At 35.7% G+C, this 225,000-nt stretch overlaps 5 protein-coding genes across 9 annotated transcripts; 3 read left to right on the top strand and 2 right to left on the bottom strand.

Annotated features, from left to right (window-relative positions):
- The first annotated feature begins 9,986 nt into the window (after positions 1-9,986).
- LOC106871729 (U6 snRNA-associated Sm-like protein LSm5) lies at positions 9,987-67,234 on the top strand. Its single transcript, XM_014918341.3, has 5 exons — positions 9,987-10,142; positions 46,621-46,716; positions 51,197-51,224; positions 65,223-65,295; positions 67,127-67,234. The coding sequence occupies exons 1-5, from the start codon at positions 10,100-10,102 to the stop codon at positions 67,157-67,159; spliced, it is 273 nt and encodes a 90-aa protein (XP_014773827.1). The 5' UTR covers positions 9,987-10,099; the 3' UTR covers positions 67,160-67,234.
- A 5,399-nt stretch (positions 67,235-72,633) lies between these two features.
- Positions 72,634-106,275, bottom strand: LOC106871725 (trafficking protein particle complex subunit 10). The gene is made up of 22 exons (XM_014918336.3): positions 106,100-106,275; positions 102,803-102,884; positions 102,222-102,354; positions 100,824-101,017; positions 99,142-99,337; positions 98,456-98,567; positions 97,706-97,953; positions 96,758-96,907; positions 94,799-94,916; positions 93,303-93,385; positions 91,448-91,539; positions 89,510-89,650; positions 88,028-88,131; positions 86,353-86,846; positions 85,483-85,630; positions 83,927-84,156; positions 82,702-82,802; positions 80,243-80,369; positions 79,150-79,317; positions 78,102-78,288; positions 75,644-75,766; positions 72,634-74,497 (listed from the first exon to the last, which is right to left on the bottom strand). The coding sequence occupies exons 1-22, from the start codon at positions 106,122-106,124 to the stop codon at positions 74,355-74,357; spliced, it is 3,399 nt and encodes a 1,132-aa protein (XP_014773822.1). The 5' UTR covers positions 106,125-106,275; the 3' UTR covers positions 72,634-74,354.
- On the top strand, positions 105,476-124,071 carry LOC106871726 (alpha-ketoglutarate-dependent dioxygenase alkB homolog 3). 3 transcript variants are annotated; one of them, XM_052965683.2, is made up of 8 exons: positions 105,476-105,609; positions 108,331-108,529; positions 109,487-109,521; positions 116,702-116,749; positions 117,337-117,532; positions 120,337-120,546; positions 121,509-121,607; positions 123,404-124,071. In XM_052965683.2, the coding sequence occupies exons 2-8, from the start codon at positions 108,344-108,346 to the stop codon at positions 123,476-123,478; spliced, it is 849 nt and encodes a 282-aa protein (XP_052821643.1). In that variant the 5' UTR covers positions 105,476-105,609; positions 108,331-108,343; the 3' UTR covers positions 123,479-124,071. The 3 variants fall into 3 exon arrangements, with proteins under 3 accessions (XP_052821643.1, XP_014773823.1, XP_014773824.1); XM_014918337.3 differs by lacking the exon at positions 105,476-105,609 and adding an exon at positions 106,415-106,531; XM_014918338.3 differs by lacking the exon at positions 105,476-105,609 and adding an exon at positions 106,446-106,531 and having other exon boundaries at positions 108,308-108,529.
- A 15,137-nt stretch (positions 124,072-139,208) lies between these two features.
- Positions 139,209-180,171, top strand: LOC106871723 (leucine-rich melanocyte differentiation-associated protein). Its single transcript, XM_089347994.1, has 7 exons — positions 139,209-139,638; positions 163,537-163,637; positions 164,587-164,713; positions 168,796-168,935; positions 173,329-173,455; positions 177,013-177,076; positions 179,154-180,171. Exons 1-7 carry the CDS (start codon positions 139,549-139,551, stop codon positions 179,231-179,233), a joined length of 729 nt encoding a protein of 242 aa, XP_089204120.1. The 5' UTR covers positions 139,209-139,548; the 3' UTR covers positions 179,234-180,171.
- Positions 180,172-193,435: 13,264 nt separating this feature from the next.
- On the bottom strand, positions 193,436-222,697 carry LOC106871728 (uncharacterized). 3 transcript variants are annotated; one of them, XM_014918340.3, is made up of 11 exons: positions 221,591-222,697; positions 209,149-209,494; positions 208,159-208,282; positions 206,671-206,838; positions 205,156-205,287; positions 201,098-201,244; positions 198,796-198,937; positions 197,513-197,669; positions 195,913-196,025; positions 194,697-194,874; positions 193,436-194,206 (listed from the first exon to the last, which is right to left on the bottom strand). In XM_014918340.3, the coding sequence occupies exons 2-11, from the start codon at positions 209,478-209,480 to the stop codon at positions 193,990-193,992; spliced, it is 1,710 nt and encodes a 569-aa protein (XP_014773826.1). In that variant the 5' UTR covers positions 209,481-209,494; positions 221,591-222,697; the 3' UTR covers positions 193,436-193,989. The 3 variants fall into 3 exon arrangements, with proteins under 3 accessions (XP_014773826.1, XP_014773825.1, XP_089204119.1); XM_014918339.3 differs by having other exon boundaries at positions 222,642-222,697; XM_089347993.1 differs by lacking the exon at positions 221,591-222,697 and adding an exon at positions 219,263-220,916.
- Between the last annotated feature and the right edge of the window lie 2,303 nt (positions 222,698-225,000).

The raw sequence follows: 225,000 nt of genomic DNA, 5'->3' as shown, positions 1-225,000 counted from the left end.
GAATGTAAGAATTTCATAGTTTACTACCTGTAGTTGGTCTTTATATGATTAAGATGTAAACGTTAAAGTAGTAACAGAAGTTATTGAGAAAAAGGGATAAAATTGAAAGATGATAAGATGGGTTGTGATAAGATGGGTTGTGACATATGAACTGAAGGTGAAAGGAAAAGGGGAGATGAAGGGAGCAATAGACTAGGATGACAGGTATGTTGATATTTTTTTTATTGTTCATTTAAAATCCAATTTTTCATGTTAACATGGGTTGACCAGTGGCTTATCTGAGGCAGCATTTGGAGATCAGATGTCCTTCCTGTCAGCAAACCTTATCTGTTTTTCAAATAAAAGATTTGTATTATTCCACTTGTCTTCAAAAGTGCAATATAGCCAGTCTCAATTTTAATAAGGAATGTAAGCATCTTATCCCTATCTGCTTAGATAGTGACAAGCAAAGTCATGGAATGTTAAAACACACACACACACACACACACATTCATGTGTGTGTGTGTGTGTGTGTGAGAGAGAGAGAGAGAGAGAGAGAGAGAGAGAGAGAGAGAGAGAGAGGTGAAAATAAGTTTTTAAACCATTAAAACCTCTTTCTTGAAAACATTTCTTCTTCAGTTGTTTCATACCTCTTTCAGTTGAGGGCAATGGTCCATACATCTTCTGACATATTTATCTCCTAGCTCTTTCCCTACCAATTGACCCAGAACGATCCATCATCACAGAAAACCGATACACCTGAGACTCCCCACTTTTACCTATTCATATTTAAATCAAAATACTGATGTAAATCTCATTACTGCATAAGTAATAACATTGAATTTAATTAGACTAAATGCTTGCTGTACACTATCCAACATTTCTGTGACATGAGTTTTGTGTTCTCTGAATTTTCTTGATATTTTACCAAATCTTTTTTTTTTTTTTAGCAGTACTATCATGTAGTACCATTAAACACAATAAAAACTATGTAGTACTACTGAATACTAATGCGTAGTATACTACTATAACACCATGTGGTACCACAGAACATTATTTAAAGAATGTTAAACAATGATGATATCTTTGTATTTTACTACATAATGTAGCATAAACCTTCAAGTATCAACACTTTCCACAGTAGAAGGAAGTTCAATGCCTTAGTGAAAGTTGTATTTTTTTACTTCTTTTACTTCTTCAGTCTATGTCAAAGAGATGTCACTTACAACATTTACATGACCTCTGGGATCAGGAAGTAATTATTCCTTGACATCTTGATTGACTGAACCTTGATTAAAGACATTTTAACAACTTAAGTGATGTGACATATAATTCCCATTGTGTTTGTTTAAAGGAATATTTCTGTTTGATCTTCAGGTGGTGGTTGTGGTGCTGGTGGTAGCTATAGTAGTAGTGGTGAAAACAGGTTATCTACTAGGCCAACTATATTCATTTAAACCTGTTAATAATACATATTCAAAAATAACAAATGGCAGAATCAAAATGTCTTGCTATTCTATTTAAGTTACAGACCTTTCTTTCCATTCTAAGTTCATATTCTTTGTGGATCAACTTTACCTTTCATCTTCCCAATCAAATTAAATCAAGTATCAATAAAGTACTGGTATTGATTGAAATAATTGTTCTCTATCCTCATGTTCCTTACATTTTGACCTCAAAATGTTTCCCAAGTTGAGTTGACAAGTTTTCTTCAATTCTTTCCATCCAGTTGAAGTTTTAAAAATTTTCCCCAGATTATTTTTTTAAAATGTTGTATATAATTTTGAGGTAAAATCTGATGGTGATTACAAAAATTGCATTCAGGAAGAAATTTAACAAAATCTGAGGCAATTTTGCTTTTCATATCCCAAGAACTAATAGAAATAAGTACCAATGAAGTTCTGTGGTAGATTTAATAGGTTGTGTCCCACTTGATAAAAAAACGAAATGTTTCTCAATGTACTTAAGATAAATATCAATATATTGATGTGAAAAAATGTAATGATAAATAAAAAAAAAAATCTAATTGTTGAGAAAATATGAAGAAGTCTGAAATTAATGTCTATGGAAATATAATCTTGAAACAGATATAATTTATGCCTATGTAAGGAAAATATCTCCAAACAGATATAATTTGTATTTATGGAAGAGAAATATTTACAAATAGATATCGTTCATGCCTATATTAGAAATATTTATGTTACACAGTGAATATCTTGCTACAAATATACTCTCATTGAACAGTGTTTTATTTTGTTACAACATACACTTGTGGGTAACAACTTTATTACACATTTGGGTTTCAGAGAAAAATAAAATCTACCAGTCAGTCATCCACTCCAGTAAGTAATAGCAGATGTTTATTTACATGAAAGCAAGAAGTTTTTATTCAGAAAGGAAATATGAAATTGTTTGGCTTTTAGACCATTCTCAAAAAACAGGTGAAGGATAATAAATTTTATTTCTCTTTCCAATTGTGCATCATCCTTATTATAACCATAATCTTTGTCGTCATCAATGTCATCATTGCTGTCACCAGTGTCATTGTCACTGTCATCATCATCATCATCATTATCATCACCGTTGTCATCATCATCATCATCATCATTTTCGTCTATTTTCCCATACTTGCCTAGATTGGTTGGCTCAATATAGCTCAAGTCAGTCCTTATTCTGAGTAACTGTCCTCCTTGATAGATCAGAGGGCCATATCTCACTCTAGGCATAGTCTCAACAGCTGGATGCCCTTCCTGTCACCATCCACTTTACAGAGTGTAGTGAATGAGCTTATTGTGGCATCACTATAAGTGATGTTGTCATGTTCTCTCAACTAGATATTGTTCCTATGCATCTGCCAGCCACTTTACAGTGTGTACTAGATGCCTTTTTATCAAGACACCACCAATGGAGTGGTTGTCATGTTTTTGACAAGACTAAGCAGTCCTCTTCACCCAATACTATCCTTGCTTCTTTGCCAACCTCTTTATAGAAGGTATTGGGTACATTTTATTGTAACACCAGCACCAGTGAGGTAGCTTTATATCTCAATATATCTTGTGAGATTATGGTATTGCACTTGGTAAGGTTTGGACATGTTTTTTTTTTATATGTGAGATGATTAGTTGCCTATTGAATTATGGTGAGAGTACATATTGGTATAGACTTGTCAGATCGTAAACAACAATGTCTTTCAAAAAGATTGTTTTGATGTGTATATATAATGGCCTAGTGGTAAGGGTGCTGCACTCACAATTAGTGGTACATTGTGTTCTGGAGCAAAACACTTTATTTTGCATTGCTCTGAGATCATATCGATATTTGATGTGAGGTATACTATGCATCTGTACAAGAAGCAAGCTAATGTATAGAAGAAACATTTCATCACTATAAACATATCATCTGTGCAAGATTTTCAGCAAGAAATTGCAGAATCTACATCTGTTGTTTATCACAGGAGAATCAATCACATCCTATTTTGCTACACAACCTACCATATTATTAACATGTAAGCTGAAAGAACATACAGTGTAATAATTATGTGAGGATAAATTGCACCACGTGAGGAATAATTTTGTTTCTTTTCACCATGGTTCAAGTATGCTAGCAATCCAGCCTGCTAACCACAGAGCTAGTAAATTCCTATGATATTATATTCAGATTTTATTTTTTTTATCATTTCCCAACTGTTCAAATCATTGGAAAAGTATTTAAAAAAGTAAGCCAAATAAAGGATAAACAGTTAATACTATCACAACAAAAATAAGCTTTTTATTTCTTGGGAGATTACACAGAAAGTGAAATAAATATTTAAAAAATTAAACATTACATGAATAAATTTGCTAATCTGAAATAAGAAATTAAGAGAAAAAAAACTTATGTCTGTGTGTCTGTGTATTTATTCTATAATTGCCTAGATAGAGATATTAAAAGAAAATAAAACCCAGAAAACGACAATTTTATAAGATTGTCTTGAAAGTTTATTTTACTTAGCCAGAAGCATTTCAAAACAAAAAGTATAAAACTATTATTGATTTCATGGGCATTACATCTCAAGAAAATCTTTTATTTCAATAACTTTACAATAAAACAACAACTTCTAGAACAAAACAACAGGTCTGTCATTCTATTATCCTTCTTTTCTGCTTTTTCTTTCTCACTAAGCTCTTTGCTGATGTCTGCTATTTTCCATCAATAGATGTCTTCTTTGTGAATTCATAAAATGGATGTTGTTGACTGGAGATTTGGTTCATGCTTAGCATTCAAAATCAACTCATGATTTTCAATATATGTAATAAGTTTGATAAATGTGTGTGTGTGTGTATGTGTGTGTGTGTGCATGCGTGAATGTGTGTGCACACACATGTGTAAGTGTCTGTGTTTTGAAAAACTATCACTGTAATTATTTTAATATAAGGGATGTAAAATGTCCTACGAACAAGGTAATTGACATTGCTACAGATCACTGCCAATGCTTCAGCTCATTCTTACATCATTTGTGGTCTTACCTACATGACAGCAAAAACATCACTCCAAAGATTAACTTTCCTTTTTCTAGCCTGAAAACACTTCATACGCAAACAACTGCTGATGCTCTACAAAGCTCAAGTAAGACCTACAGTGAAATAATGCTTCCACATTTGGAAATGGTCCTATTACTACTACACACAAAAAACATCCTCGACAGCATCTAAAAGAAATCCATTGGATCATTGGCAAGGATTCGCATATCAGTATTTGAGCCCACAAACACTCTACCTTCACAGTGTACTACATGCAACAGTGTCTGTCCCTTAAAAAAAATATATACTTACACTCAATACCTTGGTTATTCTCGTACATGTGGGGACCTGGTCTTCTACCCTTTGTACCTTGTGAAGCATTCCCTACATTTCATCCCCTCAGAGCCATTATTTCTCAATCTGTGGCATTACTCATCTGAAATCACTTAAGAGCAGAATTGGCACATACAAGGTGCATTAGGATCATCAGAAGACAATTAATGATACTTTGAAGTGTTTGAGGGAGGGCATTTGGTGAAAGTGATATGTGGAGCATGAAGAATTGGACTCTTCATGACAGCAAGACATATTGTCATCAAGCTCTCCTCAGTCTTAAGTTTCTTGCCAAAAACAACATGGTATCTCTTCCACCCCTGCACTGTTCACCAGATTTAGCACCTGTAAACTTCCATCTCTTCCTCAAGATGAAAATACAACTCAAAGGCCATCATTTTAACACCGTTGTCGAGATTCAGAGCAAATTACAGAAGGTCCATAACCAGCTTACAGAAAACAACTTCCAAGCTGGCTTCTAAAAGTGGCGGGAATTCTGGGACTGGTGTATTGTTGCACAAGGTGACTATTTTGAAGGAGATGATGTTAAAGCTTATGTAAATAAGTTATTTATCTTTTATTAGGCATAACTAGTTTGGGAGCTTTTGGATATCACCTCGTATTACTTAATTGCTTTCTTTGTGCTTTCCAGTTACCTTTCTCTTCCTCAGAAACCACTTCCTTCTCTCATTTGCATTATCATCCCTTCTCACAGAAATCCACCATTCACCTTCTTATACCTTCAGCCATCACACTTTCTCCAGCCATACTCTGTTCTAATACTTCTCACATCTGCTATCATTTTCAACACACTCTGCCACTATACCTTGCACATCAAATCCATACTTTCCTATCTTTTATCTTTTCTGAGCCATTTCTATCTCTCCCACTATACCCCCCTCTTCATACTGGTACATCCCATCAACTGCACTGCTACCCTCATTCATCACTCATTACATTCACCTCTACCCCTATCTTTAACCATCTGTTACTCTCCCCTCACATTCTTATGAAATTACCTCTCCCCTTTCCCAGGTCCACTGTATCTTCTCTTCTTGTACCTTGAGCTACCCTGGAATTTTGTCACCACAATCTCTACTCTCTTTCCACCTACTGCCATCATCTCATATAATGAGTGGTAACCATGTTTCTCCTCTGTAGCAAAACACCTGTGCCTGCCGCCTGATCATACTGTAGTCTCTCAACATCATTATCATTTAATGACTGTTTTTCATGCTGGCATGGGCTGGACGGTTTATAGGAGCTGCACGAGGTTCCAGATCTATTTTGGTTTGGTTTCTATAGCTGGATGCCCTTCCTAATGCCAACCACTTTACAGAATTTACCAAATGCTTTTTATGTGGCACCAGTATCAGTGCATTTTACATGGCACTAGCACCAATGTTTTTTATGTGGAACCAACACCAGTGTTTTTTATGTGGCACCAACACCAGTGCTTTTTACATGGTTTAGGAATTACATAATTCAAAACAGGTTTATTATTGCCTATTTTACATTGGCAAGTCATGGGAGTTATCCACAATGATCTCCCATGGCAAACATTCTAGAAGCTTCCAAGAAGTTGGACTCATGTCCCTTTTACTAATCCCAATGAGCCAGGGATTGTTCTAGAACGTAAGTTAGTTACCATGGAGCGTTAAGGTCTCAGGACTATATATTGAAGAGACGCAGATCCCTGCCCTCTCTCTCATTGATTGCCAGACTTCATGCTAGACACATCTCTGTGTTGAGAGCACATAAATTTTGCTACATGTGGCCCAAAGAATCAAATGCCTTAGAGGAGCAACCGGGTACCTCATAGTTATTAAGTTGCATAACATGTGCACGACTTGCTTTTGCACAAGAAGTAAACCTAAGTGGCATAAAAAATTCTCTCGTACATTTTAATTTATCTTCTACAGATGGAATGTGACAAGGCAAGATAATATGTACTCATTCTTCATTTAGGTACTGCTTCAACCAAAGCATCTTATTGGTGAATTCTTACCTAGTTCTGAATTGGCATTACATTACTTGTGAAGTTCAAGAATGGTTCTTTCATTTAATCCAATCAAGAATGCATTTTACCTTTCGTATCACGAGGATTTTTGCTTCTTAATTAACTTCTTGTTCCAGCAGTAACAAGGCCAAGTTGCAGTCTTAACTCTTATTACAATGGCCAACCTCATTGTTACAATGATACCAGCACCAGTACCCTTTCTAGTAAGCATTACTCCTCTATCTATGGCACTAATCTGCTGAAATCACTTGAGAGTAGAATTGACACATATTACTTACCCCCTTAGCCCCACTCCTGCTCTAAAGCTTCTCATCCCATTCATTTTCCCTTTTCTTGTTCTTTTCTTGTCTTGCAAGTTACCCGGAAACTTCACAACTTCACACAAAAAGGCACCAGTACACACTGTAAAGTGTGTATTGGTGGTAGGAAGGGCATCCAGCCATAGAAACCATGCCAGAGCTAACATTTGAGCTTGGTGCACTGCTGTCCAGTCCTTGCCAGTATGGGAAATGGACATTAAATGATGATGATGGTGATGACGACGAGGATATCAGATTTAGATGAGACTTAAAAGAAGTGAAACTGTGAGGTTTGTGCCTTTCTCATGGGCAATAATGATGTACAGGAAAGCTAAATGGATTCAAGCAGGGATTGAAACCCATGTTGTTGGCAATCCAATGAGGATTGTCAATTAAAATGGTTCTAGGTAATTGCTCAACTTACTCAGAATAACTTGCAAATCTCCATCAAATCACATTTGTGGCAGGCTGAAAGTTCTGACAGCCACACTTTCTTCATTCTCTTGAAGCATTCATTTCTTGTCATCTTGCTAATGGCACCATCAAACTTATTTTTATCTTATCTAACATACTTGTAGTTTTTGCTTGGCTGCATTAAGCCAATCGTGTTTAGTTCCATTGTTTTTTTATATAGCACTTGAGTTTATCTTATAACACCACTAAAAATGCAGATCTGAAAGCAAATTTCATTCTAATGTTTATAGAATATGCCACAATTTCTTTTTGATGCAACTAGTATTTGGCCTAAACAAAGAAAAAAAAAAGAAGTTTCCAATTCTGTAAATACTATGTTGTTGTGTACCCTCAAGTTAGTTTTGATCAAATAGCCCTATAACATAAAGATGGTCAGCTAAACATTGAGGTACTACCTAGTTATATCATATCTCCATTTAATTAATAACCAGTCTAAACATGTTATATTTTCTTCAATATCAGCCTATTTTTGTACACCTGAACATTTTGGTAAAGACTGCAAGAGAAGCAAACAAAATGGACTTGGTCAGAGTGTGGCAACTTCTATTTCTTTCCATTTATTGTGGGTGCTGTGCATCCTAATACAATGCTTAAGGTTGGTGATGTTGCAGTTATTTTTCGGAAGTGTTTCTTTACATTTGTCTGAGCTGAGTGAGAAAGATAGTGTTTTTAGGATAGTGTGATAGCAGTGACCTGGGATGTTGTTTGTGTGTTTTTCTATCAGATAGTAACAACAGTGTATGTGTGAGGGGAGGAGGTACTTGTAGCAATAAGCTGTACTCCTCACAAGTCCAGGTGGAATTTAATTTTTTGCATGTTTGTGTTTACGTGTGTTGATGATTTGTGGATGCAGTTAGTCTTTGTACAACCTCTTATAATGTGTAATGCCCTGTTTTGTGTACTTGGTAGTTATTGTGGTTTGCTATACAGAAATTGGTACCCAGGTAGGACTAGCAAAGTCCATAGTAGATGTAATGTATTGCTTGTACACCATTGTTGTCTCTTTCCAATAGCTAATTGTGGTACTTATCATTTATTTAACCCTTTTGTATTTAAACCGATCATATCCAACTCAAATAATCTACCTCTTTTATGTTCAAATCAGCCACATCTGGCCTCTCACACCTACACTACAATGACATTCTAAAACTAAACAATCATATCATCAAAATCTCAAAGATACAAGATATTACATGATTAATTCAAAATGGTGTGAATCAGTTTGCATTGTATCTGACAGAGTAATCTGACTGCCAAAGGGTTAAGTTTGTGAATCAGTTTGCATTGTTTACTATGTTACTGTGTATATTGTGAATGTTGTGAACTTGTATGTAACTGTTAGTATTTATGCCTTCTGTGTAAGTAGTTAGTTTGTGTTCACTGGTTCACCAGTAAAATAGAAGAGAGTATATTTCATGTTCTATGGTGTTGCTAGAAAGAAGGGACATAGTGTATTTCGTAGCTACCAAAGTTCATCCTATGTTGTTAAACCTCAAGTCAACCCTGATTGACTGGACCCATGGTCAAAGGCACTCCAGCTGTGATCATCTCATCTGTTTTGGGCATAATGTACTTTGACGACATTGTGCACTGTATCCTTCTTTTTTCTTGAAGATGGTAGAATGTAATTTGAGGGAGATGTGGTTGATGTTTATTTCTAACAGGCCAAGCAATCACACAGAGGTTCCTTTGATAGCTCAGTAGAGACTCCCTGGTTCTTCAAGCATGTGTGACAAGAGATTTCACAAAAGACTGAAGACAAGTACTGACAATCAACTGCTCTGCAGGATACCTTTTCTGACAATGTATGACGTCAGATTTAATTGTCTACTTTTCACAAATACAATAATGTTCCAAGTCTTCACTGTATAAACGTATTGAGTTCTCCAGTTTTAGAGGTAGTAGTAGTATGTAGTTTAACTTACTTCTATGTATAGTAGGTATTATAAATAGTGTGACATAACGAATTCTTTTTTTTGTTTTCAATATAAATTTTAAAAAAACATCTCTTTTCCCGCGTCCGTAAATTAATGAAGAATAAAAGAGCTAACAAAGAGAAGGAACTGTTTTTCTGGATTCCTCCAGTCAAAGAGTAATCTAGTGCAACTCATTAGAATCCTACAAGGAAGCCTCTATGTGGTCATATACGCGGGGCTAGAAATAGAAATTAAATTTATGCAAATTATACTCAACCAATTTTTAAAAATGGATATATTTAATCATATACCTCTATTTACATTATATCTGAAAGAAAAATAAGATGGTCATGGTTGGAATGCCTTTGATCATAGGTTTGCTTGATGAAAGCTGACTTGGGGTCCAAACTATATAGCTTGTTAATCATGCGGCATGTTTGAGCGCAATTTTCCTGTTTGTTACCATTTCGATCATCCGTAGTATTTGTGTGTGTAGCATTATTTCTCTCTCAAATGTATATATATTAGCATAACGAGTGGTGGCTGCTGTGTATAACAAAGGGACATTATAAGACGGTCATGGCGACTACTTTTACCAATCCTTCCCAGTTGTTACCGCTTGGTGCGTAATTTAATTACAACTTAACTCCTCATCGTCTGTATCTATCCATCAAGATTTCCTTTATACATATTCCATTTTGTTTCACTAATCCCATTTTAAAATACTGTTTCATTTACACCTTTACCTCTTCCTTTCTTAACGAAATCTCCAACCAAGATATTTTAAAAGCACGTGTTCTATGGAATTAGTGATTTACCTTTTATTTTCTAATTTATTTTGTTCCTGAATATTCTAACTTATAAACATTAGATTAGTTTCGAATTATACACTGTTGTTTCTCGGTTTCTTTTATTCAACTTTCATAGTTGTTTAGACTTCTTTTTTTTTTTTTTTCGAATTAAATGTTAACAGCTTTACTCGAGTGTTTATAATTTCAATGCAGTTGAGAAAGCCGAACTATATTGTTTTTAATCATTAAAAGAGGGCAAGCGAGCATGGTGCTGTATTTATAAACTCATTACAACATTATTTCAGTGCCAGTGAATAATCTATAACGCATAGTTATACGATTCTAATAACATAGTTTCATTTTAATAGCTTCAGTATCGTTGAATGCATTACAAATATTGAAGACCGGTCGGTATAAGAAGTATAAATTATGAATATTGATTTTTTTTTTCAATACTGACTTACGATATATATATATATATATAAATATATAAAGGCATTCTATATACGGTTTATATAATGGGAAAGAGCCTATGTATATTTTGCAGGTATCAGCTCTGCTTATTGTCCTGTTATAAAAAAAAATATATCCCACAAGATTCATTCCGGATTATATACCCAATTTTTATTTAAGATTTTAAATTGTATATTGATCTATATAAATTGTTTTTGTTGTTTAATTACATAATATTAGCTAAGTTCATGTATAGATAATTTGCAGTGCTTCTTCCTTTAGCCGTTGTATAACTTTCGGCTAGCGAAGGCAGATTCTTTTGCCGATTCACAGTTAAAAACTCCTTTCACTTTCACTGAAATACTTCCTGTTCATAGTTGAGGCATTGATGCAATTGATTCACATGAGTTTATACTTTGGGTTCGTTGCACAGAAACAAACAAACCTATCTAAAGTTATTGCTAACTCTATATAGGAAGTGTTCGGTGCTTGAAAATATCAAGTTTGCGTGGCGGTTTCAACTAGCTGCAACTGTCATTTATTTTGCTTCGCTAATGCCTTTCTTAGGGACATAAATGGCTCAGTATTTCATTTCCTCTATCCGTATATTTTGTGCGCTTGCATATATGTTCCTTTTCTTACATCTTTGTCCCTATACCATCACGCTTCGTATGTATGTATGTGTTTGTGTGTAATAATTTACGCAAAATTCGGAAGAACCGGTATAAAGTTTCAACTTATAAGAATTGTATATGTTTAGTGGTGACTAACATACTTAATATAGTGACCCTCCTCTAAAGAGATGTAGTAATCCAAATAAAAATTAACTTTAACAATTCTTGTCAAAAGAGGCAAGGATAACAACACTGAAATCCAAATCCATTGAAAATAAATGGATGTATTTAATGGAGGGGTGACTGAGCTTTGATAATTATGTGTGTGTGTGTGTATATATATATGATTGACCGTTGACTGAACACTATTCAATTTTTTTTCTCCGTGTTTTTCTCCTTGTCTCCGTATTCTTTCTGTTGAAGAGCGTAGCTCGAAACGTCAAAGACTTTCCGTATTCCCGAGCGTCATACTAATATATCCTTTTGTTATTTACACCACCTGTCCTCGTCTGTTGTTATTATTTGTATATTCTCGCATATATATATATAATATATATATATATATATATATATATATATATATATATATATATAGTGTGTGTGTGTGTGTATACACACGGAAACGTCCACTTTCCGTGCTGGCATGAGTTAAATGGTTTGACAGTATCTGGCGAGTTACTAAACTGAACTTCAGTATCAGCTTTGGCATGATTTCCATGGCTAGATGCCCCTCCCAAGGCCAACGATTTTATAGAGGTGTATTGGGTGTATTTTTCCATGCTACTGGCATTTGTGAGGTTGCTGTGTAACTTGCAAGACTGGAAAAAAACAGGTGTGGCGGAGTGTCAAGAATGGAGTAGAGAAGAAAAGTGAGCAGTGACTGAAGGCACAAAAGGGCGTGATTGGTTGATAGTGTGTGGTTAGGGATGCAGGATTGAGACGCTTACTTTCCAACCATATGGTTATAGGTTCACTCTCATTGGATGATACTTTGGACAAGTGTTTTCTGCCTTAAGCTAACCAAAACCTTGTAAGCAGATTTGGTTGACTGAAACTCAAAGAGGCCTCTATGTGTATATGTATGTGTATCTCCTTGTCTTGGCATCAAGTGATATTTGTAAAATAGTGTCAACTTGTGTGTGTGTTTGTGTGTAAACCTATTGCTTCTTTACTTCCTATCAGGTGTTTGGCAAGTTTATCTTCCTGCTTAAACTGTAGATATGTCTGTGTATATATTTTAGCACGTGTCATATTTGCTGTCTATCAACTATGTTACTTTTATCATCTACCACTGCAGGTCCGTTTCAGCATTCCTCTATTGACTTCAACTTTGTAGTTAACTCTTTCTGCATCTCTCTTTTATTCTCTCTCCTTCTCTCAACACAATATAAAGCAGGACTGGAGAAATCAACCAACATTTATATTACTTATTATTGTTTGTTTGTATGCTCTCTCTCATCATCGTCGTCGTTTAACGTCCGCTTTCCATGCTGTTAAAGGTTGGACAGTTTGACTGGGGACTGGTGAGCCAGAAGGCTGCACCAGGCTCCAATCTGATCTGGCAGAGTTTCTGCAGCTGGATGCCCTTCATAACGCCAACCACTCTGAGAGTGTAGTGTGTGCTTTTACTTGTCACCGACACTAGGTCCAGTTGGCCACGCTCAAAAGGTGTTTTTTATGTGCTACTTGCACGGGAGCCAGTCCAGCGGCACTGGCAACGACCATGCTCAAATTTGGTTTTCAAGTGTCACTGGCACATGTGCCAGTAAGGCGACGCTGGTAACGATCACCCTTGGATGTGCTGTTAACATTCCACTGGCACAAATGCCAATCAGGCGATACTGTCATTGGCCACGCCAGCAATTTTGATTTCACTTGCCACAATAGGTCTTTGCAAACAAAGTTTAATGTCCAATGAATGAGGGGTACTCATAAGTAGGCTGGTTACACCAACTGTCATAGACCATGGGTTATGGTCTCACTTGGCTTGTCGGGTCTTAAGCACAGCATATCTCCAAAGGTCTCGGCCACTAGTCATTGCCTCAGTAAGGCCCAATGGTCTTCTTAGGTCTACCTCTTCCACAGGTTCCCTCAACTGACACTTTTTCACACAGCTGTCCTCATTCATTCGCAGCACATGACCATATCAGTGCAATCGTCTCTCTTGCACACCACATCTGATGCTTCTTAAATCCAACTTTTCTCTCGGGGCGCTTACACTCTGTCGTGTATGCACACTGACATTACACATCCAGCAGAGCATACTGGTTTCATTCCTTGCAAGCTTACGCATGTCCTCAGCAGTCACGGCCCATGTAGCATGGCAGTTCCTACACATGCGTCATACAGTCTACCTTTTACTTTGAGCAAGAGGCCCTTTATCACCAGCAGAGGTAGGAGCTCTCTAAACTTTGCTCAGGCTATTCTTATTCTAGCAGCTATACTTTCAGAGCATCAACCCCAGCTACTGATTTGGTCCCCTAGGTAATGGAAACTATCAACTACTTATAGTTTTCCTCACTGGAATGTGACAGCTGTTCTCTACACATTTTCAGTGTTTATAGCACCTGAGCATTTGTCACATACAAAAACTATCTTCCCAGTTAGCCTTCCTTTGATATTGCTGCACCTCTTATGTGTCCATAGCTTACACCAGGTACATCTTGTGGAGTTTCTACCTATGCCTTTTCTACAGATCAAGCAGGGCCATCTACCTGAAGGGATTTGTAATTTGTCTGCCTTCCTACTTACTAAGACTTTGGTTTTAGCTAAGTTGACTCTAAGGCCCTTCGATTCTAATCCTTGCTTCCACACCTGAAACTTTTCCTCTAGTTCTGATAGTGACTCAGCAATTAGAGCAAGGTCATCAGCATAGAGGAGCTCCCAGAGGCATCCTGTCTTGAATTCCACTGTTATTGCCTGGAGGGCTATGATGAATAAGAGGGGGCTGGGGACTGATCCTTGGTGGACCCCTATCCCTACCTGGAATTCTTCACTGTACTCGTTGCCAACCCTCACCTTACTGACAGCATCCTTGTACATGGCTTGCACAGCTCTCACTAACCATTTATCTATCCCTAATTTCCTCATTGACCACTAGATAAAGAATCGGGGGACCCTGTCATGGGCTTTCTCCATGCCAACGAAAGCCAGGTACAGAGGCTTATCTTTGGCTAGGTATTTCTCCTGCAGCTGTGTATATACATACATATATATATATATATATATATATATATATATATATATATATATATATATATATATATATATATATATATATATATACGAACCTCTGTGTGTGTGTCTGTGTGTGTGTGTGTGTGTTTTGTAACAGGTATGGAAGGCCATTTCTCCAACTGGTGTCTTTCATTATCTCAGACTTCACATTAGTAAAGTCATACTTGGATTGTGATCTCCATATTTCTTGCTTGGGTTTTTAGCTACATAAAGTCAGTTCTGATTGCAAGATTTGTGATTAAAAGTGCTCCAATGATGACAAGCACGTCTTTTGGTCCATCTAGGATTATGTTGTCCAATGTTTTTTTCCTTTTTAAGATGGTAGCCCATGATTTGATGGTATTTGGCTGCTGTTTTCAGCAAATCAAGAAACCACATAGGTTTCCTCATTGGCTCATAAAATAAGTTGACTCTACTAGTGGCACTAGTTACCACTATAGATCAGTGTAGGTCAAGTTAATGTTATATTGACCTTAAATTAGGATGGACTATTCCGGAAGGAAAACCTCTTTAATTATGAATATCTTAAATGTGAATAACAGTTTATAACTGAAAGAATGACTACAAAGTCAATAGATGAGGTTCTATTAATGAAGGCAAACAACAATTGCAAACATTTTATTATTTGATGAAACAACTGAGATCAACTTGTGATGGAATTGGTATTTTAGGGTTTAAGCTGCACAAATATATTGTTTATGATCAATAAATAGTTGTCCAGTAGGAAAATGCTGAGTTCTTGTCAAACATTTATTGGAAGTGGCAGTTATTTCCAATGTGGCAAGGAATTTTGTCAGGTGTTCTATTGATTCAGTTTATACACTGCCTTTATAATAATAATTTCTAACTTAGGCACAAGGACATAAATTTTAGGTGAGGGTGTAGTCAATTAAAGTGATCCCTAGCACTTACCTAGTACTAATTCTATTAATCAGAAAAGGATGAATTGTGAAATTGAATTTACTAAGACTTGAACCTGAAATGTAAAAGTTGCTTAACTAAATTCTGTAAGTCATTTAGTCTACTAGTCTGTTGATTCTATCAGTACTCCATATTTAATAATAATAATAATAATAATAATAATAATTTCAAATTTTGGCACAAGGCCAGGAATTTTAGGGGAGGGACAAATTGATTATATGAACGCCAGTATCTAACTGATACTTTATTGACCTCAAAAGGATGAAAGGCAAAGTTGTTCTTGGCAGCTTTTGAATTCAAGAATGTAAAGAGTGCGAAGAAATGCTGCTACTGGTATTTTGTCTGAATATGATAATCATTTCTACTAAAGGCACAAGGCCTGAAATTTGTGGGGAGGGGACTAGTAGATTACATCGACCCCAGTACTCTACTGGTATTTATTTTATTGACCCTGAAAGGATGAAAGGCAAAGTCGATCTCAACAGAATTTGAACTCAGAACATAGAAACATGAAATTCTGAGAAGCATTTTGGCCAGTGTGCTAACAATTCTTCCAGCTCACTGCCTTCATATAATAATAATAATGTTTTCAATTGAAAGACAAGGTCAGCAATATGGAAGAAGGGCTTAGTCAATGCCATCAACTCTAGTACTTGATTGTTTCTTTATTTTATTGAGCTTGGAGTGATGAAAGATAAAGTTGAACTCAGAATGTAAAGAACCTAAATATATACACAAGGTATTCTGCACTAACAATTCTGCCAATCCACAGCCCTGATTGTTAAATTTTTTGTCTTACTTATACAGGTATGAACATTTGAGGAAGGAAGTGTGTGTAATGCAGATGTGAAGAGTTAAAAAGCATATGGGATATAGGTGTGAAGAGTATGCGAAACATGGGATATAGATATGAACAGTTTGGAAGTATATAGGATATAGATGTGGAGAGTGAAGAAGCATATGAGACAGATGTGGAGAGTGAAGAAGCATATGAGACAGATGTGGAGAGTGAGGAAGTATATGGGATACAGATGTAGAGAGTTAATGAGACATGTGGGATATAGATGGGAAAACTTGATGTAGATGTTGAATACAAGTTTGAAGAGTTAGGGAAGTGTTGGAATGCAGGTGTGAAGAAAAGTTGAGGAAGTGTACTTTGTATTGTGCTGTGAAGTGATGCTGATATTAAAAAAGGCTCTATAATAATCTGTGTATTAGAAATGAAGTGATATCTGATAATATGTTGTATAACAATATGTTGAGTGTTATGCCACAATAACTGGTGAAACATTCTTTGAAGAAATGTTGGCCCATAGTGTGCAGAAGAAACAGCTACATTGATAATGAACATTTAATGTTCAAATGTAATGTTTTGGGAAATTAGCTGGTGAAGAAATTAATCTAGAAAAAATTTTGATGAAGCTTGAAAATGTAGTGGTCAGGTTTCTTGAAGATTTGAAGAGACATTCAAGAAGCTTAGATATTTACTGTGTTACTAACCTATTCGGTGTATGCTAGTTTTTGATGATGATGAATTAACACTTTAGCACCAGTGTCAGTAATTGGGCAAACTTATATAAAATTCAGCCATTGTGACATTTACAAATCTCTGTGTATTGAAAAAGAAATTGAATCTCCAAACTTGAATTATGTACTGTAATATACCTTGCACTGTTAACTTCATATCCACCCTGATCCTAAGACCTTCATGTTATGACTATTTTCTTTTTTTCTCTTTTAGACGAGCATGGTTGTGTGTTTTAAGAAGTTCATTATGCAACAATGTTGGTTCAGGTTCAATCCCAGTGTGTGACACATTGGGCTCATTGAGTAAAGCTTTGTGAATGAAATGTCATTGATGGAAAGTGTGTGACATATCAGACAGCTCTCTGTCTGAGGATAATTTCTTATTGGTCTCAGAGACCTTGTAAAGGGTCTTGGCTGTTGCCCCTCTTCCTCCTCTAAGTGTTGAGACTTTAGAAAGGTTTGAGAGATTTTGTTGATATATTTCTAGTAGAGTAAATAACCACATAGATGCCCCTTTCTCTCAAATTACCTATGTTAATACATGTTGCAATGTTAATTCTGCAACAAGTATACTGAAATAGGCTTGGCATGTAGAGGGTGGTGTTAGATATTGTCAGTTCCATTAGAAGGAGAAGTGGTTATACATAATTTTGTAATGAGAGAGATAGCAGGAGGGAGTAATAATTGGAAATGGCAGACATAATTCAGTTGAATTCAACAGTCTTTCATCTGTGAATCCAATAAAATCAAAGATATTGTTTCTCCTCCCTTGACTCCTTTTGACCAGATAATACAGTAATACATAGTTTAGTATATTAACTACAATTACTGATCAAATCAACTAACTCTTTCTGAAGCTGTTCATTGGGAATATGTCAACACATAAAAAGTGCAGTCCTTCCCATCATGCTGAACACCAGTCTTTCTTTTCCTTCACATGCATCTCTCTCCCTCTCTCTCTCTCTCTCTCTCTCTCTCTCTCTCTCTCCCCCCTTCCTTGTCCCACTTCCCTTTCAAAACCACTGATTTGAAATAAATCTTCAACCACTGTCTTCCATGGATATTTCCCCAATTTCTTGCTTCTTTCTCCATCTCTTTGATGCCTAATCTTTGTAATACATCAGATCAGGTTAGGTCATCTTGTTAGCTTCATTAACCAAGTGATAATAGTCTGAATTAATTGGTGAAACTAATAATGATATCAGACTAATCATAATAAAATTCGGATCTTTTTTAAAACGGGGGCCACATTTTTCATTAACGAAACACTTTGAAACTTGGAACACTGGTAGAATGTGTCATATAAAACATCTTTTTCTCTTAGTCTTCTTTAAAAAAAAAGAAATCCATAAATTATTCCATGTTAAAGTTGTCGTATTTCTGTAATTTCAACCAATCACTGACGTCCATTCAGCCGATATACATTAAGTGCCGACTACATAGACAAACGATTCTGAAACAATTAACCCTAACCCTAACCGTAGGGTTAGGGTTAGGGTTAAAGCAAATTTAAAATGAAAAAAGCAAATAAAACGAAGGTATGGAGATTAAATACGCTTTACATCGCTTAATGAGCCAAAGGAGTAAATATAAACAACTGAATACTTGTCAGTGAATGGTTGAAATTATCGAAATAAGACAATTTTTTACATGAAATAAATTCGAATACAAAAGTATTTTTCTGTTCTATAACACAAAATAAATAAGTATACGAAGTTTGAAAGTCTTTCAGTACCAAAAACACTACGTAAAACATGAATGAAAAATGTGGCCCCCGTTTTAAAAAAGATCCTAAAATTCTGTTTCCTAACATCTCTGTCTGTCTATATCTGTATGTTTATTTATTTGTCTATTTTTATCAATCTATATCTCTGTTTATTTGTTAATCTGTCACTATATGCGACATTGACATCTATAAACATATCCTTTCAAGGTGGAGTGAGATGGGCTTTTTTAATATTATTTTCAATCTTATTAAAAAATTTTTTATATACTGGATGCGGTGAATATATTGTCGTCTAAATTATGCAAAAATAAAAATAACACTGACATCTCATTTTAACATATATTTACAAAAATTACATAAAAATATCTTGAAATACTAATGAGTAAATTTATTGAATAAAATCAGCATTGGCTTCAGCCACGACCTCCAGACGACTTTGGAATCTCCTGCAACTCTTTTGGACTGTCTCCTTGTTTAAGTTGGTGAATGCTGCCATAATCCTTGCTTTCCATTCATCTTTGGTGTTACAAAGAGTTTTGTTGGTCTCTCATTCAACTGCGGCCCCACACATAAGGGGTTTGAAGTCTGGGGAGTTAGGGGTGATGTGGTCGCAGAAATTGTCTGATAGCCATGACTGGGTTCTCCTGCTTGTGTGGCATGGTGCAGATTCCTGTTGGCAGACATAGGGTCTTCCAACAGCCACCCTCTTGACCCAGGGCAGCACTATCTCCTCCAGTCACTTGATGTAGGCCTCCATGTTGAGTCTGAGGCTGTGTGAGAAGATGAATGGAGGCATAATGTTGCCATAACTAGTGATCATTCCAAATACCATAATATTGACTGGATGTTTGATTTTTTTTTATCACTTTTGGTACATGTTTTATGGACACTGCAAGCCAACGGTTGTTCTGTGTATTCACTATTTGTTCATATTGGAGCTTCCGGCACAAATGCATGCCAAGCAGTACAGCATGTCATTTCTAAATTTCTGGCAAAGTGAATTGCATCATGGTGCTGTTTTTCTCACAGATGGTTCCCCACTGGTCTTACTATACTATGTAGTTGATAAAATCAAAGATAATGCACATGCATGAAATTGAACATTATAAAATGGCAACAATTTACTCCTTGCACCTTGTATATTGTCAAAGAATATTTGGGGGTTCACTTATTACATTTGTTTATCCCAAATCAGTCCTGATGTAGCAAACCTATGATCAGAAGCATTCCAGCTGTATTCATCTTGTCTTTAATCTTTGTAATCATGTAGTGTTCTGGGTTTGAATCCTATGCACAGTGCTTTATGCATGTATTGTCTACCATAGAAAATAGAGGCTTTATATCAAGTGGAGAAGAGGTAGCAATAAATGAAAAAAAAATATAAGATATAAATTTGATTTCTGGCATTTGCTTGAGGTCACATATAGTGGAGGTTTGTAGTCCATTGAAACCTCTTCAGTACACTTTTGGTACAATAGAGTCAATGAGAGAGCCTTTGCATTGTCAATCAACTTTATAAACAACAGAAGCATACACTCTGAACCAATGAGAGAACCTCTACACAGTCACCTACCTTACTAGAAATAACAATCAAATTTACCTCATCTTACACCCTACTATTTAAAAAAAAGGAAGGGCAGTGGACTAATCCGATAAACAGACAGGACGCTCAAAGTTATTTTATTTCTGTATTGGTAAACAGTATTGTTATTGGTTTCAGTTTTTGATTGAGCCAATCACTAGTCATTGCATATCTATAACTTGGTGCAGAATAGATGTCATAAAGGACTTGGTTTGAAGAGCACCAAGTTATCAGTTTTGTTGCCAGTATTTACATCCTTCACCAGTATATTTAGGTGAAGGATACAAGCACAAAAGTATGCACACATTATGTACTTCCATGCAGTTTCCATTTGTGAAGTTCCACTCAAAGGCTTTTGTTGACTTTTGGTAGTGATAAAAGACATTAGTTCAAGGTGTCATACAGGTGGATCAAATTTAAAATCACATGCTTGCACATCTTTGATTGTATATCAGTTTCATTACAGTTGACCTAAGATAAACAATAACAGTATAACAAGCTTAGCACTGAGGATTTTAGCTAAAATTAGTGTGCAATGTATTTATATCTGGACATAAAAATGTGTATTCATTAAAAAAATATATATATATATATACACACACACACATGCACTCACACATATGCAATCTATTCCAATTGAATTATATACACTTGATGATTGAAATTCTTATGCAATTAACTGAATTTTCCTAGTTGTCAATAAATTAACAAGATGTCAATATATCTTTTCAGCTGCAGTGAGAGTGTTGCTATGTTACGCACATTTATGGATTATATAATAAAACAAAAATAAATTCTAGTACACTTTGTGTGCACAATCTATTTATGCTTCACTCAGTTCAAATATATTGATGGGCATCAATATGACAATTGTTTATCCACTTTGAGGTTTTCCTCCAGTTGCTTTTGATGTTCTTCAATTACCCAAGCTTAGTCAGATTTATATGTCCTCTCAATGAATTTCACACACTTTGAATTAATCAATGATAACAACTAGAGCCATGCAAGTTAAGAAAACTTAAATTGGGTTAGTAACACGCTAATGTAGTCAATAATGAAAACAATAAAACTGTGTTCATTCACTGATTTATTCAAACTGTCTTTTTACAAATTCCTCTCTAAAAAAAGATTCGTTTATTGAAGATACGTATTATCCAATTAAAAATAAAACAAATATTTGATAGTCTTTAATTCTTTAAAACAGTAAGAATAATCTTAATACATTTGCTGTTATTATTGTTGGTTGTTTGTAAATATGAAGTACTGACTACTGTTAGTAGTCATTAAAACAGAAGTTTTCTGAATCACTTAATTCATATTGTATCAAATCAAATAAATGTTCTCAATTATGCTGCATTTCACCAATTTTTTTTTAGCTCAAAATCGAAAATTTCTTATGCAATTAGCCAGTCAACTTTACATAGATTTGATGATAAATGGTTTGGTGCTTTGAAATGTTATGCAATTAAGTGGAATTGACCATGCATGTTTTATCCATATTTTCTTTATGTTGTATATTTGAAGTTCACTCTTTCTATTCATTTCCTTCACATAAACATTGGCCATAAATAACCTTGGCTAACTTAATTAGTCATAGAGTACTCTCAGTGGATAAATACCTTATTTAGATGAATGAATATGTACTATGCATAGTCAGTGAGTGTCTATTTACCATGTGTGTGTGTCAGTCCTTCTAACTCTTGTCTTTTGCATAAAATGTATATGGTTTCATGATGATATGTATGTGTGTGGTTGTGGTTAAGATGCTTGCTTCACAACCACATGGTTTCAGGTCAAGTCTCAATGTGTGGCATGTTGGGCAAGAACATGTGTGTCTAGGTGAATGTTTATAATCTGTGATGTCTTCACTTGAAGTTGCTCAGGCAAAAGCAGTTGACAATTCCATGTCAACAAATTTCTTTGCAGCTCAATGCTTTCAAAGTTAAGTGGAATAAAAATTCTTGGCTTGAAAAATGAGTGTTCACAAGAAGAGTATCATCTAGATGTCAAACAATGCCTCAACTATATGCTATCATCCAACCTATGCTAGCATGGAAATCAGATGCTAAAAGAACAAATGAATCTCCTTCACAGGCAAAACTTTTCTTTTACATGTTTTAGTTGTGAGAAAAATATGAAAGTCTAAATAATGTAATATTACTTCATTTGAAAGAAAGAATTTATCTTAGTAATACTAGATGTTCTATTATAAACACATTAGTTGCAAATTATGTACTCCCCCCCCCCCCCCCCGCCACACATCATAGCTATGTGGTTAAGATGTTCAGTTCGCTACCATGTAATTCTGTGTATAGTCTCAGTGCTTGGCATCTTAGTACAGTCTTAGAACATTGGAACAGTTGAAGACTTGTGAATGAAATTTGTTTTATGGAAACTGTGTAGAAGCCTGTCAAACATGTGAGTGTATGTATCAGTGAAGAATTGTAGTATTGGTTGCATCAAGCAAAAACCCTTGTGATATTTGGTTATATCTCATTTACATTCTCTTATGGACAAACTGACATAGATTGCCATCCCTTACAAAAACTTGATAAAGGGATCATTATAGTCAATTCAATTGCTTGAAGGTGGCACTTCCAGCAAGGCTATAATCTAATGATTGGAACTAGTAAAATAAAGAATACTTTTAAACACACACACTAGTTGTGCATTCAATATTGACTTTATATGTATGTGTGGTATGTAACAGACTATAGATCGTATGAATTGTAGATAGTACTTCTATTTTGCACTAAAAAACTACACCACAACCAGATCATGTATTCTAAATATTGATTAATACATAAAGTCTAATACAGAACTTGTCTGTTTCTAATGACCTTGGAGCTGACAAGATCCAATTAGGTTAAAATTAGGATTCTTCAGTTAAATACGCAGTCCTTCCTTCTCCCCCCCCTCCTCTCTTTCTCTCTCATAACACCAAAATTGTTTTAGAGTCATTTGAACAGGTCTAACTACTTGTCATCATCCTGGTACTTAGAAAAAATAAAGGAGGAGTGGCTGTGTAGTAAGAAGTTTGCTTCCCAACCACACGGTTCTGGATTCAGTCCCACTGTGTTGCACCTTGGGCATGTGTCTTCTACTATAGCCTTAGGCCGACAAAAGCCTTGTGAGTGGATTTGATAGACGGAAACTGAAAGAAGCCTGTCGTGTGTGTGTGTGTGTGTGTTTGTCCCCCTACCATTGCTTGTTGGTGTGTTTACATTCCTGTAACTTGACAGGTCAGCAAAAGAGACTGATAGAATAAGTATTAGGCTTACAAAGAATAAGTTCAACTAAAGGCAGTGCTCCAGCATGGCTGCAGTTAAATGACTGAAACAAGTAAAAGAATAAAAGGAAGAACTGCCAATCTCTTGTGAGTGCCTCTTTTGTATGGATGGGGTGTTCTTCCTACCACCAACCACTTTGTGGTGTTGACTGGTTGCATTTTTTTCTTTTTGTGCAATAAGAGTTATCTGTAACGAGACTTCTCCATTTTTATCATGTAACAGTTCTTTTCTTTTATTTATGTTTCACTGTCTTCCATACATACAGGCCTATCCTTTGCAGGTACTAGTACTACATAAAATGCACCCAGTGCTGCAGTAATGCACTTTTGCCAGCAGCACATAAAATGCATCCAGCACACTGGGTGTGCTAGTTGAAGTGGTTGGTGTTAGGAAGGGCATCCAACCATAGAAACCATGCCACAACAGACAACTGGAGTCTGGACAGCTCCCCTGTCAAACCGTCCAACCCATGCCAGCATGGAAAACAGGCGTTAAACGGTGATGATGGTGACTTTTGCACACATTTATTTTCTCTACTCCTCTTTCAGAATATGTAAAGGATAATAAGCACAAGCATGGCTTTGTGGTAAGAAGCTTGCTTCTCAACCACATGGTTCCTGGTTCAGTCCCACTGTGAGACACCTTGGGCAAGTGTCTTCTATAGCCTAAGGCTAGCCTTGTGAGTGGATTTGATAGAGGTGTGTGTTTTTGTGTTTGTCTTCTACCACCACTTGACAACAAGTGTCAGTGTGTTTACATTCCCATAACTTCGCGGTTCCACAAGAGATTGATAAAGTACTAGGCTTTTAAAAAAAGATAAGTACTGGGGTTGATTCATTCCACTAAAAATTCTTAAGGCAGTGCCCCAGCATGACCACAGTCTAATGACTGAAACAAATAAAAGATAAAGGATTTATATAGATTACATAATTTTGGGCTTACATGGTTGAGTGGTTGAGCTCCTTTCAAGCATCTGGCTTCATGGAGGCAATAACCAAGACCTTTGGCATTATGTTGTGCTTGAGAAGAAGACCCATCAAGCTGTACAGATACTGATGTCACGCAAATGGCACCCATGCCAGTGGCACATAAAAGCACCCATTATACTCTTGGAATGGTTAGTGTTAGGAAGAGCATCCAGCTGCAGAAACCATGCCAAATCAGACTGGAGTCTGGTGCAACCTTTCAGCTTGCCAGCTCTGGTCAAACTATCCAACTCATGTCAGCATGGACAACAGACGTTAAATGATGATGATGATGATGATTTGAAAAGTTGTATCTGTTTCTAAATTAATTTTATTGCTAATAATTAGTACTGCTGCCTTTCACTGATAAAGCAGCTTCAACACTAAGGAATGATAAGCTGTAGTTTGGCAATATAATCTGGTGGAATATATCCCAATCCTCCTGAAAAGACTTTCCTTGGCTCTCCTTTGAATGTTGGCTTCTTTTCAACTTTTCTTTGGTTTAAGTCATTGCTTCTCATATGATCCCTGAAGGTCAAGATAAGATTTTGAGGAGGTTCAAGCAAGCAAAATAGTTAATTCGAGATCTACAGTTGTATTAGGGGTCCATGAAAAACTTTTGCTTTTGATGTATTTTTTGCAAGAAACAACTAGGTTTCTTTCTCTCATGTTCTACGTAGTTTAACATGTTTCCAGCTACTGAAATGGTCGTTCAGAGATTTCAGTTGCAAACCTACACAAGTGAATGGGTGAAAAACAAAATAGAATTTTATTAGAAGCATCTATGAAATTAGTTTTCCAACATTAATGGCAATGAAAGTCCAGCAGTGTAAAATGGTAATCAAAGGAGTCCATAGGCAAAAAGATGCTTGAAAACCCCTGGTCTAAGTAATCCTGCAAAGTTTCAGTAACATTCAGGTTAAGGCTTTGATGGAGCCCTATCAACAGTTGGACCTTTCCAGATTATTTCCTTACTTTTATAGAAATGTGTTAAGGGTCATTTTCATACTCTCAATGAGCTTCCATCTCCAAGATGGCTGTGTATGAGGGACTAGTATCTGGTGATATTTCTTAGCATTCATTATTCCATCAGTTTTTACCAAACCCAACTATTGGCTGACAAATAAATGTAGGCATTACTGGTGTATTATTTCGTTGTAGGTTTTAAACATATTTCAGCTCTTTCTCCCACTCTTTGTCTTACATATTGCCTTCTTTTTGAAAAGAAAAATCTCAAATTTAGAATACTCACTGTATGGCATATTTTTCTATTGATCAGTATCCTTTGTGTGTTGTGACATATGTAAGCCTTTTTACTTATTCTCTTTTCATGAGTTCTGTTTGTTTTTTAGCCATATGGCCTTTGAAGATCATTTTACTTTAGTGCTCTTTTAATGGTTGAAGGATGAACTTCTGGTTCACAGATTTTGGCTGTCACTGAGGACAGATGACTAGATTTGCTTCTATATGCCAGTAATGTATGCTTTAGATACTTAACATTTATTTTGAATAGTTTTGAGGATCTTCCATGTCTTGCCTTCAAATCTCCATGTTCCTCTTCTCATTTTGAATTCCATGATAGAACATCTTTAAATCCCAAATCCAGTTTTTGATATTTCAGATTGAGACATTCCTTGTTCTTGATAAAAGATACCTTAAGCTTGGTTTCAGTTGAACCTTAGACATCTTCACACTTTATCTGTGTATCTTGGTTTCACCAGTATAGGAAATGGGACACTGTTCAATTTGAACCTTGGACTTGTTTTATAGAATTACACCTCTACAGATGAGCTTCTTGGTCCTACAACCAGTAAGATTATATATATATATATATATATATATATATATATAACAACGATGTATTGTATTTTATATGAAGTCAGTACATTGTATGGTATTTATATTACAGTTCATGCTCAAAGTTGGTTAAAAATACCTAAATAACATCTGTCTAAGACTTTTACACAGTAGTATGTGTGTGTGTGTTGTTAGGCTCGCATTTCTGTTGAGTTATATAACCTCAAAATTGTTTTAGAGCGAGCTAGAAATATTTTCTTGTATTAGTGTCTGTGTGTACCTTTATGCGTATATATGCATGTATACACACATGTATGTGTATGTAACATGTGTATGTGTGTGTATATACATATATACTTGTACATTTTACTATAGCATTCTCTGTGTGCATGTATATATAATGCATATGTATATAATGTGTTACATAGTGTACCATATTAAATATGTGGATGTAGTATTGTGCATTATACAGGGAGTGTAATGTATCTGTATGTATACTGTTATGCATTATTCAGGAAATGTGTGTGTTGTAATTGTACAGTAATAACACTGTTGCTTACTGAACTTTGCTGGAAATAGTAACAAACTGTTTATTCCAAAAGCCATATATATATGTGTGTAATATATATATATAAGACATGTGGATGGGTGTCTTAGTAAATTCTATTGAACATTGTGTGTTTGTTCTTAGTACACTCTCATTTTCTCTTAGTATTAAAATACTTCTATCTCTTGAAGTGTGTCATCTGTTGGACATTTACCTTAGCTAGAAAACAGCATAAGTTAGTTTTTGTGAAATTGGACATGACATACAGTGTCACTATAGATTCATTTCTCTCCCTTTTTCTTGCTCTTTTTCTTTTTCTCTCTTCCTTCATCTTATATATTTTTGTTGTATTAGATTTGTTTTTTTTATATATAGCCATGGTTTGTTGGGCATTTGTTTATGTTGTTTTCAACAGTTGTATGGCTGCCATGAGCTTATTGCTAATTTCTACAGCCATTAAGTAGATATTACTGGTGATGTGTTGACTATGCTCTGCTAAGATACTCTAACAAAACTGCAACATGTCCTCAGTTGTCACTATACCACCAAAAATCAGACACATTCTTTCTCTCCTCCCTTTCACATATCTTTTAATTTTCAGTCAGCTGACATTTTATGAGTTCTCTCTCTTGTCCTTTTTCAGAGTAATTTTCATTAATGCTAATGACTTTTCATTCTAATTATAGTTTCACTTAAATATTATTTTCAGTTCCCCGTTTTAAATATAGTAGCCTACACTTAAATATATGTTCTTCATGCAGAAAGGTACCTTTGAGAAATTTTCTGGTAGCCTGCAGGTTAACTATCAAAACTTAGGCAAATGGAGTTACATCATTTACCCTGGGCTAGTAGTTGCAGTTGTTTGATATCCAACAGAATAGTAAAAATATTTTGTTTCCTTCCTCTACAAAGTAAAAGTATGCTCCAGACTAAGAGATATATGGGGACAGATTAGCTAATGTTTGCTTGCTGCTATACTACAGTCTCGACAACCCTGATGTGCTGTGTCCTCTTTCTTTCTCTCTCTCTTAAGTTACAGGGTGGATCTAGGACTAAACAAAAAGAACCCTTACCTGGTTGTAATTTTAATAAGAGTACATTGTGCCAAATAAATTTAGCATTACTCAATCTGACCTTTGTTTTTTGAGTCAGTGTACTATGTGATTTAAGTAAGATTTGTTGATATTTCTACCAGGTTAAGAAACCAGAGGCCATCTTGTTGAAGATAGTGTTTAATAAATGGTTCCTACATAAAAGAATGGTGGGATTTTTAACTATAGAAACCTTGTATTATCCATTTTGTAATGAAACAAGATTTCAGGCAGAATACAAACAACGTTATCAACCTATCTAGCCATAATCAAGCAGAGGCTTATGATCAAAAGCATTGTAGCTATGGCCATCCTGTCTTTATTCAGGCATAATGTATCTTGGATGAAATACACTTCCTTTTAGACAATAGATTATGATTTGAAGAAGACTCGATTGTTATTTCTAGTAGGTTTAGCTATTATACATAGGCTTTTGCATTGACTTGACATAACAATTAAGTGGTTTTTTGTAGGAATGGAATCTAGCTGTAAAAGAGCAATATGGAAGTATTAAAATGTCTCAGAGAAACAATGTCAACTGATTGACAAACATGGAATAAAAGTACACACCTGTGATAAATGGTATCATACTTGGAGTCAGTACTGGGGTAAAGTTCTCTCTCTCTCTCTCTCTCTCTCAACTATAATTCAGAGGCCCAGCCTTGTGTGAGTAATTTCACTTCAAACCATCAAAAGAGTCATTCAGTCTGCTAGCAGGCAATTATTGTTTAAATCATACCTTACAGTCCTAATAGAGGAATGGCAGGTTGGGTAAAATATTCTTAGATATGTAATGTCTAATAATAAAGCAGGATGGTCATAACAGGAATGCCTTTGATCTGGACTGATTTGGTACAAAACAATAACATAGCTTCAAACTGTCAAACAAGTGACAGTAAAGTTACTTAGTTTTTTTCTCCCTCTCTCTCTCTCTCTCTCTCTCTCTTTCTCTCTCTCTCTCTCATATTTTCAATGATATTCTATGAAGAGAACTGGTTAAAGTTAATATTGCTTCTAAATTTAGGCCAGTCTAATCAATAGGGATGAAAGGAAATCTATGCTGAATTGTTTCTATTATTCTCCTCATATAATTATTGATTTATTATATTAAAGACTGAGAAAATCAACTGTTTAGAACAAGGATTTCTTCTCATTCTATAGAAACAATAAATAAATAAATCAAAATAAAATTACAACATCCAAGACACTCATCCCACATTAAGTGAGAATGTGTGTGTTTGTATATAAATATATATATTTTAATTTAAAGAATTCTTGTTTTCTTTCTACACATAGACACAGGAAGCGCAGAGTAACAATAAAGTGAATCATTAGCTTTGTGTGAATAAACTTTGCTAGATATATTCCCCACTTCCATTTTTATATATCCAAATGTACTTGCACCCCCCCTCCCCCCCCCCACCACCACCACCGCACACACACACAAGCAGGAACCACAGAGAAACACTTCAAAATTTCAGATCTGTTGTCAGAAGCTGTTAATGTCAGATCATATATATATATATATATATATATATATATATATATATATGTATGTCAAAACAAAGGAAGAGCTATGTGACTAGAACTTGTGATATTGCAGGTTCTGATCTAATTACACCTGTCTTGTGAAATAATTATACCCAGCCAGTGCTGAGTCAATCAGTAGAAAATTGCTGTTGCAGATAATTTTCCTAATGATCCTGAGTTGATGGAAGGAGGAAAATACTGTAGTTGTTGGTTAACAGCTGCTGTTTGGTTTGTGTATTCGTTAGTATTAATTGTTAATTACACACATATTATACACATTGTTCATTAGGTTCTGTTGTAACTACACATGTCTGTATGTGCCTTGTTTCTCTTCCTCCATTTTCAGTCATTGACTAATGAAGTGTTGGCAATGAGGAAGAGCAGAAAGAAATAGTCATTAAGGCTCTTTCATTCTTCCTGGTACGACTTTCTAGTCTTTTGATTATATATCATATTCAGCTTTTTCGCCTCTAATGAAGATGTGGCTCTCTCGGTTGGATTGTTGCCTATACTTCAAATATTTTGGTCATGGTCTATGCAGATCACAACATTTTGTGTTTAAATCTACACCTTGAAAAATTTGATTTCCCAATAGGTTAGCTATGTATGTCAGAAACAACCCAACAGACTAGATTTTATCTATCAGAAATAACCCAATAGGAACAAGCATTAAATGAAGTTTCTAAGTTTTTCTGCTTGGTTATCAAGTCAGGTGTTTGATATATATATTTTTTCTGACACCTTATCTCATTAATTGATATCTTACACCTGATATATTTTCATATACCAGACATCTGTTTACTTTACAACTGGAACTAATTTGGTTACTTTTAGTATCTTATGTCTATTTCTTCCTGATAATATTGGTTTGGATGATATTTTACAGCACTGTCCAAACTATAAACTGATTGTGGTACTCTCAGAATTCTTCATTTAATGTCTATATGTTTTGACAAGAACGCAGTATTCATATTAGTACATGTTGTTATATATTCTAATGGTGTATTATTTTCAAAATGGAAAAGATAATTAGATTTGGGAAGAATTGTAAAGGCCAGACCCAAGAATATTTTGAAGTTTTAGAGTGAGAAACTGAAAAAAAGGTGCATTTCTGATCTATCTCATTAAAAGAAAAGAAAAGTTAGTGTTAAGATAGTAACAGTGATGATAAATTCCAGTTTCTACCCCCCTCTCTCTCTCTCTCTCTCTCTCTCTCTCTCTCTCTCTCTCTCTCTCTCTCTCTCTCTCTCTCTCTCTCTCTCTGGATTTACCAATAACTTTGTGATGTTCTGTTATTAATAACTTTTCCATAGTAAATGCTTGTCCCTGTTAATTTTTCAAATAAAAGTCTAATGCCAGGAGCATTAAAAATCTATTAAGTTTCATCATTCTTGATGATGTAGTCTTGTGAAAACCACTAAATAGGTGTATAATATTTTGTACATGAATAGGTTTGATAATTAGCATATTTTAGAGACTAAATTATTGCAGGAAATGACAACAATTCTCTTAATACAGTTTTATAAACTTGGCCATTCTGAGTGTCCAGTTTCACTAATGTATTCAAATAACATAGCAATGTGACTAAGAAATATGCTTTATGATTAAGACCAACTGTTTTGGGTTCAGTACTACTGTCGTACCTTGGATTAGTAGTGTCTTCCATTATAGTCGCAGATTGAATAATATCTTACGAATGAAATTTTGCAGATCCAAATTGTATAGAAGCTCACTCTGTGTGTGTGTGTGTGTGTGTGTGTGTACTTGTCTCTGCATGTCTTCACATGTTCACTATTTGAGAACAAATGGTGACCTTTGCATCTCTTGTAAATAATGTCCTGCAGCTTGGTAGTTTCAACATGGGAAGACCAGTAGAATAAAAAAACCTTATTTGAAAAATGAGTTGGTGACAGGAAATGAGTTGGTGCTGTCATCATCATTTAACATCCACTTTTGATGTTTGCGTGGGTCACTCATAATTTGTCAAGAGATTTTTCTACAGTCAGATGCCCTTCCTGTTACCTGCCATCACCTGTTTCCCCATGACTAGACATGTTTTTCACTAAAGATGGGAAACAATCGATCTCACTTGTATGACATTGATACTTGTGTTTACAACTATCATGTGATGTTAAGGTAAAAGTACATGTGCACATGCACACTCACATACACACACACATACACATACAAAAAGGCTCCTTCCTGTCTCCACCTACCAAATCCTCTCACAAGGCTTTGGTCAACCAAGGGCTAGAGCAAAAGATACTTGCTCAAGGTGCCATGCAGTGGGACTGAACTCAAGGCCATATGATTAGGAAACCTGTCTCAATGAATCTTGTTCAGTTCATATCATAGAAAAAGTGGATGTAAAATGATAACTCATCATTCAGTATTTGGTACTCCTTGCTTTATTCTGTCATTCACCCCAGTTAGTGTTCCTTGATACATATTGAATTACAATTTCTTTATTTTTTTCTTTACTTGCTGGGTCTGGAAGAAGAAACAGTGCCCATGGCCTTCATTACCCTCTTAAACCAGTGAGCGCGATGCAGTTAATGTTCCACTTCAACCTTTGTTGACATGAGCTGGGAGGAAGTTCCAAAAGGTTAGCATTCTGAGAAGAAAGAACTGGACATAGTGGTTAATGCAGTGCTTAGGAAGTTGGACACAACAAAGGTGATGAGGAGAACAAAGTTGGTCAGGAATGCTTGAGTGAGAGTGGCTTGAGCCTTGCTAATTCTAGGATCATTATATTATAAGTAGAAAAGACAAAAAGAGGAAACCGCATACTTGTGGGCCGGAATATATCTGTGAGTGATAATCTGTGTTAGCAAAAATTGTATTAGAATTAAAAATTATGGTATTAGATAAATTAGATACTAATGTTATGTATTTTCTAGATGCTGCTCTAAAGTCAGTCTCAGCTTCCTATCGAACCATAACTTACTTCCTTTGAGTCAATAAGGGGAGCCTTCATGTGAACTTTTAACTTGTTAGAAAATAGCATACAAATCTCTCTTAAATCTCACTGCTTTACAAAAGAATACTCATAGGGTAATGAAATCCTAGATAAATGGACATGACTTGAATTCCTATTATCGTAAATTTTTCTGTTGGGATTGACCTGCAGCCAAAAATCTACAAGTTAATGTAACTGTTGAATTTTTTCATCCCAATTTTTTTATAAAAGTTACTTGTCTTGTGGTTTATCTAGTTGTTATACTTTTTGCCTTTTAACCCTTTAGCATTTAAACCAGCCAAATCCGGCCCAAATATTCTACCTGTTTTATATTCAAACCAATCAGATCCAGCCTTTCACACTTACTCTATAATGTTATTCTAAAACAATCACATCATCGAAATCTTGAGCCTACAAGATAATGCATGATTAATTCAAAACAATTTGAATAAATATGAATTACATTTGATAAAATAATCCGAATGCTAAAGGGTTAAAGGCTTTTGCAAGAAAAAATTCTTAAAATTTGGTGAGACCAACATTATGAACCTGATCATTTGCCCTTTGAATGAGCTGCTGCTTGCCTTATTATGTAGTTAATGTTAGAGGTTGTTATTTAGTTCCAAGTTATCTCTCATGTAGTAGTCCTATGTTGAAAGCATTCCATTTTTATAGACAATGTTTCCATTTTTATAGACTACATTATCCAATGCTTCCTTCCTTTTTTTTAAGGTAGTAAGATGTTGTTTAAGGGAATTTAGCTGCCATATCTAAAAGGTTGATTCATCTAGTAGACTGTTGGCTCGTGATGTAAGAGGTTTTATTGCTCTCTGCTCTTGCTTCCACTTTTAGAATACAAACATATGTTACCCCAGATATAACACACTATGACACTGCTGTAGGTTATCATGGGTGGGGAGGTTGCACTGCAGGCAATCTCCTGCCGCCCTTCCCAGGTAGGCAGTAAGTGCAAGATTTTATTTGTGGAGATGGTAAATATCAATTGTGACATTCATACTTTTACTGGAAGTACCAGCCCAGCAATTGCTTCAACCAGAGACAGAGCCAACTTACTAGTTGCTTATCTTAGGTGAAATTACTCTGATACTCAAGCAAGTAAAGGAACCATTACATGGTTGCTTGACCTGCTAGAAAAAGCAGCCAAGTTTGCACCATAACATCTTAGAAAGAAAAGACATTGGGTAATGTAGATCTTGATATACAAAAAGCTGGATTGATCATGACTGGAACACCTTAGTTAGAGCTTATGTGAAGCTAAACAACAGAAACATTTCCATCCTCTTCTTCTAATTGTGTTCATTCTACCTCACTGTAGTAGTATGTGATAGGCTAATTACATCAGTAATACTCAACTGTTTTAAGCAAAGAAGGATACCCTGAATAATGTAATCTGAAAAAAGACAAGATTCTTATGGCTGGGATGCGTTTGGCCATAGGGCTGCTAGATCAGGTATGGAGTTAAATCTAAATGGCAGCTGATATCCCAGAATGTTAACCACTTTGGTACCACAACAAATCTCTGTTCTGACCAAGAATTGTATTAATTGCATGAATTTCCTGATTCTTCCTCCAATACATAATTCTATATTATCAGACTACATGATGACACCACATTAACATCATTCATTCGTTTGTTCCTCTACATAATGTTCTAGATAAATGTGATGTCAATATTGATTCCTTAAATTTCTCTCTCTCACTCTTCCTCATTTTTTTTCTCTAAGACTATATTGGCAGAGAAAGGACACGCCATGTCTTGGCCAATCAATTGGATATTGTTTTTGTATTTGTGTGTATGTGTGTAATAGCTTTACCATTTCAGATATGTGAGCAGTAGTCTGAGGGTCAGCAAATGATCAGGGATAAAATATTTTCTGGCCTTAAAAAGGAAATCTAGTCTTTATGTTGTGCATTCTGCAATGTTTTATATATGTGAGGTTGCTTTGAGAAATCATAAGATTGTGACTTTGAGTTGTATTAGTGGTGTGTCATTCATGTTAGCAAGGAATGTTATGGTGTTTTACTGAATTAGAGAGGGAGGAGGCAAAAGATTCTAACAACACATTGGCATGTCATGTATGATTTTGTGTGTGTGTGTGTGTGTGTGTCAAATGTTATTTAACCTCAAGCTGGTCCTGGCTAAGAAGACTTGTAATGAAAGACATTTTGGCTATGATCATCCTGTTTTACTCTCTGGCTTTGTATATCCAGAATTATCCACATTATTCAGTTTTCTTTTCAAAACTGTAGGTATAGGCAATGCATTGCTTTGTTGTAAAAAGCTTGCTTCCCAACCACATGGTTCCAAATTAAATCCCATTATGTGGCACATTGGGTAAGTGTCTTTCTACTATACTATTTGAGTGACCAAAGCCTTGTGAGTAGATTTGGTAGATAGAAACTGAAAGAAGCCCATTGTGTGTATGTTTGTGTATTACTGTCTCCTCACCTTAACATTATGAGATAATTGTAAGCAAGCATTCTTGTCGTGCAAGTGGTGACCTTTGTTTCCAATCTTTTTAAGATGTGTCTGGTTATGGAGAAGTATATTACCTTACTTGGAAACAAGTGAGGCTGGCAACTGGAAGGGCATCTGGCAGTAGAAAATCTGCCTCAGCAAATTTCATCCTACTGTTGTGAGCTTCACTTAAAACAATGATGATCATGTTGATGCTATATATATATATATATATATATATATATAGATATATACATACTTTATTTAAAAGCAGCAGAAATATAACAGAAGACTGTTACTCTGAGTAACGTGAAACTCAGAGTAACAGTCTTTTGTTATATTTCTGCTGCTTTTAAATAAAGCATATTACTCTACCTCTGGTATTTGAGTACTCTTTTTTCCACCTTGTTGCACATTTTATGTGCTTACTCCGGTATATATATATATATATATATATATATATATATATATATATATATATTACTGAAAATAAAGTGAATTTCAAACATGGGATAGCTGTGAAAACAGCTTAAAAAATTGTGCAAATATTCCCTAGAAGACAGAAAAAAGTTGCCAGTAGGTGGCTATGAAAAAGTGAACCTTGTACCCCTCAGATATATAAATATAATTTATCTATATTTTATTAACACTGCAAGTGCGTACGTTGTTAGTAAATAAACCTATTAAGCCGTACTACATTATACATTCGTATTCTTTGGAGTATTTACTCTTGACTGCTTTTGTTTATCCAAAACAATGCATTCTAGTATAATGATTACTGATTTAGGCACAAGGTCAGCAATTTTAAAGAGGGACATATATGTTGGAACCATTGACTTGACTGGTATATTTTGTTATTGATCTCAGAAGGATGAAAGGCAAAGGCAACCTTGGTGGGATTTGACCTCAAAAGCTAAAGGACCAGAAAAAACACTGCAAAGCATTTCTTCTGATGCTCTAACATCCTGCCAACTCACCACCTTGATAATAATAATAATAATAATTAGTTTAGATTTGTTAAAAGAATGAGAGCAACTTGTGTTGTAGGGAGAATTGCCAAGAATTTTTGTGCAAAGGATAATTAAAGCTGATAATTGATATTCCTGATAATTCCTAGGATATATACAGTGGAAGCGAAAAGTCTGTACCTTGTATGGTATAGTGTGGTGGACTACAGTGTAGAATACAGTGGTATAACCATGATGTAGTATTGGCTGTTTAGCCCCAGGTTTGTTCCGAACAGACCTATGACCAAAAACATTCTAACTGTGAACATCCTGTCTTTTTATGGCTATCTAGGACTGTATTATCTAATGAGTCCTTTCCTTATATAAGAGGGTAGTGTTTCAAGAGAGATTTAGCTGCTAGAGTTACAGTGTAGTAGACCATGGCATATATGATGCAGCATAGTGAAATATGATGGTGTAGTGTTTGTGGCTTAGCTCAACACTGATTATTGGAATCATTGGACCTTTGATCTAAAGTAGAGGTTCTCAACCAGGGTCCATATGACCCTTGGGGATCCACAGTATTTTAAGGGTCCGTAGAAAATTTTAGATGTATTTTTTACAAGAAACAGCTAAGTTTCTTTTTCTAACATTTTACATATGAGTTGTTCAACCCATACATGTTACTGTATGGAAAACAAAATAGGAATTTTGAAAGAAATATCTATAAACCAGTTTCTAAACATCAAATAGCTATGTGGATCCACCAGAATAGAATAGTAATCAAAGGGATCCATAGATCCCACTATGACCATCCTATCTCAGATTGAAAGGTAGACTGTATGGTGCATGAGTGCAAACAGCCATGCTACACGGCTGAAACATGGGCCATGACGGCTGAGGACATGCATAGGCTTGAAAGAAATGAAGCTAGTATGATCCACTGGATGTGTAATGTCAGTGTGCACACACGACAGAGTGTGAGCGCCCTGAGAGAAAAGTTGGATTTAAGAAGCATCGAATGTGGTGTGCAAGAGAGACAAGTGTGCTGGTATGGTCATGTGTTGCATATGGATGAGGACAACTGTGTGAAGAAGTGTCACACCCTAGCAGTGGGGAACCTGTGGAAGAGGAAGACCTGGGATGAGGTGGTGAAGCACAATCTTCGAACATTGGGCCTCACAGAGCCAATGGCAAGCAACCAAGAGCTTTGGAGATATGTTGTGCTTGAGAAGACCCAGCAAGCCAAGCGCGACTGTAGCCATGGCCCATGCCAGTGTCGCATAACCAGCCTGTTTAAAAGTACCCTTCAATCATCAGGCAATATGCTGTGCTTGAGAAGACTTGTTGCGTCAAGTGAAATTGTAGTCATGGCTAATACAGTGCCGTCTGACTGGCTCCCACGCCAGTGGCATGTAAAAAGTACCATTTGAGCATGGTCAATGTCAGTGCCACCTAACTGGCTCCTGTGCTGGTGGCACATAAAAAGCACCATTCAAGCGTGGTTGATGCCAGTGCCCCCTGACTGGCCCCGATGCTGGTGGCACGTAAAAACCACCCGCTACACTCTCGCAGTGGTTGATGTTAGGAATGGCATCCAGCTGTAGAAACCTTGCTAGATCAGTTTGGAGCCTGGTGCAGCCTCCTGGCTTGCCAGCCCTCAGTCAAACCATGCCAGCATGGAAAGCAGATACTAAATTATGATGATGATATACAACAGGTGGGCTTCTTTCAGTTTCTGTCTACCAAATCCTCTCACAAGACTTTGGTTTGTTCAGGGTTGTAATAGAAGACATTTGTCCAAGATTTCACACAGTGGAATTGAACTGAAGGCCACATGATTGGGAAGCAAGCTTCTTAACCACATAGCCATGCCTAATGTGTCCTTTTTTTAATTTGAGGGAGATTGGCCATGTGAAAGCTCCTTTGTTGGTTCACCATGGTGCAGTGTGGAATGTTATGGAGTGTATTAAGTTGTGGAATGCAGTGGTATGTGAAAGTCTAGTTTGGAATGCAGTGTGTATACTGAGATACAGTCTTGAATGTAATAGAGTATAACATGGAAAGATGAAAGTTTGTCCCAGTATCTTAAGAAATGTCAGTCATTAAATGAAAGATCTTTGAGTTGTCAGTTCTGAAAGTAAATGTAGACATGAGTGTTGTTGTGGTCTTAGATATTTGTGAGGTTACATATTTTTTTATACTTTGGTTTATCATACTCTTTTAGTCTGGCTGTCATATAATGAATAATGTATGTACCCTGGTAGACAGGCTGCCTTGGTTGTCATATATAATGAGGCATGTACCCTGTTTGACTGGCTTTCATATAATGATGCATGTATTCTGTTATACTGACTGTTGTATAGTCATACATAACCTGCTTTTTTTTTTATAATAGATAATTTTAAATGTAAAACAGGAAATGACACCATGATCATCATCATATTCATTTTCCCTGCTGGCATGGGTTGGATGGCTTGACAGGAGCTGGCAAGGCCAGGGGCTGCACCAAGTGCCATAGTCTGTTTTGGTTTGGTTTCTACAGCTGAATAGCCTTCCTTATGCCAACCACTTTACTGACTGTATTGGGTGCTTTTTACATGGCACCATACTGGTGCTTCTTACATGGCATACCGTTGCTTTTTACTTGACACCATCACCAGTCCTTTTTACATGGCATCATAATCAGTGCTTTTGCCATTGCACTGTGGTTTTAGGACATTAATTCTGTTGTGGCGGATTGGTCTTCTTGAGTGCAGCAACGCAATGTATATCTTACACATATAAAAGTGCAAGGTACTACACACTGCTGCAATACCTTGCATACTGATGCCTTGCCATAGTACCTTACACATTGCTGCACCACCTCACATATTGCAGCACTGTATTTTAACTCTTATTGCATCACTTTGCATGCCACTGCTCACAAAATTCTTCCTTGTGTAGCAAATGAAGAAATTTTGTAATCATCTTCTACTCAGTGTGTATGTGTGCACGCATGTGCACAATAATAATGGGCTCTCCCTTTGAGAGTAGTGTATGATCATCTTGTAGTTTGATCAACCCAACTGCCTACTCACTGAATTAGCATATACCCTGCTTGAATATTCCACAGACATGTGCACCCTTAACATAATTCTCAAATAGAATCAGCATGACTTTGTGTGACTAAATTGGACCTTTGAATTACTGGTACAGTTTCTGTCAACCCAGTTTCACTAACAAAGCTTGGATTAACCCAAGGCACTTGCCCAAGATGCCACACATGGTAATCAAGCACAGGACGTCATGATTGCAAAAGTAACTTGACCACTTGGCCATGCTTATATCCACACACACACACACACACACACACATATATGATGATTTTCATCAATGTTGTTTAATGTCCACTTTTCTATGCTTGCATGGGGCAGACAGAATTTGTTGAGGCCAATTTTCTACAACCGGATGTCCTTCCCGTACCCCATTCACTATAGCCACTCCTACATACCTCTGACATCCACATCTTTCACTTTACATCTCCCCCTCCCCCACCCCATCTCTGAACATCATCTCCATATTTTCTGATCTCCTTACAGGTTTAATGTACTACTGTTCTCCTCCCTTCCTCTACTGTCACTTATTTTCTCCATCTTTAACCAATCCTATTCTTTCACCTTTTCCTGCTTCCATACTAATATTTACCATCAACCACACTTTTGTTCTATTCACTACATCCATATAAACCCATTGCTAACTATTTGTCATCTCCTCTCACACTCTAATGAACTTACCCACCAACTGCTTCCAATTGTTTGTAACCTCTCTTATACTCACCTTCTTGTATCCTGAGAGTACATCCTGACACCTCATTACTGCCATCACTGTCTTCTTTCCAATTACTGTCATGCACTCTTATATAGTGTGGGGTAGCCATGTGTCTCCTGTGCCTATCCCCTCTATAATACTTTAGCCTCTCAATCATCATCATCATCATCATCGTCGTTTAACGTCCGCTTTCCATGCTAGCATGGGTTGGACGATTTGACTGAGGACTGGTGAAACCAGATGGTTACACCAGGCTCCAATCTGATTTGGCAGAGTTTCTACAGCTGGATGCCCTTCCTAACGCCAACCACTCAGAGAGTGTAGAGGGTGCTTTTACGTGCCACCGGCATGAAGGCCAGTCAGGCAGTACTGACAACGGCCACGCTCAAAATGGTGTATTTTATGTGCCACCCGCACAAGAGCCAGTCCAGCGGCACTGGCAATGCTCTCGCTCGAAAGTCCTTACACATGCAGCGGGCACAAGTGCCAGAAAGGCGATGCTGGGCACAGGTGCCATCACAATTTCGCTTTCGCTTGCCCCAATAAGTCTTCGCAAGCTGAGTTTCGTGTCCCAAGCTGACATAAATCCCCTGCCCCCTCTACTATAATCCACTTGTCTTATGAGTTATATGGCAACCTTTCTAGTGACTTTAGGATGGGCATCCAGCAGTAGAACCTATGCCAAAACACACTGGAGCTTAATGCAGTCCTTTGACATGTTGGATCCTGTAAAACTGTCCAGCCCATAGCAACATGGAAGATGGATGCTAAATGAGGATGATGACGACGATGATACATACTATATGCACTCACAGTATATAGATCTATTTCTGTCTGTGGTCTTCCTACCAATCCAGACAATGTTGTATCCATTTCAGAATGTAACTTTCATATCTTATCACAATATTTGACTATTGCAATCTGATGGATTAAATAAATCCCAAACAGTTACTTGGATGATAATCAATAACTCATCAAGATGTCTATGGATTACTCTGATCTTTATTCTTAACTATCAGTGTTGATGTAGATAAAGCCATTTCCTGTTCTTTCTAAGACCACACTTTCACCAGACATTCTCTGAAATGTAATCAATAGTGAATCAATAGTTTGGTAGGGAATTGCTTAAGTTTCCTTAACCAAAGCCACCAACAATGGCTGTTTTACATTGGTTGATGAACCAGTGATGAAGCTTCTATGCAGTTATTCAGCCTACTAGAAATAGCAGCCAAATGTTTATCAAATCTTATTCCTACTATCCATGTTTGGTCCTGAATACACTGTGATTGAAAGGAAAATAAATTAGATGTTCATTGTTTGAACACTTTTGTAGGTCTGTTAGATCAGAGCTGACCTGGAGACAAATAATTACTTCTTCATATAGCCTGGAGCCAATGAAAGAGCCTCTAAATGGTCACTCGACCTGCTAGAAATAGCAGCTAATCTCTCTTGTATCATGCTCTATTGTATTAAAAATAGAAGTACACATTGGATAATGCGGTTCTGAATAAACTGCTCAAAAAGTTTTTTTTAGAAAATCTCTGGATTGCCACAACTGTTGTCTTTGATCATAGATTCGCTCAGTTAGGAATAATCTAGCACTAAATAATAACTGCATAAACTGCAATTCAGGACAACATTTGTCAGTTATAGTTATAGGCTACAACACTTTGTGGCACCTATCTGCAGCAAGTTTGCTGGGAGCAATAAAAGTGATTATCTTGGTCATGGGTATAGATACTCTGTAGTATTTATGTTGAGATATGAACCATGTTCCCTTTAGGCAACAGACTGCTGACATTCTATCAACTTTACCGGCTGGGAATTTTTTCATTTGTTTCTACATTTGTTTCCCCCGCCACCATTCTAGCATGGGTTACATGAATATATTATTGAGGCATTGTTTTACAGCTGGATCTGCAGATGATTTGTTGTTGAGGGAAATTATAACAATGTTATTGCTTGTGGCTTAGCAATTTTCAGAGAAGTGCCAATGTAAACACATGCACACACACACACACACACGTGCACACACATGCGTGCACATATGCACACACACACAGACACACACACAAGTACTCATATGCGATGGACTTTGTTCAGTTTCTTTCTGGCAAATCCACTCATATATCATCATCATTTTCCCTTACTGGCATGAGTTAGATAGTTTAACATGAACTGACAGGCTATAGGGAGCTTCACTGAGCTCCAATTTCTACTTTGGCGTGGTTTCTACAATTTGATGCCCTTCCTAACACTAACAATTACACAATGTACTGGGTGCTCTTTTTTTTTTTTTTTTTTTGGCACCAGCACTGGTGGGGTCACCAAGTACTTGGAAGATAAGACCCTTCAACTGAGTTTGGATATAATTGAGGGATAAGTATGACAGAAGGACAGGGTGTTTTGCTGATGAGGTGAATATATGACTTCTCTGTCTGGAAAGAAAGAGAAAAATGTGAGGTCAAGGTACAAGGTGAATATGAGAGAGAACAGGGATAGAGGAACAGAAAGGTGGGAAGATCAGAAAGTGAAAAGAGTGTAATAGATGATTAGAGATCAGGATTGTGTGTATGCATATTCGCACACTTGTGAACACACACACATACACATGAAGGCACACAAATGCACACAGTGGACGTTGTTCAGTTTCTGGTCTAGCAGTTCACTCACAAGGCAATTGGTCTTCTCAGGACTGTAGTAGAAGACACTTGGCCAAGGTGCCTTATGGTGGAACTAAACCCCGAAACCATATGGTTGTGAAGCAAACTTCTTAACCACACAGCCATGTCTGTGCCTCAGTGAGTGTCATTTGAAATTAAGCAAGAAGAAAATGAAAAAGAACAAATTAATTAATTCAGATTTGACCTTTTTAGTGTCAGTCCAATATTAAGAACAAACAATAAAACCTAGTCTTCAACTCCAGTTTGCTGCTATGTCACGTTATAATGTGTGGATATTTTAGAAAGGAAATCTTATTACTTGATTGAAGTTGTTAACATATGAATATTCAAATGAAATTAAACTTGATATGTCAAGTCAACGATGCAATTTTAATCACACATTTGCATATAAGATCTGTCTGAGCACTTCTAAAATGACTTGATCAACTCATTGTTCATTCTGACTGTTGCTTCTCCCGCCACTAATTGTGAAGAAATTTTTCACTTTACTGCAACACAAACCTACCATTTTGATTAAAGTTGGGGTGAACTGTGCTGTAGCTTGCTTTTGTTTTCTTGATTTGATGTTATCTCTTTTTTATATTGTATTTAATATTTTATTACTAAGATTTTTGAGCAAGGTATTAATGTTACATTGTCTCGTTTCTTCTGTCTCTGAATCTGCATCCATTTACATATCTATATGATTAACCAACTGAATCTAGAGAGTCATTCCACCTGCTACAAATAATAGCCAAGCCTCCCTCAAATCAGACAGCCCACAATTTGGGGAAAAGTTGAGACATGGTAGGCGAAATACATAAAGCTGGGTGACTCATGGCTGATATATCTTTGATTAAAGGTTTGTTCAATCACAACTGATCTGCAGCAAAAAGCAGTTGTTTACAGTTTTTCCTCCATTGTCGCAGAAGAATATCTGATACTTTTTAGTTCTAATTTCTAAACTAATCTACTTAGTATTTAACTGTTGAAAAAGAGAGCCTCTGCATGGCCACTTATTGAAAAAGTAGCCAAATTATTCTACCATTGTAAAAAGGACATGTTACTGTAGTTCTAGATACATTATATCTGAATAAATAAAAAAAAATTGGATGGTCATGGCTAGAATGTCTTTGACTAAGGTAGGCCTGGAGATGAACATCAATAACTTGATATTTCTTTATTTATAAAATAAATAATAAAAGACTTGAATTTTCTTTGAGATATCGTTACAACAACAAAAAAAAACATCAAAAACTAATTTTTTTTAATGACATTTTTTGATAAATTTTATATAAACTGGCAGAAGTATGTGGCTCTGTCTATGTGTTGTGTCAAAGTAGGCTTCTATTTGAAGATTGCTGTTTCTCTCATGTTCAGCTGTCACACAGAGGTCTCCCTCATTTGTACATATGTATATGCATTAGATAGCATGGTGTGATTTGAAGAGGTTGTTACCTAGTGGGTCCCTTGTTGGAGCATGTGTGTATTCTTTTGTTTCAGTTATTTGATTGTGACCATGCCTTGAAAGTTGATAAAATCAGCCTTAGTACTTTTCTAAGTCAGGCCCTTATTTTATTAAACTGTATTTCACTTGATTTGGATGTCCTGAGATGGGAGGAGGTTGCAAATGATTGCCCACTATGGAGACAAATTCTGCAAAAGGGGATGAAGTGAAGGGAAGAAAAACAGGAAGCAAAGAAAAGCAGGAACCACAAGAAAAGCCGCCAAAGAAAAGCACATTCAACGGAAGGAAAAACCAGTAACGCTGACAGAGAGCTCCTTCAAATGCAGTCGTTGTATGCATGATTGCCACTCCCATGTAGTCCTCCACAACCACAGCAGACTGTGCACCACCATCAGCAGCTGACACAATTTCGAGGGGAACAGATCCATGGTCTCTCAAGATCGATGGCTGCCAACTACTAGTTACTGAACTGCCAAGTTACAGGGATGCAAGCCAACGAACACTGGTTGTCAGGCCGTGAGAGTTAAACGCACTCCACGCATGCATGCATATACATTCATTGTAGTATTATCCATCATCTGATTTAACACCCCCACCTGGTTCCCTAGGTGCCTTTAGCAGAGTCCATTCTGTTGTATGTAATCTCAGAGGCCCTGATTAAAAGATGAAATATCTATCTATCTATCTATCTATCTATCTATATATATATATATATATATATGTATATTTATATCTCATCATCATCATATATATGATGGACTGATGGACTTTTGTGCAATGTCTGTGAGCCCAATTCATTCACAAGGTATTGGTCAGCTTGAACTGAAGTAAAAGACACGCCCACACGATACCACACAGTGGGACTGAACTCCAAACCACACATACACACCCCATGCATAAAATGGTAGGGTGTAGTTTTAGGCAGATTTGACTACTATTTATACCAAATCTAGCAGATGTGTAGCAGTCTTTTTCATACATATATGCATAAAGTAGTATTGGGTTGGTGCATAATTATTGTGGCTTTTTTTCAACAAATTTTATTTAACAAAAACATCCTTAAATGATGGTCTGACCGTCTGACAAGCAAATGGGAAACAGTAATTGAAGTAGATGGTGAATATGCTCCAGAATAATCATTTAAAGATGTTTTTTATTACATGTTGTTGTTTTTGTTGAATAAAATTTATTGAAAAAAGCCACAATAATTATACACCAACCCAATAGTAATGTGTTTTGAAGATGATCTGGCTGTTATTTCTAGCAGTTAGAGAGATCATGTAGTGGCTTCTTTGGTAGCTACCCTGTGTTACATTGTTTCTAGATAAAATGGTTTTGTCATGTTATATGAACTCGTGTATTATTTGTAGGCATCCCATTTTTTGTTTTGATACTGTGTTTTCGCTTAACTGTCTTATTGGTTCCTGTTAATTACTATTCTGTGTAAATCCAGAATTTCCTTATCAACAATATTACACACACTGTATAAAGTTACCCATGAAAGAAGCAATGTTCTTCCAGTTGTAGTCCAGCAACAGATAAAAATAGTTGTCCTTGAGATATATTTGTGGACACCGCAAAGCTGAGTTGTTTTTTTTTTTTTTGCTGGATACTGAAAGCTTTTTGCATACACAAGGTATTTCTGAACCGGATGGTTTCATGGGTATTCTGGACATGAAATCATTTTCTCCCATGAAACAATCTGTCAAAATGGTAGCCACTGATCAAATACCATTATATAACCAAGGTAGGTGTATGAAGGTGGCTCCTATTTTTAACAAGTCAATGTGGTAGAAGCTTAGTAGTTTCCAAATAATTTAAGAATTCAACAAGATAGTAGACAACCTTGCAGGGTTAATAATCATATCTGTAGATTTATAAGTTTCTGAATTTCTTGAAACGAAGTGTGAAAGCTTATTGGTTTCTGCTAAGTGATTTTTTTTTTTTTATGCAAGCATTTGTAGTTTTGTTGTGGGGGGTGTCTTGAAAATTTGGAAATTCTTTGGCTATTAGTTCATCAACTCATGAAACTGATGTACTAATTCAAGAGGAATCTAGACAATTATTTTAGTTAAATTTTTCTTCAGTAAAAAAGTTGTCATCTACTCGGAATTGAAACGATGAGAATAGTTTGGTTATTTCTGGATTGTTTCGGTTTAAACATTGAGTGATTTAGAAGGATGTGATAGATAGATAGAGAGAGAGAGAGATAGGAGTAAAGAAAATATATAGAAGACATAGAGGAAAGAAGAGAGAGGAAATAGGAATGAAAACGAAATATGGAAGATAAAGTGAGGAAAGAAGAGAGAGATCACTTCTTTCTCTCATGACTACTCTGTTTTTCCATCCCCTTCCTTAAACACTAACTACGCCCTTTTTCTACCTTCATGATACATAGACAAACAGCCAATTCAATTTTATAAGGAGGAAGATTAATTCCTTCTTAATTTAATTATGTTTTTTTTCTTTGTGACAAATTAAAACAATGTATATGCAGGCTAATTTATTTCTAAAGTCAACACCTTAATTCCACTCAGCTTTCTATTTTTACTATTTATATTTTTGTTATCCTAAGATCTTTATCAATTTCTCCACTCCTACTTACATTTATGTTTATGCTTTAATGACTTGCTAATATTTATAATTTTAATTACCTACTAATGTGCCATTTATTTTTCTTTTTTCTCTTCTCTGTTTCTATAGAACTGGTAGACAAATGTATTGGATCTCGCATTCATATCATCATGAAAAACGACAAGGAAATTGTTGGTTCCTTGCAGGGATTTGATGACTTTGTCAGTATCCTTTAGTTGATGTAATGGTTGTTGTGCAGTTACAGGCAGTACTCCAGCATAGTCTTGGTTGTGATGGCTAATACAGAGTAAAGAAGAATGTTCTAGAAACTATTGGTGTATTCCTTTATTATTTTACTAGTTTCATGCCTTCATATTGGCTCAATAATTATTTTAACCCATGTCAAACTGCTAAGTTACATAATGCAAAGAAACACAAAATAAACACACACACGCACACACACACACATTAGCATGGCTGTGTGGTAACACAGTTTGCTTTGCAGTCATGTGGTTTCAGATTTGGTTGAATGAAACTGTACAGAAATTCATTATGTGTGTGTGTGTGTGAATGCCAGTTACATGGGTCCTTGTTGATATCATCTAAACCCAAAACAGACATTGATTTGGTCCTCCAATAAACAAGTATCTTGTAGTTCAGTGGACATGTGCAGACTCATGGAATGAAATCCATCCAACTCGCAAAACAAGTCAGGGTTCACAACAGAAAAAGCATCCAACTGTAGAAAATTTTTGACTTAATAAGTTTTATCTGACTGATGCCAGCATGGAAAAAATGTAAAAATGATAATGATCATAGGCTTCTATATAGTGTCTGTTGACTAAATTCCACCCATGACACTGATCAGCTTGTAGCTCTAGTAGAGACACTTGCTCAAGGTACTGTGCAGTGGGTTCAAATCTAGAAGTATGTAGAATTTATGTACAGCCCACTTATGCGTACCTTTCCTTCATTGGACAGTAAACTCCACTTGCAAAGACCTGTTGGCAAGTGAAATCGAAATCAAACTAAATTAGACGACTGGCACCCATGCCAACATTGTCTCCCTTCATTGGACACGAAACTTGGCTTGCAAAGACCTGTTGGGGCAAGTGAAATCGTGATGGCACCTGTGCCCAGTGTCGCCTTTCTGGCACGTGTAAAGACATTCGAGCGAGACCGTTGCCAGTGCTGCTGGACTGGCTCTTGTGCAGGTGGCACGCAAAAATACACCATTTTGAGTGTGGCTGTTGCCAGTATCGCCTGACTGGCCTTTGTGCACCCACTACACTCTCTGAGTGGTTGGCATTAGGAAGGGCATCCAGCCGTAGAAACTCTGCCAAATCAGATTGGAGCCTAGTGTAGCCATCTGGTTCACCAGTCCTCAGTCAAATCGTCCAACCCATGCTAGCATGGAAAGCAGACGTTAAACGATGATGATGATGATGATGAAGAACCATGCTTGTATCTATATATTATGTTCATATTAACTGTATAGAAAACCTAAGGTTATATACATTTATTTCATAGACTATCTCATCACTACAAGTATGATGAAATCTATGCTATGCTTAGATCTAATAAAACTGATACATGCTTGAAGTTCTCTGATACTTGAAAGGCTCAAGATATTTTGTTATTGTTCTCATTTATTGTTTTGATTCAGTTTACTACTCCTGCAGATCTCAATCATACCTTCCTGCTGTGTATGTAAGATGTCCTCTATCTTTTCATGTGTTGTGCCTAGACACATTTGTAATCATGGACCTCCATGCACTTTTCTCCCACCCACAATGTAGTAGGTCTTTCTGAATCCAGCTGGTAGGGCCATCAAGTTTCTTTTCTCTCCATCTTTCCAGGCTTCTTTCTTTTGCCACCAAATGCTCAAGGTTTTTTTCTTTGCCTTTCATTCTTAAAAAGCTTCCTGGTGGTCATAGCTTATTGAAGGGCCTCAATATTTGTCATTTTATCTGTATAGGACACCTTCAGCATCTATCTGAGGAACCTATCTCTGCAACATAAGCTTTATGGTCATACAACCATATGTAAGGATTGGTTCTATGTATGCCCTTAGGACTATTTTCTTCTCTCTCATTGATAATTGTTTGACAATATGTGCCCTTCTTTTCTTAAGGTGTGGTTTATGGAAGATTTGGCTGCTATTTCTGGCAGGGCAAATGTTCAGGCAGAAAGTCCATTATTGATTTGTATCCAGTGCATTTGAGCTTGTTTAGTTCCAGGTTAACTCTGTGCAGCTATATAATCAAACCCATTCCAGTTGTAATAACCCCATTTCTACTCAAGCATAACATATCTAGGAGTACATTGTCAAATGTGCTTTGTTTTAAAGCAGTGGGGTGTGATTTGAAGGAGATTTGATTGCTGTTTCTAACATGTCGAGTGACTATATAGGGGCTTCCTCATTGGTTCATCCATTTTATTGTTGATTGATTTGTGGATTCCTATTTGTTCCAGCCTGAGATCATATATTTCTTCGTCTGGCTACATTCTTCAGTCTCGATAGTCCAATATGTATTGATAAGAATTTGGCTTCACATTTGTAATGTGTGAATGTTTATAGTAGTGGTAATAGTAGTAGCAGCAGTGGTGAAGAGTCATCTATGAATGTCATCCTTAGTAATGTTATTTACTGCTGTCAAACCTAGTCTTAACCAGTTAAACTGTTTAGTATATTAGTAAAAGTACTTTCCCTCCACAAAACTTGTGGAGAATATTCTTATAGCAAATGAAAGAAAACAAGCAACCACTGTCCTCCCCTTCAAAAAACAAAGATCATAAAAATAATCTGTAACCTTAAGAATGCCCAATACATTCAAAAGTATTTAGACTACTTTAGTGAGTGAATTATTATTATTATTATTATTATTATTATTATTGTTGTTGTTGTTGCATTACATTACTTGCCATGTGACTTTTTAAAAGAAGTTGAATGAAAGAAGTTATAAGAAGAGTCTAACAAAAATGCATATATAATATAAATATGTGAGTAAAAAAATAACAGACTATCAACAGAAAAATATCTAAATATGAATAAAATATATAAAAAGCTATGCAAAGTGTTCTTTTTAACAGGATTATCGTGTGGACAGGTCTCAGGGGAAGAATGTGTACTGCAGCAGGAAAAAAATCTTTTAGTGTTTTTAGAACTTGGTTTTCCCATTATTTTCTCAGTGTATTTATTGATCAATACTTTATTCTGTGTTCTAACCAAATGTACCAATGTTGTTGTTGTTAGAGATTTCTATTTACAAGTCATCTTGTTATTTTATGCTCTAAGTTCAAATCTTGCCAATGTCAACTTTACTTTTCATCTGTCTATGGGTTGATAAAATATAATGTCAGCTAAATGCTGGTGGGGGAAGGGTGAAAAAATAAATACAACTCCTTTAAAATTTGCAGTTTTGTGCTAATATTTGAAATCATCATCACGATTATTGTTGTTTTATTGCAGTTGTGTTGCGACAGAATTAGCAGAATGTTGGGTTAAGTGACTTACTCAATTCAAATCCTCTCGAGATCAGCTTTTCTTTTCATCCTTCCAGGATTGATAAAATATAGCCCCATCCAAATACTGGGGTTTATGTAATCAATTAACCCCTCCCCCTTCAAAAATTACTGGTCTTGTTGTTGATATTCTTAAGGCAGTGGGCTGGAAGAATCGTTAGTGCACTGAATGAAATGCTTAGTGGTATTTCGCCCGTCACTACATTCTGAATTTCTCCAAGGTTGACTTTGCCTTTCATCCTTTCAGGGTCAGTAGATGAAGTACCAATAAAACACTGGGGTCGATATAATCAACTAGCCCCCACCCCACAAATTTGAGGCCTTGTGCTTCCAGTAGAAAGGATTGTTGATATCCTTATTAACAAACAACAATAATAATAATCCCTTCTAAAATAGACATAAGGCATGAAATTTTGGTGGACTGGGCTTGTTGATTACATCAACTCTAGTGCTCAACTGGTACTTACTCGAATTCTTAAAATTGTTGGCCTTGTACCTAAATTAGAAACCATTGTTGTTGTTAGAACAGAGCAGTGGGCTTAAATATCTTGTGGTTTGGTCCCTTTGTTTCTAAGTTCAAATCTCTTTGTCACCAGGGTAGTTTAATTCTGGCAAATATGATCATTTACATATTCTTGAATCATGTTTTTACACTTTGGTGCTATATGTACTGCTAATCACTCAACTATGAAGTAAGCATTGTCAGCCAGTCTGACTGAGGTAAGCAGTTATGAATATTATTTAGTATCTCAACACGACTATTGAGCCAATATAGGAGATTGTATGTGTCACATGACACTCTAGAAATAACAGTTAAATTTTTTTCAAATAAAAGATTTGGTTATTGTTTCTGCCTGACTGAGCAACTGCATGAAAGCTCTCTGCTCTCTATAGTGTTATGGAAGAAACAGGAATTTTCCACTCTACTGGATAGGAAGTTGACTTGTGGCAAATATCTAATATGCTTTCTCTGACATCTACATGAACTGAAACCTATAGAATTAACTTTTTTTATTAAATTGAAACGTGTATCTTGATGGTATAGTATTATATCTATATTATTGTTCATTACACCCTTCCCTCCCACACACACACTTCTTCCTAATATAAAAATATTAATAATTGTTCAACTTATACTGTTTCCTGCAAAATTATATATTTTTCCATAACCACAATTCAGATATGGTGCTTGAAGATGTTCTAGAATTGTAAGTATTTCAAACATTTTATGTATCGTTTGTTTGTTTAACGTCTGTTTTCCATGCTAGCATGTGTGGAAGTATACACAATTAAGAGAGTATTAAATATTGAAGTAGCATTGTATCATTTTGTTGGAAGTTGAAACTTCACAAATCATTACTCCAAGTTTCTTGTTTCCAATCTTTGGAACATAATCATTTGTTTTTTTCATTTAATTCTGTTTTATTATTCTATTATTGGTTTCAGCAAGAGGCTATGGTTCTGCTAGAGCACTGCTATTAGCATTAGAGCTTATTTAAGACTCATTTCCTGGCCCCGTCTCTCAAATTAGTCCCTGGTGAAGTAGTGAGTTAGAGTGGAATAAAAAATGTACAGTGACCAGCCGGGTCATAATGTCAACAAGAAAAAGTAAGCATTTCATTTTGCTTAGTTGGTGAAAAGCAAAAGAGTGGGATGTGAATACACACACACACACACACACACAAATAGCAACAAGATGGGCTTCCCTACAGTTTCTGTCTACAATTCTATTCACAAGGTACTGATTGGTTTGGGGCTATAGCAGAAGACACTTGCTCAAGATCCCAATGGAGCTGTTTGAATTTCATATGGTGGTGGTGGTAGTAGTAGTAGTTAATCCAAGCCAAGAAGTATTTCAGCCATTACTATCCTGTTTTTTTTTTTTTTTGCTTTTTTGAAGATGGTAATGTGTAGTTTGAGGAAGATTTGGTTGCTGTTATTAACATGTAAAGCAATTTTGTAGAGGCTCCCTTTGCTCATTGGAATACTGCTTTGGTTATATGAAAAATTAATTCTTTACAAAGCGACATCCATCTATATTTCCTGGTAAGAATGGTGCATGAATGGCTTGAGGTTTCTCTTGACAAAAATGAATTGGTCAGCTGCTCTACTTTTGTAACGAAACTGCTAAATTGAATTAAAGATCAGTCCTCATATTTGATTAATTAATTATATTTATTATAGTCTAGCCAGAAATAAGATTCCTGCACATTTACTCTATTTACAACAAATAATTCAGTAAAAATAGATCTTTCTATTCAGCTGTCACATTCTTAGGAAAATTAAAATGTTGTTTTATGGAGAACTCATCTGATTTAAGTTTGGTCACTGTGTGTATGTGTGTGACCTTTTCAATGTCATTAAAATATACTTTGAGAATGATTAGGTTCAAAAGATATAAAGAAAATAAAAGCAAATCTATTTGTAATATTCAATTAAATTACACAGCAGTCATCATCCATTAGCATTATAAATGCTCCCTACCACCATCATCTATTACCAATCATCAGTACCTCCACTGCTGCCTCCATCATAAACCACCAACCACCACTACCATCATTATCATCACCACAGCTACTTGTTAATGAAACAGTGAAACAGCAGAATGTTATTAAACTTGTTTGACATAATAAAACTATAATCAAATCACTGAATCTAACCTAGTCTTTAACACACTCTCTCTCTGATATACATATATATGTACATCCATATGTGTGTGATTCAGGCGATATCCAGCCCAAATATTCTACTTGTTTTATGCTAAAACTGATCAGATCTAACCTCTCACACCTAGCCTACAATGTCATTCTAAAAAGTAAGGTGGCGAGCTGGGTGAAATGCTTAGCAGTATTTTGCCTGTCTTTATGTACCTCAACCTAACTCTTGTAACAGTTAACCCTGATTTTTTAAAAAAATGTTCTTCTGTCTCCACCCCCACCCCATCAGCAATCTCATGTAAATGGAAGGTTACTACATTCTGAACAGCTACTATCTATCGACAGATAGACACATGTGAAACACAGTTGCTGTTACTTTTCACTTTTACCGAGTCAGTAAAGTATTTTATCAAGTAAAGATGATATGGTTATGGCCTTAACACCTTTGATTATAGGTCAGTTCATTCAAATCTAACCTGCAGCTAACAACATCATAACATTTTTTTTTTATAAGTACAAAATAATAGAAAAGAAAAAGTAGTCCAACTGGTTGTTGTGGTCATTGTTTAGCCCTAGGTTAGCCTTGATTAAGCACACCTATATGATCAAGGGTATTCTTTTTCTAATTTAAAAAAATTTTATGACTATGTAACTTTTTAAGAGCAGCATTGACCAGGTTGTTTCTCTACTTGATATTTGGCATGGGTGAAGCCCTAGCGAGTCTGTATCAACATAGCAAATCTGATACAGTGCTAATTCTATTTCATAGTTTCATTTTGATATAATGAAATATATTGTGTGGTAAGTTGTTTGCTTACCAGCCACATGGTTTCGGGTTCAGTCCCACTGCATGTCACCTTGGGCAAGTGTCTTCTACTATAGCCTTGGGCCGACCAAAGCCTTGTGAGTGGATTTGGTAGACGGAAACTGAAAGAAGCCCGTTGTATATATATATATATATATATATATGCGTGTGTGTTTGTGTGTCTGTGCTTGTCCCCCCAACATTGCTTGACAACCGATGCTGGTGTGTTTACGTTTCCGTAACTTAGCGGTTCGGCAAAAGAGACCGATAGAATAAGTACTAGGCTTCTGAAGAATAAGTCCTGAGGTCGATCTGCTCGACTAAAGGCGGTGCTCCAGCATGGCCGCAGTCAAATGACTGAAACAAGTAAAAGAGTAAACTGTGTAGTGTGTTTTGTAATTTTTATTGGTAATTTATTATCAGTTCGATATCTACCCTGAGATATTATCATTTGTTGGGTAAAGGGCAAAGACCTCCCTCAGTCATGAATGTCCATGAGATTGCACCAAGAAAGTTCCCCTCCAAGGCACAAGTCCAGGCAAGGTTGTTTATGGAAGACCAGCAGTTGCCCATGCATACCAGCCTCCCTTCTTCATGCCACTGATGTTCAAAAGAAAGGCAAAGGTCAATACAGCTTGGCACCAGTGACATTGCAACCCATTTCTACAGTTGAGTGAACTGGAGCAACCTGAAATAAAGTATGTTGCTCAAGAACACAACACACAGCCCAGTCTGAGAATTGAACTCACTACCTCATGGTTGTAAGCCTGATGCTCTAAGCACTAAGCCATGCACCTTCATTATCTATTAACCATACTGTATCTGACAAAACTGCAAGGACGGTCAAATTGAGTTTTTAGTTGCACCTCAGCATTCCTTCAAAGTTTAATGTAACTTATAAGTATACGTTATAATCAATTCTTTAAAATCTGTTTTTACATGGTGGTACATCAGTTATTGTTACTGTCATTCAGCATGTTTATTGTGGATCTCACCTCATCATTTCTTAACTACAGCTTCTGTCTGCATGCAATGCTTTTTCACACAGGAGGGTTGTCTTCACAAAGAACATAAAGGACCATGATGTCTTTCAATTGCTAATTTCTCATCTCCAGTCGCAGGTTCTATAGATGATTGTAGTGCCAATCAAACTGATGGGTTTCCCAGACCAAGATTCATAAAAGTATAATCTATTCTGCAAAATGGGAAAAAATCCAAAGACCAATTTTTTTTTTTTTTATGCTTTGCATTTTATTCTCTACTTCTATCCTGCTTTCCAATGATAGTAGCATTTCCACTCTTTTAAAGGTTTCAGGGTTTCACCTGACAGAGTGGCAAATGGGTGCTGCACCTTGCCAAAGGGCAAACCATGATTTTGTCCAAGACTGCTTATTGAATATTTGCAGCTAAATTTTTATATCTACAGGTCATTTCCCTATCTGCAAACTGGACCCAATGGATGGGAGTTTTCATCACCAATTGAGAAATGTTATGTTGAAAATGACCTACTCACTCCTGTATCAGCATGGGAAAGTGAATTTAAAAATGAGAATGAGAATGACTCATTATTCAAATGTATCACACATCTAAAGCAGGGCATTCAGTGAAGTAGTGTCTCTGCAGTCACTCAATATAAAAGTAGCAACTAAATTACTCTGGCAACTCCTCTCTCCAGACTCACCTTTTAGTATGTGTCTAATTATGCATGTAAAAGTATTACATTTCATGAATTTAAAAATATTTTAAAGTATGATCCTACAAATAAACACTTCTTTTGGTGAATCAGCAATCTACTCTTTATAGGGTTACTTGACCTGCTCCAAATAGTAACCAAATCTCCCTCAAATTACACCTTAACAACAAGCTGGAAGGAGACAATATAGTTTTAGATATCCTTAAAAATATGAAACAGTTATGCCTTTGATTATCATTCATGTTGGAAAATGAATTCCTTCATTTAGATTCTACTCAGTAGTTTTTGATACCTATCCTCCTACTCATTAATGGTTCTTTTATTTCCCTATCAGCTACCCCACTTTCAGTGTCATTGATCCTCTAACCACCTTTTTAACATTGATCTCACTTCCTTGTTAATAATCACTGTTGTTTTAGTACCCACATCAGCCCCAGTCTTACAAATCATCCCATCAGTCTTGTTTTTATAGTATCTTGATGACTTGTCCATTATAGCTTTCCTGTTTTTTTAATATAAATATGATTTGAGTGAGATTTGGATTAGGAGGTTGAATGTACAGGCTCCTCCATCAGTTCATTTGATGGTGAGATTATCTGAAAGAAAAGGGCACATCTTTGTCCCATCCATGTCAAAGTCTCACAAATAAACATTGCTTGTTGTGAGGGAAACAGTAAATAAATAGAATAAAATTAAATAAAGCTAATAATTGAGGTACAAAATATAACTTTGACTGATTAATTTGATGTCTCTGACAGAGGAGCTGATATACAAACAAACTGGAGAATGTAAGTTTTTAAGAAACCGACTGACACACAGTACACTTCACTGTTTTGTCTGCAACAATGTTTGTGTTTGAGGTTGGGGTGCTGGTGAGCCTAGCACTAAATTCTACAAACCCTTCCCGTCTCTTCATATCAATTGCCAAAAATAAACTTTTCTTCTTTGCTCAGCTTCTTCCTCTGCTTCCCACCTCCACCTCTATTCAGGTGATGGAAGTCAGCCTATAGCTTGTACTTAATAACCTCACACATCCAAAGTAAATAAAATAGGTTTTGTTTTTGTTGATGTTGCTTTGGTTAATCATTTTATTTACTTTTTTTTTTTTTTTCCATACCTGAAACATGAAAAATCCGTCTGGCATATTTGATGTTACCCGAGATATCATTTGATATCATTTTAGTAACTTTTCTTCTCCTTTTTCTTCATCCTTTTAAATTACATCAGATTTCCAGATAATTCTAGAATCAATGTTTATTGGAAGTAAGTGTTGTAGGTTGGTGATGAGCTTTTGCTATTCTTGGCTGTGGTTATTTATAAAAACCAGAGTCCAAGAAAACTAGTGGTAACAGTTACCTACATCAACAGAAATCAGGAAATGGAATATAAGTTTGTATGCCATAGTGCAGTGATGAAATGTAATGTTTCAGACAGACTCCTTATTCAGAAAACATTTCATTCTCTATCTCCAAAGATCAGCTCTCAAGTAGACTATAAGCACTTAAGATAGTTGTTATTGTTGTGTAACCCCGGGACAGTTTTGATGGAGCACATATGTAAAAAGTTATACATGAAATCATTTCATATATGACCATCTTGCCTTTTTTTATCATATGTGAACTACCGTTATCCAATGTCTTCTTGTTTTTCATTTAAAGAGAAACATGTGTCTGGTGCTTCTATCAAACAACCAGTTATAACTCATAGAATTACTGTTTCAGATCATCATCATCATCATCTTCTAGCGTCCACTTTCCATGCGAGCATGGGTTGGACGATTTGACTGAGGACTGGCAAACCAGATGGCTACACCAGGCTCCAATCTGATCTGGCAGAGTTTCTACAGCTGGATGCCCTTCCTAACACCAACCACTCCGAGAGTGTAGTGGGTGCTTTAACGTGCCACCGGCACGAGGGCCAGTCAGGTGGTACTGGCAACGGTCACGCTCAAATGGTGTTTTTTACGTGCCACCTGCACAGGAGCCAGTCCAGCGGCACTGGCAATGACCTTGCTCAAATGTTTTTTCACGTGCCACTGGTAACGATCATTGTTATTTCTTTTACTTAGTTAAAGACCTATGCATTAACCAGGCCTTACCTATGGCTAAACAACATGCAGTGGTTTATTGTATGGTGTACAATGTGACATTCCAAGTTTATTACCTTTTTTCTGCTCTCCATGCCTGATTGTTGTTTAGCTTCAGGCCACCTTTGATCAAGTAGACATATGATCATGTCATTATTTTGTATAATGTTTATGCCCACTTAAATGTGGATGTTAGACCATCCACATTTAAGTGGGCATAAATATTACCCATTGATATTAATACTGCCTCTGTCACTAATAAATATTTGTATAATGTATCCTTTCTTTTAGTAGGTAGGAAATAGATCTCTCTGCTGTTAGCAGGCTGAGTAACCATATAGTAACTCTTTGTTGGTTCATATATGCCTCAAGATTCTATTAGTGATCAGAATGGAGATAGTTAGTGTGTGTAACTGGTGATCTTCTCTTACCATTATATACATCCTGGCAGTATTTGGAGTAAATGAGGTTGATATTGTTGTTGTTTAGCTCAAGATCAACTCGGATCAAAAGACATTCCAACCATACCTATCTTTTCCTTTTTATTTCTTTTTTTTATAAAGTATATTTATGATTACATTATTCAGTATGTTCTTCTAAGATAGTAGGCTGTGGTTTGAGGAAGATTTCACTGCTATTTATAGCTGGTCAATGACCACACAGACACTTCTTTGCTGGCTTACACTTACTGTTTTTGTGTTTTATATAAAAGGCAAAAGATTTATCCAACCAACACGATAAATGTTTCTTCTTGGATGAATGCATTTTGTTTGTTTGAACCGAGTGGATGAGGTTTGTCCTGGATTGTAATAGAGTATTGGACATATCTTAGATATGTTAGAGTGGTTCACAGGAACTGAGAGGATTGGAACTTGGTACAGCAACAAAATTGTACCTCATATATACAAGTACTTTTTTCATTTTGAGTATTTTGTTTTGCTGTGCAGATGGTTTATGACCACAACCTGTATGTAAATTGGTGAGATGTGTAGTTTTGAGTTCTTTGTGGTTTGTTGTGGGAAGACCAGAAACCTAGACAGGATTGGTACAATGTATAATAGGTCTTTTTTTTTTTGTATTGTGTATGTTTTTCTTTTTTCTTGTATCTTCTATATGTGCTATCATTGTAAGTATTCCTTGTTATTTTCAGCTTCCGTGTGTGTGTGTGTGTGTGTGTGTGTGTGTGTGTTTATGTTGTTAAATGTGAAGGCTGATTGTATTTGTTGTTTAGTGCTGCTGGTGAATGGTGGCTCTAGTAGGTGCTACTTTTAGTTTATCTGTTTGGAGCCAGATTCCTCAGTGGTTTATGTAGTTGTATAGTTATTTATGAAGGGTGGTGGGAGAATGTGACTGTGATGTTATCTGAATATAACACTATGTTTTATGGAGGTGTAGTCAGGTTGAGTAGCTATATAAATTAAAGATCTGCAGAGAGGTTGGGTCATTGTGGTACAATACTGAGGATATTTCAGGTTCCAGATGCATTATTATTGTACTCCACATCAGCTGAGCAACTTGACAGTTCAGTAACCAGTTTGATAGCATTTCTTCAGTGTTTTGTTTAGAAGTGGATTGCAGGAGGATGAAATCAAAAATTTTACTAATATATATGGCAGTTAATATGATGTGGAGATTATTTTTTGTGAGTGGAGATTATTTTTTGTTATTGGAAGTCGTGTATTTTTCTGTAAGGTTTCTGAATATCTGGTCAGAATCTGTGCCATTAGAGACTGTGGATTGGTAATTTTAGGAATTAGCTTTTCTAAAATATTTAGGATCTTCATAGGAAAGGTATGATGAGTCTATGATGCTGTTCTAGTTGAGTTTTACCTGGTCACTCAACTAGCTGCAATTAACAGCCAAACATGACAATCTGGACACATTGAATAATGTAGTTTTAGATACACTAGGATATGCATGGAACACTGGTCAAACAGCAGGGGTTGGTGTTCTATAGTCTCAGGTTAGCGCTGATCAAGCCAGCCTGTGATCAAAAGTATTTCAGCTGCATGGAATCCAAGATCACATTATCCTATGTATCTTTTTCTAAGACAGTGAGGTACAAGTTGAAAGAGATTTAGTTGCTATTTCTTGCATGTTGTCTGACCTCATTTGTTCAAAAGACCTGTGTTAGGATGCTGTGTACCTCTGACTATTAACACTGAGTTATTTTCCAGTAGTTCAATATAGATGACATCTCACTTGTGGTTCATGTTTAATTTTGTTTCATAATTATTGCTATTGAGTAATATTGTTGTTATTGTCATGTACATGTGTTAGGTACACATCTGAGAAAACTAACACACCTTATTTGTTACATAGACACTAAGCTTTATAGGAAGTGTAAATGAGATTGTGTTTATAATATTCTCAAGGTTTTTACTTTTTAAATTTTTGTGAAAGATAAATTTTGGAAACACATGAGCATCACTCAATCTCATTTAGTTTTTTCTATAAAGGTTTGTCTCTATGTAAGAAATCAGTGTGTATGTCTGTGTCACTAACCACGAAGGTCTTTCCATGTTTGCTTAATGTGCAGAAATGACAGCAAAACTTCCAATAAACAACACCTTTCCATCTTTAGCAAAACAGTACGATATTCATTTTGGTAATTGCATGAATAAGATGCAAAAGGTCCAATGAAATGCGTCAAACCCTTAGTCCAAATGTCGATTACCAATGATAAGTTACTTGGAAGTTCATCAGATATTTGCTTTTCCACTTCTCGAGTAAGTTTCTCCATGTATTTCTTTAAGGTCACATTTGTCATACTTCCTAAGTTTGTGTACTTACAAGCCAGTGGGTCTTCAGTAAAGGAAGATGGTTTTAAACTAACACATACCCACTCAATCCAACCATAAACATTTAAGGCCAAGCGACTGACCAAACTACTTCTTGGTGAAAGAAAACTCGATAAAGATATTTATCCATTTGCTGGTGTAGTAAAATACTCTGGATGTTGGTTTTTTATGATTTATAAGATTTGTCCATCCAGTTCCTATTTTTTGGGTCAACTTTTTTCCACACTTGCATTTCCATACAAGTTCACTGTCTGTTTAGTTAAAATATTTTCTGACGATTTTCTCATTTCATGCAACATGGGTTAGAAGATATTTCGCCACTCCGCTGATGAAAGTCTAATTTAGTCGCACCAGTGGAGCACTAACAGCACTGTCGAGCGTGTTCATTGCCAGAGCAGCTGTCTGGCTTCCGTGCTAGTGGCCCGTAAATAGCACCATTTGAGTGTGATCGTAACCAGCGTTGCCTTCTAGCACTTGTGCTGGTGGCACGTTAGAAAATCATTCGAGCGAGGTCGTTGCCAGTGCCGATGGACTGGCTCCCATGCAGGTGGCACATAAAAAAACACCATTTTGAGCGTGGCACGTAAAAGCACCCACTACACTCTCGGAGTGGTTGGCGTTAGGAAGAGCATCCAGCTGTAGAAACTCTGCCAGATCAGTTTGGAGCCTGGTGCAACCTTCTGGCTTGCCAGTCCTCAGTCAAATTGTTCAACCCATGGAAAGCAGACGTTAAACGATGATGATGATGATGATTGGATTGGAATTCAAGATACAACTGCATTGCAGGCAAAGTTACGATTTAATGACTTGAAGACAGAATGTGTGAATCATTCTCGGCAGTCAGAACCAAGAATCACTCGACTGATTATTTGACAACATACACAATTACCAATTCCCAAATATGACAGAATGTGCGAATCATTCTCAGAAGTCAGAGCAAAGTGTCAATTCAATACTTCAAATAATAATAATAGAACATTGTATTTGCTGATTAAGCATCGAATGAAGTATGAGCCATTTGAAAAACTTTCACTGACAATGTTGCAATTAACTGCAATTAATTGATATGATAGCAATTAATTATTTAATTGGCAGTACAACTCCAATCAATTAATTGGACCAATATATTGCAATTAATTCTTCATCAATTTATTTTTTACAACCCCTAGCTGGAATACTCTTATGATTACAACTGGAAATCTAAAAAATAGGTCACAAACTGCACAACATTCACTGTATGTGTGCGTGTGCAATGCTTATGGTGGTGAAGGAATGAATTGTTTAAATAATTTACTCATTTAAAACTCTTAAGACACTGTAACAAATGTCTGAAATCCTTGGTTGATAATGACTACTAAATATTTAACCCACCCCTTCAAAGCTGTTTAATACATGTGATTATTTCATGTTATAACCAAATAGTGAGAGAAGGATTTTCTTTTGTTGTAAATATAGTGAAAGATACTTTTTGACCTTTCATAACCTCTATGTTGCCCTCCTTCGATATACACTTAATACCATCCATATTAACAACAAAATACTCACACTTCTAACACTGGTGAACTCGCCTAAAACTGTGGTGGTGGTGGTGGTAAGATATGTTTGTTGATTGACTGTTAATATTTAGAGTAGACCTAAACTGTAAAACCACTTTACTTTGAAGTCAACACTTATAAAAGCAACAACAGCAGTTTGTATAAAAGAGAGACAGAAAGAGTAAGTGAGTGTTGGTGAAGGGTGAGGGGGACTGATGCTTTAAAATCACGCACATTCAGATGTACTAAACCCAAATCATATAAATGGTCCTAATGTAGTCAAGTAGCTAATATCTATATATATAAAAATGAGAATGTGTGTCTGTCTGTGTGTGTGTGTGTGAATCCCTAAAACTCGAGAACTACGCAACCAATTTCATTCAAATTTTACAGATGCCTTACTTAGGGTCCCAGTTGTGTTTTAGTCAAAAAAAATGTTTAACTTCTTGCAGTGATCGAGCCCACAGCAACATAATATCTCCTCCACTATTTAAGTATTACGTGTCAAAAGTGAAACAAAAACACTCATGTCAAATACTTTCACTTTAAAAATGAAATTATTCTACTAACTGAAACAATCACATTTCGATACTGTAATGACAGATACTTTCAGAGAGAGAGAGAGAGAGAGAGAGAGAGAGAGAGAGATAGAGATGTATATGTATACATATAAATGTATATGTACACGTTATTCCACTAACTGAAACAATCACATTTCGATACTGTAATGACAGATACTTTCAGAGAGAGAGAGAGAGATAAAGAGTGAAAGAGAGAGAGAGAGATGTATATGTATATATATATAGATGTATATGTACACGTATATGTATAGATATATATATAGATATAGATCTATATGCATACATGTATATGTATACATATGTGTAGATGTATATATATATATAGATGTACATGTAATATGTACACATATATACATATATATACATGCATACAGATATCTATACATATATACACCCATCACACACGTACACATGCACACAAACACACACATTAGTCATTTGTTTTCTTATCCAAAACTACGTCAAAAGTACTGAATGGATCTTTATGAAATTTGGAAATTATATTCTATGCATAACAGCCATAACTCCCATGAAAATTCATATATTTTTGATGTCGATGAAATTTTAACCCGAACATAACAGATGAGCATTATTTGTAATTCAACGGTACAACAGTGTAAGACTACCCTTTCAGATATACTTGCATTGTGATTTCTGCAATGTGGTGCATAAATTGTCAAGTAAATGAGACGCATTTTTGCCTCCACTGATTCACTTGCAAAGTGTTGAGTAAAATTATTTTGTTACAGACCTCCTTTGAGCCTTTTTATTATCACTGCGACACACATAGTCCCCAGTTGGTAACATTGATTTCAAGGCCTTCCCAGATGAGAGACTGGTTGTTCTAAGACATTTATCGATTGTAAATTTTGTCTGCACAGTTACCTATCGGTATAGTGGTCATTTGCAAACTCCAGAGGTGACACTTTCATTTCCCTTTATTCCAAACGTCACACGCTATTATTTCAATTGGGTCATGCCCTTCCAATTGCTATAGATCCGTAATGCATCTTTCAGCTGTGCCTGTCACCTGTATGGTGAGGAATCCTACATGTATTGGGAATGTGTGTGTGTGTGTGTCTGTCTGTCTGTCTGTGTGAATCCCTAACCCGGGCAACGCCGGGTATTTCTGCTAGTATACGATAAACTTTTCACACAAATCTCTTTCTCTTTCACTCTCTCTCTCTCTACACACACACACACATTTGTGAACAAACGAAAGATTGGACTTACTAAATATAAGTTTGATTCAGCTCCAAATTACTTAGTTTCATGGGTTTAGGACATGTTCACCCTGTCAGCTGTCTCTGAATGTTTAAGTAAAGTAGAGTCACTGTTTTATTTACATATATACAAGGGGGTACCCAAAAGTAACTGGAAATGTTCTCTGTGGGACAAGTCCATTATAGTTCAAGTTTCCACCACTAGAAGCCACTTGATGTGACCCTCAAGCATCAATCTACTGACTGGCATTGTCCGCTGAAGTCATATTGCCACATGGTGCGTCTTTGTTTTACAGTGCCTCTCCCCTGTTCATTGATTTCTGCTATGACTGAAACAAAGGAACAGCATGCTTTCATGAAATTCTGTTTTCTGTTGAGGAAAAGACAACTGAAATAGTGGTCATGCTCCAAACAGCTTACAAGGACACTGCTATGAGCAAAACACAAGTTTATGAGTGGTTTTCACGCTTTAGGAATGGTCCCTTGTTGCTTGGAGACCAACCTCATTCAGGGCGACTGTTGACTTCCCGAGCAAATGAAAACATCACAAAAATTCATGAACTGATCTTGGAGGACCGTCGCTGAACAATTGACAAATTTGTTGGTATGACTGGTGTGTCCTGGAGTTCCTGCCAATGAATTTTCAGTGAAGAATTGCAAATGAAAAGAGTTACAGTGAAATCTATAGCTTTCTTTCTTATGGAAATAGTTACAACTGAATGTGTGTCATGAACTGAAAGAACAGGTGGAAGTTGATCCAGACCTTTTTTTTTTTGAAGGTCATCACTGGTGACAAAAGCTGCTTGCTATGGCTATGACCCAGAAACGAAGCAGCAATCAAGTCAATGGGAGCATTCAGTGTCACCACACCCCAAAAAGAGCAAGTCAAGTGGAGTCCAATGTTACAATGATACTGATTTGTTTCATCGATGTGAAATGAATCGTCCACACAGAATTTGTTCCTCCTGGTCAAACTGTTAACCAGACATTTTACTTGGCAGTTCTGAAGCGTTTATGAGATGCAGTGAAATGAAAATGTCACGACCTGTGGCAAAGTGGAGAATGGTGGTTTCATCACAACAACGCACCTGTGCACACCACCTTGAGTATCAGACAGTTTTTGACCAAAAATGGCAAGACTCCACTTACCCACCCTCCTACTTCACCCAATCTTTTCTTTTTTTTTTTTTTGTTTCCCTGAATGAAAAAAGTCCTTAAAGGAAAACGTTTTGCAGATGTGGAAGAGGTGAAGAAAAAACCAACAGAGGCACTAAAAGGCATCACTTTGCAAGGGTTCCAGGACTGCTTCAAACAGTGGAAAACATGTCTGGACCAATGCATTGCTTCAAATGGAGAGTACTTTGAAACAATAAAAGTGTAAGCACATAAAGCTATGTGAATGAAATAACATTGCAAAATATTCTGGTTTCTTTTGCATACCCCCTTGTATAATGTGTGTGTATTTGATGTTGAAATTTGCCTCAAAACCTTACATTTATGCACCACTTAAGCTCTGACTACTGCATACAACTTCCTTAGCAATAATTATGCTTAGTATTTTGAAGTTATATATACACACATGGCAAGATATTTATCTACATTTATAGATATCTTTTTCATTTAGATTTAATGGTTTCTCCCTCAGTACTCGAGGTTTCTCATATGTTCATTCAGGCACTTGAAAGAACATACATAGCAAAAAACTCTGAGTATGTCACCAGCTTCAAAATTAATTCTATGTATATGTATTAAAGTCTGTTTCTTCTATTTGTATATGCATACATATGAGAAATGAAATCAACTATTTTATTTTTTAATTTTTTAGTGAAAGCACACCTGAAGGACGTAGAGTTACAAAATTAGACCAAATATTGCTAAATGGCAACAACATTACCATGGTAAAAATATATGATCTTGTCTTTTTTGTCTGATTAATTTTTGCAGATTTTATTTTGTCTTTCAGTGTTTTTAATGAAATGTTTCTTAAGTGCATTACTTAACTAAGTTTTTGGTATGAATTTTGAAATAGCCTTCACTGGTATTATTGTTGATTAAATGTCAATATCATTCTCAGTATATGTGTAAATTTGCATTGTTTAAAATTTCTGCAGGTTTGGGGTTTATCTCACAACAGTGCTGCTTCCACATAAGGCATTTACAAGATATCAGTAAATTTTTTGTCATTTCATTATTTATATTTGCTTTGTGGGTAAATGTTTTTTCATCAAAACTTTCTCAGTCAATCTGTATAAATAAGCCTATACATTGTTGAAGAAAAGACCTAAACATATCTAAAGTTGCTATTGTTGAACAACATTGACTCACATTGCCTTTCCTTCTTCAATTGTTGTTTCCTTTGCCTTTGATGAGAATAGTCATTAACACCAATAATTTATCTAATGAGTGTAATCTTACTTGATTAAAACATTTCTTTTAACTGAGTATATTATCCCCACTTCCTGCTTAAGTATGTGACATTATCTTTCATACTATTAACCTCATTTACAAAGAGTATATTTGCATTATTCACATTTACTCTACATTTCCAATTAGTTTGATCTTCAATTGTCATAAAGTGTCTATACATGTCCAGACTGGACTTGAACTAGGAATCTTCATCTCTAAAATCAGAAATCAGATTTTTGTTCAGTTAATGTTGTAATTTCAGTATATTTTCTATTCATCCTCCATTAATAACAGCCATAGTCATGATGATGTCAATACTGGGTTTAGAGATGGATTTTCAGCAAACTCTGCTTCTTTGTTATTTCTAAGTTTCTAGTGATTTTCTATCAGTCATAGAAATTTTCTCCCCAAATAGTATGTAGTATTCCTTTTTAAATCATAGACACAGGCATGGTTGTGTGGTAAGGAGCTTGCTTCCCAACTACATGCTTCTGGGTTCAGTTCCAACCTCATAATTCCATGTCTTCTACTATAGCCTTGGGCTGATAAGAGCCTTGTGAGTGGATTAGATAAATAGACAGGGAAGGAAATCCATCACATATGTGTGTTTGTCCCCCCACCACTGCTTCGCAACCAGTGTTCATGTGTTTACGTCCCCACAACTTGGAGGTTCAGCAAAAGAGCTCGATAGAATAAGTACCAGACTTAGAAAAAAGTATTTGGGTTGATTCATTTGACTAAAATTCTTCAAGGTGGTGCCCCAGCATGGCCACTGTCTAATAACTGAAACAAGTAAAGGATGAAAGATTTAGTTGTTCTTGGCTTGGGTGTTTCTCCTTTCATTAAGATGACTTTTCGATTTTCCTCAGCTCAGACCTAAGGGGCTTCACAGTTCCTCTTTTTATATGATACAGTTCTATCCACTTGAGTAGGTAACATTGATGGGGAATATGCAAAGTGTTTTGATACTGCAAATTCCTTAAAATTTCTCAGTCATACCCTTGCAGAATTTTATTACTCTTAGTTAAGAAATAATGGCTTCTGGTTTGAATCTAGTCTAGGATTACATTCACATTCAACAATAAGACAATAAACCAGTCAAAAATATAGTGTAGATGTAAACTCATACACCCTAAATAAAATACCTTTTTTTCTTTAAAACAATGTAAAATGGGAAATGATGTTGATAATATTATTAAAACTGAAGGCAAAGGAGAGCCTCAAACTAGTTGAGATAAGTATAGGACCATGAATTATAACTGGTTTATCAGTTATTTGTGGGTAGACATTATTATTAATTTTCTCTTTTATATATTTTTTCAGTTGGTACCTGGTAGTGAGGGTCCAGAAACTTGAAGAGAAAGATACAGCATGTGTAATGGATTCCATTTTGTATTCATTATTTATAAATAAATATTAAATGTGTAATTTTTTTTTTTTTAAATTTTATATTTAGACTATTTGATATTCAGGATTCAAAATGTTTCAATTAAATTGTATAGTTTCCCCCCACATAAAAATCATACCATTTGTTAAAATTCACACAGGATGTTTTCAAATATCTCTTGATGTTGTCTAAATTGATTTTCTTTGTAATAATACTAATTATATATATATATATATATATATATATATATCTCCATTTAGCGTTTAAACTGGCCGTATTTAGCCCAAATATTCTACCTGTTTTAAGTTTAAACCAGCCTGGTTCAGCCTCTGACAACTACTCTGGAATGTCATTCTAAAAATAAACAATTGTATCATCGAACTCTTGAAGCTACAAGATAATGCATTATTAATTCAAAATAATGTGTATAAATAAGCATTGTTTTTGTCAGGGTAATCTAAATCTGTTGTTTTTTCATGAATTCTCCTTATATATATGTATATATATCATCATCATCATCATCATCATCATCGTTTAACGTCCGCTTTCCATGCTAGCATGGGTTGGACGATTTGACTGAGGACTGGTGAAACCGGATGGCAACGCCAGGCTCCAGTCTAATTTGGCAGAGTTTCTACAGCTGGATGCCCTTCCTAACGCCAACCACTCAGAGAGTGTAGTGGGTGCTTTTACGTGTCACCCGCACGAAAACGGCCACGCTCGAAATGGTGTCTTTTATGTGCCACCCGCACAAGCCAGTCCAGGGGCACTGGCAACGATCTCGCTCGAAAATCCTACGGGAGCCAGTCAGGGGGTACTGATATATAAATATATATATATATAGTATTTTAATTTGTGAATAAAAAGTATTTGTTTCTTGTCATAAACATTGTTCATTGTTACCACTGGAAGCAGTCTTCATGAAGTGTATATTTAGGACAAATCAGCTTGCCCACAGATGCTAAACTTTTAACTGATTAATACACCTTGAGAGCAAGCTGTCTGTCCTAGGAGTAATGGAGTTGCTTTGTACTTTGTGGCCCTTACATAAATGGACTGAACCATTAAATAGGATACGAACTATCAATGACAGGATACATATTGCCAACTTTTTGGTTACTTGTCCTGTTCCTGAATACTTAATTAACCATTTTCTAATTAGTAAGTTACTGGTATGTAATTTTGTGGTTTTCTATTTTTAATTTGATACTATTAAATGCTGTGGAGAAATTCATAAATAGAATTGAATTCTTTTACTTGGAGATTCAGAGCTCTGCTATGATCCTTCTAAGGACAAACATTTGCAGTAGTGTTATTCTGTCTTTGCAGAAGCTGTTTTAGTTCTATTGTAGTTTGGGTTTGATATGAGGGGCAGTTCCATTTAGTGGGCATTAAGTTGTAGAATTTAAGGCTAGAGACGAGTGTAATTCCTCTGTAGAAATGAGGCAGGAAAAAGTGCTGTGATTTTTTTTTTTTTTTGTGGTGAGTTGAATGAATAATTGAAGACTGAGAAGATTGTTGGCTTGTTTTTTTTTTTATAGGTCTTCTTACACAAGTCCAACAGATATTTGTAGAGGGTAGGGCTCTTCTGGATGACGGCTGGGATGTAATCAGAAACTAGTCTCGTCTTTTCTCTTCAAGTATTTTTGAAGTTCTATAGTAAATGAGGCAGTCAGGATAAGCAGACATCTGCTTCTTTGTTGTTAAAGAAAAGATCATTGTAGTGTTTGGCGTTTGCGTAGCACTGTTTTACCAAGAAACGGCGTTAAGTGTTATAACCTGGCATGTACACACTGGTCAATGGTCCCCCATCCACAATGCAGATCACTGGAGAAACTCCCCAGTGAATATTTACCTGCTCAAGTTAGTGATTCTGGCATGTTTACATTTTTTTTTGTTTTATGATTTAATGTGACACTTTAGGCAGATGTCTTCTACTATAGACATGGACTGATCGATGCCTTGTCAGTGAAATTGGTAAACAAACCATATCATTTGTGCGTATGCAATGTAGGCATCTTATATTTTGCAGTTTCACATGAAACCATTTGAGCAACAATGGTGTTGACACAAATGGAATAAAAAAATACCTTACTTGAGAAAAATGGCAAGTGTTATCATCAGAAAGTTTACTCAGCTGTAAATTATGCTTCAAAAAGAAGCATTCATCCAACCCATGTTCACATGAAAAAAAAATGTAAAACAAACAAATCTATATGTGCATGATTGTTTATTTTGCTCTTTGCAGAGACACTGTGTTTGGGTGACTGATGTTATCTGTTTCCTGTAAACAATATGTTCTGTAGAATGGTGGTTGTGACATGAAATGAAAATGCCTTACTTAAAAACAGGTGAGAGTTGACATCAGGAAGGGCATATATACTACCTCAATAAATCTTATCCAACTCATGCTAGCATGAAAAAAGCAAATACAATAATGATGCTTTATAGTATTTGCATCGTTTATGTTGGAAATCATCACTATCTTAATGTTCCTTAAAATGTAGCTGCTTAGAAAGGCATGACTGTCACAATAGCATTTACACTTCCCTCTAAAATGTCTTCCTGGTTACACTATGACACATTTGTAACATGCAAACATTTTCAGAAAGAGAAAAAAAAATCGATGTTAGAATGTCAGTATAATTTTTGTCTTTGAAAACATACAAAATTTAAGGCAAAAAGGCTATTATAAATTATTCTAAGTGATTTATAAAATTTTGGGATTGTCTCCCTTGCTTTTTATTTTTTTCCTTTCTAGAATTAGTCATTTTACATGATTATCCTCAGAACTATTTTGATTTGCTGTATTATATAAGCTAAAGCCCACTTTTCCATTAAGTTTTCTGGTTGGAGGCAACCCTGGTTATTTTCCCTCTCTGTCATTCTTACAGTATGATATTCCCTAACTTACTAACAACCCTGCATGTGAATTCACATTTTGAATGCCATGCCTGTTCAGAAGTTCAGCCATTGCACAATAAATGACATTAGCGACTCATTTTCATTCTGTAAAGACAATTATTGTCACCCTGTGACATTACAATGTCAGTTGGAAGTTTTATCCAATCACTCCAACACATAACAGGCAATAACGGCGGAGCCAGTGGTGTGAGAACAAGAAGTATGACATTATTGAACTGGAAATCAAGAGGCACGTTGTAAATCAAAGTAACAGAGGTGGAAAAATTATAAAAGTGGTGAAACATTTTTTAAGTATACAGTCGTACTTCCACCTCCATTCAAATACTCATTGTAATTTTTTTACTTCAAAGCTTAACCTCTGCCAAATCCTGACTGACTACACCCATCAAGTCATTTGATCACTGCTTCCTTGTAAATGTCCAACATGCAATCATATACTACAAAGTACCTCTTCACCTACTCCAAACACTCTGGCACTTCAAGTCAGTCAAGGAGTTAGAGCTTTTCCAGTTATTCCTGACCCACAGAAAACAGCTGAGTTACTGAAGCCATTCTTTTAAACATGTTTCTCCATATGCCATACACAACAAAAACTCAAAACCCTAAGTCCTCCAAGTGGTTTATTCATAGTTACACTGCAGCTGATCAAGTGAAAAAGCAAGGCCTACAATGTGAATCTCACCCAGTCATGGTTGCTCCAAATGCAGGACCTCATTATCAATGAGGATCTCTCTTGACGAAAGCACATTCTAAACGCTGATAAAACATCTCAAAGACTGATTTTCCTGTTCAGTGCCAGAAAATATTTCCACCCCCAATACTGGCTGATACTATGAGACCCACAAGAGCACAGCTTCCACATATGTGACAATGCTGTGGCTGTGCACAAAGCCATCCTGGTCCATATACAAAACCAAGGCATTGAACTGATATAGTTTGTTTACTTTGAATAACTGAGATGATGTCTGCTGAAATTACAGGCTGTCATTCTGGAAAGGAAGGAAGAATGGACTAAAAGAGTGATGGTGGCAGTGAGATACAGTAGAAGTTACAACAGAAGAAAGAATAAAGGCAGAGTAAGGAGACTGCATGTTTGTCGGCTAGAGGTTGCACTATGCTAGTGAGTCTTTGCCATTCATTCAGTTACGACTGAATCAAATACCGGTATATCAAATACTATTTCACTGAGACCAGTATCGTTCACTTTTTTTTTTTTTTAACCCTATTCTTTCTTCCCAGAATAGCAACCTTCTGGTGTTTCTGCAGACATCATCAAGGTAAATAAACCATATTAGTCTGACCAACAACAGAGGAAAGACAATCATGAGAACTTCCTCATAATGATTAAATCTTAAAAATATATATTAATAAAACTTACCCGCCTTTATTAGCTGGGTGTATAGTCAACAACAGACATTTACTAGAGATTCAGAATTGACTTTTTGGTAATAAAATATATATAAGGCATTACTAAATAAGTACTGTTACTGTAGCCAGATTTCGGTTCGTAAAGTAAGCATTCAAATTCTACAGCAAGCATGATGTTATACATATGAATCTGGATAAATTTATTTGAGTAGTAACATTACTTTGATTGGCAGGAGGGGGGATGCTATCAGCAAAACATCTATAGTAATAACATGGATGTATATTGTCTGATGAAATTATGAAACAAAAACAAAAAAGGAAACAATATAAATGAATATTTGATACATTCTTATAAATTAAAATTCAACATTTTTTAAACAAACAAAAATCTTTAACATAATACATCTTTCTTTATAAATTATTTTCCCTTTTGAGTCAATTCATAACCAACTCCATAATTCTAAAAAATAAAATTTTCTTTGATTTTTTTCACTTGATTGTGAATCGTTAATTCATACAGTCAAAGTAGAACCTTTTTCTTTTCTTCTGAGTGTGTATGTGTGTATATATATATATATATATATATATATATATATATATATATACACACACACATGTAGTCGTGTGTATGTATGTACATATGTATACATAGCTACATATATATATATATATATATATCCATACACATACATGTATGTATATATATCTATATATATCCATACACATACATGTATGTATATATGTATATATATATATATATATATATATACACATGTATATACAAAAATATATTTATGTTAAGTATACACACATGGTGCACTTTTTTTTCAAAAAAAAAATAATCACCCAGGGCCATATATGCAAAGTTGGGCCTCCCATAAGCTTTAATACCCTAAAAATATTTTTTTCTGGATTTGCACTTCTGAAATTGAAGTGCATCTAATATGCCTCTGCATCATTTATACCATCAAATACAGTGTGTGTGTGTGTATATGTATATATATATATATATATATATATATATATATGTGTGTGTGTATGCACAGATATGTGTATGTATACATGTGTGTGTATATATATATATATATATGTGTGTACACATATATACATACATACATACACACATACATGTATGTATGATTGATTTTCATTTGAGTAGAATTTCTTTAGTGGCTTTATATTTCATTTGCTTTCTTCCAGTTATCAGTTACAAAGCTTATTTAAGAAACAATTGTATGTTGACCAACTCCTGAGCTGCAGGTTATGGTGACTAATTTTATTAATAGCAACTCAGCATGGAAGTTAAATCTACTATACTGAAGTATAGTTATGTTTTAGACTACATATTGTTAATTTGTAAACACACACACATATATATATATATGACTCTACACATTTCTAACAATGATGTACTGAGCATTTTTGTATGTTTCAGTAACACAACCAAAACCTATAGATGTGTTTGTTGCTATGGAATGAAACTCAGGGAATATACTGCAACTTCTTGGCAGTATGACACGAATATCAAACTCTTTGCACACTTCTTCAAAACCTCATCACAGCTTGTGTAATTCTGATGCTGAAAGTAAATAGACAATAGCTACATAGAATAAATAGATTTGGCCACATAATGCTGTGCTAATTTGCATATTGTTTTTTGTTTGAAATGACTAAAACATCTACATGAACACTGAAAACAATCTACATTTTTCAAGTAAAAATCAAAATACCTCAAAGCATAAAAATGAACTCAATGCAAATTGAAATAATATCAAAGCAAATTAAATCTCTTTTTCTAATTAAGTAATCAAACTATATATAGTTTTATACATTTATCTAATGAGTAATAAATTACTGTTTAATTTTAACTGGCAACACTTCTTGAACAATTATCAAAATTTCTTTTGTATGCTTATGAATAAAGACATTCTTCAATGAAATCTTCCATCAAGATGTCTTGCTATAGTTTATTGTGACACAGTTTATTCAAACATTGAAAGTAAATATTTGCAAAGATTTTTCAATGTGAATTGTGGGCATTCATTTAACCAATCAACAAGTGACTTAAAATGTTCATGCTTTATTTTCTTGACTTTGTCATGGATATCTGCACAATATTTATATACTCTATTGTCTTCTTAATACTATGTGTGGCAACAAAGGATTCCCAATCTTTTCATTCAGTGGGAAACAGTACACAGATGAGTTTTAAGTGTAGTCTTTTTGTGTGATCTCCATTTGCTTCTCTGCTTCAAACTATTGGTACTTGTACTGGAATTTCACTAAGAGTGAAACCTAAAACATGTAATTTGAAACAAGCTATCATTGCTTTGAGGCTGACTTTTGTCACTATAAGTAAAGACAGCACTATAGGCCTAAGTAAACAGTGAAATGAATCCAGGTTTGAAATGAATCAGTCAAATGCTTCAAAACAGACATTTATTATATTTTATCTAAATATCTATTTTATCTGTAGTGAAATTATTTTAAGTTGTTTTCAGAACATTTTAAATTGCTTTGAGATTATCTAATTTACCTTGAGTCTATTTTAATTTTTTTTTTGAGAGTGTTTAAATTTGTACTTAAAAAATGTAGTATTATGACATATATTGTGCTTTTGAGTAAGACCACTCAGTGAATTTAGTAACCACTGGCCAGCGGACAAGATATAAGGAAGGAAATTCAATTGTCACTGTGAAGATTTCTGCATATGCTTGTTGTAGATCCAGCCAGTCTGTGTTAGCAAGGAAGGCAGTGGAGAAAACATATGTAACAACATTAGCAATCCATGTTAGGAAAGGAGTGGGAGGATATCGAACAAAATAGTTTTAATTGGTTAGAACTTCTCTCTTTGCTTGTGAACCAATGTTTTCAGTAAACCATCATTGTTTCTAAGTTACCACTGCTTTGCTCAGAATATATGTGTATTTGTTTGCCTAGGCTGCTGTTGTGCACCTGCTCACTTTTAAAATGTTCTTTGTAAAAGTCGCAAGATGGATCATTTTCACTGTCTTCTGTATGTAAAAATAAAGACAAATGTATGGAAATCATATATCAGATGACATTTACAGATGAGAAATAAAATTTAACAAGTAAAAGTAATATAAATGACTGAAATATTTGAACAAAACTGTAATTCAAACAGATGTTACAAAGATATTTTGGAACAATATTGTGTTCTGTCAGTGGACCTGTTTATCTAAGTTGTCTCAGACCATTGCTCATTATCTTCTAATATCACAAATGTTTTATGTAATTTTTATAAAATCTTATAAATTGTATTCATCTGGAGCATTACATAAATAATTTTTGCTTCCGTATTTGCAAGCTAAGTATCATCTACATTGACCATTTAACAATCTAGAAGGGTCTACAAAAACCATGGTCACATTCCCACCTCCCTTCTAACTAAAGAGATGTAGTACATACTTAATTTCAGTAATTGTTATAAGTTATGGTTGACTGAGCTGATAATCTACAATATTCTGTTTGCCACAGTGGTATTCATGTGTCCAAATGTTACACTTTAACCCTTTATATATCAACCTTCCTGAGATTGCCTAAGTGATCTAAATTAAAATCATTCATCAAAATTTCAAGTTAATTTATGTCCAGTTTAATAATAACAGTTATTTCACTCATAACTTATCTTTGATTGTTTTCAAAATTAATTGAAACAAAAGAAATGTATTTTAACAGAAAAATGGTTAAACAATCTGAACTATGGAATGAAACTGAAGGTATAATCAAAAACTTTAACATAATGAAACAATGTTATGAAGAGCTAAAATATACATGCATTAAAATAGAAATAAGAACATTTCTATAAAACCTCAAATTTCCACAGGTTTTGCTAGCAAACTATTATACTGCTTGGCTGAAAGATCAATAGTTTATATCACAACAGCAGTAACTGCCATCTCTCTAAACACCCAATTATTTAGTCTCATACCACAAAAAGTTCTGAGATCCCACTTCAGAACATTTTTGAAGCATAATTGTGAAACAATCTGTTATCATACAGTGAACTACTATATATGACAGTACCATTATATACAACATGAAGCACTGTAACACAAGAAAGCAAAACATTCTACAAGGAGGCATAGAATATGAAGTATTTGATTAGTAAAATGAATAAATAAACAAAAATCAGTTACCTGAAGAATCTGTTTTGGGTTTGTATTTAGCCAGAGTAATGAGAGGGAAAGGGAGAAATCCTGCCATTAGTGGGATAATTTGTAGTTGTGTATCAAATTTTGAATTAGTTAAGGTCACAATCCCTGGAAATAAATACAATTTTTATCACCTGGTAGTCATAAAAAGTTAATACATTCAGTTAAAAAAGAGAGCCCCAAAGGTGGTCTTTTGACCAGCTAAATCTCCCTCAAATCATACTATCATCTCAAAATGAGAAGGAAATACTGGACAATGTAGACAGCAGCAGCATTTAGCATCTTATATTCCATGCTTGCATATGTCAGATGGAATTCATTGAGGCAGATTTTCTACAGCCAGTTACCCTTTCTGTTGACAACCCTTACTTTTTACCAAGCAAGGTAATATTTTCCCCATCTACACGTTTCTTCACCGAGGTTAGTTTACAACATTTATAGTCTAATTTGAAAAGAGACAGACAAACATTTGGTTGTATAATTGGTAACATGGTAATTCAGAATGCTGGGGATACAAGACTTAATCATATATATATTTCACCATTATCATTATCCGCATGGCGATGCTATATATATATATATATATATATATATATATATATATATGGCAATAAGCTGTGCTGAGAAGACCTGTCAAGCCAAATGAAATCGTACTAATAGCCAATGCCACTGGCATTCAGCCATAGAAACCTTGCCAAATCAGATTGGAACCTGGTGCAGCTCCCTGGTCTACCAGTTCAGTCAAGCCATCCAACCCATGCCAGCATGGAAAGTGGATTCTAAACGATGATGATGATGATGATATATATATATATATATATATATATATATATATATATATATATATATAGTAAATGAAAAACGGAAGATGGAATACACGAGAATTTATTATTAATCATGACAATTGTTTCAACACATCTAGCATTGATCCTTAACAGGTGAGAAACTCAACAACTGGTTCAGGAGCATCTGGCAGTGCAGATGTGTCTCATTGGGTGATAAATAGACACAACTCATTAAAATAACAGTTCTGCAATGTATCTTCTCATTTCATAGAAAGAAAATCAGCAAAATGCAGGAAATATCTTCATTTACATAGAAGATCCAAAATAAAATCACAGATGCAAAAAAGAAATGAACATGCAATACAGTGAGAAAAGTATTGAAAATAACTGTTAACAAATATGGATGTATAAATGCCCTCTCGTAAGCTGCATGGCGCATGTACACTCGCTCACACAAGCATCCATGAAAATGTAAGCATACACACGTGTGGTTTGGTGCATTCATGATCACAAAGTGAGTTAAATATCTATTTGGTGTTTATAAGAGTGAGGAGGTTAAAACTAAACCTAATTCATCCATACCTTAAAGTAAATTATGTTAACAGTTACTCAAATTCATTACCACTGCATTGTGTGAAAGTACATTTATACGTGTGTAGGCATCTCGAGAGTCTTTCACAAATTCTATTAATGATCTTCTCATTTGTCCACAGTATAGACAGGGATTCCTCGGAGCAGAGACAGCATCTCCTGGAAATTATATTGTATGGTTTCACATGCCTTACTATGGACCAGGTTATGCTGTACTTAATTTTATCCTCCTTCAGTCACCATACTTTACTCTGAGTAACAGTTTCTGTGATATTTCTGCTGCTTTTAAATAAAGCATATTACTCTACCTCTAGTATTTGAGTACTCTTTTTTTCCACCTTGTTTCACATTTATGTGCTCACTCCAGTATATATATATATATATATAGTTTTAGGGAAAAGAACCAAGGTTCATGAACTCATCGATGAAAATCCACTGTCACATATAGAAAAATTTGAGTTTTTACCTGTAAATTTGGATTTTTATCCCTTATAATATATATATATATATATATATATATATATATATATATACAGGGTGCCCCAGAATGAACTATCTATTTCAGTGAAATTGGACAGTTTTTTTTAAAAACTCACTTTTATTTATGTTTACCATGTTTAATATGTATTAAAAGTGTATAAATTTTTATAGTTTTTTTAATAATTTTATTTTCATTCCTGTTGGATCCTGCTTACAGCACCTTTTTTTCAATTTGGTTGCAATCATTTTCTCAACCTCGATCCCCATGATGGAGCAATATTTAAGCTGAACTTAATGAATGCTTTCAGTTAGTAGTGCAGGAGGTAACTACTGAAATGCTTCAAAATATGTTTTGCAATGCTGTGGATCATCATCATCATTTAACATCTATTTTCCATGCTGGCATGGGTTGGATGTTTTGACTGAAAATTGGTAAGCTAGGAAGCTGCACCAGGTTCCAATCTGATCTGGTGTGGTTTCTACGGCTGGATGCCCTTAATGCTAAGATTTGAAATAAAATGTTGTGATAGGAAGTTTGATTTGAAGCGAAACAGCAAGTTGACAAAGCAAAGAAATGAAATGTTTACCTGTAACTCTTCCACACACTGCCCACATCAAGTGGTCAACAACAACTTCATAGAGTAATTGACTTTCTGATGACGTATTACTTGTGTCAATGTTGATCACACTAAAGTCTAAATGACACACATTTCCAACTTTACAAGTTTTATTATCGTTCCCAGGGATTATATTAGATGTTATCATATACAGTGTCTGAAAGTAAAAAGAAAAGTAGATGCGATTACTTAAATGATTCTTTAGACAAAAGTTTATTTCTCATTGGATTGCAGAAAATTAATATATCTCAGAATTTCATTTCTTTAATTTGAGGTCACACATGTAAATGTTAAATCTCACATGAGATGAGAAATGGTCAAGAGGTGTGAGATTAAGCCTCACAAATGGGATGATACAGGATCAAAAGTATTGGTGATATAATAATGCTGAGTCCCATAGATGTGATGACACAAGAACAAGTGATATATTATAGACCTATTTAATCTATGCCAATTTAGAAAATAGATGTTATGACAATAATGATAACAGATTCTTTTATAACATAAAATGATCCAGATTTGAATGCTACTCATGTATGTAGTCTGGTGTTGCTACTACACCTGCTAAAGTATCTTAGACCACAACCTTTTGAAGACCATCTGACTGAGTTGTAATGATACAATCCTCACCATACAACAACTTCTGCCCCATAGTATGTTCCCCCCATCATTTGCCCCTCTCTTCTACCACTATTAAAACAGATTCTAATCCTCTGAACTAGCTAGCTGTCTATCACCACCACCATCATTACCCAAACCTACCAGATGCACCAGCCTCACTACCCATCTTCATCCCTCGTCCACCAAATTTTCCACTAAAGATTTTTCACAATCCTTCCAACTCAGATTGGAAATCCCCTGGAGCATTCTCCAAGCCAACATTTCCCCCTAAAACATCAGATTACATAAAAATCAAGTTAAACAGCAACTACACTAACTTTGCTAGTGAGAATGGCCTGAAAATACAGAGGAAACTATCCTAACTTTAACAACAATAAAAAATGCTTGTAGAACTTACCTGTATATTTTCTAAATGGATGTTGTATACAGATAATCTACATAAGCTGTCTTCATCCATAGATGATCGGTAGGTGACAGAAAAAATAAGGTCAAGAGAGGATGGTCCTGGGACAGCATTACTTCGAAGTTGCCACATATAACATATAGACTGGTCATTATGAACTTCCTAGATTTCAAGTAGAAAGGTTCATATTTTGTTAGTGCCATATAGAATTTATGATGGATTTTATTAGAGACAATTTAATTTTGATTAGAAAATATATACTCAGCTTTCTCTAATCCTATTATTCCTTCTTTATCTTAACAAAAGGTTTTTTACTCAAGGCATTCATTCCTCACAATTTTCTCAGCAATATAATGCATTAACTTCCTTTACTTTTCTTTTATCACAATTTTGCTTATTTATTTACTGAACATCATAATACCATCATCAATGTTGTACATGGTATACTACATATATTTTAAGCACTTACAATATTACATTTCATTTTTCATTTTCATTTTATCTAGTTTCAGCTCATGAGCTGTGGCCATGCTGGGGCACCACCATTTATATTTTATTTAGCTAGTATACATCAGATATGGTTAATTAGTATATATTTTCAACTATCACTGTATCATAATGTATGCAATCAACATAGATTAAATATCTGAAGATTAAAACACTTTATTGATATTTGAAACAATCAGAAAATATTAAACAAAATAACAGTAAAAGTGGATACAATGTCTTTAAGGTTAACATACTAGACTACTACAGACCACATGATCGTTAGTTTAAATATGATTTCAAAATCTGTTCTTGTTAAAACATTGGATAAGGCACATAAACATTGTACGCTGAAAGGTAGACATATAAGTATGGTACAAGGTAGACATATAACTATGGTGTAATGTAGGTACATAAATGTGAGTTAGGCACATAATAATGATGTAAGGAATATATAAGACAAGGATGTACAGTAATAAGTGTACCTTACCAGAATGAAAGACACATTAATTTCAAATTATGATGTAAAGTAGACACAAGACAACTACAATATAAAGTAAGCATATTACTAGCTATGATGTATGGAAGGAACAAGACTAACCTGCCATTTATCAAAATGTCCAAGATATGTAAAATCCACATCATTGTTATCAACAGTCTTCAAATGAGGTTTGGTTAAAGAAAACGGAGTTTGGTGGTTACCTTTTACTTCAACCTGTATATATTTCCTGCAAAAACAGATGTATATTTATTAATATATATGTAACCATAAGTCAACATGTACATATGTAAATGTTTCCATGCATATATGTGATTGTTTATTCCCAGGTTATCCCTCACTGGACAGACCTATGATCAAAAGCATTCCAAAAACTAGTTAAAATATAGCATATCCACGACTACACTATCCAATGTACATTTTCTTTTTTCTAAATTGGTAAGATGTGATTTGAGATTTGGCTGCTATTTTCAGCAGGTTGACAAATCATGTGCTTTCTTAATGGCTCATGTGTGTTCAAGTGTGCATTTGTTTAAGTGAATATGTGTATGCATCGTCATCATCATCCTTTAACATCTGTTTTCCTGGCATGGGTTGGACAGTTTGACTGGAGCTGGCAAGCTAGAGAGCTGCACTAGGTTCCAGTCTGGTTTGGTTTGGTTTTTATGCCAACCACTTTACAGTGTGTGCTGGGTGCTTTCAATGAGGCACCACACAAGCTCTTTCTCTCTCTCTCTCTCTCTCTCTCTCTCTCTCTCTCTCTCTCTCTCTCTCTCTCTCTCTCTCTCTCTCTCTCTCTATATATATATATATATATATATATATATATATATATATATAGATATATGCAAGTATAGCTTGTGTGTATATGTCTATATTCAAGTGTGTGTGTGTGTGTGTATCCATCCCTATTAAATTAATGTTACAAAATGCTATCATTTTAACATATTTCATTTTAAAGAATGCCCAAATACTATGACTTTATGTCACAGCATTTGGATGTGTGGTACTACATAGCACATAGAACATGTTCAAATCTTACTGATATACTGTGCTACACTTATGAGCAAGGCATATAATTCTTCTGTTTTGTTTGGTTATTATTTTCCTATGGTTTGATCAGAACAGAGTGGTCTCTGCTAAAGTCAAACAAGGGCTAGGTAGTTATGTTAAAATGGGCAATACATAAAGTCTATCACTTAAAAACAGAATCTGTCGCATCAACAGTCTCTACAATATTCATGTAACAAATATTCAAGGTGCTACACAGTGAGATTGAACCTCAAACCACATAGTTGTGAAGCAAACTTCTTAAACACACAGCTACACTTGAAATCATAAGCCTTACCTACTTGTCCAAAATTGCCTCACTGACACCAGCTTCTACTTGTAGCGAAGAGCTGCATAGGAAGGTCAGCCTTCTAACTCCTCCAACCAGTCTATATGAGAGTGTATATATTTCAGATACATTGTACCATAATTGTTGTTGTGGCTGTTTAGCTCTTAGTCAGCTTTGATCAAGCAATGATTAAAAGTGTTATTATCATCACATCATTTTGTATATCAGAGACTACATTTTCCCATGAAGCTTTTTTTATTTCAGATGGGAAGTTACACTTTAAAGATCTGGGTACAATTTCTAGTAGGCCAAGTGATCACAAAGGAGCTATTTTGCTTTATTGTTGCACTTTTCAATGTGCTGTGAAGAAGATATTGGTATACATTCTTACTGATAACTCCATATAGGCAAGAAAGCTAGGGCTTTTGGGGAATATGGCAAGACATGGTGGTGGTTTATACCACTCCAAGTTAATGGCAATGTAAGTCGTGTGAATGTGAAATAAATTGAGTTTCAGATCAAAAGATCTATGAACTAAATTCATTGGAAGTGTAGATATATAGGGCAGGTAATTGCCAACTAATTAATAAAATTAATAATTAACAATTTTGCCAAGTAGTTCAGTATGGAAAAAAACCTTTATCAGTAAACCATTTATAATTATAAACATATAGGGATCTAAATTTTCAGTATGTTGGTGAAGCAACTCCTGCTGATCCCTATATGTTTATATTCATTGGAAGTGTATATAGTTCTTATGGACACAGATACTACAACTCCACCTCATTATTACCATCAACATCCTCCCTCTTATCATAATCATCATCATCATTACCATAAGCATCACCATTCTCACTCTCATCAAAATAAATTATTGGCTGGTCACATGACCAATTTATAAGGTGGTAGTCATGTTGCTGTAATGGTGATGAAGGAGTTTGGGCATTTCATAAAGGGAATAAACTCCAGTACCTTTCAGGTACTTATTTTACTGACCCTGAAAGCCAGAAAGACAAAAGAAAACATGGGAAAATTTGAGGCACTGAAAATTGTGCCCCATCTAGCTGCCACTCCCACCACCATAAATGCCATCATTATCATCATCATCAGTACTGTCAACTGTATCACAAAGGTCTATGTCATCCATAATCACACTCCACAAAGAAAGCAATAACAGTTCTATCAGTTACTCTGGGTTCGTCAGAAATCAAAGCTTGCTTACCTCTCTTGACAGGAGAAGACTTTATGAGAAAACTGCAAAGGTGGATAGAATGTCACATGGCAGCTAATGGGGTAGTGCAAGAATGAACTTTCAAATGTTAACTGGAAATTAAGATAGAGACATATCAAAATGTGAAATGAGTATATGATAATATACTAGTTACTACCTTTGTATTATGATAAAATTTGTCACTTGCTTTGAATTTTTGACTAATGAGTTATTATTTAGACAAAAGAGCTTTTGACCAATGGACTGGCTGTAATTAGACAACTCTAAAAACAACGAAGACTTTCTGCCAAAATGTTAGAATGACCTTCCTGGTGATCTGTTTATCTCATGTCAATTCTAATATTGGTCAGTATGTGGATGAGTAGACAAGTTTATAATAAACTGAGTAGATGAACAGTTAGCTAGGTAAACAGGAGAGTAGGAATGTAACCAATGAATAGACTGTAATCTACATGTAAAAACATTTTAAAGTATGATGTAAGAGTTGAATCACTTCAGTTCACTAGGTGGACAGTGATATTGTACTCAAGATTTAACAACAGTACACTGTATCCTTGGTTGTTCAGAGTTTAACAATAGTATATCATATCACTAGTTATTCAGTGTTTAACAGCAATACCCTATACTACTGTTTAGTCAGGATTTAATAACAGTACCCTATGTATCACATTAAAAAACATTATTTTGTACTGCTGTTATTCAAGATTCAATAACAGTGCCTTGTAACCACTAGTTAACCCATGTCATCAACAGTAAATTATACCATTGATTATTCACAGTTTAACAACAGTACTTTGCACTACAAGTTATTCATGGTTAAGCTACAGTATCTTGCACTGCTGGTTATCTGGAGTTTCACACCTGTTCCCTGACCAAGTAGTCATTTAATAACACTACTCTTCCAGTAAAATTAGTTATTCGATGTTTAACAACTGTATCATCTGTTAGTCAATGTTTAACAACAGTAAGCATCTAAACAACTTGATGACACTGAATCAAAAAGGAGTTAAATCATCTTCCAATAGCAACATACAGTCTTGAAGAAGGAGAAACACAGTAGACAAAAAGCCTGGTATGATCATGTTGGGTCATAGATATATCTGATTAATGCTAACAAGGGACAAAACAACAACTTGATAACAGCTCAAAACAAATATGACTGATTTATTAATGTGGTAACCAAACTGAAAGAAGCTTTGTATAAATCAGAACTTACAGTTGCTTCAGCAGGGTCCTTGGTAAGAATATGCTGGAGTTGTAAGTTCATTGTGACACTACTATTTACTGAGACAGCTTCTAGGGGAATTTTCACATCACTCTCATCGTTGTAAAATGCTGATAGACCTGAGGATGTATTCACACTCAAAATACTACCTTCAGTTACAGGAATACTACAGGTATTTAAAGTTAATTCCACATCTTGCTTTATACCAGATATCAGCTCACCTGAAAATAGAACATAACATTAGCATTTGTAATTAATAAAATTCTAGGTATCTGAGATAAGAGTAGCTGGAGATTTATCCCATTTTATACTGGGACTATTTATATATAATATCAGTGTTGTTAGACAGATAGACAGACAGACAGACAGACAGACAGGCAGGCAGGCAGACAGGCAGGCATACAGACAGACAGACAGACAGACAGACTATTGCTTCATGACATCAGGTATTTCACAACTCCAATCCCTATAACAACATTAGCTACACAAGACACACAAAAATATAATAAATGAAGAAATATAATAAATGAAGATGAATGGATTATGATAGTTCACTACATGCTATAAACGTTTCAATAACATGCAATTTATTCACAACCAATGTATTACATATGCTAAGATCATCGACCATTTACAGATCATCAATGATTCGGAAATACTTGAGAAATGACTGGTAATTGGAGCATATGTAATACACTGATTTTAGTATATGTAGTATACATATTGTGAATAAATTGCTAAGATTATTGAAACATTTGTAGCATTCAGTGAACTGTCATTAACCATTCATCTTAGTTATTTTATATATATATATATATATATATATATATCATCATCATCTTCGTTTAACGTCCGCTTTCCATGCTAGCATGGGTTGGACGATTTGACTGAGTACTGGTGAAACCAGATGGCTACACCAGGCTCCAATCTGATATATATATATATATATATATATATATATATATATATATATATATATATATATATATATATATATATATCTTTTATCTTTTACTTGTTTCAGTCATTAGATGACAGCTATGCTGGGGCATCGCCTTGAATTTTTAGTCAAATGAATCAACGTCACTCTCTAACCTTTCATCTGGCACAAGATCACCTCCAATGCCACATCCCCTTTCAAAGAATCTTTGTCTTGCAAGTTACTTGGTGACCCTGCCAGTACTGGTTCCAAGTAAAAAAAACATCCAGCCTACACTCTAAAGTGGTTGGTGTTTGGAAGGGCATTCCACTGTAAAAGCATGCCAAAACTGACCTCACCTGTGCTGGTGCCACATAAAAAGCATTCAGTCCACTCTGCAGAGTGATTAGTGTTAGGAAAGGCATCCAGCCGTAAAAGCCATGCCAAAACAGACAGTGAAGCATGGTGATGTCTTCTGCCTGGCCAGTTCCTGTCAACCCACCCAACCCATGCCAGCATGGAAAGTAGATGATCAATTTTATCATTTACCTTTGCTTCTGATTTCACTAAACTATAAAAAAAATAATTACATATTTTGATTTATAGATACAGGAATCTGTAAACTTACCAATCTTAGCACTTGGGTTTACTTCAAAGAAAGGCTGTTGGCAGACTATTTCTACAAAAATGTTATTAGCCATGTTGTGGCGAATGAATTCCAACTGACCCACTTCAATACATAGTTGACCAAGCTTGTATAATCCTCGTTTACAGCTCTGAAAAAATTTTTCCATTATTTGTTAATTGACAAAATTTGAAAAAATGCTTTACTTTTTGAAAAACAAGAACAAATATTAAATGCATTAACAATTAATTGAAGTTAATTGCATTAGCAGTTAATTTAAAATCTAATTCAAATACCTATTTTAAGATACTAATCAACAATTTCATGGAATATTGTAGCTATTCGTTTATTAAAAATGTAATTTTTTATAGGTCTCCAGAGTTTGAGGTTCAGAAAATTAATACGGCCAAGATCATTGACATGTGCAAATATGGACATGCATGAACTGTACTTACTCTGACATGATAGATTTAATTCATCACTCAGTTTCATACCAATGCCTGGCTTTCGTGTGCCTTTAATGAAGTGCACTACATTGCAAGCATTCAAGCGAAATTTTAGATCTTAGAAGAAATTTCAGTCTCAGAAGCCTTGAGAAATGAAATCAGGGATGCTACCCTTGTTCTTGTGATCAAATCATTAAAAAAAAATGTATACCATGGTTAGCAAAAAGTAGAAATTCTAAGATCTTAGAAAAAGAAATATGAAAGGGGTGTATTCTGTACATCTTTTGTAACCTTTGATTTAAATTAAAAACTTTCACACGTCTCAATTTAACTTAATCTAGAAGGATTTGTTTCCCTTAAGATAACTGACTACCATGGATACACAATGTGTTTAGATATATATATAAAAATTGAAAAGGAAACTCACATCAACTTGACTCTTTACTGTGACTAGATTAACACCAGGTTTTATTAATACATCTTTGGCAGTTAAACTGAGTTTGTAGTTCAGTTTATAAATTGAATCAGAAACAGGGCCTTGGATACTATCAGCTCGTTTCAAAAGTTCATTGGTATTAGTACATATAATGCTGCTTGATTGCAATTTCTCTTGTTTTACATCAGTAGCTGATACAACATTGATTTTGGAAGGCAACTGAGGTCTAATAGTTTGGAAATTCATTACAGGTTCATCTACAGTTCCATATAAGCTAGGCTGTCTGGAAAGACTACGCTTCTGACTCCCTTCACTGGCCTCATGTGAGAAACCGAGAGATATCTGGCTGATGGACACTTCTCTTGGCAAGTTACTGAAAATTTCCAGTTCTATACTCATCTCATCCTGGAATGTGGCAACTGGAGTATTAAGGACAATGTTATCGACGGAAAATGCTGGATTGGTCTGAATATAGAGTGAGTTACCTTGAAAGAAGAATAGAAGATAATATGTGAAAATGTTGGGTGACTACAGATTAGTAGACGATCTGGAATAATTTTAAGACAAGAGAATATTGTTAAACTAAGAGAGAGAGAGAGAGAGAGAGAAATAGAGAGAGAGCTTTTATAGTACACAGCTACTGCCCTGTCAATCCAGTAATGGTGTCAGAATGCTGTTTAATTACAGATAATACTAAATAGAAATTATTACAGGTTTAGAAAATAATATTCAGAGTTAATGAAGGAAAAAAAAAATGATTTCAGTTCATTTTGAAATCCTTAACTTTATAATGTCTTCTGGCTGCAGTGTATTCCATACAGTGTGACTATAATGTTCTTACCATCTTTTCTTCAATACTCTAACTTAAGTAATACTAAAAATTGAAGAAGTTTCTATTAAAAACCTTTTCAATATCATTCCAATATTCTTTTATTCTATAAGAATATTGAAAGGAGTTAACCAAATAAGAAGGAACCAACAGTATTTATAGTTTTGTAGATTAGGACCAGATTATTAATTACACACACACAATACAGATCAACCAATATGGCAGTTTTACTGCCTTTGAGAAGAGGAACATGTTTTAGAAATTTTGAAATTTCAGGTGTTTTGATATCAAACATCCAGAGACAAGTTCCACAACATAAAGCCTTCTATTTTAAATTGTTTATGTTTAAATTTAAATAACTTCCCATCATAATTTTAAGGAAGTGACTTTTACTAATCTATATTCCAAAATACTAATTTAATAATGAAAGTGCTAATTATTTTACTAAATCTCTCCACATTCATGGTTATTTTGAAAATTAATTGGAATATATTTGCAATATATATAAGAAAATTGTTCATGAGAGAGGGGATAAAAAAACACTCATTAGTTTCTCATTCCCCCATTCACCCACCACCACCACTCATAAAACTGATTGAAATCATTGTGTCTTCTAGAAGATTTTACCTCCTGTGTCATATCTTCCCCATGATATATCTATTATGTTATATATCCAGAGTTATTTGTAAGAATTTAAGTTGCAAACATGGTACTTTTTTTTAAATTTCAGTAAAATAGACACACTACAAAACACATTAAAGAAAGAAGGCAATACAACATAAACAAATTAATACTGCAGTAAATATAAGGAGATTAACAGGTATTTAACAGACTTACCGTCATCACTTCTGCTAAGTTGGATCAATTCATCCAAATAGTAACAACGTTCGGAATGTGAAAGATTTTTACTACACACAATGTAGCAGGCAGTTTTGGCATATCTAGAGATACTGATCAGGAATCAAAATAATTACAAGTTTAACAATCATTATTCAATTCTTTTGATTAAGCAAAAGCTTGATTTTTTTGTTTTCTGCCAAGCAAGACAAATTTGACCTCAGTATATTACTGATATATATATTTACCATTCCTTTGTCAAATGAAAGGTAACTTACAAACACACACACACGCACACATTTGGATCTAGAAGAAAAAAAGCTATAGTACTCAATACTTGTAGTCAAGTTTATTTACTGTATAAACAAGCAAGCTGAATATTCTTGATAATGGTGTCACAGCACCTCTGGCTCAATGTCATAAGAAACTAATGGTTCATCATATCACTACTCAAAGTTTCATGTTATATTACAATAACCTGAGTAACAACAGAGTGAGTCATAAGCTTCAAATGAAGTGTGTGAGTGTGTGCACTAAGTCTGAGTGTGTGTGTGAGCACTAGGTATTTTTGACCGCAATTTATGTGGAACACTACTGGAAGATGACTTAACATAATGTTATGGGGCATGCACCAAATTTCAACTTTCTCATTCCCTTTCAGACATATGAATAGCATTAATATATCAGATTCCAATATGATACAGAAAATGGCTCTAGCTACTAGTCACAAAAACTCAGAGATCACCAGCTTTTTTAATGTAGCTGGGTCCTTTGTGTTCAGGATCAAAAAAGAGCTTGAGGCTTCTGGAAGAGTATGTCACTTATATCCAAGAGAAAGAAACAGTTTTCAATAGTCAGACATTGTTAGGACAACCAAATTCAACCAGTAAATCCAGAGCATAATCAATAACTCTATCAAGTTGATATGGGCCATCACTGAGGAGATCATATGTTGGAATCCACCATCAGATGCATAAGATCAGATACAAGTTCTACATGATAAGGAGAGGGTAGTTCTTGTCCACCAAAACTCAGGAGAACTATATGATCTGGTCAGAGCACTTGCTGAACAAACTCAAGTACATCAAGAAACCTTGTTTTGTTCTTAGTGTATGTACATGTGTGCGTGCGAGTGTGTGTACGTGTATGTGTGCGCGCATACACACACACACGTGTTTGTATATGTATGCTGCATGCTACCTCTACCCAACTACACCCAATTCATATATCTCTCTTCTCATCAATCACTCTGTGTCTCCCCTTAAGTTGTACACTACCTACTACATACAATTCTTCCTTCTTTAAATGTCTGTGGAATTCCCATTCCCATCAATGTTTTGCCAGCAAATAATAACTTGTAGCTGTTACAGCTGAACATCCATCACATCATTCTGGCCAGTGTCAGAGAGCCTGCAAAGGTGATGGGAGCAACTTTTCCCCCCTTAACCAAAAAAAAACAAACAGATTGTGACAAAAGGATACTTAAGAGGATTACTGAGTTTCTTCTGACATTGAGCAAGAAGTACTGCAATACCGTCACTAAGAATATCCCAGCCTTCCTGTTTATACATTTTCATGGCATCCAAGAGAAATCCTTCTGCTTTCTGGGGGCTTTCTTGTTTCCTATGAAAACATGGAAAGTAAACAGCATGAAATAATGTGATATTTTTTATTATAAAACATGTGAGATAAATATATATATATACATATATGACAATTAATTCCATAAATTAAGGTAGTCATGTGATTGAGCTTCATTTTGCAACCAGGAGGTTTGGGTTCAATCCCACTGCATAGCACCTTGGCAAGTGTCTTTAGATTGACCGATACTTTAGGAGAGAATTGGTAAATGGAAACGACTATGTATATGCGTGTGTTAGTTTGTGCATACTGCGCAAATAAATGCAGAGTTATAGGCTGATTATATTGACCAGTGCTAGGGTCGATATAATAGATCAAAACCTTTCAAGGAGATACGTCTAATGGTCAGTCTAATGAATAAAACCAGTAAAAGAATAAAAGAAATAAAAAACGTGTAGTGTAGTCAGTATGTATTAAACATGTAACAAGTGTGTATGTGTGTATATATACAGAGTGCAGTGAATAAACTGTCATCTAAATTACACAAAAATGAAAATAACACTGACATCTCATTTCAACAGATGGCTGACTGGTCCCGTGCCGGTGGCATGTAAAAAGCACAATTCAAGCGTGGTCGTAGCCAGTATTTTTATTTTATTTTTGCTTTTGTTTTTGTTCTTGTTTCTATTTCACCTTTGTTTTTACCTCTTACTCTATATTTGTATGAAATTCTTTGTGAATCTCTGAAGAGGCCTAGCGAATCGTGCATGTACCCCCAATTCAACATTTCATCCAATAATCACTCCGGCAGGAACTATTCGGATAGAATGGGGCATGCCAAAGCTAGGCCGAAACAGCTGTAAGATTAAACTTTTGTTCATTCTCTAATTCCTTATGTACTTTGTACTTTTATCTGTAAACCCGGTTGTCAAAATAACATGGTTTGTCATAAACACCTGTACTTTGTGGGGTTTTTTGTCACTTTAGCTATGAATTAAATTAATGAATTCAACGGGATACAGTGTCTGCAAGTCGTTGGGTTCAGCATATTATCCTCCATTTTCTAATTGATATATCTATATACATATATATATATATATATATATCATAATCATTTTACATCTGCTTTTCATGCTAGTATAATGGAAAGGTCATCATAGTCCAAGCCAGTTCTTATTTGAGTTGAGGGAGATTTGTTTGCTATTTCTAACAAGCCAAGTTAATATGTAGAGGCTCCTTCATTAACAGACTCATTGTAAAGATTGGTGAAACTAGCCAATCTCTCTCAAATTTCATCTTACCATCTTGAAAAAAGAAAATCTCATAGGACAATGTAGTTTTAGATTTAGTAACAGCCGAATAAAAGACCAGGATGGTCATTTATAGCACTGATGTGGAGTTAAACAACAATAACAATGAGTGAAATCAAGGGAATTCGCAATTATGTAATTGTGAGTCTGACTCTGCTGTACAGCACCTTGGGCATGTATCTTCTTCCATAGCTTCAGGCCAACCAAAGACTTGTAGGTAAAATTTGGTTTGTGAAAACTGTGTGGAAGTCTTTCAGAGGGTCCATTCCTGTTCTTTGACAGAAGACTTAAATTCACCACCCAGTTTAACTCCACCCACTAAACCTTGGGTGTTTTAGTGGAGTTGACTCTGTTGTAAGCATCCAGGCTAGCTCTCAAAGCTAAAGACGACTTCCTCCCTAATTACTACCAGTCACAGAGATCCAGAAAAGAGTTGTATGTTCTGAGCAGTTTTCCTCTGGTTCAGTTATTAAAAATTAAAAAAATAAAATATTTGGTGTAAAGAAATACTTTAAGAAAACATTCTTACATGTAAAATTCGGCAACATCCTGGCCTATGATCCTGGCAGACCGCATTCTACCTATATGTTTGTAGGTTCCCATAGCCAGTTCAGAGAGATCCTAAATATGAAAATACATATATTACATATTCATATAGTTTCTGGTCAATTCTAAAAACAAAAAAACAATAGACACTACTGACAGAGAGGGTGAGAAGGAAGTATTAAATATTGCACAGAGAGAGCAAAAGAGAAACAAATAGAGGGACAGAGGACAGTACATAAGAACAGATAGAAGAGGAGTTGTAAAGGTGAAATTGATATAGTTGGACGTCTAAAGGTTAATATCTACAAATAAAATATGGATAGAGAGAGAAATACAGAGGACTACAGTCAAGAGAAATATAGATTGGGTGAAAGGTTTAGTGCAGAATCTCAGGAGGTGAGAAGAGTAAAACACAAGTGAAATAGGTGAAGCTGGGTAGAGAAGGTATGCAGATATGAGAAACATGACCACCTTCTAGAAGTGACCAATGTTTGTGTATATGTAACAGCAACACTGTCTTATACATGTGAGTAGTAGTTTAATGGAAGGTTTGCTTAAGCTTCGTAAAATGTTAGCAACTGATCAGTTCTCAAGTATTTTCTGGCTCTCAAGAGAAATCCTAGTCTTTCTGATATAGTTTTGTCAATATTATACAAGGCAGCACTGAAAAGTTCCTGGCTTTGGGTAAAAGAAAATGCAGAAGGACCGGTCAATTATGATTTTAGTCAACATGTTCCCCTCTCAGATTCACACACTTATTGCAGTGGTCCTTCAGTTTTTCTAAGCCCTGTAAAAAAACTTAGCTGGGCTTCCAACCAAGTCTTTCATGATACCTTTAAAGCCAGGAACATTTTAGCACCCACAACCCATATATGTCAGATTACAAGGGGTCACTAGTTAGGTGTGGCATATTTTTATATTGTCTAAGCAAAGAAACACAATAGCATTTTTAACCTCTTCACAATTAATAAACTGTTTTCCTTCTAAATAATGCTGCAATGATCTGAAAAACGATAGTTATGAAAAGTCTCTAATGGAGGACTACTTCTTTGATACATGTATTGTGTATATATACTGTTGAAAGAGACAAGATTGTTGTCTCCCAACTAAGGAATAATCTCAAGGTCTCTATTCATCAAATCAGTGTTTGCCTAGAATTAAGTCTTCAATTTGTATTTAAGTAACACACATGCATGGAATGTTAAAGAGTAGGGGCAAATAGTTTTGGCTGCAGAGAAGCATGTTTTGATAGAAATGAAAGTCAGAAGGTACAGAAAGAAGAGTGTAAGAGACATTACTGAATCTTGGATTACATCATTTGATAGAGTGTGGAATGGAGAGCACATTGTTGATACATGATGCCATGATAATGCAGTCTAAAAGAAAGTTTCCAGTCCAAGAAATGAGATTGTACATGAGACCATAGACTGTACATAGACTGCACATGAGACCATAGAATATACATACATTCACCAGCACTGTATACTGTCCATAAGTGCTATTTTAACATGCACACAAATCTACATGTAGTTTAAATAAAATATTTTCTGTTTTTGACAAATCGTAAGAGCAGTGCTCTAAAATGATTCAAATGATTCCACCTCTGTATATTACTGGTACATATTGAAAATACATAATGCTCAGACTGTCACACTGCATCCTATACAGTGCATGTCAAAGTGTGTGATATGGTTCTCAGCTAGGCAGACATGTGATAAAACTGGAACAATAGATCTGTTGGTCACACTCAATCCTCAGCCAAATACCAGAAACTATACAACTGCTATACTTTTTATTCATCTACATAACAATATTTGAAACAAGTAAAACAGATTTACCAAGTAGTGTCGCTGAAAGGACTGCCTTGACGATAGAGCTTCACGGAGTCTATCAATAGGTCGAGGAGATCCTGTAGTAGATGCTAGAAGAGACAAAGACAATGTGCAGTCAAAGCTGATTAGAAAACTGAGCATTTTAAACATCTCGCAACTTACAAACACAATTTCATCAATATTACTCATAGAAGTCATCTACATGAAAATCAATGGTGAAATTAATTGTAATGTATTTAATGCAGGGAGCATTAAAAAGTTTACTAGAAATAATTCTGTAAAGAAAAATAAATATTAATCATTCATGAATATTATTATTTTCATTAGTTCAGTAAGTAAAGGAGACAACTCCAGGTAACATTTCAGTCATATGACCTTGCCATAAGTATCACAATGAGGTACAGTTCACAATACAGGTATAATCTACAAGGCTGTAAGTAGATATCACAGTAAGTTACAGTTCACTCAGATGCAAATAAAGACTCACAGTCAAGTAGGTACCAGAGTGAGATACAGTCTGCCTAGCTGTAGCTAAGAATAGATGGTTGTCCTGCATAGATCCCACAAACAATCTAGTCACATAAATACATATTTTGTAGCAGGAACTATCCAGCTGTACTTTTCTACAGCAGAATGAAAAAAATGTTTATATACCACTCTTCAAAAAAGTACTTAATTGTCTATGCTTTCTTATTTGAACAACAAATCAGAGGCAAATTAAACTTTGCATAACCCTTGAAATCCCTTGGATTTTCAATAATATACAAATAAGAACTCTAATGTTATACCACCAGTGGCATTTCCTACCACAAGAAGCATCAGGCAATTTTGAAAGCTTTAAACCTTGGTGTTGATTTTTTCTTCTCAAGAAATAACTTTTGTAGCAGGTGTAATCTTCTTGGAAAGTGGTTTCATCAACATTGTTTACTTGCTCTGGTTTGTAACCCACTCAAGCAATCATATTTTTCAGCTGCTCAGAATAATAAGAAGCTGACCTTGTATCAGCACTGGTAACATGATGCTGATGTTACGTATGTTGGTGTTGGAAGGAATGATAATGACAATAATGTTGCAAGATTGTCGATAGCAACAATGATGGCAATGTTGTTGTTAATGATAATGATGATAAAGGTGATCAATGATGATGATAATGTAAGAATAAAAATAATAATAATGACATAATTCATGTTAAGACAAAAATGATATAAAAATAGATTGATGAAACCTTATATTGACAATGACAAATCTGATGATGAAGGCAAATGTAATGAAGATGACGATGTGATGGCAATTATAATGATGACAAATGTGATAATGATACTAAGTGTGAAGATGATGCTAAATGTACTGATGAAGATAAATGTGATGATAATGATGACAAATCTGATGATGAAAGATAAATTTGATGATTAACATGCAATAATGATGATAAATGTGATGATAATATGTAACCATTACTCCTTCCAATCAAACTGATACCCTGATCAATGACATCCACTCACCTTCTTCCTCATTGATTCCCATCCCAAACAGAAGGTCCACCACTTTATTGAGTTGTTCAGAAGTTGGATTAGATGAAACCTCTGGCATCAAACCACACAACACACCAAGTTCTTTTAACTGCAATACAAACAGTTTGTTATTCTGTGTATAATTTATGCTACAATTGCTGGAGACTATAGCAATGACTACACAAACTTCAACATTTACAGAATATACATACACAGTCCAACTGAACATCATTTTAAAAATTTTATACTACATGTATATGTTTTTGTATGTTATTTGTTTTGATTCAGTCTTTTAATATTACAACCAAAACTGCAATTTGATCCCCAATTTTTTTCTTAGTTATTCCAACCTCAGTTTTAGATAATAAATGGCTATGCATGCATGCACGCACACACACACACACACACACACACACATACACACACACACAGAGCAAAATTGCAAAGTAGTAGCCAAACCACAACTATAGTAGAAGATACTTTCCAACAATGCAATGCACTGGATCAAATCCAGAAACATGGAATTGTGAAGCAAAATGAACCTCTTAAATAAACAGTAAACAATTATGATGATGATATATGAATGTATGTATGCTGCTGATGTGACAAAGGACAGTAGTGGAGTTCTTCAGCTCAGTTCATTAGATGTTGCTTCTAGTGTTACTAAGGATGCCATGAGACCTATCTAACCCTCTCTCCAACACACCACATCTTCTCCCTTCATTCTTATCAACCTAGCTTTATTACCATCTTTAGGTATATATTTAAGAGACCTCATAAAACTGGCCTGTCTCTCATACACTTAACCTATACTCTCCATTGGCCATCTGATACCAGCATCCATCACTCTCTCACCTCACCATAAATGGTGAAATGAGAGAGTTATGGTTATAAGGAGTCCCACTTCTTCATATCCACCCCAATCTTTTCTAGTGATGACATCATGATAAACTGCACCTAGCACATTCTGTTCAGAGAGACCTGTTGTAATGTCAACAAGGAATATAATCATTATGGCTATGTCACTCAGATGATAACATGCAAAGCTATGGAATGTCAATATCAATGTGTACGTACACACACACAAACTGGTTCCAGTCATTGGACTGCAGCCATGCCTTCATATCAACCCAATAATTATTTTAGCTTCGCACTTATCAGAGGTTTCATCTAATCTGTCAAACAAACTGCTATGTCATGAAACATAAAGGGATACAACATAAACATTCACATAGAGGGCAGGAGACACACATAACAGGTGCAGGCATGGCTGTGTGATTACCCAGTCTACTTGGAAACCACAGTGTTTTGAATTCAGTCTCATTGTGTGGCATCTTTCATTATAGCCTCGGGTCAACCAATGCTATGTGAATGGAATTGGCAGACAAAAACTACAGGATGCCTGTCATATGTGTATATGTGTGTGAACATATGTCATATATACCGCTGCATTAATGAATGTTTTATATATCACTATATTAGAGATATATATGTCACTATATTATTAGGTGTATCCTATATATAATATTTATAATTGCCATTTTAGAAAGCACATTAGCAAATATCTTAGTATATTAGTAAGTTGTTATTTATTATATGTTACTAGATAAGCAAATGTATATCTATTATATTACTCTCTAAGATAATCCTAATATATTGGTTTTGAATTTTGGCACAATGCCAGCAATTTTGGAGAAAGGATAATTTGATTACATCAACCCACCCCTAACTCAATTGGAACTTATTTTATAGACCTTGAAAGGATGAAAGGCAAAGTCGACCTTAGTAGGATTTGAACTCAGAATGTAAAGATGGACAAAATGTCACTAAGCATTTTGCCAGGTATGCTAACAATTCTACCAGAAGATAATTCTGGTATATAACATACATTATTCTACTGATGTTACATATGTAATTGTAAATCATTCAGAACAAAAAACCAACACTTACTTTTTTTCGAGCATAATCCCATAGACTAGCAGTATACAGGGAATGGCTATTAAGTTTTTCAGTAGAATTGTTGAGTTTGTCACTGGTATGTAGCACCTCAAGACAACTAAGAAACACCCAACATGCAAGGGAACCTTCTGGCATTTCAATCTGAAATGACAACAACAATAAAAGAGAAAACAAATAAAAATAAAAATAACAGTGAGTCTGGATTAATCTTGTTTGGTTGGTGAGGATGGATGCAGAGGATAAGCTAGACGACTTCAATCTCTTCTTTGTGGCAAGTTGGCAAGTTCCTTAAGGCATCAGATAACATTAGAAATTTTGAAGGTTACTACAGTCCACTACAACTACTTTGTAACAAGTGACTCAGCTGTATTCACCATCAGTACAAATTTCTAACACATAAAAACACTCTGTAAGAACAATTTTACAACATTTTGTCTTACTATATTCCCTATAAAATCATGACATATTGATTTAACTGATTGTAGCCTCCCTGTAATAAAACCTTATAAGTCTTACATCAGAAAATAATGTTTACTTTCAGTAAACTTTTAAATTGAAATGTTAAACAAGAAAGCTATAAAATTTAGCAAAGTGTTTTCATGTAAGATATATTCTTTGTTGTTTTAGCTCCAGAAAACAATCAGTAGAAAAGACCCAACTTATTTCTTGCCAACTGGGAGAATGGGGAGACATATACAGTCATTGATCCTGCTAGAAATAGCAGATAGATATCCTTCAAATCGCACTCTATTGTCTTAATAAAGGAAAAACATTACTGATGTGGTCTTAAAGAGATTGTCTAAAGATAAGATAGAATGTTCATGGCTGGAATATTGCTAATCACAGAGCTTCTGGGTCAGGTCAAACTTGGGCCTAAACAAATGTTATTGCAGTTGTTTAGGCCCAGGTGAAAAGAAAGTATATTAGTAATAACTATACCTCTAAAGTTTTCATTTCTTGTACAGTATTGTGGAGATAGGCAACAGCTCTCTCTGCTATTTCCCATGGACGATTCAGTAGAGACAGTAAAGCACATTGTCGAGAAAAAAGATAATTGCGGAATTCTAAAAGACTTGCTTTATTCATTTTGATTAAATCTCTTTTGTCCCAGTTGAGAGCTTTACTTAGTGATATTCCAGCCCATTTTGTACATGGCTCAATGAATGGAGTCAACCAATCCACAGTTTCTGGAAAAAGAAGCAAAGTGGTCAGATCACTTGTCATTGTATAACATTTGTGTAACACATAAGTCTAAAGGAAAACACTCAACTACATTTTATGCAACTTTGCTTTGTGCATCAATTATTTTATATCAATCTTTTTATACTTACACCTTTATTTGTTAGCTAAGATGCTCTTAGAGTGGAATGATGTCCTTCCTATGCAGCTGTGAAGTAGTAAGTAAACCTTGTTTTTTTTGTTTACCCATAACTGGAGTAATAAAGAGTTAGGCACCTTGCCTACAGACAAAGAGAATGACAGAAGTAAGATCTGAACTTATTAATCATGTGGTCAATATTTCAGCCCCTTATCTTCACAGCCATCCTATCTCATCACATGCAAATAATTTTTACAGTTCTACTGTTAACCACTGAACTACGAGGTAGAAGTAAAACTTATCAATAAAATAAATTAAGGCAAACTGTCTGATTAAAAAACCCATCATAGGTACTTATTTTGATAACCTACCTCCAGCGGCATGATTTAGCAAAAATTGTGTAAACAAAGCATCTAACTCATCATATTGCAGAAGACTGTCATCATAGACTCCAAGCATTTCAAACATAAAAGCCAGTTCTTCCTGAAATATTTAAAATATTTTACTATAATACAGACAGAATATATATATATATATATATATATATATATATATATATACACACACATACATATACATATATATATTTAAAATAGATCAAAACCGAAAAAAAATTATTCATTTCACACACAATTAAATCAAAAGTTGAATATTATGTATCTGCGGTAAAAGACATGAATACAAATCTCAAATAGTAAAAGAACAGAACCATTAATAAGACTGAAACAAGTATCTATTGCTTGATGGGCAATAGCATTGTAATGTCTCGAATTAGACACTCATTGCTTAAGTGTTACTTAACTTTCTTGATACTAAGCTGCCTCAAACCATCTTTAATACAAAAACACTTTAAATCATACTTTTATGTAAGAACCTGTTAAGTTATGTTCTAAACGATAAATCAATAAGTGACAAAATTAGTTATTTTACTAAATTCTTCAAAATTTTGCTTTGGCTACATATTTCATTAGAAATAAGGTCAAAGATATGTTCAATCAGGGCTGGTTTGAAGCTAAATAGCAACACCTAACATCAAGACTTACAGAATTTAAGTTACCTGAACTAAAAAATACTCAGAGAAGCTCCATTTCTGTTCATTCCGTCTTTCCCTCAAAGATCTCATGTTTTCTTCATATTTACTTAGGTGCCTGTTGAAAGATTGTAGCAATAACTGCCGAAGACGTTGGTAGAAGTTATTCCAGGAATCCATACACCTTTGGTCACCCTTGTGAGGTTCCGTCAAAACAATGCATCTTGAAGCAAGACAAACAGAAATGGTAATTCAGATTTAAGAAACCACAATTTGAAACAGGCAACAATAAATATTACAATTCTTACAGTTATTAAACTAATAAGGTGTATTATATGTGCATATGTGGGTACATATTAATCATAATCATCATATGTTTGTTTGTTTTTACATTGCATGAGTTGGATGGATTATCACAGTCTGAGTCTGTATTTATTTAGAGTTACTGTCCTTCTAGACAGGTCAGAGGACCAAATATTAATCATGTTTCATTTTTAGCTTGGTTTCTATGGCTGGCTGCCCTTCCAATTACAGACCACTTAATAGTGTACAGAGTGCATTTTATCATGATACCAGCACTAGTGAGGTACTGGTGCCACTATAAAGTTCTCCCAAGGCACTTGAAAAAGTATCCTGGAAAGATTTTATAGTAACACCAATACTTGTTGCTTTGTACTCTGCAATTAGAGACCTCACTCTTCTGTGATGTATTCATTCACTCAGGGCTGAAGAGATGAATAGAAAGGAAAGAGCAAAAAATAACAGAACTAGGTTGGGTGGGTTAAGAGAGTAATAATGAAATGGTAGAAGCAGAGATTTGAGTGAGAGGGTCATAGAGGAGATGAAGGGATGAAATAGTATTAGAAGTGGATATCAATAAAAAGTGGCTTGGAGACGAGGGAGTAATGAAAGGAAGTACAGAATGGATAATGATAGAGTGTATAGGGTAAAATAGATATCACACAATCTCTTATGCATATGTCACATGATGGTTGAAGGTGATAAGGATGATCTCTCTCACTCTCTCTCTATATATATAAAGCAAATAAGTAACAAGGATGTCCAGGTCTTAGTGCATTACAGCCGTTTCAAGCAGCTTCATTTAATTGATCAATGCAAGCATTACATCAATTTGAAATAAACCGCTCTCCTCAGAGACATAAGATCATATAGGTTTTCAACATACAGGATACTCCATTATAATTTTTTAGCAAATTTTTCATCAGAGCTAGAGAATAAAAGAATTACAATGCTTACTGCTATTGTTGTAGTAGACTGAAGTTAGGGAGAAAATACTTGAAGCCTACTATAATTTAGAGTGGCATATATATATATATATATATATATATATATATATATATAGGCTTCGCTGAGGCAATGACTAGTGATCGAGACCTTTGGAAATATGCAGTGCGTGAGAAGACCCGGCAAGCCAAGTGAGACCATACTCCATGACCTCTGCCAGGGGTATAGCCATCTCGTTTGCCAGTCCTCAGTCAAATCGTTCAACCCATGCTAGCATGGAAAGTAGACGTTAAACGATGATGATGATGATATATATATATATATATATATATATAAAAGCACAGTGGGACTGAACCTGAAACCACATGTTTGATAAGCAAAATTCTTAACTCCATCCCATTTCCCATCAACCATAGCAATTGTCAGATAAAAGTGCAATTATAAAGATAAGCGACAATACTTACCTATCAACCTGCTTCCCACAGAAATCACTTTTCACTCTGTCAATAACTGATGATCGAGGCAAAAGCTTAGCCTTTACTTTACTTTCATCACTGACAACAACAACTATTAACCAGTCAGGTATATTGTTCTTCTTCAATGCAGTATGCCATTCAGTTATATCTTCTCGTACTGACTGCTTGTAGTTGTCCACATCCTGGCAATGACAGTACAACACTGTTTTATACATAATATTTAATTCATAGACATGATACACAGTTTAAAGACTTGTTTTAAATCCTTTCTTTCAATGTTATTATGGTTTGGAGAATATCAGGGGATGTTAACAGGTCTAGGATATTGTCAATTTTTGGTTTTTCTGTTATAAGGTTGATCAAAATAAAGGGACAGAGTCCACGACCTACACAGGCTCTTTGGGGTCAGTGAGATGATTGTAATTGATGTTTAGTTTAAACATCTCTGAAAGAGTTAGGGTTTTGTAGAAATTTCCAGTTGTCATCTATGCTATAGATATCTAAATCTTTCTCATTAGAGTCACATGCATCATTCAGAATTTCTCTAAACATATTTCCAATTACAGAAACTTTTAGTTTTCATATCTTCCTTCTCCAGGTTTTGTCTTCTATTTCTGTGTTTATACAAATATATATCTTTTACAGAAATACATCAGTGATAAAAATGATACTTTATAGTAATTTTTCTTCTCAAGTTACACAGATATTTCTTTGTAATTCAACTCATCATAAATGCAGTGATCATATGATTAGCCTTTGGAAATCTAAAACCTATAACACTATACTTTACAAACTGCAATATAAATTAAGCTTTAAAAAAATTAAATAAAGATCAATGAACCTCACATAATATTTTTCAGAACACTCAAAGCTATGATACTTGCCACCTATTCCTTTAAAAAGTCCTTTATTCATAACTGTTAAACATTACAAAAAATATTAAAGAATGAGACAGAAGATGTAAGAAATTCCAATATATTTAGAATCCCTCAATCTCCTTCAATGATAAGCAACAGGATTCTACATTAGGAGAATATTTATCTTCCAATACCAACTCTAAGAAAACTTATGTCAATATAAAAAGATAAACAGGAATACCACCATTACCATGCTCCCAGGCTTGTCCAGTCACTCAATCTGCTAGAAATAGTAAACATAATCCCCTACTCTCTTAAAAAAAGGAAGGACATATTAAATTATATAGTCCTTGATACACTGCATAAGAAGTAAAAAAACAGGAAGTTGATGACTAGAATCATACTCGATCAGGACTGACCTGGGGCTAAACAGCATCAACAGCACAGATGAATTATAAAGACAGACAATTCAATGAAACTGAATGTGTGTAAAAACTGAATATTTAAAAATAAAAATAACAAGACATACACATTCAGTCCAATATATGTGGAAGAATGGTCGGCTAATAAGTGATTTATCATTTTCTGTTGGTAGAATATCGTCATCATAGGGAACAAAACTGGCATCAAGACACACAAACTTTGATGATCTCCCATAGGATCTAAAACAAAAAGAAAGTTGACATCAGTATTTGTGTTTTAAATTTTTTGAAAATACATTCAAAATTATTAAAAGAACATTTAAAAAGAAACTGTTTTCTAGTTTCAGTCATTGGATTATGACCATGATAAAATATTGCTTTGAAAGGTTTAGGTGATGAAAAAACAGTGTGTTCCCAAACAGAATACTTTTGACCATAACCTGGAATTAAACATCAACAATAACAATCACTTCCCTTGTTATCTCTACAATGTTTCGCTCTATGAACCCCATAGCAAACACAATATCCAATTGTCCTCATCCCAAACTGTATCTTTCTGCAACACTCTCTGCTTATGTTACCTCTCCAGACATAAGGCCTCCAAACTTTATGGGAACGGTCTTCATCAATAATAAAAAAAAGAGCTGGTGAAGGGTGACATTTGACTGAAAATAATTGACAGACTAACCTTTTCCATTCTGTAGCTTCCTTGGGCAGTCCTCGGTTGATGTGTGCTTGTAACCCAGAGAATAGGGAAGAATCTCCATAACCTTGTTTGTAAAATATATTGATATTTACTTAAAATCTATATTTTACATTCATATAACAAAACAGGAAGTTGGAAAATTTTTTAGTATTATTCCCCATAACACATATTTCATTTGCTAATAGGAATCACAAGATTGTCCATGTTGGATAAACATGTAAGAAATTTCCTATTAGAAATTCTTCAGACAAAGAATCAAACAATACAAAGTTTACATTTGAACAAAACATTTATATATAGGTTAGTAATAAGGAGTACTATAAATAGTTGGGGGAACGAAAAAAGATGACCATCACTACACTGTTTGATGATGGTAAGCAAGCTGCAAACTTTGAAATTAGTCAATATTCATCATCATCATCGTTTAACGTCCGCTTTCCATGCTAGCATGGGTTGGACGATTTGACTGAGGACTGGCGAACCAGATGGCTACGCCAGGCTCCAATCTGATTTGGCAGAGTTTCTACAGCTGGATGCCCTTCCTAACACCAATCACTCCAAGAGTGTAGTGGGTGCTTTTATGTGCCACCGGCACGAAGGCCAAAAGTATATTTCAATTTTATGGTTGACTGCTTTTATATATAACTTCACATAAAAACAAACATGAATTTGTGTGTGTGTATTTGTGAATTGTTTTGATAAAACCTGAACAGTCCCATCACACAAACTCTGAATTACTACAGAGTGAATCATTGACTTTACAAACGATGTTTACTTCATGTATTAAATATTGTTATTCACATTTGCATTTCTGTGTGTGTAGAGAGAGAGAGAGAGAAATGGATAAAGTGCCAACCACTTAGATAGAAAAAGAGAGTATGTGTACATGTTTCAAAATAAGTATGAAATATTATCTAGAAACAGGAAGGAAAGACTTTGTAATCAAATCTTGGTTGTGTCCCAACAATATAAGAAATACAGAATGAAAACCAATACACTATAATGATATAAAGCTTATATAATATTCCTATAACGATGCTCAATGCTTCTGAAATGTTTCAGTATTCTATGAAATAAAAGAATAAAAAAAGAGAATGGTTATGAAGTCAAGATTCTGGACTTATGATGACATGGTCATAAGTTCAAAGCTATTGGTATTACTGACAGAAAATAAGTTGTAGTTGGGGCTCATGGTTGTGACATTGATAGGAGAAACTGTAAGAACAAAAACAAAACATCCCATCCATCCATACACGGTAATAATCATATAAAAAATGAAGCTGGGTGATAACAGAAACAATAAATAGCTAAATTTGGTTTATGCTATTAAATTTAAAGAGGAAAGAGTTCTTTTTTTATATATGACTTAGAGGAGGGAAGCAACACCTTTCTTAAGATCCAAGACTAGTGGGAGGAAGACCTAGTTCAAACACCTGCGACTGAATAAATTTGTTAAAGCACATTCAAGCACCAAATAGTTGAGTTAACTGTAATGAATAAAGTCTGTCACCAAAGAATGGCAATGTTTATTTTGGTGAACTTCTCTAAGTATCAATTAAATATCAAGCATAAGGTTTTGCTTGAACTGATCTATGATAAAAAAAACACCTGAACAATGTGCCATGCGGTAGGACTGATCCCCAAACCAAGTAATTGCAAAGGAAACTTTCTAACCACACAGTCTTGCCTGATTGTTGAGATCAGTGTGGTTGATATTCAGCATAAACTTTTATAGGTCGATGTCAGCAGAAGGAAATATGGAGAGAGTGGAGTTCCAGAGGGTTGCCGTTCTTGAGAGGAAAGACTGGGAATGTGTGATGATGAGTGGAGTAGAGGTGATGGCACAGTTTTCTTCAGAGAAGAACCATTATAGTAACATCACAGAGACAGAGAGAAGGAGGATACTGTTGATTGTAATAGGAAAGGTGAAAATGTGGAGCACATATTTCTCTTAATCAACTTCTAGGCATATCTTGGAATCAACAGCTTGCTCCTAACACTTCTATAAAGTGGAATAAGCCAGCATAGAAGCCTTTACATACTCGCTCCCCTGATAGAAATAACCAAATCTCCTTTATACCACACTCAGCCCTTTTAAATATAAATCACAATCTATAATATCGTTCACTACTTTAAAAAACAATGCTGGAATTCTAACATCTAGAAGACCTTTGATCATAGGTCTGCTTGATAAGAGATGATCTGGAGCTGAGGAAGTCTACATGTGAACACCTGAACACGAGCACCTACCTCAGCTTCAGAATTCCTATACTGAGAGATACAAGGAATTCTGATGTTATGAATATTTGGACAACAGTTACAATTTATAAGGGGGGAAAAAAAACTTAAGCAGTATGATGTGGTTTGGGATTTGGCTGTTATTTGTAACAGGTCAAGTAACCACTTGAACGTTACTTAATTATCTCGGTGAAATATTGCTTTCAAGTCTTGGTACAAGACCAGCAGTTTCGGGGGAGGGATAGGTCGATTAGATGGACCCCAGTGCTCAACTGGTACTTATTTTATCGATCCTCAAAGGACGAAGGGCAAAGCCGACTTCGGCGGAGTTTGAACTCAGAACGTAAAGACGGACGAAATGCCGCTAAGTATTTTACTCGGCGTGCTAACGATTCTGCCAGCTCACCGCCTTAGCTCGGTAAAATATTGAAATAAGGTCTGTGTAGGTTTGAATATTGCTTGTTCTGTGGAATACAGATGCTTTCTACCACTGTGCTACGACACATTCATGTAACGTGTATGGTAGGCAGGTGTGCCGCAAGTTTTTTGAGGTGAGCCAGAAAATGTCAAAATATTTAGAAAACTTGGGTGTTTTATTTTCTTTGCAGCGAAGTGCGATGAAAGCGCCCCAGCTCCATTTTAAAACAATTTTAATGCTCGTATTTTTAAATAATGAAGTTTATGATATGCCACAACACTTTTGGTGCCTTGTTCAGTGACTTTGGATCAAAACAGGTTGAAAATCGCTGGTGTAGTGTATTATTAAGGATAGTCATGTTTTGCACGGCAGTGAGTTGCTTCCATCAATTTATGTTAAGTGAACACTGGAGTTCATGAGACACTGGAGCATTAAACAACTTTAACATTAAATGTTAATGTATAATTTTAATTCTGATCCCAATAAATGACATATGGAAGAGAATGGGATTAATAAACTGTGTCTAACTTGGTAGTTATTTTAACAATTGTTCTAAATACGAGAGCGAGAAGAAAATAAACAAGACGACAGCAGATTCACTTTAATGTATTTAATATACTCACATGTAACAACTGGTTTGGTTTCCATACTGAGTTGAAGCTAATCGTTATTTGTTTATATAAGGAAATTCAGAAGAAGTCTCGACATGTTTGGTGTGTTTAATTAAACTTAATTTGTCTTTTAATCAACATTCCTGGTTACTGCCCTCCATTGCACTTTATTCTGGAAACTAAGTTTCGTATAAGTTTGTCTGCAACATTCTCTCTCTTTATTCATTTTTAACTGATTTGTTTAATACCATGATATTTCAAAATAACTTATTCGCAATAATTTAAAACTATATTAAAGGTATATTAGATGGAATGAATATATTTTTATCTCGATCACAAGTTTACGTATTAGTACGAAAATAAGTTTACCTATTGTAAAACAATTTTTCTTTATTTTCTTTATTTCCCCAAAATGTGTTTGGCGTTGTTTAAAACATAAATTAGGTAAATATTTGAAAATGTTAAATATAATTGATGATGTAAATTTATCATTGCTTCTGATATATCAACAAATACAATATAATGAATGTTATTCAAAAGTCCAAAACCGATTTAACCGAATTATTGTAAACATTGGTTTTAGATTTCATTGTGTAAATATTCTCGCAAACATCTGATATTTACAATGTATACACTATTTCATTGCTATGACAGAAATTATCAAGGATTTGGTCGTTGGTGCAGACGAAATTTGTATTTAATTATGAATATTTTAGAGGGTAATATAATACTATTGCGAAATAAACAAAAATTAATGTAACAGTATACATGTGTCTTGAAATGCAGATATTGATGCTACCACGGTGCAGTTGTTTTTATTATTTTTTTTATTATATGAACAGCTTGCGTTGTCTGTGTAATATATTATAGTGAATTCATTATATCCATTTAAAAACAAATACTATTTTATTTCCATCATCAGTTGTCGCTTGGAATTAAGATTAGAGTCCAATACTGATTTGTATAAATATATTAGTTTATTGTTCTCAGTTGTCAACTTTTTCACCCTTTTTCAAGAAACCTCCTCAGCCTAACGGTTTATTCTACGTTCTAACATATAGTTGGTATTTCTAGCAAAAATTACAATAGATAAGCCTGTTGTCACAGGAGTTTATCTATTATCTTTTTCATACATGACCCGCTACAAATAGCAGCCAAATCTCCTTCATATCCTTGTAAAGAAAGACACATGAGATAAGTTAGTTATGGGTGCATAACGCCTGAAGTGAAAGATGGAACAACTAATTATAAGCTTCGGTGATCAGGTCTGACTTGTGGCTAAGCAACACCTAATTCTATCACAGTGTCACTCTACGTGCCTCATGGTATTGTGGTTATCTTTTCTTTTTTTTTTTTTTCTATCTGAAATGATGAAGTAGACTTAGAGAGAACACAAATCATGCTAGAAAAAGTTATCAATCAATACTATGTTAAGTATCATCATCATCATTTAATGTCCATGTTTCTTGCTGGCATGGGTTGGATGGTTTGACAGGATCTGATAAGTTCAAGGATTGTTTGCTTTGGTGTGGTTTCTACTACAGCTGGATGCCCTTCCTAATGCCAACCTCTTTACTGCATGTACTAGGTGCTGTTTTCGTGGCACCAAAATTAGTAAGGCCACCATGCAGCTTGCCAGACTAAAATCCTTCTTGACTGAGTGGGGTCTACAGTAGAGAGGAAGGCAATATGAAAGAAGGGGCCCAGAACAGAGCAGGCCTTTTTTGTCTTGTTGAGGAGCTACATTTTCTACTTGCATTATAGAAGAGTGTATATAAACTATTAAGATATGTGTAGAAATAACAAGTGTTATAATAATCATAGAAGTAAGAAATATTATGATAGGTGTAGAAGTAACAAATTTTATAGAGACAGAAGTAACAATATTATGATGTGTAAAGGGCTGTTGATTGATAGCATCATTAGAATGTCAGAAAAAATGCCAAGCAGCATTCATTCCAGTTCTCTATGTTCTAAGTTCAAATCTTCCTGAGGTCAACTTCGCCTTTCATCCCTCTGGTGTTTGTAAAATATTGTAAGAGTCAAGTGCTTCGGTCAATGATATTCACAAATCCTCTTCCCCCTAAACTGTTAGGTTTGTCCCTATATTAGAAACAGGTGTGGAAATAACAAATGCTATGATAGGTAACAAGTTTTATGATAAATATAAAAGTAATAAATACTATGATAGGTTATTGATATAAAAATAATTTCCATCAGGTTCCCATTTTTACTTCATTTAGATCTCTTTGAGATATGAGTTCTGACAAACGACGTCGGGCTCGAATACAAGGAGGATGGTCATCAGCTTCTAACAATAACACTGGTAAGAAATTACCACAACCTAAACGCCCTCCAGTATCATTTAACGCTCAAGATAGCAAAGAAGACAGTTCAAAACAAGAAGAATACACACAATTTTTATTTACTGGATCTTCTAATGTAAGTATACAATGTATTTGTACATTTTTGTATATGAGATGGAGAGCACAGATAGTTGCGTGGAGAAGGTGGAGGGTAACCAGCCAAGAGTTTGGTGCTTCATTTATTTGATTGGCACTGTTTAGTCAGTGGCCCCTTAGCTCTGAAATGGTCCCGTCCACCTGGTTGTAAATAAGAACCACTTTCCATCCACCACACTAAACTGAAATAACATTAAAAAATTAATGAGTGGTCTGTTAGCTTGCAAGATTGAGTTTAATTCTTATTAGCCTTAAGGAGTCAACAAGAAACCACTTAGAATTACTCTGTAAAAACCACTTCTTCAGTAGTTACAATAACCTGCAGGCAGGATTACAGAACTGAGTCTTCATTGAATTCTGTTTCCTTCTACCAAATCCACTCACAAGGCTTTGGTCAACCCAAGGCTATAGTAGAAGACACTTGCCCAAGGTGCCACTCAGTGGGACTGAACCCGGAACCATGTGGTTGGTAAGCAAGCTACTTACCACACAGCCACTCCTACGCCTATGTATATGTATATTCAATCACAACAGTGTTGGAATAATCATTGTTTGAAATTAAATTAGTGATGTGATAAAAATGATATAGGAAATACCTGTATGTTTGAGGGTATGATAAACTAATAGCATTGTGATAAATCTGAGATGAGGTTTAGTGTTGTGATAAACTGATATTTAAGATGTTATTAGTGATGTGAAAGATTTGTTAAGTAGTATGACAAATGTTGTAATAAGTGCTATATAAGGTTTATACATCAGATAGTCAATTAGATAAAATTTGCATTAAAACTTTGTTTATTGATTTTCTAATTTTATAAGAAAATTTCAAAAATCCCTTGTGTATTAATTGCTGTCTGTGTTGTTAATGTTATATTATTGACTTTATATCAGATTATATATTACTTTTTAGAACAATCCTTTATTTCTATTATTGCAGAAATTCAGAGAGAAACCACCAGTAAAAACTATCACGTGAGAACATTTTTTGGACAATCATCCATGTTGCTTTTGTTGATGATGCTGTTTTTTAGCCCCAGATCAGCTGTGACCTAGCTGAGCTATGATCAGAGGCATTCCAGCTGTGGCTATCCTGTCTTTTTCTTATGTGCATGAAACCCAGGACCATATCATCTCTCTCTCTCTCTCCCTCTCTCTCTCTCTCTCTCTCTTTATATATATATATGATGATGATGATGATGATCTTTTCTCCCGCCATGCCTCTGTCTACCCCTCCATCCTCTCTCTCCCCCTTCGTAGTTTTTCCTTTAAGGTCTTCAGGTTCTGGCTATATATAAATGAGAAACCCATTCTAAATTATCTCGCTGACGTACTACGACGAAATACCCAAGATGCAGATAAGATAGAGATTTTTATTTATTTACGGCCTCAAACATCTCAATACCTTGCGCTTTCTTGTTTCTCTCCATGAAATTCAATTGAATTCAGTTGTTGTCTTAAATTCATGCTTATTCATTTTCTAAGCTTCCTAAATTCATGCTACGTTATATTCTAATCACCCAGAATTCATTGCTCTTTTAAAAAAATTACGATTTATGCATTGTTGTCTCTCAAATATTTAAAATCTACAATTAAGAGCCCTCTCTACTCGCTGGCGATAACCCGCCCTCCCACCCCCTCCACCGGAAGTTCATTCGTCTGTCATTCCTCTGTCATCCCACCCCCTCCACCGGAAGTTTCATTCCTCTGTCATCCCACCCCCTCCACCGGAAGTTCATTCCTCTGCCATCCCACCCCCTCCACCGGAAGTTCATTCCTCTGTCATCCCACCCCCTCCACCGGAAGTTCATTCCTCTGCCACCCCCCCTCCACCGGAAGTTCATTCCTCTGTCATCCCACCCCTCCACCGGAAGTTCATTCCTCTGTCATCCCACCCCCTCCACCGGAAGTTCATTCCTCTGTCATCGCACCCCCTCCACCGGAAGTTCATTCCTCTGCCATCCCACCCCCTCCACCGGAAGTTCATTTCTCTGTCATCCCGCCCCCTCCACCGGAAGTTCATTCCTCTGTCATCCCACCCCCTCCACCGGAAGTTCATTCCTCTGTCATCCCACCCCTCCACCGGAAGTTCATTCCTCTGTCATCCCACCCCCTCCACCGGAAGTTCATTCCTCTGTCATCCCACCCCTCCACCGGAAGTTCATTCCTCTGTCATCCCACCCCCTCCACCGGAAGTTCATTCCTCTGTCATCCCACCCCCTCCACCGGAAGTTCATTCCTCTGTCATCCCGCCCCCTCCACCGGAAGTTCATCCCTTTGTCATCCTGTCAACCTCGGCTGTCTCCCGGAACCCATCTAGTGGCCTTGGCCATCCTCTCCCCTACCTTTGGGTAGCGCATTAAGGTTGAGAAATGTTTGCAGGTTGTAGGTAATGTTTTGCTTATGAATTCTTCCAATTGCAAGTTTTCTTTTCAGGTACACGACACTGCTTTTCCTCTTCCCAGGCTACAGGCCCACACCCCCAACACCCATACTGTTAGGATTGGCACTCTCAACGTCGGCACGCTGAAAGGTAGATCTGGTGAAATTGTTGAGATGCTTGAACGGAGATGCGTAGATATGTGCTGCATCCAAGAAGTAAGATGGAGAGGAGGTTCTGCAAGGTTCCTCACAGGCAAAGAACACAGGTACAAGATTTTCTGGGCAGGGAACACTGACGGGGTCGGGGGCGTAGGAATACTTCTAGCGGAGAAATGGGTGGATAAGGTAATCGAGGTCGTTAGAGTAAGTGACAGAGTACTTAAGATCAGACTAGTGCTTCATCATAGATTAGCTACTGTCATCTCAGCCTATGCACCTCAACCTGGGCTACCAGATGGTCTGAAAGACCAATTCTATGACACCCTCTTGCAAACTACCTCGTCGACGAGTGACAGGGACCTTCTCTTTGTGGCTGGAGACTTCAACGGTCATGTCGGACGTCGTGCTGGGGGCTTCCATGGCATACATGGAGGCTATGGCTTCGGTTCCCGCAACGAGGAGGGAACCAGACTGCTGGAGTTCTGTGATGCAACCAATCTTATAGTCTGCAATACCAACTTCAGGAAACCTGCCAGTCACCTAGTCACCTACCGCTCCGGCAGACACTCTAGCCAAATCGACTACATCCTCGCCAGAAATAGGGAAAGAGGGCGGCTTATAAATGCCAAAACCTACCCTGGCGAAGAATGTACCCCACAACATAGATTAGTAGTTAGCGACTTTGGGATCAAGGCAAAATGGGTGCCCAGAATTAGACAGGCTTGGAGAAGAAGGGTGTGGAAGCTTAAAGACCCTGCAAACGGACAGAGACTTAGAGACAAGTTACTTGAAGCATTTAACGAAATAGAAGGGGATATAGCATCATACAACGTGGAAGACAATTGGAGATTTCTGCGGGACAACCTGTTGAAAGCCACCGACCAGATTTGTGGGTGGTGTAAGGTCCCCTCCCAACCCAGAGTAACGTGGTGGTGGAACAAGGAGGTAGACAGGGCTATTAGACAAAAGAAACAAGCTTGGAAGGACTGGAAGAACGGTGGTAGCAGGGAATTGTACCAATGTGCCAGAAGGGAGGCTAGGCGACAGGTTTATTTAGCCAGAGGGGAAGCAGATAAGGAAAGATTTGCCAATGTTCTGCGCCGTGAGGACCAAAGACTCGAGGTATTTCGGGTTGCAAGACAGTGTAGGAGAGAGAATAGTGATGTTGTAGGAGAGAAATGTGTTCGCATGGATGATGGTACGCTTGCATTAAATGAGGATGCAAAGAAAGAGGTCTGGAGATGCCACTACGATAGATTGCTTAATAAAGAGAATGAATGGGAGAAAGAGAGCCTGCCTTATGTCGACCCAATAGAGGGACCAGCTATCCGAGTTGATAGTACCAGGGTAGATAAAGCAATTAAGAGTATGAAGACCGGGAAAGCCCCCGGCCCATCAGGAATCACTGCAGAGATGCTCAAAATATCTGGCAGTGTTGGCTATAGCCTAGTCACCCGTATTACGAACCAGGTGATACACGAAGGAGTCATACCCTATGACTGGTGTAGCAGCATCATAGTCAACTGCTACAAAGGTAAAGGGGACGCTTTAGATACAAATAATTACAGAGGCATCAAGCTGTTAGATCAGGTTATGAAAGTTACAGAGAGGGTCATAGCCCAACTAATTAGGGAGCGAATCAATTTAGATGAGATGCAGTTTGGGTTCGTGCCAGGTAAAAGCACTACTGATGCCTTATTTCTAGTGAGACAGTTGCAAGAGAAATACCTAGCCAAGGATAAACCTCTGTACCTGACTTTCGTTGACATGGAGAAAGCCTTTGACAGGGTCCCCCGATCCCTTATCTGGTGGTCAATGAGGAAACTTGGGATAGAAGAATGGCTAGTGAGAGCTGTGCGAGCCATGTACAGAGATGCGGCCAGTAAGGTGAGGGTTGGAAATGAGTACAGCAATGAATTCCGGGTAGAGGTAGGGGTCCACCAAGGTTCCGTCCTCAGCCCCCTATTATTTACCATAGTCCTCCAGGCAATCACAGAGGAGTTCAAGACAGGTTGCCCCTGGGAGCTCCTCTATGCTGATGACCTTGCCCTAATTGCGGAGTCACTATCAGAACTAGAGGAGAAGTTTCAGGTGTGGAAGCAAGGTCTAGAATTGAAGGGCCTTAGAGTCAACCTAGCTAAAACCAAAATCCTAATAAGTAGGAAGGTAGATAAAACACAAACCCCTTCAGGTAGATGGCCCTGCTCAGTATGTAGAAAAGGAGTAGGTAGTAACTCTATAAGATGTACCCGGTGCAAGCTATGGACACATAAGAGGTGCAGCAACATCAAAGGCAGGTTAACTAGCAAGTTAGTTTTTGTTTGTGGCAGATGTTCAGGTGCAATAAAGACTGCAAACAAACAGGAAACAACTTCTATCTCATTCCAGGGTGAAAAACTAGAGGTAGTCGATAGCTTCCGCTATCTGGGCGACCAAGTTAGTAGTGGGGGTGGGTGCGCTGAAAGTGTAGCTGCTAGAATAAGAATAGCCTGGGCAAAGTTTAGAGAGCTCTTACCCCTGCTGGCGACAAAGGGACTCTCACTCAGAGTAAAAGGCAGACTGTATGACGCATGCGTACGAACAACCATGCTACATGGCAGTGAAACATGGGCTGTAACTGCTGAGGACATACGTAAGCTCGCAAGGAATGAAGCCAGTATGCTCCGTTGGATGTGTAATGTCAATGTGAATACCCGTCAGAGTGTAAGTATCTTGAGAGAAAAGCTGAACATTAGAAGCATCAGTTGTGGCGTGCAAGAGAGACGATTGCGCTGGTATGGACATGTGGTGAGAATGGAGGAGGATAGCTGCGTGAAAAAGTGCCACACCCTAACAGTTGAGGGAACCCGTGGAAGAGGTAGGCCCAGGAAGACCTGGGCTGAGGTGGTGAGGCAAGACCTTCGTACATTGGGCCTCACCGAGGCGATGACTACGGACCGAGACCTTTGGAAATGGGCTGTGCGTGAGAAGACCCGGCAAGCCAAGTAAGATCGTTGCCAGTGCCCCTGGACTGGTTCTTGTGCGGGTGGCACATGAGATGCACCATTTTGAGCGTGGCCGTTGCCAGTACCGCCTGACTGGCTCCTGTAGGATTTTCGAGCGAGATCGTTGCCAGTGCCCCTGGACTGGCTTGTGCGGGTGGCACATAAAAGACACCATTTCGAGCGTGGCCGTTTTCGTGCGGGTGACACGTAAAAGCACCCACTACACTCTCTGAGTGGTTGGCGTTAGGAAGGGCATCCAGCTGTAGAAACTCTGCCAAATCAGACTGGAGCCTGGTGTTGCCATCCGGTTTCACCAGTCCTCAGTCAAATCGTCCAACCCATGCTAGCATGGAAAGCGGACGTTAAACGATGATGATGATGATGATGATTAGAGAGAGATATCAGGAAGATTCAGGTGATATAGCACTATAACTGGGTGAGCAACCAGCCTTTGATAAGCTCTGGTCAGCTGAACAACTATGCACATATTTCTGCCTAGTTGAAGACAATACTGTACAGTCTTCTATGCAGTGTTTAATTATATGAGACACGGTGGATTGTTGTTAATGTTTAAATCCAGGTCAGGCCTGATTGAGTAAACAGATGATGAAACACATTCCAGCCATGATCATCCCTTGTTGCATATCCAAGGCCACATGATCCAAATGGGTTTAATTTTTTTTTAAGATAGTTGGGTATTTGAGGGAAATTTGGCTATTATTTCTAGCAGGTTGAACAACTGCATAGCAGCTCCCTAGCTGTCTTTAGGTTGATATTACACCAGGAGACACATGGCTCACAATCTTCCCCTATAAACTACAAGGCTAATGGTTGGAACAAAACAGATATATAGTAGTGGATGTTGGGATGGGTGTAGCATATTTAAGTTTATCTGAGATGGAGGATGGACACTGCTTAAAGCAACTTTAGGTCTATTTTTATCATGATACTGAGGCCACATAGTGTGATTAATGTTCAGTTTGAATTGTTCCATGTTAGTAACCAGAAAGAAAGGATGGGTAGGGAAGAAGTTTCTGGTAGTGGAAATTTTGAAGAGAAAGGATTGAGAAAAATGCTTAATATGAAATCTGGAAGATGAATGAAATAATTATCCATTCCTTAACTTTTGGAATGGTGTAGTTGCTGAATAATCAAAAAGATATTGTTGTTGTTTAGCTTCAGAGTAGCTCTGATTGAACATACCTACAATCAGAGACATTCAAACCATGGGTGTTGGTATTTTTTCACTAATGGCGTATCCCTGACTACATCATCCAATGTAGGATATGTGGTTTGGGGGGAGATTTGGTTGCTGCTATTTCCAAGAGGTCTAGCAACTATGTAGATGTTTCCTCACTTACTTAATGATTACAGATCTGTGCTCCTTGCTAATAATAATCTATGGATTGTTGGCTCAGTCCTTGCTAAGGCCTTCAGACCATTGATCTGAACCATTTCTAAATTTGCCTTATTCTACTCAACTGAAAATAAATCTCTAAAGATGGTCCATAGCTCCATTATGGCATAGAAGCAATATTACTGAGTGGATAATCAATAGGCCTCCCTATTGTTGTTTAACCCTATGTAAGCCCTGATCCAGCAAAGCTATATTTAAAGGTGTTTCAGTCATGACCATCTCACATTATTTCAAAATTACGTATCTAATCATTGTCCTTCTTTTTTAAGATAGTAAAGTGTGAGTTGAGGATTTGGCTGCTATTTCTTGTAGGTTGAGGTACTACATAAAACCTTTCCTGATCTCAAGTTAATCATCAGACAGGAGAGACCATTTTATTCTGTATTAACTGTAAATATCTACCAGAATTTACCTACAATGGTCTAGCATTTTATCCAGGGCTAATTCATCTCTCATTTACTTAAAGCATAAATCCTTCAAATCCCTTGAACCCATGCAAAAGACTGAGCCAACAAAGAAGCCTCGAGGTGATCACGCAACCTGCTAGTTTAGTTTAAAGAAATACTTTTCCATTATATACAGTTCCTGTTTCTTACAACTACAAACATAACTCACATGGTCTGATTACCTTTCCTGCCAGCCTCACATAACATAACTGGAACAAAGGAATACTGCTAGCATATTTGGAATGGTGTAGCAAAAATATTTTAGACTACATTCAAACAAAAGCCACTAACTTGTCAGCAAGAACTCACTCATTTACACACTTCTATCCCACAGATTATACTGTTTCTTTTCTCTAGCTGTCCTATCTCTATTACCACAGCTTTCGCTCTTCTAAACTAGTTGTACACCTTCTTCATTCATGTTAATCCAACACAACTATCTACTTCTACTCATCGCTCATACTGTGTCTCAACTCAAATATCCCATACTAACTCATTTACACAATCTTCTCTTTTACTTTCCCAAGATCACCATTGCTCTGGAATTCCATTCCCACATTTTCCCTTTAGGTATTCAGACTGTATCACCTTAACTAGTTTATCAATTTGACCAGTGTCAAAAATCTTACAGTGAATGTAGATACTGCCCCCAGTCTCTTGGTTAAACCATGAAAACAAAGAACTCCCTAGAAACAAATAATCTTCATTGGTGTCCAATGACTCACCAGATTAGGAATATAATCTACATTTGTCTTTTACATTTGCAGAGAACATGGAATACATGATATTAGTGCCAGTGAAAATGGTGTGTCAAGGTGAGTTTCATTAATTTGATACAAGTAAACAAACAGTAGGGTCACATGGCATAACAATTATGTGGTTTCAAGTTTAATCCCACTGTGTGACACCTTGGGTAAGCATATTAAACGAAAACCTCAAAACAACCCAGACCAAATTGAGTTGTCAGAAACTGAGTGGAAGCCTGTTGAAGGAACCATACCTGATCTGGAGTGAGAGTCTTAATCCATTGTCCTGTTTAATTACACTCTTGGCCCTTAGGTACCTTTACAGGAACCTAAGGGCTAGAAGTACAATTAAACCAGAGGTCTCTGGTCTGAGAATAACTTATGACAAGTGCTTTCTTTCAGAAACTTTATAAAAAGAGCACAACTCTTCTTCCTTTGACTAAACCGTAACAAAACTAATCTTTCAATTTCTCATGTTTTTTGGAATTAAGTCATTATACATTGACAACATCAGTGAAGAAAAACATGAGAGCACTATTTTATTCTCCTGCTTATTTTCAAGCAGTTAGCTGGTGATGAAAATATCTTGTCTTTTTAAACCTGTAGTTTAACTACTTTATAATTCAATTGATGCAATTTTAATTCTTGTGTTCTAGGATCCGTTTCTTCCCCAGTTTTATTGAAGAGAAAGAAGCAGATAGGATATTCAGAACTCTCCTCCACGATCTTCCATGGAAACAAGCAAGTGATGTGTTACCAAATGGTTCCAAATTTCTGCAACCCCGTCTGACAGCTTGGTATGGAGATTTACCCTACACTTACTCAGGACAAACTCATCAACCTAATGCCAAGGTTAATATTCACATTAATTAAATAACTAATATCAGCAAAGACCAGACTGTGATTTTTATCCACTGAGAGTTTACTTCTAATCATGATATCTAACATTGACACATGGCTATGCATTTAGTCACAGTACACCACTAACACTTCTTTTAAAGGATCAAAGGCCAAGTTCATTCTGGCAGCATTTTAATCCGAAACATTTAAATGATGTGTCTTTATTAATCACTTAGTAAGAGGTGGAAGAGCAGTGCCTATGACATTTTGCAGTGCTTTTATGGCTGTTGGAGGAAAGAAAATGGGTAAAGCTATGGTAGAAGACATTTGTCCAATGTGCTACACTCTGGGATCAAATTTATAGCCATGTGACTGTGAAGCAAACTTCATAACTACATGGTTATGTCTTATAAGTTCCATATTCTAATAGTAAATAGTTATTTCCAACTTTAGCACAAGCCAGAAATTTGTAGAAGGAGGTAATTACTGAAGTGTCCTCATTTTATTGTGACCTTTGAATTTCATGTATAATTATTTTATCACAACACAGAACTATTCCATTCCATCACAAATGGTTATCACCCTTCCACTTGTTAGGCAACCAAATATCCCCATATTACGCACTACTTTCTATCTAACAATATATAGAGAGTATGTGTGTTAAAATTATAGTCATCTAAGAATCCATGAGTAGGATTTTGTATATTTGTCAATAGTGTGTGTATATTAATATTTATACAATACAGTTTTATAGATCCATTTCAGCTGATTTTACCAATTGATTTTATTTATGGAAGTTTAGTAAAACCATTCTTTACACTCATAAGAAGTAGGAAAAATTATAGTGGCACGTTTTTTCCACTGGAAAGTATAAAGTGTCACATTCAGTTTGTGGGTGTCAAAAAAACAGGAATTTAAAAAAAAAGACATTTTTTTGTTCATTAGAGTTATACCCCTTATGCCTGTAGAGTGGAATGCAGGCAGGATAGTGTTGTGTGTGTAAAGGGAGAGTGTGGACGAGGAAGAACAATCATAAACTCATATGTGGACATGTATGTGTGTTTGTACATAATAAGCTGGGTGTTGCAAACCTCATGCTAAATCTTCAGATGTAATGATTGCAAGTACTGACTGGAAAAGCTCTAATATTTATATCCAGTCCTCCAGTATCTAATTACATATCCACACTCATATCTGGAATGGTGCTGCAAAAACACTCTAGACTACATTGAAACAAAAGCCATTGCCTTATGAGCAAGACTTCACTAAATCTATCAGCATCCAATTACATAACTACACTCATGAGGGCAGGATCAGAAATTTCACTTTTGCAGTTTAAATAGGGGTCTGGGTAAAGCAAATTCTTTAGTGGAATTCTTTCCTCTGCCAAGCAGAGCCTGCACTTCTCACTGCAATTGAAATAAGGTTAGCATCTAACCAGTATTTCCCACTTGATGCTGTAATTCATAACACTTTCTTTCAACAGTTATATGGCCTTGCTAGGGCTGTATCATTTCCCTTCCTGGATATTAAATGAGAATTTATGGTTGCTAAATTTGGTCCTGAAGGGATCTTTTTGTCACATCCACATATTCCCACACATCCATTTGTCCACTAAGATCCTTTGACATAACCTTGCCTCATATACAATTATCTCTGCATTACATTAGCTGTTTAATTGACCTGCAATACTGTCTTGCATGAGATCCAGTAACTAAAGTGAGATCTCAGCCATGGCTGATGCCAGTATTGCATGTCCAGCCCATTTAAGAGTACCCCTGATGCGTTGGGCGATATGATATGCTTGAGAAGACCTGCTAAGTAAAACCAAAATAATAGCTGTGGCCAGTGCCCACTGACTGGCTCCCGTTCTGGTGGCATGTATAATACGTCATCTGAATGTGGTTGAAGCCAGTGTCTCTTGACTGGCTACCGTGCCGGTGGCACATAAAAAGCACCATCCAAATGTGGCCGATGCCAGTACCCCCTAACTGGCTCTTCTGCCAGTAGCACATAAAAAGCACCATTCAAATGTGATCGATGCCAGGACCACCTGAGTGGACTCTGTGCTGGCGGCACGTAAAAAGCACTATCCAAACGTGATTGATACCAGGCCCACATGACTGGCTCCTGTGCCAGTGGCACGTAAAAGGCACCCACTATACTCTTGAAGTGGTTAGTGCTAGAAAGGACATGCTACTGTAGAAACATTGCTAGATCAGATTGGAGCCTGGTGCAGCCACTGGCTCTCCAGACCTCAGTCAAACCGTCCAACCCATGCCAACATGGAAAATGGACGTTAAACGATGATGATGATGATACTACAGTAGAAGACACTTGTCCATGGTCCTGTGTAGTGGGATTGAACATGATTGCAAAGTGAATTTCTTACTCGCACACACACACACAGACACGTGTGTGTGTGCTTGTGTACTTGTATGTATGTAGCTTGCAACTCTACTTTGAGGATTTGGAAGCATTTTTACTTCTCCCCATATGCTTCATATGCAGCCCCTACTTCTCCCCATTGCAAATTGTTAGTTATTCTTGAAATATATATCATTGTTTAATGTCCATTTTTATTCTTGTGAATTACATGGCAACCTCACTGCTGCTGGTGTCACTCAGTACACACTGTACTGGATACATCTATGACTGGATGTGCCTTGGCATTAGGAAAGGCAGACATTGGAGCATGACATTGTCCTCTAACTCGATGGATCTTGTCAAACCATTCCAACATAAAAGATGGACATTAAATGATGATAACAATAAATGGTAGCTGTTTAACCTTTTAGAATGTAATTTTCTTTCAGTGGCATCCTATGTTACAAACTGTTCGAGAACATTTGCAGCAATCTCTGGGTATTTTATTCAACTCTATGTTGGCAAACCTCTATCGAGATGGTCATGATAGTGTTGGTTGGCACACAGACAAAAATCCTGCCATTGGTGATCAGCCTACAATAGCATCGCTATCTTTTGGTGATGACAGAATGTTTGAACTTCGGAGAAATCCTCCTCCTGTAAGTACTTCAGTTCTCTTATTACATCAGTCATTTCAATGTATCACTTACAACAATATATTCTGAAATTAGTTATTTGAATATATTACTACACCAAGCACTGGTGCTAGTGCCACACAAAAAGCACTGGTGCTTGTGCCATATAAAAAGCACCCAGTACACTCTAAAGTGGTTGGCATTAGGGAGGCCATCCAGCCATAGAAACTATGGCTAAAACAGACTATGGAATCTGGTGCAGCCTTTCAGTTCCTGTCAAGCCATCCAACCCATGCCAACATGGAAAAATGGACATTAAATTATGATGATGATGATTCAGAAGTCCCCTCAGCTTTTAAGTGATATTTGAAATTTTCACTTCTTATTTCATACACACACATACATAAATATACACATTATGGATGTCACTCAAAATCAAGGACAACTTGGTTGTATGTACCATGCTTTTGCTAATTGTTTTTGGTATCTATGTAGCCTTGAATTGACATAGACATCCATTCGGCCCTCCCATGTAACTGCTGAAGTGAAAAAGAGCTATACCAGCACTCAGCAGATATTCATTTTAGCTGAGTTGACTGGAACAATGTGAAATGCAGTGCTTTGTTCAAGGACATAATGTGCTGCCCATTCCACGAATTGAGCTCACAACATTGCCCAAACATATGTGCTAAAGGGACTTTTAAATCACCCTGTAAGACACAGCAGCTGTAAGTTGAGGTGATTAACCATAGTGATTACCATCATAAGTTCAGATCTTACTCCTACTGTCATTGCGTTGTTTCTTTTTAACATATACATAATTCTAGCTCCATTTTTGATTAAATCAACAAGTGCAGACAATATTGCCATCTTAACAGTTGAATGCTCATTAGTGATAGGCAGGGCACTCAGTTACATTAAAAATGTATACTTATTATATGCAAGACATAACTGAATTTCTACAAAATTTCTATGGTATTTCTTAGGAAGAAAATGGAGATTATACCTATATGGAACATGTAAATGTACCAGTCACTAATGGTTGTCTTCTCACTATGGAAGGAGCTTTACAACATGATTGGCAGGTAAGAATTAACCACTGAAATGTTCTAAACATTTAACCATGATATTATAGCAATTTACTCTTTGGTCAAAACAGTAGAAGTTAGCTTTGTGTAAGTACAATCTATCAGCTGTTTTCCATCCTAGTTGTAATCATTTTATATCATTTGAATGACTAACATATTTGAGAAAAGCATGAATATTAGAACATCTTAAGAGCAGAGACATGACCAATGGGTTAAGAAGTTGGCCGGGATTGATCCCATGGCAGCAGTAATCTTGAGCAAATGTTTCTGACCATCGCCTCTAAATGAACCTATCTTTGTGAGTGAAATTGTGTAAATAGAAACTGTGTCAACATATCAGATTGATTGTAACTGTTATTGAATGATAAATTCTATCACCTGGATCATGGGTACCTTTAGCAATGTCCAGCCTGTTAGAATCATTTGGACCAGGTCTCCAGTTTGAGGATAACTTACTTCCTTCAATCCACCAATTTAGAAAGTCACACCTAGCAAAAACCAAAGTCATAGTAAGTAGGAAGGCAGACAAATCACAAATCCCTTCAGGTAGATGGACCTGCTCAATCTATAGAAAGGTGTAGGTAGAAACTTTATAAGATGCACCAGTGTAAGCTTTGGACACATAAAAGGTGGCGCAACATCAGAGGAAGATTAACAGAGAAACTAACTTTTGTATGTGGAAGGTGCACAGGTACAATAAATGCTGAAAATGCACAGAAAATAGACTCCATCAACTGCCAGAGGAGCAAGCTAGAGTTAGTAGATAGCTTCTGTTATCTAGGTAACCTTGTTAGTAGTGGAGGTGGATGCTCTGAGAGCGTATCTGTGAGAATAAGATTAGGCTGGGCAAAGTTCAGAGAGCTCCTACTCAGGGCCTCTCTCTCAGAGTGAAAGGCAGATTGTTTGATGCCTATGTGCGAACAGCTATGCTACATGGCAGTGAAACATGGGCTATGATAGCCGAGGACATGTGTAGGTTTAAAAGAAATGAAGCCAGTATACTTCGCTGGATGTGCAATGTCAGTGTGCATCTTTGATAGAGTGTAAGCATCTTGAGAGAAAAGTTAGGCATAAGAGGAATCAAATGTGGTGTGCAAGAGAGATGACTGGTATGGTCATGTGATGCATATGGATGAGAACAGCTGTGTAAAGAAGTGCCAATCTCTAACAAGAAGACATGCAACGAGATGGTGAAGCATGAACTTCGAACTTTGAGCCTCACAGAGGCAATAACTGGTGACTGAGAACTTTGGCAATGTGCTGTGCTTGAGAGGACCCGTAAAGCCAAGTGCACTCATGCTGGTGGTATGTAAAGAACATCTTTTGAACATTGGGCCTGACAGAGACATTGTGGCTGAGCTCCTTTCGAGCATTGGGCCTCACAGAGGCAAAGTGGCTGAGTTCCTTTTGAGTGTTGGGCCTCACAGATGCAATAACCAAGACCTTTGTCATGTTTGAGAAGACCCATCAAGCCAAGCAAAATCGCAGTCATGGCAGATACCGGTATCATGCAAATTGGCACCTGTGCTGGTGTCATGTAAACGCACCCTGGTGTCACACAAATGGCACCCATGCTGGTGGCACGTAAAAGTGACAGCGGCATAAAGAGCCATGAGCAATATCTGTTCCTTTCTGACTAAGCCATTAAAAAAAATATATATATAGAACATGCAGGACTTTTTCAACTCGACAAGATGTACTCAACTAGTTTGGGTAACATCCTAAACCAAACTGACTTATGTTTTAAATATCTATTGTTGTTCTTACTTTGTATTCTCATTGTTCTTTTTCAGCATCGAGTTCCAAAGGAGTACCACGAGCGTGGAGCTAGGATTAACCTTACTTTCAGACTGACTATTCCAGGATAAAATATGATTCAAGATTTTTCTGAGAAACAAAAATTTGGTCAACATGTTAAAACTGAGGTGCCAACAAAGAGAACTAGGCTCATATCCAACAAGCTTCTCACATTTTTATTCTCTCCTTATTTAAAATGTAAACATGTCTTTTATTGTATATACTTTGGCAAAATTATCATGCTGGATTTTGTTGAGATTTATTAATATTAATCTCAAATCAAAAAATGTGCTTATTTTTTCATCTGTTATCTACCCCTAACCTTCATCTTCTTTGCAAAATATTTTGATTAACTGAATTAATAAAATTTTTCAAGATGAGATAAACTGAATAGTGTTGTCATTCAGCTCCAAGTCAGCCCTGATTGTGCAAACCTGCATATAATCGAAGGTGTTCCTGCTTTATCCCATCTTTTTGTACATTCAGAGATACATTCTCAAATGTGCATCCTTTTGTATTGAAGATACTAATTTATGATTTGAAGGGATATTTGGTTGCTGTTTATGGCAGTGATCTTGTTGGCTTGCATTATCAAAATAGCATTTCTTTGGCCTGAATACATTTTTTGTATAATTCAGTTAAATAAAGACCCAGACTAAATGCATTACTGTATTTTTTTTTTTTTTTGCCCTTTGTTTATTTGAAAAAAGAAAAAGACCCAAATTCCATACACAGACAAAACAAACAGTGCCTAGTTCCCAACGACTTCATTCATACCTCTGCTACAGAACACAGCATACAGTACTTAAAGGTAATCACCCAACTCTATAAATTGGACAGTTTTACCCAGCAACACAACTCTTACATTGCTACATAATTATCAATCATTAAATTTAAAAAAAGAGGTAATTATTTCCAGTTCATTTTTGAAATGAAAATTTTATGCATGGAATTCAGTGAGTAAGAAGAATAGCTGATATTTTGATGTTAGGCAGACACAATTTCTCAGTGCTCTGTAACCTCAATATATATATTACTTGTAATATTAACAAGTTAACAGCACTTGAGTGAAGCTCCAGAATAACATAAAAGCTGAATGATTTCTGTTTTTTCATTCAGTGCCATTACAGAATAAGAAGGGACAGAGAGTGTGTGTGTGTGTTTGCTTCTAATCACAATTTTTAGATACAATTTATATACTATGCAGTATATATGTGTATGTGGGTATCAGTGTTTAATGTTTACATACATACATAGGCACATTTCACTCAACTTTTATTATTCTTACAGATGTTTATACATGTATATACATTTATGTGTATTATCATTATCATTGTAGTCATTTTATGTCAGCTTTCCATGCTGCCATGGATTGGATGTGTCTTCATAATGCCAGACAATTCTTATTCAGAATTATCTTCCTAAATGGGTTGAGTGGGGAGGGGACTTTTCACTCATGCTCTTATTTTTGGCATGGTTTCTATAGTTGTATGTTTTTCCATCCCTTTACAGAAAGTACTGGCACGTTATATCAAGGCATAATTAACAGAGAAGTTGTCATACACCCAACTAAAGAGTCTTCTTGACAACCCTACATTTTCCTTGACTTGTTCACCAACCACTTTACAGAGTATGCTGGATGCATTTTATCATGGCACTAATACTGGCAAGGTTGCCTTGTACCCCTCAAAAAGAAATGGTCTTCAATATTCAATGTTGTCTCCTTTCATTCCAGGAATATGAAGGGATAAACAGAGGGAATAAATCTCTCACTTTTCTCCTTTTGAAATGCTTATTGACAAAGAAACTGAACAGCTTCATAATGACCAGTTATTTGCAATGCACTTTTTATATTTTTTTATGAGTGGAAATAATAATTACTCACCATGGGGTGAGTTGGGGGAGGGGAACTATAATCACTTAGTTGCAGATTTGAATTTGATAAATCAATTAAGTGGTCGTTGCTATTACATTAAGCATGGACTTTCTGCTTTCTGTTTGTTCCAAAAAAGGAGAAGCATTCAGTGATCTGTTTTTTGTGAGCTGAAGGTGTATCAAGGACTGAAATCCATCAAAGACTTTTAGCACAATATAGAAACAGAGCATAGATTCAAGAACTTGTCTACAAACGGATTGAAATGTTTCGAAACTAGTTGCACAAGTGTCCTGCATCAAGAAGGAGCCAAGTCTCTAACTATGCCCTGTGTTGATGACATTGAACGAGTCCTTGACATGGTTCTGTTGAATAGACAAGTGGGTATTGATGGCTACACCAGACTCCAATCTGATCTGGCAGAGTTTCTACAGCTAGATGCCCTTCCTAATGCCAACCACTCCAAGAGTGTAGTGGGTGCTTTTTACATGCCACCGGCATGAGGGCCTGTCCGACGGTACTAGCAACGGCCATGCTCAAATGGTGTTTTTTACGTGCCACCTGCACAGGAGTCAGTCCAATGTTCTGTTCACATGCCACCGGCACGAGTGCCAGTAAGGCGAAGATGGAAACGATCATGCTCAAATGGTGTTTTTTACGTGCCACCGGCACGGAAGCGAGACCGCTGCTCTGGCAGTGATCCCGCTCGGATGGTGCTGTTAGCACTCCACTGGCACGGGTGCCACTCATTGAATTTGGTTCAGTTTCGATCTCACTTGCTCCAACAGGTCTTTGCAAGCTGAGTTTAGTGTCCAATGAAGAAAAGTTGGTATGGTATATGTATGTATATTTACTTACAAGGTGAGCAAAAATGTACATGCGCTGCTATATGTATATATAAATTCAAAGGATGGAAGAAGAATGCAACAGGTAACAATAAAACATCCAGACAGATAGATGATAAAAAGACGGACAAGGACAAACAAGTATGGGTCATTTGCAGCAATCTCTCCTTAGTCAAGAAACCAGAAAATCCCAGCAGTTTCAGCCAATTACACTTGAGACTGCTCAAATCTGGTTGGTTCCAAAAAATATAAGCTAAGAGCATTGAATCCTTGGGGAGAAAGCAAGCGAATGTGTACAACAACAAAGACTAAAGGAAACGGAGAAAATGTTGCACAATTTAAAATGTAAATAACAAGGAAATAACAACAGGTGTATTTTAACTAACAAGGACGAATTAAGTTGAGCTGGCATGTGTAGAGTGAAACTTATGAGGCAGGAACATAATAGATAGAAGTCAGGAGACAGGAATATGAGATGCTTAGTGGCCAGCAGTGAAGTCAAGAAAGACAGTGAAGTCAGGTGGAAGTAAAGGAGAGTGGTAAGAGGCAGAGGGATTGAAGAATTGGGGGAAGAATGAGAAATTAAGGAGCAAGGAGGGGGGGTGAAGAGATGAAATCAAAGGGACAAAGAGAAAGAAGGTACAGGGTAGATAAATGTGGAAGAAAAGTAGGGAGATTAAGGAAAGAAGGCTAAGAAAGGTAAGAGAGGGGGAACGGGAAAAAGAAAAAAGAGAAGAACGAAGAACGTGTGACGGGGAACTAAATGAAAGAGTAAAAGAGTCACACAGAATTTAGATACATACTTACTTACAAGGTGAGCAAAAGTGTACATGCGCCGCTATACGTATATATAAATCCAGAGGATGGAACAAGAACGCAACAGGCAACAATAAAACATCCAGACAGATAGATGATAAAAAGACAGACAAGAACAAGCAAAATATATATATATATATATATATATATATATATACATACATATTCTTTTGTTCTTTTATTCTTTTATTTGTTTCAATCATTTGCTAGAGCACCGCCTTTTGTTGAACAAATTGACCCCAGGACTTATTCTTTGTAAGCCTAGTAGTTATTCTATCAGTCTCCTTTGCTGAACAACTAAGTTATGGGGACATAAACAGACCAACATTGGTTGTCAAGCGATGGTGGGTGGGTGGGGCAAACACAGACACACAAACATATACATACATATATATATATATATATATATATATATGTGTATGTATGTATATACAAGGGACATCTTTCAGTTTCCATCTACCAAATCCATTCACAAGGCTTAGATCAGCCCAAAGATATAGTAGAAGACACTTACCCAAGGTGCCACACAGTGTGACTGAACCCAAAACTATGTGATTGGTAAGCAAGCTACTTACCTGCATTCTTGTCCTATTTTTGTATTTTTTATATATAAAAATATAGTGGCGTACGTACACTTTGGTCTTTTATATGTAAGTATATATATATCTAAATTCTGTATGACTCTATTCTTCCATTCTTTCCTTCTTTCTATCAGCCCTTTCACACTTACTTCGTTCATTCTACTCTTCGTTCTTTCATTCCCCTCTCTCACATTTCCTGGCCTTCTCTTCATGCTCACTTTCCCTCCTCTTTCACTTCACTGTGTCCCTTTCATTTTTTTCCTTGCCTCTCCTTAATTCTTCTGTCCCTCTGCCTCTACCTCTCTCTCTTCTCTCCCCACATGACCGGTGTTCGGCCAAGCCTGACCTTTCTTTCTTGGTTCGAATACCATCCATGCAACATCTATATTCCTCTCTGTGCCTGTCAAATCTTATGTCTCTGCCATAAGGCTTTACTTCCACACACGCCAGCTTAATTTAATTCGTCCTTAGTCAAAAGATAGCTGTTGTTATGTCCTGTTATTTGCATTTGTATTTGTGTAACATTTCTCCGGTTTTTTTTTCCGTCCTTGTTTTTGTATTCATTCACTGCTTTCTTCCAAGGAAGCAAATGCTCTTAGCTTAGTTTATTCCTTGGGGCTGGCCAGATTAGAGCAATCTCGAGTATAACAAGCCGAAATTGCAAAGATAATCTGGAACTTGACTGAGGATAGAAAACTCCAAATGATCCATCCTTGTTGTCTTTGTATTGTCTGTCTGGATGTTTTGTTGTCCCTTTCTTGTATCATCTAACTGTATGGATGTTTTTGTATTTTATATATATATATACATATATACATATATACATTTATAAATGTACGAACTGGCTATTGTGCGGGGCCGTCGTAGGATTTTCGAGCGGGATCGTTGCCAGTGCTCCTGGACTGGCCCATGTGCGGGCAACATATGAAATCTTTCAAGCGGGATCGTTGCCAGTGCCCCTGGACTGGCTCATGTGCGGGCGAAACATGAAATCTTTCGAGCGGGTTCGTTGCCGGTGCCCCTGGGCTGGCTCTTGTGCGGGTTACACATGGGGTTTTTTCGAGCGAGATCGTTGCCGGTGCACCTGGACTGGCTCAAGTGCGGGCGACACATGAAATCTTTCGAGCGTGATCGTTGCCGGTGCCCCTGGGCTGGCTCTTGTGCGGGTGACACATGAAGTTTTTTCGAGCGAGATCGTTGCCGGTGCACCTGGACTGGCTCATGTGCGGGCGACACATGAAATCTTTCGAGCGGGTTCGTGGCCAGTGCCCCTGGACTGGCTCATGTGCGGGTGACACATGAGGTTTTTTCGAGCGAGATCGTTGCCGGTGCACCTGGACTGGCTCATGTGCGGGCGACACATGAAATCTTTCGAGCGGGTTCGTGGCCAGTGCCCCTGGACTGGCTCATGTGCGGGCGACACATGAAATCTTTCGAGCGGGTTCGTGGCCAGTGCCCCTGGACTGGCTCATGTGCGTGCGACACATGAAATCTTTCAAGCGGGATCGTTGCCAGTGCCCCTGGACTGGCTCATGTGCGGGCGACACATGATATCTTTCGAGCGAGATCGTTGCCAGTGCCCCTGGACTGGCTCATGTGCGGGCGACACATGATATCTTTCGAGCGAGATCTTTACCAGTGCCCCTGGACTGGCTCATGTGCGGGCGACACATGATATCTTTCGAGCGAGATCGTTGCCAGTGTCCCTGGACTGGCTCATGTGCGGGCGACACATGAAATCTTTCGAGCAAGATCGTTGCCGGTGCCCCTGGGCCAGCTCTTGTGCGGGTGACACGAGGTTTTTCGAGCGAGATTGTTGCCGGTGCCCCTGGACTGGCTCATGTGCAGGCGACACATGAAATCTCTCGAGCGGGATCGTTGCCGGTGCCCCTGGACTGGCTCATGTGCGGGCGACACATGATATCTTTCGAGCGAGATCGTTGCCAGTGCCCCTGGACTGGCTCATGTGCGGGCGACACATGAAATCTTTCGAGCAGGATCATTGCCTGTGCCCCTGGACAGGCTCATGTGCCGGCGACACATGAATTCTTTCAATTCAGATCGTTGCCAGTGCCCCCTGGGCTGGCTCTTGTGCGGGTGACACATGAGGTTTTTCCAGCGAGATCGTTGCCGGTGCCCCTGGGCTGGCTCTTGTGCGGGTGACACGAGGTTTTCGAGCGAGATCGTTGCCGGTGCCCCTGGACTGGCTCATGTGCGGGCGACGCATGAAATCTTTCAAGCGGGATCGTTGCCGGTGCCCCTGGACTGGCTCATGTGCGGGCAACACATGAAATCTTTCGAGCGGGATCGTTGCCAGTGCACCTGGACTGGCTCATGTGCGGGCAACACATGAAATCTTTCAAGCGGGATCGTTGCCGGTGCCCCTGGGCTGGCTCTTGTGCGGGTGACACATGAGGTTTTCGAGCGAGATCGTTGCCGGTGCCCCTGGACTGGCTCATGTGCGGGCGACACATGAAATCTTCCGAGCGGGATCATTGCTGGTGCCCCTGGGCTGGCTCTTGTGTGGGTGGCACATGAGGGTTTTTGAGCGAGATCGTTGCCAGTGCCCCTGGACTGGCTCTTGTGCGGTTGACACATGAAATTTCTTCGAGCGAGATCGTTGCCAGTGCCCCTGGACTGGCTCTTGTGCGGGTGACACATGAGGTTTCTCGATCGAGATGAGCGTGGCTGTTGCCAGTACCGCCCGACTGGCCTTCGTGCGGTTGACACGTAAAAGCACCCACTACACTCTCTGAGTGGTTGGCGTTAGGAAGGGCATCCAGCTGTAGAAACTCTGCCAAATCAGATTGGAGCCTGGTGTAGCCATCTGGTTTCACCAGTCCTCAGTCAAATTGTCCAACCCATGCTAGCATGGAAAGCGGACGTTAAACGACGACGACGACGACGACGAAATATACATATATATATATATATACATACATACATACATATACATATATATATATGCATATATATATACATACATATATATATATATATATATAGATATATATATACACACACATACATACATATATATATATACATATATATATATGCATATATATATACATATATATATATATATATATATATATATATATAGATATATATATACACACACATACATATATATATATATATATATATATATACATATATATATATAAATACATATATACATATATATATATATATATACATTCGTATAAATATACATACATATACATACACATAAATACATACATACATATACATACACATAAATACACACATACATACATATAGATACACATACATATAGATACACATACATATATACACACAAACATGCATATATAAATATATATATATATATATATATATATGTGTGTGTGTGTGTATGTGTGTGTTTGTGTATAGAAATATAATGCAAGTGTTAATGTGTATGCTACAACACAATCATCATCATCATCGTTTAACGTCCGCTTTCCATGCTAGCATGGGTTGGACGATTTGACTGAGGACTGGTGAAACCGGATGGCAACACCAGGCTCCAGTCTGATTTGGCAGAGTTTCTACAGCTGGATGCCCTTCCTAACGCCAACCACTCAGAGAGTGTAGTGGGTGCTTTTACGTGTCACCCGCACGAAAACGGCCACGCTCGAAATGGTGTCTTTTATGTGCCACCCGCACAAGCCAGTCCAGGGGCACTGGCAACGATCTCGCTCGAAAATCCTACAGGAGCCAGTCAGGCGGTACTGGCAACGGCCACGCTCAAAATGGTGCATCTCATGTGCCACCCGCACAAGAACCAGTCCAGGGGCACTGGCAACGATCTTACTTGGCTTGCCGGGTCTTCTCACGCACAGCCCATTTCCAAAGGTCTCGGTCCGTAGTCATCGCCTCGGTGAGGCCCAATGTACGAAGGTCTTGCCTCACCACCTCAGCCCAGGTCTTCCTGGGCCTACCTCTTCCACGGGTTCCCTCAACTGTTAGGGTGTGGCACTTTTTCACGCAGCTATCCTCCTCCATTCTCACCACATGTCCATACCAGCGCAATCGTCTCTCTTGCACGCCACAACTGATGCTTCTAATGTTCAGCTTTTCTCTCAAGATACTTACACTCTGACGGGTATTCACATTGACATTACACATCCAACGGAGCATACTGGCTTCATTCCTTGCGAGCTTACGTATGTCCTCAGCAGTTACAGCCCATGTTTCACTGCCATGTAGCATGGTTGTTCGTACGCATGCGTCATACAGTCTGCCTTTTACTCTGAGTGAGAGTCCCTTTGTCGCCAGCAGGGGTAAGAGCTCTCTAAACTTTGCCCAGGCTATTCTTATTCTAGCAGCTACACTTTCAGCGCACCCACCCCCACTACTAACTTGGTCGCCCAGATAGCGGAAGCTATCGACTACCTCTAGTTTTTCACCCTGGAATGAGATAGAAGTTGTTTCCTGTTTGTTTGCAGTCTTTATTGCACCTGAACATCTGCCACAAACAAAAACTAACTTGCTAGTTAACCTGCCTTTGATGTTGCTGCACCTCTTATGTGTCCATAGCTTGCACCGGGTACATCTTATAGAGTTACTACCTACTCCTTTTCTACATACTGAGCAGGGCCATCTACCTGAAGGGGTTTGTGTTTTATCTACCTTCCTACTTATTAGGATTTTGGTTTTAGCTAGGTTGACTCTAAGGCCCTTCAATTCTAGACCTTGCTTCCACACCTGAAACTTCTCCTCTAGTTCTGATAGTGACTCCGCAATTAGGGCAAGGTCATCAGCATAGAGGAGCTCCCAGGGGCAACCTGTCTTGAACTCCTCTGTGATTGCCTGGAGGACTATGGTAAATAATAGGGGGCTGAGGACGGAACCTTGGTGGACCCCTACCTCTACCCGGAATTCATTGCTGTATTAGAATAAATTTTTTATATAATACCCACTTCCAAAGATAATTATGTTACCTTGGTAACATAATCAGATTACGTTTTCTAGGTAATTACTGTGAGACAACATTCTGGACAGCTGAAAGACTTCATTTCAGAACTGATTTTATTGCTAGCTATTGGAATTGAATAACTAACAAATTACTTATGTAATTTTATTTATGATTTTTTCCTTTTAAAAGTTTTAAATATTATGTATTTATTCGTTAAGTCAATGGTACTTCATCCTACACACGCTCATAAACATATAATGTGGCGGAAACGATTTATTAAAATTACACATAATGTTGCCAAATGTTTATTGTTATCAAAGCTAATGGGTTTGAAATACATTTAAAATGGTTTTAAAATGTTCTGTTTATTAGAAACACAGCTCCAGATATTGTTCTCAAAATTTTCTCATATAAACTGTTGTGTCTGTTACACAACCATTAATATCACTCTATTCATATATTACCGCTAATCACTATCAAAATCAAAGCAACAAACACACTACTTATGAGATGTGGAAGGTGTAGGGTGATGGTGGTGGAGGAATCATTCATGTTGGTGCTGCCAGTACTTATGTCAAATTGTTCAGTATGGCTGGTAATATTGGTGTATGCATGTGTAGACACATACATACACACATGCACATTCAAACACACACACACACACATGTATAAAATACATTTTATAGAAACTCCATAAGATGTACCTGGTGTAAACTATGGACACATATATGTAAGCTATGGACACACATATGTATAAAATATATTTTATAGAAACTCCACAAATTGTACCCGGTGTAAGCTATGGACACATAAGAGATACAGCAATATTAAAAGAAGATTGACTGGGAAGATAGTTTTTGTGTGTGGGAGATGCACATGTGCAATAAACACCAAAAATGTACAGAAAACGCAGCCCATCACATGCCAGGGAGAAAAACTAGAATTAGTTGATAGCTTCTATTACCTTGGCAACCAAGTCAGTAGCGGGGGTGGATGCTCTGAGAGCATAGCTGCCAGAATAAGAATAGGTTGGGCAAAGTTCAGAGAGCTCCTACCTCTGTGGGTAACAAAGAGCCTCTCACTCAGAGTGAAAGGTAGACTATATGATGCTTGTGTGTGAACAGCCATGCTTCACGGTAGTGAAACATGGTCTGTGACTGCTAAGGACAGGCGTAAACTTGATAGAAATGAAATTAGTATGCTTCGCTGGAACGTCAGTGTAATGTCAGTGTGCATGCATGACAGAGTGTAAGTGTCCTAAGAGAAAAGTTGGACATAAGAAACATCAGATGTGGTGTGCGCCGAGAGAGATGACTGCTCTGGTATGGTCATGAGATGTGTATGGATGAGGACAGTTGTGTGAAGAAGTGTCACACCCTACCCTAACAGTGCAGGGAACCTGTGGAAGAGGTAGACCCAGGAAGACCTAGGATGAGGTGGTGAAGCATGACCTTTGAACGTTGGGCTTCACAGAGGCAATGACAAGCAATCGAGACCTTTGGAGATATGCCATACTTGAGAAGACACAGCAAGCCAAGTGAGATCATAGTTGTGGCCGATGCCAGTGTTGCATAACTGACTCGTTTAAAAGCACCCTCAATCGTTGGGCAAAATGCCATGCTTGTGAAGACCTGTTGAACCAAATGAAATTGATGCTGTAGCTGATGCCAGTGCCAGTCTCACATAAAAAGTATCATTTGAGTGTGGCCAATGCCAGTGCCGCCTGACTGGCACCTGTGCCTGTGACATGTAAAAAACACCATTTGAGTGTGGCCGATGCCAGTGCTGTCTGACTGGTACCTATGCCGGTGGCATGTAAAAAGCACCATTGGAGCGTGGCTGATGCCAGTACCACCTTCCTGTACTGTCATCAGCACCTTCTCTCCCACCACCCTGACCATATGTATCATTCATCACCCCTCTATTATTACTACATTCACCCCCTGAACTTTCCCAATCTATAGTCATCACCTACTCTCCCCAACCTTCCATCCAACTCATATTTATCATTGATCCACCTTTGTTCATTGTTCTGTATATTTGCCCCCTCCCCTACTCTCTCTCTCTAACTGCTCCTCACTCTCTTCATAGTCTCTTGCAAACACTATCCAACTACCCTTCTTGTTCTTCTGTCCCCTCATCTTCTACCATAGCCCTATTCAGACAACAAGGACCTTAGTGTTGCAAGCTACATGGGGACCTCCCCAGTGCTGGTGCCATGAAAAAAACGCCTAGTAGGCTTAGACTCTATATGGTGTTAGGAAGAGCATTCAGCTGGAGAACCCTGCCACAGTAAACATTGAACACAATGTAGTACTCTGGCTCACTGGATTCTATCAAACTGTCCAACTCATGCCATCATGGAAGACAGACATTAAAAGATAATATAGACTGTTCCTCTCACTCAGAGTAAAAGGCAGACTGTATGATTCATGCGTACGAACAGCCATGCTACATGGCAGTGAAATATGGGCTGTAACTGCTGAGGACATACGTAAGCTCGCAAGGAATGAAGCCAGTATGCTCCGTTGGATGTGTAATGTCAATGTGAATACCCGTCAGAGTGTAAGTATCTTGAGAGAAAAGCTGAACATTAGAAGCATCAGTTGTGGTGTGCAAGAGAGACGATTGCGCTGGTATGGACATGTGGTGAGAATGGATGAGGATAGCTGCGTGAAAAAGTGCCACACCCTAACAGTTGAGGGAACCCGTGGAAGAGGTAGGCCCAGGAAGACCTGGGCTGAGGTGGTGAGGCAAGACCTTCGTACATTGGGCCTCACCGAGGCGATGACTACTGACCGAGACCTTTGGAAATGTGCTGTGCGTGAGAAGACCCGGCAAGCCAAGTAAGATCGTTGCCAGTGCCCCTGGACTGGCTCTTGTGCGGGTGGCACATGAGATGCACCATTTTGAGCGTGGCCGTTGCCAGTACCGCCTGACTGGCTCCCGTAGGATTTTCGAGTGAGATCGTTGCCGGTGCCCCTGGACTGGCTTGTGCGGGTGGCACATAAAAGACACCATTTCGAGCGTGGCCGTTTTCGTGCGGGTGACACGTAAAAGCACCCACTACACTCTCTGAGTGGTTGGCGTTAGGAAGGGCATCCAGCTGTAGAAACTCTGCCAAATTAGATTGGAGCCTGGTGTTGCCATCCGGTTTTACAAGTCCTCAGTCAAATCGTCCAACCCATGCTAGCATGGAAAGCGGACGTTAAACGATGATGATGATGATGATGATGCTAAATGTTATCAATTAGTTATTGTTATCAAAGTGATTCCATCCAAAAGTGATCACAAAAAGCAACTTCCACTATCTCTCTGTATATCATCATCATCATCATCATCATCATCATCCTCATGACTATTTAGCATCTGTTGTCTATGCTGGCATGGGTTGGCGGTTTGACCAGGGCTGGTAAGCTGGAAGGCTGTACCAGACTCCAGTCTGATTTGGTATGGTTTCCACAGTTGGATAACTTTTCTAATGCCAACCACTCCAAGAGTGTAATGGGTGCTTTTACATGCTATCGGCATGGGTGCCAGTTACATGATACCAGCATCAGCCACAATTACAATTTCACTTGGCTTAACAGGTCTTCTCAAGCATAGCAGATCACTAAAGGTCTCAGTCCTAGTCATTGCCTCTGTGAGGCCCAAAGTTTGAAGATCATGCTTTTCCACCTCATGCCATGTCTTCCTGGGTAGAATGATTAAGAGAAGATTTATTGATATGTTATGTGTTTCTGTGTGTGCATCGTGTATACAGAATAATAGACAGGCTATCATGAGGACAAAATGTGTGTGTGTGTGTGTGTGTGTGTGAGAGACCATAGATCTAGAGAAGTACTGTAGAAGGAAACATGATGATTGATAAAAAAGAAAAAAGCTTCTTCATATAACAAACAATAATGTACTAGCTAGAAGCTAACTATGCTGGGGGAAGTTTTAGAATGGTACAAATCAACAGAAACATTGGGTATTTTTAAAGAAACAACAAGACAAAATGAAACAAAAACACTTCTCAATAAATACTGAAGGAAGAAAAAAATTAGGGGAAACCTCACCTTGGCCAAATTCTTGCAAGACTGAACAGAGAAAAGTGACATAATATAGAAACCTCCAAAACCTCGTAACAAGTTCAAAAGTTCTGAACTAAATAAAGTCTTTTAAAAATAAGATAATAAAACAAGAGGCAATGTCAATTGTAGAAAATGGAATAAACATAAAGAAACAAACTGCTACATCACAGTTGCCTAGATTTTGCAAAATCAGAATATATCCAGAGATAGCCTGCTTGGTAGATATATCTATTGAGCAATAAAGGTGACACTTCAACAAGAAAACTAAAAATAAATATTCTAAGCACTTGTTGAACCTAGTGACAATGACTTGACTGCAATAATCTGGGAAGATGAGATTAAAGCAAATCAAGCTGATATCATTATCAAAATAAAAAGACGTAAGCACACTGGTAGATATAGTGATCCGGTGGACATTGAAATTAGACACTGAGGGAAAATGGCTGTAACTTTTTTATTTTTTAATTTTGACGATTTTCGTTTTCGATAATGTGTTCTATATGTCACGGTCATGCGATTCCCCCTAAAAATAAATTTGGGACCACCCCTTTTTTTTTTTTTTTTTTTTGGCGATTTTCATTTTTGACATTGTGTTCTACATGTTCAGGTCGTACGAATAGCCTTCTCGCAACTTAGATGTGAAAATGAAAGGCTTACATTTATATTGAAACAGAAAAAGGATCATATGTGGAGTCCCCACCACGAAACTTGATATGCTAGAAATAACAGCTAAACGCGGACAATCCAAATCTTGCATTGGTCCAGATGGACTATATGTAAATAAATATGAAGGAAAAAATGCGCTTTGACAAACGGGGTTAGGGTTAGGGTTAGGGTCGGGGTTAGGGTTAGGTTTTGAGTTAGGGATAGGGTAAACCTAACCCTAACCCTAACCCTGACCCTAACCCTAACCAGATTTGGCTGTTATTTCTAGCATGTAAATAGCCTGCTTGGTGACGGGGGGAATTGAAATTTTTCAAACAATTTTTTTTCAGAATCGGAATCTCCATAGCCTAAAACGTGGGATTCCGTAAAAAAAAAATAATAAATAAGTGGGGGAAAGGTTCAGATTACATATAGTCCATCTGGACCAATGCAAGATTTGGATTGTCCGCGTTTAGCTGTTATTTCTAGCATATCAAGTGTGGGGTGGGGGGGGGAAGGGGGGGGTCAAAATTTTTTTTAGGGGGAATCGCATGACCGTGACATATAGAACACATTATCGAAAACGAAAATCGCCAAAATTAAAAAAGTTACAGCCATTTCCCCTCAGTGTCTAATTCCAATGTCCACCAGTGTTCCTTTTCAATCAAAACATCACCAAAAAAATTCAGACCTTGTGCCAGTAATAAAGAATAATGAATGTTGTATTAAGCAAGAGAACGCATACCCTTAGGGTACGGAAGAGAAATTACAAGATACATGTGATTTATAAAAAGATTGGAATTTTCAAGTTATCACAACCTACTACTTTTCGAAACAGCATCCTCGCAATTAATATATATATATGGTTTTTATATAATCAAATATGTTGTTTGGAAGTCTTTACTTCAAATAATTAATGACTATGTCTTCTATTTTAAACTATATTCTTCACAAGGGGTACGCCAAAACAGCCGAACATGAAGGATATGTTGGAAGGAAAAGTTTGATAATCCCAGCATTAGCCAATATAATTCCTGATACGAAACACACGCTCACAAAAGAAAAAGGAAGGCCTCAATGGCCGGAATTCTTTTGATGTTAGGTCTGTTCGATCAACGATGACTTGCACTAAACAACTTTACGTATCATAAAAGTAACCCAATTATGTATATTACACAATTCAAAAAGTGCATATCCTACATATTAACCTTTGATAAAATAACTCTTCTGATACATCGCATATCCCTACAACTTGTTTTCAATTAATAATGGTTTCTAAATTTAGGAACAAGACCTGAAATTTTGAGTGGAGGGAGTTAGTCGATACAATCAACCGAAGTACCTGAGTACTGTGTGTGTGTGTGTGTGTGTGTGTGTGTGTGTATATAGATATATATATATATATATATATATATATATATATATATATATATATATATATATATATATATATATATATATATATATATATATATATATATATATATATATATATATATATATATATATATATGTGTGTGTGTGTGTGTGTGTGTGTGTTTATGTACACACACAGGTACCGAATGGCAGAATTAGTGTTGTACAAAATGCCTTGAAGTATTTTTACAGTACTTTGCGTTGCAAGTTCAAGTCACGCCGTGGTTAACTTTGCTTTTCGAGTTCCGGGGATGGGTAAAGAACCATTCAAGTACTGGAGAAATTCCTTCTTTTTCTCACCTATTCAGAATGGACTAGTGTGAGATGGTCATGTGGGGCAACTCGCAGTATTCAGCCTCTAAGAAAAGGAGATGGGTTAAGCAAAAGGTTATAAACTTCATACTACAATTAACTATATATAAAATTAAAAAAATAAAGGCAGAAGGCATGGACTAGCACGTTTTGGGTGGCGCGAAACGATATCAAGTAAAGAAAGAAAGGAAAATACATCGATGTGTATCCGTCTCTTATACTAGAATCTCTGTAGGAGTACATCTATATATGCGCTTTTGAATGAGAGTGTGTCTGCTACCTTTTAACTAAAGAAACCTTCTCGCCCCTCATACCTCACTCCATATATTTAACTGTCCAATTCAGCTGTCAGTGCAAACAACATTATATCACGAGACACCTTTCCTTGTTTCATTACAACTGGCTTAATTTTATATCTATGCACACACACACACGTACACACACATACGCACACACACGTACACACACATACGCACGCACACACACACACACACACACGTACACACACATACGCACACAAACATTCAGCCAGTAGAATCATTCGCTGGCAAACTAAGCTCTAAGTTATTACCGAAAGCTGTTGCCTTTCTATTAAACAGTGATTTCCAACTTTTCTCCATACCACTGGCTCATTGTCAGTTCATCTCTTCATGATGACTAACAAAGGAAAACCTATTTTACCTCAAAATGGAGAGAAGAACGAGAAAAAGAAGGAAAATTTAGTCTTCGCAAACGGACAGGTAAACTGCATTTTGTTTTCGCTATCTAAGGAAATTCTCTCTCTCTCTCTCTCTCTTTCACACATCATAAACTAAGAACCAACAAGAGATCTCCTCGCCGTTACATGGCTCGCTAGAATTAACAGTCACATCTTCAAAATAAAGGAAGGTATATTAGATAATGCAACGAAGATATACTGTTTCAAACAGGTGGGTTAGTCATGACTAGACTGCCTTTGATCATAGGTCGGCAGAATCCAGGCTGGCCTGGATCTAATTGTTATTAAAGTCGATATTCCATATTCTAGTCGTTCAATCAACTAAATTGCTCGTGTACTTTATTGACACTAAGTATTTCATTGACACTTTGTACTCTAAACTCAATCTTCAGTCAGAATTAGTGTGATAGTGTATGACAAGGTTAGCCCTTTCAATTACAGTTCATCGTGCTAACTTTCTCACAATTTCTGTCCGCCCAATTTCACTGACAAGCTTTTGTGTTGACGAAGTTTATTGTAGAAGGCATTTGCTAAAACAGCTTCCCCCCCCCATTTCTTTAACTTTTATTGTTGTTTTTCATCTTGTGAGAAAATAAACGTCACGTTTACGTACGTATGTTACATACATACATACATACATACATACCTGTCTGCCTAAATACAGACACACACACATAACACTGACTACCTGTTGAGTTGTACTTTACCAGTAATTTTGATGTATCGAATTTAAAAGTGACGAAATGTAGTCACTGACTTATTGCAGATTTTATCCTATTATTACGTAAACACAACTACAATGAGTCGGAAAAGTAGAAGTTCGCATTGTGAATAAGTTTGTTTACATTGAAAATTTCTTTTGTTCAGTATCCTTACTGTAATTTAAACAAAAATGAAGAGAAATAACTCGGAGCGGCCAGTGACATGTACTTTATATGTAACCAGTGCCGGATTTACCATTGTACTTAAGCACACAGCCCCGTTTCACCAGGTGTTTGAGTGGGGGGGGGGCATCTTCCCGTCCAAAATAAGATGAATTTCCTGAGCATGTATCATAACTTAATTAGCATAGGGCCTCATTTGTCCTAAATCCTGAACTTCATGTAACATAGATAAATACAGGTATATCAAATACCTTACTTCATCCTTCACAAAATCATCCTGCAGACACTCCAATCCCTTAATTTCCATTGTTCCAGCTAGAATACTGAACTTCTCTTAAAGTATTATAAATTAATCTTTTTTATGTGTTTTATTATGATAACTGAATAATAGAAACTTGACAAAGGATAATAATAATAGATAATGAACGAATAAAATCCAGAAACTGAGAAGTAGGTATACGTCGTACCCCAACATATCCTCTCTATTTCCAACATTGCTCCATTGTACACACGCACACACACATGTACACACCTACACAAGTGTGCCCCACCACCACCACCACCAAATTTGTTCTTCGTAACTTTTAGAAAACTGAATATTTTGTAATGAAATTTTCTTCGAGTAGATTCCAGTTATGTTGAAATTTGTTGCGAAAGTTTTTTTTCCTTGGATGAAGGACATAAGTTTCTGAAAATCGATTTTGTTTCCTCGTAACTTTCAGAAAAATGAGTATTTTTTAAATAAAATTTTCTACAAATACCTTTCTGACGTGTAGATTACGATAATATCGAAATGTAATGTAAGACAAAAATTGGTGGGCACACATACATACAAAATTACATACATTACATATATATCTGCAATATGAAACTTGAAATTTTGGGAAATTTGTAGTATCCAGTTTTCTGAAAGTTTTGAGGAAACAAAGTTGGTGGGGATGTTACACTTGTGTACGTATGCTTATATATAGTGTAAAGAGAACAGAATAAGAATATAAGGACTGACAAAGATATTAAATAGAAAAAAATGGTTAATGTTGACATTATTACCCGGAAACAAAATCGAAAATAAAATAGGGCAACGTGTAGGTGTAGGAAACGAATATGAAAACAAAAATTCCAGGAAAGCAACGGGGGTGGGGGCGGAGAAAGACCTTCGGAAAATTCACAAGATTAACAAGATCTGAGTTTTTCCCTCGTAACTTTGAGGAAAATATAATCTTTTTGAAATCACAAATTAGGCTTTTCCTCAGGAACTTAGATGCTAAATATCTCTTTGAAGGGTTCGGGTCCTTACTTCTACTATATATATATATATATATACACACACACACACATCTGTCTGTCTGTCTGTCTGTCTGCCTGCCTAATTTGTGATTTCAAAAGGAATATATTTTCCTCAAAGTTGCGAGGGAACAATTCGGATCTTGTGAATTTTCCGAAGTCCTCTCCCACCCCCGTTGCTTTCCATGCATTTTTGTTTTCAGATTCGTTTCCTACGTGGGTGTGAAGTAGAAAGATATCCATTTTCCTCAAAGTTACGAGGAAAAAACATTGGATCTTTGTGAATTTTTCGAAATCCTCTCCTCACCCCCTCGGAAAAGATTTCCCCCACAAATTTCTTTATAATCGTAATCTATACCGTTTGAAATATATTTATATAAAATTTCATTAAAAAAATCCCATTTTCCTAAAAGTTACGAGGGAAAAAACATCAGATCTTGTGAATTTTCTGAAGGCTTTTCTCCATCCACCACTCACCGTTGCTTTCCCGGAATTTTTGTTTTCATATTCGTTTCCTTCACCTTTTGTTACACCTACTGCACTATTTTATTTTCGATTTCGTTTCTGGGTAATAATGTCAATATTAACTGAAAAATATATAACAACAAAAAAATATGTGTAATTAGATATATTAAAGAAATAGAATTTTCAATAGAACTATTCTCAGCCAAAATCCAGTGATACTTGTTTGTGTTGCCCATTACATCTACAATAGCAGCTTTCAATGAGCTGTCAGTATTGAGACTGCTGGCTAATAATTCTCTCAGTCACACCTCAGATATAGTAGTCCTATGAGTTCTGATCAAGAAGACTAAGAGGCCACATAAAAATTTGTGGTCAGCACCTCCTGGGTCATGAGAGCCATGCAGAAGGAAATAGAGTTCTACCAAAACACATAGTCTTTTTTGGATCACTCCTCAACCCAAGACTTGACCATCAGGTGTAACATCTTGATATGGGTGGTGGCATTAATTCTGAGGTCCTGCAGGAAGAAGTGAGGTGGCATGACATGGCTATTGTCTCTCATGACACTGAGGCTCATCTGAGACAACAGGAACTTGGTTTGTATCACCATGGGTTCTTCTGTAAGGTCCACGTATAGCCATCTGTCATTCTTCTTGTTCACATTCTGGTTCTGGTTATTCTCATTGAAGAAAAGCCAGGGCATGAAAAGATGTTTGGCGTGCTTGAGTTTATCTAACAAGCAATTTCATGGTTCCTATAGGACACAAACTGCCCTCATCATATAGAAGTTGTACTTGATATACTTGTGCATCACACATCTGAGAGTGTTGCTCATATTGAGCTGCTTAGTGATGGCTTTTATTGACTGAGTTCTCACTGATGATGTGGACCTACAGGACAAAGTCATCCATCTTGATGACATCTGATCCCTGAGAATGCTTCTTTCTCTTGGCTACTGTTGACACATATCTGCCAGAAGCCTCCAGTTTTTTCCTGACCTTGAACATGAAGAATTTAGTCATGTTCAAGAAGTTGGTTGCTTCCTTGTCCCTGTGGTTGTTGGCCAAAGCCATGATTATGGTATGCCTTTTCAATTTCTGTGTTGAGCATGGCCGTTGCCAGTACCACCTGACTGGCCCTCATTTATTTTAATCGATTTAAATTTCCTTTCTATTTGAAAATTAGTTATGAAACACGTGTAGTCATTTTACTATCTTTATCTTATGATATTTACTTTGTTTTATATTATACTCATTTATTGTGCTTTTAATTATTAATTTTTCTATATGTGATAGTGGATTTTCATCGATGAGTTCTTGAAACTTGGTTTTTTTCCCTACCGCCTGACTGGCTCCCGTAGGATTTTCGAGTGAGATCATTGCCAGTGCCCCTGGACTGGCTTGTGCGGGTGGCACATAAAAGACACCATTTCGAGCGTGGCCGTTTTCGTGCGGGTGACACGTAAAAGCACCCACTACACTCTCTGAGTGGTTGGCGTTAGGAAGGGCATCCAGCTGTAGAAACTCTGCCAAATTAGATTGGAGCCTGGTGTTGCCATCCGGTTTCACCAGTCCTCAGTCAAATCGTCCAACCCATGCTAGCATGGAAAGCGGACGTTAAACGATGATGATGATGATGATGATATATATACTTTATTTAAAAGCAGCAGAAATATAACAAAAAAACCGTTACTCTGAGTTTCACGTTCCCGTTCATCGGACAGTTTTGTTATAACAAAACTGTCTGATGAACGGGAACGTGAAACTCAGAGTAACGGTTTTTTTGTTATATTTCTGCTGCTTTTAAATAAAGCATATTACTCTATCTCTGGTATTTGAGTACTCTTTTTTCCACCTTGTTGCACATTTCATGTGCTTACTCCGGTATATATATATATATATATATATATATATATATATATAAATATACATTATTGTATGTAATGTGTATATATTCATGTATGTGTTTGTATATATATTTTGAGACAATCAGGTAGTTAGGATTTTGGATAATTATTTAGCACTTTCATCTCTTATTGAGAGATTCATCATGAATGATTTATTTACAGAAAATTCATACCATGTGTGTGTGTGCGTGTGTGTGTGTGAGTTAGCTGAAAAAAATCTGGAGTCAAATTCAGATTTTTTCAACTAACTCACACATATATAAAAAGCATGAATTTTCTGTAAATAAATCATTTATGATGAATCTCTCAAAAAGAGATGACAACACTAAATTATCATCCAAAATCTTGTCAACTTCCTTATTCTTAATATGTATGTATGTGCGTACATACATGCATACATACTTACATACATACATCAATCAATCAATCTACTTTTTACTCTTCTCATTCTATAACATATTTGACTGAAAAAAAGAAGAGAGAGATAGTGAGAACTCCACAGCTTAGAAATCTGGACCAAATACTACAAGGTATTGTATCTGATGCCTTGGTGACCCTGCTATAATTTCAGTATTTAAAGATCAACTTTAAATCAATATATCTCAGTTCAGAAAAAAAAATTTAATTAATTGAAATAATAACTATTTGAATCAACACATTTCTGCTTACAAAGAACTAGTCTATGTGTTCTGGCAGCATAGAATTCTGGAGTTCTGGACAATGTTCTCTCTCTCTCTCTCTCTCTCTCTCTCTCTCTCTCTCTCTCTCTCTCTCTCTACTGTGGGTGTGGGTGTGCACAGTAATTTGCAAAGTTTGTCTTTCTTTGGAAAAAATGTGTGTATCCATGCAAATAACCATCTATTTAAAAAATTCAATATCATCTTGAAGACCATGTTTGTGCCCTTTTTCTCCTCTTTATGCACAAGCTGTAAAATATGTGCACATGTTGTGTAGAATTCATTTTTCACATGTCACAATGCAATCAAGAAATAGATACTTTAAAGAAGTGAGAGTAGACTGCATGGCAGTGGTTTTGTTTTTTGGGGTTTTGTTTTTGGTCCATGCAGTTTCCATTTGTCAAGGTTGTTTTTTTTTTCTTTTTTTTTTTTTACCTTTCCAATGCAGTACAAGTGTCAGTAATCCATTGTTGCATTGTGTTCAGGTCTGATTGCAAGAAAGTTCTGTGACATATTGGATGTTCTTTTTATCTCAAGGTACAGCTTGGTGGCATCTGTATATTTCAGCACTGTAACATTCTTCAATTTGGCATCTCTGTCATTAATATATTTGCAACAAGAGGAATCCATGAACAGATCCCTATGTTACACCAGATGTCATCTCCAACAGTGAAATACTTCAACCAGTTAGTTATAAAGACCATCTTTCACACTCATTGCAGAGTTTTTGTCATTAGTCATTTATGGCACAGAATTGAATTCTTTAGCAAAGTCATCCACCAACCCGCATCAGTTATTCAGGTGATGTCTTCAAAAAACTTCAATGAGTGGGCCACAGCGGCTGGAGTTAGGGATAAATGCAAATTGTGAGGGTCAACTAAGACTGTGACAGATTCAGAAATTTCAAATTGTCTCTCTGACATAGGACTCCATCTGTTTGGCAATGCAGCTTGTAAGACTGACTGGATGGTAATTGGCAGGTGATGTGTAATCTCCTTTTTTGGACAGGGGAATGACACTGGCAATTTTCCACAGCTCTGGGATTACACAGAACTGGAAGAAGAATGAAAGCTAATAAGGAAAGTCATTAGAAGTGAAACTATTAACAAAATTCTGTAGACTAAAATCTGCACTTAGTAAGCAACAATAAATATTATTTTACATTTTGATTCACATATGTTAAATCGTTGTATATCTTCAATGTTAGAAACAAGCGGAATATTTTGCTTCTGACAAATACTGATATTACTTCATTAGAATTTCTTTTTTTCTTCTTCAAAAACATCAATCTCTGTAAAAATAATTTTTCAACAAATTTTTCAATTTGTATATTTCTCTTACAATAGCATTTATTTTTTTAATGTCAAACATTTAGTGTTGAAAATGTGGAATATTTCTTGTGGCCCTAGTTATCAATGAACTATATACTTATATTGCTTGCTGCTGTTTAGTGTTAAATACAATTAAAAGAAACATTATATTTGATACAGCAGTTGGGTTTGACCTGAAAGAAAACTGAAATTTTAATCTTTTATTCTACAATCCACTTTTGTTGTCTTATTAACATCTTGTCTCAGAATGAAAGAGTTGAGGGATTATGCTTAGGGCATCTGTTGGCCTTAATCTGGCCTTGATTTGTGTGTGTGTGTGTGTGTGTGTTTAACTACATATTTTTGTTGATATATAGATTAGTATATGTGTACATTAGAAGAATATTTTCATATATATATATTCACTTACACACATACACACACACGCTCACACACACTTATCATCATCATCATCATCATCCATTTTCCATGCTGGCATGGGTTGAACAGTTTAATGGCAGGAGCTGTACTAGACCCCATATTTCTTTTCTTTTACTTTACTAGTTTCAGTCAGAGGCCGAGGCCATGCTTGGGCACCACCTTTAGCGTGATTAGTTTTCTTTCTGGAATTGTTTCTAGTGAAATAGTGAATTGGATTGAGCTGCTCCCTTTTCTTTCCTGCTACAAAGTTCAGACTGGATAGGTTTAGGTGTCATCTATGTGAAATCATGATTTTAGTTACTTTTGAGATGTTGGGATGATCAGCATATATAAAAAATGTCTAATAGAGCTGTTACATACAGTTATAGGTCCAAGAGTGTTCCTACTCAGAATTGTTTGAATGTTTTTAAAGGGTACCAGTGTTTGAAAAATCTTTATCTATCTCCCTTAATAAGTTGTATAACCACTCTCTTTACTTTTAATCAAAAGGCTTTAAAAAGATTAAGTTGATCATATCTTTATTTTGACTGTTTGAGTAGCTTTTAGCTGTAGTACTGTCTGAGCTGTACGAGTCAGCCTGTATCTAGTTTACCAACTGGCAATTCATTCTCCTTAAAGAACATAATCATTTTCTCTTTGATAATTTTACACCATGACTTTGCTGATATTTCAAATTATCTTAGAAGCTTGCTGTGTCCAAGAATGCTTTAGAAGAGTATCTCAAGTGGTTTGATTGGCTTATCTTTCACCCAAGTTTTCATTCTAAGTCTCAACTTCAGCTGGCTGCTGAAAAGTCACACTCACCTTCTGAGCTCACAAGTGAATAATGTCCATAAAAACATAAAGTCACTCATGTAAAAGTTCAGCATGTTTTGACAGACATTGTACCCAATGAGGACTATTAGAAGACAGAGTAAGGTTGATGGGTATCCTGAAAGAGTGACTTTGATGGACCTCCTTAAGATAGCTTTGCAGTTACTTAAACAGTTTCCTACAGTTCCACTGATTTCAGTTTCTTGCAAATTCTGTTGTAATAGATTGTTCTTCAGTGTTCTTTAAATGTTAAGGACTAACATGTATTTCCTTATCCATGTCTGAGTGATTGTTCCATATCTGAGAAAGGATAGTGGGACCTGTTGTACTCTAGTATTGTCAGAAGCCAAATTGTCATCAAGAAATGAGTCCATTTTTCAGCAGTTATTTACTGATTACTGATTCCATTACTTTACTTGTGACTATTAAGTAAAAGATTAAAGAGTTAGATGGGTGCTGATGGAAGGGCAAAAACCCCTGAAATATGGCATATATGCCCATTACCTTTTTCATCTTTGATCTCAATGTTTGTTTACATCTCACGTCTCGAATACAAAATGTTGGGATCCTTGTGATTTGACGGGCCACACTTGTTTTCTTAAAGAAACACTTTCAAACTTGGGACACTGGTAGAATGTGTCATACAAAACAACTTTTTCTCTTAGCCTTCTTAACAAAAAAATGTACATCGCAAGTTATTTCATGTTATAGTTGTCGTATTTCTGTAATTTCAACCAATCACTGACGTCTATTCAGCTGAATACAGTCAGTGCTGGCCCGTCATAAAAATGTTATTCCCTGTGACATATTTCATCCGGTTTAATCGTAATTTATACGTATATATTGTTTATATAATAAATTACGCTGTGGGTATCTGTGTATGTATATTTTTCCCATAACCTCACTCATAACCCTAACCCTAACCCTAACCCCAACCCTAACCCTAACTCTAAAACCCAAACCCTAACCCTAAACTAGAGTTTGATTTGAAGAAGATTTGGCTGCTATTTCTAGGAAATGAAGCACTTGGTGGAGGTGCATTAATAATTCTGGTAGCTCCAATAACAAGTGCAGGCAATATTCAGGTATTTTGATGGCTTTTTCCCCTTTGTTTACGAACAGTCTAGTTAATCGGTAATGTCAGAACTAACGGGGATTAATACCATATACACCGTCACAGCAGTTACTGTATTCAACTGAATAGACGTCAGGGATTAGTTGAAATTATCGAAATAAGACAATTTTTAACGTGAAATAACTTTGAATACAAAATTTATTATCTGTTCTATACCACAAAATATACAAGTATACGAAGTTTGAAAGTGTTTCGGTACCAAAAACACTACATAAAAAAATGTTGCCCGTCAAATCACAAAGGTCCAAATGTTGTAACAAAAATCAGTACTAGCTATAATTTCTGTAGAATATCTGTAGAGATAACCTTAACAAGTGATCTCAAGTAAAGTTATGTGTTAGTCCTTTAGGGCTCTTCTTTAAAATCCACCTTATGTATAGATGTCACAGGAAATATAGGTTTGAACGTGCGCTGTAAGGCAGCACTTAAATAGGTGACATGAGAAACTAACCCATCCTTGCTATACTTCTTCAGGACTTTGGTTGCTGTATGACCAGAATTGGTGGGTTTTGTTGGCTTGTATTTATGATGTCTTTTAAGTTGAAAATTATACCTTATTATGTTGCCTGGTGTTGGTGGGGGATCCTTTTTACAATTACTTTTGTAGATTTTTCCTTTTGTTGCTAAGTATGCAGGATCAGGGATTGAGATGGGAGTGTCCTGTTCTAGAAGAAAGAGAGAGGGGAGAAGAGAGAGAGAGAGAGAGTTTACAATGCTCTACCAGTTTAGCTGCTAATATTGTTATTTATCAAATCTATCTTCATTCTGGTATTCTTTTCTTTTCATCAGATTCTCTTCCTGTTTGTGGCTGTATCTTGCTTGTGTGACCTTTCATTTATTCTCTCTTTCAGTTGATGGCAGAGGAGATAATTCTTTCAGATTCTCCTGTGCTTGTCATTTGAAAGGATAAACCCATAACATTTTATATAGTTGCTATATCCCAAATGCATACCTTTTTTAGGGTCCTTCACCAGTCATTTAATTTAAAGTGTCATTTCATCTCCCAAAAGTTTGCTCTTTTGTAGTATCAACCCTTTCTGTTCATAGCATTGTAGGACATACGAGTTCACCTGCACTAAGGTGCCCAGGTATACTTGAGTTGTGGTAAGTGCAGATAAGTCTGTCACTCAAAGTCAAAAATAGTCTTCCCTTTTTAGTTATTAAGAATCTGCTGTAGTGTTCAATGGCCAGCAGTATCTATTGTTTGCTTCCCATGTCAGTCCTGATGATAGACATTGATGTCTCCTAAAAGCATAACATATAATGCTCCAAACTCACTCCTATGAAAGATTGGTCAGATAAGAAGCTTGTGAAAGCAGACAGCAATAGTGTACCCTGTAAGTACCATGTCCTTTGGACCTCTACTAGCTTTTGAGTATGTGAACTTCTGATACCCTAACTGAATCTTAATATCATTATATAAAGTAATTTGGATCCAATATCATCGCATAAACTAGTTTGGATCCATGATACACTCGGCTCTATCAGTCAAATCTCTATTGCATTTACTGTTGAAGGTTTTACTGAAGACATAAGTTTCAATGTCTGCCCATTTTAGATCTTAGACTATAAACATTCTTGTACCTAAGTGGTTATTTAGTCACAAGTCAATCCTGATTGAAGGGTTCATTTATGGTCAGATGCATTCCAGCTAAAACTATCCCATTTTGTTATATATTTACGACTACATTTTTCCAATGTGTCCTAGCCTGTTTAAGACACTGTTGTATGTAACCTGAAAGTGTTGCTTCTACTTATAGCAGGGCAAGGAACTATGTAGTAACTTTCTTGTTGACTCATCATTTAATGATTTGAAATGAGTGAAGGAGAAAAATTGAGGTAAATTCTTCTCCCTTTTCTAGTTTAGTGAAAGAAACAAAACTTAATATCAGGCAAAGTGATTTTTACAAAAGATCAGATTCACTACTCATAACATGTTCCCATTCAAGTTTTACTGTTTTGATTTTTCAATTATGTCCCCCTATTGTTCTTGACAAGAATTATCACTAGCACTAGTATTTTTTTACTTTTCATTAGAGTTGTAATTTTAGTTGATTTAAGTGTATATTTCTTTGCTGCATTATGTAAGTCTCTATCTACACTTAAAAACTTTTTTGATAACTGAAGAACATTGATAAAACACTTCATATGTAGGATTTCCGCTTCCCTTTCATATCTGATTCTAATTTTCCTTGTAATAATTGTATTACAAGTTAACCAAAGAGATAACAGTTTGACAGATCTATTCATGTAGATCATTCAATACCAAATTTATCAATTTTTTTTATTTGTTGGGGTTGGGGGTTTGTTTAATTTCTTATCATATCTCTCCTTTTCACATTATTCTCGTATAGTAGATATACATTTTAAAATATTTGCTCTATGGACACATTGTATATTATGGCCAGAAAAAAGATGGAATGGTCATGAGTGGAATGTCTTTGATCATAATTCTGCTTAATTAGGACCAATTAGGGACTAACCAACAACATTTATAGTCACCATTTATTAATAAATGGGCCTCTTTGATATCACTTTTCCAGTTAGGAATAGCAGTCAAATCTCCTTCAAAATCTCAAATTTTTGTATTATCTAAAAAAAAAAAAAAAGGGGGGGGGGGTGGCATAATGTAGTTCTAGGTATAGTTTGTCTGAGTAAATGACAGGATAGCCATATCTTGAATACTTTTGAGAGGTGTGCTGGATTAGGGCTAAATAACAACTCAGTATTGCAGCAAGAGTGAGAAAAGGGTTGGAGAGAAGGGAAAACTAGCAGATGTTTGAAAGGCAGAAATGAGTAACAAAATGTCTCAAATTAGTGTTTATAACATTTAATATCATTTATATTAATATCTTTTTGGCAGGAAAATTTTGTGCACATCGATATATATGTATTTATATATATGTATTTATATATATGTTTGTATGTGTATGCATATGTATGCATGTGAGTGAAGGTGTTTATGCATAGTAGATGTAGGCATGGCTGTGTGGTATGAAGTTTGTTCCCCAATTGCATAGTCCCAGGTTCAGTCCCACCGTGTGATACCTTGAGCAAGTATCTTCTGCTATATTCCCAGTTTGACCAAAGCATTGAAAGTGGATTTGGAATCATTCAACCCATGCCAGCATTTCCTCTAGAGTGTCAAGTTTGTATTTTCTTTCTTGCTCTCAGTATTCCTACAGTCTATAGTTATTGACTTACAGTTGTTCAATCTAAATATCAGCTCATCATTTTCACTTGTCTCAGAAGGCCTGCAAGTTGTATGTGTGCAGTTCTTGTTCTCTTATTTAAACCATAAAAAAAGAAACATTGCAATCTGACACACTTTTGAATCTTTACACAAGTTGAACATGAATGAACCATGGATTAGGGTTGCATCAGTTGTTGTTTTCTACACAGAGCTGACATATTTTAAAAATTCACCTCTAAAAGATTAGTAAGTGTAAATCAGATTTAAGACTGTGTAAATGCTCTTAAGTTATTAGTCTATGGAAACAATTCAATTGTAATTAGAATGAATTACAAAATATCACATCAGCAGTATGTATCATTTGCTTATATCTTTTTTTTACTTCTTTCAGTATGGACTGCAACCATATTGGAGTAACAATGTTAAGACTTTGTTAAATATAGTGATTTCGGTAATTTTGTGTGATACTCTTTGTTTTATTAATCTCTTAAGGAGCAGTATTGATGTTGGGTACAAAGGGACATCACCAAAGTGCAAAAAAATACATAAACGCCTCAAAATATTTGTCAGATCACCGCTGATTCACTCATTGCTTTTTATACGCATATGCATACACACACACACACACACACATATATATATACATATATATATATATATATATATATATATATATATATATATATATATATATATATATATATACATCATCATCATCATTTAACATCCACCTTTCATACTGGCATGGGTGGGTTGGTTTGTCAGGAGTCAGCCAGGTAGAAACCTGTATCAGACTTCTGTGATTGTTTTGGCAGGATTTTTACAGCTGGATGTCCTTCCTAACACCAACCACTCAGCAGAGTGGACTTAGTGCTTTTTACATGGCACAAGCACAGGTGAGGTCAGTTTTGGCAAGGTGTTTTACAGCTGGATGCTCTTCCAAATGCCAACCACTTTACAGGCATCACCAAATACCTAGCAAGACAAAAAAATCTTTTGAGAGGGGAGGGAGCAAAGGAGGAGGTGATCTTGTGTCAGATGAAAGGTTGTAGTGAGACAGAGAGACAGAAGCACATGTCTTGCTGTAGAAGAGGTACAAGGTTACTTGGCTGGAGAGAGAGAGAGAGAGAGAGAATGAAGACAGAAACAGGTGTGCTGCTGCACATGGTTATCCAACCTGAGGGAAGTGTAGGAGAAGGAGAGAGAGACTGGGAGACAGCAGGATAGAGATGATGGCAAACTGCCAGGCATACTCACAAGGGATGGGAGATCAGAATATAAATGGGATGGTTGAGTAAAGGAAGAGAGAGATATTTATGGTGGCAAGTGCTAGTGCAGAGACTTGAGGTTTGAACATCATAATATAAGTGGTAGGATATTGCAAAAGAAATGTGATTAGAGAGTGTGGAGGAGGGGAAGTGAGTGGCGAGGGACTACTGGACAGCAATGATACAGAGAAACAGGGTTGTGGGGACAGGATTGGGGAGTGAAAGGTAGGCTTAGTGTATGAAGGAGGAAATGTGAGGAAGAGGAAAGATGCAGATTGGTGTGAAAAGTTTTCTTGTTACATGTGGGTGAAACACGCAGATCAGGGACTGGCAGATAGCAATGATACAGTAAGACAGGGCATGTGGGTGGAACACGCAGGTCGGGGGGGGGGCTAGCAAAGAGCAATGATACAGTGTGACAGGGCCAAGAGGACAGAATTGGGGAGTGGAAGGTAAGTATAGTGCATGAAGTGGAAATGCGAGGAAGAGAAGAGATATAGAGACGTAGTTTGGTTTGTTGTGGTAGGGTATGCGAGAAATTTTCTTGTTATTTGTGGGTGGGACATACAGCACTTCTAGAACTCAGTTTTACTGACATAAGTGGGTCTTCTCAAGAACCTCATATTGCCAGACATCTCTGTCCATTGTCATTTCCTCCATGAGGCCCAACATCCTGAGGCCGGTCCTTACTTCATCCCATGTCTTCCTGGGTCTCCCTCGTCCACAAGTACCATTCAATTTCAGTAATTGGCACTTCTTTATGCAGCTGTCCTCATTCATACACATCACATGCCCAAACCAACATAGTCTTCTCTCTTGAATGCTACATTTGATTCCTCTTATGCCCAACTTTTCTCTCAATACATTTACACTTTGTTGTACATATGCACTGATGTTTCCATTATTTTGTCCAACTCCTGTATCTACAAATGAAAATACGTAAAAATAGGATCAGTGAAGAAGAGTGACAAAAATTTAATATTCAATGCTTGAAATAACCTTGAACTCTGCTAAACTGAATATTCAGTAGAAAAGATTAATTTTGATGTTACACAAAACATAGTAGTTATAATGGATATATTACAATATAGTTGTTTAAGTGGTACCACTCTGAGTTGTCTCACATCATGCCTAAGGGACATTTTTACTATAGAATGTGGTCTATCTGGATATTTACTCCACATAATAATAATCAAACAAAATTTGTGCCAAATATTTCATTAATGATCATATCCTTTGCTGTGATGAAAAAAAAATTGTTACTCTTTTACTCTTTTACTTCTTTCAGTCATTTGACTGCGGCCATGCTGGAGCACTGCCTTTAGTCGAGCAAATCGACCCCAGGACTTATTCTTTGTAAGTCTAGTACTTATTCTATCGGTCTCTTTTGCCGAACCGCTAAGTTACGGGGACGTAAACATACCACCATTGATTGTCAAGCGATGTTGGGGGGACAAACACAGACACACAAACACACACACACACACACACACACACACACACACACACACACACATACATAAATACAACAGGCTTCTTTCCGTTTCCGTCTACCAAATCCACTCACAAGGCTTTGGTCGGCCCGAGGCTATAGCAGAAGACACTTGCCCAAGGTGCCATGCAGTGGGAATGAACCCGGAACCATGTGGTAGGTAAGCAAGCTACTTACCACACAGCCACTCCTGCATTAGGGGATTAATAAAATATACTTTGTATCACATCATCATCATCATCATCCTTTAACATCCATTTTCCATGCGGGTATGAGCTGGACAGTTTGGCCAGAGCTAGCAAGTAGGAGAGCTGCACCAGATTCCAGTCTGATTTGGCTTGGTTTCTACAGCTGAATGCCCTTCCTGTCACCAACTACTTTACAGTGCATACAGGGTGCTTTTAACATGGCACTAGCATGAGCAATTTTTATGTGATGCCCCCCCCCCCCCCCCCCCGAGTGCTTTTTATGTGGCATTGGCACAGGGCTCTTGCAGGTCAATCCTCTTCATCAGGAGTAGCATTAACATTTCTGCTGTGGAAGACAGGTCTTATTTACCTTTAAATTCTTTAATAATATACCACAAATAAATCATTTGCATTTTGTTTTTCACCACTTTCCAGCGAATATGATGAAGGTTTGATTGAAATATCTGACTGCAAATAACTCGCTTTTTAAGAATGTATTTTGGCATCCAGCCATGGTGCATGTATGCTCCTGCCACTTGATCCACACAATTTTCTTGATGATTCGCTATAAGATAGTGGTAACCACTGGCATTTTGTTTCTCATATGCTTACCATTCAGTTGAATGAATCACTGAATCAGTTTTGCATACCAGCATAGTGATGGTGGAGTGTGAAAGTGTTTCTGTCATACTCATAAAAATACTTCAATAGAGCATTGTTTGAAATCAAAAGCCTAAGACCCATCAGTTCTAGGTCCATCATTCCTCTTGTTTTGTACAAATGTGTCATTAACTTTAGACAGAGGAACCTGATCAATGTTTTCTATTCTTGCTGAAGGATATTTTTATTAACCAGAAAATCTTGCTGTATTTTTTTATTCCTTTGAATAGAGTAAACATCTGTACCAATTGTTTTACCTCATTCATACATGATCAGAAGCAAGGATTCCACACACTTCTCAGCACATATTATACAAGTCAGTTACTTGTATAATATGTATAATAATATATCAGATATTAATATACTTTCCCATTACAATCATTTGCATATTGATGGGTATTTCAATGACAATAAAAAGCACCAGTTCTAAAATTTCATACAAATTCTGATTGTAGTGTAATTTTTGTTGATGCCTATATAGTGGAAGAATGCATTTCTCTTCTCAACAGAACATGAAGTTTGGTTTCCTTTATGAGTATAGTGAAATAAAGAACTATATTCACCCCATATCTCATTTTAGAAGGACATTATTTTTAGTTCTTGTTGATCACTCTTTATATGATCAAGTTTGGTGAGAGCGTTTACTAATCCACTTTAGTAACTGTCAACTGAAGTTGATAGACTGTGCAATTACAGTACCATAGACTACAGACACTGCACTAGACCACATTATATAATAGCATTGTTGTTTATACATTACATGTGTATGGGGAGCAATTTTTCATTTAACTATCTATTATTAAAAACACACTTGTGCTTAACTTTCATCCTTTTTATAAAAGATTTTCATATTGTTATATGAATTTTTAAATTTTGTTTGGAATATTAATGTTCCTAAGTCCATTAACATTTTTAGATCCTTACAATCTTATCTTCTGCATGACATTGGTGTTTAAACCTGAGTCAGCTCTAATTAAGCAGACTAATGACCAAACATTGTCTAGCTATGACCATCATGTCTTTTCTCAGAGTACCTTGTACATTGCTATCCAGTTTGTCCCTTTTTTTTTTAAAGATGGTAGGGTGAAATTTGAGACTGAATGGCAACTATTTCTAACAAATTGAGTAACCACATTGACTAATTTGGATAAAGTTATTGTTGATCAAGCAAACCTATCGTAGCAATCTTTTTAGACAGCTAGGACTACAGTAGCTAGTGAATCCTTCTTTTAAGATAGTAGGTGGTAGTTTTAAAGAGATTTGGCTGCTATTCTAACAGTTCAAGTGAGCATGCAAAAGCTCCAATACTGGCTTGTCTGGATGGTGTATCTGACAGTGTCATTCATTATCAATGGGTTTGAACTTTTGACTTTTGACTCAAGCTTTCTTTCACCAGCCATGGACTAATCTCAGTTAGTTAGGAGGATGTATTATACTGTTCAATTTTGCTTTGTTTTGTACAATTACTATTGCTTTTATGATTAAGCTTCTATTTTTTGTGTATTCATTATTAGTATTTATTTTTTGTTTGCGTGAAAAATTCTATATACAGTGGTTGTGTTATCAACTGTTTCAATAATTGGTTTAGTCTTATGCTATGTGATTATAATGTGTTGTATAATTATATTTTATCTGACATCTGTTACTATGCTAGCATATATCAGACGAAATGTTGTGGTCAATGTATGGTGAGCCAATGAAATGAATATCTTACTTGTATTCCCAATTCAACTGCTGAAGTCATGAAGTTTACAACTTTCATTTAGACACAAATTTGTAGATAACAAGGATAAGCTGAACAAAATGTTCACAAAGTTGAATAAGTTAGTGTCCATGAGGAGCAGAGTAAAATCTATGTTTCAGACAGGATCCTTCATTTATTTAATAGATTTCATCTGAAATGTCTGTCTTATCCCATTCTTCACAACAAACAAATCTGACTTTGTTAACGTTTTATACTTACTATATAAAGCTATTTCAAGTTAAAACCAGTTCCGTCACAAGCTGATGGAAACCTGCCAGAGATACCATGTGATATAGTGCTACCTGCTCATGGCTGAGTGATTGGTCATTAAACTGGTCCCTTACTCAGTTTGCCCAGTGGATAGGGTGTGTGGGTGTTGAGTAGGATTGCTCAAATTGCTGGGATTACTATCAGACCTAGAGGAAAAGTTTCTGGTGTGGAAGCAAAGATTAGAATCGTAAGGCCTTAAAGTCAACCTAGCTAAAACCAAAGTCTTAATAAGTAGGAAGGCAGACAAACCACAGATCCCTTCAGGTAGATGGCCCTGCTTGATCTGTAGAAAAGGTGTAGGTAGAAACTCTATAAGATGTACCCAGTATAAGCTATGGACACATAAGAAGTGCAAAAATATCAAAGGAAGGCTAACTGGGAAGATAGTTTTTGTATGTGGCAAATGCTCAGGTACTATAAACACTGAAAGTGTGCAGAGAACAGCTTCTGTCACATTCCAGGGAGAAAAACTAGAAATAGTTGATAGCTTCTGTTACCTAGGGGACCAAGTCAGTTGCGGGGTTGGATGCTCTGAAAGTGTAGCTGCTAGAATAAGAATAGCCTGGGCAAAGTTCAAAGAGCTCCTACCACTGCTGATGACAAAGGTCCTCTTGCTCAGAGTAAAAGGTAGACTGTATGACGCATGTGTATGAACAGCCTTGTTACATGGAAGTGACACATGGGCTGTGACTGCGGAGGACATGCGTAAGCTTGCAAGGGATGAAGCCAGTATGCTCCGCTGGATGTGTAATGTCAGTGTGCATACACAACAGAGTGTAAGTGCCCTGAGAGAAAAGTTAGATTTAAGAAGCATCAGATGTAGTGTGCAAGAGAGACGACTGCACTGGTATGGTCATGTGTTGTGAATGGATGAGGACAGCTGTGTGAAAAAGTGTCACACCCTAACAGTTGAGGGAACCTGTGGAAGAGCTAGACCCAGGAAGACCTAGGATGAGGTGGTGAAGCATGACCTTTGAATATTGGGCCTTACCAAGGTAATGACTAGTGACCGAGACCTTTGGAGATGTGCTGTGCTTGAGAATGCCTGACAAGCCAAGTGAGACCATAACCCGTGGCATTGGGAAGGGCAAGTGGTTGGCATTGGGAAGGGCATCCAGCTGTAGAAACTTTGCCAGATTAGATTGGAGCCTGGTGCAACCTTCTGGCTCGCCAGTCCTCAGTCAAACTGTCCAATCCATGCCAGCATGGAAAGCGGATGTTAAACGATGATGATGATGATGATGATGATGATGGTGAATTCAAAGGAAGATAAACTCTTTGAATACCAATACCACCCATATCCTGGAGAAGAGGTGGGCACTACCAGAATTATCAAACCCAATTAAGCACTTGACTGAAAGTTATACCAATATTTAATTCTATGCCAGATTGGTTGAAAGTCCAAGACTGAAAAGGGCAGAAAAGACTGGTTGAGAAATTCAGGTGCCTCACTGACAGAAATGCTGCAGAATCGAATAGACTATATAATGGCACAAACATTCCCTTAGATTCTACTTGTTTAATTTCATAATCTGAAACATGTTTAGCAGCTTGTTAGTTAGTAGTTTGTTATCATCAGCATTTCTTTGTTAAGGGTGTTTCCAAGTTTTCTAAAACCTGGAAGCCAGTTTGGAGAAAGAATTGTGAGTTTAGTCCACACAGTGTTTGATTTTCAAAGCTCCTGAATCTTTGGCACAACTGTTTTTAAACAATAGTGAGCATGGTCTGTCTGTCTGCTGAGAGATTCCAGTGCCATAGTCTGTCGTGTTCCACTTTGAAACCTTCTCTATATATGACATGACCATCTGTAGGTAATATCTGTTCCAACTCAGAGTTGGAACAGATACTACAAGGCATCTCAGCCAACACTCTAAAATTTCAATGAGCCATTCTCCTGAACTGCTACTTTATTTATTGATCCCCAAAAGAATCAAAAGCAGAATGTACCTCAGTGAAATTTAAACCTAGAGTGCAGAACAGAAACAAATATGCTCTAGTAACTCTATCAGTTCACCACCATATATTGTATAAGTGTTAGCAAAATATCACAAATATAATCTAAGATTTACAAAAGTAGTCAGCAAACATTGAATATCATAGATGCATTTGTCTTTGTTACATATCTACATAAATTTATGTCAAATGGCTGACTAAATCAAATATGATTGCACCTGCTTTACTATTAAATATGAAAAGTTTGTTTTGTAAATATCCTGGAAGCAAAATGGTGGATTGATTAGTGTTCTAACAATACTTTCGTTAAAAAAAAAATTAATAAATAAATATTATGAAACATATCAATAAATGAATGCTTTCTATGTTAATCTATTTACTATTCTTCTCAACACCTGTATGTCAGTGTCCCATATGCCAGTTATCCATGTATCGATGTCACATATGCCAGTGAACTACAATAAGTCAATTTATGATTATTATCTTGTATCAGCTTATATCTCAGACAGGCACAACATGCTCAAATTGGAATTTAAAAAAATTTTAAAGTGCATGGTCAGGAATTTATATCTGGTGAGCTTTGAGCTTGAAACTAATGTCTAAGAGCTCTCTCTCTCTCTCTCTCTCTCTCTCTCTCTCTCTCTCTCCTCTCCTCTCTCTCTCTCCTCTCTCTCTCTCTCTTTCTCTCTCTCTCTCTCTCTCTCTCTCTCTCTCTCTCTCTCTCTCTCTCTCTCTCTCTCTCTCATGGGTCAGATAGAATTGCTCTAGGACTCATGCTTGGCTTCAATTTTGTATTTTACTTTCTTCCCTGTCTATCACTGTTATGTTGGGAAATATTGGTAGAATTGGTAAAATTTTTGTAGCATTGAGTTTATCATTATGTTGGATCTGAAAAATGTTTGGCGATGGGAAGAGGAGGATCTTCTACAAAGCTCTTTGGTTGGAGATGTATACTTACATTGAAGACTCAATTGGCATACAATTATGGTGTTTTGCGAAATTTGTGAACAATAAGAGTGACCTAGAAAGACATTTGCTAAGTATCCAGCTAGGGAATAACAAAAATGCATGGTTCTAAACTGGAAAAGAAAATAGAAAAAGTTGAGATGATTTTAGGAAATTGCTTCAAGAGAAGAAAAAAACCTTTACCAATGGAAAATATTGCTGGGCATTTAATTTCTGATTTCAACAGCAAAAATGATATAATTAATATAATAAAAAAATTCTCCCCCACCAAAAATAACCAAAGAGCTATTGATATGGCATCAAATATTACTGAACAGCATATCAAAGACATTAATTCTCCTCCAAGATATTCAGTTGCTTGTGATGAGTCATGTGATGTAAATAATGTTGGACAGATTGCATTTTATGTAGATTTATTTATTCTAAAGGTTCTCTGGAAGAACTGATTGAATTAACAAAAAAATGAGAGACAAGCGAGTGGCAAATATATTTGTTAGGCTGATTTCAATTGTTTGAAAGAGAAAGAAAATAAGCACTAAAAATTTAGTTTCAGTAGCAATAGAAGGGTTACCAAGCATGAAAAGGATAAAGAAGGGATTTGTGATTCTACTGATGACTTAATCAAAAATTGCTTTCTTTTCATTGTGTAATTCATCAAAACAGCACTCTGTACCCAAACTTTACTTCCCAAATGTAAGCAAGTTATGAATCTTGAATCAAAGTTGTAAATGAGATAATAGCAAAGAGGTCTAAGTTACTGTGCATTACTAAAAGCGATTAACTGTATTTATTCAGATTTATTGCTACATAATAACATCTAAGAATTTTCTAACGGTTACGTTCTGAAAGGATTTGCAGCTTACATAGACTACCTTTGGTAATTCTTCCAAACTTTTTGTGGTAATGCTAGTAGCTATCCTGAATTGGAAGATCCTGATTGGCTAGTAAAGTTACATTTCATGGTAGATTTGCTTAGCAAACATTTTCAAGGAAAAAGAAACACATCTCTTCAGTAATCGGAAGAACTTTGTAACATTTAAGCACAAATTGACAGAGCTTGTGAAAGTCCTTGAAAATAATATAAACTAGCTGATTTTTACCTCACTTATAAATTTCAGTGGAAGAAAAAAATTACATCAGTGCAAGTTATTTGTAACTAGCCATCAAAAACATAAAAAATAAATTTGATAAAAGGTTTACAGCTTTTCCAAAAGAAAAAAGTAGTTGTAGTGATCCTTCTAGTACCCATTGACACAGAAATATCAGAAATAAATCTATCAGTATTTTCAAAGATTAGTCAGTCTGATTTTGAGATCAAAATAGTTGGTATTATCTGATAAGGAATTGTGAGCATCAAAATTTTTTAAATATAAACTCAAATAAATCTACTGTTAGAAGGACAAACTTGCAGAAAATCATAACTTGATTGAAATTCAAACAATTCCAGAGTTTGGAATTCAATTCTGAATAATTATAAAAGCATAAAAAATTGATTTTCAGATCAACCTATTTCTGTGAATAAATCTTTTTGTAAATGAATTTAATCAAATCAATGTACCACACAAAATTGTCTGTAAAAAAATATAAGTTACTGGTGACTCAAACATTGAAACGATTTCAGATAAGATTCAAAACCAAAAATTACATTGAAAAATATAAAAAGTAATCTAAATTTATATTTCCTTGAAAATAATATTGTTTGTAATAAATAATATGACCTTACTATTCTTAGTTTATTTTCTTTTTCTTTTTTTTTCTACTTTTAATAGCTAAAAACTAAACTTTTCTATTTGGGTTGGAAAGGTTCCCATACATAACTTAAACAAGGCTAAATCAAAAAACTACACTCAATGTTAGTGATTTTGTTTTAATTAATAATACAACTAGGTCAATTATAATGCTCCATTGTAATCTTGTATCAGACAGAATTATAACAACAATTATAGCAACAACAATAATTGTTTGTTGTTATTTTTATTATTTTTATGTTTATAGTATTCTATTAATATATAACTGCATTTATGTACACTATGATTTGAAATTTCATTGTAGTGTTTAAGGAATTATTGTAGGTTGTTACATCATTGTAAATAACTTTACAGATATTTATTAGACCTAGTTGTGGGACGTTAACAACAGGCCTTCAGTTGAATTTGTTAATATCTCTGTGGTAAATAAGAAGGAACGGAAGATTTAGTGTTAGTAGTTGTTGCCATTGTTATTGTTTTGCCTCAGATCACACTTAGACTTCTGATTAAAGTGGTTCCTGTTTTAACTATCCTGTCTTCTACTCACACACAGGGTATTTAGATTGGCATTATCCAATTTTAAAAATTAGATATGATTTTTGAAACATTGACTTTTGATTCAGTTGCTTTTTTTATCAGGTTGAGCAACTAAAGTCTCCTTCATTGTCTTATTATAAAGACAGATATAAGCATCCTTACAGTGGTAAAAGGTAGAATCTCCATGTTGCAGTATTGAAACTCACTTACTGTATAGAAACTCCCTTACTGTTGCAATGATGGGTAGAAGCATCTTATTGTGGTAATGTTGAGTAAAGACTCCCTTACAATGGTAATGATAGGTAGAAGCTCTTCTATTGTGGTAATGGTAGGTAATAGGTGGTAGAGGCTCTATTGCTGTGGTAATAGTGAGTAGAACTTCTTTATGGTGGTAGCGATGGATAAAGGCTCCCCTTTTTTGTGATAATGATGAACAGAGTCTTTCCCACTATGCTTAAGGTGGATAGAGACTCTCCCACTGTGGTAATAGTGAGGCAGAGATGTCCCCACTGTGATAATGGTGGTTAGAAAGTTCCCCACTGTGGTAGTGTTACATAGAGATTCCTTTACCGTGATAATAGTGGGCAAAAATTTCAAACAAGAAAAGAAACACTATGAGTTTTTTTGTTTTTTTTTAATTAGCATCTAGATTTTCTTATTTAATTCAGTTAAATATTATATATTATTACAGTTTTCAACTGTAGAACTCAAAGTAGATAAAGCTATAAATAATAGCAAAAGTCAAAGGCTGCTTATGAGACTGATCTTTTTTCTACTCAAAAGAGTTTCCAACCCAATGTTTACATACTATTCTTTATAACTTTCTCTTTTGAGTTCTTCAGTTAGAAACAAATTATTTTACCTAAATTCTTACGACATAAATAATATATTGTGATCTCTGATCTTTCGCTTATGACTTATTGTTGCAGCAATTTTTTGTTAATTGAATTGTTTCTATTTTTATTATCTTTTCGCTCCATCTACAGTTGACATATGCCTGCAATGATGTTCATGTTATCCCAGGAAAATTAATTGAAAGTTTCTGTACGAAAACCACACGTCTGGATCTTAGTTATAATCTACTGTAGTAAGTTGTACTATCTTAGTTTCTCTTCCATTTCTCTGAAACAGATTATGCACATTCATTTGCATACACGTACACATTATAGCTGTCTGTCTGTTTGTGTGCATGTCTCTCTATCTTTCTCTCTCTCTCTCTACCTTAACTGGTAAGATTTTTAACATAAAGTCATATTAGGTATCATAAAATTCAATTTAAAACAAGAAAGAGAAAAAGGCTCAATGATGGAATCTCCAAACCATACTTGCCAGGTGACTGTGTTACCAATTTCAACACTACAGAATGTCTGTCAATCATTCTATCTCAAATTATACCAAAGTGTTGCTATTAGTGATCTCACTAGTGCTGGTGTCATGAGAAAAAAAAACACCCAACACAGTAACACCAACCACTTTACAGATGTAAAGTAGCTGATGTTAGGAAGAGTATCCAGCTATAGAAACCGTGCCAAAGCAGACATAGGAGCACAGTGTTTGACAAAGTCTTATGGATCCTCTAGACTCATAAGATCTTGTCAAACTGTCCAAGCCATGCCAGTATAGAAGATGGATGTTAAAAGATGATGGTAATTAGTCTGGTAGACTTAACTGAAGGAACAATTCCAAAAAAGATCAGATTCCTCCTCTCTTTTTGACAAAGTTATGTATATAGTACTAGATTACAAATTTTTACATATAGGTTTGTAATGCTGGTTATCTTGTGCACGTGCATGCACACATATCAACATGTATGAGATAACACCATAATATCACATACTTGAATGATATCATGGTATAAAGCTTTATTTATAAGTCAGTTTGTCATTTATCTCTCTCTCTCTCTCTCTCTGTCTCTCCCCATTCTTTCTTTTAAATTTCATATTTTCATAACTATCTACATTGTCCTACTTTCACCACCATCATTCCTTATGTTTTATGTCCTATCTTCACCACTAACATTCTATTTTATATTTCAGTACATTAAAAGGTTTAGAAAATTTTACAGACTTGGAAGAATTAGTGTTAGATAACAACTGGATTGATGATGACACAGAGTTCCCAGCTTTAAATTCACTGCATACTTTAACTTTAAATAAAAATAATGTATCCTTTTTTTTTTTTAAATTGATTCCTGCTTTTACAATTTTGTAATTTCATTTTTTTCACTTAGTCTATCATGTTTCCTATATCATTTATTTAGGACTTGTATTTTAGCCTCAAACCAAATTGTTGCTTTAAATATATTAACACTAACTTAACTGTTTTTTATGTGGGTGGCATAACTGAGATATTTATTTTGTAAACAATTCTACTTTTTTGCATCAATGAATATCCAGCCTTATACATTCATTCACTTTGTTATTCTTTTAATGGTGAAGTCTTTCTTCATTTATAAACTCAATATGTGTCCACCATTATCTCCCATGCTTACCAGTAAGATGAAAATCATATTAACCATTGGCTAATATTCTTTTTTTCCTATCTACACATTCATTTCTAATTAGCTTTTTAATACTCCAAACATTAAATATGTTAACATTAACTTAACTATTGAAACTATTTAAAAGATTAGCAATTTTTGTCCTGTCACTATCACCTAACTGTACATTTAGCTGCTTATGTCTACCATTAACAAGTAAAGGTTATTTAACTTTATATTGATATTATGTGAAGGTGAAACTCAACTGACTGGTGATATGTATCATTGTCAAATGATACATTTCACTGTCATATATAGCTTGTAGTGCTGGGATTAACTACTCCTTTGTTAATAGAAACTTGATGGCAATATAACAGCACACTATCTAGTGATAAGCTTATCAACAGGGGCCCTTAATTCAACTCAATGAACAAACCTCTACACTGTTACTCAAACTGCTGGAAGTGACCAACAAATGTCCCACTATCTTTAAAAAAAAATACTTTGGATAATGTCTATAGAAAAGAAGATGGTCATGACTAGGACACAACTTCTCACTTTTGTGGAAAGCAGGAAATATAACTGATCAAATTCATCGTGTTTATTCCCAATGTGGTCACTCAGTCTGCTAGAAATAGCTGAATCTTTCTCAAATTTGTGGCCTATCTGAGGCTGTTATGAATTTCCTGAACAATAATAATGGAAATGACACTGACCAGGATTCTGAAACAGGAGATGTCTTGAGAAAGTAAAGGGTGTTTCAAATGATCTCAGTTTTCTGAACATTAACCATTAGGCTCATCTGTGAGCTGTTGCAGCCGTTGGAATGGTGGTCTATGGAACTAGGGTGTATGAGTAATTAGAGCACAATCGTTAGTATGCTGTGGCTCAAGGACCTGCTTGAATTTGATAGTTTGGTGGTGTAGGTTCCTATCCTACTAATAAGTCACTTATATGTCATCATATAAGTGGCTAATGAAGTTTTTAAATTATACAAGAGCCAGCAGACAGCCTTACTTGAGCCCCACAAATAAAATGAATTCTGAGAAGAAAACATAAGATTAAGAAAATATGGCATAAAAATGCTCAACAAAGACAATAGGCTGATAGTAAGGGAGTATAACTTTGGGCTGGCCAATATTCTATCAAGAATCACCACACTGGCTCTGAGTTTAGGTTTAAAAGTTGAAAAAATCTCTTGATATCTGCACAAAATTCAGTCTGTGACTACCAAAAGCTATGTAAAATGATATTTTAAAGCAATAAAGGAACAATTGATTATATTGTCTTAGCAAAACAAAAATTAGTTTTTGCTAAGATTGCAACAAAGTTTGTAGATATGTAAGTAAATTGGAAACTGAACTAGAAACATAAAATTAAGCAGTTGAAACAGGTAGTTCAAACATATAACACAAACAATGTCCGATAATGACATGTTGGCAATGATAATGAACATGTTTGTAGACACTGTTGGAATGGTAATTACAAAATGTCCTACTATTATTGTTAAGGACCATAAATAATAAAAAGTGTCTGCTATTAAGTTTTGATTTTATAACTCTGAAAGAGTTATTTACTCTTATTATTTTACTTGTTTCAGTCATTTGACTGTGGCCATGCTAGAGTACCGCCTTTAGTCGAGCAAATCGACCCCAGGACTTATTCTTTGTAAGCCTAGTACTTATTCTATCGGTCTCTTTTGCCGAACCGCTAAGTTACGGGGACGTAAACACACCAGCATCGGTTGTCAAGTGATGTTGGGGGGACAAACACACACTCACAAACACACACACATATATATATACATATACATATATACGACGGTCTTCTTTCAGTTTCCGTCTACCAAATCCACTCACAAGGCTTTGGTTGGCCCGAGGCTATAGTAAAAGGCACTTGCCCAAAGTGCCACGCAGTGGGACTGAACCCGGAACCATGTGGTAGGTAAGCAAGCTACTTATCACACAGCCACTCTTGCGCCTAGAAACTATCTAATAAGAACTTAGAAATAGAGATGTCTAGAATATGAAAACTGGAAGCTTACACAATTCTAGATTAAGACTTTTATATATGTGTGTGTGTATAAATAAATGATATTACAATGACCCAAACAATTCCAGATAATAAGATACAGCAGATGTTGCTGACTTTGTGGTATAGCTTCATATTGGCTCTAACTGAGCATACCAATAATGAAAGATATTCCAGTCATGATCATGCTAACTTAGTGTTTATTGAAAACTACATTATCCAATGTATCCTTCTATTTTTTAAGTTTTGTGAGATTTTGAATGATATATTTAAGCAGGCTGAACAACCACAAAGATGCTCTGGTAATGGTTCATAATAAAAGAGAAATACCTACTAACAGAACTTAAATAGCATATCTGTCTCTTGGCCAGTGATTGCATAACTAATTATACTACAGAATGCTTGCATCAAAACAACTATTATGAATAGTAATAATCCTTTCTACTATAGGCACAAAGCCTGAAATTTGGGGGAGGAGGATAGTTGACTACATCAACCTCCAGTGTGTAACTGGTACTTAGTTTATCGACCCCAAGAGGATGAAAGGCAAAGTTGACCTCGGCAGAATTTTAACTCAGAACGTAGTGTCAGTCGAAATACTGCTAAGCATTTCGCCTGTTGTGCTAACGATTTTGCCAGCTCACCACCTTATTATGAATAGTAACAATAATAATATATATTAAGAAACTAATACAAAATAGTTTCAAATTTTAACACAAGTCCAGCAATTTGAAGAAAGGGGTAAGTCAATTACATTGACCCCCAATGTTTGACTGGTATTTAATTTATCAACCCTGAAAGGCAAAGTCAACCTCAGCAGAATTTGAATGTAAAGACCAATGAAATACTGCTAAACATTTTGTCCAGTGTGCTAATGATTCTACCAGCTCACTCCTTTAAGAAACAAATATGATATTAATGATATTAATATCATTAATATAATGATATTAATAGTAATATGTGAATTATCCTGTACACACACAGAGTGTATATTAGTGTGTCTAGTGATACAGCAAATATATATCATTTGAAGCATTCCTTGAGAGCGTCATTATTTTGAATTGACTAATCTTTAAATAATTTTCATTCAAAGGTATCACATCCTCTCAAAATCATTCTAAAATCTAGTAGTTACATATTAGACTTGTTAAGGACTTGTTAATAAGATTGAAATTTGTCCAAATTTGCCACCATAACTAGTAAAGGTAAGAATCACTCACAACTGTCATCATCATCATCATCATCATTTAACGTCCGCTTTCCATGCTAGCATGGGTTGGACGATTTGACTGAGGACTGGTGAAACCGGATGGCAACACCAGGCTCCAATCTAAATTTGGCAGAGTTTCTACAGCTGGATGCCCTTCCTAACGCCAACCACTCAGAGAGTGTAGTAGGTGCTTTTACGTGTCACCTGCACGAAGGCCAGTCAGGCGATACTGGCAACGGCCACGCTCGAAATGGTGTCTTTTATGTGCCATCCGCACAAGCCAGTCCAGGGGCACTGGCAATGATCTCGCTCGAAAATCCTACGGAGGCCAATACTTCCAATTAATTTCTAATAAATTTAAATCTCAGAGTTCTTTCCCTTTCCCCTCTTAACAATAATTATCATCAATATTAATGATTTTCAGTTCACTAAAATTTATTATGATTTCACTACTCTATGTTAATCTTCACTTACCTAATATTATATGGGGCCACCTTTTTGTAAAATTTCCTTAACTTCAACTAGATTTCTGATTTAGAAAGTTTTCTTTTAAAATTAAAAGCATCTTACACTAACTTAAAATACCTCAGTCTTCTTGGAAACAATGCCTGTCCTAACCAACTATCAGACAAAGAAAAAGATGATGGAGATTACCAACGTTATAGGTAAGTTCAGTTTTTTTTTTTTTTTAATTTAATTTTGCCGCCAAGACCAAATATAATGACTGTGGTTGTTCCCCTCTGATAAAAGTCGCAGTCATGTCCCTCTGAAACCATATCTATCTTCAGAAAGGAAGGATGTGTTAGATAATGTTGACCTTGATGCATTATACTGAGCATAATATGGGATGATCATGGTTTGAACATTTTTGATCACAGGTCTGCTTGATCAGAGCTAACCTGGAGTTTAAACAACAACTGCTTCTTTATTTATTCTTCTGAGAGAATTTGGTTGTTTGATTGATGAAAATTGATTAATGCTTCACCCATTAATCACTTTGTCTAATCCTTCTTCTCCAGATTCTTCACTTTCTGGTATTCCTTACCCATTTATTTCCAGCATACGTCAATCAAGCTGACAGATTTATTTGAGCTATCAGTATTCGTTCCGGCTTTCAGGGCTCCAGGTTCAAATCCTGCTGAGATCAGCTTTGCTTTTCAACAATCCAGGGCTGATAAATTGCCAATCAAGAGCAGAAGATTGGCAGAATTGTCAGAGCATTTAATGAAATGTCCTGAAGTGTCTGCTCTGATTCTTTGCATTTTGAGTTCAAAGTCTGCTCAGGAAATTAAGCCCTACCAATGATCAGAGCTAATCAGGGCTAATCACTTGACCATAGGTTTACTGTTGATTATGGAAACTGTGATGAGCAGAAAAATACTGTAGTTGACAGCAGTGCAGTGATTTTTGACAACCAACCTTAAGAATGGCTCCTGCTTTTATTGACTGAGGAGACAACTGTGTTTCAAACACACAATAGGGAAATAATTTTATTACAGCTATGTGTGTGTGTGTATGTGCATGTGTGCTTATGTATCTATAAAGTCATATGTATGGATTCATGTTAGAATGTGTGGTGTAAGCATGTTTTTGTTGTTGTTATTTAACCTGACTAAGCAGACCTAGGATCAATGGCATTCCAGTTATGACTATTCCATCTATTTTTGCAGGAAGTGTGCATATAGGTTCATATTATTCATTCTATCCTCTTTTTCAAGACAGTAGGAAATAATTTAGCTTCTATTTCTAGCATGTTGAGCACCTGCATAAAGGCTCTCATAGTAGTTTATGGTATAATCATCTATGTGGGCATGTGTTTGTGTGTAGTCATATGTGTGTATGTATGGTCATATGATGAGGGTGTATGTATATGCAGGTATGTCTGCATATACATGATGTTTCATATAGTTTTATTGTTACATACCCACACAGTTATAAAACAATTTTCCTCCAAAACTATAATTATATATGTATGTGTGTGTTTGTGTTGTGTGGTTGCATTTCAATAGGTAAGACAATAGAGAAATATAACAGGTCGCTGAACTTGCCTAACATTCTCATCATGTGTATATGTGTTTGATTTGGTAGTATAATACTGTTGTCATTCCAACAATTCTAAGTATTGTATTTGAAATATAATGCACTTACAATAATATTATGATGAATAGTATTGAGGGTTATATATGTACAGATATGAATATATGTGTGTCTGTATAGATGTAAGCATGACTGTGTGGTAAGCCGTTTGCTTCCCAACCACATGGTTCCAGGTTTAGTAAGTACTGGGATTGGTTCATTCTACTATAATTCTTCAAGAGGTACCCCAACATGGTCACAGTCTAATGACTGAAACAAGTAAGAGATAAGTGATGAAAGATATATATATATATATATATATATATATATATATATATATATATATATATATATATATTTGTGAAAAGGGTGGACATTGTCTCACAAGCAGTTGTGCAGGCAAAAGTGTTAGTAAATGTGGTCAGATTGACCTGAAAATTTGCACACCTATGTTAAAAATGGTGGGGAGTTTGCATGACAACTTTGAGTTTGATAAATTGAAAGGCATGGCCTCTTGGGCAAAATTCCTCATCTTTAAAATGTGGCCCAAGTAGACCCAAATATATATACTAGTATATATATATATATATATATATATATATATATATATATCAACATCCTCATCATCATTTAATGTCCACTTTCCCATGCTTGCATGAGTCAGACAAATTATTTTAAGGCAGATTTTCTACAGCCAGATGCTCTTCCTGTTGCTAACCATCACATATTTCCAAGCAAGGTAATATTCTGCTTGTTTTTCACAGAAGACTGAAAATGGACAACTTCACTTGTATGATGATGATATTCATTTACAACCATCACATGATGTCTAGACAAGGATACATGCAAATACACACACACGCACACACACACACACACGCACACACACACACTGCACTTCTTTCAATTTCCATCTACCAAATCCACTCACCAGGCTTTGGTCAACCCAAAACTATAGTAAAAGATACCTGCACAAGGTGCCACCCAATGGGACAACCCCAAAACCACATGATTGTGAAGCAAGCTTCATTCAGAACCACACAACCACACTTACACCTATATATGTACATTTTATTATCATTTTATGCTAGCATAGATTGGACAAATTATATACAGATCAGTTGACCACATCTACATCTCATTTTTGGATTAGTTTCTATGGCTAGATACCCTTCATAACACCAACTACTTTACAGAGTCTACTTGATGCATTTTATTAAGGGACTAGCATTAAAGAGCTTGCCATGTCCTCAACAAGATTAATGAGTCTTCTTTATACTATATTGTCTCTGCTCAGTCTGTCTCTGTTCAATTACCAATCACTTTGCAGTGTACTGAGTGCATCATATTGTGGCACCAGTACTAATGTTGCTGCCTTGTACTTCTTATGACTAAATGTCCTCACTACTAAATGGTATGTCTGTTTGCTCAAGGCAATATGACCAAGAAGATGAATAGCAAAGAAAGAGAGAGAGGAAGTGATGATAGAAAGACCAGGATGAGTTAGTTGTGCAAGGGAACAAGTATGTGATGGTGAAACAGAGTAATCAGAGGGAGAGGGTAGTTGTATGGAGGAAAAAGTGGTGGATGTGAATAAACCTACAGCAACATCTATTGAGCTGTTTGGACAGTTAATGGACTTTGTTTCATATTTTATTATATAACTAGCAGAAATACCCAGCTTTGCCCGGGTTAAAGAGAATAATGAAATCTAAAAACGCTGTCTAGACTACGCAACCCTCAACTGTTAGTAGCTACGATACCATATTTCTACATTAATAACTCTCCAATCCATGCCAGCATGGAACATAGAACATTAAGTGGAATGCCAGTCTCTCATCTAGGAGGGCCTTGAAATCAATGTTACCAACTGGGGACTATGTGTGTCGTAGTGATAATAAAAAGACCCAAAGGAGGTCTGCAACGAAATAATTTTACTCAACACTTTGCAAGTGAATCAGTGGAGGCAAAGATGCGTCTCATTTACTTGACAATTTATGCACCACATTGCAGAAATCACAATGTAAGTATATCTGAAAGGGTAGTCTTACACTGTTGTACTGTTGAATTACAAATAATGCTCATCTGTTATGTTCGGGTTAAAATTTCATCAACATCAAAAATATATGAATTTTCATGGGAGTTATGGCCGTTATACATAGAATATAATTTCCAAATTTCATAAAGATCCATTCTGTACTTTTGACGTAGTTTTGGATAAGAAAACAAATGACTAATGTGTGTGTTTGTGTGCATGTGTTTGTGTGTGATGGGTGTATATATGTATAGATATCTGTATGCATGTATATATATGTATATATGTGTACATATTACATGTACATCTATATATATATATATATATATATATATACATCTACACATGTGTATACATATACATGTATGCATATAGATTTATATCTATATATATATATATATATATCTATGCATATACGTATATGTATACATATACATCTCTCTTTCTCTCTTTCTCTCTTTCTCTCTCTCTGAAAGTATCTGTCATTACAGTATCGAAATGTGATTGTTTCAGTTAGTGGAATAACGTGTACATATACATCTATATGTATACATATACATCTCTCTCTCTCTCTCTTTCTCTCTTTCCCTCTCTCTTTCTCTCTTTCTCTGAAAGTATCTGTCATTACAGTATCGAAATGTGATTGTTTCAGTTAGAATAGTTTCATTTTTAAAGTGAAAGTATTTGACATGAGTGTTTTTGTTTCACTTTTGACACGTAATACTTAAATAGTGGAGGAGATATTATGTTGCTGTGGGCTCGAACTCTGCAAGAAGTTAAAATTTTTGACTAAAACACAACTGGAACCCTAAGTAAGGCATGTGTAAAATTTGAATGAAATTGGTTGCGTAGTTCTCGAGTTTTAGGGATTCACACAGACAGACAGACAGACACACATTCTCATTTTTATATATATAGATGATGAAAATATTGTTTTTCTTTCCCAGGTATTATGTAATTTATGAATTAAAAACTCTCAAATTCCTCGATTCAACCCCAATAAAGGATGATGAAGTGAAAGAAGCTTTACGAATTGGGCAGTATATGAAAGTAGCCAGACCAATTGAGAGCAAGGTAGAGTTTTGTTCTGTATTCTACCTTTATTACCTTCTTTTTTCTTTCTTTCTTTCTAAAACTTTAAAGCATTCCAGTCAACCTTTTAATCAACTGTACTCATCAGTAAAATCACACACACACACACATGCGCGCGCGCACGCACGCACGCACACACACACACACACACACACACACACAAACACACAGCTCAATCACTCGAATGGGTATTTATTGATAAGATAAGATTTTTGGTCTATTAATGTCATCCTCAGAGATGAAACATTTTTTTAATGTTTACACCTACGCTGTGAGTGCATGTGTTCTTAATATTAGGCATGTTCAGCTCATGATCATAAGATCCAGATTCAGTGGCTTGTTGCATCATTGAGCAAGGCACTTCACGTTGCTCCAGTCTACTCAGCATTAATGAGCACCAGTCAAGTGTTGGTGCAGATCTCTCTCTCCGTCCAGCTCTTACATCCTGGATGTGCCACTGGGTCAAATTTGCTTACAACTACATAAACATCTAGAACAATTAGAAAAAGCATGATACATTTACCAAGCCATTCTTGCTTGCAACTATGACAGTTGACTGTACTTTGTACATTATTCATGTTTGGTGATGTTTTTTTTTTATGAAAATATGAAAATGACATTAGTTTGTTTTTGTTTTTTTCCTTTTATAATGTGTATTAATGTGTATTGATGGTAACATTCTCTCCCTCAGTGACCGTCTCTGGCTGGTGTTTGTACCATTTCTTAGGGTGTGGGATATCATTATGACAGCATACGCTCCAGTGAAAGTATTGGCCAACTCAATCATGCCTAGTTTTATATTCTGTAGGGGCAAGGACTGAGCAACCAGCAACAGTGTGGTCAATACTCTCAAGTTTATCATTGCAGAGTCTACACTTTGTGTCTACCTCATTGTGTGTGACATTAGCTTGATAGTTCTGAGTGAGAAGACTTTGATCTTGTGCCGCTAGGATAAATGTTTCTATTTCGGCTTTCAAACCAGCACTTTCCAGTTCTTCTCATATCTACATTAGCTTCCCCAGCTCATTTGGGGTATTACCCATGCAATGTTTTTTTTTTTTTGCCACATTCTCAATATTACCTTCAAATTTTCCTGCCTGGCTTTTGTTTTACACCTTTTTGCTGTCTTAGTGGATGGTGTGTCCTCCTTATCATCATAATCAGGGAGGTTAAGCTTTCATCTATATTTATGTCTCCTTTGAGATTAAGTAGAGTTTCTTACTCTGTTCATGTTGCCTTACCAGCTGTATCATCCAGTCTGTGTTACTTTGGATGTACAATTGGAGTCCTATTGTAGTTGTTTTATAGGATGTTTCAACTTGAATTAGGCCTCTACTGCCTTCCTTTCATGGGAAATAGAGCCTTGGATGTCTGATTTTGAGTGATGCATTCTGTTTAGTATCAGCAGTTTCCTGGCTTTTATGTTCATATGCTGGAGTTCACTCAGATTTCAGTTGATGACATTAAGGCTATACTGGACAACTGGTACTGCCAGGGAGTTTATAGCTGCAATTCTATTCTGGGAGTTCAGCTCAGTATCGAGGACCATTCTGACATATTCTTTCCTGATCTCTTTTATTGATCCATGTTGAATCTCTTTCCCTTCGTGTACCTCAAGATACTTATAAAAACCTTCTTGATCCAGGTCTTTGATAGCTGTATCATGATCAAGTTGGGTTATGGTATTAGCTGTCAGTTTACCAAGTTTGAACAAGCACACTTGTCAAGGTCAGATTTCATATTTATGTCATCACTGAATTTTTTCAGTTACTAGTAGCCCTTTCAGATCCTTGTCATCGTTTGCATATAGTTTCAGATCATCCATGTAGAGCAAGTGTGAGATGATCTTGACAAACATTTTTGTAACCATGATTTGTTCTATTCAGCTCATGGTACAAGGGAATGAAGGAAAGACAAGAGGAGAGGAGAGAGTAAACTTTCATGGAATATTCCATGGTCTATTTTGATGTTCTCTGATACACGTGAACCTTTTTTGTGGTTGTGAAACAATTTTGTATCCCACAGTCCAATAAACCTTTTATGAAAGGAGAAATCTTGTATATATTTAGTGCCTTTAAGATCCAGCTATGTGGGATACTGTCAAATGCCTTACAATAGTCAATCCATGCTGTAATATGATTTCATTTTTTGAATGAGCAATTTTTGAGTATTATACAGTTTATTAATAGTTGGTCTTTGCAGTTGTATGAGTTTCTTTTGCACCCTTTTTGTTCAAGGGGAAGGATGTTGTTTGCATCGAGAAATTGATACATCCTTTTAGTGAGGATGGATATAAGTGTTTTGTACATGGTGGTCAAACAAGTGATTGTCCTGTGGTTTTGGGGGTTTCTTGTGTCACTTGTTTTAGGGAGTAGGTATGTTATCCCTAATGTTAGCCAGCTTAGAGTCTTTTAGGGGTTTCTGATGACATTAGAGAAACATTCCATTAACTGACAGTGTAATGATGAGAGGTTGTTAAGCCAGAAGTTTTGCATTTTATCATGTCCAGGAAACTTCCACTTATGAGTTTTAGATAGATCTTGTTAGTTTCTACATTGTAATATTGTTCCATCTCTTCTTCAATCTCAGCCATTCTTTCTTCTTCTCTCCCTACCCAGTCAGCTTCCTTGTTGAATTCCCTTCTATCATTCCATATGCTTTTCCAAAATGTCACTACATCTTTCATATCTGGCTGGTCTTTTAATTTGGACTGTTTCCCTAACTTTCAGTAGAATTTCTTGGCATCAGTTTTAAATATCTTATTTTGCCTGTAAAATTTGTTTCTCTTTTCATACTTGCATTTTTTAACCTGCATTTTTTGCTTAACCACCTCTTTTGCTCTCAGGACTTCATTCTTGTTTGTCAGATTGTATTTTTGCTTTATCTTTCTAGCCCTTCTTGTTTTTACACTATTTCTTTTGGAGAGTTCATCTAAGATAGATAATTCCTGTCGGAAACTCTCGATTTCCTTATTTAAGCGCTCTTTCCACCTTGGGTGTTTGTGCTTTTTTGTGGCCTATTTTCTTTGTGGCAGCAATAGCTGTTGACTATATAAGATGGTTTAATGAGGTTAAAATCTGTCTTAGTTTCAAGGAGAAGTTGCTTCAGGGCATAGTAATATATTTTGATCATAGTGATTTGGTTTGGTCTTCTGAAACATTGGTAGTTGATCTCTCTCATTCATTTCTAGATGTTTAGAGATGCCTAGCTCTCTCAGGATATCGTTGTTTGCCTCAAGTATTTTCTCTCTATTGGCTTTGGTGACTGTGTCAGCCATTGCAGCCTCAGGTTCATTCCTATATCCTGTTACTTCACTTTCATTTCGGCCGTCTACTACTTCAAGTTCTAAGTTGCCTCCATCAACATCATGTTCAGAGATGTCTTTATCAATAGGTTGAATGTTTTCGAATGTTGTTTACTATTATTATCATTTTTATTATTATCATTTTTATTATTATTGTTATTATTATTGTTATTATTATTATTATTATTATTATTATTATTATCATCATTATCATGATAAAATGTTTTTAACTCAGAGTCATGAAAAATATATAGAGTCCAGATTTACTCCACTTCCTGACTCTAAACATGGCAAAAATGGTAAGTTTACTTGATTTATCTAATTTTTGTATCTCATTTCTGAAAGTAGTATGAAACTCCCAAACGTACATTCTCTTTCCCTTCTCCACCAAACTTACAGTATCTCTCTCTTTTTGGTATTTTCTCAAACACACTCTATCTCTAACATGTAAACACACACACACTCACTTTCTCTCTAATGCACAGTGTATCTGAAAGACATACTCTTGTTCACACACACTTTCAACACATTCTCTCTCTCTCTCTCTCTCTCTCTCTCTCTCTCTCTCTCTCTCTCTCTCTCTCTCTCTCTCTCTCTCTCTCTCTCTCTCTCTCTCTCTCTCTCTCTCACACACACACAGAGTACAAATTATAAGTAAAAACTACTAAAACAACAGCAGTAACAAAGTGAATATGTTATCTTATAGAGAAATTTGTCCCTACTCAACATGGACAGGTTGAAATATAAGAGGAAAACAAGTAATTGAAGTAAAAAATATTATACAGCCAGTATGGTAAACACTGGAGTCCCTAGATACTGAATTCTTTAAATTTCACTCACATACTTACTCACATACATAATTCGGTGGTTGTAGCTAAGTTTGAACTTAGAAGCTTGTGTACAGTAATCCAGCATGTTAACCGCATAGCTATTGAGTCACAAAAAAAAAAATTCTGATGGGAATTACACCTTATATCTCTTGCTAATTGTGTATATGTGGTAACTTCTGCATGACTGGGATATCACCAGAACTGCTTTCGTTGAAATACTGTACCTTTAATAATAAGAATGAAATTATTGTGTATAGTGCTCAGATGCACTACAACTATTCAAAGGTTCATGTACAGTACACAGAATTATGTACAAAAGTCAGAAAAGTGAACAGTGTAAGAGTCATGGTATACATGTGTGCATGCATATGGAGTGGGGGATATCAAGTGTAGTGTTGGCGAATTTCAAGGAGCATGGAGGTTTTAAAGGATGCAATGTCTCGGCAACTAACAACTGATGCAAGTAGTTTGTTCCATGCTTCGGCAACTCTTGAGTGTGAAAAGACATTTCCAAAAGTCATGGGAGCTGTTTTTTGACTTTGTAGGCATGCCCACGTGTTAGACACATGGAGCTCAAAAAGGTGTTCAAGGTGGTTGTTGGTACGATGGTTAATAATTTTGTGTGTGTTTACTAAGTCAGTTGTCAGTCATTGAAGCTTCAATTAACTTCAAAATAATGAATTTGGTAAAATAACTTTGTTGTTACTAAGCCGGTGTTTAGAATATAAATTAAATGTAATGTTTTAAATTTAGTTGTCTTTAAAACTGAAAGTTTATATCCTAGAACCAGGAGTGGTCCCAGACGGGTTGATATCAAACTTAATTGAGGGGAGTGAATTGTGATATCAAAAATATAGGATTGTTTATGTTGCTGGAAGTGTCAAGGTTGTTTATGTAGAATATAAAGAGACATAACCAAACGCTTAGTCACACCAAGTACCCAGAGGGCTAGTATAGCGTTACTTGTGTATATATTTGTACACAATTAGTATACTAATATTTGTGGAAAGAAAACACAAAGCTAGTATCCTGATATTTGTGCATTGCATACAGATCCAGTTGTTTGAAAACAACACTAACTCTATTCGTATTACTATCTAACTTAGATAACTTAGATTTGGTTTCGGTCATTATCAGCCCAGGCTATGACTAACTCAATAGCACCACCTGGAAAAGACTAATTGTTTCTCAACCATTTTTTACCAATGGACCCCTTTGAGTCCTATTTTACTTGGACAGACCTTCCCAACCATTTGATGTTTAAAAAACCTTATTATGCTTTTATAATTAAATATTAGAAATAGTATAAAAATTTATTTAATATTTTGTGTATATAGCAGAAGTATAACTAATTTTTTGCAGATAAATCTTAAAGCAAAATCTTATACAGATCCCCAAGGGCCATACGGACCCCATTTGAGAACCACTGATCTAGACTGATAAACCCTAAATAATACTCACACTTTCCAGATAACCCAATTTATCTAGCACTAATCCTATTTTTTCAGATAATCCAAGTTAAATGAAATTTTTTTTTTATTTCCAGTGCGATATGGTAAAAGTCGATACATATATTTTGGCCGTCATTCAGAAGGGAACCGTTACATAAAAAACAATGATTTGTGACCCAATATAACAGTGAAGAAACCTCATACTACTGAGCTCAGATTTAAGTGACATTTTATCTTACATAGTTCTGAGTTCAATTTCAAGCAAAATTTATTTTACCTTTTACTTCTGCAGTTGTGAAGAAATATATGGAACGGAAAACAATTTTTACAAAGGTGTGTACATAAAAAAAAAATCAAAAAGTTCCTGTTGAAAAGATGCCAGTATTCTATATTAAAATCCATCTCTCAGTTATCAGCTGTTTCCCAAGAGTTATTTATTAGCTGACAAATAAGTACATGTTTCAATTCAAATGTGAAAATTTATTCTATGCAAGTAATCTTGCTGCAATTCCTAAATAGTTCTTGACCAATAGTCATTTGACCCTGTACACTTGATGCCTCATTCACAATAAGAAAAAGAGGAGAAAGAAACAATATAAAAGACAATTACATAATAATACTATTTATTCCACTGTTGCTGTTGATAATGTGATATCAGCAAAGAAAACGGACATAAAATGATAATATTGATAAGTATGTGTGTGACATCAGAACGTTTGTATCAATAACCAAGTATTGACTGTAATAATGATAATGAAGTGATGACATGAGTAAGTATACAGGTTTTAATAATTTGAAAACACATCAATGGAAATTAAATTTATATTGCATATGTATGTCAACAAGTTATTGATCATTTAAAAATGTAAGTAAAACTTACCTGAAACATCATACATGGATGTATAAGGATACATATCCAATTCCAAAATATAAAAATAAGTTAAGAACAAGAAAATCCCAAAATATTATTTCGAGAACAGATGTAAATGATGATGATGATTAGGAGTGTGTAAAGCTAGGACTAACTCTGAGGCTAACACTGCCCTAACTCTGAGACTTTCAGCTCTGTTCTTCTTAATCAGCATCACCAATGAATAAAGTCTATATACATAATGAGTCTTCTTTTCTTCTTGTTAATAAATCCAAATGAATGTGTGTGCGGTTCAAAATTATACAAAAGACAAAAAAACATAAGCTAGTGACAGGGGAGGGAACAACAAACAAGTTGTATTAGTTTGATGCTCAGGAGAAATGAAAAAAATCTTTGATGTGTTGGGCTTATGCTCATCTACAGAAAGGAATGAGAGAAAACAAATGAAGAGAGAGGAAGAACAAAGGTGGAGAGAACAAACCGTGTCTGGATTAACAGTTGCACAGTATATTTGTGGGTGTGAACATGTATATATATATATATATATATATATATATATATATATATATATATGTTGGTACCATGTAGAAAGCATCTAACTATTAGCAGGTTCCAAACCATTTATTCAAAATTGATTATCAACTGATTATTATTATTATTATTATTATTATTATGAATATTTATTCTTTCCAAATGATTGCAATAAGCAGTTTCCACTGTGCACGCGTGTGCGCACACACACGGATATGACATACTGTATTAATAATAATAATAATAATAATTAAATATTAAAACTTCTTGTTAAAATTGTAAGCAACATGGGGGAACTATTGTAGTTCTCTGCATAGGTTCTCTAGCATAATAACTATTAACATATTTAAGAAATAACTTTCATAAACATCACTCAGTTTTGGCCATCATTTTGTTCGTGAAATTATAGCTAAGTTGGATCTAGTTTCTTTTCATTCGCAAAATATGCATTTTTTAAAAAACAGAAAAAAATCTGAAAATCGGCTATTATAATGTGGCCTTCCAGTTTCATTGCTTTGAAGGTATAATGTTGTGGAGGCAAAAATTGGAGAAAAAAGTGACAGAGGTTTAAAAATTGAAAAAACTGTATATTTTTAGCCAATAGTGAGACAGAAATTTTCTGCATTTAGTGAAGCAGTGTCAACTTTAAGGTTGTACCCTGTGAAATTTTGAGTTTAGCGTCTGACCTGTTCATTGTAGGTTTCTAAATAAACGGAGATACCTAATGAAATCAACATGTATCATCTTACTGTTTCTTTTGTCTCTTCTTTGATTGCATGGTTTTATTATTTTTTAAATATATAAGTGCATGTGGATGCATGTATTCATATATAAGTTTATATGTACATTTATGCATTCATGTGTGTGTGTGTATGTGAAGGCGGTGTCTGTCTCCAAAACTCAAAAGTTGAGCAACGTTTTCATGCTTGGATTTGTAAACTACGATAAGAATAACACTGGTCAACAAAGAATTTGTCCCAAGGAAAAGAATACCTGTATCTTGTATGTTTCTGCATGCAGAATTCAAAAATAATGTTATATTATCTGTATCACCCACAGTTTCTCTGCTCCACGATATCCCCCTCAGTTCCTGTTACGTGGGCTAAATTTCAGTTAAGCTGTTGAAATGTGAAGCTAACAGTTTAAGAAATACTCCTTCGCGGTATTTCGTCTGCCGTTACGTTCTGAGTTCAAATTCCGCCGAGGTTGACTTTGCCTTTCATCCTTTCGGGGTCGATAAATTAAGTACCAGTTACGCACTGGGGTCGACATAATCCCTCCGTCTGTCCTTGTTTGTCCCCTCTATGTTTAGCCCCTTGTGGGCAATAAAGAAATAAGAATTAACCTAGTGAAATCATAAATCCAGCTATCTTAGTCAATGAGTCCCCAAAATATATATAATAAAAAAATATGTAAAAATACTAACACAGAGAAAAGCACAGAAAAATACTTTCTACATGACACAGCTCATGAAAAAATTACCTGAAGTTTAGTAATGCATCCTGCTACTTGGAAACCATCCAATCCATGGAGAATGGACGTTAAATGATGATGATATTTCCTAGTAGTTAGGATGTTGGGCTTGTGATCATGGCTTTAATCCCTGGAATGAGAAACATGTTGTGTTCTTGGATAATATTTACAGAATATAGTATTACTCAGGTAAAAACAAATGAACATTTTAACAGCAACAGATATGAGGAGGTACCCAAAAGAAACTAGAATTCTGCAATATTATCTTATTCACTTAGTTTTACATGTTTACACTTTTATTGCCTTCAAAGTATTCTCCATTTGAAGCAATGCATCGATCCAGGCACATTTTCCACTATTCAAAGCAGTGCTAGAACTCATGTAAAGTGATGCCTTCTAATGCCTCTGTTGTTTTTTTCTTCACCTCTTCCACATCTGTAAATTCCATAGCACCAGCTTTTGTCACCAGTGATGACCTCCGAATAAAGGTCTGGATCAACTTCAACTGTTCTTTCAGTTCACGATACGCGTTCAGTCGTGACTGCTTTTGATCTTCCATGAGCAAGCAAGGCACAAATTTTGCTGTAACTCTTTTCATTCACAATTCGTCAATCAAAATTCGTTGGCAGGAGCCCCAGGATACATCAGTCATATCAACAAGTTTGTTAACTATTTGGTGATGGTCCAGTTCATGAATTTTCATGATGTTTTCATTCATTCAGGAGGTCGGCAGTCATCCTGAATAAGGTTGGTCTTCAAGCAACAAGTGACCATTTCTAAAGTGTGAAAACCACTTGTAAACTTGTGTTTTGTTCATAGTAGTGTTCTTGTAAGCTGTCTGGAGTATGACAACTGTTTCAGCCACTGTTTTCCCAAGCAGAAAACAAAATTTCACAGAAGTACACTGTTGCTTTGTTTTAGTCATTGCAAAAATCAAAGAACAGGGGAGAAGCACTGCAAAACAAAGACACATCACATAGTAGTACGACACCACTGTTCAGCAGACTGATGCCCGAGAGTCACATCCAGTGGTTTCTAGCAGCAGTAAGCCTGAACTATAATGGGCTTGTCTCACAAAGAATGTTTCCAGTTACTTTTGGGTACCCCTTCGTAGATATGGTTAAGTAGTTCTCGTCACAGTCGTATAGTTCACTCTGCTCCAGTCTTGTCATCATGTATCATATGCTTTGTGCAGTGCATTGATGACGCTATTACAAAAGTGTTCCCAATTAAGCACAAGTTTGCTCATTGGAGAAAATGATTAGGAGCTCATACAACCCTCCATCTCTCACATCCTCAGTATTCCAGTGGGTCAAGTACAGGATTGCTGAGAGGGTATCTATGTACTTTGAGACCACATAGTCACCTGAAGCAATTAATAAAAAATTGCTACATGTAGCAAAGTCACATTCACTTGTAAGTGGCTTATATACAAACATGCACATGCACATAGTTTTATATATATATATATATATATATATATAGATGGTAAATGTTTTTATTTTTCATTCCTTTTTGAAATTATCCCTAATTTTGTGGTGTAGACCTTTGGCTGCTCTTTCTAGCGGGTTAGATGTCCTTTTATGGGCATCTCTAATGTGTATTAAATGTACACTGTATTTTATATATATATATATATATATATATATATATGATGATGATCATCATCATCATCGTTTAACGTCCGTTTTCCATGCTAGCATGGGTTGGATGGTTCGACTGGGGTCTGGGAAGTGTACCAGGCTCCAGTCTGATCTAGCAGTGTTTCTACAGCTGAATGCCCTTCTTAATGCCAACCACTCTGTGAGTGTAGTGGGTGCTTTTTACATGCCACCGGCACAGGGGCCAGAGGAGGCTGGCAACGGCCACGATTGGTTGGTGCTTTTTACGTGCCACTGGTACGGAAGCCAGTCAAGGCAGCGCTGGCATCGGCCACGTTCTGATGGTGCTTTTTACGTGCCACCGGCACGGGTATCACAACTACAATTTCCATTTGATTTTTATTTTGATGTTGATGTACTTGACTCAATAGGTTTCCTCAAACACAGCAGGTCACCCTATGATCCAAGGTAAGCACAGCAGGTCGTCCTACAATCCAAGGTACTTTTGAATGGGCTGGGGCTGGTTATGCAAAACTGGTGTAGGATACAGCCGTGGACTCACTTTATTTGTCGGGTCTTCACAGTCACAGCATATCTCCAGAGGTCTCAGTCTTTCGTCATTGCCTCTGTGAGGCCCAACGTTCGAAGATCATGCTTGACCACCTCATCCCATGTCTTCCTGGGTCTACCTCTACTCCGGATTCCTTCAACTGTTTGGGAGTGGCACTTCTTCACTCATCTCTCCTCATCCATCCATAGTACATGACCATACCAGTGCAAACATCTCTCTTGCACGCCACATCCGATGCTTCTTATGTCCAACATTTCTCTCAGGGCACTTACACTCTGTCGTGTGTGCACACTGACATTACACATCCAGTGGATCATGCTACCTTCATTTCTTTCGAGCCTACACATGTCCTCGACAGTCATGGCCCATGTTTCATTGCCGTGAAGCATGGCAGTTTGCACACATGCATCGTACAATCTACCTTTCACTCTGAGCAAGAGGCCTTTTGTCACCAGTAGGGGTAGAAGCTTTCTAAACCTTGCCCAGGCTATTCTTATTCTAGTGGTAACACTCTCTGAGCATCCACCCCCACTACTAACTTGGTCACCTAGGTAGCGGAAGCTATCAACTATTTCTAGTTTCTCCCCCTGGAGTGTAATGAAATCTGTTTTCTGAGCATCTGTGGTGTTTATTGCCCCTGTACATCTGTCGCACACAAAAGCTGTCTTCTCGGTTAATCTTTCTTTGATGTTGCTGCACATCGTGTCCATAGCTTACACTGGGTACATCTTATGGAGTTTCTACCTACACCTTTTCTACAAAGAATATGGCCATTCACATGGCTGGTTGAATGTTGGGGGCTTGACACAAACATCACTCCTTGTCACACTCCATCTTCCTCCCCTAAGGGTGTAGGCCCTGATAATGTGAATATGATATTTCGGTTTTCCCCCATCTAACCATCATTGCTAAGTTTCATTCTGCTCCCACCTCCTCCAAAACTGAACCATTGATTCAATAGGCCACCCTACTAATCTGCAGCATTCATCTGTAGCTCATCATCTATAGTTACTTGGTATCAACCATCCTTCACATCCATATAAGAGTAACTAGTCAAACTATGGTTTTTATAAGTTTCAGCTTGGCACTTTTGGTGAGCATGCAGTCGATAAAGATAAAATAACAGGATATACCAGTATCTATATGGTCATCCAACTTAGAAATAGCTACCAAATCTTCCTTATAACATATCCTACTATCTTAAAAAGGAATGACTCATTTGATTACACAGCTCTAGATAAATTATTTCAGGTGGGTGGGAGGATGCAAAACGCTCATGGTTGGAATGCTATTGATCATTCATGAATTCAATCAAGGCTAACTTCGAGATAATCAACAATAGAATATATCAGGGGTGACCTGGTTGTTCGATAAGAAGACCCACATTTTTTTGTTTTACATTGAAGAGCCATGATATATTTTTTATAATTAAATTTCTCAAAATATACCATTACACATTTTTGTCTCACTAGACTGATTAATCTTTGATTGTTGAAGGCTTTTATTAAGTCTTCATTTTGGATGTTAATGTTTTTAACTCTTGTTGGTATGATGTTAAAAATTGTTTTTAAAAAAAAAACAGCATTGAAACCTGCTAGACAGAGTAGCTTTGAGATCTGTAGTTCGGCACCATTGGAATATACTGGAATAGCTTAAAAAGGGTAGTTTCTTTTAAACATTTTTTTCTAATAAAGGCATTAAGTGGATGAGATAATTAGTAGAGCACTAGATAATGTCTTGCTGTATTTATTTTTATATTCTGAATATTTAACCATTATCTATTTTGTCAATATAATTCAAATGGTTGCACCCCACATTGTTTTACGTCTAATAGTGACAACACAAAGCCACAAAGTTTGTATTAAGTCAATGATAATAAGATTAAGATAATCTACAGCTAAACTATGTTATTTACATGTAGGTTTTGTCTTATTTATGGCAGCTTAGTCAGATAAAGAACACTCATGAACTTTCTGCAAAGCCTCTAAGTCTTAATATTTGCAACAGAGTTAGACCTTGCTAAAGGCATTCAGAGACCAGATGATATTAACCCGTTAGCATTTAAATTACTTTCTCAAATGTAATGCTTATTTATTCACATTATTTTGAATTAATTGTGCATTATCTTTTAGCTTAGAGATTTCAATGATGTGACTGTACGTTTTTAGAATGACATTGTAGGGTAGATGTGAAAAGCTGGATTTGGCCAGTTTGAACATAAAACATATAGAATATTTGGGCTGGATATGACCGGTTTAAATATTAAAGGGTTAAACTGGGCAGCAGATTAAGTGTATCACCCAAGAACAATAGGATCAAACCTAGAACTATATGACTGTGAAGAGAACTACTTAACCATACAATATGTTCATTTGTTTTTACATCAGTAATTATTATATTTTGTAAATATTAGGAAAATTCTGTAATAAAACATTAAAATATTTAGTATTATAAAATAGAAATTAAAAAAACTATTAAGCAGGTATAAGCATGCTGGGTGGTTAAAAAGTTCTCTTCGCAACTGCACGCAGTTGAGGTTCAAGTCCTAGTGCATACCTTAGTCAAGTATCTTCTAAGCCCTAGCCTGACCAATGCATTGTGAATGAATCTGTGTGGAAGCCTGTCATGTATAAGTGTATGCTATGTTTGTTTCTCATTGCTCGACTAGTATAAGCTTGTTTACATCTCCATAACTTAGCAGTTCAGTAAAGAGACCAGTAAAATAAGTACTCTGCTTATAAATAAACACTGGGGACTAGTTCATTAACTAATACCATCAAGGTGGTGCCCCAGCATGGCTGCAGTTCAGTGACTAAAAGAGTGGGACAACAGTAGTTACTTTCATTATTTACAACAAACAAGATGAGGAGAAATATCCGTCAAATGTAAATAGTGTACATAATTCCTCATCTCTTAAATATAGAACTGAAGTAGTTACTTTATTTAATATTATCAATTATTCCTCAGATTAAATCTTTTACCAAACAAGTGCAACTGAGATACTGAAAGGAAAAAAATTAGATTATGACCCTGTCATATTAACCAATAAAAAAGATACTTATTTTAATATATCAAGTGTTGACACACATAATCAAATATCAGGGTAATGCATAGTGCAGTAGAGCATCAAAGAGGTTGTAGCAGTACAGAGACTATAGTTATACTTTTAAGTCTGTTTTGAGCCTGCAAGAATATCAGGTTAGAGCTCATTTTGGTTTCCAAAGTGTAAGACTATGAGTACAAGACTCCTCTCTGTATAGGACATCAATTTGCCATAAGTTTAACCCTCAGCTATTGTCAATACTAATTTTCGCAGAGTAGATTCAAGTAACATGAAATGAAGTACCTTGCTCAAGGACACAACTTGCTACCTAATCTGGAAATTAAATCCACAACCTTCACATATGAAGTATCAAAGTAGTAAGACACAAGTAAAATATAACAGTGAATGTCTACTTCCAAAAAACTAATGTAATTAACACAGCACAATATTAGTAATAGTTATTATTTTTTTTCTTTTTAGTTTTCTAATTACCTGGTGTCATTTTGAAATCATAAAAATATGAAGTTTCAAGAAATTTAAAACGAAATATAAACAATACTGACATTATGCAGTGTTTAAGACAATAATGGTTAAAGAAGACATTTGAGAGGATCCCTCACAACCATCTATGGCTACAGTACTGTATGATAGACAATTAATCTGGTAGTGGGTGAGAGAATTATTCCTCTTCTAAATATACTCTCAAGATTTCAACTCATCAATTTTATAATAGTAATCATTGTTTACAGCAGTGAGCTGGTCATACCTTATGCAACCTACATGTAAGAATTATTGTTTAGCCTCAAGTCAGCTCTGAGCAGACCTACAATCAAAAGTATTCTAGCATTGAGCATCTCGTTTTCAGATGTATGCAACTAAAACTACATTACCCAATGTTTCCTTCCTCTTAAGATAGAAAGTTGTTATTTGTTACTGATCCAGCTGTTATTTCTAGCAAGTCAATTAATCAAGTAGATGCTCCTTTATTGACTTGAAGCAATAATAGTTTAGTGTTTTAGCCATTGGCACACTACAATATTAGTGACAAAATAAAAACTATTGACCTGTTAGCTATCTACACTATTAGTAACGTGTATGCATTCATAGACTTGAAGAAAACATCAATCTTATCAGTGCACAGTAAATCTATGCTTAATCTATTTCCACTCAAGTTGATCCAGTTTACATGACAACCTACAAAATTCCACAATTAATGAAAGCAACAAACACATATTTTGTTGAAAATAATACATTTCATACGTTTCCCCACTAAATATTATGATAAGTCCAACTAGTGGAAACTGTTTCCAGTCAGCTTATAAATAAATTTTATTTCACTCAAAATTCACATGAAAATAATAATGATGATAATAAATAAATAAAATATACATTTCAGAACAAAATTCTATTATTTTAACCATTTGCAGAGTTGTTTTGTGAAAGGAAAACAATGGCTTGCTCTTTAACTAGTACTTCAAAGCACATCTGCAGAAGAATTTTTCATTTGCTTTCTTTTTTATTTTATTTTTATTGAGGCACATGTCTGATTGCTTTGTTAATTTAGGAAACAACTGCCTATCATTTCCAAACAGCAGTTTCATTTGGAAAAGACGTAAACTCTAACCATGAGTTATACCTTGAAGTAAATCTAGAAACTCTCACAAGTCAGTTCATATAAAATGAAAACTAAGCTTGAAAAAAAATCAAGCAGAAAAAAAAAAAATGGAAAAAAAAAAACAAACAAATATATATATATATATATAAATAAACCCAAGGAACTCCAAATATATTATAGTTTATTAATATTTAGTTTTTAGTTCAACATGAAATTATTAATTTAATTTCATGTTGAAATGAAACAAAAAAAAAAATGAATAATGTGTATGTATGTATGTTTGTATATGAGTATGCATGCATATATTATGATTGCAGTCACTTCAATGTGATGTTGGTTGTTATGAAACATTTAGGTATGGATTTGAAATTGTACTTAGTGCGCGCAGGCACACACACATACATCCATCCATACACACAGACACAGAATTGCCTCTTGTTTAACATGTAATACAACTTCTTATACACATTTCATCCTATTTGTATTCCATCATGCATATGAAACATTTGATAAAAATCAAGAAATCAACTTAAAAAGTAACACCAAAATGAATGTAACTGAAGACAATAAACTATAATATAATCATAGATTTACATCTGTACATATTACAATTATAACATATACTGGTTTCCATATGTATATATTACATATCAAGGGAATATATGCAATAAAACTGTCAGAGGTTATGACATTTTTTCTTGAAATGTAGCATTTACAAATGTAGAATGTTCTATATATATATTAAACTACAGCCAAATACTTGAGAAATAAAAAACAATTCATATTTCAACTGTAAAATATAGACTAAACATGATTTAAGTAGAAACTCTGTCAAAGGGAAGTATTTCAGGAATACAATCTTGAAATTAAAAATTAAATTCTGGATTCTTTTTGACTAGGCACAGAGGCCCTATTTTAGAGGAAGAAAGAAGTTCATGTCTTTCCCAAGAAGACATTAACAAAGAAGTGATTAGATTTCAAGCAAGAATTCAAACTGGTTCACTGTTGTAGCTAGCCAGGAGCTAACCTTGCTACACAGCAGCACTCATATCTTCAATAGAAATATTAATACATTTGCAAGAAAAGATGGTTATGAGCTGATAGTTATAGAGAAATAAGAAATTCCATATAAAATAACTAAGATAGAAGGAAAATTGTTACTATATCTGACACCTGAACACAGGTGAATTAACCAGTTATAATAATGTAAATATAATAAACACAAACTGACTAAATTGATATTATGTTGTGGGGAGAGGGGGTTCCTCCACTCTCAAAGGGTTGTTACATTATTAAACTGAGCTGTTATCTCTCTCTCTCTCTCTCTCCCCAAACACACCACACACACAAAGTCATAAGATGTAATTTTTGGCAATTACAAAAACAAAATAAAATAAAGAAATAAAAAGACCGTTTTTTTCTTCCAACCCTGATAAAATGATTGAACAAACTTCATTCATCAAAATATAAAATTAAACAAGGAGAGAGAAAGAGAGGTTAGGAGAAAATTCTCAGTGTGTTTTGTTATATACATCTTTAAAAGGGATATGAAATAATATTATACGTATTTGGCCTTTCCCTTATACACACTCCAAAGATTTTAATTGTTTTCAGTTGCAAATTTAAGGCAAGAATGTTATATATATATATATATGTATATATATATGTATATATAGGGTGAAGTATATTTGCCACTTAAATGTGGCTGACCCCTAAGGGTGGATGTTACTGTTGCTTTTAGCCCCAGGAGAACATCTCCTCCAGCTGGCTAAAAGCAACAGTAACATCCACCCTTAGGGGTCAGCCACATTTAAGTGGCAAATATACTTCACCTTGTCGTGCAGTTACTGTTAATACCTCGTTCAGAGATTTAACATTGATTATGTATATATATATTACAACATAGGACTCTCGATAAAGAAAATATAACCTCTACAAGTGTTTTTGCCATGAGTAAATGAGAACAAATGACCAAGACAAAATAGAGTGGTATTTCAAGAAAATTAAGGCAAATTCAGAAATTTCCAAAGAGAATTAAGAGATGAGCTTCTCTTATGGTTGTTTAACATAGATTCAGCAGTGGACATTGAAATCCTGTTCCTATGTGAATAGTATACTTTGCAGATCAATTTTTTTCTAATTGATTATTTACTAATGCAAACTAATTCATGATGCACAGTTAAAAAGTTATATAACATCTGAACTGACCAGACTTTTTTTGTAAAAGAGCATTTTTTTTAATGTGTCAAAATTATGTTTGACTGTGCTGATCTATTATAATTAAGTCAGTTGATAATGGAGAGTTTAAAATTAAACTGTATATACATCCAAAGATTTTAGACAATTAGTATTAATAAATATTAACATTATTAGCATGAGAGTTGAAAAACTGTAGAGAGAGAAAGACACACACATATAATACATAAACATAATTTCAAGATCATATGGCAACAAAATATAGCTAACACTGGGGGAATCACAGCACAAGTATTCTAGTCACAATTTGTTAGAAAATTTCTATGAATTGTGCTAACCCTATTTTCAGTCTTAGAAAACTTTTTCTATTCTCACAGAAAAAAAAAAAAAAAAAAAAAAACTCAGATTCCTAATGGACACAGAAGTAAATACTCAGCAGAAAAACGTTCTAATGAGCTAATTAAAAATAGCTTACTTAATTAAACTCAGGAAATTATAATGTCAGGTGTAGGAGTGGTAGGGTTCTGTTAAGGAGATAGCTGGAATAGATGGAGACCAAATAAAATGTTGAAAAACATTTAGAAATATGCTTTATTACTTTTCAATATATCAAACTTTCATCTTACAATATAAAAAAATAAATTCAATCTATTAAATAGCATCTGCTAAATATCTTGCAAAAAATATTTCACAAAAATGGAAAACAAATTTCAACCTTGGTTTCATACACTACTTATGTGATAAACCCTTGCTATAAACCGATTTCATATCAGTTACACATTGATAAAAATATCTCTGATAATTATTTGATTTTATTCTATTTCTTTTTCTTTTAATTATTATTATTATTATTATTATTATTAATTTTCTAGATAGGCTTAAGATTAATATCTTATAAGGAAAACAAGATAAGGTGTAACATTCATGCATTTCCTGAGGATTTATATTAATGTAAGTGAAATAAATTGAAAATGGAAACCATGAAATGATTATATCCATTGAACAGCACTCACTATGTTTATTATACATTGGAACAAAATAAATACAAGGTATTTAATAACCTTATCAAATTATGATTCAGAACGGAGATTATATGAAAATACAGTGTTAAGCAAATCTAACAAGTGAAAGTTCTCTAAATAATCATTAAAACATTATAAACAGGTCTGTTGCAATAAAATATTATTACAATGAATAGATATTTCTAATAGAAGACATTCAAGCATCATTTATCAACCAGTTGCTTCAGGTAAAATTCATATTGTTTTTTTAGTGTTACTCTTAGAAAAATATATAAATGTAATAATAATTATTGTTGTTTATCACTCCCATTCAGACCATATTTAATGGAACAGTGTGTACAGTACACAAAAATGTAGGAGGGATTCACTAACATAATGGTTTGACTATTTCTGGATCACATTTTATAACTTCTTTAGTCTATCTGATATATATGTTCTTTAAATCCAAAGATGTATAATTTTCCATATTTATGAATGAATGTTAACTTTCTTATCCTGTTTGTGTTTCATTTAATTTAGTTTAGAAATCAGAACAAAAACCATTTCAAAGCCAAATAATTCCTAGAAGTAAAATTTAGAGGGAAGTGTAATTTATCATAATTAATGCCAAACAGAATAAAATATCTTTGCCATGAGGATAAAACATTATCTTATGTAGTTCTGACAATTCCTAGCATATTTTAGGCCCACAAGAACTGAATAGCATTTGTAACTTGCAATAGTTATATATATAACATTGAGATCGTTATCTGATCTTTCTACAAAACTATCCCTTACCTCTACCTAATTAAAGAAATATACTAATTACAAAGGAGATGTCCCAAGGAAAATTTAAAAAAAAGAATACAACTAAAATATAAACACTATAATCGATACAGCTTTTGAAACAATCAAAACAGTAACTATTTTATTTGTTTTTTTTATATTTTTTTTTAAAAGAAACATTTTCGTTTTTAACTGAAAATTCATTTTCTATGATAGTTTAAGGAATATATTCAACATTCTTGATTCATATACACCATTTAAAACATTTCCATAAATTATACACACCAGTGATTGCGACAGATAAAAAAGTAGTCACTGAAGGAGAGAGAATGCAGTGAAAGTTATCACATGAAAATATATGTTACATGATCACCTCACCAGATATAAACCACTAAAAATATAAAACAAAGCACAAACAAGTTAAATATACAAAGTTGCAATGTTTCGTTCACTGTCTGCTACTCAACCAATATTGATCTCTCTAAAACTATGTGCTGATTTGTAGTACTCACTAAATTTGCTAATATGATCAGTTAAAAAGTTATGAAGATATACTAATAACATGAATAATAAGTTTTAGTGTTTGAAACCACACAAAATTCTTCAAATAGTTTTATAAAAAAATGAAAGTCTTTTTTTCCAATAGATCAAAAAGACTTTGAAATTTGGAATAAAACTATAACTTGAGATTAGATTTTTACATAAACCAAGTATATATTTTATTATACAAATTTAAAAGAAAGCATAATCAATAATCAAAATAAACAGATAACCATCAAAATATGATGGTTAATCAAACATAAATAAATGCAATTTAAATTTGAGATTATAAAGGGGATGTGTATGTGTGGAGTATAATGATAATTTTATTATGTTTTAAATAGAAATTAGAACTATTTTTTACAAAACATATACATTTAAGACAGAATATATTTTATTGTTGGTTTCATGTGATTGTTTGACAAAATGGGGTGGGGATTAAAAGTAATCTTAAACACACGCACGCACGCACACAGATTGAGTGTCTGAGTAGGAAATATGAAAAATGGCTCTAAGACAACTGAGAAACGTGGAGATGGTGACAACATGTAAAGCCAGATGTAATGATTGTGACCTGATGCAGGATGAATATGTAAAAAATGTGGTTGGCATCATGTAATATGTATGTATACTGATTTCTTTATATCATCTGAAACAACTGACAAGTGGCACTCTTTAATAGGAAAGATGAAGAGTTCTGATTTCATCGCTTGGCTTTCTTGCCAATAATCATTTTAACACCGCGCCCTCGGCCACGAGACTTGGTTGGTCGGACATAATACTGTTCAGCTGGTTCATCATCGTCACTGCTACCCTGGCCAACATCATCTGCCTCTTGATTTCCAGCCAACATGGCAGGGGACGGTCCATATTGTAGTAATAGTTGAAATGTACCACTGGCACCAATACCAGATAATTGCCTTAGAAAGAGGAAATAAAATAACCTTTTAGTATATTAAACGATAAACAACGAAAAACATAATTTTATAAGTCTACATTAATTATAGCAAAAGTAAAAGGATTTTCACTGGTTTCAACATTGAATTTTGATGTTGTTCAATGAACTGAACAATATCCTCATTAAATTATGGTGTAAATGAGTTGGTATTGCACAGACATTTCCTTACAACATATTTTCAGGCAGACTCATCATAAGACTATGTGATCTATATGACTGTGAAGCAAGTTTCTTAACAATTCAACCATGCTGCATCCACACATCCATACACAAGTACACACCACATGTATCCCAGACCACTTCATCATTTCTTATACTGACAAAGTAGCAGTTGTAATAATCATACCTTTCAAAATGACTTCAATACAGAACAGAGATTAGATGGAATGCAATTCAGCAGTACAGCACAACAAAGGTATACATAGAAGAGAGTGAAAAGAAACAGTAATTACTTGATGATGTTTTTCTTAACAGCTCTACTAATTGCATTCTTAAACAGATGTGGTCGGGTCTCAATGTTGAAATCTTGATGAAACTCTTGCACATAACGCTTGATTAACAGAGCAGAAGCTTGTTTTGGTTCATGAGTAGCAACAATTGCCAGACATACCATGTCTTCCACAGTTTCACCTGGATGATAAACAAAATAACAGAGATTTAGTCATTGCATGAAGGCATTTTCTCTCAGTGTTACTACACAAAATTTTAAAACTATATTGAACAAAAGTGCTTTCTTGTAGTCACTCTACATCCTTATGTCTTAAAAACAGGAAGGATACATTGTATAATGTAGTCCTAGATACAATATGTCTAAAAAACAGGCAGCATGAGATCATGGCTGGAATGCTTTTAACTAATCAGAGCTAAACTGGTACTAAACAACAGAGAAATATAGTTCATATATCAATGAATATCTTAGTTCTGTGAAACACCAAACATTTGTTGTTCTGATTGAACTTAGATGTGTAGCATCAAAATAATTAACATGATGCACACTCCAAGTCAAGAAAAGAACCTCCATGTGGTTATTCACAACCTTGCTAGAAATAGCAGTCAAATTCCCTTCAACCATACCTATGTAGGCCTATGATATAATGGTCACAACTTGAATGCTCTGACCACAGATCTGCTTGAAAACAGCTGGCCCAATGATAAACAACAAACATTAAAAAAATTACTGATTATATTTGATAGTTGCACACCGAAACAAGTTCAGCAATTAAATAAAGTGTTAATCTTTTTTTAATCTAAATCTACCATATACTATGGGTATAAAACAGCTCATTTTAAGAACTTTATTTTAAAATTATGTTCCGAGCACTAGCTTAATAATGAAAAAGTTAATTTACTAAATCTCTTTAAATTCAGGATTATTTTCAGAATTAATTGAAACACATAAGCAGTGTAATTTTATTAGAAACACTGGGCTTGTATACATAAATTATCTATATTTCTGACATTTCATTTTTGCAGCTGAAACTCTGGCAAATAGCTGTGGCAATTTTTATCCAGAGTTTGTTAAAGCTGTATGATAACTGACTATACATATAGAAACAATATATAAAATGTACATATTAAATAAAGTATATCAACTTTTAAAACTTTTATATCAGAAAGTACAATGATATAAAGAGTCTCAGATAAATAAAGTCTGAATTATTTACTCACATTTTCCAGGATTGAATTCATCAATAAGAAGTCTGAAAGTTCCAGAAGCTCCTGTTCCAGTCACTTGTTCCCATAATCCTCGCTCAACACCTTTTTCTAGAGCTTTCTTTAGCCTGACAACAAATAACACATACATATATATATAGATCATGTATATCCTGAGTTTTAGAATAAACACTTTTTCCATGCTAGCACAAGGGACAACTAAAAGAGTTGGTATCAGGAAGGACACCTGACTGTAAAAAAGACCTGTCCAACCCACACCTACATGGAGAAGCAGACATATTACACATTATTGATATGCCTTTGAAATAAACGGCATAATTATCATTTGTTATCTAATTATCTGTGAAATATTATTGTAACTAAAATTTGTGGAGGGAACCTGTGGAAGGAGCAGACCCAGGAAGATGTGGGATGAAGTGGTGAGAAAGGATCTTCAGATGTTGGACCTTGCTGAGATGACAAGAGACTGGGATTTGTGGTGATTTGCTGTATTTGAGAAGAAACATTAAGCTAAGTAAAATCGCGACCATCCATACATACAGGCAAGTCCTTTACGACCATACCCCAACTCCCTCTCCTAGCTGAGAGATTTTTGTCTTGCAGGTGCCAGTGCCACACAGGGGGCACTCATGCTGGTACTATGCAAAGTGCACCTGTGCTGGTGGCACGTAAGGATCACCCAATACACACTGTAAAGTGGTTAGTGATAGGAAGGGCATCCAGCTGTGAAAAACCATGCCCAAAACAGACAATTGGAGCCTAGACAACTCTCTGGCTGGCCAGGTCCTGTCAAACTGTCCAACCCATGCCAGCTTGGAAAAAGGATGTCAAAGAATGATGATGATAATGATAATTTCAGGATTTTAATGAATCAAAGTGCTGCATTTATGAATACAGGACCACAAGCTCAAGCCTTCTGTAATAGCTCCGGAAGATTATTGAAATTTAACTCCAAACAACCAAATATGAAAAGCTAAATACATTAACATGGAAAAAATAACTGTAAACCTTATAACTGCAGATGTTTTAGACATTCAACAATATTTTGAAAAACAAAATTACTTCTTGTCAAGACACACATACATTCTTTTATTTCACACTTAGGTTATTCTAATGTATTTTTATAGGGGCTGTTGAATTGTGCCTCAAGGTAAAACATATTTGATTAAGAAAAAACTTTAACCTTACAATACAGCTGATAGATACAGAAAATGTTTGCTCCAACAATATCCAAATATTATCGATAATATCAAGAAATTACCATAACAGTGAAACAAGGAAAATAATATCCAAATAAATATTGATACATTTCAAAATAAACTAATTAAGCTTTCATTTTGAAATGTATCAATATTTATTAGGATATTATTTTCTTACACTTTTAGGGAGCAGGGAAAATGGGATGTTGTAACTTCTTGTTTTTCCAAGGGAAATTCACAGCTCAAGTTAAACTTAAAAGTCAATTGAAAAATCAATCAAACCTAGTCAATCTTGACTGACAAGAATCATACTTATTCTCTTGAACTTGCTGTAACTGCAAAGAAATACAACTGGGAAAAACTTTTAATAATTTCATTAAATTAATTAATCTTACCTCACTTCAGCATTGACATCTGGATAAAAGTCTTGGATATAACGCTTAATCCGAGACACTGATGCTTCTTTAGGTTCTGACATGAAAGTAATGGCTAGCGGAAACGTGTCTTCAATCTTCAGCTCTGTACTATGTTTTGGCTTCTTTTTCTTTTTTCCTGCACAGCAGAATTATGCTATTAGTTATACACTAAACATATGCTGCTCTTTTAAGACAACATATTTTAACTCAAAACTATTAATCAGTGAAGATACTGCTACAAATATATCAGCACTCTAACCTTTAATAGTCTAATTAACATTATACAAATATGTGTGTAAATATATTTTAATTTATTTCAGTTCTGATTTACATTGTGATGTGCATGAGACACACAAACACACATATATGTAAAGGTTTTCATGGATTAGAAACAAAACAGTAACAAATGGCAACTATCAACAAATTAATGAGTTTGTCTTCTGTTATATATTTAGATAGAAGTACTGGAACTATTTATCACCTCAACGATTGAGCTTATTCCAGTTTTAAATAATTATTTAGTTTAATAGAGACACTGCTCTCTATTGGTGCATTTGTTTAAATATAAATTATTCTGGCAACATTTCATTCCAAAGACATGAACCACCAAAAAGGAATGAAAGATGTGTCAATTCCAGCAGTGCTCCGACATCTTGGTTACCGCCAAATATTTAAAACTCTAGGACAGTTTGATAATAAAACAGAAGTTTTGGCAGCTAAGTTGAAGAACAAACATGTTCATCAAATCCAAAATGAAATGTAACAGGAGGAAATGTAACTACATAAATGGAGCAATATCTTTAAGGAATCAAATGAAGAAATAGCTGAGTGTATTAGTTACCAGAACATGTACACATTTATAAATATGGAAACCATGAGTTCACATTCTTTTATGCATTGACTGCTTTCAGTCGTTAGACTGCAGCAACACTGAAGTACCACCTACAAGGGTTTTTGTTGATTGGTTGGAAGACAGGCAAAGTTGACTTGGACTTAAAGGGAAGTAAGTGAATACCACAAGTTATTTTTATATGATGCACCGATTCTGCAACCCCGCCTACATCCAATGGGCTTGTCTTTACTAAATTTAACTCACAAGACTTTGGTTAACCCAAGGCTACACATGTCCAAGGTGTTAGTGGGATTGAAACTGTGTCTTAAAACTTCTAAAATGAAATCCAGCATGATTATCAGAAACCATGTTATTTGGTCACTGACATTAAACACACCTTAGACTTTATAAAAAACACCAATTTAATCACCTTTCTTCGCTTTCCTTGACTTTTTAGCTGTCTTACTAGAATCATCTTTTGTGGACTTTCTCTTCCTGGTCTTTTTCTCAGTTTCATCAGTGGCTTTATCGCCATCATCTTTTTTCTCATCACTACCGTTCTCACCAGCATCCTGATATTAAAATAACAAACAAAATAAAACATCTTTCAAAAACTTCTATCCTAACCCTTTTGTTACTATATTGTTAACTAAAATACACCCGAGTGTTTCAAATGACTTAGCAACAGGTTCTAACATAAATCTTTTCCAGAATTTTTGTCTCAAATCTACTTTAATTACAGGTAAAACCTGAACGTCATTTAAATTTTGTTGAAATATCACTGCATAAAATGAGTTATTAGTCAATATGATATTATATAGCTTACTTACTAAATGCCATTTATGACAAAAATAATTAATTTCATGCAGTTTATCTTCTTCCCTTTGTTTACATTTTGTGCAGCAATTAGTTCTGGAATGAACCAAAGTAAATAATCCATGGGTTTTAATCATGATGATGACTGATGGGATGCAGTTTGTTCTCAAAATTTTGGAAGAGAAATATTTTAAAGGCCTTTGTTTCATTTTCTTTCTAGAAATCACTGCTTTCAGTACTGCTGTTTGATTGCTTAGACACTTGGAAATTGAAACAGCCAGTTCAAAGTCCACCTCTTAGTTGTATTTCAAAATAATTTGGATTTGCTATTACTAAATCTGAGGCTTATATAATTTTAAAAAAGGAGTAGAACAAAAAAAGAAAAAAAGAGGTGGAGTGAAAAGATTATTAAAAAATGTTGGACAACACAAAATAAATAAAATGGTCTCAGGTACTTTACACCATGGACTGTGTTGGGTGGCTCAGTAAAAGCAACAAAGAAACACACAAATTGTATTCTGTTGTGTGAGACAATAGTCTCACAGATACCAAAAGTGCTAATGTGTTCACATTACTCCCCCCAAAATTTCCCAGTGACTAGGCTAAATGAAAGAAAATGCATTAATCCTGAAGCAGAGTTGAATATTTTGTCTAATGAGTTAATGTAACAGCCGAAGTGGGATATGAATGGATAAGCTTGGATGACAACTGTAGTATGTCTGTCATTCAACCACTGTTCAAGTATTTTTCACAGATTTCTCAGAGGCACTTAGGTATTTTATTTTCTTCTGATGTTGCTGTTTAATCCTTGGCCAGTCTTTATTCAGCAGAGCAACGTGTAAAGGCATTCAGCTGAGATCATTTCTGTATTTTAATCAGACTAGTAGATGTAAAGCTAATTTATCTAATGTAATTTTTTTAGAATATGGTAGTTTGATTTTTAGGAGATTTAGCTGCTATTTCTAGCAGGTCAAGAACATATGTAGAAACTTCCTTGATGACCTATAATGCTTTTGTTTTGAAGGGGAGGGGGAAATGAAATTATGAGAGAATGTATGAAATGGTCACAACTCTATCCAAATCATTGTTAAAAAAGTATGTGAAGCAAAGACATTTGTTCTGTGGTACCTGCTACATGAGCGAAAATAGATACTTTTACATGAATACAAGGATTCAAGTTTAAAGGGGATCAGAATTAAACTGTAACATTCATGTTTTTCCCTAGAGAAATTAGGACTAAAAATTGTTTACAAAGAGCATATATTTTTACATGGTAATCACTGTACAAAAGATACAACAATATCAACACATTCAGTTTATTCAGCAACCACAACATTTGCTAAACTATTACCACTAAATTGTTCTCATCTACTGGAAAACAAAAGAGCCAATGAGGGTACTTCTATGGCTACACGATCTACTAGAAATAGCAACTAAAATATCTTAAAAAAGAAGGTAATATAATCTTGATACATTATGCCCTAAAAAAAATCATATGGTCATAGCTGGAATGCCTTAGATCAGTTTTTTTTTTAAATTAGAACTGACCAGTATTAGGGCTAAACAATAACTGTAGTTGGATGGAAATGTGGATGTCTCTATACACAAAAGGTTTTTTTTAACAATCTTAAAGGATTGATTGCACTAATTAACCATGATGGAATACAGCAAGTTGCTGATTGTGCCCTCAGTTCACATTCATTAGCATCAAATGAACAAGAGGATAAATCTTGGGATAAGACACCAGTCATTTGCAAACAACATTCCCAGGCAACCTGAAGCTTGTTCCCCATACTTTCTATCTGTATACTGTCCTGTCCAAAGTGACAATGCAACAATCTCTGATGCTAATCCACTCAGCTAATTCTATCAATTGAAAGATTAGAAATGAATAAAATTGAAACTGTTTTAATTACTTCAGATTTAGCAGTTTCATCAGCAGTACCATCACTTTTTTTATCTTCGGATCCACTTTCTTTTTTCTTAGATTTGACAACTTTGGCTTCTTCGGAGCTATCTGGCAAGGGCAGACGATAGAAGCCACAATAACCAATTCCTCGAACCTGAAAATGAAGGATTCAGTACAGAAGTTATATAAATACTCAGGTAACAGTGTAGATCAGTTACATATTATAAACATATATAAATGTATACAGGAGATTGATATTCAGTGTTAAATGTCATACACTGGCACATAAAGGTAACAGTGGAGGTTGTCATTCATTATCCAGTCTAGCCTGGAGTTTTGTTATTGTTATTATTATTATTATTATAAACTGTGGAGGGAACCTGTGGAAGAAGTAGATCCAGGAAAACATGATCTTCAAACATTGAGCCTCATGGAAGCAATGACAAGTGATCAAGACCTTTGGTGATATGCCATGTTTGAGAAGACTTGTCAAGCCAAGTGAAACCATAGTCACAGGCACACAAAAAACGCCCTTTGAATGTTAGGCCTCACAGAGGTGATAAGTGACTGAGACCTTTGGTGATATGCTGTGCTTGAGAAGACTCGTCAAACCAAGCTGATGCTGGTGCCACGTAACTGGCACCTCATGCTGGTGGCATGTAAAAAGCACTCATTACATTCTTGGAGTGGTTGGCATTAGGAAGGGCATCTATCTGTAGAAGCCATGCAAATCAGATAGGGACTTGGTGTAGCTCTCCAGCTTACAAGTTTCAGTCAAACTGTCTAACCCATACCAGCATGGAAAGCAGATGCTAAATAATGATGAAGATTATCCTTAGTGCATCAAACAAAATGCTTAGCCACATTTCTTCTTTGTCATTCATCTTTTCAGGGTCGAAAAGAAGGGACCTATGCAATTGACTAACTTCTTTCCCTAAAATTGCTGGCTTTATGCCAAAACTTGAAACTGATTAGCCAGCAAGCTCACAGAATCATTAGAGTATTTGAAAGTATGCTTTATGGCATTTGTTTCAACTCTTCACATTCTGAGTTCAAATCCCACTAAGGCCTTCATTAGTGTCGATAAAAAGTACTTGTCATGTATTAGGCTTCGATGTAATTGACCTGTTCACTCTCCTCAAAATTAGAATTATTACCTCTGCCTTAGCGAAAGTGGAGGTATTGTTTTCAGTTGTGTTTGTTTGTTTGTTTGTCTGTTGACAAGATATCTCAAGAACCGCTGGATGGATTCGGATGAAACTTTCAGGGATGTTAGGCCTCGTGACTGGCACTAACTGATTAGATTTTGGGATTGATCCAGTACCAGAGAAGGATTCTGGATTATTTTTCCTGTTTTTTTACTTAATTTTTGAGAGCGGTCAGGTTCATTTTTAGTATTCTCATTGGTGAGAGCAGTTTAGTTTATTTCAGATATTCTCATTTTAAAAAAGCATCTCTGGCTAATTGTTGAGAGGACGTTGGTGTTGCCTTGGTGGAGATTTGCGCTCTCTGAGTGGTCTTGCTATTATTAGTATTTGAAACACCAACTCTTTAACTGATATCTTAATAGTTCAGATACTGGTCACTCTCATATTTGAGACAAACCACTTGAATAAATTAACTCATACAAACAGAATTCCAACTAATTTAATTCTGTAGGCAAAACCCATAAATAGTCCAGATCATCATCATCATCATCGTCATCGTCTGACGTCCACTTTCCATGCTGGCATGGGTTGGACAGTTTGACTGAGGTCTGGAGAGCCAGTGGCTGCACCAGGCTCCAATCTGATCTGGCAATGTTTCTACAGCTGGATGCCCTTCCTAACGCCAACCAATCCGAGAATGTAGTGGGTGCTTTTTACGTGCCACCAGCACGGGAGTCAGTCAGGTGGGCCTGGCATCGATCACGTTCAGATGGTGCTTTTTATGCGCCACCGGCATAAGAGCCATTCTGTAGGTACTGGCATTGCCCACGAATGGTTGGTGCTTTTTACATGCCCACCAGTACAAGAGCCAGTCAGGTGGACCTGGCATCGATCACATTTGGATGGTGCTTTTTATGTACCACTGGCATGGGAGCCAGTCAGAGGAAACTGGCCACAGCTACGATATTGGTTTTACTTGACTCAACAGGTCTTCTCAAGCATATCATATTGCCTGACGCATCAGGGGTATTTTTAACAGGGCCGGACATGAGTGGCTGCGGTCTCACTTTAGTTGCCAGGTTTTCTCAATCACAGCATATCTCTAAAGGTCCCGGTCTCCCGTCATTGCCTCTGTGAGGCCCAATGTTTGAAGGTCATGCTTCACCACCTCATCTCATGTCTTCCTGGGTCTACCTCTTCCACAGGTTCCTTCTACAGTTAGGGAGTGGCACTTCCTCACACAGCTGTCTTCTTTCAAACATAACATGACCATACCAGCACAGACGCCTCTCTTGCACACCACATTTGATGCTTCTTTGTCCAACTTTTCTCTCAGTGTGCTTACACTTTGTCGTGTATGCACACTGACATTACACATCCAACAGATCATACTAGCTTAATTTCTTTCAAGCCTATGCATGTCCTCAACAGGCATGGTACATGTTTCACTGCCATGTAGCATAGCAGTTCACACACATGCATCATACAGTCTACCTTTCACTCTAAGCGAAAGGCCCTTAGTTGCCTGAACTTTTCCCAGGCTATTCTTGTCAACACTTAACAAGAAGTTTTTACTTTAATGGCTTAGTAAGAGGAGGAAGTTATTTGTTAGTCCAGACAGCTAGCCAGAATGCTCGTAACAGAAAGGACTCTACAAGATACTCAAGGGACAAGCAATGATGTTAAACTGGGTTAAAGATTAATTCTACCATCCAGTTATCTCTGACACAACATTGGTTGACCCAAAGATTATGGTAAAAGGCACTTTCTCAAAGTACCATGCAGTACAATGTGATTTAACCCAAAACAGTATACTCGTGAAGTGAACTTCTAACCCATGCCTGTGCCCACAAGTAAAGAGATAGACATGCATGGGCAGTGGGATTTGATCTACATGAGGCTCCCTAGCTTCGATTAAACTGAGGTCACTCATTCTATTGGCAAACTCTAAGTAATCTATAGACACTTCCCATTTACTAATGAAATGCACTTCAGTATATCTTCACAGACACATTGTACTGCATGGTACTTTGAGAGGAGAGGAGTGCAAACAAGACCTGATCAAATCAATGAAAGGCAGAATGGAATTTGTATGTTAAGAACCAGACAAAATACTTCAACACATTAAGTCTAGTACCTTACTGTTTTTAACAACTCCTTATTCCTTTACTTTGTAATTATTACTATACATACAATAACAGTCACCTTTCACAACATATCATTGGTCACTTTGCTATCTTCCCAGTTCATCTGCTTATTTCAAATAATTCCAACTAATATGTATTTTCAGTTTGCATCTGATAATCAAATACATACTCATCAACATAAAAAGAACCTAACTTCAAAGAATTGAATTAACTCCCAGTATATTATAGTATTATTTTATAAACTCTGAAACATGAAAGTTAAATCAGGTCTATTAGGATTTGAACTTAGAATAGGGTCCCCTGGCTAATACTAATCACATTTAAGCACATAACGAGAGGTTTTTATGGTACCAGCACTAAAGAGATTGCCATGTAGCTTGCAAAAATAAGATCCCTTTCAACTGAATGGGACTACAGTAGACAGGGAAGCAGCTTTATGCTAGGAGATAAAAGGGTAAAGCCTAAGCGATGGAGTCAGAGAAGAACAGGTTTCTTGCTGTAAAGGAACTACATAGTTCCTCACATAAAAGAAAAGAGTGGGAGTGCCTAGGATAGAGATGGAAAGAGATAAAAAATAATGGTGATGAGGTGTTGGGGTGGACTCTCAAGGTACAAGGTGAGTAAAAGTAGTGGGAACAGGAGAACAAAGTAGAAATTGCAAGAATAGGGTGAGTAATAGATTGTTAGAGATCAGAAATGAATGGGTGGGGGTGAGTATAGTGAAGAACAAGAATTGAGGGATGAGAAGTAGGAAAGAATAAATCACTTACCAATTGAACGGAACCAAATCGAACACCTCGCTCAAGAGCAACTTTTAGAAGGCCTGGTTTTAAATCAACCCGGAGGGCAGGATATTTTGCCCCAATATACTGTTTCAACCAATGAAAACGAACGCCTTTTTTCTGAACCACTTTGTTAAGTAAAACCACAAATAAACTGACAGTGTATAACAACCATGTTTGATATAATCAATGATTCATATTACTTTGGTATTATTGGTAACCTTTTAACTTAATTCATTATTTAATCTTCATCCTTCATATAATTCCTTTTACAATGTTCCCACCAAAGCAACATATGCCCCACCCCTCCACAGCAGAAACAGTGCCAGCTTGGGGAAAGTTAGCTCCATTTACAGTATTATTTTTTTTTGTCAACCAAACACAAAATACTGAGTAATGATAAAAATTGATGGTGTTCATGTTGGTTCCAAAGAGTCATTAATATGAAAAAGGGGAAAGCTTAAAAACAAGTATTGAAACTGTATCACAGCCAACTTTGAGAAAAATGAACAATCTAGTTATTGTTATAACTATGGACAATCTACTTATAAATACAGAAAAAGATAAGGGCTCATTTGAAGCAACACAGCTGCATCACAGTTTTGACTCAGTCAACAGGTACTACAAAAATACTATTGTGGTGAAGACAGCAACTAGGTAGCAGACACAGCAGGATTAAACAATAAGCTCTCAGTGAGAGAAATCTATAATATGCTTTTAGATACCACTTGCAACAACTTTCACTTGACTTAGTGTCAACTGCAGTCATCACTTCCTGCTTTGGGCTTTTTTGAGGGAATATATTTGTGTAGTTGCACAATCTGCTAAAAATAGCAATCACATCTCCCACAAATCATGCCCAAATATATATTACAATAATACTGAAGTTAACAGCACTTGCTCAATCATCAAAGTTAAGTAAGTAGCTATAATAATAGTCTCTTCAGTGAAATAATTATTCTTGTTTCTATGACATTTTTATGGCAAACAAAATTTCATATATCTGCGTCAACTTTCTACAACTTAATAAAGCATACATATGTCATAGTATGATCTAATAACTTTTCATGTTGTAGTTGTATAAGCATCACTGTACAATATAACTTAATAACTATCATGTGTCTCAGTACTATGATTTGTCAACTATATACCTGTCTCAGTGCTATAAATTACTAACTACACTTGCCACAGATGTGTAACGTGTAACAAAGAACAGCCATACAGTACTCCTGTAAAAACACCCAGCAATAACCAATACATACAGCTTGCAGGTTCTTAAGCTATTAAAGTGTTAACTAATCACAATTTCAAGTTTTTCCTCTTCACAGCAAACTAACTTATTCCACTTTGTAAACTTCTTTTTATTTCCTATTTGACAACATCATTAACTTCCTTGGATTCTACTGTTTCATTAAATGAAATATGTTTGCTCAGTTTGATTCACAAAAAGTTTTGTAAAACAGGAATATATGAATGAATGAAAAGACAGAAATAAAAGGATACAGGATTTCCTGACTCTTTCAGAGCTTCATCAATAATGTCTTTCATTTTTAATCGCAATGATTCAGCTTGCACTGTTGGTTTTTTCTTTGGTTTCTTTTCTTTTAACAAACCTTTATAAGCCGAAGTTTCTTTGATGCCAATACCTTTTCCAAATTTCTGGCGCACAATCTAGACATTTGAAATATTAATTATTCATTGATTAATTTATCATATAGGTAAGACATTCCATATAAAAATCATACTTATCAAATATAAACAAAGCGTTTTAAATAATCTAATTTGGTGATGCTAGAAGTAAAATACAAAGTTAATCAAGTACACACCATTATCATACATGTAAGCCATTGAACTAGAAAAATACTCCAGTTTATGTTTATATAAACTATTAACCTAGTAGTAACATACAACTATATATAGATCATTAAACCAAATAGTAAGAAACTCTTAAATGTTAAAATTAGGTAATGAAACTTACCTAATTTATACATAATGGTATAAGATACCTAATGTATTGATTGTATAGAAACAGGAGTAATAATGGTTTATCTGTCATGTGTGTTAAGTTCAGATGACACCAACTTCTATAGCTGTGATATATAATATATCTTCACATGAATCATATATTGATATATCATAAACCATCAATGACTTTCATATTTCAGCTAAGATTTCTAACAGTAATATTTACTGTATTACGCAATGATCTTTCAATTCTTAGGAACAGAGTCATTAGATTATGTATAATCTGTCAATATGCATGGCTTAATACAAAATAAAAAAAAGCTTGTGTTTTCAAGGATAGTCAAGGGTTACATATAGAACATTACTTGAAGTATTACAAAGTAGTCAAGTACATATAATTCTTCAAATATTAGTCAAAGCAATACACCAAATTTGATAAAGAATTAAAGTATTGTGTAAAAATAAAGAGAAATTAAATAAAATTAATAAGATGAATTGTTGATGTAGATCAAGAAAATCTAGGATTAAATTGGCAGTGTAGATACTCTAATGTAGAATTGTTAAATAGGTGACAATAATAAAGTATAACAGAATCCACTTCCAAGTAACTAACTTAGTAAATAGTAAACCTCATTTTTTACAGTAAACATAAATTGATAAACAGTAAACCTCGTCTTCAGAGAGGAAAGATTTTTCAATACATTTATATTATACAAATATATGCATTAGTGACCTAGAGAAAAAGGACATTAGACTTAACTTAGAAGTAAAAGTTACTACTTCATCATAGTATAACATCCACCTTCCTTGCTAGCATGGGTGGAACAATGAATACTTCCACTAATAAGAACCTGATGACAATTGGAGGTTACCTGATCAAAACATGGTGTAGATTTTTTTAAATGTTTCTACTATGAAAATGAGATCAGTAGCCAAAAAAAAAAAAAAAAAAAAAAAAAATTAATCTTATTACCAACTCACCTCAGACATATATTTAGATATTTAAGAAATTAGTCAAATTATTACCTTTTTAAAGTTAGGAATATCCACAACTTTGGATGCATCTAACTGACATGTTTCGGCATAGTAATCATAGAGTATTAACATTGAAATAGATGTACTGTCTCGCTCTTCAAAGTTATCATCAAGCCTAAAATGAAAAATTAGTGTAAAACATAAAACTATAACTGCAGTGAAATATATAGCTTGATATCAAATAAGAAAGATACAAAATAAAGAATTCAGAAGTTTTAGTAAAATTTGAGAACTATAGGCATGTCAAAAACTTAAACAAATTAAATGTAGAGGAAAATAGATGTTACTAATAATATATATTAAAATAAGGATTGGTTACAGAATAATTTGTTGTATAATTAACAATGAAAATGTGGAAATTTTCATTGCTTACATTAGTATGAGGCCACAAATGTATTAGTGGTATATTACATTGAATCTGGTGGCGGTGCAATGGCCCAGTGGTTAGGGCAGCAGACTCGCAGTCATAGGATCGCGGTTTCGATTCCTAGACCGGGCGTTGTGAGTGTTTATTGAGCGAAAACATCTAAAGCTCCTCGAGGCTCCGGCAGGGGATGGTGGCGAACCTTGCTGTACTCTTTCACCACAACTTTCTCTCACTCTTTCTTCCTGTTTTCGTTGTACCTGTAATTCAAAGGGGCCAGCTTTGTCACACTGTGTCACGCTGAATATCCCCAAGAACTGCGTTAAAGGTACACGTGTCTGTGGAGTGCTCAGCCACTTGCACGCTAATTTCACGAACAGGCTGTTCCGTTGATTGGATCAACTGGAACCCTCGACGTTGTAAGCGACGGAGTGCCAACAACAACAACATTGAATCTGCTATTGGTATATTTTGATGAACTCAAATGAATAAAAACGAAATGTTAATATCATCAGAAAGAAAAAGAATGTAGCAAAATATAAGAAATCTCTCTGGCCAGCATTCTATTAAATTCTACCACCAAACATTCTCAAATTAAGAAATATTAAAAGACAAACCATTCCATCAACTTGAGCTCAGCAGCAGGAACATTTCTTTTACGTTTTTCTGTCAAAACTGTATCATCTAATTTGGAAAGAATCTTTGACCCAGCTCCACCTGATTTCGCTGTCTCAGTGGTAGTAGGCTGCTTGGCTTTATTCTTTGTGTCTGTTTTAGTGGGAGTAGCTGCTGCTGTACTGGATTCAGATCGGTTTGAAGCATCTTCATCTGCTGCAGATGGTGTTGCAGTGGATGCTGCTGTGCTTGCTGCAGCAGCTGCTTTAGATTGTTGTGCAGTCTTTTCAGCAAGGTATTCTGCTGTCACTCTCTTGAGTTTGATGGCTGGCATGGTGCAATATAAAGCTGGAAATAAGAAAATAAATATTTTTAATAACAACATGCAGTTATTAGAAAGAAATTTATTTTAATTATAAATGATGTTGACGAAGCCATTTCTACACTATACCATCACCTACATAAACTTTAAAGGAAACTTCCTAACAATAACAAAGCACATCATATCTGTATAGCTACACCATCCTCACCATAATTTTTGTATGCTTCAACACATCTGCCTATATATGAAGGTCTCATCATTTGTTCTGATCCTATGCTTTGACATTATACTACACAGATTATTATTTACAACCACAAAATGCATCATGCAGTGATCAATTTTACTCAGCAACCTCCCTGACATTATCTGATTTCGATGTAATTTACATGGCACCATCACATTTCTATACCATATATCTAAATCATATATGTTGCATTTCTCAGTCACCTATATAAACACCATCACTCTTCTACAAATATTGCATAATTCACTTTATTCTGTAAAATGTCTTACATTCAACTGATAAGTGAAATAATTAAAAAGTTCAACATCAGCACATAACTTTCCATTTAAATCATCATATCTAATACAAACATACTCTTTAATGAGGAGATGATACAGTCAACTCTATTACGTAGCTGATACTAATTTTGTCAACACTAGCAGAATAAAAGGCAAACTTCACTACAGTAAAAAAAAAAATGAACTAAAACAAAGTTTCATGCTTTCCAAGTTCTGGTGTTCTATTTTATTCTTTAAGCTTTAAGAAAGAAAGAAAGAAAGAAAGAAAGAAAGAAAGAAAGAAAGAAAGAAAGAGAGAGAGAATAATTTCACTTCAGACTTGTTGCACTTTAATGACTATTAAGACACAAATCTTTTGGAAAAGAGCCCCACTTAAACTTGATAAAATATTTTTGATGTCAATATATTTCTTTATGAGAATATAATTTTGGAGTGAGTGCTATTATTGGCAAGGAAAACTTACCGAACTTTAGACAATAACTTAGTTACCTCCCTTGTTATACAACTATCCTGAATGCATAATCTGTTATTTGCACAATACAAAACTGATGCAGTATACCAGAAATGTATTGAAGCTAAGTGAGAACGAAAAAATATCCATTGAAATAGTATACAGTGACTCGTAGAAAACCACAACAAATTATTTATTATTTATTTTGCAGGCATCTAAAAACATTAGCCTTGATGATCATTTGAGTTGAAAGGAGTCCAACAAGATAATGATTTACAATTCATAAAAAAAACTTGATAGGTTACTTAAATGAAAGCAAAGCTAACTTCATTAAAAGGTAGTGACACTGAAAGTACCCATTCTTAATTTAGGAGCTAGAGAGAACTTATATTTCCAATATATAGTTCTTTCATTTTACTTCTGTTGGTAATAATTTGAGAAAAGGCATGAATATCACAACTTCTCTCTCACAAATACCACTAAAGATGATCCCTTGTTTATCACAGTTATCTTGACAAATGATTCTGTTTACAAGTAAAAGTATGTGACCAAGTTATCAGGGTGTTGAGATCACAATCATAAGGCTGTAAGTTCAATTCCTGAACCAGGTGGCACTTGTCTTCTTAAGCAAGTCACTTCATTTCAGGTTACTCTAGGATAATAAACTGAAAATAAATTCCAGCAGAGTGCTGGTGCAGCCCTCTCTCCTCCTAGCAGTTATATCCTGGATGTTCACTGGTTTCAAGAATGGGAGACTGAGAGGGTGTCTACATCAGCTTATGATCACAAAGGCACTTAAAACAATTTGCAATAGCATAGTACACGCTACCAAGTAATACTCACTTGCAAGTAATGGCTATGGGTTTTTTTTTCTCTGACATGGATAAATTTAGTCTCTTTGATTAAACAAGTTTGGAAAGAAGGTGTGTATAACTAATTCAACCAAAGTATATTATTAATATTAATTTAAGTGGTTCTGGAAAGATGAAAGGTAATTAACCCAAGTGGGTTTTGAACAATTCAAAATATTGAGATATATTGTAAGTTATTTATAATCTATTTTTGGAATTTGATAAGACTATTTAGCAGTACTTGTCAATAAAGGCTGCATGGTGAAGGTCTCTATTTGAAATGTTAGGTATTTCCATTTACAAACTATATGAAAATGACTCAATTTCCTGCTGTAGAGCCATTAGTTTTGGTACTCCATTTTAGAGGGATGCAGTTAAAACTTTTACCTGGACTTGTATATAATAGTAGCTTAGTTAACTCCCTTGTTATTTTGCTTGCTTTCTGAATTCCTGTATACTTGAGTCAATGGTTACTTAACTTGCAAAGAATAATAGCAGCCAAATTTACAGTCAACCATTTTCCAAAAAGAGAGGGCATGTTAGATAATGTAATTTAAGATGCACCCTAAAAAGACAGGATGGTCATGGCTGGAATGGTATGGTCGTAGGTATATTGACCAATGTTGTCAATTCCTTTAGATCAATAATACTTTTTAAAAGCATATAAAAGCATAGTGGGATAGATCTCTAAGTGTCCACTAAAATTGAACACAGAATTACATTTAGTTAAAAATACCCTCCTTACATACTATGTAGAGGTTGTTTACAGTCAATATTTTATTGTTACTTACTTCAAGAACCCTGAAGTGAAAGTCAAAACCCTACCTCTAACAGTAGGATATAGATGGAACTTTAAATATTATAAAACATCTGGGTTAATCAGATGTTTTACATATTTATATGAATTGTAGTGAATCGCAAATAGACAGCTCCAATGTTCACCAAGGCTATTGTTTACGGATGCTTAGTTAGTTTCTCTTGCCTTGGTTATTACATGCTCATAGACAAGCTCTGACACAGTAAATCTAGCCATGTCTATCTCATCTTCGATTCAGATAATACATATAAAGCTGCATTTAAAACATTCTCAAGGGAAGTATAATACTAAACTATTGATCAAGAGGGATGAAATGAAAACTCAACAAGACCATTAAAGTTAAGATCTTGTCACAAGAAATAGTCTTTCTATAGGTGTGTATCATTATTATTACTTAAGTAACAGAAAAGTGGGATGTAAAATACACCATTTTGAAAATTGGCCGTTGCCAATCCCGCCTGACTGGCCTTCGTGCCGGTGGCACGTAAAAGCACCCACTACACTCTCGGAATGGTTGGCATTAGGAAGGGCATCCAGCTGTAGAAACTCTGCCAAATCAGATTGGAGTCTGGTGTAGCCATCTGGTTCACCAGTACTCAGTCAAATCGTCCAACCCATGCTAGCATAGAAAGCGGACGTTAAACGATGATGATGATTATGATGATGATACCTATGTCCTCAATTCAAATCCTACTGAGAGAAGTAGGGAGAGCTTTATTGCACATGTAAGTTCAATAAATTATGATCAGACATGGACTGGGGCCAAATTAAAGTGGTCTTGCACTAATGAGAAACATCGTTATTATATTTATTACACTGCTCAATAAAGTTTGAATAAACTTGTGTTAGTGAAATTTAATAACATTATAACTCAAAGTCCATCTGATGCCTACTAAATTAGAAAAGTAAATTGGAAATATCTTACAAAACTATCAACATACTGAGAGAGAGAGAGAGAGACAAATGGAGTGACAATGGTTGTGAAGTTAACAGGCTGGACAGCTGATCACATGGTAATATGGTCAAATGTCATCATCATTCAACGTCTGTTTTCCATGCTGTTTTCATGGAGAGCTGCCCAGGCTCCATCAGTCTGATCTCTATGGCTGGATGCCCTTTCTAACATCAATCACTTAACAATGTGCTGGGTGCTTTTACATGGCACTAGCACAAGTGCCTTTTGTGAGGCACCAGTATGAGTGTTTTTTATGTGATGCTGGCGCAAGTACTTTTTATGTGACACTGGAGTAAGTACTTTTTATGTGACGCCGGCGCAAGTACTTTTTATGTGACGCTGGCACAAGTACTTTTTATGTGATGCTGGCGCAAGTACTTTTTATGTGACGCTGGCGCAAGTACTTTTTACGTGATGCTGGTGCTAGCGCTTTTTACATGGCACCAGCACATGCCATACTACTAATTCTGCTTTAACCATTTTGCCTTCAATGGGAATGAGAAAGAAGAAAACAATAACTCCTTACTATTACTCTTATCAGAAATATCATTTTATTAAATGTTTCACTAAAATTTACCACACAAATCTTAAATCATGGAACAGCACTGCAACCAATGCATCAAACATACAATTTAAATTGCCAAAGAAAAAACAACTTGAAAATTATAAAAGAACAGAGCTCTTGAATTAGCTTATTGTTTTCAACATGGATTTTGAAAAAATCAACAGCTATCAATTGGAAAAGTGAAATTGACTGTTTTTACAAGAGATATACAAAATATCAAAGAGGTTCTCTCCTCCCAGCAAGAAGTGATCCCATCTTCAATATAAGTTAGTTTTATTAATCTCTGAAGTTATAAACCACTAAAATACAAAATACAACTAGAAAAGCAGAAATTTAAATCTCATTAGGTATAACTTTCAACTCACACACTAGCTATTCTGATAGGTAGTAGATTGATAGGCATTCCTAAGGGACAATCTACTGATAAACTTTGTGACTGGAGTAATGCTCCACTCAGGCAGTGGGTAGCATGGTGATAGAATAGTATAGTAGATAGGGCAATAAGATTTAAACCATGGGCCTGGGAGGAACGAGTAATGCTCCACTCAGGCAGTGGGTAGCATGGTGATAGAATAGTATAGTAGATAGGGCAATAAGATTTAAACCATGGAGGAACAAAAAAAATATAGAGAGTAGCAAGCAGCAATATATAAAAAGTAGTTAGTAGCTAGGAAAAACCTGAAAGGAAGAGGTTGGCTAATCTTCTCTAATGCAAAGTTAGGAGTATAAAGTATAACAGAATGTCACTGAACAGAGATCTCATCTAAATAGCAATAGCACAATTAGTCTGGGTGACAGAGATAAGAAAAAGACATGAAAGTGTTACTGAGAGGTTGTAAACGCAGAATATAGAAATATCATGGATTTCTTAAAATGAAATCAATAAAGGAGATAACTGTATAAGTAAATTAAATGATAATAGTAAATCAAGTAAGGACATGCAGGGACAGAAAGCAATAGGTCCTTCAGGATTAGTTGTGAAGATGCTGAAAATTTAGAACATATATAGTGCCGCTGGACTGGCTCCTGTGCAGATGGCACGTAAAATACACCATTTTGAGCGTGGCCGTTGCCAATACTGCCTGACTGGCCTTCGTGCCATTGACACGTAAAAGCACCCACTACATTCTCGGAGTGGTTGGCGTTAGGAAGGGCATCCAGCTGTAGAAACTCTGCCAAATCAGATTGGATCCTGGTGTAGCCATCTGGTTCACCAGTCCTCAGTCAAATCGTCCAACCCATGCTAACATGGAAAGCGGACGTTAAACGATGATGATGATATAATTACATGTTTAATTAATCAAGTAGAAAGGGTGTTATTTCTAATGATTGACTAAAAAGTCATGACAAATAATATATACCGGATAGCTTAAGTATGATACTTTGAGTTGATACTAGAATGTAGATTTCCAGATGCCATATTTCTTGTTAGATATGAAGGTGATCTGTAGATAGAAAGGTACTGAGAAAACAAAGTGTAGATGAATTGTTTGTCAAGATATCTATGAGAGTGCTGCAAGATTTAGGTTGACAATGAGTTTAAAGAGAACTTTAGTGTAAAGGTATGTTCACTAGAACTGTCTCAACATCTATTGATATTTGGACAATAGTATAGTATATCAAGATTGTATACTCTGAGTAAGTTTTATATACTGGTAACTTGATGCTAGTTGGTGCTAGAATCTAACAAAAATTTATAGTCCAAAGGTCTAAATATTAATATGAAAAATATAATGTACTAGTTGGTAAAGGAAGGCACAAAATTGTAATGACAGCTGAAAAGTGGCTTTGCTCAATATTTAGAAACCTGATACAGTGTACACTATGTGAACAATGAAGACACACTAAATGCAGTGAAATAATAGGAAAATTAATCAAGATACAGGAATTAAGTAGTTGATAGGTTCTGTGACCTATGTGACTTAACTAGTGAGGTTGTAGGGAAAACTAGAGTAAACACGTGAAAAATGTTTAGTGAGTTATCTCTGTTATCAAAATAGGGCTCTTGTATATAAAACAAATTGTATGCAACATATATAAGAAGGGCAATGCTATGACAGTGAGGCATGAGGCATTGGTTGTAGATCTGTGAATGCTGGAGAGAAATGAGTCAAGTAAGGTTTACTGGACGTGTAATTTTAACCTACAGGAGAGGTAGAGTACAAGTATGTGGTGAACAAGAGACTGGGTAATACATATAGGTACCAGCTGAAAAGTACAGGAGACCTATCAATCCTGGGCAAGTGTTGCGCACACTCTTAATGTAGATCTTCCTACTGGCTCAGGGATAGTACACGTTTTAGCCTATTTGATCATAAAAGTTCTAGACTGCAGATTGAAGATTCACATTCACAACTTGCCGCCATGAAACTCTGGCTGCCAAGACATCATAACAAATGACATCAAACCTAGCTTCAGCTTTTGATATACTAACTTTGACTCAATGAGTTAAAGCTTTTCAATAAGTATTATATTATATATATAACTATGTATATGCATATATAACACTGAAAAGTATTATATATAACTATATATGCGCATATACCAATACCAAAAGGTAGTAACTGTTAGAATATCTGGCTGTAGATTACTTAAATTCATTCAATCTAAAATCAATAGTGAGATATTTAAAAAAGTGTCCTTGGCAACCAAAAGGGCAAGGGGCTCAGCCCCTTGCCCTGCCCCTTCGCTGGTAGTATACTGTGAACCTTCCATTGTATAGGACACTATTCTGTGGAAGGTAATAGTTCGAAATCCAATAGTATATAGAATTAAGTGTACTGCCAATGATACAATAACACAGCTGTGGGATCTTTTTTAAAACGGGGGCCACATTTTTCATTAACGAAACACTTTGAAACTTGGAACACTGGTAGAATGTGTCATATAAAACATCTTTTTCTCTTAGTCTTCTTAAAAAAAAAAGAAATCCATAAGTTATTCCATGTTAAAGTTGTCGTATTTCTATAATTTCAACCAATCACTGACGTCCATTCAGCCGATATACATTAAGTGCCGACTACATAAACAAACGATTCTGAAACAATTAACCCTAACCCTAACCCTAGGGTTAGGGTTAAAGCAAATTTAAAATGAAAAAAGCAAATAAAACGAAGGTATGGAGATTAAATACGCTTTACATCGCTTAATCAGCCAAAGGAGTAAATATAAACAACTGAATACTTGTCAGTGATTGGTTGAAATTATCGAAATAAGACAATTTTTTACATGAAATAAATCCGAATACAAAAATATTTTTCTGTTCTATAACACAAAATAGATAAGTATACGAAGTTTGAAAGTCTTTCCGTACCAAAAACATTACGTAAAACATTAATGAAAAATGTGGCCCCCGTTTTAAAATAGATCCCAGCTGTGGTTGACAAACTTATTATTCTGATGTTTTTTTCATTTGGTCATTTCAACTCTGCACAAACACAATGAAAAATGTATTGGCACATGCATGTACAACATATTTTGATGACAATGAAGCATGTAGACTCCACAATTCCACAACATGTGTATTGAACAAACACACACATATAACGTTCGTGTGCACGCGTGCGCGAACACACATATATAACACATACGCAGAAGTTGTTTATTATGATTATGGATGGTATCAAAATGTTATCAAATAGTTATTGTTATTTAAAAGGCTCCGTCTCAAAATAATCACAACAAGCAACGGTATGTGTGTGTAACGCGCATACATACAGGCACATACGTATATTCTTATTAACTTGATTTGAACATCAAAATATATCACCAGGCAACATTAAAAAATGTGACTAAAAAATATACATCAATGAAGAATTTTAGTCAGATATCCGCCGCGCTCTCTTACACACACAATCATGGCAACTCCCAAATAATTTAAACAAAATTTCAGAGTAAAATGGAGAATGAGCAATTTTTTCTTCTTTATGGTACGTCTAAATAACAAGTACTAAATAATTAGAAAATAAGAGCCAAACAAATTTTTAAAGTGAATAAAATGAATTCAGGTCATTGTTGGGAAAGGGTGTGACGATAAACTTTAGAGAAATTGAGGGGAGGGGCAAGTAATCCAGAAAGATAATCTGGCAGTATTGGCATAATTCAACACAGGTGTGTGTATATAAATCCTCGATTGTTTAATCTAGACAGGTAGTGAAAAAGCACAACATCTCGTGGTTAGTAGCGCCTGTTCGCACTTCAACTAGCCGAGAAAGGATTCGAATTTTTTTTAATGAAAACAAACAAACAAATAAGTGTATTTATTTCAAAACAAAAAATAGCTTATAAACGTTTCACCTATTTAATGGGGTTGTAATGGTGGAAATTACAGAAAAATAAACAACGTCAATTTATTCTAGAAAGCAAAAAAAGAAAAAAGAACTATAGTGTCGATAAAGGAAGGAGTCTGTTTACTACATGGATATGGAAATCAATAATGTTGGCAGCGATATGTTTACGTTGATTACATTTGTCATATATCAAGATACGATAATTTAAAATTAGTATTTTCTCTAAATAATATATCGTGGTCGCTAAAAATCAGGGGATCAAATATAATTCTTTTTTAGAAAAGCATATCTCTCTCTGTATATATATATTGATCACTATAATCGTGGTGAATCCCAATCTGAAATTCTACATTAATTCCACTGAGCTACTAAGTTCCCATTTGCTGCTATAAAACAGCACATTCTCCATTATATGAAATATTGGAATATACCGTACAACGGTCTATCCGCCCCTTTATTACATTGTGTTACATGACTACTGACTGATGTCATGAGAGCGGGGCAACACTTGGAGCTGAAAGGGTTTATGCACACATAAAAATAAGGTCAATAGGCAGTAAGTATCCGAAATGGAATACTCTTGTACATTACAGCGTACGCTAATATATATATATATATATATATATATATATATATATATATATATATATATACATATATATATAAGAGATGGATGGTGTAGTATGTCCATGTTAAACAACGATTACTTCCAATATGTTTAGCAACAGAACGAAATGAAAATACTGCAACAGAAATCAATAGCATCGCTTCAGAATTTATACGCGCGCGCGAATGAATGAGACACGTTAGCAGTTGATATAACATCAAAACTTTTAACAATTTAGATTTTGAAAAATATATCACTAATATCTGAGCTAGAGTATTGAAATTAAACACGCAACACTGGCTAACATTATTATTTCTTTTCGAACAAATCAAATAAATTTATCAATTATGCACAACGTTTCATCGGAGAGATGAGGTAAAAATAAACACGGGTGAATGTAAACAATTCTTAAGATTTCGTGAAACACGTAGATAGTATATATAACAAAATTATAAGACTAACGACGAGGGAGCCTTTACGTGATCACTCAATCTACTAAAAATAGCTGTTAAATGTTCTTCTAAATATTCCATCTTAAAAAAGGGACATACTGGAAAATAAAATTATGGTAAAAAGAGAAAAAAAATTAATGTTTGATCACGGCTGAAACGCTATTGACTGATGGTAAGTTTGCTTGGCCACTGCAAAATAGGGCTAAACAATGTAAAGCGAGAAAAATATAGCAACTGTGCAAATTTTAGTAGTTGGTGTAAATTTCACCTATAAAGTATACACACATATTTTTATTTTCGTTCCTCAAGGATCGCACGTAGTGAGGAACTACGAGTAGTGACGGAGGCTTCTCACGAATAAACTATATATTGAGTACTTCTGTTTGTGTATCCGAAAATCACCACCAGCGATGTAAGCGAAACTGAGTAGTTTACAATGAGACCTCTGGTTATTGTTGTTTACCCTTAACGTAAACCACGATCGAGCAAACCTATAGTTAAAGGCCTGCCAACCACGATCATATCGGCCTTTTTTTTTTGTCTTTTAGGATATACTATCCAATATTTTAATATATTAAAAATGTAAGGTGTGATTTAGCTGCTATCTCTAGCAAGTGCAACAATCACGTACAGGCTCTCTCGTAAACTTGGAGAGAAATTGGTTGTGGAGGAAAGCGAAAATAGAATGGTTGGAACAGAAATATATTACATTACTGGCAGAAAATATTCGGAGTATTTAACTAAAACGTAACATCAGGTGAAAACTAAACACACACACACACTACACATATACATGCATATGACAAACAGACTACGTTTGTGCAGGTGGTGGAGTTTACTAACCGTTTTAATTACATATTTTTATATTTTAAAAAGCTATAAATATACATATGTTGTGGATAACTATCTGTTGAAATGCTTTATAAATCATTACTTCAGAAACTTTAATGGGATTCCTGTGAATAATGCTTCAGCAATTCAGTTAACCAGCAACAAATGATCTTATTTTTAAAACATAAACTATGCATTTAAGGAAGGACTGATAGCGACTCCACTAGCAAAGAAATCCTTGAATGGTTGTATTATTAATTCTTTTGAACTTCATGGTCCTAATATAAAAGGATCACTGCAAGATATATATGTGTGTGTGTGTGTGTGTGTGTGTGTGTGTGTGTGTGTGAAACTGAAATGAAAGTATCAGCAACTAGTTATTTAGACCCAAGTGCATTAGCGTGGGCAACCAGCTAGGTCAGGTTCCTTGGTAACATACATAAAAATATTAAGTGTAATGAAATTACCACAAAATTCACAAATATGGAAGGATTGTTTTCATTTAGAAAATTCGCTACTACACACTCACACAAACAAGATCCTTATAACAGATTTGTCTTTTCTGTAATTCAGTATTTTTGTAAATAGTGATGGTCGCCCATAAACACTATGTTTGACACTCTTGCTAATCGGCAATGTTGAGGTCTGTCAGCGCTGACAGAACAGTCCTTTGATCAATAGACGTTCCAGCTATAATCGTCCCCGTATTTAATTCAAACAGTGGCATCGAAGACTACACTATTCAATGTCCTACATTTTAACGAAGAAGGTAGGATGTCGTTTAAAGATTTGGCTCTTCCTTCTAGCAGATAGAGAGGCCATGAAGAGGATCACTAGTCGTTTAGTCTCCACTCTTCCTTCTAGCAGATAGAGAGGCCATGAAGAGGATCACTAGTCGTTTAGTCTCCAATCAGCCCTATGTCCAAATGCATTCCAACCGTGACCACCCATCCAGTCTTTATGTATATCTAGAATCATTATCCAATGTGGCCTTCCCCTTTTTATGTGGGGTGTGACGTGGAGATGGGGATACGATTTCTAGTGGGTTAGCGACTACATAGAGGCCTCCTTGTTTAGTTGCAAACAGAAGTAGAATTTCCAAAGGAATAACAGAAATGCATGTTCAGTAAGCGTTTACAATTTAGAAGAAACTATGCAAAGATACAGACATGATGAGTATTTGATTGTTGTTTAACCCCAAATCAGCAAACCTGATTGAGAAAACCTATGATCAAAAACATTCGAGCTGCGACCATCCATCCCGCCCTTTTTCATTTCACAAACCTAATGTGTATGGGATGACATCATTCAACGTATCCTGTTTTTAGCACTATAGGGAGTGAGTTGAAGGAAATTTGTAAACTATTTCTAGCTAATCGAGCGAAAAACGTAACGGCCCCTTCTTTGGCTCGTGGTGAAATCAGCAAAATCGCGGGAAAGTATGTATTAGTAAGAAAAGTATAACAATAGATGAAATGAAAGCGAAGGTAATTAGTAATGTTGAGACATTGAATTAGCAAGGGAGAAGACAGACAGATAACTAGATCGAGGTGTATGTACGTGTGAAACAGAACGACGACGGCAACAAGCGTGACTAGTAGCCATTTTGAATACTAATCAGCAGATGACCTTTCGTAATGACACACATTTTGACGTCATTTCAGCACTATACTGATGGACAGCAGACGTTATTTTCATTGTTTGCAGTCAGAAAAATGCTCAAGCCAATCTGTCAGACCATAAAGAAATATACAATCAAGGGAAAAAAGCATCATTTCTTACCGTGTTGCTATTAATTAAGACAGCAAAACGTGCATTCAAAGATTCAGGGCTGGTTGAGAGGAAAACAATGATGGTGCCAAGATCTGACCAATAGGGAGTGCAGAGAGTAGATTTATGTAAATTAGCAACTTGTACAACGTCGTAGTTGTGATAGTAGTAGTGACAGGAGGAGGTCGAAAAGAACGGGTAGGAGGAAATAAACATACGTGGGAGGAGGAAGAAGCTAAGATGTAGGAGGTATGACGCGCAACGAACACAGTTAAACACGCACACTTATAAATACATATTATAGATATATCCTATGAATATAACGGATAGATATCAATGGGAAAAAAAGAACAGGACCGCAGTTAAATGGGATATACACGCGCGCACACACATACATATATAGAGTATCTCGAAATGATGTTGCAAATTTCAACCAAAGCGATACATAACAGCAACATCTGTATACAAGACTGCTTGCATGGCCTAAATATCAAAACCCCCACCAGCCACTTTTATTTTACAAATGAATAAATTATGAATAGTTATGAAGAGAAAGAAGAACCTACAGTAAGACTAAAAGCAACACAATATGTAAATTTATATAAAAATATACACATATTTACATATAACACACATGCACACATATTTACATGTCTTCATATTTTGTAACTATTTATATACGTTTTTAAAAATCTCCTACGAAGTTAAACGAAAAACCTCGGTCTATGCTAGAAATGTATATTGCTAGACAGTCTAAACAGAATAAATGAAGCAGGTATATGTAAATGAACAAAGTTGCATGCAAGATTTCTATGTGAACAAGGAAGGCAGTGAGAGTTTAGCTAAAAAGCGCCATTATCAACTGACGCGAATCTTTTTCTTAAATCAATTCAGCAAAAACATCCTGCAAAACACTACTTGAGAAAAATAAACAGATGGCAAGGTGAGATGAAATAGCAAAAAGAGAGTAATTGAACGCAGGTAAAAAAAAAATTAAAAACTCTCTAAAGCATCGGCGGAAATTTGTGAATAGTTAAAGAATTATTAATTTTCTATCACCTACCTGAAGCCGGAGATAAAATAAAAGCAAACGAAGAGTTGAATATCTGCGAAGGGACTAAGTGAGACAGAAAACACACACACACACACGCACTTACAGACTCACATACTTACAGACACACACATATAGACTGAAAGTGAACCACTATAAACTTGACGACTACATTCACACAGTCGAACCATGGAAGAACACTTTTTCCCGTGACATCATCGCAACAAACCTGTGCTTTCGTCATGATTGCCATTTCGTTAAGGAGACAAGACCCTGTCAGATATTTTGAAATAAAAATCTCCCAAGAAATTTTCAATGTTTTTTTCTCTAATTTCTTTAGCCATAATTTTTCACAGCAATTTTTATCTCAGAAAAATATTTCATCCCTAGCTTTCATTTTATCCAGAATAATATATTTTGTATATCATATTTATTTATCAAATGGCCCTTCATTTGGTTAAAACTAAGAATGATATAACAACACTGGTTTAAATTTTCGTCCATATTTTTACATTCACAAATTAAAAAAAAATAGTTTCTCCACAAAACCAGTATTCAAAAAATCCATAGAATAAATTGGGATGGAAAACTAGACACTAATATTTTTTATAACTAATTAACACCAATTATCATATGTGTTACAGTAGTAGGAATATGTGCACCCAATAAATAACTTAACATTAAAAAAAAAAATCAATGATAAATGGTTAGAAATTTAAGAATTAAAATATGTATTGCAGAATTGGAAAAATACAACATATTTTCAGTCAAACAGAATGGGTAAATTTCATGAGCAATTCCTGAAAATATTTGAAAAATTTCCCACATTAAACAGAAGTTAAACCCTTGTATGTTTATGTTTATATCTTGAGATTTCTAGGTAGACATATATACACATGACAATTTATATAATCATGTGTGTGTCTGCCTAAAGATCTCTAGGTACACAAACACAACTATATGTATATACATACACATACATATACAGAGATACATATATATACATACACACATATATATATATATATATACATGTACATACACATACATATATATATATATATATATATATATATATATATATATATATATATATATATATATATATATATGCATACACATATGTATATATATATACATACATACACATATATAGATACATATGCATATATATATATACATACATATATATTTATATACATACATATATACATATATATATTTATACATGCATATACATACGTATAAATACATATACATATAAATATATACATACATACATATGCATATAAATATATACGTATACATTTATATATACATACATACACATATATATACATACATACAAATATTTGTATATATATACATACATATAAATATATACATGCATACATATACATATAAATATATACATAAATATATATATATATATACATATAAATATATACATAAATATATATATATATATACATACATGCATACATATACATATATATATATATATATATAGATATATATATACATTCATATATATATATATATATATATATACATTCATATATATATATATATATATATATATATATATATATACATACATACATATATACATACATACATATACATATATATACATACATATATAAATACATATATATATATATATCTACATATATATATATATATACATATATATATACATACATATACATGTATATATATATATAAATTTAGTAAATGGAGTAAAACGCATATGTTAACTGAATACTTTTATTTCCAACATATGTTTCGAAGATTACAAATTATACCTTCCATAGGAATAGGTGATGTTGATAAGAATGTAATCTTCTCTTCAGGGACATGCATGGGAACCAGCTTAAACGTATGTCCGAGTTAATTATTAACTAGGAGAAAATAAATACATATAATAACCCTAACCCTACACACTCTGAGTGGTTGGCGTTAGGAAGGGCATCCAGTTGTAGAAACTCTGCCAAATTTAGATTGAAGCCTGGTGTTGCCATCTGGTTTCACCAGTCCTCAGTCAAGTCGTTCAACCCATGCTAGCATGGAAAGCGGACGTTAAACGATGATGATGATATATATATATATATATATATATATATATATATATATATATACACTTTTACACTTTTACTTGTTTCAGTCTTTTGACTGCGGCCATGCTGGAGCACCGCCTTTAGTCGAAGAAATCGACCCCAGGACTTATTCTTTGGAACCCTAGTACTTATTCTATCGGTCTCTTTTGCCGAACCACTAAGTTACGGGGACATAAACACACCAGCATCGGTTGTCAAGCGATGTTGGGAGGACAAACACAGACATACAAACACACACATACACATATATA

Source organism: Octopus bimaculoides, chromosome 2 (genome assembly GCF_046866305.1).
Source record: "Octopus bimaculoides isolate indiv1 chromosome 2, ASM4686630v1, whole genome shotgun sequence".
Lineage (NCBI taxonomy): Eukaryota > Metazoa > Mollusca > Cephalopoda > Octopoda > Octopodidae > Octopus > Octopus bimaculoides.
Note: the sequence above shows the minus strand (reverse complement) of the source record. Positions and strands in the feature narration are given on the sequence as shown.

Bases quoted from the DNA above. Each gene is read 5' to 3' on its own strand.
- LOC106871729 (XM_014918341.3), top strand. From the start codon at position 10,100: ATGGCGACTACTTTTACCAATCCTTCCCAGTTGTTACCGCTTG. The intron at 10,143-46,620 runs GTGCGTAATTTA...CTGTTTCTATAG, and splicing joins TTCCCAGTTGTTACCGCTTG to AACTGGTAGACAAATGTATT. The intron at 65,296-67,126 runs GTAAAAATATAT...ATATTTTTTCAG, and splicing joins ATGGCAACAACATTACCATG to TTGGTACCTGGTAGTGAGGG.
- LOC106871723 (XM_089347994.1), top strand. From the start codon at position 139,549: ATGATGACTAACAAAGGAAAACCTATTTTACCTCAAAATGGAGAGAAG. The intron at 168,936-173,328 runs GTAAGTTCAGTT...TTTCTTTCCCAG, and splicing joins GGAGATTACCAACGTTATAG to GTATTATGTAATTTATGAAT. The intron at 177,077-179,153 runs GTAAGTTTACTT...TTTTATTTCCAG, and splicing joins CTCTAAACATGGCAAAAATG to TGCGATATGGTAAAAGTCGA.
- LOC106871725 (XM_014918336.3), bottom strand. From the start codon at position 106,124: ATGGAAACCAAACCAGTTGTTACAT. The intron at 91,540-93,302 runs GTAAATCTGTTT...TTTCATATTTAG, and splicing joins CCTTTCAGCGACACTACTTG to GATCTCTCTGAACTGGCTAT. The intron at 78,289-79,149 runs GTAAGTTCTACA...TTTTACTTTCAG, and splicing joins TCCATTTAGAAAATATACAG to ACACTGTATATGATAACATC.
- LOC106871728 (XM_014918340.3), bottom strand. From the start codon at position 209,480: ATGCCAGCCATCAAACTCAAGAGAGTGACAGCAGAATACCTTGCTGAA. The intron at 206,839-208,158 runs GTAATAATTTGA...TCAAATGTCTAG, and splicing joins ATATTCCTAACTTTAAAAAG to ATTGTGCGCCAGAAATTTGG. The intron at 194,207-194,696 runs GTAATTACTGTT...CCTCTTTCTAAG, and splicing joins GTTAAGAAAAACATCATCAA to GCAATTATCTGGTATTGGTG.
- LOC106871726 (XM_052965683.2), top strand. From the start codon at position 108,344: ATGAGTTCTGACAAACGACGTCGGGCTCGAATACAAGGAGGATGGTCA. The intron at 108,530-109,486 runs GTAAGTATACAA...CTATTATTGCAG, and splicing joins TATTTACTGGATCTTCTAAT to AAATTCAGAGAGAAACCACC. The intron at 109,522-116,701 runs GTGAGAACATTT...TTACATTTGCAG, and splicing joins CCACCAGTAAAAACTATCAC to AGAACATGGAATACATGATA.